Source organism: Rousettus aegyptiacus, unplaced genomic scaffold, assembly GCF_014176215.1.
Source record: "Rousettus aegyptiacus isolate mRouAeg1 unplaced genomic scaffold, mRouAeg1.p scaffold_m13_p_1, whole genome shotgun sequence".
Classification (NCBI taxonomy): domain Eukaryota; kingdom Metazoa; phylum Chordata; class Mammalia; order Chiroptera; family Pteropodidae; genus Rousettus; species Rousettus aegyptiacus.
The window spans coordinates 11170673-11407663 of NW_023416284.1; the positions used below are offsets into that span (position 1 = coordinate 11170673).

Below are 236991 nucleotides of genomic sequence, written 5' to 3' on the forward strand. Positions count from 1 at the left end.
TCCAGAAATAATGGAGTCAAGTACTCTAACAGAAGCAGAGTTCAAAACACTGGTTATAAAGATGCTCAATGAACTTTCGCAAAGTAGATAAATTCAGTGAGAACTTCAACAAAAAGATATAAAATATAAAAATGGAAATGGAAATTATAAAAGGGAACCAGTCTGAAATGAAGAACATGTCATCTGAGATGAGAAATATATTAAGTGGAATAAACAAAAGAATAAACAAAGTGAATAAAGAAGAGGGGAAAATGACCTATCTAGAGGATGGGAAAGCCGAGGACATGCAATCACAAGGGCAAGAGATAAGATGCTGAGACTATGAAAATAATTTAAGGAGCACATAGGACACTATTAAAGGTAAAAAAAAAATCTGTCTCATCAGCATATCTGAAGGAAAACAAGATATTGAATAGCTATTTGAAGATATAATGATGGAAAACTTCCCTAACCTGGTCAAGGAAATAGACATACAACCCCAGGAAGCTTAGAGGACCCCAAAACCCAGGGCTCCAAAGAAACTCACAACAAGACACATCATAACTAAAATGCCAAAAGTTAAATACAAAGAAAGAATCTTAAAAGCAGCAAGAGAAAAACAGCTAGTTATCTATAAGGGAACATTCATAAGACTGGCAGCTGATTTCTCAAAAGAAACTACGCAGGACAGTAGGGCTTGGCACAAAATATTCGACGTGATGAAAACCCAGCATCTACAACCAAGAGTACTTTATCCAGCAAAGCTATCATTTAGAGTTGAAGGACAAATAACGAGTTTCCCAGACAAAAATAAGCTAAAGGAATTTATCACCACCAAGCCAGTAGTACAGGAAATGTTGGAGGGACTCCTTTAAGAAGAAAAAACAGGTATCAAAAACAGGAATAAAAAATGGTAACAACTGCATTCCTATCAATAAGTACCTCAAATGGAAAAGAATTAACTGTTCCAACTAAAAGATAGAGTAGCTGAATGGATAAGAAAACAAGACCCCTACATATGCTGCCTGTAAAAGACTCACTTCACATTAAAGGAAACACACAGACTAAAAAGAAGGAGATGGAAAAAGATATTGCTCTGATGGACCTAGAAGGTATTCAAGTCAGACAGAGAAAGATAAATACCATATGATTTCATTTATATGGGAAATCTAAGAAATAAAAAAAACAAACTACTCAAAAACAGACTCACAAATAACCATTTGGTGACGGACGGACAGAGGGGAGGCTGGTTTGGGGGACTGGGAGAACAGGGTGAAGGGTTAAAGAAGTACAAATTAACAGGTGATGGGTAGTCATGGCGATGGGGAGCCTGGCATAGGGAATGCAGTTGGCGTTAATATGTTGGCATTAATATGTTGGCTAGGTGGAGGTCGGGGAGGAAGGGAGCAATTGGAGGGATCATTTAGGAACTATATTGATATCTAACCAATGTACTGTATCCTTGAAACTAATTAAAATATTTGTTAAATGTATGATTAAATAAATTTTAATATATCCACACAGTGGAGTACTATGCAGCCATTGCAAATGATATTGTAAAAGTACATTATGGACATAAAATATATTCATGATAATATTGTTTGTATATTCACGATATTTTGTGAAAAAAAGATAGCTTAAAAACCGTGAATATAATTTATAGATTCAGTGCAATCCCTATCAAAATTCTACATTTTTTTGCAGAAATAGAAAAAGTCATTCTAAAATTTATATGAGATCTTAATGGACCCTGAATAGCCAAAATGATCTTGATAAAGAAGTACAAAGTTTGAGGGCCCATTGTTTCTGATTTCAAAACTTACTACAAACAAAAACAAAAACAAAAAACCACTACAAACTATGATAATCAATAGTATGATAATGGAATGAAGATAGAGACAAATGGAATAAAATAGAAAACCTAGAAATAAACCCTCACATATATGGTCAGATAATGTTCAACAAGGGTGCCAAGACCATTTAAAAGGGAAACTCCAGTCTTTTTCAGCAAATTGTATTAAGAAGAGTGAATATCCATGTGCAGAAAAAAGTTAAATCCTTACCTTACGTTATGTACAGAAATTAACTGAAAATGCATCAAAGAGATAAATGTGAGAACCAAAACTATAAGACTCCTAAAAGAAAACATAGGGGGGAAGCTTCATGACATTGGATTTGGCAATGATTTCTTGGATATGGCAACCGAAAGCATAGAGAACAAAAGAAAAATAGAAAAGTCAGTCTTCATCAAAATGTTGTGCATCTAAGGACACTATCAACAGAGTGAAAGGCAATACATGGAATGGAATAAAATATTGGTAAATCATATTATCTCATAAGGGGTTAATATCCAGAACATATAAGAACAACTCAACAATAGAAACACAAATGACTTGATTTTTTAAATGGGCAAAGGACCTGAATAGATATTTCCCCAAAGATATACAAATAGCCAACATGCACGTGAAAAGATATTCAGTATCACTAATTACTAGGGAAATGCAAGTCAAAACCATAATGACATACCCCTGCACACCCATTAAGATTGCTACTATCAAAAACAAAAACTAAGTGTTGGCAAGGATGTGGAGAAATTGAAACTTTCGTGTACTGCTGGTATAAACTGTATGTGGTAAAACGGTATGGTAATTCCTTAAAAACTTACAGAATTACCATGTGATCCAGCAAAAGCCAGACACGAAAGGACAGCTATTGTATGATTCCACTTACACAAGGTACCTACGGTAGTCCAACTCATAGAAACGAAAATTAGAACAGTGGTTGCCAGAGGCCAAGGGAGGTAGGAATGTTGTTTAATCGGTATAGGTTCGGTCAGAGAAAATGAAAATGACCTGGAGACGGGTGGTGGTGATAACTGCACAGCAACGTGAATGTACTTAATGTCACAGGACTGTATACATAAAAGTGGTTAAAATGTTATGTGCATTTTTCCACGATAATTAAGTATATATCGAATTATCTTATTTTTGTTTTTTTTAATGTAGATTTATAAAAGTTAGAAAAGGATACATCTACAATGGGTTAACAGTAATTATCTTTAAGCAAGAGATAGTGAGTGATTCAAGAAAATGATTTCATTTTCTAAATGTCTATGATAAACTAGTTTTAGTTGTATAAGAAAATAAAATAAAATCCCAAAAGAATACAATGGGCAGGATTTCCAGTAAGGTCAGCTGAGGATATTAACCAATTCCCCATAGAAAACAAGCAAAGGACTGGACAAAATTATTTTGCTAACGGAGCACTGGAACATGACCAGAGGCAGGTCACAACTTGATGAGTCTTCACTCAGGAAAAAACCTGCTGCTGAGGATAGGAACAGTGAATTTGTGGCCTTGATTCCTGAGGGTGCCATCTCTCTCCCAGGAAGGGCAGCAAAACCCCATGGTTGAAATGCCAAAGGTAGTGAACGTGGTTCAAGGGTGGCATATACGACATAGGGATATTGAGAGAGCCGTATGTGATGGTCGATTTATGTGTCAGCCTAACTGCGCTAAGGGATACCCAGACAGCTAGCAAGGCATTATTTCTGGGTGTGTCTGTGAGGATGTTCCTGGAAGAGATTAGCATTTGAATCAGTAGATTGAGTAAAGAAGATCACCCTCCCAAGGCGAGCAGACATCATCCAATCAGCCGAGGGCCTGAACAGAACACGAAGGCGGAGGAAGGGTGAATTTTCTCTTTGCGTGAGCTGGGACATCCGTCTTCACCTGCCCTTGGACATTACCACTTCTGGTTCTTGGGCCTTCCGACTCAGGCTTGTACCATCAGCTCCTCTGGTTCTCAGGCCTTCAGACTCTTAGATGAAACTAGAACCTTTGAATAAGCTTCTCAATCCACCCAGAGTTCAGGTGGTAATAAAAGGTTAAATCTTTATTGGCTTGAGGTGTCTGAGCATAATCTCCATCCAGTCACTGGCCGACCCTGAACTATTTAGACACAGAGGAGAGCCCTAGAGAGCCAAGCTATAACAGAAAAAATAAAAATGAACAAAAACATCATCAGCTTCACACCATGGGAGAGATAGAATTTGTAGTTTGAGTCCAGGCAAGTTAATCGCCTACTAAAACAAACAAATAAATAAATAACAACTTCAGGAAAACAAAACAATTTAGAGTTTCCACAATGTATTATCTACAATGACCAGTTTTCAACTAAAAATTACTATACATGTAAAGAAACTGGAAAGTGTGACCCATATTAGGAGGGTGGGGATGAAAAAAAAAAATAGTCAATAGAAACTGACTCTGAGTGGGCCCAGATGCTGAACATAGATCTTTTTAATTTAAAAAATTTTTTAAAAAAGCTATTATAAATAATTTCAAAGAATTAAAGGAATGTACATTCAAAGAATTAAGAGAAAACATACTACTACAAGGGAGTGAATAAAAAGAAACTCTCAACAGAGAATTAAAACTATTTAAAAATCAAATAGACATTCTAGAGCTGAAAAGCACAATAACTGAAATAAAAAAATCAATTCGCCAGATGAGCTCAATAGTAAATGTGAGATAAAGACTTTTTAAAAAGTGACCTTGAAGGTTAATCAGTAGAAATTACCCAAACTGAAAACCACAGAGGAAAAAGATTGAGGAAAAAAATCAATAGAATTTCAGAAATCTGCACGACAATATCAAGCATTGCGGCACATGTTTAATTATAGCCCTACGTAAAGAAAAAAAAAAAGAGAGAGCGAAGTGGGCAGAAAAATATTTGAAGTAAAATCGTCAAAATATTCCCAAATTCGATTTAAAAAAAAATTTGACTAACAGATCCAAGAAACTCATCAAGAAGGCTAAATACAAAAGGAATCACACCTAGATGTATAACAAACTATTGAAAGAAAAGAGGAAAAATATTGAAAGCAGAAAGAGAAAAAGGAGACATAACATGTAGCGGAACCATATGGTAAGTGGCCGAGTTCTCACCGGAAATGATGGTGGCCAGAAGCTATTGGAATGACGTATCCAAAGTGCTGAAAGAAAAAAAATTGTCAACTAAAAATTCTCTATACTGATAAACCTATCCTTCAAAATGAGGATGAAATAAAAACATTTACAGATAAATAGAGTCGATTTGTTGTTGACAGATCTGTATTACAATAAAAACTATAGGAAAACTGACTTGAAAACTGTAAACTAAAGAAAATGATATTTGGCAGTCATCCAGAGCCACATGTTGGAATGAAGAACACAGAAATTAGTAATCATGTGATTTTTTTTGTTTGTTTTCTTAATTTCTTCAAAATATACATGACTATGTAAGGCAAAAATTATAACACAGTATTACTGGATTTATAACATATATAGATGTAGTATATATTACAATTCCAAAAAAAAAAAGGTGGGTAATTGAACTATGCTGGTGCGAAGTTGGTGGAAGGTAGTCATTATTCATGTGAATTAGATCATGATATGGTAAAGATGCATATTGCAATTCTAGAGCAATCTCTAAAAACTCACAAAAATTTCAAAAAAAAAGAATTAAAATCTTATATTAAAAAAATGATTTGTTTAACATAAAAGAAGAAAGTATAGAAAGAACAGAGGAACAGCAAAGAAATAAATAGAAAATAACAGCGAAATTACAGACCAACTCCGACCAGGTCAATAATACATTAAATATAAATGGACTAAACCTCCTATCAAAAGGCAAAGATACTCTGTATTAACAAGCAAGATTCAACCACATGCTGTGTACAAAAAACTGAAAGGATGGGAAAAGATATTCCACACAAATAGAAGTTATAGAAGACTGGACTAGCCATATCAATAACAAACGAAATTGGCTTTAAGACACAGATTATCACAGTAGACAAAGAGGAATGCTCCATAATGATGAAAAGGTCAATACGGCAAAAAGATTTAAATGTATATGCACGTGATAGCAATGCCCTTCAGTACATGCAGATTTTAATCCTGCTCTTTTAGTAACTGATTGAAAAGGTAGTCAGAAAGTCAACAAGGATACAGGACACTTAACAACACTATCGAGAAACTTCATCTAATTGACACTTATGAAACTCCACCAAACATAAGCAGAATATACATTCTTTTAAAGTAAACGAGATTGGATCAAAAGTAAGTTTCAATATGTTTGAAAGGATTGAAAAAATACAAAAAAAAATTAGGAAGTAATAATAAAAATATGGGAAAATCCCCCAAATATGTGAACATTAAACAATATACTTTTTAATAACTCATGGTCAAAAGAATAAATCTCAAGGGAAATTAGAAAAAATCTTGACTGAATGAAAATAAAAATACAATATATTAAAATTTGCAGGATTTCGTTAAAGCAGTGCTTAGCGGGAAGTTTATACTATGCTTCTACTAGAAAAGAAATAGGCATGAAAATAATTACCTAAATTTCCACTATAAGAAGCTAGAAAAAGGAGAGCAAATTAAACCTGAAGTACAAAAAAAGAAGTAATATAAAGAGCAGAAAATATAAGAAAATCTATGAAACTAAAAGCTTATTCTTTGTAAAGATCAATAAAATTGATAAATTTTTAGCTAGAGTGATAGAAAGAAGTCACAAATTACTTACATTAGGAATGAAATGGGACATCACTATAGATCCTATAAACATTAAAAGGATAATCAGGGTGACCTAAAAGGATCAAACTGTTTCCAAGCAGCATAACTGCATCCCAGGAAAAAGCTCCAGAATATTTATAAAAATATAAAATATTTAGCATCCAACAACTCAGGCATTCACTCAAAACTACCAGGCATGCAAAGAAGCAGAAAAATACCATCCACAAAAATAATTACCTAATTATTTTATCGAAAAATCGATCCCCAGAATTGATAGAAACATCAGAATTAGCAGATTAACATTAAGACATACATAACTATTCCGTATGTTCAAAAACTAGAGGAAAGATTGGGCATATTAAGTAGAGAATAGAAGATCTAAAGAAATACCCCAATCAAATTTTAAGAGATGAAAAAACTGTAATGGAATATACAAAGCCACACAGGAAACTTTTGGGGTGATGGGTTTGTTCACTATCTTGATGTCTCCACAGGTATATAGATATCAACTTTATAAAATTGCACCCCTTAAATATGTATAACTTATTGTATGTTAATTATGACTCAACAAAACTATTACAAGACAAATATAAGCAGAAGAAAAACAAGGGAATATTATGAAAAACTTTATACCAGTAAGTTTGAAAACATAAATAAAATGGACAAATTTCTCAAAGGATAAAATTACTGAACCTGACTCAAAAAGAAATAGATCTAAATATACCTACACCAAGAAAAGAAATTGAATTGGTAATTTAAAATTTTCTCACAAAAAAAGGCCAGGCCCAGATGCCCTCCCTGGTCAAGCCCATCAAATATTAAGAAATACTAATTCTACAGAAACTCAGAAAATATAGGAAGAAACAACAGTTCTCATTTTATTTTATGAGACTTGTATTATCTTGATAGCAAATCCAGACAAAGAAATCACAAGAAAAAAACCATAGATCAATATTTCTCATGAACGTGGACACGAAAGTCTTTAACCAGTATTAACAAATCAAACCCAGCAATATAAAAGATAATACATCATAGCCAAGTGAAGTTCACCAGCAAAAATCAATTAACATACAGGATGCCTGCTCTATTTCTATTCAACGCCGTACTACTCCATACCCATCAGAATGACTAAGATTAAAAATCAAAACCTAACATCTGACTTTACCAAGTGTCAGGAAGGACGTGAAGAAGCTAGTACTCTGCATTGCTGGCGAAAATGCAAAATGGTACAGCCACTTTGAAAAACAGCTTGACAGGTTTCTCCAAAAGCACTTTATCTTACAATCTACTGATTCTTGTCCTAAATATCTACCTAAGCAAAATCTTTGTGTCCACATAAAGATTTGTATGCCAAAGATCATAGCAGCATTATTCATAATATCAAAAAAAAAAAAATTGATTCAACCCAAATGTCCTTCAACAGGAGAATGTTGAACAAAATGTGATACATTCATATGACAAAATACCAAGGAGCCAATCACTGATCCTTGCTACAATGTGGCTGAACCTCGAAAACATTCTACTAAGCAAAGAAAGCCAGACACCAAAGACCACATACTGCCTGGTTTTATTTCTATGAAATTCTAGGAAAAGCAAAACTACAGTGACAGAATTCACATTGGTGGTTACCTGGGGCTGGAGATGCACTGCAAAGGGCGCGAGGGAAGTTGGGGGTCCTGGGAGTGCACTAAACCTTGATTGTGGGTGAGGGTGAATGCACAGCTATATATAGTTACCAGAATTCATTGACCTGCACGCTTTCAGTGGGTACGTTTAACAGCCTGTGAGTTGTGCCTCTGTAAAATCGTAGAAAACAATGAGGGACAAGGAAGTTGTTGTGGAGCAAAGAACTGTGGGAACAAGGAGGGATGCTCCGACCCACAGCTACGTCCGGTTTGACATCCCTGCGCTGCAGCCGGCAACCTTCCGCCTGGCAAGAGGAGCTGCCATGGAGACAGCGCCCGGTCCGGTGGGGCAGAAACGCACGTGACCCGGTCATTGCAAAACAGGATGACAAGGCTTCACTAGAGCTCCAGTTCTGTGGGCACATTGAGGAGGGAGCCATCAACCCTTTCTGGGAACAGGGAGCCCTCCGAGAAACGAGGTGCCTCCTTGGAGCCGAGACAGTGGACACGTCAGGCTGTTGACTTCCCGGCCCTCTCTCCTCCTTCCTCTTCCCACCCGCCAAAGTGCCAGGTGGCTGTCATTTCTTTTTTAATTAAAGTGAATTAAATTTAATCTTACCTAAAGAGTTTCCTGATACCTCTCAAAAACATTAGAATCTCCCTGGGGTGTTGCAAAACCTGGGTTGGGCCTCTCTCATCCAAACTGTGAGGGCGGCCACGTGACCACCCTCCTGGAGGCTGATTTGATCTCGGTGGGGGTGGGGGCAGGGGCAGGTGGCAAGAGGGACAGTGTCGCAGGTAGAGAGAACCATCTGCACGAAGGCTTTGCATGGGGCCTGGCATGTTCAAGGAACTATCCAGAAGTCCCAGGTGACTAGGACATTGCTGGCCATAACGTGAAGGAGCCACAGAGGTCTGGATTGCAAACTACTGTCTCCAAGGGCAGGGCGAAGTCTCCTGAAGTTATTCAGCTCCATGAGTGTGTCTAATTGTCCCAGGGCGTTGCTTTGTCCTGGCTCCAGGGGCAACCCCTTGAGGGCAGAGTCTGAGCTTCACATCCTTTCCTTATATGCCTGCAAAGGAGGGAAGGAATGTTTATTGCGAACCTGCTGTGTGCTTCCTGGCATTATGGCATTCAGTCCTTATATGGTAGGTGATGTCATTATTCTGCTTAAGGATCAGGAAATTGAGATCCAGAGAGGTGAAGTGACTTGCCCAAAGTCCCACAGCCACAGAGCTGGGATTCGAACCATCGTGTGCTGTGCTTAGCCCCAGGACCATAGCTAGTTCAGAAATCCCCGTACATTGAGGGCCTGTGTGGGCCTGGCTGCTATTTGGTTCATTCTCTAAGTCCTGGTGCCCAGGAGAGGGGGCAGTGAGTGGGCAGCCTGAGGTCGGGGCCTCATGTCCCCTGGCTCCCTGCCTCAGTTTTTCTGGGTGTTGAGACAAGGCATGAACACCTCAGTCATGACTAAGGCTTGAAAAATGCACGGAAAGTTAGATCCAGTGACTAAGAGGAAGGCCGGGGTGTCCTTCGGCCCTCCCGCCCCTGCCCCACGCAGCGCTTTCCCAACCTCTCTACTGGTTTGACGGAGTTGCTGGGAGAGGGGGCGGGAGGGAGGCGCGGGCCTGCAGGAAGCTGGCTGAGCAGGCGCCAGGCCCCATTCCAACAGCCTCCCGCCCAGCCACGTGAGCCTGTCCCATTGTCTGAAATCGCTCCTCGGACCCCTCGGGGGCTCCCCTTCACCTCAGAACGAAGCCCAGCTCCTCTGCCTGCGGTCCGCCGCTCTGCTCTCCAGGTTCATCTCCCACAAATTCCCGCTTCGCAACCTCCTGCTCCCCGAAAATGCTTGACCGAGCCTCATTTCGTCTGGCCTTTGGCCATGCAGATCCCCCGCCCCTCAACATTCCGCCGTTTTCCGCAAACAAGCCCCTTCATGGTCACTGAACCACCCCGGTCACTCCGATCCAGGGGCTCTGGCCTAGGCGGCTTGCGATTTGAATTGCCTGAGGGCCTGTGCTTGTTCCCAGGTGGTTATGGGAGACCCCAGGCTACTCCGCCATTTACCCCTCCCCCAGGCAAAGCCAGTACCCTCGCTCTGACCCCTCACCCTTAAAGGACCCACGGGTGCACTGTGGCACTTAAGTCAAAGCATCGTGGTGACCCGTTCCTGAGTCTGCCTCCCCATCCACTGTGAGCCTCTGGCACATAAAAGGAGGTCAGGAAAAGTTTAGAGATGGAAGAGAGGGAGGAGGGAAAGAGGCCAGCACCCCGTCCAACCCAGAGGTGGGTGAGTGCAGAGAAAGAAATAATTCCGGAAGCCTCTGTTTGCCAAGGGGAAATTTAATATCTTCCGAAAAGAATTTTTCAGTTTTTTACTACAGCAATAATATACACTGTTATTTTTTCTTTAATACATGCTAATGTTATTTTTTTATTTTCTAGACAAAGGGTTGGCCAACTTTGTCTATAAAGGACCTAAATAATTTAGATTTGGTGGATCACATATGCTCTCTATAGGTCATTCTTAGATCGTGTACAAAATAGGCCACCGGCTGCATGTGGCCTGCAGGCCACAATTTGCCAACCTGCATTCTAGACAATCCACAACGATATAGAAAAGTGAAACTTGCCTGTAAACCCTCCACTCAGAAATCACTTCCATCAAGATTTTGACGTGTTTCTCTCTAGGCTCTTTGTGGGCATATGTATTATACACATTTTGTCAAAATAGGATTATATTCTATATACTGTTTAGTATATATTCTGTATATGTTCTTCATTTAAAATAATGTGGCCGTAGCTCCATGCCACGGAATATAGATCTAGAACATCTTTTTTCAGGATGTGTAGCATAGCATTGTATGAATCTAACCATTTTTTTTTTCATGTAATTATTGAGGGCAGATGAGTTACAGCCTCTAAGTCTTCTCTCAGCTTACTTAAAAAGACCAAAAATAAATAAATAAAAGATAGGCATGCATCTTAGTGACCTGGGTACTTAAACGAGGTGCCACATCGCCTGTACATAGTGGATACATGTAATTATGTGTTATAATTATGAACAGAGCCCCCTGCCTCCCCTAGCCTCCCTGTAATTATTGGGGTACCCTAGAGTGTGTGGCAGATTTCTGCCTCCTGACCTCCAAAGCCATATCTGTCAGGACATCCAACATCCACCTAGAAAGTGAGGAACCGTGTCTCTTGAAGTTTCTAAGTAGTGGCTGCCCTGATACAGGACAGATGTCTGGTGACTGGCAGAGTTAGTGTCGCTTGGTCCGAAAGGCGCATCAGATTGCTTCGGGGCTAAGAGCAGCCGCATCACCGCACCCGGCTCCCATCAGGCGGATCCCGTCTGACCACGCGGGCTCTCGGGCTGGCTTCGGGGTCGGAGCAGATGCCGGCCTGTGCTCTGTTTCTCAGCCCCGCCCACTCCTCCCAGCCCTCCCTGGAAAGAAGTGGGTGACGATCAGTATGCGATGAAACCACCGGCAAGAAGCATTCCTTTGTGGCTGCTGTAGGAGGCGCGCCTGGTACCCAGGCCACTAAGACCAACGAGAATATCCCCGCTTTGCAGGTGAGGGACCTAAAGCACAGAGCGACCAAGTCACTTGCCCAAGGTCACACACACAGTTGTGGTGTGGGCAACCCCGGACCTGCAGCGTCTGACCCAGAAGCCAGTGCCATGTCCCACGGCGCCATGAGGCCTGTATCCAGAAGGACCCATGGGAGTGGATGGCTGTAGTGAAGCGGGGGACCCCTGGGCTGGGGTGACCACCGCCTCTTAGAAGCGGGAGAGCTCGGGGAGCCTCTCGGCCTCTGCTCGCCTGCACCCTCGTCCACCCAGTGGGTGCCTCACACCCCCTCAGTCCACGGGGAGGCACGCGGGAGATGCAGAAGAGGGGGTGGAGCCGAGCACGCCTTGGGGGTGTGAGATATAAGGGGTGCCGCGTTGGCCTAGCTGACGTATTGGGGACATCATGGAGAAGTGACACTAAGGCCAGCAACGAGAAAAGGGCACCGTCAGCTAAGACCAGAACCTGCTGCTTCCAGAGACCAGGGCCCCAAGCTTGCTAAACACGTCCCCTTCTCTCTGTCCCCCTGCCCGACCCTGGTCCAGAACCTGTGTCTGCCCCCGGCCCAGACCACTGTGACGGCTCTCCCCTGGGCTTCCCGCCATCTGCCTCCACCCTCCAGGCAACCTCCCCACCCGGGCGCCACCATCCCCGCCCTAAAAACTGAACCAGGGCAGGTCGCTCCCCCGCCTCAAGCCCTTCTGGAGCCCCCACTGGCTTGGTGTGGCGTAGAGCCTGCCGCCGTCCAGGCCCTGCCCGCTCCCCTCTCGGCTCCTCCCGAGCTCATCATAAAAAACGCTCTCGCTCCCCTACACGTGTCCCTGGGCCCTCGCACGCGCTCTTCCCTCTGACTGACACGTCGCCTCCCTTTTCTGGCAGCTTTCGGTAGTACATCCTTCAAGAAGACGTTTCCAGCATCGCCTTCCCCGACCACCCCCCGACTCTGCACCCACGTGGCCTTGCACCGACGGTCCAGTGTGTGGAAATCTCCGTGTGTGCGTTTCCCCCGGCCTCGCAGGTGCTGGGTCCGCCTCCTCGTTACGGCCCACACACCAGAGCCGGGCCCAGAGTCGGCCTCCAGCCGACGGTGGTGGGGTTAAGAACCGGACAAAAGCCAGGGGTAGCACACGGGCCTGGGGCCAGCTCCGCTCACCAACCACCTGCCCAGGGTCCCGGTCCACACGACAGCTGGGGTGGAGCCGGGGTGCCAGTGGGAACCGAGCAGGCCAGACAAGAAAGTGCTTGTCTGAGCACCAAGCCGAGCGGTGACTTCACCATTGACTCAGCCTCGCAAACACGAAGGTGGGGGCCGCCCTCCCAGGGAGGGGCAGTACCTGGGACAGATTTAACAGGCAAGGCGCACGCTTAAGGGCCAGAAAGCAAGGTGATGAGTCAAGGAAGGGGAGACGCCTTGCCCTAAAAAGGGGAACAGCTTCCCTCTCACAGGTCCCTACTGATCACACACACTCATTAAAAGAAATAGAAAATAGGAGGGAAAAGGCCCAAATCCTGCAGCCGGCGCTTTTTCTCAGAGGTAATTAACGATCATCCGGAAAGAGTGACACCATCCCCGGTCCGCACCAGAAAACAAGAGCCCCACGTAGAGGTCCAGAACCCAGCCCATGGCTCCTGTGCCAAGGACACCACCCCCCAGCCCTCCGGGTTTAACCCCTCGCCCAGCAGTCACGCCCCAAACATGCCTGCACCCCGGCCCCATCCCGAGGCGCGGGGCACTGGGGAAGCCTCCAGCACCTCCGAGGCGGATTTCGGCTTTCCCACCAAGATGCCTGACAATGAGGTTTCGAGTTGCTGCCTCTTACAGAGTCCCCGCCATCCTCCAGGGACTGTCGGGTGCTCCCAAAACCACCTGCTTGTGGAGCTCGCAGCCGAACCACAAGGCAGGTCCGGGCGACCCCATGTTCCAGGTGAAAAAATTGAGGCAGAGGAAACGGAGGGGGATTCGGGTTACATCGCTAGTGAGTGGCAGTTCAGGACAATGCCTCCTTTTGGACAAAGGACACCATCAGTTGTCACTCTCAGGCAATGGCTGCTCCCAGAGCCCCTTACAGGGCCTGAGGCGCTACAGTCACAGAGCTGTTGGCCATTATGACGGCTGCGAGGTAGGCAGGGTCCATGCCCCACCCAGAGTCACCCTGGGGAACCCCTAGCCCTCTGAGGCACAAGCCCGCCAGCCACCAGGTCCCGAGAGCCACCCTGTCTCCTGCCAGAGGGTCCACGAGGACAGGAAGTTCCTCCAGGGAAGCCCCACCTGCCCCAGGAGGGAGCTGGGCACAGAGTGTTGGCTCACGTCCACTAGCTAAACCGAACCAAAGGAGGCAGCGTCATGAGCTGAACTGTGTCCCCCAAAAAGATATGTTGCAGTCCTAAACCCCAATGTCTCAGAATATGACCTTCTCTGGAAATCAGGTGTTTACAGAGGTAACCGAGTAAGACGAGGTCGTCAGGATGGGCCCTAATGTAACATGACCGATGTCTTAGAAACAGGAGGTTTGGACGCAGGGCAGGTACGCTCAGCAGAGCCGGACAGGGGCTGACGTTTCTACAAGGCCGGGAACACCAAGGGCTGCCGGCAAACCAAGAAGCTAGGAGAGGGGCCAGGGAGCAATTCTCCCTCGTCCTCAGACGAAGCGAGCACTGCCCACACCTGCCCTGCCCACACCTGCAGGAGCCAGACCTGTGAGGCGACACATTTCTGCTATCTTAAGCCGCCCGGTTTGTGGTACGTTGTGACAGCAGCCCTGGCTGACGTCCTGAGCAGTGGCCCTGTGCTCAGAAGGGCCCGCGCTTAATGCAATGCTCCGTGTTTGCCGTGCTGTGAACAGGGGCCCACACTTTCCCGGAGCACTGGGCCCCACTAATTACACAGCCACTCATGTTTTCAGACCTCGCCACAGGCCCAGCTCAGCATAAGGCCATGAACTCGGTGGGACCCAGCCCAGGCAGTGTGGGGGTCCCAGGGTAGGAGCCTACGGGGCCTCCTGATACCTTGTTTCCCTAAGGACCTCCTCAGGATGGGACACTCCTATACAGCCCTTAAATCAGGACTCCGGGGTTCCCTTGCCAACCCCAGATGCTCCCAGCGGTGAGCCCAAAGCAAGCTACACATTAGATTTTACAAAGCAGGTGGTCATCGGGAGCCAGGACACCTGGCTACCACCCCGGACCCCTTGTTAAAACACTGTGACCTCTTTCTCCTACTCAGAGCACTGCTGGACCCCTCCCTAGAGCTCCACATGGAATATTCCCTCAGTGCCTTCCAGGAGCTCGCCATGTAAGGATCTATTTGCTTATTTCTTTAAAAGACAAGCAAACAGTCCCGGGAGGCAGGTCGCCTCTGCAGTGGCCTCTGCTCTTCTATCAGCAGCCTCTGGAGAGAGCCGATGCATTTTGTCCCTCATGCCCAGTGTGGGAGAGCTAGATTCCTCTCTGGTGGCCGGAGCAAGCCCCGGGCAGGGAGGCGAGGAGCTCGAGAGGGACGCCAGGGGCCTGTTTCTGTGGGATGCAGAGGTCCTGCCCAGAGCCACATCCTAGATAATCATGTTAACCCCCGTAACAAAGGCAGGACTAGATAGAGAGATAAAATAAAGCCGGGATAAGTGAGGCTCACAGACAATCCCCAAATCTGACTTCGCTCCGAGTTTCATGGCACAGCAACTTTGCCCCCACGCAGCCTGGCGAGAATCCCCCTTCTTGCTTTGCCCCCACCTGGTGACCTGGTACAATGGTCCTGGGAGGAGGTGGGGGGCAAGATGGAGGGGAAGTGGGGAAAACCACCCCAGCAGGGGCAGGAGCCCGAGAACCAGCCCACCAGCGCTGACATGCCCGCGCCACACAGCCAACCCTCCCGGACCCCGCTGAAGGCCGCAGCAGGCGCCGCCGCCCCGGGGACCCCCGCCCCCCGATTTGGCCCTCGCCACCTCCGCCCTGCCTGCTCTCCCCGCTCCATTCCTTTACCGAACACATTTTACCTGAACTATCTATTTATCGGTCTTTCTTCCTAATTGGATGATGCGTTCCTTCAAGCCGGACCCTTCCGGTGTAACAATCGGCTCCTGTGTCTTGTGTGGGACCTGACGCAGAGGACAGAACCGTCGCAGGAGGCAAGAGAGGAGGGCCAGACAAGAGACGGCAGTGGTTACACCAGGCAGTCGCCATGGGTCGAGTGAGCACGGTTGGATGTTGAACACGTGGGTGAATAAAGGAACGAGAGGGTTGCAACAGTAGAGAAGGATCTTGGGGCCCACTGGAGACACCAGCCCAAACCGACTTTGGTGGTGGTGAGCTTCCGAGGGTGGTGAGCAGACAGGCGACTTTTGTCCTCTTCCTTTCACTAGGATCTCAGCTAACTGAAACGGAAGTAGCCCCCGCTGAGAACAACTGGCCAGGGAGCAGCACTGATCGGGTCACGCCTGTGGCTCTTTTGGGCCAATTCCTGTCCTGGACCCCGTGCAGGCACCACCACCACCCCCCACCCCCAGCCCTGGAAGAGCTCAGACCAAGCAGGCATGGGCGGCTTGCTGACAGTGCCTGGAATAAGTCCCAGGGAGCCTCGAGACATTAAACTAACCCCGAGGGGCCAGGCAGGGCCAGGCAGGGCCAGGCGGGGACACCCAGAGAGACTTTGCATAGGGCCATGAGATTATGCAGATCTGTTTGGTGATCAGGGCTGTGCCTGGGAAATGTAGCCCCTGCCTCCGCCCCTTCCCAGGACAACTGCCGTTTTATTCAGGTGCATTTCCTTCCAGCTCTTTCTCAGTGTGGTTTTCTGCACAGGGGAGAGGAGAAGCAAAGGTCCCCCATGAAAGAGGAAACCACCCCACCACCCCACCACCCCATTCTTGGGTCCCACACAATTCACACCAAGAAGCAGAGCTGTGACTCTTCCCTTGTGGGCCTCAGGGCTGCCCCTGGTCTCTGGGCACATTTTTACAGGCCAGTGGAACAGTCCGCACCTGCACAGGTGTGTGCGAACCTCGCTGGTTGCTCAGGGAATCCGAGGGGCACCCCCTTCTCTGTGTCAGGTCCCACACAAGGGGCAGGAGGGCTTCCAGACTGTCCAGGGCAAAGGAGCAGGGAGCCCTTCAGAAGGGGAAAGAAACTAAGGTCCATCAGTCACTCAGCAAACCTGGAGATCCAGAGGAAATGAAGACAGAGTCCCTGCCCACTAGAAGCTCCTGTTTTAGGGAAGGAGACAAACAAACAACAGAGCCAATTACTGCTGGGCGTGCTAAACGCACGTGAGCTGCTGAGCTGCCACACCCAGAGTAGCCCAGGGGGGTTCCCAGGGAACAGGGACTTCACCTCCCTGTCCCCCCGCCCAGACACAGGAGGGTGGGGACCCTGGAAGGCCTCAGACCAAGGACTCCCTAAGGACACTCGGGACAGGAGTGTCTCTTGCATCTGCCCAAGAATACCATGACAAAGCATTCTACAGAAAGCTCTCCTTGGGTGGAAGGCTCGCCTGAGAGCTGGAACCAGGCCTCCCCCCGCCAGACCAATCACGCACTGAGGATGGCAGATACAGAAACATTTCACAAACTGGGAACCTCTGGACGAAGTTAGGAGCAGAGATGGTCACCCTTGGATTGGTAGCCTCCCGAAGGCAAGGGCTGCGCCTCCTCCCTCAGACTGGGAATTCTGAGTCAGGGGCTAGGCCTCTCCCAGCAAACTGGAGGTTCCTGTTTGAGTTCTGTAGTCCCAGGACGAACCCTCTTGCCCCACTTACATGGTGCTGATGGACCATTTACCTTCGGCACTAAGGCTTAGCTGACTCAGCTGAATCTTTTCTCATAAGGACAATCCAGCTGTGCCCTGACATCTGCAATATTTTTTTAACCATATAGTAAACCCTTTACCATACACACACACACACACACACACACACACACACACACACACACACATATATAATGTAGTGAATGAGGTAACTTTGACTTAAATTTATACTAAAGTGTAAATGACTTTATAACAAGGTCTTGTAATCCCGGAGTTAAAAGGAGACTTGGTGCTCTGGTTCTCAAGCTTGTCTGCACATGGGATCAATCACCGGGAGAGCTTTTAAAAATATCAATGCCCAGGCTGCATCTCAGACAAATTAAGTCAGAATCCATGGGGGCGAGATCCACACATCCATATATTTTTTTAATTTTCCTGGTGAATCTGCTGTGTAGCCAAGTTCCGGCAGTGTTCTAGAACAATCTCTTTATAAATACAGGACTCTCCGTTGTTTACTTACTCAGTAAACATGTATAAAGTACACACTTAGTGCCCACAACAAGAATTATCTCAATCTCTTCTAAAACTCTGTTGGTTCTCGTGTGTGTGTGTGTGTGTGTGTGTGTCTGTGTGTGTGTCTGTGTGTGTGTTTCCAGGGATGGGAAACTCACTGCCTCACGAGGCAGATTTTCCCCTCCAATCTGGATTTTAGGCGGTACGTAGGGAGGGGAGATAAGGTGGGAAGGGGAAAGAAACTAGGGCGCATCGGGTCCCGCCATGTGCCAGCGATGGTGTGGGACGCCTCGCAGGCACCGTCCCTTTGAGGCTCCGCAGTGAGGTGGGGAGGGCAACCGCAGGGCTGCAGGTGAGGAAACTGAGGCTCAGGGAAGTGAGGGGACTTATCCAAGACCGCTCGGCTGTGTGTCGTGAAGCCAGGTCCACACCCCAGAGTGTTGCTTCGTTAGGGGGTTGGGACCGGCTGGTGGGGTGGGGAGGGGCGCAGGCCCGGGATTGTGCCCTGGCGTCTAGAAAGACCTTCCAGGTCTCCCGCCAACGTCTGAACTCCCACCCGCCAGACCCATTCTTCCCCCCAACTTTTCCTCATCTCTCAGAGATGAGAGAGACTCTGACAAACTCATTTTTCCCGAGTACCAATGCCACCCTCTGACAAGGACACTCACACATACGAGGACCCCAGTTGGGCAGCGCAATGCTCACCTGAAGGAATGACTGTCTAATGGTGATGCCGGAGGTCCTGCTGGGCGGAGGCACGCACCCATCCCAGACCTCCATCCTCGGCATGCCCAGAGCTTGGCCCAGAGGCGTCCCCCTGCCTAATCTCCACATGGGCACACCTGGGCAACAGTACCAACAGCCACCTGTTTCTTATGCACTTACTGGACGCTAGGTGCTTTCACTCCTTTATTCGCAGCCCCCTCACAACGGCCCTGCCAATTCAGGATGATCACATCCCTTCACACACAGAAACAAGGCACCGACGAAGCTGTCTCCAGGGCCCGAGTTCTCATCCACTAGACCAGTGTTTTTCAATCTGCACGTTGTTATCCATTAATGGGGTGTGAAATCGATTTCGGGGATCACGAGCAGCATTTTTTTTTTTTAATAGAACAAGGTAGAAAAGAGTAAAGAATAGTGCACATCGTCCAGGAAGGCTTGTCTCATAGAACTTTTGTTTTGGGTGTGTGTGTTGTAGGCAAGGTCATGATAAGAACATTTCTTGATGTGGGTTGCGAGCAAAATGTTTGCAAGCCAGTGCACTGCACTGTTGTTCACATGGTGCCACCACAAAGTGGCTTCCTTTCTTCCTGGGAAGGGATGGGGTGACAATGAGCTTCGGGTGTCCAGGAGGGCAGAGGATAAGGCCACTTCTATTTCATAATTCCTCCAGCGTGCTGTCGGTGAGAGAGAGGGAAGTGGCAGCCACCATCACAGAGCTGTCCCCTGCTAGGGGGGTCAACCCATCCACGTTCCACACTGTACAGAAACGCCACACCCAGCCAATTCTCAAGAAAACCCTCAAGAGCCAGCCTGAGGGGAAGAAGCTCTACACTGCAGCATGAGGGATGTGGGTTAGACACCAGGAAGCCATCGGTGAGGGTTGGAGACCGAAGCCAGCAAAGCAAAAGGCACGACAGAGCCTCCATCCCAAAGATGGGTTTCTGTCTAGAACGGTCCAGCTGTTGTGTCCCGCAGACATACGGCTGGGTTGATCACGGGGCCTCTCAGAAATCAGTCTCCAGGTGGGGCGAGTCTCTGACGTTGTAGCCTGAGCAGAAGACTGTGGTATATGGCGTGGGGTTGGCAAGACAGGTAAGGGCAGTGGGCAAAGGACAGAACAGCCCAGTGACATGGAGAAGGAATCTTTAGGGGAAAGACTCCTTATCACTTGGTCCAGCTCAGCACTCGCCTCCCGCAGCAACGGACATACCTGGGAAGAGCCCAGGGGCGGGACCACGGAGGCCCAGTTCAGCCAGCAAACACCCCACAACTAAAGCAGATTGCACCTCGGAGCCTGTTTCCTCATCTGTGAAATGGAACACAGGCGCGCCTCGTTTCCACGGCCCCCCACAGATGTTGCGTGTTTTCCAAATCAAAGGCAAAAACCCCAGCAGAAAAGATCCCAGCTCGCTTTATTGCGGTACTCGCTTAATCGCCGTGGTCCGTAACTGAGCCGGCAGCATCTCCCAGGTGCGCCTACTGTGGCCCAGGTCAGCCCCGCCCATTAGAAAGATAACGTGAGACTCAGACACAGGTGAGTGGTGAAAAGCGGGGAGGGGCAGGTAGATAAGGTAAAGGAGGTCGAATATATGGTGACAAGGAGATTTGACTTTGGGGGGGGGTGAACCCGATGCAATATACATATGACATGGTAATAAATTGTACACTTAAAATCTATACAATTTTATTAACCAGTGTCACCCCAATAAATTTAATTTAAAAAATAAAATAAAAATTAAAAAAAAATAAAGAAACGAGTCAAATGGTCTAGTAGCCACAAGAAAAAGTAAAACTTAACAGTCGAAATCAACTTTAATAATATGTTATTTAACACAGCATAGTCAGAATATTATCCGTTCGACATGCAGTTAATATAAAAAAGCATTGATGGGGTTTTACACCCTCCGCACCGTCTTCGAAATGCAGTGTGCGTTTCACACGCAGAGGACATCTCCGCTTAGACTCGCTACACGCCCAGGGCTCAACGGCCGCATGGTTGGCTCCGGGCTCCTGTACTGGACAGACAGCGCCGTGATTGATAACCTCTAGGGTGTCCTCTAGGATTACGTGGCTGGATTAAAGGCCGGGTTAGATTCCTTATACATTCGCCTCTTGTCAAATTGAAGCCCACCACCCTGCCGGGCCCCAGTGGTTGAAAACCGTTCACGTGACATGTGTAGGGAGTTATTTCCAATGGCAATAAAATGGGATCTTGGTTCTGTGTCACGCGGACCTGGCTTACTCAGCGGTGCACTCTAGACAAGTTCTTCATCCTCTATGAGCCTCAGCTGTGCCATCTGTAAAGCAGGCATGCTAATAATAGCTAACATTACACAGCGCTTACCATGGGCCAGGCAGTGTTGTTCTAAGCCCTTTATGTGTGCTGACTCTTCACTTGAGACTCTATCACGCAGCATTCCCATTTTACAGGTGGAGCCTCGAGGCACAGAGAGGTTAAGTAACTCGCCCAAGGTCACACAGCTGGTTTGTGGCATTACTGGGATTCACACCTGGGCTGCCTAGCTCCAGGGTCCCTGTGCTGGACCACCAGTCCACACCGCTGGCGTCCGGGGGAGACGGCGAGGATGAAGCAAAGAACTGCCCTGGAAGTGGTCGGCACCTGCCCGACACACAATAGACAGGTAATAAATTGTTGCTGCTGCTGCCCTCAGCTGGGGCACAGGGCGTGGGAAGAGCCCCTGGGTGACCTCCAAACACCTGGGGCACCGCCAGGTCATGACCCTAGGAAACAGCCCCTTCTGAGCCACCCCCAGCTAGAGCCCAGAGGGGAATCCGGCTGAGAAGGCGGTTTCCTCCTAGCTCAGGAGCGGAGGCCTCTGAAGGTGGATGATTCAGGGTCTGAAGTGCCTGGGGCTTGCGGCTCTGGGGACGGTGGGTGTGCTGAGGGGGTGGCCCCCGTGAGAAAGGCAGCCCCACCAGTCTAAGGGCTAAGGTGGTAAAAAAACAAACAAACAAACAAAAACACCTTCTTTTAAAGTTTTATTGGAACTCTAATGTGCAAATCAGGTCCAGGTGGAATGCTGTGGGTGAAGCAGGAAGAGGGGCCAGGACCCTCCCCTCCATTCTTGTCCCCTGTCCCCCCTCAAGGGGGCCCAGGAACTTCCACTGTTCCCTCCATTCCAGCCGCCCAGGCCGCCGGAATCGGCGCGAGCCCAGTGCAGCCCCTGGCAGACAGCCCAGGTCGTTTAAACTGCCCAGGTCATGTCTGGGGAGACCCGGACAAGGAGGTGAGGGGGAACCCCCAGGGTCTTGGTATACAAAGGAGAGACCGGGGATCTGTGAACCCCGCTCCCACCATCGCCCCAGGCCTTTTCAGGAGGCCCCTGCCACCGACGGTGACCTCACGCTGATGAGGAAACGGTGGGCGTATCAGAGCCTTCCCCGCCGTAGGTGACTCGGCCAGGAGCCAGGCTGGGGGAGAGAGGATGGCAGCCTCGAACAGAGCTGCCTTTGATTCCAGCAGACAATGCCCTCCCAGTGTCCCTGAAGGGTGGCCTCGCCCCCTAGCCGTGGCTCGGTCCCCCGCAGCAGGTTAAGCCAATGCTGAGTCGAACAGTCGTAGCACCGCCAACCCCGCAAGTCACAGTTTGTAAAGCGTTTTCCTACGTTTTATCGAATTTTCTCGGCAGCCACAAGAGGCAGCGAGACCAGGGTTATGGCTCCCACGTCTGAGCTGACACTGATCGAGCCCCTCCCTACCCCGTGCTAAGCACCTTACATACATTAACTCACGTCACCCTCACCACAGCGTGAGGGGGGACCACTGTCATCCCGGTCCTCGAAGACGGCACTGAGGCCCAGAGAGGGGAGCCCGAGCCACTCGGCTGGAAGCGGCAGAGCTCAGTCTCGAACCCGGGTCTGCAACTCCGGACCACGTGAGGGGGAGCTGACACAAGTCGGGCTGCTAAGGTGACGGAAGAACAGAAGGTGGGGTCACCCCCAGCAAAGCCTCGGAGGACAGGAGGGGAGAGGAGGGTCGTGTGGGAACTCTGAGGACAGGAAAAAACAAACAAACAAACAAAAACACCTTCTTTTAAAGTTTTATTGGAACTCTAATATGCAAATCAGGTCCAGGTGGAATGCTGTGGGTGAAGCAGGAAGAGGGGCCAGGACACAGAAAATGCTTTGGGGGAGCAGGATTCAATTCGACCCGAAAGAACCTCAGTTGTGACCCTCAGGGCTGAGGGACAAAGAGAAGGGCGGCTCGGTGAGGTATGAGCTCTCGGTCACCGGGAGTGTGCAGGCAGAGGCTGACCGGTCACGTGGCACAGTGTGACGGGGATTCCCGTGCTGCTGGGGGTTGGACGAGCATGGCCTTGCTGCTGGGATGTCCAGTTTCCCTTATTTCATGGACAGGCCCCCTATGTCCAGTCTCAGGCCTCCCGATCCACTCTCTGCATGCAGACTGGGCGGGCTTCCCAAAGCACCCACCCCTGTGACCGTAAGTCCTTCCGGGGTGCACCCTCTGGGCCGGTTAGTTCCTAGGGCTGGGCAAGAAACTACCCACAACGCAGTGGCCTGAAACCACCACCTTACCGCGCTCAGTCTGCGGGGCAAGAACAGGCAGAGACGCCGAGGACGGCCGGACTCTGCTTCGCGGTGTTCAGGGTCTCAGCTGAGACATCATGCCTGCCTGCGGTGACCCGGCGGGTGGGGCCGGGGTCAGGCGGAGGGGCTCGGCTCCCTGTCTGGCTGTCCGCAGCGGGACCTCAGCAGGCCTGGGGGCTGGGAAACCTACACGTGTTCTCTCCGAGCGGTCCGGCGTGGGCTCCCTCACAGCACGGGCCCGCTTCAAAGAGTGGACATCTCAAGAGGGCGAGGCAGAAGGCATTTTTAGGACCTAACCTTGGAGGCCGCAGAGCCTCCTACACCAAGCTCCACCATGCACAGGAAGCTCTACCCAAGTTCAAGGGAAGGGGACACAGACCCCAGCACTGGATGGGGACAATGTCGAGGTCGTGTTGAAAAAAAGAGCGAGTGAGCCGAAAGACAGTGCTAGTCACCTTTGGAAACATGTGATCTGCCGCATGCCGCTCTTCGGATGGGGTTCAACCCCTCAGCATATCGTCTCCCTGCAGGAAGCCTGCCGCGACCCCTGCCCCCCGACCCCAGATGAGTCGGGGCCACTCTCGACCACATTTGTGCCTCTGGGCACAGTGGCTTCTCTACTTATGGGTCTCCAACAGACTCCCAGCACCGGGCCAAATGCCAGCCCCTTTCTTGGTCCTGCCAGTAGACAGCCAGCAGCCACTTCTCCCAGGAAGCCTTCCTAGGTTGCCCCAGACAGTGCTAGGTGTCTCTCGGGCGCTCCCGCAGGCCCCCTGAGCAGGCGTGTGGGAATGCTGGCATGAAAGGGCAGAGCCCCACCCCCCACCCCACCCCCAGTTTCCAAGCCAGCGCTTGTTGCTGCAGTAAAAGCAGCGATTCACCAGGCAGCCCGGTGCTGTAATGACTAAAACAAGGGAATTGTTCTCGCGGCTGCTAATTGCATACCTGAGGAGTGAGGTCTGCTGGGCCCACAGCGCGTCAACACAGACCTCGGCCACAGTGCCAGGCGCAGCCTGGCAGGGAGCCAGACATAGAGGGGGCAGAGGCAGAAGGGGGGTGCCCCGAGAGCAGTGTATCCTAAAAGCGGTGACCCCATCCACCTCCCCTGGGGACCTCTTGAAAGTACAGATTTCCAGGCCCAGCCCCAGAACCATTAAGTCTGTATCTGGTGGGAGGCTGAGGCCCCCAGAAACATGTATTTCTGACAAGCTGCCAGGGTGATTCTGGAAGCCAGGCCAACCTGGGGTTTTTAACCTGCCCCACCCCAAAGCCAGGCAGCCCCACCCTCACCTGGCCCAGCTCACCTGGAGAACATGGCAAGGTTCAGAAAGTGACCTAGGGAAGAGGACAGGAGAGGAATGGTTTCCTGGGAACTCAGGTCAAACCTTCCTTATGAGCTGGGGGACTCAGGACGAGTCACGCCACCTCTCTGAGCATCAGCTGATTTACAGGAAGCTGAGGGAGCTTAAGCTTCAAGATTCCTCAAGGGCCTAGCAATGGGCTCACTTGCTCGTGTGTTTTGTACAATTTGCAAAAGTCAGATCTGTACCCTTTTTCTTAGAGTTCCCCCCACACACACACACAAAAATTGTATATGTTTCAGGTCCCCTAAAAAAAATAAAGAGAATAGTTTGGGCCTCACACAGTTGCTTGGGAATGAAACAAGCGAAGGTCAGTAAAGCAGCCGCCCCGTGCTGACAGCTCTCCACAGAGACAGCGCCTCGGGCAAGGCGCTCAGCCTCTCCCGGCCTGTTCCTTCACCTGTGAAGTGGACGGGACGTGTGACATTAGCTGCCTCACCATGCCATGTGAACATAAAAGAGCAAACACAGGAAAGTGCCCGGCCCAGTGCCTGGCACCGAGCAAGCACTCTGTCAGCACTGAGGCGGGATGTACAGCTCCCATCAGCAGAGAGCGTGTGAGCGGGCCAGTGAGCGAGTGGGCACGCGAGGAGGCGAATGGATGCCGGACTCCGGCGTGCGCTTTTGAAATCCGTTCCCTGAAAATGCAGAAAGAAGATAAGGTCCCCTTTTGCCACGCCAGTTTAAGAACGGCCCTGCCGAGAGACAGGGGAACGGACTCGGTGAACCAGATTCGCTGTGATTCTGGGACAGCAGTGACAGGAAGGGCCTTGACCTTGATCGAGGCCGTGATTTCTGGGAAGACGCCTGTTCAGAGGAGAGGGGTGGACACCCAGAGCAAAGGATGCTGGAAGTTCAGGGCAGGAGGAAAGCCGGGGACGGGGTTTTCATCCAGACAACCCCTTCCTGTGTTTCCTGTGCTACAAGCAATTATAAGTTAAAACTAAGCTGGAGACTGGGACCCAGGAGAGGCCAGGTGACTACAGTCCCCAGTACACATGGCGTGTTCAATGAGGACTTCCTGGAGGAGGCAACTTTTGAGCAGAGAGGGAAACAACAGGTGTGGACAAAAAGAGAAGACGAGGCCAGGAGATACCGAAAGCTCGAGGGTCATCAGTGTAAGCATGGATGTTAGGTGAGCACATACTATGTTGCATGTTGCGAACGGTTTCTTTCTTGGAATTCATTTGTTGTTTTCTATTTTTATGTTTTTATACTAATGGTTTTTAAAGTTTTGAAGCAATTGCAAACTTGTGGAAAATTTGCACATATAATAAATACTCTGAGAACTTTTATTCTAGAACCATTGGAGAGTAAGTTGCTCACCCGACGCCCATCATCCTGAAGTTTTCAAATTTTCCAAGAACAGGACATTTCTCTAGACAACCACAGTGAAACCACCGAATCAGGACGTTCGTGTTGACACAGTGCCACCGGCCTCCGACAGGTTTCCCTGCCATCCGAGCAGTGCCCTTTACACCCAAGGGACGCAGTTCAGAGTCCTGATTTGTCAGGTCTTCTCACAGTCTGGACTGGTTACTCATACTTCCTTGCGTGGCCTTGACCCTTTCGAAGATTTCAGGTCAGTTATTCTGCAGAATTTGGGTTTGGCTGTGATTTCTTCGTGGCTAGGTTCCTCTGTAGCAGGACTACCCCAGGTGGCACCTACTTGGCTTGGAATGTGTTCCATGACTAGCGATGCCGAACCGGGTCACCTGACTAAGATGGCATCCGCCAGCTCTCTCCACTGCCAAGTTACTCTTTCTGCTTTTGTAATTCATAAGTATTTGTGAAGAGATACTTAGAGGCTAAGTACATATCCCATGTCTCGTCAAGCGTTTAGTTCCTTCACTTAGTATTTTTTACAGCAGAATGGACTCGTGGTTTCTTACTGTAGGTAACAGCCTATGATCCTTTACTAGGACTGGTTATGTTAATGCTTGCATGGTCCCAAGACGGCCAGTGGCTGCGCCTCCAAGCGGTTGGCTCCTGGGGCATTTGGGCACATCTCCGTCATTCTTTGACATTACTTTCTGGTACAACAAGATATCCCAGCTTCACCTGCTCCTTTCCCTGCCTCAGCCCCAGAACCAGCCGTGTCTCCAAGGAGCCCCGGTTCCCGTCACGGAGAATGGTCCATGGAAGCGGAGACGGGCATTCATCGCCTTGGGGAGTGGCTGCCCCCGGGCCGGCCCAGGAGACAGAGCAGGGGGTGGGGAATAAAAGGTGTTCGCATGCACGCGTACACACCGGATGGGGAGGACAGAACGCACCTTTGCAACCGTGTTTTCTGTAGCTTATGTTGCTAACCATGAGCACACACGCGCTGATAACTCAAATTTCAATCCCGCACCACGAGATTCTCGTTCATGCTCTCCGTTTCTATATCCGTAAGTCCCTTCTCTGATGCGAAAGTCCGGACTTCTTTATCTTTTACGGATTCGTCAATTAGATCGACCCCCTTTAAGTAACCAGTCTCCCATCACTGCTACCTCCCCAACACACGCACACACACACACACACACGCGTGTGCACACACAGATGCCCGCCCTCCCCACTCAGGGCCTGACAGTCTCCAGCCTGGCCGCCCTCCACGCCTTCTGGGGCTCTGACACCCCCTGTAGGCCACTCCCCGCATGAGGACACCCTCCTCACTCCTTTGGGCCGATGCCCACACCAGGTCCCTGCTCCGCGGGGTGACCGCTCCCTTGGCTCAGCTCCGGACCAGCCTCCGAGCCACTGACATGACATGGACACTGCTTACTGGAGCCGGAAAGCGGCAAAGCCGAGGTTCGAAGCAGGCCCTGAGCTCTTGACCTCTGTTCCCTAAGACATCCTGAGAAGGAGCAGACTTTATCTGCCAGGTGAACTTCCCCGGCTGGAGCACGAGGCTCAAGGAAGTCCTCAGCCTCGGCTGGGACTGGCTCTCCTGGGGGAGGAAAGACAGGTACCCCCATACCCTCCGTAGGGCTGCACACCAGCTCCTCTGCCCCTGCCAGCAGGGCCCTCAGCCTCCCCAGGGGTGAACCCAGGAATTGGGAGCCATGTGCCTACTTACGGCAGGTAAAAAAAAAAAAGCTCACTATTGAACAGCACTTTACAGTTTGTAAAGCCCTTAGTAAACTCACAGGTTCTTCAAACAGCCCTGCAAGTTAAGGACCAGTGACCCCATTTTACAGTAGATGAAACCGAGGTTCGGACAGGGGAAGATACTTGACCGAACTCTATGTCATACGACCAACGGGTGCCAGACCTGGGGCTCACACTTGGGACCGGCTGAGCCAGGCCCGATGCTTTGCACACAGCCCCACCCGCACCCCATCCTGCTCCATCACCCACCACCACTCTCCTCCCCCCCTTGGGGGTTGGCTTGGCTCAGAAGGGTGCACATCATCCCTGTGCCCCCCCCACCTTAGGACACCCCAGGTGTGCGGCCCAGGTCACACGCAGCAGAGCTAGGAGGTTCTGTCCCTGCCCTTCAGAACCCACAATCTGGGGCAGACATCAGGGTGGCCACGGTGCCATCGGCGGAGGCACGTCGTACCCACACCCTCTCTTCCCAGAAGCCTGCCGCCCACGCCGTTTCCCTGGGACCGGCAACCTAAGGGGTGGTCTGCGTGTTGTGTGGCGTGAGCCCTCGTCTGCCTCATCGACCCCAGGGACTCCCCTGGCACCCAGGACAGAGACCCCCTCAGAGGGTAGGCTCAGCCCAGCACAGGACATAATTCCCAAGTCAGGAGCCCAGGGCTGAGGGCGGACCCCAGCCTGGCACCTGTGGCTCTGCGGAGACCTTGTCACAGGCAGAGCGGCACACTCATCAGCCTGCACGTGTACAGGGCCCTGAGCCCCAGGCTGCCTCATGGGAGTCCCAGGAGACCAGGCTCCCGCAGCCGGGCGACTCCACTGGGCCCTGGGGGAGGCGTCCACGTGAGTCAGCCTCAAGCTGAGCTCAGCACAGAACTTCTTAGCCGGGCTGCCAGGGACACCACTCCCTGAAGTGGCGACAGCCTTTTTCCCCAAAATTCCACAGAAGGGGAACTAGTCTTGGTGCAGCCCTGGGTATAGGATGCCTCCTGAGACGAGTGGATGAGTACTCACCAGGTGGGACCGTTTTCAAGGCCTCCATCTGCCCCAGAAAACCACAGGGCCCCCTGACTGCCCCGGGGCACTGGGGAGGCCCACCCCTCCCCCCCAGGGTGGAGGAGAAGGCCTGGGCCAGCTGAAGAGCCACACGAGGGAGGACCTTGGCCCTGAGAGTCCTCTGCGGTCCTGGCAAAGAACGGACACTCACGAACGCCTTCCACTGGTGGGCAGGAGGCGTAGACCGGCCGCGGCGTGGCAGGCCACTGGAAGTGGAGCGGGGCCTGTGGGCAGCTCCTTGGCCGGCGCTGGCCGGCTTGACCCTGAGCTCACGAGGCTGCCTGGGCCCCACACTCCCAGTTGGGGTATCAGCTTCCCCATCTGTGAAATGGGACCATGGTTTCTGATCAGTGGTCTCTATTCTGTTCTCTGTGGAGCCATGGCCCACCTGCGGAGGGGGTGGGCCTGCCAAGCAGGTGGGACTCCAGCTGTCACTGAGACGATGCCCCAGGGCCAGACCTGGGGCTTCCCCTCACAGACGGGTGTGGGGGGTTTGGGGAGGAGCTTCTGCTGAGGGTTTGAGCGGAGCATAATAAGACGGGAAACCTCTGACCCGGAGGAGCCTGGGAGCCCGTCACGCGGCCATCCCACCTCCTTCCCAACTCTTTCTACTAAGTTCCCTCAGCACCCAGACCGTGCAGGGCCCCGGCCAGGCGCTGGGGACAAACATCTGGTCCCTGCTCCCGAGGAAGGTTCTGGCGAATGGGCAGGAAAAAGCCCAGGCACAGCAGATGGGGCCGGAGACAGATAAAAGTGGAGAGCTGCCTCAGTTTCCCTAAGGTGCCAGTCCCTGAAAAGACAAAGCAACCACAGGCTACTGGCAGAAATGTCCTCAAGTCCCCCCTGGTTCAGTGACAGGGGTACAAGGAGAACAGGGTTGCGTTCCTGCCCTCGGGGACCTCAGGGGACCAGGGATCTGATGCTTAAAGAAGCAGTTACACCCGAGCCGGACAGGGCTGTGGCTGAGAGATGACCAGCCGGGGGGACCTGTTAACATGTGACAAGTGGATAGACACAGCACCTTCGGAGCGGGACGGGTGCCATGAAGACATTAAACAGGACGGCAACAGGACGGCTGCCCGGGAGAGGGGACGGCATGCGGCCCGAGACCTGAGACCCCGAAGGGCCTATGAAAATCCAAGAACGAGCGCTCCCGCCAGAGGGCACAGCACACGCACAGGCCCCGGGGTCGCAAAGGGTTCGCCTTCGAGGAGCGCAAAGGCCAGTGCTGGGGGCCGCCGCTTCCTCACAGGCAAATTCTCCGCTTCCTCCGTCTCCTAAAAGTCAGCCGCCCCTAACTCTAAACTGTGGATGCAGAGTCGCTGACCCAGAGAATTCCTGCTTCATGGACACCAGGCCCCAGACCATTCGGTGAGGGCCATGGCCCCAGGGCACGCTGGGAAAATCCCAAGAAACAGGGACGTCAAGATCCTGGTCGTGTGGCTGCTTCCCTGTCCCCGCTGGCCTGACCAGGCTCTGGTGCCGGTCACATGTCTGCCTTTACCTGGTGGGGGCCCCACCCTGGGAGATGGAGCTTGCTCAAGAGGAGGTGACATCATGGCTTCCTGGCCAGGGGACCGGCTGCAGGGTGGCCTGTCCTGGTGGCGGGGCAGGGAGAGAAGGCGGCCCCTCAACTCCGGAGCGGCATGTGTCGGCTGCTTATGTCACCGCCCAGCCTTCTGGCCTTCCAGGGCCTGTCTGCAGGGCCTCGCCACAGCGTGCCAGAGGATCGCTCAGGTTTTGCAAGCGAGGCTTTCCTGAGGATGGAAAAGGGGCTGAGCCGGGGGAGCGGGAGAAGGAGCAGGAGAAGGAGCGCCTCTTCCAGCAGGTTTTACGATGGCCGTGTTGGCAGGTGTTCTAGATAGAGGTGTCGCAGCAGAGACAGTCCAGGCGGGACGCGGGGAGGTGGCCGGGTGGTGTCCACCCAGGAGGTGGCTCAGCTGACAGCTCAACCCAGCAGGCTTCACACCACCCTGGGAAGGGGTGGCCGGGTGTCCAGCCAGGGGTGCCTGGCCACAGGCTTTGGGCCACACTTCCCCCTTGAGGTACAAACCTGATGCTCCCTCTCACACCTGCAGCCCCCTCCTACCCCCCATGACTCCTTGCTGCTTCTGGCCCTCACATCTCCACTTCCGCTGCCCTGCCTGAAATGTCCTTCCGCTACTGCCCCCACTAAGTCCTACTAGTGGTTTAGGAGCCAGCTCCGGCGTCCCCTCCCTGCCCCCTGCCTCTGCCCCGAGACTCAGTGGCCTCTCTCCACCAGCTGCATCTTCCCCACCATGACCTCCACGCCCCGACGGGCAGCGCAGATCTTGCCCGCCCCGTGACCCAGCACTGGCGGCACCAGGACAGACACCAGGAGGGCACGCCCGACTCACGTCCGTGCCCCCACCCCCATGCCCGACGCAAAGAAGGCGCCCAGGGGACAGTAGGCAGATGAGGGAACGAGGGGGTCAAGGAGCCGGCAGCTGGTCCACTGGCCCCCTCCTTAACCAAATGATCAAATGGCATCGCCCATCGCGGGGCGCTCAGACCTGAGGGCTCGCCGACCCAGTGCCCGGCCTCGCCTGTGCTTGCCGGGAAGCTGTAGCCAGACCCCAAGCGAGCCGTTAGCCCTGGCCTCCAGTTATGGGGCCGGCACAGGCAGCGGAACGAGCTAAAAGGCATGCCCATGAAACAATCAGACGAATCGAGAATGTGGAACCTCCTGCAAGGCTACCGATCCGAACTCTTCAAGGAGCCATTGCTGGGAGGAAAGTGAGGGTGGAGAGCTTCTCGAGTAAAAAGATGGTGTTATGTGTGAAGAAAAGAAAAAGCTATCTGTCTCTGGAAACGACTTGCTGAACCCTGACCTAAGAGGTCGCTCCATCGCCCTCAACCCAGGGCTCAGTTTGCCCATCTGTAAAGTGGGGAAATAAAGCCACTCAACACCATGGAAGAGCAGGAAGAACGGATGGAGAGACAGAAGGTTCCAGAAGGAGGGAGCTGGAGCTTTTGGGGGCGGGGAGAGGAGGAACTGGTTCAGGAGGGAGCGTGGAGGTGAGTGGGGTCGAGCCACGCCGGGATGGAACAGAGACAGGGCTCGCTTTCCTGGAGCAGAATGCCCCCCTGGGGGTGAGTTTGGGACACTCCCCGAAGGGAAAATGAGGTGCCAGGTGAAGTCCCTGGTGGCCGCCTGGACGGGCTTTGACACGCATCGGGGTTGCAGCAGCAGCTCTCCAAACTCCTCCAGCGCTGGGGACTGGGGGCCGCGCCCGGCCCCCCCACAGGCCACAGGAGGCAGGACTTGACCCCCAAAGAGTTGTCTATGTACCTCCCATCTACGCAGCCCCCAGGGAGGGTTTCTGCCTGAGCTGTGGGTGGGTGACCCCGTCCCAGCTCACATCAGGTGACTTGTGTATTCGAGTTTGAGCAGATCGCTATGGCTTGGGGTTCAGAAAGTTTTAATGCAAGGTCTCTCCCCCATCACATGGGTAGGGGGGTTCTCACACGGGGCTCATTTGGAGATGACGGCCACTGATGAAGTCCGCTCATGTTTCTACATCATTGACATTCATCAAAGACTTGAACGCCAAGCCCAGAGCTGACCTGGGCTCCAGAGCCAGGACTGGGGCCACCACGCCCCTCCCCCACCTTCCACCTTCCCAGGGTAGTAGGCTCCATACACTGGCCCTGGGGTGGGTTCTTGGCTGAGTGAGACCTGCCAGGTCCCAGGGACCTGGCCCTCCTGAACAGACCCCTCCGGGGGAGCGCTAGGCCAGGAGAGCAGTGGGGGTCTTTGGAGCAGAACAGGGCAGGGGCCCAGCTCAGAGGCTCCCAGGCTCTGTCCACAGTTCAGGAATGAGCCATTCAAATACAGGACTTGGAAATCACAGCAGGGACGTTCCTGCTCTACCGCTGACCTGCCCTGCAACCCAGCAAAAATACCTCCCTTCGCTGAGTCTCAGCCTCCTCATCTGCAAAGTGGAACAATGCTAATATCTACTTTAAGGAGAAACTATAAGGATTAAGGGGTCAAAGGAGACAATGCTAGTAAGCGCAGAGTAAGTGCTCATAAAACATGTCATCGTCACCAGAAAAGCAGGTGAGCTCCCTGGGGAGGAACCGCGCCAGCTGCCTGCGCTGGTCCCAGTCAGAACAGGGCCGGGGACGCTGGGTCCCACTCAGCCCTGAGGCAGGCAGGCAGTGCCTTCAGCTTGGAATCCCAGGACTTGGCAGCCAGGAGGTGCCCGGCAAGCATGCTGGAAGGAGTTCATCCAAAACATTAACAGAAAGGACTGTGTGGTCACTAGTGCTGGGGAACCGTCTCCATGCCCACCCAGCACACAGGGGCAGGGCCAGGATGGGTCCAGGAATATGCGTCATCGCCGGCTCCCCGGGGGGTTCTCCGGGCACCCCCAGGAGCATGAGAAGAAGGGCTGGTCTCCTCCAGGCGCCTCGTGTGAGAGATGGACCTGGAAAGGCCATGAGTCACACAGGAGTCCTGTCCACTGTGGCCAGACCGCCCTCCTCAGCCTCCCCTTGTTCTGCCGTGCCCCTCTGCACAGCCCTGCACCTCCTCCTGCCTTTAAGCCACACCCCCGCTGCACCCCGCGTCTGCAGCCCCTCCCGGCTCCCACCACCGCACACCTGGCACCAGGCCTTCCCCAAGGCCTTCTGAGGACACAGCTTACAGTGGCTGCAAGAGACACCCAGGCCCTCGGGGGCTGGCTCCCTCCACATATCTTCCACCACAACTGTCCATGGCCCCTCTGAGATTCTGCTCTGTCCCCCTCGGAATCCTTGCCTCAAATACCACCTCCTCCAAGAAGTCCTCCCCCGATGCCTGCACACCACCCCCAACCAAATGTGGTTTCTTTCTCCCTTAAGATCCTGGCTGGTCTACGGCCACACCACCCTGAACAAGCCCAATCCCGTCTGATCTTGGAAGCTAAGAAGAGTCGGGCCTGGTTAGTACTTGGATGGGAGACCACCTAGGAAGGCCAGGTGCTGTAGGTGTAAAAAATAAAAAATAAGGGATTGCAAACTGACAAGGTCCTTGCAATCTGTGAGGCCAACCAAGGGTTGCCTCACCTAAAAAAAAATAAAAAATTTAAAAAATTAAAAATAAAAAAATAATAAAAGATCGTGCTTGTCCTTTACCTCAATCCTAGCGCCTCGTTCCTTAGATACATACTCCTCTCACCTCCCCTGGACGCCAGCCCTGGGTCCTGTGAACAGAGGGCTCTGGGGATACCTGCCGACCCCGCCCCGTGCCGGACACCGGGCGCTCCCGTGACAGCGGTGGGTGGTCAGTGAGGGCACCGTGCTCCGTGCTTAGCAGTCGCGATCGCATTGACTTCTGCTGTGGGGATTATATTCTCCTTTTCATGGATGAGCAAACTGAGGCCCAGAGCGATTAAGCAACTCGCCCAAGGTGACAGTGTGTGGTGGAGCTGGGACCACTATCATGCCCACCGCCGGCCAACTGACGCGAGAGCTGCCTCGGAACACACACTCTGTCCTTCCAGGTCGCCCCTGGGGTAAGGCAGGCATTGCCTGTCCTCGTTTTTGCCCTCTGACTACCCCGCATCAGAACCCCCCTGCAAATCTTGGGGGCCCGGCCTCACTGCCCCCTCGAAGGCTGTCAGGACCCTTGCTTTCCCAGGTCCCCTGCAGCCAATCGAATGCACCTGCCCAGACTTTGAAACCGGAGCCAGAGATGCAAAGACACAGGATCAGTGGGGGATTTCCTTAGGGTCATGAGCTGTGGGGCAGGCACATCCATTGTCTGGAGTGTGGTGGCCTGTGCTGACCATTTCTGTTTCCAAATATGAAGGGAGCGAGGGAGGGTGCAGCCCTGGGATGGACCAGGGCAGGTACTGCCACTGCCCACCTCGCACGGCCCCCCGCCCTCCCTCGCTCGGGCGCTGCCCTGCCCAGCCTCAGGGAGGGGCCCGTGGATTGAGCCAAGCTGGGCCATCTTGTGTCTCCTGACAGGGACTGGCTCAGAGGTGGGCGAGGGTCCCCTGAGACATGAGGGCGAGCCCCTTGGGGCTTCCAGGAGCAGTTTCCAGAGAAGCAGATGCAGGTATCAGCACGCCCTGCCTTCCTCTGGACCCCTGGGGGCAGCGACTCGGAAGGCGGCCAGCCCGGGGGCTGAGACACTCTCCCTGACTGACAGCCGGAACACCTGCTCCTGGGTCCCCCCACTGGGATTGCTGTTGGGTGAGATGGCAGGTTCCCTTAACTGCTAAGGCTGATTTCCGCCTGGTCTTCTGACCCTCACAGCCGGGAGCCTCTCGGCTGCTCCACGTCCCACAGCAACACCATCACCCGCATCGCTGGTCACACCTCTGTTTCGCCTCAGCCCTGGCCGGAACCTGGGCATTGTCTCAGCGAGCGGCACCGAGGACAAGGCTGGGGAGTCAACCTGTGGTGTCTCCCGGTCAAGCCAGGCCCAGTGGCGTGACCTCAGACACAGGGTGGCTCAGGGAGCGCGAGGGACTTCGAAGGGCTGCCGGGTGTGGCACATCTCCTCTGTAGTCCACGTGGATCGCGGCTTGAACTGCGACTTGGCAGTCGTTCTCTGCAAAGAGCCAGACAGGAGGTGACCACGTCAGCCTCTGCAGGCCACGTACGGTCTCCGCTGCAAATTCTTCTCTGTTTTTCTTCTAACTCTTTAAAAATGTGCCAGTTGCTCTTACTTGCAGACATACAACGCAGGCCAGACTTGCCTCAGCACCGGGGACTCTCCTTGAGGGGCTTTGCCACTTTGTCCAGGCCGGCCTCTGGGACAGCAGTAGGAGGTTTCCTGGTGCTTGCCCCTCACGGTCCCCACCACTCAAGTCCAGATGTTTCCAGGAGAGTGTGTCTGCCTGGGCGGAGGACAGAGGCGAGGTGGCGAGGATGACGGCCATGGACAGTGGCCTCTGGTGGAGCTGGGTTCAAATCTCTGCTCGGCCACGTCCGACACGGCGGCCTCAGCGTCGTCACCCAGACGGTGGGGGTGACAACAGGGCCAGCCTCAGAGCGTGGCCACGAGGACCGAGCGCTCACCCAAGCAGCAGGCACACGTCTGCTGCTCACTGTGATGTGGGGGGCCCACTCCGGTCTGGGGCCGCTGACTCCACCAGCACCTCGATGAGGCCGAGTGCCCCGCAGTGCCTGACACCCATGAGCCTGTGCGACTGCCCTCTTGGGCCTCAGTTTCCCAAAAAGTTGCTGGTTGGACAGCTCTCTATCCACTTCCCTCCCTCCAGGAGCTGACGCAATGAACACATCCATGCACGTGCGTGCGTGCTGACGGCTCTCTCAGGCCGGGGGACAGCCCGGAGCATGCAGTGCAGCCCCGAGGGAGCCGGGTGGGGGCCGTGCCTAACCCACCACGGGGGTCACGGCTGCCTCGGCATCCCTGGCAGGGAGAAAAGCGCAGAGCCCAGGCTCCAGGCCCTGCCGGCCGTCCACCCCCTCCCACCCGCTCCGGGCCATCAGGGAGCATGTCTGTCTCTCCTCTGATCCGCTGCCTCCCCTCAGGTTCCCTTTGGACTCTGAGAAACCTGCAGTCGGCCACCCTCACCACAGCCCAGCCCCTCCCCTTAGGGGGCAGCCAGAGTAACCTGGGACGGGGCTGGGCGGCTCCCGGCAGGGCCCCCTGGAAGCTCCATCCCCACACTGGGGGGATGCTCTTTAGAACCCACGAGTCTTTGGTACCTGCTCTGAGCTGGGCACTCTGCAAACGCAGCCACGTTTACCCCGTGAGAAGGCCCTGCTGGCCGCCTTCGCAGGGGGCATGATGGAGGTGGCGGGTGAAGCGGCTCGCCAGGCTCACACAGCAGGGAGGAGCCAGAATGGGAGTCAGGACTCCTGACTCCAAAGCCCTTGAACGCCCCGCCTGCTGCCCAGCTCTGAGAGTTGGAAATGGCCTTCCACAGCGTCACCCTCCATGTGGCATCTGCCTGGATGCCTCCAATGACAGAAGACCTACGACCTCCGAACAGCTCTTGCCACGATCGGAGCCCTGCTGTCAGCTGCATTCTCCTCAGGTGGGACCCTAACCACGTCTGTGAAAAGCCCTTCTGGGGGAGAGTCATCTGTCAGCCAGCAGCTCACGTTTCCAGAGCCTCCTCTCTGCCAGGTGCTCTGTCGGTTAACCTGAGGAAGCCTGTTCATCCTACCCATGAAGAAACCGAGGCCCAGAGAGGTGAAGGGCTCAGTCTGAGGCTGCACAGCCAGCTCTGAACCCAACCACTCTGCCGCCCGGCCCTGGCTTCCAGGGCCACACCCTGAGTTGAAGAGATTTCAGGGAGCAGAAGGGCGGGGATACTGCGGAGGGGCCTGGGGGTGGCCCGCGGGGGTCCCAGCCCAGGCCTGTGAAGAGGAAGCCGCCGTGGAAGAGCCAGAGCTGAGGCTTCTGCAAACCGCCTCCCCTGCTCACCACACTCAGGCTCCTCACGACCCTGGGGATGAGCCTCTTCGCCAGCCTCCACCCCGGCTGGTATAGTCCAGGTCTGTCGACCTTGAACTTCCCCAAACACACCAGGCTCTCCCCAATTTCCAGGAGCACTGCTGCTCCCTGGGCCACACCATGGGATCTGCACCCGAGTCCTGCCTCTCCCACAGAAGCGGAGGGAGGCTCCTCAAAGTGGGAGGCTGAGTTTGCTTAAATTCGTGTGTTTGACGACCACTTGAGATGGAGTTGCCAGATTTAGCAAATAAAGACGCCAGTGAGTGCCCCACACCATGGAAAGAGTCAGCCTACCGGCTGCCACTTCCAGACCCAGGAGAGGAAACAGAGTGGCATTGTGTCGCTGTTCGCAGTCACGCTCTGCAGGGCTGTGACCTGTCGCCATGAATGGGCAGATTCCTGCCACATGAAGAGGCCGGAGCGGAGGGCGGCCACACGACTGGGGCCGAAGCTGCGAGCCCAGCACTCCGGCCCCACCAGACGAAATCCACCTCCTAATTGCTCTGCTTGCCCTGGCATCAGGGCCAATGGCTCCCGGTGCAGCCAGTCAACTTCCAGCCGCGGCTGCCTCACCTGCCTGCAGGCCCTGGGTTCCCAAAGCTGTGCCCTCCTGCTGGGAGCTGGGCAGATCTAAACAAATCAGTGCCCAGCTTCGACGGGGCGCCAGGCCAGTAGCGAGCGGGGCCCAGGCGGAGGCGGCAGCCCACTCACGTGCTGTGCAGCCTTGGCCAAGTGAGGCTGCCTCTCTGAGCTCAGGCTCCTCCTCTGTGGATCAGAAGAAACAACAGGAATGGAGGATTGGAGAGCCTGCCGGCCACGGCACTCAGCCCAGAGCAGGTGCTCGGGAAACGTGGGTTTTGTGGGGTCCCCGACTGTCTAAATCTGTGAACACCAAGACGCAGGCCCAGCAGGGGCCCCCGTGGAGACCAAGCAGGCTAGGGGACAGCTGGGACAGACGGGTGACAGACGGGTCATTGGGCAAAGGTGGCAGAGAGACCTGAAGGACAGAGTCTAAAATGCAGCGAGCTGAGACTCCCGTGCCCTTCAGCCCTGCCCGTGCCCAGAGCACTGGGGTAGGGGTTCTGGGCCCACCGGGGTTGATTCTGGTCCTGTCCCAGCCCCGCGGCCATGCCCTGCCCCTCCCACCCTTCGGTGGTTCAGTGGTTCTGTAGCCGCCTCCCCAACAGCGGCTTTCTCGCCCAGCCCAGTGTCCCAGGAACGCATCTCTCTGCTCTCGAGAGGCCCGGGGCCCCTCCCTCAGCAGCAGCATGAGGCCTACTCCGGAGGCTGAAGGTCACCGGCACCTGACAGTGGCCCGAGAGCTGCGTGGGTGCATGCGGCACGCTGGCGGGGATGCTGGGCCTGCGCCGAGGCTGCGCTCTCCGCCTGCCGCTTTTATAAAAGAGCCGCGCTCCCCTGCGCCCACCACTGAGCCCCTCTTTCCTCTTGCCAGTGTCAGCCACGGCCAGGAAATCATTCTTCACACACTCGGGGTGACAGGCCTGAAGGGCCCCCTGACCTTACGTGCCTCAACCCTGTTGACCTAGGATGTGGGAAAGGCTGCAAGTTGGGGGCCCTGGGCAAATCCTTCCTCCTCTCTGCACCCCACTGTCCCAGCTCTAGAGTGAAGGGGTCAGAGTGTACCTCCGAAGCTGCAAAGTCAGCTAATGGGCACGGGAGAGAGGCGGGACATTGGCTGCTGTCACCCTGAGGTCCTCAGCACACACCCTTCCAGGGCTGGGCCCCAGTGCTCTGGAAGGGTGGGGTCCCCGCCCCCTAGGCTGCCAGAAGCCAGCTCTGCACCTGGACATGCCTGCAGCCGCTCCAGACTTGGCAGGGAGGCCAAAGGGGGCGAGTTGGCAGCGCACAGGCCTGGGCCAGGCTCCGAGATGGGGCAACAAACAAGGACAGGCAGGAGAGGGAGTGGCCCCCAAGGTGGAGACCGCGGAGCCACAGGGACAGAAATAACCATGGGGAACAAACAGAGGCATCGCCGAGCAACGGACTCACGTGCGAATGTGGCGAGTGTGTGCACGGGCCGTGTGCACGGGCCGCAGCTCGGCGCCTGTCCTGACAGCCGCAAGGTGAGGAGAGATGACTCCAGGGCTCCTCAGCTCAGACATTCCGTGACTCGTCTGAACGCTAACACACCAACACTGACGATCAGAGCTAAGGAGAACTGTGCCGGGGCTGTGCCCGGTTCTAGGACCTCCTACCACATTAGTTCACTTACTCCTCGCACTCGTAGACAGGTGGGGAGACCTGCCCAAGGCCCCCCAGCAGAGCTGGGCCCCCTCCCGAGCCCTGGCCCTTCCCCACGACGCCCTGCTGCCCACACCTGGCAGAGACCGCCCAGCTCACTCAGCTCACGCCATGGGCTCCTGTCTCGGGAATGCAGTCCTTCTAGCTGCATCCTCAGGCACAGGCCCCCAAGGGTGTCTCCCCAGGCCCTGGAGACAAACGGGATCGAGCTGGGTCACACCCCAAAGCCTCTACCCCCTCATCCTCCTGGTCCTCCCCCTCCAGCACTAAGCACAGCCGCTTCTCCCCATGTCGGCGGCTCTCTCAGGAGGGGGTTTGGGGGCCAAGCTGGTCTGAGTTCTAATTTTGGCTCTGCTCTTCTCAGCTGCGTGAACCTGGGCAGGCTATTAGCCTCTCTATACCTCAGTTTACTTGTCTGGAAAAAGGGCTGCCACCTGCTACATGGGACGGCATACGGGGTGACTGAGGCACTACAGGTGAAGCGCCAGCTTCTAGAAGGCGCTGGTCCCCATCATCTCTCCTGTTCAGAGGCTGCCCTGCTCCCTCCTTCGCATCTGAGCCCAACCAACAAGCCCTGAGGGGCCAGGTGGCCAAGAGAAGCTGCGGGATTCAGTCCTGGCTTTGACCTTGGCAGGATCAGTCAATAGCTGGCTCCGGGGAGCTCAGGCCCTGGAACTTACCTTGTCCCTGACGCCTGTCCCTTTTGTGCTGCTGGGAACAGCTTGCGGCCTGGGAGACCAGAGGCAGCTCCCGGGAGAGAAATGGCTGCAGCAGGAGAAAGGGGCGTGGCAGGCACAGGAGCCCCAGCGAGACCCCAGAGAGCAGGATCTGTGTGCTCCAAGCTGGGTCCGAGCCTGGCCCTGCCCCCTGCACGACTTGGGCCCCATCTCTGCTGCGAGAGCACAAAGCACAGGGGATAGTGAGGAAGAACCCCATGGACCTACCCGTTCCACCTGTCACCAGAATAAGGTTTTAATTCACTAGCCATTGTCCCAGAATTTCTCATAGGGTTGTGGGCACAGCTGATCCTGACTGTCCCCTAAGGAGACGCTGGCACACAGCCATCACCCGTTCAACAAATCTTCACCGAGTGCCCACTGTGGAGCAAAGGCTGCCCTAGGCGCTGGAGATAAGTAGTAAATAAGTGAAAGTCACTAGCAGTACGGAGCTTAGGGTGCTCAACGGTCAACGAGCACCTGACCAAGCCAGCTGATTTCAGCGTATGAAACAGAATGGTGAGTAGAGAGGGATTCGGGCGGGCACTCCTCTCTTCGATCGGTAGGCAGGGACCATGCCTGAGACGCAGCAGGGGCCCGAATGGAGGGAGGGCTCTAGCATGACATCTGGGGGGAAGGAGACAGGGAACAGCAGGGACTGTGGAGCAGTGAAGGGAGACGGAAAGGGGAGACGAGGCCTAGGGCTGGGCGAGGAGGCCAATTACTTATACAGGGTCTGGAGCCGTGAGAGAAAGACGACTCCATCCTAAAGGTGAATGCATGAATTGAAGAGTTTGAGCAGAGGAGCCACAATCTGAACAGCATTTTTAAATGACTGCACTGGGTGTTCGGAAGACAAGGGACTGTAGGGGCAAGAGAGGAAGCAGGGAGAATGAGCAGGCTCCCAGAAGACCCCCGGACCAGGGTGCAGAATGGTAACAAGTAGCCAGAGCCATGCTGTATTTTGAAGCCAGAAAGCAGTGAATTTCCCTTTCTGGCTGGTCCCCGGTCCCCCAAAGGGCCCCTCTGGCCAAAGTACCAGTAACTGCCTGGGTGCCGAACACAGACCAGCAGCCCCACTGGAGCTGGCTGAATGACCACCAGGACACCCATCGCAACAGAGTGAGAACCTGGCATAGGCAGGTCTGAGCTGGAGGTGGGCCGACCTGACGCCAGATTAGAAAATGACATGGCGGCCATCTCCCCTTGCCAGCAACTCTCGGGAGGGCCAGCAGGTCTGGGTTCTGGCTGCCTTATGCTTCACCGTCCAGCCCCGTCTTTCCTTGCTTACTTATTGTCATCCGTCACGGGGACCTAAGCTCCACGAGGACAGACTGTGGATGTATTGCTGTGCCCTCGGCATTCGGCACGGCGCCTGGCACCGAGCACCGAAGATGCGTGTGAACAAGCAGGAGTGGGGGGGGTGGGGTCGTGTTGAGTCCCACACACGTGTCAGCACCTGGCTCCCGGCAGGCAAGTCACTTCCTCTGGAGCTGTCTCCTCCTCTGTAAGGTGGAACCCTACCACCTAACTCACAGGGTTGACGGGAGAATTAAATGCAAAGATCTGGCACAGCCCCAGGTGTCTCAGCTAACATAACTGAGGGAAGGGGAGCAGATGGGGGGCCTCGTGAAGAAGGGGTCCACCTAGCCTCCCTTTAGCCCCTAACAGAGTGCTGCCCTCAGAAAGCTGGGCGCCAGGAGAGATGCAGACCGAACAGGGAACACCAGAAGCCTGAGCGATCTTAGGAGGAAGGTGCTAACATCTCTGCTCTAGCTTTACAGCTGAACGCTGGCTTCTGGGGCTTAGGATTTGTAGCCATCATCAGGCATAATTCAGTCTAGAATCATCTGAATTCCCCACCTGGGGTTGCCTATTGAGACAGACAGGGACCCAAGAAGCAGTTAGCCCAGAGGTGGCTCGGGACAGGAAAGGGCTGCTGGCTTTGGCTGCTGCCCTTCAGCGCTGCTGTGATGAGCAGTGGGCTCAGGGGACGGAGTCCCTCCCTAGTGCAGTTCCCACTCCTGCCCAAGTTCTGCCTCAGACACCGCCCTGGGACCTGTCACAGACCTGTATGGCCACCGTGTCAGCAGTCTGGGGTTGCAGCAGTCACTGGGAAGCACAGGAAAAGCTGTGGCAGTGAAAACAAGAGGTTCGATATACTTAGGTTGGAGCCAAATTTCTCTGGGGCCTTTGCAAAAAAATAAAAAATGAAGGGCAGAGAAAAAATAAGTGAACACCCTGTCATGAGCTCTGGTGACTCCAGCTCTTTAGGCCACAGGCACCAGGGTACAGATCATGCTTCTGAAGGCGCCATGTCGACACTCGGTGCCCCAAGGTGTCGCTGCGAACAGGGCTCAGCCTACACGGTGTCACATGAAGCAGCGAGCTGACACCTGGTAAACAGGTAGAATCCTGTTGACACGGGCACGCTCCCCGCTCCCCCTTCCTGCTTTGCTGGCCCAGAGGCGGCTGCTCCAGTTTACTGCCTGCCGAGATGTTAGGTAACAGCAATCCCACACGCTCACGTGTACCTGCGGGGGCCTCTCGGGGAGACCACCAGGAGGTGGGAGAGGTGGACACGCAGGACGAAATGAACTTGCTGTATTCAGTGTGAAGTCACGGTCCCAAAACCAAGGTCCTTTATCCTCCTTCCCTAGACATTTCTGGGCCTCACCTGAGACATGGATGGAAAGTGAATTCATCAACAGTAAGAGCAGCTATGACCTCACGACACGGCAGGAGAATAATCTCATGTAAACCTCGCGACCACCCCACCCCCTTCCAGGTGAGGAGACTGCAGAGACAGAAGGGGCAGCAGAGCTGGGATCTGAACCGGAGACGCCCCTGACATAGCTTGGGCGACGCCACGCCCTTGCTCGAGCTAGGCAGCCCCTCAGAAGCCCCACCACCCCACGCCGACGCGCACGCGTGCACGCAAACCCACCCATGTCCGTCCCCCTGGGCTGCCGGCTGCGTTTTTTCGTATCAAACTGCTCTTGTCTCTCTCGCTAAGCCCCAAGCACAACACTCATGCCTGCTTGTGGCTGCCCGTCAGGGAGTCTGGGGAAGGAACACCAAGTCCTGCTTGTGGAGGTCTTCCAAGGGGCCCAGAGGTACCTCCTTCCTGTAGCAAGTGGTCTGGCCCGAAGACTGAGTCACATAAACTGGGCATCAAGATAGGGGAGGCTGTCACTCAGAGAAGCAGTGGGCAGAGCAGTCAGAGAACAAAAGGAGATGGACGTTGGCGAGCTCTTCTTCCCTTAAAGGCCACCTGGATCAGTCCCGCCCTAAAATCTGGGGAGAGGCTTTTGGGAATCTTGCTGCTTCACTAGCAAAAAGGCCACTACCCACAAACCTGGGGAAGCAGGTGTCAAGGTCCCCAGGGCCAGGAGCAACAGTGGTTGAGGTCACAGCTTCAGAGGCACAAACCTGTAGCCACCAGTTGGGCGGCCTTCGGCATGTGATGCTGGTTCTTTGGCCCTTTCCTGCTGGGCTGTTGGAAAGACCAGAAACAATAACACACTGGCCTGGCGGAGAAGGTGCTCAGTGAAGGGCAGCCACTCATGATTCTGTCTGCCCCAGGCCCTGTCCTAGCAAGCAACCCTGAAGTCACCAAAGGATTCTCGATTCGCAGCTGGCAGGTGACTGTCCAATGCCTTTGTCATAGAAAGACTAGTGAGTGCCCTGCTGCACGCAGCCTGCCTTTAGCAGAGGACTAGAAAATCATGGGGCTCCCCGTGTCTTTGGGTTCCAGCTCTTAAGGCCAAATTAAGAGGCACCAAGGGGTTTGTTTTAGGAAAGATCAGATTCATCAAATGCGGTGCCCCAACTTGCTGGCCGAAAGCAGAGAGGCTCTGTTTGGTGTTGACAAGAGGCCCAGAGACAGCGATTCTGATACAGCAGTCTTCCTGCGCTGGCAGCGGAAAGGGCTGGGCAGCCCAGGAAAAGGATTTGGCCACTGTCACTAAGGACGGGTTTAAGCAGCAGTCAACACCTTCTTTTTCAATGTGTACTAAGTCATTCATTTATTTCTCAAGCTGTGCACACTCAAGGATTAAGTTGGCCAGGACAACTCACGGCTCCTAGGGTATGTACAGGTCCTTCGATGGCTTGGATTACAGACAACTTCATAGCTAGCGCACCACACACGAAATAAAACAGGAAGCCTAAAAACCCCAAGCCACTCCAGAAGAAATGAGGGAGGGAGGAGGGAGGAGTCACGATGCAGCATCCTGTGGGGGGATCGATGCACGGGAGGGAAGGACACGGGGTGGAAGGCAGGCCAGCTTCACTCTGTCGGCTGTGGTTCCGCAGGATGGTCAGGGGACTGAGCTCAACAGGTCCTTCAGGAAGCTCTCTGGATCCGTGATTTCTGATAACAGACCTAGAAAAGAGGCAGAGGTTGCTCAGGAGCAGGAATGCAAACCCCCAGCCCACTGAGTCATGGCTGCCGCATCCACAAGGAGAACACACTGTACTCCGACAAGTTCGGACACGGCCGCTCACTGGCACACCGGCGATGACTGGGGAGCCAGTCACCGAGCAAACAGTCCTGCTCCGGAGCCGGGCGCTGCTGCTTCTCTGCAGGTGGCACGGTGGCAGAGGCCGACCCCACAATCTCCTCGGGCAGAGGTTCTGACTCTGAGTGTACAGACCACTACAGGGGATCTGCAGGCCCACCACGCCTGAGTATGAAACGGAGGGAGATTTCTGAAGGGACAGTGTCTGCAGCCTTCAGCATATTCTCAAAAGAACCAGGGCTGGGGGAAAGTGTCCTTGTGGGCTGAAGAGCAGAGAAGGGTAGCAGGGCCTTGGGCTCATCTGAGTTTTACCCCAACCACTAGTCCTGGGGCCTTAAGCGAGCTGCCAACACACGGGAGCTCCGTTTCTTCAACTATCAAATGGGGATGGTGACAAGTCCTTGTTTCGTCACTGCGGGGATTAAACTAGGTCATGTATGTGAAAGTGCCCAGTGCACAGAAGGTGCTCAATCAGCAGCAGGTCCCCTGCGGCTCACGCCGCTCCCCCACCAAGCAGGACGCTCACTTTCACCAACGTGGCGTTGCTAACCCTGCCCTGGCCCCACACAAACTGAAGTCCTCTCCCAGCGTCTGTGCTGATGGAGGGAGAGTGACAGCGACCAACGCGTGTTGGTTTTGGAAGATGTTTTTGTCCTTGCACAGGGTATGTCTGATGTCCTGAAATTTTCTACCAGTCTACACAAAGTAATAAAGTCACGCTGTGAACACCGGACCTCGGAGTGAGGACACAGAGGCTCCCCCAGCTGTAAGCCAGGGTGCTGTGACCAGCTCCGGGCCGATGCAAAGCCCTGAACTGAGGTGAACGCCTTCCTCGCCGCGCCCGCCTCCTTCCTCTCTGACATTCTCACACTGACAGTCTTTGTTCAGACATTCACCAGCTGCTGGGGTCACAGGTACAGCGCCTGGCCCTGAGGCTACCTGCTCTCCATCAAGACCCCTTCCTGCAGGGAGAGTGGCTGAGGGAAAGCGCCTGGGCTGAAAAGAGCGCGTGCGAGCATCTGGAGGAGCGAACGAAGAAACGAGGGGAGCGGTGCAAACGCGTGACCGCCGGACACTGGCGGGGCGGGGGCGGGGGCCAGCCAACTGGAAGCTGTTCCAGTGCACGGCTTCCACTGAGGCCGCCACGCAGGATGGTCCGACTGGACATCCCCGGGCTTTGGGAAACTCATCAGCCGATGAGAGGAAAGGGGAATTCACGCTGAGTGTCACTCCAGACCTTGAAGGTTCGCTTCTCAGAGGATAAAGACAAACAGGAAAACGTCAGTGGAGGCTTCCCTTGACAGTGGGATCTGGAGACAAGTTTTTCTCCTGCTTTGTTACATGTCACAACATTCCCCCCATAAACATCGGGGGAAAATAAAACAGGTTCACAAGAGTCGGGCAGGTGTGGTCTCCCTCTGCTTCAGCTCCGGGAGCCCCGCCACCTTGGAGAGACGGCAGTGACAGGGGACCATATGCAACAGCACCCACCACCTAAGAAGGCACCAGATTTTAATCCTAGGTGGGCTTCCATAGACATCAGCCCAAGTCACCTCCCCCTACGGTTACCTGATGCTTGGTTATGAAATCCAAACAATTTTTAATGTGTTTGCAATTAAAGTGACAAATGTGCTGTATGAGGCATCTGTACGCAGGCAAGAACAATGAACTCCATTTTTACCAGCTACGGGATGAGGACCTGTCTGAGAACGTCTCACACGATGATAGCGCGCTGTTGCCCTGTCCTCACACTAAGGGACTGTTCGGTTTTGCTGTTTGGATGTTGACCATTTATTTTAAGAATCGGAGTTGAAGTCCGCATCTCCCCAGGGGCAGCAGGAAAACAGGTAAGCTCCGTTTTCCTTCTCTGAACTGTCATGAGAAGCCAGGAATCAGAAAGGGCTCTACCGATTTTCCAGCTACGCCCCGCTAGAAACCGATTTAATCTTCAAAGCTCCGGCTGCCCCGTCTGTAATGCGGGGACGACCACAGCTCCGACCTCACACAGGGAGGGCTGCCTGGCGGACTGAGAAAATGCACAGTCAGCAACACAGTGCCTGGAACACAGTGAGCACCTGATACGTGTCACGGCTGCTGTCCTTGGTATTTACTCATCTCTCTCAGATCTTGGGGTGGCCAACAGGCTAGTTCTCACCTATGTTTCTTCTAGTATGTGGAGATAAATACTCTGGCCAGCCCCACCAGGACAGAGATGGGTCTTGCGGCAGAAGCCCTTTGCAAGGTAAAACCTTCGCACTGACCAGCCACGTCAAGGAACTCCGAGAAGGTCTCCACTGGCATGAACTCTTCCTGAAAGGTCTTCAGAGCCTTGTCAGCAGCTTCGTAGATGGGCATGTCGTTGTGGCGGATGTATTCCGCTAAAGAGCAGGACCAGCCCCCCTCCGTGTTGCTGGTAGGCACCTTCTGCAAGAACCAACAGGGTACGGGCCCAGGGGTGGGTGACTTAATGCCTCAAGTCGATCAGGCCACTTCAGTCCCACGGAAAGCAGAGCCCTCCCACATACACTAAAGTTTCCCCTGGAGGATGTTTATTTTTCCCCCAGCAACAACACAATTTCCAAAATTCCATTTCACTCGTCGTACAGCCCCTTTATCATACACTGTGTCACTCGAACCCGCAAGCTGCAACGAGAGGCTGCATTCTTTCCTCCCTATGTACTTCGCATCTGCATTTCCCAAAGAAAAGGGAACCATCGAGATGCCTCTATTACGCTGTTTCATTCGGATCATGAAAGGAACCACCCCCAAGCCCTCACGTTCCTTCCAGGCAGAGAGGAGTGTCCTACTGTAAGCTGGGCTGGAGTAAGTCACACACACGGGGCAACAGGGTTTATCGAAACACAGGGGACAAGAGAGAACAAAGGGTGGCTCAGGAGGAAGAGCTTCCTGCAGAAGCAGGTTTGCAGCAGGTCCAAGGCCGGGCTATAAAAGTGAACACAGACGTGTAAGGGTCTACGCTGGCACAGATCTCTGCCCCAGTAGGCACAGTTTGTTTCTCAGGACAGGCCAGTGGAGGAGCAGCCACCCAACAGCTGAGGCAGGGCACATGTATTTTACACCCCTTCGCAAACCCGCCAAGCCTCCGATAGCACCCTTACCTTAAACATGTTGTAAATGAGATCGACGAGGGCCCAGAAGAGAAGGGAAGAGCGATACGCGGAGTAGTCCTTCACTGTCTTGTCTGTCAGCCTGGAAAAGATCAAATTCCGTGTCCATGCAGACCCTGGAAGGGTACTCAAAGGACTGAGCAAAGCACTTGGGAGCAAGGGAGGTCACAGTAATCTCTGCATCACTCAGTTCCAGCCACTCAGCCAAGTTCTCAAGAAAAAGCAGCTGTGGGAAAGAACTTCTACAGCCCTGGGACCCCGTGGTTTACTTCTACAAAAACGTTCCATAAAACATTCATCTCTAGGACCGACCCTTCCAAATTAGGGTAAAACAGAACAAAGGGAGACAGAAGTTGTGACGTGACAACTTAAAGAGAGGCCAAGGACTCACACGTCCCCATGTTCAGCCCCCACACAAGCTCATGGACTGGATGGGACCTAATAAATGAAGCAGGAAACAAAGTTCTACTCAGTCCTCCATTCCCGCTGGGAGGACTTTCACAGTCAGCAGCCTAAAGCCGCCAAATACAGCAACTTGTCAGCCATGTGCTGCGGTGAAAACAGCAAGCTGGTGGGAAAGTGGCGTTGAGCAATGGTAACGTCCAGGACAGAGGACATGACGGCCGACACCGCCCAATGCCGGGATAATCCCCAGGCTGCTCGCCACACCCCTTGGTTTCTACCCAGTATCGCCTGTACCTAATCCCATGATGCAGCTGAGGATTTTAAAGCCCAGTCAGTCCCTTGGAACACTGCGGGCCCGTAGGCGACAACACCCACTGCCTCCTTGGCAGACCCTCCTGGAGTGAGGAATGGTCACGCCAGGTGAAGCCACTGTGAGAAACAGGCAAACCAGGCTCCCCCTCTGCACAAGGAGTAACATATTGGGGCTAAAATGTGATTTCTACCACCCAAGTCTACTAAAGGTATGGTCTGCAAACTGCCTAACTGCCTTCACATCTGTAATAAATCATGGAGATTCTACAGCTCAGAACACACAGGAACAGAGCCCATAACTAAAGGGACTAGAATTCAATATTAAAATGCGGGTGTGTGTGTAAGACTTGTAAAAATAAACAGAGGTGGCATTTATTATGGAAGCTAAAACTATACGGTATGAGACTCAAGGGAGGGGGCTGTGTAGCATGGGAGAGGCCATCCATATCTAGAGTCAGTAAATGTAAATTAACCAACAACAACAACAACACACACACACACACACACACACACACACTCAAAGGAAAGGATCCCACTTGCTGAAGTATGCTTCCTGTGCCCTCCCTCACCCAATATCCTCCAACGCACCCGCTGTCCCCTGCTTGCCATGGGTGAGAATGCTGCAGCCTAAGTAAAGACGACCAAGACCGTGAGGTGGGCCTGGGAATGAGGATGATGGCCCATTTCTCTGCAAACGAGGTAACAGATTGGGCTGACGGAGGCCTAAGAAAGTCTCAGGCTCAAATACTTGCAAGTTCCTGGCTGAGGACCTATTGCCCTGAATGCACAACATGCAGAAAAGGTCAACTTCTCTGCTGCAGATTCCTAGAGCTACATTTCTATATCGGCCACGGCCTCCAACCCCACAATGTACAGGACTCAGGACAAGGCCTGTGCCAGTGACACTGCCCCACCCAGCAGGATGATGCCCTCTAATGTCCTTCCAGCCACGATCTCTCTCAGAGGGCGTCTCAATACGGTGCTAGCGCCCAGCACCTCCTCCGGTCTGTTTCAGGAGCGCCCGCTCACGCCCCCACACCACACCAAGTTTGGGCCTTCTCTGTGGCTGTTTTGCCTTGGTAAGCAGAAATCCTGAATGACTCTGCCCAGCTTAATTATTTAAGGCTAATTAGTAAAGGTGACTAAACTGCTACAGAGAAAATGACAACTCATGAGTGTAGCTTACATTGGATTTCCTAATTAAGCTGTGACCAAATCGGCTTTTCCTTAACTGCCTGGGACAGTAATGTATTCCAGCCTCCTAAATGAAAGCAAAACAGCTCCTGTGGGCTCAGATTTCACACCTGCCACTGACGGCCCATGCCCAGCAAATAGTCACTTTATGTGCTGTGGAAGTGGGCCAGCCTGGCTTATCAACAACTTAGAGTCCTCCAGGTCTAACCTGTGATTCCGGCAGCTAGTTAACTACGAATGAATGCTTCAGGCTTTGGGAAACATTGAGAAGTGGGCGCTATGTCTGGAACAATGGCAGAGGTTAGACAGGACTCTAAGAAGACCTGCCCCCTCCTGTTCTACGCGGAGAAGCTGATACTGGCCTAATTCAACAGCAGAGCGCCAACCTGGTCTCCCTGGGGGCATAAGGTACCTACGACTAGCAACTCCTGACAAATCAGAGCTGATGGAGGTAAAGATACCAGGTGTGCTGGTTCAGGCACATGGCTGTTTCCACCTGGTCTCTCATTGTCAGGGGGCTGAAAATGCCTCCAATCTCTCGTTGGCCTACAAATGTAGAAACATTTCCTCAGATCCTAGCAAAAAACAAACTCTCAAGGACAGATCTTCTGGAAGTGAAGATTTCCCTCGTGGCAGAAGCAAATGGATAACCCCACCCCCTACTGTGGAGCCCAGGTCAGGTGGGCCGCACAGGGCTCCCGTGAGCCAAGAGTAGTGCCCGCAGAGTCCACTTAGTGTGTGGCAATCCACATGGTCGTCTCAAAGGGCTTCTTGTCATTTGCAGATGTTTCTCTCAAGACACTTGCCATCTGACCCAAATCCCAGCACAAGGTCATGAAAACAAAGACCACTTCCTTCTTTGGGAGGCATCCACATCAGTAGCAAAAGAAAGACTCATGGAATGTGGCGCAGACAGGATAGGAATGTGACCAAGGAGGGAGCTGATTAGCTTCTAATGATCAGAAAAGCCCCAACCACAGTCATGCAGAGGCATTCCTAGTTTATGCCCAAACCAGCAGACGGGGACACCTGTCACCCGTTTCAGCCCATGCCAGCGCAAATGCTCCTCCTGCTCATCAGGAGTCTCACCTTGTGCCTGGCTGGCTCCCTCTCTTGAAATGTTCCTCAGAGGTAAGCCTGGCTCTACCTTTCTAGTAGCTGAACACCAGACCCAGAGGTGGCCGTGAACCTGCCAGCCACAGAGCCTAGACCCTTGGTGTGGCGGAATGAGAAGAATCAGGGCCAATGACCAAGGCAAACAAGCACACCTTTCCCAAGCACACGCACATGGCTAGGCGGTTTTTTACACACACTGGGAATACACAGTCCAGGCGACAGACAGCAGGAGACGGCTCCTTGAAGTTGGTACTTTCTGAAGCAGGTACTGACCTGGTGGCTCCCCCTGGAGCCACTGCCCGGGCTTGAGAGGTCACCAGCAGCCTCCTCAGAATTTCTACACGCGTGGCTCTCCACTTCTCGGGGGGCAGGACGTGGAGGGCCAGGACCGTGAAATAGTGGGGCCCATCCACTTCAAAGGCACTCTCCACCCACTTCTCCTTGGGCTGTTCTAGGAAGGCCTGGAGGTTCTTCTCCTCTCGGGAAGTTGCTCGGGTTCTAGAACAAAAGGTGCCTGATGAAACCAGGGTAGAAGCTAGGGTCTAGCAGCAAGAGGGGAGGGGCTTTGCCCAATTTCCCGTCTTAAGTGTCTTGGACGCTTGGATCACAGGACACTCCCGCTCACCCTCAACCACCCCTCCTGCCTCCTCTCCAAGCGCTACCGCTTCCCTTCCAAGCCCTGTTCCGTGACATCTTCCTCGCGCCCCTCCCTCCCTGTGGTTCAGCTCTGACACAATTCCAAACGAACACTGGCTCCTGAGCCCCCTGCATTGTGTTGGGCAAATTCATAAACACTCCACCATCGAGGTGTCCCCACAACTCTGGAAGATGACAGCTTGCACTTTTCACCATGGTATCTGAAGCCCAGAGAAGTAAGTGATTTGCCCAAAGTCACCAAGCCAGTAAGTGATGGAATCAGTGTGAATTCAGAACCTCTGACTCTGAGCCCACCGCCTGCATCTCCCTGACTTATAGTCTCATAACAGCTAAACTGTTCACACTACACTTGCTTCTGGTTCCTTTCCCTGGCTATTTTGTTGGTTTTCCTGTATGTCTGTGTCTCCTCTCCTTTGTTAGAACAGCTTCTTCCAGACAAGCACTGCTTCTTGTTTTTGCTCTTGCCTAAACTGCAATGACAATGACAACCATAAACTTTAACGCCAGGCACCATTCTCTAAGGGCTCTGTGTAGATTATCTCATTTAACCCTCACAACAACCCGATGAGACAGGTAGCGGCACTACCTCAATCTTACAGAAGAGGAAACTACAATACAAAGTAAGTGTTTTGCCCAAAGTCACGCACTGGGGCCTGACAGTGGGCTTTGAACCCAGGCAGTCTGGCTAGAGCCACGCCAGCATCGATGCCCTGTCTTCCCTCCAGGAGGAAGCCTTGACAAGCGGTCCCGGGTCGACACTGAGAGCACTGGAGTCCTTCCCCATCACACGTTTCTAGCTGTGCTCTCTCCCTATAACCTGGACGATGCTCTCAGGCCAAGAGTGCCTGACACCCTATCCGAATTCTACAGGGGGGAAAAAATAAAACACAGCACTAGTAACCACGAAAATCAAAGTTACCAGGTCTGCAGATGGCACTGCCAGACACTGAACTGTGTGAAAACAAGAGGGGACAGTGCAAGGACATTCTGTTTCCTTCTGCTCCCTGAAGAACAACATAAATTAAAGGGAACAGATGAACATACTCAACTTGACCTTCCAAAACTGGGGATCAGAGGCTTCCTGCCACTGCGGGACCTGCTCATCTCTGCTCTGGCTCACACACGAACGGTCCACCAAAGGCAGCTCTGCCCCGCTCACCCAGCCCCCCGTGACTGAGCTCACACCACTGTGAAACGCCGAGCTAGGGAAAGCAGTCTGTGGACGGGAAACAGGACCTCTCCATGAAGGTTCCGGGTCAGTCTCTAACTCCCCAAGATAACCGTGACACTGCCAGCTCCCTCTCCCAGCAGGAAACTTGAGCAGGAGTTAAAATGTCTGGCATTTAAGGAACAGTGACACCCGAAAACACTGGCTCTGTTCTGCTAGGCAGATCGCGCTGTCTCTGTGGGGCTGCTTTTCTCCCCGGAGAAGAGAGCAGTCCACTCTACCTCACCGCTGCCAAGAGACATGTCCCTGCGAAAGCCAAGGGCTCTGTCAAAGGCGCACAAACACGTAATGAGCGCTGCTCAGGCCTGGAGCAGTCTGGAGAGTGGAATGTTTGTGCTGTCAGCGACGCAGGTGTCCCTTCTGACAGGCTGAACAGTTTAGCAGGTGATGTCATGCACTGCTGAGGACCCGCCCGTGCATCTTTTTAACAATGAAGCCTGCAGTCTGGAGGTGAGCCTTTTAACTGGTAAAGAAGTGGGAGGGAAGCAGAAAATAACACCGCTGAAGAGAGAAGACCAGAATGGAGAGGACATGGGGTGTCCTGCTGCCTAGACCAAATTGCAGCTGCCTCCGGTGGACTATATACAGCCTTCCCACAGCCTGTCCATTCTCTGCCCAACGAACTTTGAAGACTCTTGCTAGGGGCCTAAAAGTATGAAACCATTTAAATGAAATCTAAGAGCTAAAGTATATTAACTCTCTGAATCTGCTTTTAAAATCTGGGTTGAAATGAAATAATAATATTCTCTACCTCTCTGATTCTTTAAAATTATATCTTTAGGTATCAACCTAACTATTCCATTACGTACATACGGAAAAAAAAATACAAATCTACTTCTTCCTGGCTGCCTTCCTTCTCGGCTGACTTTCCCGGGTATTCCTCTTACACTTGACAGAAGCATTACTGGAGAGAAAACAAGGACAGCAAGTCCAGTTTCCATTTATGAACTGGGTCCTTGGTTCTGCTGCATCCCCAAGATGTGAAACCCTCACCTGTAGCATACAGTGTGCCCTTGACAGTGTGTGCGTCTCTGACCTGTGGCCACCCCCAACTCAAGAAAAGAGAGTCGTGCAAGGAGAAGCAGAGGCTACAGAGAAGTAGAAGCTGCAATGGTCTGGCTTCCAGTTCCCATTCCCTCTGGGCGGAAGGTCAGTCGGAGGATGCAGCCCTTCACTGCCCATGGTGGGGGATGAGACAGTTTCAGAAAGGAAGTCACCTAAAAGCCGCAGATAAACATTCCTACTTCAGTTAAGGCTGCCTGAGGGCAGGCATCTGTTCTGGGATGAACTAGGGTGGATATGGAAGAGTGGGAGATCCTGGGTCAGCCGGGTGCTGCCCGGGGTGGAGGTACTGACGTGTTCAGGACGTAAAGCACAGTGTGGATGATGTACGGGATCAGGTGGATGTTGCTCTCCCGGCCACCCCCGCCGGTGTCCGCGCTGAACGACTGCTCCATGGCGAAGCGCAGGAAGAGCAGCTTGATGTCGTGGATGTTGAGCTGGTACGTGGGCTCCCGCTGGCCCGTACACTCCTGGAGGTAAGTGTTGTGCCTGAGGAGAAGGGGAGCAAACGCTGACACGGAAGCAAGTTCCCTAGTGACAACCAGCTGGGAAGGCAGAGGCCGCTCGGCAGCCCCTTCCCTGACGGCTGCAAAGGTCACACAAATGGATATAGAGGAATGAAAGGGAGAGTCGAGGACGAGGACTGGGCTAGAAGAAAGACAAGAGCAGAGGGCATTTTCATGTCTGCTGTGACTGAGTGTGATACTCTCCAAGCCTGCATGGGAACCCACCAGTTTTGGGGGCCCATTTCTTGATAGACGAATGTCATGGGACATATCATGGCCACACCTAGAAGTACATTTTGGAAGAAAGCAGAATTTGTCCATTCTGACTGACGAGGAAATCTATTCATAAGAATCACGTCTGCAACCTCCAAAAAAGTTGTCTATGTCAATGTATGTTACCATCTATTATGCCTCTTATTAACTGTGTGACCGCAAGGAAGTTACCCAATCTCTGTGCCTCGATTTCTTCATCTGTATTTACAATAATAACACATGGTCAGCATCTCGATATGTTGCCTGTTATTACTTTCATCATCATTACTGACAGCTCCCTGTTTTATGGTAAGTACCTTTTCACCCCTGAGCTTTAAACACAGGACTTGGGGTGGGGTGTCACTGCACAAGGCATCGGTGAGAGGTGAGGACCTCCCAGAAACTTGAGACGCTCTACTCTACTTTGGATTTTAGGATGGGGAAGGCTGGAAAGGAGCCTGATATTCCTTATGCCACTACACTATTTATTTTTATTATTTAAACCTCAGAGGCACGCAACACAGTGTAGAAGTAAATTCTGGAAACTTCTGGCCTGGAGGACCAAGTCTGGCATTGCATGTCTTATGTCCTTAATCAATAAAAGAGGAGAGGCAGCGAAAAACTAGCCATTCTACATGGCGCAGCGGACACTGACGGTGCTGGTTTCTCTCAGTAGAGTTCTCCTCTGTTTCGGACAGACCCTGTCAGTAAGCAGAGACACGGGTTCCCAGTGAAGGTGACAGCAAATGGTGTTACCATAGGCTGGGCTGAGAGCTTATCTCCCTATCTCCTGGGCGTCCCTTCTTTCCTACTGTGCAAAATGCTCAACACTCACCTTGCCAAGCAAGTGGCAAAAGCTGATTCGGGGACATGGGGTCCCCAGACCGGAAGGAGCCCGTTGCACTTAGTGTTGGCGTTCTGAAGGGCAGCACTTTCCCACTCTTCCCGGCCTCGAGCCAACCTGGATTGGGGGGAGAGCAGGGACGAATGACTGCTGGAATTACTCCGGCAGCCAGGCGCCTGGGCGAGAGGGGGTGGAGAAAGGTTGGCTAGCACTAAGGAAGTAAGTCAGCCATGCCCCTGCCTCTACAGAGAACTGGCCTTCTGTCAGCCCGATGCGGTAAACGCCGGCTTCACCGCTTCAGGCAAGTGTGATTGCCTTCACCAGCCTTGGGCCGAAAGCCATGTGTAACATGGCAAAGAACAGCTCTTGGGTCTGTCTGGTTTAGGGTGGAGTACTCCGCTCCCCCGAGACTAAGGAATAGCACTAAAACCTTGGAGTGGGTGGTCCCACCCCCTCCAAACCCAGGCTTTGGGCAACCTGCCCGCTCCTCTGAAGTAACAAAGGTCTAGAGCTGAGGCACCTGTGAGCGAGAGGCCCGGGAGGGGCCCGCCCATGGAGCAGGGCCTACCTGACAGCAGCCAGGTGGCAATCATAGTGCACGATGTTGAAGTGAGACACGCTGCTGTAGCCCTGCTGTTTCCGGGGCTTATTTTCCATCTCCTCCAAGGCTACCCGCTTGGTGAACGTATAAATGCCCAGGACCTTCGTGGGCTACAAAGACAATATAAAAACGATGGCTGAGAAACTCCAAGGCAGGCCTTGGAAGGAGGTGAGGCAGAGCAGAGGGGACCCGAATGTTAACCCTCCCTGGAGGTGATAATCCAGGAAAGGTGGTGATGGTCAGCACCCCAAACTCTTTTGTTAAGCACTCGGCTGGGCACAGCCCTGGTTAAAACGAGGAGTGTGGGGGGCAGTAACCAAAATAAAGTAGATGCTGTGTGGATGGAAAGGCAAAAAATGTGAGCCTAAATTGTCTTTCTTTTCGTTTTGCTTCTTTTTTCTGAACATGAAGAATAAAGTGTGCCTTCTTGATAAGTCACTTGCTTTTCAAAACTTGTCAGGCAGCTCCAAGAGCCTGTGTTACAGCAGGACTTACGGGGCTTGTGGCCCACGCTTGCCCTTCAACAGCCTGGGTGCTAAGTCATAAATTCCAGATGGAGAGAAAGAAGACCTGTTTTAGGCCTATAGGGGAGCAAACGGGTCACTTGCTGCTCTGCTGTCAGGTATAAATCTAGTTAGGGGGAGCCTGGTCTCCCTGGGTGTTCTGAAACGGAAGCAGCACAGTGTGTTTTTAAAAGCCTCAGGTCTGGAATCAGAGGCGCCTGGGCTAAACTCTGGCTGTGCCCCATGACCTTTGTCCTCTCATCCATAAATTGGGGCTTTTTACAAATTTAAAGATAAACTGCACAGTTGACATAAAGCTCTGGGCACAGGGTCCAGCACAGAAGGAATCCAATGAGTGGTTGTTGATGGTGATGAAGACGACGACTCATGTTTGGATCAGTCTGCCTTCCTGCCTTTAAGGAGGACCATGGCCAAGACACAAGCCTGGACTCTGGCCAATCTAAGAACAAAAGGCTCAGGAGAGGGATGACACCACCAGAGCAAGGGACCAGGATGCGCCATCAGGCCAGGTGGGCCCCAAGATGTACCTGGAACTTGTACCCCTCCCGGCAGATGCAGCACGTCAGGCCCGGCTCTTCGATCAGCTCTTCCATCTGCTTCAGGAGCGCCGTCTTGGTCACGACCTGGCCCTTTTCATTTGTCTGTCAGGGGGCCCCAGATGGCATGTCAGAGGGGCCTCCTCCCCACCCTGCCACCTTAGCATGGGGATACTCAAGGGAAAGGGCTGACCCACCGCATACACCAAAAGGACTGCTGCATCGAAAGGGAGCCTCTTTAGTTGGCTTCTAATGAGGGTAAAGACCTAGATTCTCCCCCAGCCTCTTCCTACAGGAACCACTGAAGCAGAGGAAACCATCCAGCTGGAACCCTGGCAAGTCGCCACTTGCCACCAAAAAAAGCCCCCTTTCTTTGTGCCAGCAATACCAAGTCTCGGCTGCCAAGGGCTGTTGCATTATGATTCATTTACTGTTCCCATGGGAGTTTTAAAACTGCTGACACTTAGGTTTGCTGGTTTGGAGGGGACTCTCACAAGACAACTGCTTTCTCTCAGGCAGGACAGTGAAAGGAGCAGAGCCCGTTGTGTGAACAGACCCAGGTTCAAAATCCCGTCAACCATGTATTAGTTATGTGCCTTGGCCTATTCACCTCTCGGCCTCAATTAGTTCAACTGAAAATGGGTATAATATCAACCTCAAAGAACCACATGAGGGCTTAAATAAAATCTTACCAGTAAGGTACCTAAGTATAGTGTTTGGCATAGAGTAAAGCCTCATAAACAATGGTTATCATCACCATTTTGACTGTTTCTGTGAGCCTGTTAAAAGTCCCTTAACCTATGAGTCTCACCTACACAGCAGGACAGTAATAGTCACAGTTCAGAAGAGTAAAGGTAAGCTTAGCACACCTAGTCTCCTCTTCTTCCTCTGTTCTGTCCTGAAGCACAAATGATTATGCCACGGCCATCCCCTCAACAGTGTGGGCAAGAATTTGGGGACTAGGGGAGTGGCTTTACCGTCATGCCCAGGGTGCCCAGAGCCTTCTGCCTCATCGCCATGGCCATGCGCTTCTTCTCGGCCCGGGTCTCCCTGCGGGCTGCATCAATCTTCCTGTTTACGTCAGGGTGCTCCCGCAGTGCCTCCAGCAGGTTCTCTGCCAGGGTCCCAATGCCCTCATCGCTGGACACCTGCTCCAGTTTATGGAGATTTGTGATGGAGTCAGTTCCAATGAGAACCTGTCGAGAAGGGACCAGAGAGATGCATGCCTCCAATATGTAGACAAGCATTCTTCCTAGAAGCTAAAAGGTTTAGAAAACTTAATGGAATATACACAACCTCATATCATGTGCTCAGTTTCAATCGGATCCTTTGAATCTACACTTCAAGAGATTCAGACAAATGGAAGAAAGTTAAGCTCTGCCCCTGACCTTTGATCAGTATCTCATCTATAAAATGGTGGTAATGTCAGGGTTGCTGTGATGACTGAAATTAAATAACATATGTAAAGCATCCAGGCACAGTGAAAGGGGCTCAGATAGGATCCCCCAGAGAAGCAGCACCTGATGAGGCCTGAGTGGTGAACGCAGTGACTGCACTGAGCACAGCAGGCCCTTGAGGTTCTCAGGGACCATGCTAAGGCCTTCATCTGGGGCTCTGGGGCCCCCAGACTCAGGAGTGCAGGCAAGTTCTGCACCTAGGGACACTAGAGATATTACTCTAAGCAAGACTGGGGATAAGAAAACACTTTCAACAAATATATTAACAAGAAACCCCCATGCCTAAAAAAGTTGGCAATCACTGCACTACAGCACCATGCTCTGAACAGGGGTGGGAGCACATCAGAACACTGAAGGCAGGCAGAGTTTGAAAAAGCTCTCAAATGAGCTCACTGAAAAATAGCATCATATTGTTGAAATACACACTATACTCATCACAAGTGAACTGGACAATTGCTATATGACAATAAATTGAAAACAACAAAGCGAACTTGTAATGTGAAAGCTCAGCATTCAACTCAGATCACTCACTAGCTCATAAATCTGTTCTCACAGCTTCAAATTTGTGCCTCAGCAAAATTACAGGGTAGTTCATGTCTCAGGCTCCTAAACGCTAAACCCATAGTTCAACTGCCTATTGAACTATTCTGCAGGTACTCCACACTCAACACTCGGGGGCTTTACCGTGTATGAAGCGCGTGTGTGAAACAGTGTTTCAGGTGCTGGGGAGATAAAAACTGTGCCCTCCTGAAGCGAACATTCTAGTTAGGAGGACAGACCACACACGGATAGTCTCATAAAACTAACTCTCCTCCACCTTATTCAAACCGCCTAGGTTCTCCCACCTCACTCAACAGCACCACCTTTCACCGTGCGACCCAATCCAGAAACTCAGCAGAGTTCTTGATTCATCCAGCTTCTTCACTCCCCGTGTGCAATCAATCTCCAAATCCGTTTACTCTCCCTTCCCAGATCTCTGCTGAATCCATTCACTGTCTACCTCACCAAGCGGATTCCTCAACCTAGCACAGCACAGGCACCCAATAAGAGTTAAATAATTATGTGTTGGAAAAAAACTAAGTGGTCATAAGTGTGAATGCTGAATATCTGACAACACAAAGCCTTAGTCTAAAGAAAGTAATTCAATTTAGTGACTAAGAACAAGCATGGATATCAGCTGACCTGTTCTAAGCTCACTCGTTGCCAATGGCCAAATCACAGCTCAGTCCCTTGATTTATCCACATTCAAAACAGAAATATTATAAAAATAGAGGAATCAATACAAGACTCTTATGTAGAAAAAGTTATCCCCCCAAAGATGTACTAATTATGTCCATCTCCACTGAACTGATCAAAGGTTTCGACAAGAGACTTAGATGAGACAGACAGAAGAATCTTTTTTTACCCAAATCACCATGTTTCTGAAATGAATTATCAGAACAGATTACCAAATGAGAATGTGAAAATATATTCAAGGTAGAACGCTAAACAGAAAAAAATTTAGCCCTAAGAACTCTCAAAACTCAACATTAAGAAAACAAAAAGATACGGAGAGACAGTTCACTGAAGATACACAGATGAGGCACATAAAGAGAGATACATGCAGCGTCATCAACCATTGGGGAAATAAAATTAAAACTACAATAAGGTACCACTATACATCTACCAGAATGGCTAAAATAGAAAACAGTGACACCATCAAATGCTGGCAAGGATGCAGAGAAAAAGTAGATCACTCACGCACTGCTGGTGAGAATGAAATACAGTGCAGTCACTCTAGAAAACGGTTTGTCAGTTTCTTATAAAACTAAATATGTAGCTAGCATATCTGCAACTAGCAACTATATTCCTGGGCATCTATTCCAGAGAAATGAAAACTTACATTCACATAAAACCTGTACATGAATGTTCGCAGCAGCTTTATTTGGAAAAGTCCTGCACCAGAAGCAACCCAGATGTCCTTTAATGGGTGGATGGCTAAACAGGCCGTGGTACAGCCACACCATGGAAGCAACTCGATGAAAAGGAATTAACTACTGATACAACAACAATTTTCTGGATGAATCCCCAGAAAATTATGCTGACTGAAAAAAGCCCATCTTCAAAAGGCCACAGGCTGTATGATTCCATTTATATAACATTCTTGAAATGTCAAAATTACAGAAATGGAGAAAAGGTCAGTGGTCGCCAGGAGTCAGTGGCGTGGGGGTGGAGGAAGGTGAATGTGCAACAGGAGGGCCCCCTGTGGTGATGGAACCGTCCTGAATCTTGACTGCTCCAATGTCAATACCCTGGTTGTGATATCAAACTATAGTTCGACGAGATGTTGCCACTGAGAGAAACTTGGTAATGGGTACATATACTGTATCACAACTATACATGAATCTATAATTACCTCAAAATAAAAAGGTTAATTAATTTAAAAACCCAGCCTGGTCACCTGTCCAGGCCAGTTAGGATTAGTGAGAGTAACAGCTACCTCGGCCCCAGGGGGAGATATCAGGAATGAGCAGCAGAGTGGAATGGGCAGGCCTCTCTATGCACGAAGTTTTCAGCTTTCTGGGACACTGTAGAAAATGGCAGTGGTATTACAAATGTCCCAGTGACTTTGGCCAGAAATCAAAACTATCTTACACTCAAGCCAGCCACACCCTCACAGTTCACCTGATGCTTAGCTGACCTGTGAAATAATGAGCCCCACGTAAGAATGAGCTGAATGCGGAAATCCCAAATAGAACTTAATCCTCTCCAGAGAGCAATGAGCCGGTGGCCTGTGAGAGTCTCTTCCACTCACTGGAGTCTTACGTATTAGGGCAGGTCACATCTCAAGGCTAATCAAGGCAGTTATCTTCACTCAGTCTTGGGAGGTGAGAGGACAGTGTATGGTTCCTTCACGCTGCATGTCCTATTTCCAGAAAAAGGTCCACATGCAGGCTGGAAACTCACCTGGGTGGCAGGATGCTGGATGGCCAACCCCCGAAGCAGCCTCAGGATAAATGGCAAGGCTGGGCGAGACAAAAACTTTTTCCAGATGTCAGCATCCAAACTACAAAGCAAACAAAGGCTTGTTAGCAGGCCAGAGAAGCAAAAGCTACCTAAAAACCGGCTGCTGATTCTGGCTTGTTTAAACACAGCCCTCCAAGAATGCCACAAAGAATCACCAAGGACCATGCAGCTCGGCTGAGAAGCCAGGTAGAAATGAGTACTCTAAATAGAACCCAAAATGCTGCTATCCTTTTCCCAGAGCCCCAAAGGACTCTGCAGTGGCTAAGTGGTCACCTTGGTAGTTTCCAGAAGGGGAGGGAGACCCGAAGGAGGGCAAAGGGGAATGATGAAGCTTTATGTCAAGATGATGGAGGTGAAAGGAACTGGGAAAAGGGGAAGAACAGTCACTCTGGCAGAGCTGCTTCTTACTTCTTGGCACTGGGGATGTGCTTTTTCATGTAGTCGAGTGCATTCTGGGTGATTCCCTTCTGCAGAATCAGATCCTTTAGCTGGTGCCCATTGCTGTTGTTCTTGATGCCAGCTGCTATTTTACAGAAGCAGTCCAGGAAGACTTTATCGTCTCCACTGTGATCTTCATCATACCTAGGAGAAAAGAATGCAGAGTCTGAGAATGAAAACGGAATACCACAAGCCAAACAATCTTCCACAAGATAGAGTCAAGTCTAAACTCCTTAGGGTGACGTGAAGAACCTGCAGATCTGGTTCCTGCCACTCTCCCTCTTACCTGCTCCATCCCCTAAACTCCCAACAGTCTCTTGTGTTTTCCAGCTTTTTACTCTTGACTCCCTCCATTGTCACACCCCCTACTCAACTTACAACCATTCTGCCTCCTCTGCCAACTTAACACAATATATTTTAATATATATTCATTGGATCCCCAATTAGACTGAGCCCATTAAAGGCCAGAAGGAAATTCAGGTGATTCTTCCTCAGTCTCACAAAAGTAGTTCATGGTTTTTGTGGGGACTCTCCCTCGGCTCTGTGAAATCTAAGCAACATACTTGTCAAAGCTGCAGTACGGTTTGAAGCGCTCCACCAAGATCTGCATCTTCTCCACCTCTCCAAAAGACAGGTACGGGATGATGCGCAGCAAGCCCTGGAGCACGCTCGGGTTGGAGCGCACGAAGGTGCTGTTGATCTGGTCCAAGAGCATCACAAGCTGATCTTTGTCCCCCGTCAGGAGGAGGTTGCCCTGCAACAGGAAAAAGGATGGGGCCACTCGTGGGGTCAGGACTCCTGCTGCGGCACTCCCACCAGAGCCATCAGAAGAAGCCCTAAAAGAACAGTGTCACGGCACTTCGGGGGAATAAACAGCGTGAGTTCCACTTGCTAAATTTGTTTCTAAATTTCTGTGACGGCTATTAAAAACCTTTAGCTAAAACATCAGCACTAGTGAGGATGCAGGAAGGCAATGGTCCAGTCAGCGGAGAGACACTGAACTGGGAGTTGGGTACCTGGGTTCTAGCCCTCCAACTATCTAACAACTATATAGTCACCAAGTGTGTAACACTGAACAGCTCACTTCACTTCTCTGGGCTTAGTTTCCTCAAGTGTGAAATGAGGGGTTGGACTACGGCCCCTGCCCACCAGCTGGAACATGCCAGAATTCCATTAATGAGCAGCTTCTGAGTGAAAGACTATCCTTGGCAGCTTTGTTCCCTCTGAATCCACAGATTTCAGGCTCCAGTGCAACGATGTCTCCATTAATTAGTTGAGCCTTGCCATTCCTGAGCTGAGCAGGGTCAATCGTTCTCGGGTGATAAAGCTAGACATAAACAAGCCCACTGTTGAGAGTGAGACGTGCAGGGTCCCAATGTCTCAGGATGGACAGACTGCGCTCCACTCACCTTGTCCTCACTCAGGGGCTCAGCATTGGACTCATCGAGAATGATCTCCATGATGCTAAGCACCTGCTCAGCCACAGCTGCACCGCCACTGTCCTTGCTTTCCTGCTCAGCTACCAGGGCCTAGAGGAGGAAACGCAGTCACTCTGGGGATAACGACATAACCACTTATGGCTGATGGGATCTGCTCCTCAAAGATGTCCTTCATGGCCACATTTCTCAGATGTGTGTACGTGCTTGAATGTGTGTGTGTATGTGTTCATGATCTGAGAGAGAGACAAGTACGTGGGCTTTTAAGGACAGTGAGAATGTGATGTTCCAGATTTCCTTCCAGTTGCCCTGAGGCGAGCAGCACTTCTCTTCCATTGGTGTGTGGTCTGGACTGTTTTAAGAACTAACTTCCTCTAGCCTCTGCTCTGAATTCAGGAAAAGGACAAGAAAGCTCTTGGCTCTCATGGCAGCAGCACAGGACTGAGCCAGCAGAAGGAGAGGGGACCGCCCGAATGAGCCCAGCCTTTGTGCCAGTCAGAGACAGATAAAGGGCCTAAAGAGGCCACAAATCCATTTCATCTGAGTCCAGAAGTGAGCTGCCTTTTCCCTCACCCAGGACTTCTAAGACTCATTCTTTATCTTTTGCGGCCTGCGCTCTTTACCAAGTTTAGAGTCCCCAGCATGACGTTCAGAGTGTTCATTTCCAGCTTGACCAGTTGCTGCCGGTTGACTTTCACCTTCACACAGTAACTGAACAATTTCAGCAGTACCTGACAAGAAAAGCCAGTCAAAATCCACCAAGAGACCATTGGAGAGAGAATAACAATGTAGGGACAAACAGGAAAAAACTAAGAGGGGTCACACACGATCAGCAGGTACTCCCCCTGAAATGCAGAGAACAACAGAGGGAAGTGATCCTTAAGGCGACATGGTACAGTGGCTGGGATCTCATACCAGGCTGGCGTGTTAAATATCAATGTTCTCCAGAGGTCACCCTCATGGACTGAGTAGATCTCTACCATCTCTAAGACTACGCCAGAGACGCCAATTCCTAAAGGAACAGGTGATGCTCTGCTGTCTTGGGGGAAATTCTAGCACTAACTCAGACTCTGAACAGTCAACAGAGAGATTCCAACACCCATGGCCTGTGGGAGCTCAGAACCACATAGGTTGTTTAAAACATGGGCACAGTAATAATACATGTTATGTTCTCCCATCCCGTGGAGGTGAAACTCATACTGTAATATTTGTGGTGCCTTTGGAATCCTCTACTCCTTACTAACGAGATAACCAAAATCTTATACGAATGAAAAGGTTACTTATAAAATCCATTTAAAAAGCAATAATAATAATAGACACAAGTACAGTGTTTTAGGCTAAGACAATTAGACAATGGTTCCACAGGTGACTAAAGAAACACAGCAGAAAGCTACCGACACACTGGCTTTTTGTGGGGGAGGGGGCCGGGAAGAGGGTAGTGGGGCAAAGAAGCCTAGATGAGAGGCCTCAGGGAGCCACCAGGTCCTTTGTGGCCTTGCACTGGTCTGTGCCACCATGCTGCCCTCTAGGGTTAAATGGCAAAATGGCCACAAGCTTCTTTCCATTAGAGGCCTCCCCCAAAGCAGAAGGCTAGTCTCACCTTGCTGCCTCCAACTTACTGTTAAGAGGTGGCGTCCCTGCTTGAAATCTTTGATCCCCGCCAGTCTGTTAAGCATGCATTCCAAGCCCCCACACTGGGCCATCACACCAGCCATCTTATACACTTCTTCTTCATCTTCTTCTTCATCTGGGGGAGAACGGAAGTCGAGCAGAAATAGAGGAAAAGATGAATATGGGAATAAAACCAAGAGCCCTCTTCCAGGCTGGAGAAATAATCTCCCCTCGATTTTGATCAGAGGTATAAGAGAATATTTGCCCAGAATACCCCCAAGTCCCAGGACATGAAACGTTCATTGGTCCCAAAGCTCAAACCCACGTGCAGCAGAATCTGTGGAAAGGGCTATCCATACCTGTGGTGGAGTCCAGGGACTCGATAAACTCTTCAGTGGCATCGCCCAGCAGTCCCCGCATTCGATAAACAATCCTCATGGGCTCTCCCTGAGAAGGGAAGTTGGAGAGAGGCACTCGTAAACAAGCCCAGAAAATGCAAAGGACTCAACACCTGATCTTTCTTAATGCTTCAGCAATGGGGACAACTTCTGTTCTCTGCAAGATCCGAACCACAAATCCAGAATCCAAATGCACTGCATTTCACTTAGAAGCTAATTTACTTACTGTCTACTATAGGCCAGGAATCATGTGAAGCATTTTATAGACCCTATCTCATTTAGTTTTATATGAAAACTCTACATAATAACAACTATTATTTATTGTTTTATTCTGTGCTAAATCCTATGCTAATTAAGTACTTTATACTATCCTACTGTATGAGGTTAAGCAGTTGTCCAAAGTTATCCAGTTACAAGCCCAGATCTAATTCCGTACCTGTGCCTCCTTCAAGAACAGAAACTCTAACCAATAAGGACCACTACTCAAAGAATCAGGATGAGGGAGGGCAAAAGGATCAAAGAGCTCTGATTCAAGTCTCAGGAACTGAAAGTGAGAAAAAAGAATACGATAATCTCTGCCTGTGGAGAGCTTAAGGTCTTCATATAACCATACAGCAAAGAAAAGTCTTTTGTAAATTAGAAAGATTATAGCTTCTGTAAATTGGAGGATCATGAGAGTTCACTTGACACTGGGTACTGAATTAGACACTCTACCGTTTACATTATTCTCATTCCGAGATGAGAAACAGGGCCTTGAAGTCGCTCTATATAAAAATAAGTGGGAAAGAAGATACCACACTAATTTAAGCTGCCTGCCTCTAAGCCCGTGCTCAGCACCAGGAGAGAAAACCCTGGAGGAGAGGAACTGTCAGAAAGGCCAGTTTCAGAAGGGTTTCCAGCTGTGGAAGCTCAATGAAAACTAAGAAAGAACAGCCATAGACCATGGACAGACACTTAGAAAACAGAACAAGCTCCAGTTAATAGCTAAAGAGATGGGCTGTTTATGAGGGAAATGGGGGACAAAATGAGAAGTAAAGTTGATGAAGGCCCAGACAAAAAGCTGCCACAAACTTTGCCAGCGGAACCTCTTTGTGGATTAAGCATACTAACGCGAGGGTCAAATAATCCTCAACTTCTGCCTTGCTTCACAGTTCAAAAGGCGACATGCTGTGTGTATTCTTTGGGTCCCGAACCACCATTTACAAGGGCGCCCATAGAAACCTGGTCTTAATTTTTTACATGCATCAGACATTAACTCTGCCATTGTTTTGATGCTAAAATGTCAGTGACAAGATGCACTGGATGGGGCAGTCTTCTGCAGTTCCTGCCAAAAGCACTGATCTACCCAGCTGGCGGCCATCCAACAGCAAACAGCATCCAGGAGTCCCAGCACAGTGGGAGAGAAGCAAAAATACATAACAAATTAAAGGCCAAAATGTACCAGTGGTACACTACTTATTTGGTTTCTTAAACGCTATAGAAATATTTGGGACTAAATATGGAAATGTTCACTGTGCCTCACTGGTATACTGGTTTGCTGTAATTGTTGTAATTATTTATTTGATTCATTTACTAAAGATTGCCCCCAATAGAGGCAAGAGATAAGAAGGAATGGGAAGGCAAAAAAGAAACGGAGGGGAAGGAAAGTAAAGAACAGAACAGAAATTAAGAAGAGAGAAGAGAGGTGCAAAGTGGACAGATAGCACTGAGAGGGCCAAAAGGAGAAAAGGACCGCCACTAGCAGGCTAAACTCCCTTCATCTCCCTCTCCCCTCCTGTTTGACAGCAAGCATTCCCCGTCGCAGTGCGTCCTCAGACTCTACCCAGCCTGATTGCACAGAACCAGACAACGCTCATCCTCTCCTGAAGCTCTTCTACCTTCACAGGTCAGATGCCTTAAAGGGAGGACAAGCTGGCTGTTTTTCTCCACACAATCACAACCAGGGGAACTGCAGCTCCCTAAGTGCTGCTACAGGCTGGGTAAGTGATGACTGACGACAGCTCCTCCTGGTACAAGTCTGCATATGTCAGAAAAGTAAACCCACACCTCCAAGCAAGAAAACAAGTACGTACCTCATTCGTGGTACACCAGACCTTCTTGTAAACCTCAGCCACAGGAAGGTCCAAACTAATGATTTTATTGTTCACAAGCAGCTGAAAAGAAAAGGAGATGAGGCTGTTATTACAAATAATTGTAGGGCAAGTAAATTTCAAGATCAAAGGACACTTTATGGCAGAGGTTCATAATTTTTATGTGTCATAGACTAATCAACTCTCCCTCTCTAAAAAACAATGCATATGTGTGCACAGCACACAGAATTTTGCACACAATTTCAGGGATTACGAACGCCCTTAACCCAAACCATGGACTGTAGGCTGAAATCCCATGCTTGGGAAGTTCTCCGGGCCTGAGCCCATTTCAGGCTCAGCATCAGAAAAAGCATTTTCTCTATTTCACCCAGCATGCTTTGCACTATTACATGATAACACCAAACCCCAGAGCTTGTCTACCAGAAGGTATCAGATACAGGGCAGAAACATGCACAGAGACTAAAGTATTTAGGGAGTGTAATTAACTGGAATCATTGGGAAGCCTCTCCCAGAGCAACAATAAAAGCCTACTCCATGACACACGACACCCACTGAACACTTTCCTTATTGCATGCCAGGCATGGGGCAGAGCCCTTTATATGTAATTAATTTTTATGCCAGGTAGGTGGGAATCATCAGCCCCCATTTATAGATGAGGAAGCTGAAACAAGCTACCTGCCCAAGGTTAATCATCGACTAAGAGGAGAAACTTGAATTTGATCCCAGCCCATGTTCGTAACCATGGCAGCACTGTCCTATGCTTATTACCTCCATCCCACTGTCATCCTCCAAGAGAGCCACCAAGTCACAGTCCTGGCAAATCTTGTTCTTTATATCCCTCATCAGTGGCCCAATGCCTGGCTCATTGCTGCTATATGGGTTCCCAGGCATCCTGCCCTGTAAGAAGTCTTCCTGTTGAGGGTCCTTCTCCAGGGTCACAAAGAACTCAGTGACTTCATTCTCCTCCTGAAGGACAGAAAGAAGGATGCATGAGAAGGGATGGGACAAAGATATGTATAGGGGGATGGGAGAGGCCGTACAGGTTTATACACACCACCCTGTTCCATGGACACACTGAGGGAAGCACACCAGACTCGCCCAGCCCCTTATGCGTTTAAAGATATAAAGGATAGGAAGCTTGAATGTGATTCAAAAATCCAAATGTAATTCAAGTAGCCTTAAATATCAAGCATCTCCTCTGAAACCCAAAGGTGGATTAGCAGAGAAAGCCTAACGAAAGAAGCAGAGGAGGAGTGACATATGAAAGCTGTATTTACTAAAATGAGGGGATAGGTGGCACCCCTCCTCCCGCTCATCGCATGTACTGCTCCTGGCCAAGAGGCTGCAAGGTTATCACGTTAAGAGGGAGCAGAACATGTACACAACCAACCACCAGGTGACTGTGTCACTAAGTCCAGAAAAGGGTCTTCTCTATTTTATATAATATTCAGGCATGCCCAACCCCAATGACCTCTCGTCATTAACTGAGGCTACTGGTATTTTCCGACCTTCCTTACTAACAGAAGGGGGTCTTTGAATTACACTGTGATTCTGTATAGCTCCTTGTTAGGCTAGGGAAACAAACACGCACGCGTATGTGCACAGAATGGGGGAGGGAGTGTGAAAATTTCTCTATACTCTAGCTCAATATCGTTTCTTTCATAGCCTACTAGATTGATAAGCAATAAAATTTAGGCAATGTGAGGTAAGACCTAGTTAAAAAAAGAAGTGCTTTTGACCTTGAATCTAAGAAATAAAACTAAGGAAAGTCTTTAGATTTGCCAGGAACAGGGACATGATAAGGCTGTTTCTGGTTTAGTCAGTGAAGTTGACTACGGCCCACAGCTGGTAAGACTGCCCATGACTATAATGAATCACCAAGATGCTTCACAGCAAAAGGCTCATGTTGACGCCCTGAGCACCATGGGAAGTACCACTACTTACAGGATAAATGATGCTGCAGAGCCTCTCGAAGATGAAGACAGGAGTACGGTAGTCGTCCAGATTATAGCGCTTGGCTGTCTCAATGCACACGGCCATGAAGGCCTTTGTTTCCGATTCTGTACCTGCCAGAAATCAAAGTGGCCAAGTCAGTTAGGAAAGCGCTTCACACACAGAAACCAAGATGAGACTTTAAACGAAGTACCATCACTGACAGATTCTTTCTGCTGGTAGTCTTTACATGCTTTAAATGGCAAATCAGTATTTCAATTTGAAACATGAACCGGATTGATTTTTATACTCGGATCACATTCTATTTGAAAGCCTGCATGCACAAGTCAACACAGTGAATCACAGTTAGTTGTGCACATGTCCTGCTCCCTCTCGGAATGATAACCTTGCATCCTCTTGACCAACAGGTACTCAAAAATATCAAATAATGATCCTAACTGCATTCCGGTCAAATCAAAGGAACATTATAGTTTTAAGTTCCATTTTTAAAAATTAGGTAGCTTACCCTCTACAAACCAAAGAGATAACTTCAAGTCACACAGGAGAAAGAAATATGCTCTTTAAAAGGGTCCAACTGACAAGGTCACAAACCAGCTCAGCATAGCATGATAAAATGGCACAAGAAGGACCTCCATGTCTGACAACAAAGCAGACAGTGTTCCCTGACCTACTCCCCACTTAAAAATAATTTAAAATATTGAATAAAAAGATATCAGTGAACTGCCATACTAGTAAAGAAGAATCAAAAGCCAAAAATTAAGAGAAAACAAGAACCCGGAAAGGTTAACAAAACATTGAGGCTGCTTTTGCCTTGAGCTTCAGTTTCTATAATCTGTCAGGATTTGAGAGCTGGATACAAAGCCCCAAATCTACCAAGGTGGAGAGTCTAGCAGAACCCTGTACACACACACACATACCTGGTACCCCGAAAGAGGTACATCCTTAGTATAAGGGTCAACTAGAAACGATTCTTTCTTTCCTCCAAGCAAATAACAGAAAGGAAATTATCTTCCCTTAAATGTGGCATTGAGTACAGAGGACAGAAATCTCCTCTGAGCACTCACGACGAGCTGCCCCTCACAGGGGGTTGTGGCTCACACTACAGGAGGCCTGAGAAACCTACGTTCAGAACTTCACTGAAGGCAACGCTGGGGTGGCAGTGTCCTGAGATGCCTTGCAGAAGCAGTTACAAATCCTCTCTGGAAAAATTCTTCAGGTCCTGAAGAATTTCCACAGATAAACCCCCAAAACAGAAGCTCATAGTCGAAAATCACAAAATACCAAAAGATATAAGGTACTATAAGCAAGAGCCAAAATAACAAACAGCAGAATCAGATCAATAAGTATCTCAAATTTTAGAATTATCAGACACAGAAATACGTTTGATACACTGACAGATCACAAAAGAGATAGGAAATGTCAATAAAAAACATGAGACTATAAGATCTATACAGAACTCTAAGAACTCAGTGGGTAGAATAAACAAGTAACACACAGTGCAGAAAAAATAAATGAAGTGAATGATGGAACAGAAGAAATTATCCAAAATCAGCATAAAGACACGATGAGATGAACACTACGAAAGAAAGGTGAAGAGAGACGGATGACAGTATGAAAGTGGAGTTCCACAAGGACAAGGGAGAATGGAGCAAAGGCGACTGAAGAGATAATGGCTAAGAAGTTTCTAGAACCAATGAAGGGCACCAATTTTAGAGCCCTTGACTTCTTCCCACTCTATGAGCGCAATATAAAAAGTCCAAATTGACTGAGTCCAGCTCTAAAAGTCTACATCTCCAAGAACCAGTCTTCTCTTAAGGTAAGTTTCCTCCCCTTTTTTTGCCTGAATGTGGGGAAACATTGGCTGCCCCTCCTCCAGCTCTGGGGAACTCAGGGAAATCAGACTAATGTACCCTGGCAGACCTAGAAGGGACATGGGGTCTTGGGCTCCAGGCCAGTGGGCAGTGCTACCTGTGGTCATGTCCTCCAGCATCTCCAGCAGCATGTCCTGGGTTTCGTCGATCAGCTTGGTCCTCTGCACCACCAGCTTTCGTAGGCACAGGTACCCATTCAGCACAGTACCCACCAAGCGACTTTTAAAGTGCCTTTTGATGGATTCCACCTCAACGAAAGAGGAAAGAAGGCCTGTAGGGACAGGAAAAAGTTACCACGAGAGCTCTGAATAATAACATAAGCAAAAAAGGTGACGTCGTCAAAAAATAATGAGCAACTCAAAAGCAGGGAAAAGCTATCTTTGTGCTTGGCACAGAGCAGATGCTCAATGAACTGAACCAGTCAATAGCAAGCAGGAACTCAAAACTGTAAGCCCATCGATGAAGAGAAAAAGCAGAGCTTACGTATGTACCCAGATCAACAGGAGAGGGAAAAGAGTCAGCACCCAAGCAACTAAGTAAGGGTCAGTCGCCCAGCTACACCCACAGTGCCCTGAAGGAGGGGCCTGGTGGTGCTCTCTACCTGTGAGACTCTTGAGGGCGTAGCCCTGCTGCAGATCGGTGCTGAGGGTGGCCTCCTCCAGGGCCAGCAGGCGGGCTATTTCCTAAACAGGACAATAAGCATAGTTAGTGGTACAACACTGCCAACGACTTGGGTCACCTCCGCCACTGGTCCAGGAGATTAGGCACCAACCAAAACCACCTTGTAGTCCCCTTCATTTTATTCAAACGATCCCTCAAACTGAATCTTTGCAAAACTCCTTTCCAACAAGCCAAAGACCATTGCAATGATGTTAAGAGACTGCTTAAATATTGGAAAGAGCCTAAATGCCCCCATCCGATTGCTGTATCCTTATAACGAATACAATGAAGTCATAAAAATATTTTCAACAAATATTTCTTCTCAGTACAAAATAATATTACAAATTTTATATCCAAGAAAGAGTGCACTGGAAGGAGAACTAGGGAAAAGGCCCTCCGGGCTAAGGGCAGGATACCTTGGTGATGAGGTTGCCCACGTAGGGCAGGACACCCCGAGCTGCCAGGTAGACTTTCCAGTGAGCTGAAGTGATGAGCTTCTGGTAGAGGGCCAAGTACTCGGCGGCACACTCACCGGCTACGCTCAGTTCATCCAGGTAACTGCCATCGAGAGAGACAGGGCACTGTGAGAGGACTCAAATAGCTCTAATACTGCCACTAGGTCCTCTCTGCTCCTTCCATCTTTCATGTCTTCTGCTGTCCTTCGCTCCCCTTCCTTCTAGAGGGCCCCTGAGAAACCAAACTCCCACTTGAGAACTCCCCATCCTTGGGAAGAACTCAGCACACAGCAGAGAATGTGATGCGATAAACTACCCACATGGAATAAGCAGCAAAATATAAATAGTGGTTATCTGGACAGCGAGACTGTCTTTGACTGAATCATTTAGAAGACAAGTGTACATCAGAGTTTAATGGCCAATATGTAGGCTTTGGAATTAGACCACCTGGATTCAAATGCTGTTTTCCAGTGGACGAGTTCATTAACCCCTTTTAAGTCCAAGCTGTGTGAGGATTAAATGAGATATTGCACGCCAAAAGCATTTATATGCTCATAAGATCTCAAAAGATACTAGCTGCTGGTGCTTCTGCTGCTGCCCTATTACTACTACTAACACCGCCAGTAAAAGCTTTTTCATACTTTTTTGTTTCTATGTTCTTCTCCATAGAATGAGGTGGCTGCAGAGCACAGGTGTGCCTCCCATAACCCTGATCTATGGATTCCCAGGGAAGCAGAAAAGGTTCTAGGTGAAGTCTGACCACTCTCCCCATCCCACTCTCAAACAGTACCTGGTGAGGAGGTCGAGGACCTGCTGCTTGCGGCTGGGAATGGTGGCCAGAGCTTCCACAATGGTACAGGCCGCCTGCCGTGCAGCCTGTGTCGCCGGAGTAAAGAGAACCTACAGGACACAGGAAAGAAGCCAGGCTCAGATGACAGCCCGTCTCGCCAGGCCCCCAGCAGGGCAAAGTCAACTGCCACACATCCAGGAGAAGTCCTCTGGGCACCTCTCCAGGAAAAGGTTAAAAGCAAAAATCACCTGCTAACATAAGACCTGAGTGCCTTGGACTAAGGAAGAGGCTGCGAAGGAGCCTTCTTCCCAGGGATTTTCTACATCAAGTACTTTGGAGGACATACTTAAGATGATTGAACTAGGAAAAAAGACAAGCAGGTATTTTCCTTAGCAAAGACTTCTACAATTCTATTTTGGAGTCACCTCTATGCTCAATACTTACATTTAATGTAAACCATATCGATGGACAAATGGGTTCTCTAAAATATAATTACTTTAATCCTTTAAGATTAGCTAGAAAGAAGACACGACAGACAGGGTAAGTGGGGCATGCAGGCACTATGGCTTAGTCCCATTAAGCCACCAGGAAGAAGAGCAGGGAGCACAACGAACTTGACCAGAAGGGCAGAGAAAAGTCCTGCTTTAGCCAGTCCACCATGCTGGTGGCTGCAATTAAGAACCTCTACCTACTTCCCATTTGAAAGGAAGCAAGAAAGTGAAGAGAAGGAAGAGAAAGTAGAGCAAATGTGGGAAGGCGCTCAGCACCCAAGGGCAGGGCAGCAGGGCGAGGGGCCCGGGAGCTGTCACTCACTTGCCGCAGCCAGTTGTTATGGCCCAGCTTGAGGTCCAAGGGGGAAGTTCTCTTGCCCCGACGACTCAGGAACTGCTTCCACCTCCACACGTATTTCTCAGTCAAATAGAGATGGCGGAGCTCTGCTTTGCTGGGGGACTTCCCATTGCCATCGATCCCTGGCAGACAAAAGGGAATAGGGAGAGATAAGGAAAAGGAAGGGGGGATTTTAGGGCTCTCAGGACAGGGGCAGGAGAGATTGATTTCCCAAGTCTCACAGAGACAGACACACCTCTGATAGGAAGACACTTCTTCCAGGCTTCGTAGGATGCTTTGGGGTCTCTCTTGAGCCACAGCTGAGCCTGGGCATGGACCTCGTTGCAGTATGGCTTAACTGTGGTGAGGGCCTCGACGGGAACATCCTGCAGAGTGAAAGTGACAGCACACCTGAGCCTCAGCAACAACACACTGGCGCTGACACCCCAGGGGGCATATGCAAAGGCCAAAAGGTCAGAAGAATCAACTATCACATCTTTTATGCCCAAATATGTGTTCCTGTTTAAATATTTTGAACCAATTTAGCATCTCCACATTGAGATTTAGGTCGCTCATTATGATTGTGCAAGACAGATGTAGCTGGACTGTCCTAGAGCCACATACACTAATTCCTATCCCCAGACTGATTTGTAGTTTCCCAAACATAAATATTCAAGGAGTCACTGAGCAGTCACCAGAATTTAAAGAGCCATTACTAAGCAAAACTAGCCTGCAGAGCCAAGAGCCACAGACACTCTAACCCAGCAGGACCCCATTAAACTCATTAAAAGTTACTGAGGACTCTAAAAGAGCCTTTGTATATGTGGTTCTATCTACTGATATTTACCCTAGCAAAATTAAAACAGAGAAATTCTTAAAATATTTATTAATTCATTTTAAAATATGAATAAATCTATTACCTATCAACCTAAATGATATTTTTTAATTTCCAAAACCAAAATGATCTAGAGAAAGGAATGGCACAATTTTATATTTTTAAAAATAATTTAATGACTGCCTTAACAAAACAGCTGGATTCTCATACCTGCTTCTGAGTTTGCATTATTAGCTCTCTCTAAGCTAAGACAAAGTATTATTGTGATGTGTTGTTTTGGTTAAGTATATGAAAAACATGTAAACTCACAGAAATTACAGTTTGAAAAGAATATTTTAATAGCTTTTTCCAATAAATTGTCATTTTTTCCTTTGATATTACACCAAAATTCAGCAAATTATAGGTTCTTAAAGATTGGCTGTAATGTGGAATCTGAAACCAATCAATAAAGTTTTCATATTCTACTAAAATTTATCTTTTACCCACGTATGATTCTGTAATGTGCACTGGTCATTTGGGAAATACTGAGTTACATCAATTCCTCTGTAAGTGACAGCCTCACCTGATTCATCTGTCAAGAAAATGTCTGCCAAATACACAATTCTGAGTAACCACAATCTGCCTGTCGGTCATCCTTTCAAGCAAAAATAAGGTTCCATGAAAAAGCAGCTGATTTAGCTGGCATCTCAGACAATCACACCAGTGCATTTCCTCAAGATAACACTGTACTTCAGTGTGCAGCAGAAGTGCTGTGTGTGCACTTACCATATTGTCACACTGAACAGTAAAAAGTCCTAGAGTCGAGATTTACTGAGATTAATCTGTACTGCTCCATCACAAAGCTCCTGAATGAAACTGCATGGCAGTGAGAGCACGGCTACAAGTAAAGTCTCTTCTTGCTGTGACACCAGCAGTCTCACTACCAACGCTGACTCTGTACCACTGACAAAAACATCAATAAAATGCAAAGGGCGAATAGTGTCTTAGGATAATGATGAAAATAATGCTGGCTGCAGACTCCCTGAAGTCTTGGGACCGCCCAGGGGTCTGTGAGCCACATCTGAGCAGCGCTGCTCTCTCTAGGCCAAGACTAAGCAAAGTGTAAAGAGAAACACTGTTGAAGGCTTAGAGCGTAAGAACCCTCTGGAAATTTCTTTTTCCCTCACACTGTGGAAAATATGATGATTATGTGGGGATGTGATTCCTCTTTTCAATCGAGGACCAATTTTATTTGCCAGGAACCAGCTCTGAAGGGAAATAAACCTTTATGAAAGGGAAGGAAGGTACCTTCCTGTCTTCCCTGAGGACCATGTGCATGTGAACAGGCCAGGCCAGGGAAATTAGTACACTGTTCAGCATCAGCTTCCTCCCTAGTTCTTACCACTCAGAAAGCCATCTTCCTGCAATAAAGACTTTGTTTCCCATCGAGGGATTCCATCAGGATGGAGTGGGAATTGAAAAGGCCCAAGGACCGCAAAGGGGTTGGAGACCCTTTGACATGGCTGAGAGAAAGAATCGTCCAGCCTGTGTATGCTACAAGCTGGTAAAAGCAAGTCAATCTGTGGCCTGGCTAATTATTTCAGGTTAAGAACTTGGCTTTACTCATGCACTTAACAATAGTTTTCCGAGTGGTTACCATACGCTAGATATCACACCATCCACTGGACATGAAATGAATTAGTAAGACAGCCCCAGGATTCAGGGAGCTCGCAGCCAGCCTAGCAGAGAAGTGAATCTTCTGAGGAGCTGCTGACAAGTAAGGAAAAACATTCTAGGAAGGAAGGACAGCAGACAGCCGCAGCTAACATTTATTAACTTGGGCCAGACTCTACTCTGAGTACTTGATCGTCATTAAATCATATATGCTCCACAACATTACAAGGTGGAGACTACATTCCCATTTCACAGATGGAAAAACTGAGGAGCCTAACTTAAATAATTTGCCCAGGGTCGCAGTGCTAATAAATGGAGGAGCTGGGATTTGAACTCAGGAAGTGCACTTCAGAGCCTAGGACGTTCCTACTGCATAATACTACATGGGGAAAGAAAGGCACAGGGCGGCCATCACCGTGCTCTCCGGGAGCCATGCGTCATCCGACATGACGCCACCGAGAGGCAGTCCTCCACAGTTAATCACTTTGTTCTGCTCCATCACAAAGCTTCTGTACTCTTGTACTTATTTTTCTTGACTTTCCTCCAAGATACCTTCCTTCTCAAAAATCCCAACCCATCTCTGCTGAACTGCGGCACAGAAAGCAATGGTGACCCCTCCCCCGGGTCACAGACTTTAGGGCAGGACACAGTTCTGGCCGCGGCGTGACAGGGCTGCCGCCCTAACTGCCCAGACTCCCTGCCCAGTACCTTGTTCTTCTTGCTGGTTGGGGCAGGTGGTTTAATCAGCTTCTGCAAGATCCGCAGGCACATGAGGGTAATGTTCTCGACAACCACGGGGGTCTTAATGTTCACGGCCATGAGGAACAGGCTGAGAGCTAGGGTTGGGAAGGAGACAGGTCATGGTGGGGAGGCACCTCGCGCCCGCTCCAGTGAGGCTGTACAAGTGCGATGTCACCCCGCCTCACCCCTCTGTGGCTAGGACTGCACCTCAAGGTCTCTTTTCTTTTCTCTGAAGAGCTCCTCACCAGATGTTATCCAAACTTACCACAGCGTAAACGGAGCTCCCAGCAGCTATCCTCCTTCGAGATAGAATCTGTCAGCAGCAGCATTTCATACTGAAGGCTACTTGCCTAGAAGCCAACGGGAAGCAACATGAGTAGAGAAGGGTCTGATAGGTTGATCCCAGGACTGGGCTTATGTCCCAGCTCTGACCCAGGGACTCAGAACTCAAGTTTTTGGTCATAGGTAGCAACATCAGAGAGAATGGAGAGTTGGATGCCCCTGTAGTCCACCCAGGTGACAATCCATTTCTCTTTTCCCTCTTGGGCTGGTCTGACCTAGGGAAATCATTCTGGGACAGGGGCTCTGCAAGCAAACATGCTGCTCAGTCATCACGCTGGGACTGGCAGGGACGAAGCAAGGGAACGAAAAAGGAAAATGCGGGGGTACTCAGAGGGGACTGCTGTCCTGCTCACCAGATCAGGATTGGCCCAGTGGCCCTTCAGGGCTGTGGAGACTTTGCCAATAATCAGGTCATTCATTTGCTGGGTGGCTTCTGGATTGTCTCTGGGGAAGCAAAGAAACAGAGTCCTGTTACTCAGCCTGGGTTGTGTCCCTCCTTCCCAGCTGAAGGAGCCCAGAGAGAAGAGATACCTGGGATACCTGGCCTTCCTAGGTTAGCCCATGAAACCCCGTATGTAATGAAAAGCGCATGTCACAGCCCTTTCCTGGGAGGAGACACTGACTGAGGGAAGAGCAGCACCGACACTGGGGAGACTCTCCCGAGACCCCATCCCAGGCTGCAGAGTCCCCAGATCCATATGCTCACATCCAGTCTTGGCCACAACTCGTTCCTCATCTTCTCCCACTGCCTCCACTTCGTTTTCCACAGGCATCCACATTTCCCACCCATGCCCCTTTGTAATGTCTAGATTAACAATAACAAAAGATATAGATTGAACCAGATCACTTTTTTCCTTCCTTTTTTCCCTGAATAAAATCTCAGTTCCGTACGATGGCCTACAAGACCCTGCAGGATCTGGCCCCGAGAGACCTTTCGCCGATTCGCTCCCTTTTGTTTCCCCTGTGGCGCCCTTCACTCCAGCACCACAGGTCTCCTTGTGGCTCCCCCACCAGTCACAGCGCACCTCTGCCTCTCAGCCATCCACTTGCCATTCCTTATGTGTGTGGCCCACACCTTGGGCATCCTCGCGGCTTGCCCCTACTTCATACAGCTCTTTGTTCAAGTATCACACCCTCCGAGGTCTTCCTGAACCGCTTTACCCTACACACCAATCCCTCCCACTATCAGGGTCACCATCCCAGCTCTACTTCTCATCACAATCCAATCTCCTGACATTGTTTAATTATCTGTCTACGGCAGTGCTCCCCTTCTAGAACGCAGACTACGTGAGGGCAGGACTTCGTTTCGTTTACCACTGTATCTTCAGGGCCTAGAACACTGGCTGGCACTCAGCTGATGCTCAACAAATATTTGTTAAATGAGTGAATAAATAATACAGAAAATAATATTTATCAACCACCCAACATGTTCCAGAACTGGTGCCACATATTCGGTAAATAAATCACATCCAGTTCTGGGTACTGTATCAGCACATACTAAGTACTCAACAAATAGTACTCACATGAGTTACTTCATTCCATCCTCACCACAAGCCTTTAAGGTATTTACCATTATCAGTATTTTTCAGATGAAGAAAACTTGGGCTCAAAAAATTAAGTAATTTGTCCAAGGCACACAGAATAAAGTATCAGACACTGAGTCTAGATCTTTCTGATCCAGAATCTAAGCTCTTCATCACTAGGCTCCACTGTCTTCTGTTGTGAGTCGAGTCCAAGTGCCCAGTACCTCCCTTCTCCTCCCTCACCAGAACTCAAGAAACTATTTCCTCAGGAAACCTCACTGAAACCGAAAAGGTAAAGTAAAGCCAAATATAGTATTTACAAGGGGTTTCAAATGTTCCCCAAGCTCTCTCATCTATACCCCAGATGGGATATTCTTTCTTCTATGATAGGCTAAGTAACCCATTTGGCAGTGAGAAGCATAATCCTTTGCACCCTCTAGTGCTTCCTAGCATCGCTGCTGCCACCAACCCCAGTGTTAGTACGAATCACCAGCCCCACAATGATGCAGGCTCTGACCGAGTCAGGAGGCACATGAGCTGGCGGACTTCCTCCCGCATGGCCGCAGAGCCTCGGCGAAGATTGTAATCAAAGAGCTCCCGGATAAGGCCCTGGGAGACGAGGATGTGCCTCAAGGCTGGGTTGGAGGCCAGGGCCCGGAGCAGTGTGATACAGTGTTCTGTGACAGCCGAGGCGCAGCCATAACACTTGGTGGAGGACGTGTGGCCACAGCCCAGGACGGATAAGGCGCGGTACTGGCTGGCAGTGAAGGTGGGCTGCACGGCAGTCCGGGATGATTTAGTGGCTGCTTCCCTCTGCTGCAGGTCATACTCCAACAACTCTTTGCGTGAAGCAAAGACTTTCTAAGAAAAAAAGGACATAGAAGAAATAAATTATCAATTAAAATAATGGAAAAAACGCAGTTCACTTTGGTGTGAAAAAACACTTCCCATGCATTATCACATTTAACCCTCCTGATAACCTTACCAGTTAGATACTCTATCCGTATTTTATAGAGGAGGAAACTGAGGCTTAGAAGGGTTGGCTTGACCAAGGTGAGTAGCCGAGCCAGAACTCAGCCCCTGACCACAGGCACATGCCCTTAACTCCCATGTAACACTGCCTTAAAGAACAAAGATCAGAAGCATAGATACACGAAGCAAAGACAGCACGCCAGCGATGCAGGAGGCAAGGAGCCTGGCTGCTCTCCTTCCCTGTCTACAGCCAGCCTCCCAATCCACAGAGAGCAAGTCTGTAACAGTCCATCCGCCATATGGCCCACTCTGGCTGAAGGGGTTGGTACGCCCTACCCATCTAGCCTGCCAACATGGCACATATCGGAAAGAGAAAGAACAGAATATTGGCACGGATTTTTAAAACCAGCAACTCCTCCACTAAAAGATGGGTTGTGAATGGTCAAGAAAATCAGATCTATAATAACCTCCATTACTCTCAGTCTGGAATGAATGCGGCTCTCTGTCAAGCCCCAAACACCATGGTGGGGGAGAAGCTGTGCGGGGCAGCCACTCAGACTCTGCCTTTTTGGCTGGACAGGGAAAGGCAACCCCGGGGGCTGAACTGTGCATGACGGCAACGACGCTGGTTTGAAAACAGTATTGATAACGCGGGACATAACACGCTCTAGAGCCACTTTCGTTTCTCTACCTGGATGATTTTCGAGAGTTCATCGAAAGAGTTCTTGCAATCTCCACAGTACTCCTGAGCCAGCTGCAGGATGTAGCGATTCACACTGGCTGAGGTGGAACTGATGCCCCCAGCTGTGCCCGAGTCATCCTGAAACCCAAGAGGGAAGCTGTCAGCCTTCCACCGTGAGACACTCGCACCTAGAGGGCAATCTTCTGAGTATGATCCAGAAACCCCTCCAAATGCCCATTCTAGTTTGAGATTACCTGCGGCTTCTCGGGAGCGGCCTCATTCACTTTGCAGAGCAGGTTCTCCAGCTGTGGCCGATGTCCCATAAGCTGATGATACACTCGATCAGCTTTGTCCAGAAGTGTATTGATGTTAGAAACAGCCTAGAAAGGAAAAGACAGGGATGTGCAGGGTGTTTCAGCATGATGCTTTTCCCTGAGCACTGGAACTGCTAACCACTACTGCAGCGTTCCCCAGGGGTTAGGTACTGCACCTCATGCGCTACTCCCATCCTTCACAATAATCCAGGAAAACAGGTACGACACGTGATGCACTGATATAATACAACATACATCTACAAATGCAATGCTGAGAGCAGTAATCTATGCCAGGTCACATGGTATTGAAATGCACAGCTGGAACTGGAACTCAGTCCCTTCTGACTCCAAAGCTAAAAAGTCCTCTGCTTCGCCATGCTGCTTCTAGTAGCCATCCCAAGAGTTCGCACCTTTTCGCTTCTCTAATACCCAGTCCTACCACGTCATGCTGGCTGAGAAGTAGCCCCTGGACAAGCTAATACTGAGGGAAGACCAACAGCTGCAGTAGGAAGCAGTCTGTGGAAAAAATGCAGGGCACATCATCCATCTTCTTTCTGCCTTTTCGTATCTAAAGTTACTTGTTCCTTAAAGATATTCTAGTTTATTACCAACTCTTCAAATCCTATGCAAACCATGTGTTCCAATACACCTTACTCCATCATTTGCTTCCACCCAAAAGCCGGGCCCTGAAAACAGTGCCAAGTTGAAGAAGACGTGGGCTAGAAGGAAAAGCACACTGCCCTCCACCAGTTGTGCCCAAAGCTCAGATCAAAGCCACGTCCCTTAGCCTAGAATGACCTGGCCTCACCTTCTTCCGGTCTTCTTCATTCTCAATGGGATCCACCGCGCAGCAAGGCTTGGCATAGAGCATGAAGTCGAAACGAGCGTATTTACAGAAGCCGCAGGCATTGCAGAGGAAGGGATCTTTTTCATCATAATTGATGGATCTGAAGAACCAAAGTGTTTGGGTCACAGGGGTAGCAGAGGTTTGGTGAGGTGGGGGTGACCCTGTGAGGAGATGGACTGTGCCACAGCTATACTCTGGGAACTACTGAAGGGACTACTGGGGGGACAGTAACCAATAGGTGAGGATGACTTAAGCAACCAGATAACAAGAAAGGAAGACCCAGAACTAAACTTAGGAACCTCCCATCTACAGGATGGGCGTGCGCGCGCGTGCACGCACGCTCTCTCTCTCTCACTCTCTCTCTCTCTCTCTCAATCTCTCTCCTCCCTCCCCCCTTCCTCTCTATCCTTGGACTCCACACTCTACATATCCATAATTCTCTAATTATTGCGAAGGCACCAGCCACTGAAATTGCCCACACTGACCCTCATGGAAAAATATAAGGAATGAACATGGCCCTGGCCTGGGCCACAACCACTCACTTACCTGCATTTGTGACACTGGTAGACGTTCTCTCCACAGTTGCCGCAGACGCCTGGGTTGGCAGGAACTGAGGCACTGCAGCGTGGGCACTGCAGGGTCTCTGTGGAAGCCTGGTAGTTTTCATAGAAGTCTGCAAACTCAATCATCAGGTTGGAGGCCACGATGGGCAGGGGCAAGTCGATCTTCACCTCTGTCTGTCCGGGGGTCAGCTGAACCTTCTTGGCTTTGTGCCAGCGAGCCGGCCTAGGAGAGACAGTGTCAGATAGAGGAACAGAGGCCCTGGAAGCCTCTCATTTCACCGTGAGTGTCTGATGATGGTCTGATGAGATGAAGAGAAAGACTGTCCCTATATATTCTTCTAAGGCAATTACGTGGTTACTCTAAGGAAATCTGGCAAATAATAGCAACCTAATTTTTAGAATATTTTTCTACTACCCTTTCTCTGTAAAAAAGAACAGAACGTACAAGTGCTATAAGATGTTACATATGATAGTTTTTGAGATTCCACAAAAATGACAGAAGTGCTTATCAAGGGGAAGATATTACTCCAAAAGCACACCACACTGAGGTACCATGATGATGACTCCCATAAGTTCCCACCATGATGAACCACCTTGGAAGGATAAATCTAAGGTTGCTTTGGAGAGGCCGAGGGATATACCAAGATCTGGACAAGGTGCCAAGTAGTCTCAGAAAGAGAAATGCCATGTAATAATTTTGGATTACACTAATGTAATTAGAGCTAATATTTACTGCACACTTACTTTACGTCTGGTAAGCTCTGTTCTGAGACTTTATGTATACTAATTCGTTTAATTCTTTAAATAAATCCCTGAAGGGAACTTATCTCCATTTTAATATTAAGGAAACTGAGACTACATAACTCCTCCATGGTCAGAGAGACAAGCAGTAGAATGAGATGTGAATCTAGTCTTATTCCAGAGTCTAAGTGCTTTACCAGCAGCTGCCCTGACTCTACACAAAGAAAATCAAAACCCCTCCTCCAGGAGTGAACAGGTTTATCTCAATGAGCAGTTTCTACTTGCCTGTCACCAATGTTAACTCTGCTTTTCAAAGGAAGAAGAGAAAGCTCCCTTTAGGCAGAGCTCCCAGTGGCCATCTGTTGATGTACTACACTCCAGCTTTATTCTGCCTCCTGAAATAATACCAATATTTCCGCTCTGTGTGCAAAACAGCACCGTAAGTCTTAACATTCAAGCAGCATTCACCCCTGTTCTCTGCCCAACAACATTGCTCGACGCTTCCAGCAAGACAGCTGTCCATGCTAGAACCTTCTTTGGCCCATACAGGACGTGCTCTGATTCTAACACTGGGATCGATGAGCAAGGAAGCTCCAATGGCGGTAGGTACAGAGGAAACACACCAGCCGAAACAGAAGGGCTATGTATTAGAAAAGTTCTGGAGAAACCCTGCCTGCTCTGCGAGCAAGAGAATAATTTTTTAACCCAAGAAATAACAGCTACTTCCCAACACAGAAGGTTTTATATAAAAACAGAACTGCTCTAGTCAACAGGGTATGAGGCCTGGAGACCCGCTCACTCAGCTTCTTCTCCTCCCTCAGCAGGCTGCTAAAGAGTTTCTCAAAGGATCCACTGGACATAATTTTTACATAACCTTTGTCAACAGCCTCAGAAACGACTGTTTCACTTTTGTCCTCCAGTCATGACTGAGGAGGATGAGAGGACATGCTAGGCACCTAGGGATGTGCGGCTTTACCCAATTCCAGTAATCAAAGCCTTACGAGCCTGCTGCCCCTCCCCAGGTCTGAAGGGCCCATACTTGTTTTTCAACTCCACGATGGCCTGCACAGTTCGGTTGTTGTAATAGAGGTTGATGGTTCGCACCATCTTGGTCCGCTTCAGATCTCCAATTTTCACCGTCACTTTGCTGATGGTGTGGCTGCCAATGAGCTTCACAACCTGCTGGGTGGTGGTGTACCGCGTGTCCACTTTAATGGAAGACAGCTTGATATACTAAATACAAGAGTACATAAGAAACACTGTATTAGATCAAGGCTAATGGTTCATCCTCTCTTCTTCAAATTTCATCAATGTAACCCACTCTTCATCCATGAATAAAATTTCTATTTAAAGTAAGGACTCATACCACTGGTGACCAACCATTAGGAAGGAACACCTATGCAGTGGCAAACAATCTCTGGAAATAAGTCACCCACTGACCCTGTCAGCCTCAGGATTGTCCATGTTAAAGATGTCACTTACACAAAACGGCACTTCTGGATTATTACACACCAGGCAAGGATCACTCTCCAGGTAATAGCCATCGAACTCCACTAAGCCAGACAAGGTGCTAAGGAAGAAACCAGTCTCAGCATAAGGAAATTTTCATTTTAGAAAGCACTGAGCTTCATAAAGAAGCCATGAAAAAGCCATGGCTGAGTTTTCCCCACAGCAAGGCCCACCCTAACAAAAACACAAGGAAATGTGAAAAATCCCAACAGGACCTAGAAGTCGTAGGAATGGAATTACAAGTAATCGACCTTGAATGTTCCCTCTTTCTGAGCTGTCCTTGGGTTGGGGGATCCTAAAAAGTTATATTAAAATCTGACTCAAAGAGTCACAATTAAATTTACTAAAAATCATTAAGCTGCATACTTAAAATAGGTGAATTTTGCAGTATGTAAATTTTACCTCAATAAAGTTTGGGGAGGGGGAAAGAACAGTCACCATTAAACCAGGGAAATAATAAATTGTCAGTTTTACCAACGCTCTCTTTAAACAATGAGGTCATTTTCTGTAAACTTGTCTTATTTTAGACCTAGACCCCTGAGACTTTCTTAAATTAGGGCCTGCCAAACCCTAATCCAGCAATTATATTTTAAGCAATTTCTATGTTCAAGGCCCTGGCTACAAGGGAGGGATTCAAAGACCAGCCAGACAAGGATGTATCGTTTCATATGTAGAGCCAATCAACGCTGAAATAGCAATTCAAACTGTAGACTGAGTTGCAAACAGGGAGAAAGCAGAACAAAGCTTACTTGTAAATGTTGGAGTTGGGATGGTTGGTAAGAATATGGTTTTGAGTCCGCAGAATTTCCACAGCCTTCTGTGAATATTCCTTCAACTGAAACAGAAGTCAGTAAAGGACGACAATTAAAGCCCAAGGAGAAGCCTTACTGGAAAAGGCTTCTCTCTTCTGCTGATACTACCCTAAAGGTGCCTGACTTCTCAGTCCCCATCCAGAATCACACAAAGCTGGGCCTGATTCCTAATCATTAAAGGATTCTATCTTCTTTAGAAGTTTCCAAGATTTTAGTGACAGTCTATCTTTTTAGACCTTAGGGAGGTAAATTTTATTCTTATGGAGAAACCATGACATGGTTATCTAACTGCAGAAACACCTCAGGGGATATTATTAGGGCTGCCAGAAAACCAGAGGAGCACTTTCCCAAGCAACTTAATGAGCTGCATTTTCTTTCCCACTTGATCTATTTTTAAGGGTCAAGCCAATTTCAGGTTGTACTTACTGCCTGGTGTATATTTACTATCTATGTATGTAGTATGCATGTTGGGAGTGCTTAGCATTTATTTTAAAAATGTTTCATACATGCATCTGCTATGAGAGTGGGACACAATGATCTTGAGAAAAATGGTTAAACATGGCAAGTTAGCCTCTCTGACCGTAAGTCGATTGTTACCTTCTTCTCCGTTTGTGGGGTTTTCAAGGAGAAATATCCTAGCAGGTCCACAAACTGGGCAGCCTTACGGCCATAGGCTGGCAGTTCTGGCCATATGGACCACATCAGATCCAGCAGGAGCTCCTGTTGAGATTTGCTAGAGTTTCTGTAGATAAATGAAAGTTCATATTACCAAGCAGCAGAAAACCCTGAGGTTCTTTAACAACAAGGCCCAGGTACTGCTTTTGTAGATATGTTTACTTCCTACAGCTGTACATTAAGTTAGAATGACTGCTCTCAGACAATAGATCCTAACAGATGTAGCACAGTCCTTTCCTGTCTTTGAGATGGTCTATTGCCATCATCCAACATTACTCAAGGACAAAAACCAAGCTTTGTTATCCTGAAGAATCAAGGCTGGTCATTTTATAAACTTCTAAACATAGCCTTCTTCATGGAAAACAGATGATCTCTTGCTTAGTTTAACAGCTAAAAAGCAGATAACTCGATGAAGGAATCTGTAACAGTCAAGAAGATACTCAGGATTGTATAAATACTGACACTGTGACCATGAACATGTAACACAAAACCAAGACAGAATTACATCGTTCACTCTGGACCCAGACCCACGCAGAGTGCCCTGGACCCTACCTGTATATATGCAACGTCAGGCAGTGGGCCTGCCAGCGCACCGAGGAAGAATTGGACTCTAACAGGAAGCAACGCAGAAACTGAACCAAGGTCTCCTTATCTGCAAATTTGTTCAGCTGGTTCACCAGAGCTGTGCACAGCTGGTCCTCCTGGCTGCCTGAGCTCTCACCTGCAAGATCAGGGCAAGACTGAGGCTGACGAGTAGGAGGAAACACAGGAAGAAATGACCCATGGTCATGCCACCAGCACTATCAGATGGGCAGGGAAGGGAGGCTGTTCATGCCTAAAAGTTTGAACTAAATTGTTATAATTTGAAAACAACTTTCAGTTATTTACTAGGGGACAAAAAACGATCAGCCCCAAATGAGATGTATAATGATGCCACCAAAAAAGCACAGGATAAGGTGCTTACATAAGGCTGTTATTGAACAAACATAGTTACACTAGACAAGGAACGTCCTAAAGAAACTTGGCCTACCGAAAATGTTCAGGGCACTTTGACCTTTCCTATCACTAATACTTGGTATGGAAAAATCACACTGTTTAATGTGTCACTTTCATTGTAACTGAAAATGGGACCAAAAGTAGAAACTAGAGGGTGCTTGGATTTTAGGTCCCCTGTAAATCAGAATAACAACCACTTCAGAAAAGAAAAAAACCTGTGCTCCAAGATAGGCTAGGACACGCCAGCCTGGTCACCAAGAGCACACGATGCTCTTACCCTCCTTCTCCTTTTCCTTTTCTTCTTTCTTGCTCTTCTTAGTGGATGACTTCGACTGCGTTGTGGCTTGTCCAGAGCTGGCAGCCACTGGGGCTGAGGAGGAGGAGGCACTAGAGGACCCTGCCGAGGCCGCCAGAGCAGCGAGCACTTTGCTGCCGCACAGAGCACAGGACAGCAGCTGCAGGAGCACCGGAGACACGCCCTCGTCTACCAGGAAACTGACTTGGAGGAGGAAGTACAGGACGGCTGCAGGCAGAGGAGAATGCGGCTCAGCTGGACTTGCCCGCTAGGACAGCACAACTTCACTGCGTGCACAGGACCACCCTCCTCCCACCAGCCCCCCTCTGAGTTCTCTCTGCTGAATGCTGCCAAAAAGAATTTACACCCGCTGTGGAAATTTCTGACAAGTTTCCTAACAGCTACACAGAGCCTTGCTCCCAGCCCCAACTTCTCTGAATAAGATGATTCTCTAGACTCCATATACTCCTCTAGCTCTGGAGGTCAGATACTCCTCCTTTGTAGCCCCTGTAGCACCCTAAATTTTGTCTACTGACCCTTGTCACTCTTTTAAAAGTTTTTATTTATCTTCCTTGCAAGGCAGAGTTCTGTCTACACAGTCATGCACTGCATAACATTTTGGTCAACAACAAACATGTGACAGTGGTGTACCACACGGCCTAGGTGTGCAGTAGGCTATACGACCTAGGGTTGTGTAAGTGCACTCTATGATGTTCACACAACGATGAAATCACCTAGCAATGCATTTCTCAGAACGTATGCCCATCATTGAGACTGACTATATATGCTGCTCCTGGCTGTATCTCCAATTTAGTGCGTGGCATATAGTAGACCTCGATAAATAGTTCTTGAAGGAATGAATGACTAATAGCAACCAAAAGGAGTAGCACTGCTTACAGTCATCTTTGATGCAGAATTTCTGCCAGTTGATGGTTCGCTGGGCAGCAATCTCTGCGCAGGCTTTCAGGTGCTCCATCTGAAATGGAAACCCATTGCCAAAAATGAGTCACTCCACCAAGCAACCCACACGGTCCCACGCCAGCTGCCTTGAGGGGTCATCATCTTGGCCATGGATGCAAACTGAACATGGCCCTCTGTGCAAGGTTGAGCCAGTACACTGGTGAACCTGGGACCAAGGCCCACAGTCAGTGTTCTTACTGTTCAACTCCCCACTACACAAAGTCTCTGTGTTTTCAGGCATTCCTCAGACCACTCAATAATACAGCAGCAAGGATAGGCTACGACTTAGGAAATTATAATCCAGTTTACATTTTGCTTGTCAAAAGCACAACGGTTAAGGACACCAGATTAAGAGACTTTAATACTGAGGATGTTCTTTCTAGATGCTCTTTTGCGACATGTTCTATTTACTCCGCAAAGTCCAATCTGCAGGCAATAATAATATATAATTTTAGTATTCAAGGGCAAAAATCAGAGATGCAAAAATTTAAAGCTGATTTTGTTCATGAAATGAGTAAGTGGCACTGAGAAGATGCCCAAGTCGCCTCTCTTCATAGTGGAGGAACCACTGCTAGGTAGGGATAGGAACGGTGACCCAGAATGGTAACTCAGACCCAGAGGCCAACTACATGTGGTACAGCATCCAATCAAGTATCATGGATTTACCCTGCTCTCAACTCTGGCCGTGATGTACCCTATATATCTCCAAGCCCTGTTCTGCTCCATCCAATTACCTACTATGTGGAGCCTCGTCACACACCCTCTCCCGCCCTACCATTTCCAACCCCCTCGTACCAGGCTGATGAGTGTGTCGTACTGCAAGGCAGAGCCTGAGCTGGCTGTGACCACACTTGCCCGAAGGAATATCCCCTGCTCCTCCAGCAGCTTCTTGATCCCACGCACGTGGGAGTCCAGAGTGTGCAAATCCCGGAGCTGGCGGTATTTCTCCTTTGAGCCACAGATGAAGAGCAGAAGTTTGCGGACTTGACGGCGCACAAATGGAGTCTGCTGGATCATCAGGTACTTGAGAGGAGAAAGAACACAAAGAGCCAATGACTCTGGAACTGAATCTGAACCAACTACAGCTCCCTGGGTTTTTGTTAACTATCATTAAAAACTGGTGAGAAACACAAACCAAGCTATTTCCTCGCAACCAAGCTAGCCTCCAGTGATAGAAAGGCATAAAAAGAAAGACGTCAAAGAGGGAAAAAAAAAAAATAGACTATTCCTGTTCCCCTTTCTGGAATACTTAGGAATTTACAGGTAGGCCTCTAGCCCATACTGAGTAAAACTGTAAGAAAAAAAAAAAACATTCAGAATCTCTTTCAGGCAAAAGAGCTAAGGAAGAGCTTGGATTGTTAACTTCTCGACATGAGCATTTGAGGTTTGCTAATAGATTATTCTATTCAGAGTTAATCTAATACTTGTTGTGCTGGTTCCTAAGCAATTGCCTCTCAGCTGGTTCCAAACCTACCCTGCTGGACCCTCCTCTGTGATGTCCAGAATTATGCTTTCATTGCTTCTTTGCAGCTGGCTCCCTTTGGCTAATAGGGAGCACTAGAGGACACTGGAAGGCAAGAGCAAAAGAAGGGACTTGCTGCTTCTTGTTTGCCTGCTATCCTAGCAACAGCCCTTCGCCTGCCAGCCTCCGTCATTTCTTTCGTATTCAAAGATAAACCAATTATAGTTGGTTTTAATGATCGGCTTCTTTCAATACTCACAGAATCAACCACATCACGTCCCCTCTGCTCAGAGCTCCTGCGGTACCAGGAGCAGCACCCATTGCTCAGATCCACTGGGCCTCTCTTCGTACCTAAGGCTGCAGGGAGCTGCTGTTCGCAGTCACTATCTGTTACCTCAATGTTCCCTTTAACCTTTTTGCTTCTTCAATGGCTGTTTAACCAAATCCCTATATTAAAATCTCTGTTAACTTAACTAGTATACTTTCCATTTTCTGGACAGAGTCCAAATTATTAAACATGTCCATTATCACCGTATGTGGGGGAAGTGAAACAGACAAAATCAGGAACTACAGTGGGTGGCTTGCTTTGATGCACATCCTCCACAGTTTCACTGTGTAGTATACTCTAGAGGGGCAAGAGCTAAATGGTGGGAGGGAATCTGCTAGGGAAAATACTGTACGAGGGTTAAGATAAACAGGGCCACAAGAGTAGTCACAGTCAATGTGTCCTCTCCTCAATGGGCACTGCTTGGGACCTCCACTTACCTCTGAGAGAAAGTAAAACCACGAGTGATCAAAGACAGGAGGCGGGATTCGAGAACTGGTGTCGGCGATCTTTTTGATTTGGTACGGCAGCCTCAGCACCATCTCTGTTAGAAGTTGAGTGTAGGCCTCAAACACATCAGCAGCATGACCCTGTGGGAAGAACATTTGTGGAAGAACCTGTGACTGACAATTTCTATGACCACTCTTAGAAAAAAGGCTGACCACACTAGGCATACCTTATATTGGCGTCAGTCGGCACCTTTCAAAGCCAGAGCCATCGCTGACTGACAATTTAGTTTACAAACACAGCAAGGCCCCAGGCTTCTGGAGGCAATTTCATTACATGCAAAGGTGACAGAGGGGACAGATCTAGCTCGCTGCTCTTAAAAGTTCTAACATTGCACTCTTTCTATGAGAGATGTATTCCATTGCCTAGAACCAAAACTTCCATAATAACAAGAAATATTTAAATAAACCAAGGGGGCCAGGATGACTGAACTCAGTGGAGAGTCTGGATTCACATCACACAGAGGGGCCAGGGTACGGAGAGGTTGGGGGACAGTGGAAACGACAGCTACCCCGCAAGCTGTGTGGTCCTCAGGAACAGTCTGCACAATGTGCCTCATAGATTCAATCACCAGTTATTTACCGGTTCTGTGCCAAGCAGTGGGGGTGTAAAGAGGAATAAAATATGGTCTTTGCAGACAGTTTGGGGGAACACTCCGCATATGCGCACAGGGCACTCTGAGAACCTGGGAAAAGGCTCTCGATCAGACTTGATAGCAGGCAAGTGTGTGCTGGGGAAGGTTTTCCCGAGGATCCAATGCTCAAACTGGGTCTTGAGGGACTGGGAATTAGCTAGATGGGGGAAGAAAGGGATGCGGAGGAAGAGGAAAGAATTTCCAAAGAGACAGCAGGCACAAAGGCAACATGTCACATCTTGGGAAATATACAGGTTAGTAGAGCTGCATGCAGGAGCTGAATCCTCAAAGAACTTTTTGGCCCAAAATAAAAAAAAACCACCAAAGGGTTATAAAAAAAAGAGAAGAGTATGATCGGGTTCACATTTTACACCTGTTATACACCAATACTATTCAGAGCAGTTCTGAGTACATGGAAAGAAGCACAGCTAGTACAACCCGCCTAGCTCCATTACACAAATTCAATAGAACAGAAATGACTGTAAAAATGAACATTTATTGAGCACTGTCAGTTACAAACATCAGCTCATTCAATGTTCACAACAGCCCTATAAAGCAGATACTGTATCCTAGATTTGTATATCCTCATTTTCCAGGTACACAAACTGAGGCTTACTTAAGGTTAGATGTAACTTCTCCCAGCCTCATTGCTAGTGAGTGGGAATGCTTGTTCCCACTTACCTGATCAGAAAGCCTACCCTCTAAACTAGCATGTTAAAAGGACTCTAATAACAGCAGGGGGAGTCTCTGACATATCCATTAAGACGTGACCCACTACTGATAACTTGACCTCATACCGTCTCATTTTTTTCTAAGGACCTCAATATGAAAGGACATGACTATCTGATTTCATTCTATGCCTCAGGTTTACAAAGTGTCAGGAATCGGGATCCCTGCAAACGTATGGAAGAAGTGATTACGTATTAAATCACTGCAAGTAAATCGTACCCAGGAATGCAGGATCCCTCTGCAGGTTCTTCAGCTATACCCAGCATGAAGAAGAGAGTGCTCTGGATGAGAGAGAGAAGTGGCTCTTTGTCTGGGGAAGGACCTCACCTTCACATACTGGCGGAGGAAGAACGGGCTCATGTCAGGTGGAGAGGAAGTAGTATGTGGTTTCAGCAACTGGCTGGTAGCCACGGGCTCCTCATCATTCTGTTGGCTCTTCCAATACTCTAGCAGGGATTTGAGCACGTGCAGGCAGTAATCCACAGCCCCAGAGCTCAGCAGGGCTGCTGCAGTGGCACTGGAGATGAGGGAAGATGACTGGGAGGGAGAAAACAGGGAGAAGGTAAAAATGGCTTGTTAATGCATCTGGGTATTGCGGGGAGGAAACACTCACAGTTGTCAATGAAGTAAGTTAGTCAGTCTCTTAAGTTAAAAGTTTCCCAATTAGCTCAAACATGTCCCCAACTCTTTTGAATAATGGCATGTAAGAGAAAACAAACAAAAGAAAACAAAACAAAGTCAGTTCGCAACTCTAATCTCCCTACACGCACCTGCCAGAGGTCAAGGAGCAAGTATTAGATAACCTTTCCACCTGGAGGGGATGGGTTTTCTCTTTTCCCTTGGGCAACCAGAAAAGCAGCCCACTTCAAGGAGAGAGAAAACTTTCCACTACAGATACTCCTTAGCAACCCCACCCTCCTAGTAGGGGCTCTTCTCACAGAAACAGCTTCCCAAAGAGATGGGGTGAGTGTTCACATGAATAAAAAAGTAGGAGAAAAGCTACTGTAAATAAAACCATTAGGAGAGCCTTGCAAATCCCAGCAAACCCCACAGCTCATAAGCTCATTAAGATTGGATGCAGTTCAGCCTCCATTTCTACCTTCTCTGCTTTGTGCTAATCTCCTTTCCACCACGCACATGCTGCTTTCTCTCTGCTTTATTACCATACCTTATAGCAACATACAGTAGGGGAATCCTCTTAACCACTCCGCCTTGCAGAAAGTCCCCTGCTTTCCAATAATGGAACTTCCAAACCCTTTAACCCCTCCAATGGAGGGATTGTTGGCAAAGATCAGGGCTTGGAAGGGATTCGGAAAAACGTGGAGCCTCTGGTTCTAACTCCTCTCGAGTGACAACGGTCTATTCCAACAGAACTATCACCTGTGCCCTCAGCCCTAATACAACCAGACAACCCTCTTATCTCTTTCTGCACCCAGAAGTTCAAAGCGAAAATACCTCACATACGGAAGACTTGGATCCAGATTTGGTCCGAGACATGAAGACACTCAGGAGTCTCATTACTACCAGATGGACTTCATTCAGGGGACTGCGCTCATTCTTCTTGGAGACATCCTGCAGGCAGAAGTGCAGCCCGGAAGCCCAGACTTACTTTTCAGCTCGAGGCATCCTCTGAACAAGATTCCCTCAAGCCTTTCAGCCTTAAATGTTCCAGATGCAGAGGTAAAACAAGCTCAACATATTCCTGAACTATACTTGGACTACCTAGAGCCTGATACATTAGGAGCCCATATCAGGATATAAATAACTAATTTACTGTTTCCACCTTGAGAGCTACAACAGGTCCATGAGGGCAGGAGACTTCATCTTGTTCCTCATTTATGCCCAGATTCAAAAACATGCCTGGGCCAAAGTAGGCACTGAAAACTTTTTTGTTGAATCAAAACAACTGGAGCCCTCAGTGGATGGTTACCCCTGAAAACAGGGAAAGTTCCTCTAAGAGGGGAATGAAAAACTCAGAATTGATCCCAGCCAATCCCTATTTCTCACACAGTATGACTTTCAAATTTTACCTTTTTATCCATGCCCAGTTCAGCAATAAGCTGGGAAAGCAGGTTGTCCAGGGCCCCTTTGTCCTTTTCATCTTCTCCATCCAGATCTGCAGTAAGCATCAGAATGACCTAGAAGTCAACAGAGAGATAAAACATGAAAGCCAAGTCCCTAGAGAACAACTTGAAATACAAGGTTTTCAGAAGAAATCCCAACCTTCCTGACATCCCTGTCAATCGTAACAGTGATCCATGAAAAGGTTCTAAATTGCAAGGTATCTGAAGTGTTAAGTTTCCAAAGTCAGAATAGTCAAATTCTGATATATACCACACCTGGCATCACAGAAAATGTTTTGCAAAAAGTCTGCAAAACTAAATGACTAACCGACATACGTCCAACCAAAATGGGCTAAGAATTGAACAATTCTGCCCAAGAGGAAGGCAGCTAGTAGGAGAATAGCTGTCACAGGACCACGTGTTACTACTAACATTAATAAAGAATCCCTGTAGACTAAATTTCTGGAGCAGACTTTTGCTCCTGGCTCTGTCAATAACTAGCTGGATGACTATGGACATTTTTAAAAAATTATCTGACCCCTAGGCTTGTCATCTATAAAATGAAGGGCTGTAACTTACAGTTCAAAATTGCATTCCATTGTTCTATGACCTAATACCAAACAAAGTCTTATAGGGCCTCTGGAAGAGAGATGGCAGCATGCTTAAGGAGAGTCCAACTGTAATGTGACAGACTCAGTGAACTGAGGGATACCTGCATGTACGGGATAGCCCGGACACCTCCAACATTTCGTAACTGGGGCAAGGTTTGCAGTAGTCTCTCCAACAGCATCAGACGGACCATGTGCAGCCTAAAAGGCCAAAGAAAATAGATGAAACACGAGCTAGTACACGATCACTAACCAGCTGAATATAGTTCTTTCCTCCTGCCAGCAAAGTAAACAAGGAGCACATGCTTAGAAACAATCTTAGCATTTAAAAATGCTAATAAATGCCTATTTGGTGTACCAGCAACATAGGATAAATCTCACTCTGTTAAAAAGGGGTAAAACTGTCCCAAATTACAACTGATGGTATTGAAAAGCTGCTACATTAAAGTTAAAATAGTTTTCAAGCAATCAGGTCCTAGCGGTTTCAGTATCAAAAGGAAATCCTCAATAGTAAGCCCTATGGTTTTTTTCAACATATGGCCCTATTCTGCTTCCAGGCATTATCTTCTGGCATTCTTCTATGTATAATTCTAAATCATCCAGCTGCATAGTGACCAAACCCTTTCTTGCTCATGCTTTCCAAATCCTCAGGAAGGTCAGTCACTGCTTTATCCTCTCAAACCTTGTCCATTATTTTTCCTAGTGTAAAATTCAACTTCAACACCACCCTTCCCATACTAGACCCAGGAGTTTTCCCATATATTCAGCTGGCCACGACCCAGCCTTCTTCATTTGCAGATAGACAGCTGGGCTTTCCATACTAAGTGTGTGCAGCTGGTTCTCTAGTGAGTACACTGATTCAAAAGGACCAATATGAAAATTAACTAATTAGAGTTGGTTGGCAGTCTCACCTAACACAGTCTTAAACAGATTTAAGAGTATATTTGCTGAATGAATTAAATGGATTCACTCTCAGTTAGTAAACTGTTCATTTTGCAGACTATGTGTAAGAAAACATATGCCCGTATTTTTTTTTTAAGTGTGATTTTTATGTAGTACATACATATCCTAACAGGTATCCAGAACATTTTCAAAATAATCTAAGTTTGAATGAAAGTACAGCGTCTTACTTGAATAATAAATGATTTCATTCTAAAAAGAACTTGAAGAAATGAGCGAAATGTCCTTCAGAATCTTGTAACATGTAAAAGCCCACACGTGAATCCATGAATAATTAAGCAAGCTGTGTGGGGATTACAAATGAGTAAGAGCTGCTCAGGAATGAATGAGGTAAATGTGAGCAAAGATGAGATGGCTTTTAGGATAAAACATAAGCTTTGAGATGGATTAAAATTTCCAGATTTGGAGAACATGCATGTGAACATGATAAACAAACACACATAAAGGAAAAGTCAACAAAATAAGCAGAGTCTGGATCTGCACCAAGTTCATGCCAGATCACTGGCTTTACAAATTCTTTGACAGTATTCTTAAAATTTAACAATAAAATTGAACGCTGAAGCAAAAACTGCAATTTCAAAATAATTTAGTTATTATATTATTTAAAATAAATCACCGAATTATTTAATTAACTTGTTTCTGAAAAAACATTAACTTAAAACCACTTAAGAGAATTCCATTATCAATATGGCGAGGATACTTAAATTGACCCTCCTGCTAAAAATAACTAAAAATTCTAAAAAATATATATATATATGCTTATATATATATAAAATAACATTTTAGAAGCAATGACAAATCTCAAAACATTTCAAAGGACTGAAATCATATTGTATGTCCCCCAACCATAGCAAATTAAACTATAAATTGATAACAGAAAAATAATTAGAAAATCTCCAAATGTTTGGAAATTTGGCAACATATTTCTAAATACTACATGAGTCCAAAGACTAAATAACAACAGAATTTAGAACACACTTTAACTGAACAGCAATGAAAATACAACACATCAAAATATGTGGGCTCCAGCCAAAGCAATGTTTAAAGGGAATTTTAGAAAGACATATATAGCTTCAAATACGTATTTAAAAGTAAAGATTGTAAATCAGTGATTTAAGCTTCCACCTTATGAATCTATGAAAAAGAACAGAAAATTAAGGTACTAAAAAAAGTAAGAAGAGAGAGAGAATAATAAAGTGGTAATAAAATAGAAAGCAGACTTACAACAGAGAAAAAATAAAGTCAAAAGCTAGTTCTCTATAAATAAAAGTTGATAATTCTTAGAAAGACTGGTTTTTGAAAAACAAAAGTTACCAATATTAGTGGTACATCACTACAGACCCTAAAGATATTAAGAGGCTGACAAGATATATTATGAGCAACCTTATGCCAATAAAGTTGATGACCTAAATAAATATACAACATACCAAATCTGGCACATGAAGAAACAGAAATAATTCCATATCATTTAAAAAAATAAATCTATAATTAAAAATCTTTCATTAAAAGTCAAGACCCAGATGACCTCACAACTTTTATAAATTTTTCCAAGAATTTATACATGAAATACTGGTCTTATACATGCTCCTCTAGAGAAGAGAAAGGGGAAAAATGTCCTCCCTTACTTTACAAGGCCAGAATAACATGAATCCCAATACCTGACGAAGACATTTCAAAGAAGAAAAATTACAGGCCTAAGTAAAATATCAGCAAATAAAATCCAGTGATACAAAGGATAGGACATGATAATCAACTGTCCCCACAAGGTTAGTTTAATAATGAAAAAATCAATTAACATCATTTACAACCTCAAACAGAATAAAGAAGACACATATACCAACTCAATATGTCCAACAAAATCAACTAGAAAGCTTCAAAAACCCATTCGAGATAAAAATATTTTAGCAAACTAGGAACAGAACTTCATTGAGATATCCATAGAAAACTCTCGCTAGTTAGCATTATACTTAGTGGGAAAATATTGCACCTTTTCCCCTGTGTTTGGGAATGCAATAAGAATGCCCACCATCACTACTCCTTTAACACCATCTAGTCAATGCAATAAGACAAGAAAAGGCAATTAAAAGGTAAAAAAATTGGAGAGAAAAAAGTTAAAACTGTTACTATTTACAGGTGACAAGATTGTGCAACCAGAATCTACAATTAGAAATAATCTATAATTAGAATTAACCTAATTATCAAAATCTATCATTAGGGTTTAATAAGCACCTTTATAAAAGATCACTGAATACAAAGTCAAAATAGAAACAATAATGAGCTCACCAGCAATTATGAAATTACTTGGCCAAGAAATTGAATGAAAATAGAAACACAAAAGGGCAAAAAGAGCCCTGAGACTAATTTTAGGGCATCTGAAAATTCAAAGCCTTGATGCTCTGAGGATAACTTGACCATATGGTTGCTAGAACTTCGCAAAGCATCTGGAACAGAAAAAAAGATGCCCAGAAATTGCCCCAAGTGGGTAGTTTTCTAGGAACCTCACAGAACCACAGAAGGCTATACCATCAATTTACAAGTTAATAGAAACAGACTACTCCCCTGCCCACACACAATTCTTCCCCACTCAGGAACCTATAAAAAAACTGGCTAATTCAAATCTTGACACTGAGAGGAAGAGAGGAAAAAAAAGAATAGCTGCTAAGAATATAGTCCGTTTTATACATTTTTTTTTTCTTCTGGTTAATACTTTTTGTGTCCTTATTAAGAAATCTTTGCCAATCCCAAGTTATGAAGACATTTGTCTACTAAAACCTGTAAGGTAATACCTTTTGCATTCAAATCTATAGGTCAACCAATTTTTCTGTATAAGATCAGGTCAAGTTTCAATTTATTCTGTATTAATTTCCAACTGACCCATTGCCATTTTTTGAAAAGATCACCTTTTCCTCCATTGTACAGAAAAGTCATCTTTGTCATAAATCAGGTGACCATGTATGTGGCTCTGTTTCTGAACTATCTGTCTATCCTTGTACTATTATCCCACTGTCTTACTTACCATAGCTTTAAAATACTATAAAGCTACAGTTGCGTAGAGTCCTCGGTAGGTTTTCTTTAATATTGCTTTCGATAATCATAATTCCTTACTCTTCCAAATAAATTTTAGTATCAGCTTGTCAATTATGACACATGCATAAAACCAGCTGAGATTTCTGACTGGGATTATAGTGAATATATATCAATGTTAAAACAACTGTCTTTATAATAATGAGTCTTTCAACCCACAGACATGTTATATTTCTTCATTTATTTATGTTTTGTAGTTTTCAACATATATATCTTTCAAACTTATACCTAAACATTTGGTGTTATCTGATGCTACACAAATAGATCTCAAGAAACTATAAATAATTAAGCAGATAAAATTTTTTTAAAAAGAGACATGAAGAAAGGACTACAATGTTCTCACTTCTATTTAAGTGGAGTCCCAGAAAGAGAAATAACAGAAAATGAGGCAAAAGCAATATTCAATGAGATTAATGGATGATAATTTTAGACACTCAACCATAAATTCTAGTAGAACAAACATAAAGAAACCCATGCTAAAACATATCCTAGTAAAACCTACAAAAAAATGACAAAGATCTTAAAAGCAGCAGTAAAGATATTATTTTCAAAGGAGTAATAGTTATAATAGCAGGCGACATCTCCTCGGTGTCAACAGATACCATTTTCAACTCTGGCAGAATAAAACTGTCAACTCAAAATTGTATCAAAATACATTCAAAAATACCCATCAAAATACATTCAAAAATACGTGAGCTAAGTAAAAACATTTCCAGACTGACAAAATCTGAGATTTTATAACCAGTGGACCTCCTCCAAAGGAAAATCCAAATGACATACGTCAAGGAGAAAACGATCATAGATGGAAGGTCTGACATGCTTCTAGAAAGACACGTTGGGCACAGAAAATGGTCGACATGCAAGCAAATCTAACAAACACTGACCACACAAACTACATAAAGCAGCAATAATATCTTGAAAGTTTTAAAAAGATATTTTTAAAAATTTAAAAATGAAAATAATAGCTTAAACTGATAAGGAACAAGGTCTTCTAAGGTTCTCATGTTATTCAGGAAAAAAAAAACAGCTATTAGTTAACTTTAGTTTTAAAAAAAAGAAGTGACGTATGCATGTTAAAGATTAGCAGAACTACTAAAATATTAGAAATAGAGTGAAACATCTCCAAACTTCTGGAGTGGGAGTGCAGGGATGAAAAAACAGCAAATCAACCCAAAGGAAGGTTACAAATAAGACAAAAAGAAACCCAGAAATGGGCAGAATAAGAAGCACAACGTAAACGGTAGGCATAAATTCAAACACATCAATAATTAACATTAATTATAAATAAATGTTAACTGTTTCAATTAAAAAAGCAAAGACAGACTGGATTAAAAATATTTTAAAAAATAAATTTCAGAGAACCAGAAATCATGAAGAGCACATTATCTGAACTCCTGGAATTAACCTACAAATCACATTAAGAAGAAAAAAAGAGATTAAGTAGAAAACCCCTTTATGTTAAATTAAAAAACAAAATTCATCAAAATATCATCAGTTAAACTGAACCAGAGGTCGTCTTCATGAAAGAGATGCTGCAAGAGTTTTTAAGTGGAGGTGGTAGGGTACAAGAAATAAATAATGCCTGACTACTTCAGTGACCTTTTCTCTGATAGAAATCATTCAGTTCAAAATACTGATCCATTACTTCTACACTAGTGTGATAACTGTACGCCTTGACAAATTTAACAAACACTATATCACAAGTAAATTTTTAGCTTTTTCTTCATCCTCTTCTATTTCTCTACTTGGCTCTTGGTTAAGAATATATTCACTCCACCAATCCAGCACCAAATAACACCGGAATTTCTTGAGGGGGAGGAATGAGGACTTTTAGATTACTTTGAATGTGCTAAGTGCCCCACCACTGGTATTTCTAGACATAACCACGTATTGGCTCTGTCTTACTTCTCCAGTACCTTATAAACATGCTGAATCAGAAGCTATTTCTAGTGTATGCTTAATAACTATCACTGTTGAACCCATAGCAGTGCCATTTATAAAGAGAATGCTACAAAATAAGTTTATGGATAATGATGAAACAAGAAAGATCTTCTAAGTGATGGAGATATATGTTTTTATGCTAATCACTTCACAGTTACTAAGGGATGTAGGTAAACCTTAAAAGAAAAACCACTTTTTATTCTCTCTGCAATTGATCTGATGTAATTCTAATTAGGACAAAGAAGACAGATCTAGAGCATGTGTTAAGATTTTAAACTGTTTCATGAGTGTATTACCTTTATATTTCAAGAGAAATATATTGTTATTACCACTCCGCCTCCTGCAACAGATCCATCATCCTGTTCCTGAAATTCTCCCATAGGAAAGAAAGCCTACGGACTGAGAATGAGAAGGTCCTGACCTGTTGCTAGTGTGGACATCTCCTTCCCCTTCCCCTTCTCCTTCTCCCTCAGAGCCATCTCCTTCCTGGTGTCCAGTAGTGGTGCTGATGGCACCAGTGCTTGAGCTGACACTTCCTGGTCCAGCCGGATGCCCCTCTGCTGTGGCATCTCCGTAAGCACTGCTCCGGCCAGATACTAGAGGTAAATGGGTTAAAAAGCACAAATCAACTCCCAAAGTATGATGGAATCCAATGCATTCTGAAGTCAGCAATAAAGATGACTGGTAGCTTTAGATGTGTATTTCTTCTGTGCAAAGCTAAATAATGATGGAATTCATGATTCTGACCCTAAAGTACTAAGCCAAATGACTCAGGGCAGCCATTTGTCCTTCTACAGAACCTAAGATCTACCTACAAGAACAATCTTAATCTCAGCTGCTGATAACGTCCATCTCATGTTCCAGAGGAAACATACACTGATTTGAGAACCTAGACATCAGCGACTCTTCAATCTCCTCCATAAAAAATGTTCATATCCAATTTTTAAATGGCTGTGTCATGTTCCCTCATTCTAGAGCTCCATCCTATCAGCTAGCACACTATGAAGAAGGCCTACAACATTAACACGTTCGATCATTAGCAATGATTGCCCAAAGTATCTTCTCGCAGTAGACGAGCAAAAACTGTAGTGATAGATTTCCATAATTGTTTTAGATTAATCATGATTTGGGATTATGCATGCCATTGCTTTCTTCCACTAATACATAATTAAAAGCAGTCTGTAAAATACTTCACCATGAACCTCACTGACCTTACACTGTTATCATTGAACATTTGAAACTCCAGGAGGGAGGTCAAATGAATTCCATAAGACTTCTAGTAAGTCTCCAAAGCTTCCCTCTGCTGAAACCAATCCCAGGACCCAGCCAGGGATTATGAGTTTGTCTCCACCCTCCACCCAAGGAGATCAGGACCCCAAGCCACATTACCACTGTGCTCGCCAGCCACTGAGTCCACCGCACTTCCCCCGCTCTCCGAGCCCACACTACCACCGTGGTCAGCAGGAGAGGTCCGAAGCGTGGAACCATCAGTCGCTGCTGTGCTGCCCTCGTCATCTGAGGCTGGAGCTGAGAGAGTAACGAGAGCTGTTACAGGTAAAAACCCCTCCTTGGGACGAAAGCATCAAACCATATAGTGCAGAGGACACAATGCAGTTATCTAGCCTGTCGTCAGAGAAAATAGGGAAAAGATTTGCTTTGCTGGTTAAACACTAACGAGAACAAACACTAAACACGGTGCATTGCAAACAGTACTTAGACGGAAGTGAAAACCCAGTTCACTGGGCATTTCCTTCGCTGTTCTATTACAGTGCAAATAAAACAGTGCAGAGATTCAGTAAGAATCTGTGACACAGACACTCAGTTTTCTAGGTAAAATGCTTCATGGGCACCATTGTGTAGGTGTTACTGACACCTGCTGAGATCAGAAACTAGCCATTACCATTCAAAGCACAGAACTCTGAATTTTAATAAGATTTGTTTTGTAATCAGTTAATTTGTGTTATGTTAGAAAATCACTTCTCATGAGCTCTCAATCAACCCTGCTTTTCTTTCTAATCAGGTGGTCCAGAGGGGAGCTCATTGGACAATTTCACCCCTCCTAATCATCCTTATCAGATGCTACTAATGAAGCAAGGAAATTCCCCAGAGACAGCCACAGCATCCGGGTTCAGGGCTGAGCTGAGACAGGAGGAAAATGCTGGATGAGATACATGGGAGAGGAAAGCCGAGACAGCCACAGAGCACAGCAGGAACACAACTGGCATAGCATGACAGCGACCTCCAAGCCTGAAATGATGGCAGCAACTAAAGAGACCTAAGGAAAGCAATAAGCCATGGAAGCAGGTGAGAGGGGGCAGCCAATTTCTCCCTTCCTTATCTATCCAAGGTAAAACTCCAAAAGGGGGGGGAAAAAAAAAGGAAAAAAAATACAGGGAAGCATCAGTCTCAAAATCTAAATCAACACTTTTATTACTCAGGGGTTGATTTTCCAGTGGCTTGTTCAGATGTTCCATCCTCCTCTGTTCATTCCAACTCTCCACTCAGGAAATTTTATTTTTCTTATCAGATTAAGAAAGAGATTGAAAGTGAAGACGAAGTAAGGTCTGAAGATTTCCTACGCATCTAAATTGTGCACGAAATCCCTACCTTCCAAGCTCACAGATCCCCTGATGGTCAACCACACTGACCTGAAGCATAACTTTCTTGAAGCTTCACTTCTATTTACAAATAAGCTCTATTTCTTGTCTCCCTTTTAATATTGTCTAAAATATCAAAACTCCGGTGAAGAACCCTGAAAACTGTAATTTAAGCCCTGCAAAGTTGATCAACCTGCAAGCTGCTCTCTTGGCCGTTTCTGAGGGAATCAGCTGAAGCCAGGCAGCATGCAAAGTGTAGGGAAGCGAAGCCATGAGCGCTCTGCAGAGCTGCATCAGTGTGCCTTTCCACACCCATATTTCCAAAGCAAAGGCAGAAGCAGGAAGTCCAGAATGGCCTGTCAAAGCAGCTGCCCGTTACACTCTCACAGCACTGGAAACAGGCCTGAGGGTCCTGGGGCCCTGAGCCGTGCTCCTTGCTGTGGACAGTTACCTGATGCTGTGGTGTCAGAGAGGGTTCCTGCGTCCAGAGAGGAAGAGCTGGGTGCCTGGCCGGACAGCCCCAGGCTCTGCAGGCCCAGGGCACTGCTGCTGCTGCCTGGGAAACAAGTGGAGAGTGAGCACAACATCCCCACCAGACCCCATCCACAATGCTGCTTGGGCCACCGGCTGTCCTCAGGAGTCTAAACTCACCAGCGTGTGACCCCTCTGGCCTATAGGAAGACAATCAATAGCTATTGCTATCCAACCACCACATTTGGTTACAGAGGTGGGAGAAGGTTCCTTCAGCCTCAGGTAGGACACAGGCTGGAGGACTCTAACAGATTTAGGAAGAAATAATCCAAAAGACCAAACTAACATAAACGATGAGATTGGCTCCCAGACTGAAAACACCACAATCCCTCTCACTCTCCACCTGTATCTCTGAACAGCTCTCACCCAGATCGACCTCTCCCCAAATCTGGGGACAAGCTAAGTCAGCTGGACATCAGTAACTGCCAAACCCTCTTTCCTGTGCAAGGCCAATGGGCTGCTCTGATCCTGGCATTGCCTTCTACCTTGTTGGTCCTGCTGCAGGCTCAGGGCAATGGCTAGTTCAACCATGGTCTCGTCGTCTGCATCAGGCGGGATGTCCAGCATGGGAGGAAAGCCCTCTGCGCCTGCCAGCAGGGCCTCCAGGGGAGAGGGGTTGCCATTGTTGACATTTTCAGCTGTCTCCAGGACCATCGACTCAGACTGCAGAGAGAAAGCTCTGTCAGTGTCCCACGGTACATGGCAGCTTTTCGAAGTCCACTGAATGAGAGCTAGAGGAGAGTCAGAGGCTCCTCCTCCCCTCTCCTGGGGCCAGACTCACCACCATCTCAAAATCTCCATGGTCCACTTCACTCTGTTCCTGGCTTTCCTGACGGATGTGACCACCATTTGGGATCCCTGATGACTGCATTTTCTCATCTGCATCATCGTCGTCATCATCATCCTTGTCTCCTGAGTCAAAGAAACCTCAGTCACCTAAAGGTGCTTGCAGGTCTTTACCTCCCTCAGCATGTGGTGTAAGAAGTCCCATAGCAAACAGAAATCCAGACGAGCTATCAGCTGGCACCTACCTGTGCCTTCTAAGTAAACGCCAGGGTGCTATGCCCGGCCTTGTTCTCACACTTCCTGGACCTGGCAGGGTCTGGGAAGATAGGATTGGCAGTGACAGCTCATTCCCCTTAGGAAATAACTTTTCTAGCTGATGGGGGTAGGGGAACCCTTGGATTCCAAAGAGATTTACATAAAGCAGAGAAATCTAATGCCAGTAGGCCCAAGAGCTCCCCAACTCTCAGGAGACCTTGGGCAGGAAAAATAATTTGAGTTGTTTACCTGTTATCTGTCATGGCAGCTTAGAGTGTTATTTTACTATTTTTTTCCAAAACAAATGAGCGAGATTTTCACACTAATCATTATGAGAAAAACCAGAATTGAGATATAAAACCATCAGATGGAAGCTGAGGACACCACTACAGGTCCTGCCCCAGCCAGTTTCTGTGTGAAAGGGAGAGGCCTTCCTACAAGGGAGGAGTCCAGGTTAGACTCCTACTTGTCAGAAGAGGATGGAGACGTTGTCTTCCACTACATGTGCTGTGAAAGTGTGTGGATGTGGCCTTAACTGGAAACATAATTGGAAACATCTGCACTCCAGCTTCTCGCCAAATGTGCACAAACTGTTGTCGAAAGCTTAGATGAGATAAATGATATGCAAGGAAGATTGTCTAAAGGTTACGAAGTTACATGTATTCCACTAGACCCGCACTGTACCATACAATAACCACTAGCCACATGTGGCCACTGAGCACTTAAAATGTGACTAGTCCAAATGTAAATGTGATATTAGTACACACTACACACTAGATTAAGAGAACACAAATTTTTAAGGATGCGAAAGATTTCACTGATACTTTTTTATACTGGCTACATGTTGAAATATTTTTGATATACTAGGTTAAATTAGTAAGTTAACTTCAACAAATTTCTTTTTCATCTATATAACATGGCTAAAAAATTTTAAATCACATATTTGACTTCCATTGGAAATTCATTTGAGGCAAATCACAGAACCAGAGTTTTATAACATAATGCTAACATTTAGACACTTTAGGAATTGCTTTTACTAAAACGTTAAGTGTTATATGCCATTGACTTGTGTCCGAGTAGGTCATGAGGGAAATCACTTCTGAAATTTGCTGTCAAACTTACTCTAGATAGTAAGTCCACTGAGGACCCCTTCTCCTTCAGCAACAAAAATGGACCCCTAAAGGAAAGCTTTTATGCCAGGAAATGTCTATTTTTCCTGAAAAACAGCTGTTTTTCTTCTTTACTTACTGTGATTTTTATAACTGTTCTTACTGTATTTTTGCTATGGCTCTTAGGAAGCTTTCGGCCAAACAGAAAATCTTCTCTTAACAACCATGCAGGACCTTATGATGTAGACTTTTTTGTATCCTTGGCTTGATTTTACTATTGTTCCCTCATTTTCATTCTGCTTACCATCTGGATTTGTACATGCCACCTTAAATTCTTTATGGAGAAAGGTAGGGTAAAACAACGGCTACGTAAATAAATGTCTCCGGGACCCTGGTCAGCACAAGCAGCACGTCATCCTTCTTCCCCCTTCTCACCACACGTGCGTGACCCTAAACCCAGACCTCACATACCCATTGGAGTGTTGCTTCGAGGGGAGGAGGGCAATGTCACATGTCTCCGCTTGTTCCTGGGCCTTAGGACTCGAATTAGAGCTTGTTTACAAGAGAAGCTCACAGCAGGATCCTGAGGTTGGAAAGGAAACGATCATGCTTAGGTTTTATACTATTGATGAGACCATCTATAAAACACTGTCCTCTCCTCATTAGTGCTACCTACTCTCACCTGAAACTCTGCTAACGCAGTTCAGCAGTAAACCCCATTTTGTGACCTGGCATATGTAAGACCCACTCACTACATTCTTATATTGCAGTTCCTGGTAGCAGACTGGCAGGTCATTTGCTCTCTACAAATGAGTTTTGGCTTTTCATAAGATGATCAGACTCATCTTAGCTCTGTACTAGAAGCACAACTTTTAACACTTAGCTTCTATGACAATCACTGGAAATAGACATGGATGATTGTCAATTACGTACTCATTGAATCAACACTCACTTAGCACTATGTAGCAACCACCGGGACCTTCCCTGGGGATTCAGCACTAAACCAAAGTCTATTCCCTCTTCGAATCTTTTTTTCCCCATTAAATGAATAAAATCTTAAAACTTTCATTGATATTCAAAACTCTTAATTCCCATTACCTCCTTTTAAGTCTGTTTTACTTCATTAGTTAGCAGACTTACGAAAACATTCTTTCCCAACATTCCCATGCTATCTAGGATTGTAGCAATACGTACAGGACACAACAGCATCTGCATGTAGATCTTGGAAGCGGTGTTGATACAGTCCAGCTCACATGTGCAGTAGCCATGAATAATGTCTACCAGAGCATTGACGGTAGCTTCAATATGAGTTAGGCCTGAAGTAAAGAAAAACCTAATGGAAAAACTTCTAACAACTTGAGCATCTCAGATGAAAACATAAATTCTTATCCCCACATAAAGGTCAAGCTAACACAAAAATAACAAGCACACACAAAGCAAAACAAACAAAACATATACACAGAATGTAGGCTGTCAGCATTACTCGTGATTTATTTTATTACTAATCTTCTAATCCCCCAAACTGTGCTCAAAAGCCTTTTCAGATATCCTGCATCACAGAAACAAGCAGTTGTCTATTCTCTATGGACATCGAAAGACAGGGCAGAGAGGTGTGAAGGCGTGAGCAGATTCTAAATGCTCCCCGCTATTCCCAACCTGAGGTGATGATAAACATGACCTTGACATGCCGTTTAGGTTTATGTCCAAGCAACCTCCAAACACGAATGAGCACCAGAGGTTGTTCTACTTTTCTAGATTGCTATTCAGATCCTTACTCTTCCACCTAAGCTTGGGACAGTGTGACCAGTCAGATACCAAAGGCAGCGATAGCTTAGAAATAAAATAATTCTCAAAGTTGACGCTTAACTTTTACCTTTTGAACTGGTTTTGAATCAAGGTTTCGAATATTTTTTAAAAAATGATTATACACACAAAGGACACATACACACACGTCTCTTTATGTATAACAGTCAACCCCACACGAAGAAATATAAGAAAATCCCACTTCTCTGCCACACCACTACATTCCTTTACCGGTAACAATGCATTCATTTCACGCGCTTCTCTATCTCCTAAATAATAATTCTGGAAGAAACGGATGACGAAGGCTAATGGCTAAGGGTTCGACCTGCTCAAAGACAGAACTTGTATCGGGCTTCGGTATCTATCAAGATTTAAGTTTCCCTCTCAACATGATACCTGGCAGGCAGGCAGGTGCCAAAAAGGCATTCTTGGGTTTGGATGCATGGAGTTTCCAGAAGTGGTTCACCAGCTGGGTGATGAAACTACAGCAATCTCCTTCCAACTGCTTCTGAGGTTCTTTTCCCTCATCCACTCCTTCTAAGCAGGAGAAAGAAAATTATTAACGACGGTACATGGGAGATGGAATTTAATTTGTTTTAAGGTTAACTCAGGTCAAGGAAGCTTGCCTGGGGAGGGAGTTTCAAGTGGGGCCCCAATCAATATGCCAACTATCCCTAGACTCCAGCAGGCACATCTAGGAAAAAAACAGTCTGGGAAAGGAATATCACAAAAAACATTGTATGTTAGAATTAAGTAGAAGGGGGAGCATTCAGGATCTTTACAGCAGATTCAGAGATCTCAGGTCCGAATGTTCAACTTTTAAAAACTAGGGGAACATCTGAGATTTTCTAGAATAATTCCTGGATTATAATATAAGAAGGAAGAACAAAATGATGACAGCACATGGGAGCATGTAAATAAAAGAGAATTGTAAAGGCATCAATAAATTACATTTGATAAAGGAAAAACAAGTTTGGTACCCAGCCAACATAAGGAGAGAAGAGGAAAACAGAATTGAGCACTGAGAAAGGCCACTACACGTACTAATAAAACACTGGCAAAAAAAAAAAAAAAAAAAAAAAAAAAACCAGCATGAAAGCAAAAGATATGACCCTATTACTTTGAAGTAACCAGGGCCCAATCCTAAATTTACCCTGAAGACCATAAGAGATAGTGACAGATTATATTTGATGTTCAGAGCACTAGATAATCCAAGGAATAAGCAATGGGAAGCACATGTACTTAAAATGATACAATCCTAATGTCACGAGCCCTACAAGGTATAAAGACAAGAAGGTAAAATCCCGGTCTCAGAACGAGAAGTCAGTCAGAAGCCAGTGGGGAGAAAAAAGAGGATGAAAAGGTGTGCTAAGTGGATTTGAGGACCACAGCCACATAGGCCAAGTTCACCTGTTTCCATCTGAGGCAGCTTTGACTCCGTAAAGTGGACAAGGTTGTTAGGGCGCATGATGGCAATGGAGCGAGCTGTGATCACCAGCCTCTGGAAGACCTCGGGGTCCAAATCCTTGCCTTCTTTGCTGGACATGTTGAGACACTGCACAGCTTTGCTCAGCAAGGCCTGATCCTATAACGGAAGGATCACAGATGATAAACCACAAGCCAGGGCTGGGGACTAAAGCAAAGAGGAGAGAACTAGTGGATTATCAGGATGACTTCCTCCTCTCAAGAGAATACATTAAGTACCACCAACTACCTGGAACAAATGTTCAAAGTTAAACTTTTTAACATATAACATATTAAAGACTAAAAAAATCAAAAGCCACAAAGTCAATATCAAAGTATGATGGGAAAATCAGAAACCACCCAATTCTCCAGAACTATAATATCCCAGGAGGCTCTTTCCTACAGAAGAGTCACTTCTTTACAAGTTCATATCGCCCAAAATTGTTGTATCCAAAAATGCCTTTCCTGGATAGTCGGCAGGTTAAACTCGTATTTCTCAATTCTCTGGGTTCTACTATATCCACTATAGTGGATATGAACTATCATCTTTTCCATCCTGGAAACTGGTCTAGCTTAGCACCTTTGGCCACTACTTACTTTTATAGGTGACGTCTTCTCCCTAGATGTCCCCCTCAGAGTTTCTCCAACAACCATCCAACAATTTCCTCATAAGGAAGTTACACCTCATTTAGGGTTGTGCCACCGCTGGCGGAGGGAAAACACCAAGAGCCCCGACCTCCTGAGTGACTCCCCTCCCCTCCCTCTCCTCCGCTGAGGAAACACCGCACTTGAACGTCCCTCCCCTCTCTTTCTAAATCTTGCTAATTCTGTTCGAATGACAGAAAAAACTAAATGCAAGACAAGTAGCCCATTGTTGGCCTGTCCTCAATTTGCAGGGATGTTCACTAATTTCTCAGGAGACACTCAGACTCTGTGGGTCTAATCTCACTGCTATCCTTTCCCAGCTTACTGCACTATGAGAAGCAGACTTACTTGATCCCCTGTCAGTACCCCAACTTCCAGGTCTACGGAAGGCATCCCTGAGAGGGAACGATTACCTTGTGGCTGTGATAGGCTGAGCGGCTGGTGTGTAGGCTGGCCAGAAGGCTCTTGGACTGCTGCTGGACACTGGCTGGTGCTGGCAGGGACAGCAGCAAAGTGGCCAGCTCCTGAGCTGCATTCTTGTTTCTCTCCTGATGCAGAAGAAAGCAAGGTTATCACTAACCCTGCCAAATCCATGCAGAATGCACTGTGTGCTCTGTGCCCTCCCCCATCCTCCCTTCCAGGCCCCCAGGGCAAGGTCATGTTCCACAGACTACAAAGAACAAAACAAAGAATTTCAGAAATTACAAACCTCCCACAACATAGGTGCAGACATTGGGTCCAAGATCATAACTCCCAGAACAGTGTTCTTTCACCAGCACTCATCCTATTCTAAGAAACACTCTCATCATGGGTCCCCCAAAAGTAGGACACAAGGCCATAAGCTGAAGACTTTTCTGTGAGCTTCTTTGCAAATCACGATTATACCATATTCTTTCAGCTGAGAGGCCTCGGGCCCTCTGACAACTCCGCTGACTTCCTGCCTCCTCAGAAAGCTCCACGTACTTTGAAAAAGTAACTTGCCTTTTCGATGATTGGGCCGACAGCAAAGCAGCTTTCCAGCGCTTCTAAAGAACTCACAACCAGCCTAGAGAGACAGAAAAGCTGGCTTGAGTACAACCACACTTCTCTCCGCCTTGCGCTTCAGCCTATGCGAACTAAAGTCGTGAGGACCTTGGGGACAGCTAATGAATGCCAAATACAAAATCAAAGCACAAGAAGACCTGCCACAGGCACCATGCATATCGTTTCCTTGTTACAGGCCAAGAAAACCTGGCTCCTGCTCGGAGATCAACCTGAGGCCATGTTCATAATCCGTAACTCAAAGACAGGGCTTTTCTTCCTCAAAGAGGATCAATGTGCTTCCTTCTGCTGCCTGTGGCAGGGATCACTGAGATAGGCTTAACAGTCTTGATGCCATGGGACCCGAAGCTCAGGTGCCCATCGATCGGTAGGCAAAGGGATACACAAAGGGAAAGGTTAAAGCCATCTTCTTATACATTTTACTTGCGCCTCCTAGAAAATGCACAGAGGCACTTCCTATGAGTCCCTAAGTATGGGGAAGAGCGTGAATTGTATTTTTAGGAGCATGCCAACTGCCAACATGTAAAGGGTACTACAAAGCACCGTTAGAAACCTGAGCAATTTTCTCTTAGGAAAGGAACAGGAAACCCAACTGCTGAAGGCTATCAAGTAACACGCTCCCCAGGGCCAACTCCTGTGAGTTTAACATGGCATAGTAAAAAGATCAACACCCTGACAACTGACGCTCTGGACAGAGAGGGGAAGTACTGAGAAGGTAGCTGGAGAAAAAGGTCAAGGGGCAGAGGAAGGCAACAAAGAACTAGGGGAAAGGGAGCAGAGGCATAAAACGAAGCTGGAGAGAGCAAGCTCTCTGGTGGCTTTTCAGATGGTAGGACTTCTCCACTGTCCCACCGTCCCCACCACCCCCACCCCACTTCTCATCCACTGTAGAGAGGGCGCAGAGAGGGATGGGCTAAGGAAAGAAAGCCAAGAGAGTCTGAAGCGGCCAACACCAGTGTGCACATACAACCCTCCGCATACTCCACTTTAACGCGAGACAGCTCTGCAGCCATGCAATGACTAGAACGGAAAGAAGCGGGAGGACTGTTCCACAGAAGCGGAATCAACGCAAAGCCACACCATTGGTTACACTGCTCTCTGACACACACTCATTCGTGCAGAGGAAAGAAAGAGGGCATACTAACCGGTCCAGCTTGGTTAAAGACTCAGTTTCAGAACTTGGGGAAGAAGCAAAGAAAAAAAAAAAAAGGAAAAAAATGTAAAGCTCATCAGAAACCTGGAAACACATCCTAAGCAAACAATATAAGAACAGGATAAGGGAGAAAGAGAAAGAGAGAGAGAGAGAGAGAGGGAGAGAGAGAGAAAAGGGGGAGAGAGGCTGCTGGTGGGAGGCAGTGATTCCAAGCCAAACTATTCTCATGACTTACAATGTAAGAAACTCAATATCTTACATTATGAGTTACTTCATCTGCCATGGCAAACCAGTAGCTAGCTACCTAGCACAAAGAAGCCAAGCGCAATGCTTAAGAAGGCCACTGGAGGGAGCCCTAGGAGGCTCTGAACTGCTACAAGATGAAGCAGCCAGCCTACTGCAGCAGTATTATCACCATGTAAGTAGCTGCTGCAGAGAAAGATGAGATGATGATGAAATCAAAATAAAAGGGAAGATTTCTCCCTATCATTTCAGCAAGACTGGATCCTAATCTATAATAACTGGCTTAAGCATCTCCTAGTCAGCAGTCTCTGGCTACTCCTCAGGGTACCTGAACATTAAGAGAAGGCACAGAAGCCCCTGGGCAGAGACTGGAGTCAGATGGCTCTCAGCATACTTTCACTCAGGCTCTGTCTGCACACTAAGGAGATACTGAGTGTCAGGGACTTGTGCAAAAACTTGAAAATCACAGGCTAGACCAGGGCAGTTAATAGAAGCTGACTCTCTCAAGACACAGGTTCTGTAGGGAGAGTGGAAAATGGTGAGAACGGAAGACAACCCCTGCCAGAGCTGGTACCTCTCCAGGACAGTTCCACTGGTGGTTGTAGGAGCAGCTGAGTCGCTCTCTCCAGTGCCATTGCTCTGGTTCAGGTTTGAAGGGCAGATGTTGCTGACGGAGGCAGAAGGGAATTCTTCTGGGGGCTCGTCTGGCCAGCCAAACTGCTCTTTAGTCTTGCCGTAAATTTTTACAGCATCAATCATGGTGACACCAGCTGGATCTACTGAGGCCCCAACTGCAATAAGCAAGAGAAGCCATTAAGAAGCACCTTCTCTAAAGGGCTAACACCACCGTTTCCAAAATAAAAACCACATGACTGCGGGCAAGGGAGCAAATCACAAGGATTTTACAGTCATAGAGGAACCTCATCTCTGAGACTTCAGCAGTACTTTAATCTTGTATCATGCTGAATATGTGAAGAAACAGTTCCACTGACCACAAAGCCTAGGAGGTCACTACTCCAAAGAGTCCCAAACCATCACTGCAGGTATTGGCTCTTCTGGTGCTATCAGGGAACCACCCTGCCCCCAGGGACCTCTGAGCACTCCCTTGTTCAAAGCACAACTATTTCTAGGAAAAGAGCATCAGACAGGTGGGCAGTAAATATGAAAGAAAGATACCAGGCTTATGAAGGCTCAGGGATTTGTAACGAGGGTTTAAAGTTTACAATAGCATGAAAACGCAAGGCACTGCTCAACACCTTTCAGTCAGGTGGGACCTGAGGCCTCGCGACTTCACATGCTAATCTTGCCTCCTCTCTGCCTAAACACACAGGCAGCCCCATCTGCTGGGTTACAGAAGTGAACACTGAAGCAGACTTTTACCCTTTCTCCACCACTCCCACTCTCATATATATCCCTCTCCTGTCACCTTGCCAGTCACCTTCATTTATATCACAAATGACACTCAGAGTTTCATGACAGCAGAGGCCACAGAAATATCAGTAGAGCAAAGGGTTCCCAGAATACTGGACAGCCACAGAGAAGTGGACCCCAAGTCAGCAGCCACTATGAGAAGGATACAGCCTGTGCCAGGGGCTGGTGACTCACTGAAAAGGTTCAGTTTCTTATCAGCCTGCAGGGCTTCTTCTCTGGTGAAGGGGAAATCGAACCAGCGTGAGCGACTCAGGTTAAGTTGCATAGTCCTCCCGAAGATCTCAATATATGATGGAGCCCGTTCAATTGCCTGTGTCCCAATCTGGATCCGCATGCCTGTCATCACCATTGTGCTGTTGTTGTTACTAATCTCAATGGTGAAGCCACCGGGCTGTAGGGAGGAAAGGTACACAGCAAAGAACTAATACAGGTTCTTAAGTGCAAACTTGGAAACCTTCCTCTAACGGTGTCTCAAACTGTGATCCTAGACAAGACCATTATCCTTTTAATGCCCTAGTAATGACTTCCTTGCTTCCAACAATGGGGACATTGAGGCAGGGAGTGGACTCTCTTCAATTTCAGGCTTCCTACTCCCCAGCATGAACCGCCCCCTGCTGCCCGCTGCTGTCTCCCACACAGTAACCCTGCTGGTACTGTTGGAATAGAAGCCCTTCCACATGGGAATGAGAATATTCATTTACTCCAGGGACTATTTAACTAAAATCAAGAATTAAACTGTGAGTATATACTTCATACTTGCATTCTAAAGAGACGTGTTCACACACAATATTATTTGAGTCCTTCTACTACGAAATGAGCCCAGCCTGACGCAGTCCTCACCTTGGTGTTGGCCACATACATGCCAGTGGAATTCAGCCGGTGCTTTATCTGCTGTGCATTGTAGACCTGCAGGAGATCATTACCACCAAACTCCACATCTGTCAGCTGCTGGTTGTGCTCAAAGAAGTCAATGGGGAAGGTCACCTGGCTAGACGTGCGGGTTGCTGTGGAGAGCAGCACCGGATTGCAGAGAGCATCAGTGAGTGTAGTCTCCACTATCTCTGTGCCTGGTCAACAGGGAAAGACCCCTTCCGGCCAAGCCCACACTCACACACTCTAACCTTTCCAGACCAACTCTGGATTACAATGTTTACATCAATATGATGCCTACATGTGGTTACCTTTCCAATAAGTCGTTATCCCCATAACTTAGCAGGACAAAGAAATCATATTTTGGTGCTGGGTACAGGTAACAACACTAGGTTCTCTCATAGCTGGTTTATCCAAAATAAATAGAAACTATTTCTTTATAGGAGGATGAGCTGCATCATTATCTCAAACAGACTCAGTAACAAATTTCAAGTATCGGGATGACCCCTACAATGGCTTTTGCTTAGCCAGATTCACTCACTCCTAAATTCGGGCTTTTACTCCCTGCAGAGTCCTCTATCGGTCAGTAGCAAGATGCCCAGCTCAGAGACGTATAGTGGGTTCTTCACTACTCGGTTGGAAATTAACCAACGGAAGGACTGACCCCTCAACCAGTTTCGTCTTGCACTTCACACCAGGCAAACCATCTTCCCTAACCCAGAAAAAAATCTCTCGAACGAGGTCCAAGAGATAATTCTTTACTGGGCACCTAAGAATGGCTAACTTGAAGTGGAGAGTCAGTAGGTGCATTCCCATTTGCACAATGTATCTCTAAAAGCCACACAGAACACTGGTGACTTCAGAAAACTTGACTCCACTTTTGGGAAGTTAACTAGCACATATCCCGCCCTACCTTTACAAAACATGCAAGCAGCACAGTCACGGATTCTTCACGGATATTTACAAGTCTATTCTGAGTCATCATCTAGAAGACTGCCACTCCCATTCCCCCACCAGTCTTTTGAGGAGGGGCCTTACTGATGGTAGCTGTTTTACGCTTTCGAACAGGCTTCATTATGCTGATAACACTGCTGGGCTGCAGGGATGGCTGAAGCCAGTAGGAGGTGTTCTCCACATTGGCCATGTAGATGCGCAGGCTGCCATCCTCACACAGCAAAATCATTGTTGTCCGCTGCTGCTCGTTGCAGGCTGTGTGCCTAATGGCAACCATGTCTTGGATCTGGATGGGGACAAAGGAGGGTGTTAGTTCGCCAGCCCATAGATAAGAACAGAGAGAAAGAGGCAAAGCAGCAACTTGTTGCATGGTCAGTTACAGATTGCAGAAGGGTGGCAAAGGCATAGGAGAAATTGGATTAAAATTCTTTTACAGACCTCCACTGAAAGAGTTGAAAAATTAGCATAACATACAAAAATTAGATCGGGGTCACAGTCTATTTGAGTGATGGGAGAATCTGGCACTGACCTTTGCTTTAGCAGGAAGAGTCTTTATCTCTTGAATAAGAAAAGTGTCTGGTTTCACCATAACCACCAGTGGCACACCTGTAGTTTGCTGCACACAACACACCAAGCCAGGGTGATTCATCACCTCGGACCACTGGCAAAGAGCAGGAGATGTCTTACTGCCACCATTGGAACTGCAGAAGACAAAAGTGACCATAGTTAGGTGTCAATAAATACCTATTAATGTTTTCCTTGACCTAAAGGCCATCCTCACTAAATCTTTGACTCCAGGAGCAATATATTTGTCCAGGGACTCAATTTTCCACGAGCCTCAGTTTTACTCCAAGCCATGTATATACTCTCATACAGCCCAATGTGTGTCCCTGCTAGGGGTCCTGGTTAAAATCTCCACTGCTGGGTTCCACTGTCTGAGGGACTAGGTGACCCTCTGTGCCTACAGGTTGCCAACTACATAGGGTCATGGAGCTGCCTAAGGCTGATGACCCATTGTCCTATTAAGGATCTTCAAGTACATCAAGTTATATGGAAATAGTATCCATTTAATTTCATCCCAAACCAGGGAATTTACAAATGGAGCCAGAGACAAAGTGCGATAATGGCTCTTTAATAGCAGATTAAGACAAGATAATAAGAAAACCTAAACCTGTTCTTTCTCTTCCATAAATAAAAGACTCGCTCCCTCACACACACCTCTCTTATCTGGAAATGTGATGGAAGCCTCTGCCTCTCCCAATCCCGACCATGCCCCCACTACTGATACCACGTTCTATTTACTGATAAATCCCCCAAGAGGGCAATTTAAAGTGCATTTTGACAGTGAGCGTGTCCAGGAGAAATTTATTTACCCTTCTCAAAACTCAGTAATCACATTAAAATCAGGTTTGCTGCCTTGACTATAGCTTTTCCTTCTGAGTGACAGTGGCCCCTCAAATTGCCTCTTACAGCTAATAGTCTCCATGGTGGGGTACAACCCAACCTGTCAACACTGGATGCTGCTTGATTTTAAAGATATCTAGCAGAGGAGAGAGGTTCGCTGGAAAAAAATAAGTTTCTCCCAGAGTTAAGCTCCACAGACAGTATCTGGGAGGGGGGTGGAGCTCTCCTCTTCACGTGGACACTGTGGAAGCTGAGCGCCGCGTGTTCACTCCCACCTTTTGATGCTGATGGAGAAGAGCTGCAACACCTCCAGGGTCGTTCTGCTGATGGTGGCTGCAAACGATTTGCCTTGACAATAGCTGAAGAACAGCATCTGCAACACGTGGGAGTAGTAGACAGACACACCGCCACCTGCCACCTGGCTGTTACTGTCCTGTCAGGACAAAACACAACATCTGCATTAACTTTTCATGTTGTCTTGGGTACCAGCTTCCAGTTTTGCTGGTTATTAGTTTTATATCATGATTATGGGCTCTCAGAGTCTAAACATTTTACCCTGTGAGTAAATCTTAATATGTGAGAACAAAGAAATGTCAAATTGGATCAGTTTAGCCCTAAAGCACAAGACCTTTTGCTACTAGTTAGGTAAAAAGTTAGAAGAAAAAAGAACAATAAAAGAGCTGCTAGGCTAATTAAATCTGGAATAGAAGGAACTGGCAACATTTGCTCTAACCTTCAGGTCCTCATGGTTGATTTCCAGAACGTTAGTGACGTAGAAGGGTCCCTGCTGGGCACTGCTGGCCTCTTCCATGAGCTGAGTATAGATGTACCCAGCTGAAGACATTATAACAATGATGTTCTTTCCCTCCTCGTTGAAGAGGAAGGTAACATCTCTTATCTTTGAGCTTGGCAGGAGAAAGTAGAAGGTTGGGCTCAAGGCATCAACAGACAGGTCATAAATCTGCAGGACAAATGGAACAAATTAAAACTAAGGGTGACCTATGTCAGCTCCATCCCCAAATTATCCTGGTGAATCCAAAGAGCTGCAACTGTGAGTAATGGGCATTCACCCTCCATTCAATAGCATCTATAAATGTTAAGCACTGAACATATAAAGATGAATAAAGTATCTTTTTACTCTCCCTCAAGGAATGAGTAGAACAGAGATACACATCAATAACTTCTATAACAAGTACAGTAACAGCCATGCACTTGGTACAGGGGGGCAGAACCAGAATTGATTTCATATTGCCTACACACAGAAAGCTCCTGATCAGCAATATAACAAAGGGAACAAATGTCAGAATTTTTTTTTTTTTTTTTTTTTTTTTACTTCTGGGAGAAGCTAGCACACATTGGAGATCAGACATTCCGGATTTAGAAGCAAAATCATTCTAAAACCACATCATCAAAGAGCTGTTACTGTACCTTGACAAAGTCTGCAGTGACAATCGCTAACTCAGTCTGTGAACCAGGTAACCACACGGCTTTGATGATGAAGTTTCCCGTTGCCAACTGGGGGTGCAACACTAGATGATCCGAAACGGAGCCTGAGCTACCGAACGTCAGCACGTGGCAGTCCTGGGCACGGTTTATGGAACAGAATGGTTACCAGATGATTTGGAAAAACAGGCTAATCACTTCAGAGTTCTACTGTTTCCTTTTCTTCCCTAAAATTCCCTTCCTTCAGATAGTATTCAGACTAATAACACACTCAGGTTTCAAGAGCACGCAAAGATTATTTCCATTATAAAAGCAATCTAGAAGAAATTCAGAGAAAGATTTTTTTTGCATTCCAGTGGCTTTTAATAAAGTTTAATCTCATCAACAAGTAGGAAAAAGTAGTGCTGAGAACAGAAGGGAGAAGATGACTAGGATCCACAGCTGTAGGTGGTGAATCCTGGATCAGGACTGTTACCTTTAGCCCACACACAGCCAGGTAGTCCTCCTTGCAGGGATTCCCAGTGAGGCTCAACACAGTGAAGGGGACTGGGGCAGACGCCAGGCGGGTCAGAGTCAACTTCCTTTTGCTGGAATCTGCCTGCTTCAGCAGTGCAGAGAGCTGCAGAACAGTGATCTGCAAAGAATCATTACCAATTTATTCTTAACCCTAGTCTTCAAAGAACACAGAGCAAAAACAAAACCTTCTCCAACAGGGATACAAGTTTGCAGGCGTTTATTGTGGATAAGCTTCTTAGGAAAATCCTCTGCTGATATCAGCCTCCATTTCTCCTGGCTGAAAGGTATGGAGTGTCTTTCATTTCCTGCTTCTAGTGAGGACCAAACAAGAGCAATAAAACCAACTTCTCTTTGTACAAACAGTTCAAAAAAGTACATAATTCCTATGTACTACATCCTTTCTAGTTCTCTACAATATGTTTTTAAAGGTGTTTTTGAACTGTTTTGAGGACTACTCATCTCTAGTTTTTCACTTAAGATAATGCTAAAACAACTTTACTGATGATGAAACCAGAATACAGAAACGTGAGTTAAGATACCCACCACTCTTCCAACTTCTACAACACGACATATAAACTCCCCTACGTCCTCAGAGGGCTGAAGGCAGGGGAGAACTAAATAAGGAACACCGAGCCTTTCAGTGACCAAACTGGGCAAGACTGGGAGCCACCTGTGCTGGATAACTGCTGATCATCCATCACCTTTCCCCAGGGGCTTGAAGGCTATGTTCTGAATGGAAATTTACTACTGAGAGTCTTTGTTCTAGCCAGATTGGATATAAATCTAATCGGGCTTCAGGTAGAAACACTCACTGAGCACTCTCCTTAAAGCATTCTTGGAGCCCAACAGATTCTTTCCCAGACGGCCAATCTGAGCATAGTCATCTACCTGTTTGACTTAGCACTTAAGACAAACATGACCTAAAATGAGCGAGAAGGAACTGGAAGACCCACCTTGCCTTTCTCATGGCTGACAGCCAAATGCTGGCGGCGCCCATGGGGAGAGGAGAGCACACACATAGCCACCCGTCTGAGCACATGGGCGCTGATGAGCTGCCGAATAGTCTGGCCCTGATCTCCACTGTAATTCATCCGAACATTCTCAAAGGCACCTTCCTGGGAGCCCAAGGTGGGAACCTGGCAAAGAGGGAAGCAGAGAGAATAAGCAGTAATAAGGCAAACAAGATCAAGTAGATTTATACACTATTCAGGTGACTGAGACACTGCAGCTGGTCATTCAAAAGCAGTGGACTCTAATCTCTAATCCATGGACACAAGTAAATTTTTAAAGTCATTGTCAGTCCAATAAGAACAACGTAATGAACGTTTCATAAAGCTAAATTTAATTAATAAAAAGTATCAGCCTTTAAAAAAATGTTAAAATGACTTTTTAAAAAAATAAAATATGGTGATAATAGGATTTTTTTTTCATTGATCTAACTTGACAAATTTAAAAGTCACAGCTTTATGGATCACCAATGCCACACCAATATTTTTTAGGTTCATCTTTAATACCTAAAAGTCTAAAAAACACTGCTCTAAAACTGTGACTGTTTTATTTGTCTGTTTGGAGAGTAATGGGAACATATACTGGACCACACAATGTCTTCTACTCCTTACATTCCTGTTTTAAAGGCATGGATTCATGAATATCTTTTATACTACTGTGTAACTGCTGCATAAAACTATAACTGATTTTTAATAAAATACCAAAATGTGTACATGTGTATGAATTTCCAAGTGAATATTTTTCCCTTAAAAACAGTCATTATATGAGATCTAGTCATGTACCTCATTTATTTTTACATTTCTTTTACTTTCCACTAAAGAGGCCATGTAGGCCCCAGCAGAAGTCCTATATTCAGGGCTGAGTCCAGGTTTTAAAGGGGATCATGACTTATAATGTATAGCCAAGTCAAATGAAGAGCTAAAGGAAAGTTACTCAAAGCAAAGCAAACTCCACAAGCAGATGAGCTGCAGGGGAGGAGATGCAGTAAGGAGGCTTTCTATTTATACACAGAATAAACGTCTAACTTTTGGCATTGCCTCTGAATGAAGATCCTCACATCTTGGAGGTTCATTTATTTACATGGTCTGAAAAGGAGACTTATTCACTGGGTTAGTCCAAATGACTTCTTTTGAAGACACTCCTCATGTGCTGATTTTAACACTGGATGTCCTAAGTTCTGAATGGCTAGGGACTGACTGTTCTAAGGATAGTCCTCACAGGACCCAACGCACTCTAGCATCCCAGTAAGCTTGCTGGTTCCTAAACCCATCTAACTTCCTGACCCTGTCACACACTCACCATCAGCTGGTCTGTCATCTCAACCACCTTGTCCACTGTATGCAGCTCGCGGAGGGCTTGCTGAGCCCGGCTGCTGCTCCCCACAGCAGAAGCCTGCTGAAAGTTGGTCTGAATGGCATCCATGAGGAAATTGAGCATGTCTAACACGAGAGGAGCGAAGGAGAAATTGGCCTGAGAAAAATCCAAATACATAAGTGAAAAAAAAAGAGACAGGAAAATAACGGGTCCTACTCATAATAATCTTGCCTTCAGAATCCATTATGGAGAATCATCTCATTCTCTCCATAATTATGGATTTGATTCCAGTCAATATGTTACTACGCTACTAACTCTAGAGCAATCTTTCTAAAGCAGAAGTCCCACAGAGATACCCTAATGCTAGAACACAACCATCATGCAACATTAGCATCTGCTCTCCTGTGAAGCTAAAATGGCTTTTAGTTATGTGCCATCCTTGGGAAAAATGAGAAAATAATCACTCAAATCATTTTCTATGCTTCAGATTAGGAACCCTGGGCAACAAAGGGTGTTCTAGAGGATTACACAACTAAAATTTACCCTCCCACAAACCCCTACAATACACCACAGTCATACATCCTTCCCTATTGAATGACTGACAACACATACTATTTATGTTCACACTGTGGAAATGAGTAAACTTGGAGAAAGGAGAAATAACTCCAAGTCCCACCGGCGGAGCTGCGAGGACAGCTTTGAGCATTGTTTGCTTATGAACCACCTTGACAGGCTCCGCCCTCTGCCCACCTGGTTCTGCAGCTCCTCCCGGCAGCCCTCCACTGTGCGGCACAGGCTGCTCTTCTTAGGCTTCTCCTCGTCAGCACCCTTTCCATCGCTAATGGTGACTTTGGCTTTGTCAGCTGGGGACGTGCTGGTGTGCCGCACCAGACTCTCCGAAACCCTGGGCTCACTCTGAAATGCTGACTCCTTCATGGTGGAGCTCATGCCACTGCTAGGTGTTCGCTTCACCAGCGCCTGGGGACAGAAAACATCAGAGGCCCTAAGCTCTTGCCACAAGCACAGGTGAAATACTGAGTAAATTCTTGGAGGAAAATCTGACTCGAGAGAGAGGAATTGGCTAGCCATTTAAATGACACCCAAAAGTCTGAATTCTAATCTCCGTGGTATTGACCTAACATCTAATACTTATCCACTCACAGCAGGAGGTCTTGATTATAACATCTGAAATTGTAGAGGGTCTCAGAAAAAACTGCAAGAGCTCCAAGGACCCTGCAAGTTCTAACAAGCTCTGACATTCTAAGTGATGCCACGATCAGCAATAGAACCAGAACTTACTTCTAGACCAGGCCATTATAATATGGCAATTTCCTAGTTTAGCTTAAGCATTCCCTCATCACAGACAAGTCACCCTCTATAGCCCAGCAAATGCTCCACTCTCTCACCAAACAGCTGCCATCTTCCTTGGCTCCACAGTCACAGAAGAAGGACCCATATTTGGCATAAGAAATCTCATGATCTTTGTGGCACACCTTGGCGCACACTGTGCACACACCCACCCCATCGACCATTTTGCAGGTATGACAGTGGTACCTACGAAGAACAAAAACCAGCAAATGAGCACCAAGTCCCAACAAGCAAGGCCTGGCAAACCCTTACCTAAAAGGAAAGAGCTATTCTTACCAATGCTGGTTCATGAATTCTTTCTGAGTGATGGTGAAAGTACAGAGTTTATTGCAAAGAGAATCTTCATCCTTCAAAGATAATAAATCTTTTTTAATTGAAAACATATCCCTCCACACAGACACCCACAAAAACACACCCTACATAAACAGTCGACTCATAAATAACCAAGAGAAACCTATGTTAATTGGAAATGGCTTGCAGGCTATGAATGTGCTGCAATTTCAGGTGAGATCTTAAAGCTTTGTGGCTAAGAAAAAGAAAAAGCTTATGCTTTCTCCACAAAGGAGCTCACACCACTCCCATAAAAAACTCATCCCTGAAACTCCATTTTGGATGCAAAAATTAAGAAATTATAGAATAACTGCCTCTGGATGAAAGAAGGCATATGCTTATTAAATAGTCCTTTCCCCCAAGAGATTAGGTCCCTACAGCTTGTTCCGTAGGCCTGGAGGATCATTCCGACATTAATCAGGTAAGCTGAGAGAAAGAAGTAAGACTGGGAAGAGCTCTGAAGCTCAAAGGGGCTAGAAGAAAAATCCAAGGGCTTGTTAGCAAGAGCTGTGCAAGCGCAGTCAGCAGTTACCCTGCGGGGCTACCCTGGTGGTTACTTGGTACTTACCGAATCCTCAGCCTGGGAGTCTTCCTCTTCCACTGCCAGCTCCTCCACCCAGTCTGAATCCACCTCAATGGCCCGCTCTTCCCCATCCACTGAGAGGTGACTTGGACCTTGACCGTTACTCTGGCTCAGGGCATTGGTGACATCAGCCAAGTAAGACATAATATGGCATGTGCACTCCAGGACTACCACGTGCTAAAAAAGAAGCCACCATTCCATTGAAACCTCGGTTCTTTGTATTTTGTTAATATGTAAACTTATTTTCTCAAGCTTTTCCAGTAAAGCCCAATTCCGAAGGAATGGTATAAAAGCAAAAATGAAACAAAGCAAAAAAACATGTTCTAATTATTTCTCCAGCTCTCAGCACTATGACCACATAAGGCCGGTCAATCAATTGTACTGAATTACTGTGTATTCATTTATTTTTAAGCACAAAGGTAATTATATTATAAAATCAAAATCAGAAAAACAGAGTAAAAATGGAAAAAATGTCATTCAAGAAGCTTCTAGATTAAAAGCATGAATAAGCACTCATTAGCATTTTTTTCTATCATTAGCATTTTTTTTAACCATTAGTTTAAGACATTTAAATTACCGGGTTTGAATTAATGCAGGAGACGAGGAATAGCTTCAGAGATAAGTGAAAAACTTTCCGGCAAACCACTGCAGGTAGTTCATGCTTGCCTAAAAACCCCAACGGTCTGGCATTAAAGCCGCAGGAGTCTTAGTTCCTCTCTATGCATTCTGACAGCTCAGAGTTGAAAGGATACAGATTAGCAAGAAGAGGGAAAGAAATGAATTGGTGCTGTGGCGGGTCTCGAAGATGAGTTATCTGTTTAGCCATCTCTGTCAGGTTTATGAATTGGGTGGGGAGTGGGAGTGGGGGCTGTGCCTCAATGCAAGATTTCTGTCAGATTTAAACCCCTTTTCTCAGCATAGTGACCTGAATCTTCAGGCAAGGTAAACAATTCTAATATCCAAACTGGCGCGGAAGAGGTGGTCTGTAACCCCATATAATACCTACTCAAGAGAACATAGTTCTAATGCAAGAGCAGGGGGCAGTTTTCCATAGCATATTGTTATCTAAAAATAGCAGGAATTCACAATGTTTTAAGGAGGATTCTGGTGGATGTTTGTTTACCAAAAAACGTTTCCTTCCTATCACCTCTTGCCACCCAAAAGAAGCCTGAGGGCATGCAGTTAGCAAAGACACACTTTCAAGTCTTTGAGAATGTAGGGCAGCCAGAGACAGAAGCCAATGGAAAGAGAGCCTTCCATCTGACCTCAAACTGAATCATCGCTCTCTGACTGTCATCAGGCCTCACTTTTCTTACCTTTCCATGCATTACGTTGGCATTCAGTTTTTCAACCACATTCTTCTGTGACAGGTATTTCTTGCTGTCCCAAAGGAAAAAAAAAAGGGGGGGGGGGAAGGAGGATAAAATCATCTAAGGAACCAAAGAAAAGTAGCATCTTCATGAATCTTGCATCTATTTGTGGACACTGTGAAGCAAAGATATTCTTAGAAAACTACATAGGTAATGAGAGGTTTGGCGTGCTCTGGTCTTATCACTGACACTTGGTACACTTTCTCCAAGACTTCTAGGAATAATAAACAGGAAACCCTACTAATAATGAAGATAAGTTTAAAGCGAACAGAATTATTATCTACTACCTCAACCCTCAATAAAAAGGCAAAGAGAGATTCCAAGTTTCTTTTATACTCACTCTGAGCTACAAAGAAAATAACCTACAATTACTTATCCCCTTTTATCTAAGAGCAATGTTGTAACCTATGGATGGTTCTTCCAATTTCATCTTACCATCTACTCAGCCAGTCCACAGCAGCATTATGAAGCTGAAGATGGCCAGCACCTTGACCTGCACTGGCCAGGGTGGCCATCACAACCATGAGTTCAGGGAAACCAGTTCCATCACCGTTGGCCAGCATCTCTGTTGCCATGGGGATCAGGGTACCCAAAAGCACAGCACACACACCTTCCCCGACTTGGCTGGTAAAAAAGAAATAGCAAATTGGTGAGTAATCGACAGGAATCTGACTTTATGTACCTCTAAATTTTAAAAAGTAATTAAAAAACGTTTTAATTTAAACATTAAATACATTGGACTTGGGCTACTAGAGCACAAAAAATTCACCAATGCTATAATTGACAGGTCAAGTCAATGCCATTTTTCGATGGGAAAAATCAAGGAGCTCTACTAGATTCCTTGAGCCTAGTGAAGGGAGCTATGGAATCACTGAAAATGCTAACGACTGATGCTGAAAGGAAAGATGTCTGGCAAATGCTCTCAATGTATTTTTGGAGTTGTTGGGGACACATGACATAAATGCAGTGCTACCTGTTTTCCCGAACAATATATGTAGTCAATAACTGCAACAGCTGCCGGTTCTCCTGAATCATATCCAGCTGATCGGAATCTTTGGGGGGCGATGTAGTCATGCGGGTGAGCCAGGCCTGGAGACGCACAGGCTCCACACAAGCCAGCTGTGCCAGAGAGCCACAGAGATGCAGAAGGCTCGGGTTAGGGCTCTTCTCAGCTAGGGACAGACCAAGAGGCCAACGTCAGGGAAGGAGGGCAAGGGGAAAAGAAGGAAGGTGCAAATTGTGAGCCAGGAAAGGGCAAAGGCTTCAAGCAAGTTTTCAACTTCCTTCCAAACTTTCTCTGAGGGATTCTCTCCACTTGTTAGCGTTTTCACGCTGCAGTTACACTTGGGCAGAAGATATGCACAGTATTAGCCGGACATCAAAGTTCCCATAAGAAGATTACTAAAAGCTGTCACTCACTCAGCTGGAAGAGTTTGGTGAAGAATTTCAAAACTCGGTTACAGAATTTAGCAGAGAGGTTCTCATTGGCTGTTGCCATCATGATCTGCACAAGTTCTCCACTGGGAGGCGGGGGGGGGAAAAATTGAAAGAATCACATTAAGCCATCCATTTCTATTTTTTCACAATCTCATCTCCTCTAGGGGAACTGGTCATTTGTGAGTCAATAACACAAGGTGTTCATGCAATCAACTCATCAACAACCTCAAGGAGTCAGCAATTAACCTAAGTCTTCCCCAAGGTACTGTTTGTACATCTAAGCAAGCCTAAAGTATTTCCTGAAAATGAATACTTAAATCAACATATATAGCTCCTTGCTTTCAGCAGGCATTCAAAAAATGTTCACCGAATAAATCAAAATACAGCTCACCTGTCAGAGAAAAATTCCTCCATGGCTTTACGAGCCTGGCTACTTTCCAGTTGCTTTTCCAAATACTGGAGACATTCCTCCAAGATGGATTCGTCCAGCCCACTGTGGATCAAAAAGAAAAATTAACTACCAAAAATAAGGTCTATTTCAATGTCCTCCCAATACATTTTTTTTAAATCCAAAGTTTATGACTAAACCTTGAAGGTAATGTGCAATTTTGTCTTTTCAAAGCTTAGCATAGGTAGCTCAATAAATTTTCATAAATTAAACTATACAAACAAAATTCCTAAAATCTGAGGTAACCAATATAGTCAATGGCTGAAAGTCCAAAGCTTCATTGCTAAAAAGGAAGGAAGGACGTGTAGCTGGGAGGGAGGGACGAGGGAAGGAAAGGAAAAAAAGGAGCCCATAATGAGAACCTGGTCTCCTCAACAACAAAAAGATCAGAAATTCCAATACTTAGACCCTTTATTTATCGATTCTCAGTGGGGTAAAGCCACAACTTACTCAACTGTTCTTTAGGGCACAACAACAAGACCTAAACTGTCAAGTCAAACCATGTTACAAGATCTCCTAATTCCACAGACTTCCCATTTCAGAAGCACGGTCACAAAACTATTAAAAATTCTATTAAGTTTCTTTGTATACTTCACCATATCTAGTATAGCACTTGATAAACATCTGTCGAATTATTCAAAGTTTCCAAATCTGAACATTTAAGTCTTCCATTTCTTAATGCTTATTCCTAAGAATTAACCATTAAAGAGGATTCCGAATAACCTTTCATCCATGTCCACAGAAACATAAAATGCACACAAGTACAGAACTTTCTGTTCAAAAGTATAAGAAGCGGCTCTTTATAAATGACATAAAGAAGCCAGTGTTGGCCCACTTCATTGGTAGCAGCAGCAGGTCACAGGAATCTGACTATTCTTAATCAGGCTCACCTATTGGGATCCGCGTGATTGGCCAGAATGTTGTAACAACCAGTGATCAGCTTTTCATAAACACGAGCCAAGAACTCATCGGATTCTGCCGGGCCCAGGATGCGTTCCAGGGAGTTGCTACTGATCTCAGCGACACTCTCAGTGCTTGACTCCAAAAGAAGGGGGAGCAGGGTCCGAATTACTTGTGGTGGGTTCATCTCGTCGGACCAACTGCAGCAAAAAAATGGAACTAAGTTAGTGAATATATCTTCCAAACAGCTGCAAGGGAGGGATATGGCAATTCGATCATTATTGAGAGAAAGGACTTTTATGCCAGTCTTTTTTTCTTTTGATAACTGTTTTTTAGATGTAATCATACAATCTCACACTCTTCTTTTTCGCTATTATATCGGAAGCAAAATCCATTTCCATATGAAAAATCCACATATTAAAATGTTAAATAAATAAAATGTTATTTTATAATATTCAGAAAAGAAAATTAACTAAAACCCAAGCTAGTGGCCCATCCCACATTAACTTTTCTAGAAGAAACGCCAGGAATGTGGATTACTTTTAAGACAATGTGACATAGGACTTTACCCATGACCTATGTACAGGAAGACAAAATAGTCCCTCCATGGCCTGCCCTAGTCCCCAGATGGCAGTGTCTAACTTCCACAGTGATTCGGGAGAAATATGATTTCAAATACATCACTGTAACATTAAAATTTAAACCCAAAGCATCTCCAAATCACAATGTGCTTTAAAGCCATCGTAACTTTTCTGAAAAATACTTAACAGAAAGGGGAGGAGGTACTCTGCTGCCCTTTAGACCTAAGTTAAAAATCATTCTAGGTAATTGCTCATACTCTAAAGCAACAGGCTCTCTTTGCTACAGAAAAATACATGAAAAGCATTATTACACAGCTATTTAAAAAACCCTGCCTTGAAGGCAGTTAGCATTAATGTAATGGCTAGGTGGAGAATCAGAGGAGAGAAAGCAATTGGAGAATCATTTTATAAACTATACACACACACACACACACACACACACACACATGTATGTATGTCTAACCCATATACTATATACTTGAAATAAAATAAACTTTAAAAAAAAAAAAAATACTGCTTTTCTTTAGCCAGGACAGCATACAGGTGCAGAGAGCACTCTGGGCTGTGGAATAGGTACTCACACAATAAGATCCCCAGTCAGTCTGACCAGTGAGAGGAGGGTGTGCTTCAGGGAAGCAGCCAGGGGCAGACTTTGGCCACAAAGAGTCCCCAGGTGAGCAGCCTGCACAGCACTGATGTAACTCTCCGAAGGGATGGTGTCATTGGCAAAGGCATTGCGCTGAAAGGAGGCAAAGCAGAAAGGTATGGACAGGCATCTACCCACCCAGGATGAAATTCTCACACAGGAGAAAAAAGAAACCAAGCCGACACAAACTAAGTCCCTGGTGAGATCTATACACAATGGCTCTGCTCAGTACTGTTCATCCCAGGAAGGTGGGCTGGATGGTGGAAACAGTTAATAAATTTTAGTTAGTACGAAGTTAAGATACCCAACACCACTTTCCAAATTAGAATATACTACAGGCGACCCTTGAACAACTTGGGGGTTAGGGGCTCCGGAACCTCCTGCACAGTCAAAAATCTGCATGTAACTACCATCGACCCTCCTCACACAGGGATTCCCAACCCCGGAGGTGACCCTCAAACAACGTGGATTTGTACTGTGTGGGTCCACTGAAGTGAACAGGTCAATTGAAAAATATCCATGTATAAGTGGACCTGTGTATTTCAAACCCATGTTGTTCAAGGGTCAACTGTATGTTCAACATGAAAACTATCATCTCTAATAACTAAGAAGGATCTGGATTTTGCAATGCATCTAGGTCTCCATTACAAATATCTTAATTATCCTGCACTGTACTATATAGCTCCAGGTGATGTAAACCGAGGTCACAATTACAAAGCAGGAATAACAGGTTTATAATACTTGGCTTTTTCAAAGAACTATAACAGAATAATCTGTTCATAAAGGTAATCTGAGTAGAGCAGAGACAAAAATCAAATAAACTGACAGAAGACTCAATAGTCTTCTAAAACCCTAGAGAACCTAAAAGCTACCCCATAATATTATAAGAGGAGCATGTTCTTGACAATAACCTAGAAAGAAACATTTACTGAAAATTCATGTGCCAGATAAAGTGCTAGACACTTTAACAGAAGAAACTGAGGCTCAGAGTCATAAAGTGGTCAGTCATCCTGTAACATGGTAACAGACTTTTTGGCAAAAGAACCATATGAGTCCCCTATGAAAATCTAAAGTTTTGCTTACTGATTCTGCCATAGCAAATACTACTGCAGGATTCAAAGATCTCTTGGTAGCTACTTTAGCCTAAAGAACAGAATACAGAATGGCTAGCATCCTACACTTCTACTTCTAGAAAGAGAGACTCACCCAGGATCCAATGTTAGGAAACTCATTAGTGTTGATGTTGTTCCAGGATTCACACACACTCTGCACTGATGATGGTAAATTCTGAACCAGTGTTGGACCTGGAAGCAACAGAAAGGACAAGGGATCATCATAAGAGAGAAAGATTAGCTCACAGCATTTTAAAAGACAAGCCCAAAAGCAGAAAGAAGCACCACAGCCCAGGCTGTCAAAATAATTACTAAGATAGCTTAGATGGATATTTCAATAGCAGTACTATGTCCGAGAATTGGCTAATTGCTTAACAGCTAACAATCTCAAGAGTTAGGTTTTCATTTCTTATCATGATCACTTTCCAATCTTGCAAGTAAAGAAGACAACTGAAAACAAGACACAAAGTGAGGGCAAGTCATTACAAGTCAGGCTAAAATCACTATAAATCGCCTGCTATACTTTCTATGAATAAGTATTGCTTTGATCCCTTTTCTCCTTAAGATAAATCTTAAGAGCAGACAGGCATGGACAGACACCTACCCACCCAGGATAAAATCATTAGTGCATATTAAGAACTGCATTCAAGGAAGTAACTTAATTTCTAATAGTGAGAATATCAAAATATCAAAGTGGTATTTAAGGCTTGAAATTCAGAAAAATACAAATGGCTAAGAATTGTAAAGGGTAACTATTGCACTTAACTCCAGTCCTGCTCAAGTCCTTTTGATTTCCATCCTAAATTTCTACTCAATCCTTCCTAACACGGGGAAAAGGTTTTCCCAAACACAAAGCAGTAGCCTGCTAGTCTCCCTCACCTCTATAAATGAAAAAGAAAAAGAAAAAGAAAAAAGACCTGGGCTCACAACAAAAGCGTCTAATGCTTTAGAACCAACTGGTCTTGATTTGGATCCCTGCTCCACCACTTGTGAGATGCAGGATTTAGGGCAAATAATTTCTCTAAGGCAATATTTACTACATAAAGTTATTGCGAGATCAAAACAGATAAACCTCTCAATGTCTGACACACAGAAGGCTCCAATCAATGATAAATGCCGGTAGACAGGTAGCAAGGGAGAGAAGTAGTAGTAGTGGGCGTACGAGTAATAACAGTTATTATTCAAAAGTACCTTCACTTACCCAAAGTGTTTGCCTTGCATCTACTAGAGCCAATAGCCAGAACAGCAGCAAAGCCATGCAATTTCTCCTGGGAAGGTTTTTCACTGGATCCCTCTTCATTAAAGTTCTGTAGCAAATAAGCTCTGAGGAAAAAATAGAGGGATATGTGAAAGCTGAGGAAATCCACGGCCATCATAGTCAGGAGAAACTAATTCTAGGCAAATTAAAAAACCTGTATCTCAGTTTCCTAACCTATTAAACATAGTGGACAGCTCTTTTCCCTTACTGGTCTCGTAAGAATTCTAGGACCTGTGACTTTGGGTAACAGCGAATACCCCACCCTCGGGCCCCAGAAGATTGGCAACGTGTACATTAAAGGCTCTGGAAAGTATGACATTCTTTTTTATAAAAAATCTGTTTACTTCCCTAGTACTTCCTGAACTTACTTGCACAGGAACATCTATTAACAGCCCACATTATAAAGTATTAGCCCAATGGGCCCAATTAGAGCCAGTAAGCTCTCAGAGAGCAGTGACTTAGCTTTGCTACTGCTGTGCCCCCAGCACCTAGAAAACCACTAGATCCGGGGCAAGCACTCATATGTGTTACTCGTGTTTATTGCCCGGATTTGTTCAAAAATCTTGTCTCAAGCAACAGCCCCCTCTCTACTGCAAGGCATTCACACCAAAAGATGTTAAGTTTTACAATGATCCAAGTCCCTTTCAGCATAAAAGCCCCCTAGAACAGTGAAACCCTACAGGGACCAGATAAGGTGATCGAGCTTAAAGGGGCTCAGGAGAAAGGCTACAAGGGGTAGTAACTCCTCAGCTACGATCTGTCAGACATGTGGGAATTCAGGCCCAGCTCTGCAAGTTCTTCCTACGTTAGAAAAAATTCAAATTGTGAATAAACTCCCAATTTTTATACACTGAAAAAAAACTAAACTATTTAAATATCAATTAAGAACAGCCAAATCTGCATGGCATGCCATTTGCTGTTTATTATAGAAAGGGCTGGATTTCAAAATACTTTAACACATTAAGAATTCTTCTCTAACTACATACATATCATGACATTAAATAGCATTTAAAGAGCTTCATCTAAGTGCATAACAAACCCCAGTGTTTGGAAAAATTATCGTTTTTTTATCTTACAAGTAACATGCTAGAAAATATTTGAAAATTTATAAAAATTAAACTTCCTCTTGACTTTTCCTGAACTATTTGAAAACTCCCTCATCAGACACCCCTTCGTATTAGAAAATAAAACATTATACCAAGGGGGGGGAAAAAGAAAAATAAACTTAAGCTAATATAAACAAAAAAGTATAAAATTCTGAAGCCCTTAGGGATCTGCCAAGTGAATAGTACTCAGATACAAAGTTCAGTTTGAGGAATTTTCAGGCTCCTAAAGAAAGAAACCACCCAAGGATCTAAAGCTCCCCTCATCCACCATCTCTGGGCAGGCAGCCCATCGTACCTAGTGAATGAGGCATAGGTGTCAATGAGCTGCAGTGTGGCTGGAAGCAGGTTCTTGGTGATTTCAGACGACTTATGAGGATCAGTCTCAGCAGCCATCTTAGAAAAATGCTCATCCAGAGAGACCTGGACCTTCGAGATAGCAGCATCAAGGGTGTATATGGACTGCAGACTAGGAATTTCATGGAGCTGCAAGATGGTGGTACAGTCGATGCTACAGAATGACGAGATCTTTAAAAATACCCAAGATATTAATTAGCTGTGGCAACAGGCTATGGCAAAAGCCAAATTCTGTCATCATGGACCCAAAACGAACACACCTGTCGAGCAAAGTATTCCTCTACAATTTCAACATCATATTTCACTGAGCTGCACTTAGTAGATGCCAACTCTAGGAGAGAACTGGCATGTTCAGCCTTCATTCCCTGTTTGATAAGGTGATCCTATTTGGAGAGCAAGAAAAACATGTTCAGGAGATCAATATGGACAGCGTCTAAAGCTTTCATTCATCCTCATATTTAAAAGTTCCCAGAAGCACAGAGGCACTGGATTTAACACCGCTTAGCAGAAAGCTCTGTATTACACTGTGGTACCTTTATCCAGTTGACGTAGGAGCTGATCCGGAGGCGAGAAGACCACCGCAGAGTGTGTAAGATGTCACATTCGCTCATCTCTGGCGAGTTCATTGCCAGCTGGTTCACGTACGTCTTTGACGGTGGCAAAATTCCTAGGATCCTCCACAGTATCAAGAAGTAATATTGAAGGGCACAGGCCTCCTGGAAGAAGCAAAAAGAGCTATCACAGAGGCGGCAGCATTTGGTATTGCCTCAAGATCTCCCTAACAGTAAGAACTGTTCCAAACGTAATTCTTCAAGCAGAAATGTATGAAGTCCCAATTTTCAACTGAGATTTGGTTCTCAAGTATGCTCTCAGGTCTTTCTAGAGAACATACTTAATAACAAAGCAGGAAATGGTAGAACACATACGTAAATAATATGCTCCATCTTCCGCTCCTTTCACAGGCCAAAAACACTGTTCTGAGACAACTTTGGCTTCCCAGATAATTTACCAAGTAATTTAAATAAAAGCAACACATTCTCCTTGGCAGGCCCACAATTAGATAGCCCTTTCTGTGGCCTAAATGGCTTCTATAGATACAGAAACACATTCGTGGGACCACAGAAAAAGCTCAAGCCTAAGGCTTTCAGCATCACCCACCAAGCAACATTCAAAGGAGAGATGGTATTTAGGCGGCCAATGAACTAGCATAGTCACATTTCTCTTAATGCCAACAACAACCAAAAAAAAAAAAAGCAAAAGTGATTAAATTATCTCTAAGGTAAACCCTAACCACCTTAATACTGCAGTATCGTCAGGTTTGCAAACAGATATTCAATATACTCATTAGGCCCCAGAAAGAAATTTCTGGGAAAACTGCTCCCCAATTATTGAACACATCCCAAACTTCATAATTAGCCCAGGCTTCCACGGTCTTACCAGAGCTGTTACATTCTTGTTCTCCTTTCTCCTGACTGTATCAAGCTGGGATCCAGCTGCAAGCAGGGATGTCAGTGCACTGTAAAGCTCATCGTACTTGACAAGCTTAGAGAAAAGAACATCACATGCCTAATACAAGAAAGAAAAACAATCATTTCTCATTTCTTGAACTATTTTTTCCTACTACCCAATACACTATCACTTAACCTCATGATTGACAAATTAGTTCATTCAAATTCTTACTAATTCTCATTGCAGCAAGATTCCCACTCATGGACTGCATTCAGTTTATGGGCCATTCTGAGTATAGATGTACAGGCAACTATGTCTGTCCATTAAAACATTTGGATGTGAAAATGCTAGAAGAGGTAGTGTTCAGGAATAACATGTCAGATGTATTGACCGTCAAACCTGATGGCAAAAGTGGATGGAACCTGGCAAATAAACCTCAAAACAACATTTTCCTTTTAGAATAAGCTCAAACCTTAACATAGACCAAAAAATCATTCCCTTTCCTCATGACAGACTGATTTTGGTGGAAACCATCTGTCCCACACATAAAATGAGATTTTTAAATGCCTGGTACCACAGAATCGAGTCGGTTCAAATCATCCTCTGAGGCTTCTGGGGACAGGACACAATAGAACCTGGGTTGTGGGACAGCATCTGAAAAACAATGTGCTTATTAAAAGAACGGTTTTATTCTCAACTATTAAACAACCATAAAATGTAAAAACTAAGAAAACACTTTGGAACAGGGTTTCCCAGCCTTTGCATTACTGATACGTTGGGTCAGATAACGCTGCTCTGGGAGGCTATCCCATGCACTATAGAGTGTTTAGCACCGTCTACCCACTGAACGCCAGGCGCACCCTCCCAGCTGTGACAAATATGTCTCAAACATTACCCGATGTCCCCTGTGGGGATGGAGAGCACGATCATCCCCAGTTGTGAATCACTGCTTTAGAAGTTAACTAACATGCTCTACAATCAAGTTAATCAACAAAATTATATCATTAAACTGACTGCCTTAAACTTAAACGCTGTTTCTCCAATATCAAAGGGACTAATAAGAGATCCCAATGAGAATAAATCCATATGAACACTTGATAAAAGTTTCCATAAAATACACTTAATATCTAACAATCCTCAAGATGAAACCAAAAACATACTAAAGATGAACACAAGAGGCACCTCATCAAAAGAATACACAACCAGAAACCCTAGAAAGAATGTTGTGGCTCCCGTGACTTTCTGAATATTGACCCAAAAGAAAATTCAGCCTCTAAGTTAGAACCACATCTCTAAAAGAAATTAAATTGAATCACTCGGAGTAGCAGGAATAGATATACCACCACATCTATGGCCAAACAAAAGGATTCCTAATGCTTGTGTCTTGATGTTTTCCTGTTTTTAAATAAATGTGGGATATGTGATCATCTATTTTTGAAAATGTTTGAATCCGTAGGCATTTGCCACCCATAGGGAGAAGACTCAACCAATGACCAAAGATCCTTACAGAGACTCCAAGCTCCAAATTCAATCCTGCCAATGACAACCAGTACATCAGTTTCTTACTGACAGCTTTCTTTCTGACCTGATGAAAAATGCTTGGACCAGTTTTCTTCTACTTCTTTGAACCCATGATAGAGAGGGGTGGTCGTCCGGCGGCTGTTGCTGTCCTGAGAGCTACTTGCCCAGCCAAAAGGAGGACTTAGAAGATTATGCTGCACCTTTTAAAAAACAAATACTCAAAGTAAGAAAGATACACAGTCACCATGCTGTTTCTCACGCCAAGAATGACAAGAGATTAAGAAACACACACTAAAGTAAAATTTTAGATTTTCCTGGACTTCTTTTGGGAGGCATGTTTTTGCTAGAATATAAAGGGAATAATGTTCAATGAAACACTTTAAGAAATGCTAATAATAATCCTTAATTGGCCTTCCCATCCTCATTTTGGATCCCTACAAAGGAATTTCTTAATCCATAAAATTTATTGCTTGACCATCATTCAACCGCTAATAGATACTATTGAGGGCCAATGCTCAAGGCACTGTGCTAGACGCAAAGCAGGGTTAAGTCAAAGAAGGACACCTGTGAGCAGAGTCTATAATCCACTTTTAACAAACAAGTCAAATCAAATAATCTACATTAACCTCTTCTGGCAAAACATAAAGTGTGAGCGCACATACACAAGTCCCAGTGGTCTACCTAAGGCTACTCATAAACCTACCACAACAAACTACCCTGAAGTGAGCAGATCATTTTGGTTTGGATCATGGCAACTCAAGAAAAATAACGTTCTCAGTAACAGCTAGTAAAGCAAAAAGAATATGTCCACCCATACCTGCTCAAACAGATACACAGGAGCTTTGGAGTACTGGTGAAGCAGATAATCAAAGATCAAAAGGAGGCGAGCCAGGATGAGGGGCACCGAGCGCATCTGGACATCCATGTTAGCACTCAACTCCTGGATGATCTGCACAAAAAGGGTCAGTATGGCCCGCCGGCCTTTCTCAGTGAAGTTGTGGAAAATCAGAAGCAGCAGCTGCAGGTGTTCTATATTCAAGTCTTCGGTCTCACTGGGCACCACTCCCTGAAGGGCATTCTGCTTCATTGTAGATAAAAACCTACCAGAGAAAAAATAATATGTCTGGTGGAGAAGAGTCAGACCATCCCCCAAGAGCTACAATGTCAAGAGCTGGAAGAGTTAAACTTCTTAACCCCAGGCAAGACAACAGCAAACTAAGGAAAACAAAAAGCTACAGGGAAACGGAAGATAAACACTAAACATCAGCTACAAAAAAAGCCAGATTCATCCACAGAACTGTTCGGCATTGTCAACATCCTCAGAGAAGTGTTAACATCCGCTCTTGCCATTTCTGACAATGGAAAGAACTACAAACTCCCCAAAAGGTGGCGCTGTTTTCTTTTTTAATTAACAAACCTGGGTTAAAAATAATTCAATTACTTTTCCCTATACTTTGATTCTAGAGTTTAATTTTTGCTTTGAGTTTACATTGCAGGTCAACTTGTTGCATAAAAATCAAAAATAACTCAATGCATTAGAAAGGAAATTATGATATTCAGAGAACTTGTTGGAAGAGCTTTTATGTAAAAAGGGAATGAATGTAGCCAACTGTTTCCACTGCCTTCGGCTATTATGAAAGAGATTTGTGTTTTAATAAGGGTTTCCCTCACCACATTTCCCCCTTCCCACCTCCTGGCCTTTTTGCAAGATTCTACCAGGAAAAATATAGTAGATCTTTGGCATTCAAGGGGGTTTATGATTTCTCAAATCCAGCATTAGAGCTATTTGATCGTAGAATGGGGAAGAGAAAAGCAAAGCCTTTTAGGAAAACAAACTGCTTTGAAGACTCCTAACCATGTAAACAAAAATGGCAAAAATAGGTCCATCTAAAGAGGATTTAGATGATTAATCTGAGCTTCCCCCAAGTAAAAAAATTCTTTAAAAGTTGTCCAAAAAAGACTGCAAGTCACTCTAAATGGTTTCATGTTGATAGCAAAATAACCAAACACAGAGTTGGCTTCTCTTTCAAAAAATCAGGTCAGGATAAAATTGGTTACATTCAGGATTCAGGTTCTATCTTATAATTGCAACCAAAGCCCCCATGTGCTAAAAGAAGATTCTGTTTCCAGGCCATAGTTTATATACTTCCGTCTTTTAAAAAGATGTCTTCCCCCAACTCCCCCCATCAGAAACATACTCCTCCGCCCCTGCCACTTTAAACACTATCACTGAGTACCATCTCAAAGCCACAGATTAACTACAAAGAAGTCAAAACAAATTTTAAAAGTAAATAACCTTTTCCACAGTGCTTCTCTTGGAGTTTTCTTACCTGTCCCAAACTTTAAGGCATTCAGGGACATCGGGGTCACCTTGAGCCCCAGCTTTATGTTGCCAGATGAGCAGGAGGCGTGAAAGTACAGAGAGGCTTTGAGGGTGAATGTATAAGGGCCAAGGGCCGTCAGGAAAAGGCGCAACACCCAGCTGCTGCAACAGTGTGTTCTGACATGAAAGACATACAAGAGATCATTAGGGTAATGACAGTAAATGAAGCCAAAAGGTTACTAATGCTGTTACTTTTTAATACTGGAAGAAGTATTTAAACAAAAGAGGACGCAAAAATTCAGATTTAGAAGTGGTCTGGAGAAAGATCATTTCATTCAACAAATGGGAAAAAATTACTAACCTAATCCCGTAATGACTCCTATTAATTAGTGTTAAAATAGGGTCCTGAAAAAGGCGAAATGCATTGAGACAGCAGAATCAGGGTAATATTCCAAATGGATAGGGCACAAAAAGTTAGCGCTTTTCAAAAGAAAACCTAAACTGTAAAAGCTAACAGTTTTTCTTTCATAATCAGTTATATACTGCAAATAACACTCAAAAGGGGGATATCTAACTTCTTATAGGTCCAATAACTTATATTAACAGTATTAGCAGTGAAATTCTGCCCCATAAGATGTCAAGGCTTCCAGAATTAATCAGGGCTATCTATGCCTCCAGTTGTAGCATGTCTTTCAAATGAGCTTTACTTTCAGCTCAGTTATCTAAGCTGCAACTTATCTTCTCAAACACACACAAACTGAGCAGGATGCCAATGGAAAACCAGACAAAAGCCTGCTTTCTCATTTGGCTTCAGAAAACACAAATCATGGTTACCTCAGGATACAGGATAAATTTCTAAGTCTGCCAAATTAAATTATATTCTTATAAAACATCCTAGAGGACCTCATTCCTTGGAAATAATTATTAAACGTCACAGATATCATGATTAGCTCACATGTACTGGGCAGCTACCATAGGCTAAGCACTGTAAATACATTCGGACTAAATGTTCAGAGCTGGGTGGGTATGTGCTCCATTTTACTGATCAGGGAAATAGAGTTTAGAGTGGTTTAAGAACATGACCAAAGCCACAAGATTACCAAGTGACAAAGCCAGTCTCTAAAACCTATATTTTTATTTGCTGTGTTCAACACAGTTGTGAATGACTTCCCAATCCCCAATTCAAGGAAACAATTTAAAAAATATATATGCCTCAGCTACAAAAAAATATTATCTATAGCACTATTACGATTTTTAAAAATCAGAAAAAGAAATCTAAGTGCTCAAATCAAGGGGCATGCAGACATAATGGTGGCAACTATAAAGACCACAGTAAACATAGAAAACATAACATATTTGTATTTATAAAACAGTAAAAATCTGAAAAAGCAGAAACAAAGAGATGAATGTTCTAATTACAACTGTAAAACTATGCAATTATATGGAGAGGAACTAGAAGACATGGAAAAATTAAAATAATAAATTTGGTGGAAAGATTATGGTTAATGTATATTCTTCATAATTTTATACAATATTCTTTAAGTGAGGTTTTTATTTGTGTCAGTTTTGTGTGTCTTTTTGTCCGTTTTTTAGACCTCAGAGCCCCGAGAAGTCAGCTAACATTCTTCAGGAACTTGATTTTTCCCCTACCACTCCAGTTCTTCTTAGCTGTAAGAGGAACCGACTTTCCAGGAAGTATACCCGAGCTGCAGCACAGCGCCAAAACCCTGGCCCGAACCATTCCTTCCTATCTTGCAAGCCCCTTTCTCTACCCCTCTGTAATGCCAGCATTCCTGAGATTCAGCCTCAGCCTTCACCTCTCTTGCTATCCCTCCACCCATCTCATTGTTACTCATTACTTCGAGAATTGCCTCTTAGTGAATAATTCCCAAAACTATATTCTCAAGTTTTAACTCTTTAATTCCTGAATTTCAGACTGACATTTCAAGCTATTTCCTAGACGTTTTCATCCCACTGGCACCTCAAAATTTTATATTTAAAAAGACTTTTTTCAGTAATAATAATGGTGACTATCTAAACACTGAAAATATACAATGTACAATTCTTGTATACAATTCTTGTATCTGATTCTTGTTTACGAAAATATACAAATTGCTTTCTCATTTAATTGAAACTACTATAAAATTTAACAAACCAACAAAGGAAGCAATGTAATCACATAGGTATCACCTCTGCTAATTGCTTTTGGTTTACTCCTTCATTAAAGGAGAGCCTCGCACTCAGCTATACAATTTCCTAAACAACACTATGACTTTAAGACTGGCCTATGATAAATGACAGAAAGAAAAGTCATGCTGGTAAGCTGACACTGACTTGTATGTTTTTAAAAACAGAGAAAATGGCAAATTATGGCTCACATACTTAAAAAACCCAAAAGATCATTCTGAGTAAATGTGAAATAAATAAATGATCCATGAATAAATACAATTTCTGAGCTGAGCTAAACCTGGAGTGAACCACCTGAGCACTCAATATCACTCTCTCTACCCCTAAACCAAACCCCCTTCCTGACATCCCTAGTTCTTTTAAAGACAACAGCATTGGTAGGTCTCCATTTGGGATTTAAATCCAGGAACACCTTATACTCCATGTCTTTCCCCCATTCAAATAATTTCCCATGATGTCTACAACAGGTCCTTTATCCACATCATCTCTCCCTTTTTCTTATGGTCCCACACTAACTAAATAAAGTCACCTTTATTTCCACAGTGCCTACGACAGTACCTGGCACATAGTAAATGTTCAATAAATACTTATTGAATGAATGAACCTAGATCACTCTAGTAATACTGCTATTAACTTATAACTTTGTAAGTAATATTAAATATAATAGTAACAAAGTAAGAAAGATAGCAACTAACATTTACTAGGTACTGGTACTAAACTAGCACCAAAAGTGCCAGGCACTTTTTTCTATAATAAAACAGCGTAACATAAATTTATCACTTTAATCATCTTTAAGTGTACAGTTCTATGGCACTAAGTACATGTACGTACACTGTGCAACCATGTACATACCATCTGTCTCCAGTTTTTTATCTTCCCCAACTGAAACTCTGTACCCGTTAAATACTAATCCCCTATGATATTATGATATAATAATAAATACATATTTGGCCTTAGTCCCATTCCTGGCACACAGCTCCTAAAACTCTTACAATTTCCTTAGTGAGAGAAATGTCTTGTTTATCACAATAAGCCCCTTTTGGTAATACCTGAGTTTACGCTAACGAAGTGACTCTTGTGGGCCCTATATAGCTTCAGGATGGGAGCTGGTTGCCAGAAAAACCAACTGTGATTAGAAAGTTGGAACTTTCAACCTTAACCCCAACCTTCTCTCTGAAAAGCAGGGCTACAGATTAAGATAATCACCAATGGCCAATGGAGCAGAATATCAACAGAAAACCAGACAAAGCCTGCTTGAGTTGGCTTCAGGAGACACAAATCATCCTAGTCTGCTTCATCAGATACATTTGAAAGAAAGAACAGAGGGGCCATGCCAACTGAGCACATCTTTCCCACAGCATTTCAGCAAAATATCTTCTTCCCAAGGTGTTCAAAAGTCATCAATCAGTAGATTTCAACTTCTTAAGTAGGAATAGACCTGCCAATCTTGTTAACTCAGAACCACGGTTCTTCATTTCCCTGTCAGCTGAAGACGATTTTTAAGACATAACTTATATTTGTTTACCACATTTTATTGACCTCCCTAAGAGGACACTGTATGTGTCATGCAACATAAGTCAGGCACCTTGGGTATAACGACTTTGTACATTACTCCAAAGAAAAACTATCTAAGGTAGGAGACTTCAATAGTAGCAGTTAGATTACACTGACTATCCCTCGCTTTCTTCCATTGTAGCTATAAAACCTGGGAGAATTTAAAGTCCCATATTTGGAGACAGAATGAAAGGGAGGTTCAAGGATTTCCCCTGCATGAAGTCAGTAGCTGTGGGCAACCAGCTTGCATGTCCACACAAGGTCTACAATTATTTTTCAAATGTTAAGAGAACAACATTATTATAAGAGCCTTAAGAATCATTCTCTAAAGAAAAATATTTCTTCCTCATTATTTGGACAAGTTTAAGAAAGAAAAGGCCAAGTCTATGAACTCTGAAATTTCCCTAGTAAACTTTGATCTGGACAAGAAGCTGGTAACTTCGGCACACTCTGACCCTATACAGTCTGAGAAGGCGCTGCAGGTGATATACTAACTGAAGCATTTCCTTCTCTTCATCTTAGGTCAACAACTTTTCTACTCAATTTATGTTTCATTTCCTGCCAAAAATTTTTCGTGTAACAGCATAACTAGGTTTTATAATTACCTTCTTAAACAACAAAAGAAAAATTTTAAGAACATCTCAAATATGTTGGAATTATAAGAAATTTAACCTCTTGAAAGAGTTTCCTGGATTTTGTCCCTTTGAGGGCAAACACAAGCCCTTGAACTGTGCCATGATTCTGAGGATTCACTAAAATCTTAAGAGTAACAAAAAATTTTTCAAAGCAGTCTTAGGGCAAATAATTGGAAATCTACTGAGTGAGTCAAATCCTACTGAGGGGAGGAGACTACCATTGTAACTAGGAATCTGCATTTTTAACAAATTTCCCAAAAATCTTTAAACACTAAAGATTGAGAACCACTAACTTTGACCACATTAGGAACATTATTAGGAAAACGTGACACTGGCAAATGTTGGGAGAGCCTGTCAATCCACACATCTCTGACGTGTTGCTGGTGGGAGCAGAACAGTGTGCATCCTTCAGAGAGCAGTTTGGCATTATCTGCTTAAGGTCACGCGCTCTATAACCTGTCAACTCTACTCCTACGTATATTCCCCAAGAGAATCACTTGCATAACAGGGGACTTGTACAACAACGATCATAGCAATAAAACCTGACACAGCCAAAATGTCCATCAGTGGGAGCAGAGGGGAAATGAATAAACTGGTAAAGTCACAAACACAGCAGGATATCATAGAGCAGTCCAGACAAGAACTATAGAAACATCCAACAATATAGCTGACTCTTGGCAATAAAGTACTAAATAGTATTAAGGGAAAAAAGAAAGCCTGAAAAGATTACAGAGAGCATGGTGTCACGTGCTATAAAAACTAAAGTCAATCAAATAATCTTAAAATTTAAGGACTATAAATGCAAAATATGTGTGTGTGTGTGTGTGTGTGTGTGTGTGTGTGTGTGTGTAAAAACCGATGAAATGAAGAGTTTCAGATTTAAGATTCAGGACAGCAGCTACTTCAATGAGGAGAGAAAACCGTAAGATTTAGAAGTCCACAATCAAGATCCTAGACTTCATTTTGGTAGTGGGTTTGCAAGCAGTAGTGTCCATAAGAGCATCTAGCCCCCGGATTCCTTTAAAACACACATTTTAATTTGTATTTCTTAAATTATTTATCCTGGTGTTCATTTCCTATGTTTGTTGACCATTTATATATTTTCATATCTATTTTGTCTGTTTTTCTACTAGTCAGTCATTAGGAGTTGTTTTTGCAGTTTCTCTTTTTTTTTTAAGTTTACTAAGTGACCTGGGGATAAAAGACACATTTTCTTTTCCCTGAGATGATCCTAATTAAGAGAGAGGAACACACTAGGAAAATCTCTTGGCACTCTTTCCAGTGTGAGGATTCCATGACAAACTGTGTTCCTTAGCAACAGAACAATTGCAGCCTACTGCGAGCTGATGGAGCCCACTCCTGGCCTAAGCGGTCATAATGCACACAAACCTGCAGGTTAGGTGACTGAAGGTCAGAAGTCACTAGAGAGTGGTTAAAGTGATAGAGAGCAGCAGCAAACTCTTCGTCTGATGAACCTTGAAGACAAATGGGAAAACCAATTATTGAAGCTGCTACCTGATACATCACACCACCCTACCGACAGCCAAACTCCACTAGAAAAAAAAGTCCCCCAAGCACATCTCCTGTCTACTGACCCTTGAGTCCATCTTTGTCCACCTCCTTAATGATGCTGGCCAGTGTGGCCATGTGGTGTTCTGAAAGAGATACACTCAGATAGTTTCGGATAAAATTGTTCCGGGAGTTCAGCATGGAAGAGGTGATAAAGTTCAAAATGTTGGAAGCCAGACCTAAGAACTAAAAAGAACAAAAACAGCTCATATCATGTTCATAAGCCCAGAGCCCCTACAAATCCTAAATACAAATAGGAAATAAACTATGTGCATAGACCTCATACAATAAACAAACGAATTTAAAAATCAGATTTTAAATCACCTACAGTGGGACTAAGCTTAACTATGACAGTCTTCCCACGTAATTCTACCAGTTACACCAAATGGTATACCAGTTTTAGTACAAGAGACTTCATAAAATATTGTATGAAGACAAGATTTCCAAAAAGACTGACTCATTTCTTCCTCCTGTATTTTCCCAGCTCAAGGACATTATTGATATATTGATTTCTAAAAACTATATTATCATTATACATGTATAGATTTCCCAGATCTTCACCTCTCTGTTAAAATTAAATTGAATTGTTGTGTAAATGTTTTATGTCCAGATCCTTGACTAGACTAAGCTGTAGGAAAGCAAGGATTGTATCTGATTTGTTTGCTGATACGGCTTCAGAACAGGGGCTGACACTCAGTATATCATCAATACTGGTTAAACAAATCATTAGCAAGCCTTTATGATGTACCAGACCTATGCTAAGGGCTTTAATTTTTCACAGTATCCTTAGAGATAGGTATAATCAATCTCACACAATAAAAGAGGCAGGCAGAAGTTCAGATTTTTGCCCTAAGTCACAAAGCCGGTCAGCAGTAGAAGTAGGATTCAAACTCACTTCTGCCTAACCCAAAGTTGTTACTAACCCTCAATTAGAGAAACAGTACCAGAAATGTATGTTATGTAATCAAACATAATTGATACACTTGAGTCCTAAATAAAATTATCTTTAAACATTACAGTTATCCAGCCTACAAAATGTTTTAGTTCAAATGATTTGCTTTTCACACCCATTCTCCCCATTTCTCCTTCCCCTAAACCTCAAGAAATCCAATCTTACCAACTCTGGATCTTTGCGGCTAGCCAAAATGTTGCCCTTCTCACCAGAAGCCTGCTTACTGGGGCTTTTAACCCTAGGAGAGCTCTCCAGTGGAGGTGGCGGGGGTGGAGGCGGAGGTGCCACTTTCTCTTTACTGGGGGAGATGGTCTCCTCAAACCACTGCCCCAAAATTGGCTCGCTGTCATCATCTGAACAGAGAAAAAGTAACAAAAATAACACATTTTTTTTTAAATGTTGGTTGGTATATCTGTCAACGCAAGAGTATCTTGATTCTGGTGGCAGTTACACATTTACATAAATTTGTCAAAACTCATCTGCTGTACACCTGAAATTAACATAATATCATATGTCGACCATAACTGAAAATTTTTTTTAATGTTTTTTAAACTCATCTAAATGTACACATAAAATGGGAGCATTTTACTGTATGTAAATGATACCTCAATAAAACATTTTTTTTAAAGGTGCCAAACAAAGGAAGAGAAATAATTTAACTTTATTTTACTGGCAACAAACCAAACATTTTTAAGAGCAAATTTTTACTTGTCTATCAATCATAAATCTCAAGATAAGAATCATACCATTACAACACCACACATTGCTCCCACAAAACCGAACTTAAAAAATCTGGTATTTATCTTATTCACAGTCTCCCCAAACGAAAGCAGGAGGGAATGTTAGTTTTGCCCTGTTGCTCACTACAACGGAGTCTGGAGTTTCTCTCCCTAAGGTTCCCTAAGCCCCACACCTATGACAGCTAAACACCTCACACACTTTTTGAGTTTCACTGGGAAAGCTCAGAGCAGAGTTCACAAAATGGGTCAATACAAAAGAAAATATGAATTGTGATATATTTTGATTTTGGGGGAAAAGGAATAAAAAGTGATCTGGGCTTTGCTAATAGTAGGTTCTATCATTTTGTTTTCAATGGCTCAACTTACTCTTAATAACATGCCACCTTTGAGTGCACATAATAATAAGATCCAGGCTAGGCGGGTGAAAGAAAATGGTTAATAGGAAAGTAGAGGAACCTACTGGGGAAAGTTCCTTTTGTACCCTGTAGCCTATCTCCTGGGAGAGAGAAGAGAGGCCTCTACCTTGGCTGCTGTCCTCCTCTGTGCTGCTGAAATCATCCTCGTAGTAGGTGTTGGAGTCAGTAGAGGCGCTGGCATCACTGCTCATGGAGCCCTTCCTCTGACGCTGCAGGACACATGCCTAGGAAAACAGCAATGATCACAGCTGATGATCACAAAAATGGAACCATCCTACCCTACTTCATCTCATTCACTACTTGAAAAGTTTTCTCCATGTCTTATTCCTTTCTTCAAATCCAAGAAGTAGTTCTCTTTCAGAGCTCCCTACAAAAGTGCTCCAAAACCAGGGATATGGAAAACAATCAACAAATGAGTGTTTTAAGTGTCCTCTATGTTTTTGCTTCAGCATGCCAATTGTCGCAAATCATCGAGTAGCCAAGTGTCACAACACTGATAATAATTAATTCAAATGTATGGAATCATCCTCTCATCTTCAAAACCATTAGCACAAATTTGGTGTTTATAGAGGGTCAGAGCGTACAGTCAGTCTTATTCATTTTGAGGTTATACTATGTAAGATCTTCCAAATTACCAGTGGCGCGACCCCACCCACCTTTCTGTAGGAAGTTGAGAGTAACGTCAACAGCAGATTCGTCAGTGGGACAGAGTCAATCAGCCGCTGAATCCTCTGTATGGAGGTGCTCTGGGCCATAATGCTCAGGACGGCAGGGGGACCATCTGTCTCCCAACTCTGAAGGTAAACAGCAAAAGAGACTTAATGTTATGAGTCATCAGGAAATAACAATCTGATCTGCTGGCTCAAACTAGCTTACCCAGAAGTGGAGCAAGCCATCAACATGCTGATTCCCGGAGTATAATCCCCTCACCTTGTGCAGAGCTTCCACTTGCAGGTCTTGAAAAAGAGATGTTAACAGCTTGACAGCATGGTTTGCCAATATCACTGAGAGCACCCCAAATCCCTGATGCCTACGCAAAGAAAACACAAACCTTAAGATAATCAAAAACAATGGATCTTTCAGAATCCATGGACCTTTTCCTAGGGGAAATAAAAAAGTACACAAATACCCAAAACTCTGCATGTAACTTCAGAAGTGCACGACCTCCCTGAACTCAGGTCCACTAACTGCCGAAGGATGCATGGGCTTCGGATTAAGAACTCTGGGACTAGAAGAAACTTCCAAATCGATGGAATTTTGGAATTTAAACTATCAATTCAAAGCAGTTAGGTCATGTAAAGATACTGACATTTAAATGGTGGTTGAACTTTTTTAAAGTCATTCTTTCGAGGGAAAAAGATTAACAACTGCCAACTTCTATAAAAAAATTTGGGCATGAACCAAAAAGAACAAAAACAAAGTTTTACATTAAATCTTAGTAAAACTTTTTCTTTCTGTCCATATGACTGTATGATAATGGGTTAGCTATCTCATATACAATGAGCTCAGGTAAATCAGTAAGAAATAAGGACAAATGCCAAAGAGAAAACCTAGGCAAAGGACATAGGCAGTTTACAAAAGAAACACAAATGACCAATAAATGTATGACAAGGACAACCACACTAATAACCAAAGATATATGAATAAAAGCAATGTAATATCTTTCACCTCTAAGATTATCAAATATGAAGATGAATGATATCCACTGTCTAAGAGGAACTGTGGAAATGGGCCTATGCACACACAGCCAGTGGGAATGCAAGTTAGAGCAGCTTAGCAAAACATTTTGAATTTTTAAGTAAGTGTGCCCTTCTGTCTTAACAATACTTCCAAAGGTTTACCCCCAAGGGGATAATGAAACTAGTTCACAAAGTTTGTTTTAGAAGATTTATTAAAGCATGGTTTATCAAAACAAGAAATGTGGAACAACCTAATTAAGCAGTCAATAAAGTAATTAGTTAACGATGGTGTGTGTGTGTGTGTGTGTGTACATATATATATATAATATATACATGTATATATTTATATATAGGATGGTATATAGATATAATATATACATATATATTATACATATAGTGAAATACTATCAGACATTAAAACTTGTAATGTCACTGAAAATATGCCTACAATATTTTATAACAGTGATCCTATTTTTGTAAACATATTTTACATATGTGCACAGAAAAATATCTGGTAGAATGTTTACCAATTTGGGTGGTCGAATTTAAGATCATTTTTTTCCCTTTCTTACAGTTTATAACTTACACAATGTTCATGTACTCTTTCTAAATCTCAACAAACAACAGCCATGAATAAACGAAACAGAAACAAACTCAAAGATACAGAGAACATTTTGAACAATGGCTGCCAGATTGAGGGTGGGGCAGGGGTTAGGAGAATGGGTGAAAAAGAAGGGATTAAGAGGTACAAACTGCCAGTTATAAAAATAGTCACAGGATGTAAAGCACAGCATAGGGGATATAGTCAATATTGTAATAACTATGTACAGTGTCAGATGGGTACTAGACTTATCAGGGAGATCACTTCATAAGTTTCGTATAAATGTCTAATCACAATGTCGTACACCTGAAACTAATATAATATTGCATGTCATCTGTAATCAAAATTTTTTTTAAAAATGGCCATTTTTAAAACATAACTGCTACTTCTAAAGTTATACATACCTTTTGGCATTCACTCATTTGCTTTTACGACACCAAGAGTATAGACTCATAGAATCACAAATTACTGTTTTCTCTGGAACGTACTCACCTCCCTACTTTGCCTAGTATCTACAGCCATGCACCACTTAACAACGGGGATACATTTTGAGAAATGCACCATTAGATGATTTTGTTGTTATGCCAACATCACAGAGTATACTTACACAAACGTAGATTATACAGACTATTACACATCTATCTGGTATATCACCAGTATATATGTGGTCCATTGTCAACTGAAACGTTATGTGTCACGTGACTGTACTGCCAACAAATCTCAATGCTTATTTTAGAGTTCTGCTCAATTAACACTTCCTAGGGGAAGCCTGCCTTGATTTTTCTTACCAGGTCAAATGCCTCTATCGCAATACTCTCTAAATACAATCTGATATATATTTGCATGAATATGAACTTCAAGTCTCTTGGGAATATACCTGTTTTTTTGTTCACCATTCCAGACCAACACAGCCTGGGACAGAGAAGGTACTCAGTGAATAATGTGTTTAATAATGACTTCCTCCTTGAACTCCAGACTCATATACACAACTGCCCACACGACATCTCACATAGGGTCTGACAGTCATCTCTTCCCCTTCCTGCCACCCAGTCTACTCCAAGCTGCTGTTCCCTGGCTCAGTAAATTACACAACCCAATTCTGCTCATGCCAAAAAATTCTTATGTCATATTTTTCACACTCAACATCCAAGCCTGTCAGCTTTTACCTTCGAAACATATCCCACTTGACCTCTTCTCTCAGCCTTTGCCACCACCGCCCTATTCCAAGTCCCCGTCCTCTCTCATTAGGAGTAATGAATGCGTTAGCTTCCTAACTATTCTGCCTTCTTCTTGTCTAATGACCCTGCAGTCTATTCTCCATACAAGAGCTGGCTTCTCAAATCACTAATAAATCAGATCCTATTACTCCCTGTTGAAAAACCTCTAACATCTACAGATTACACCTGGCCCTAGGTGATTCAGCCCCTGGCTACCTCTCTGACATAATTCTCTATCACTCTCCCTCCTCAATTTTTCCATTCTAGCCATACTGACCTTGCTGATCTTTAAAAATGCCCGTCATACTTCCATCTCGAAACCTGTAAAATTCTACCACAAATATCTGTAGGGCTCACTCTGTTACTTCTTTCTCTACATCTTATCTTCAGAGCCCTTTCCTGACCATTGTAATTAAAATAATAGCCCTTAACACTCAGGCCTCTTGCTCTGGCTTATTTACCTTCACAACACTCATATATAATAATCTATTATGTATGAACTTACTCGTATATTTGTCCACTATTGTTCAGTTAGACAATAAACTCCATAAAGGCAAGGACTTTGCTTTGATTAGTGCCATACCCTCAATGCCTGAAAAGAGCCTAGTACATGGTAGGGACTGAGTAAACAAAAGCACGTAAGTCGTATCTTTAACTTCCCTCATAGTAAGCAAGGCTTAATGGCCACATTTCATCAAAATAGAAAAAAATATTTCAGGAAACAAGCCAGGAGGACCCAAGAGAATCCTCACTCTACAGGTAAACCTCCAAGTCAGATGTCACTGTATAAAACAGAAAGATTTTTTGATTTGAATCTCATAAAAATCCTAAAATATATATTACACAGATATTTTCTCCCTTACAGTTAAAAAAATAAGACTGGAGAGAATAAGTGATTCGCCAAAAATCACACAGCTACGATGTAGAGACCGTAGGCTCTATCGTCATCTTAGTTTTTCAATTCAACTGGGTATAGAGGCAAGTCTTCCTGTTAATGTAGAGGTGAGAAGAGTTGAACTACGTCCATCAATATAAAATGGCGGGGAAATTTAAGGTAACAGAATAAGAGGGACAATCGAGTAGACACATACCCTTTTCCGGGCCCCAATTTAGGAGAGCCCACGCCCTCTTTCGTACGAGAAAGGATGTCTCTGACTCGGAGTGCAGCCAGTGGATCTTTCTCTTTCCCCTTATCAGCCAAGGCAGTAGGACTGAGGTTCAATATGAGGAAAAGGCTGTTTAACAAACACCAGGCGCCCAGCAATTGGAAGTTCTGATAGTGCTGTTGAAAAAGGCACGGAAGAAAAATGTGAACATAGAGATCTTACAGGCTACAAGACAGGAACACATCTTAGACAGTACAAGACCAGAAAAAAGCAGAGACATGCTGCTTACCTCACCACCAGCCCGGCGGGAATTACAGATTGCTTGTCCAATCATGTCATAGATTTCAAGCTGTCCAATATCAAACATACACAAAAATCTGAACAAGCTGCCATATTTCATTATATTTCATTATAAATGCTAAATCCTACCCAAATTAATTTAGCATATCCTCGAGTCATTTCCCAATAACACAATTCCATCGCGCTTTCTTTCATCTTCACATGGCACTGGCTCCCTCCTTTCAATCAACTCATGTTACCTCAGAAGCATTCCCTCCACCCAATCTAAAGGAACACACCCAGGCCCAACAAACCCAGATCACTTTCCATCGCATGTATTCATCCTATATATTTACCATTAGCTGAAATTATCGGTTTCCTGTGTGTCTCCACTAAAAGTACACTAACACATAGTAAGTCCTCAAATATATGCTGACTGAATGGACTCGTCTTTCACAAGGTCCACTGCCACCACAAAGTTGCAGTGTTTTCTGCAGGGTCAACCGATCTGTCAAGTAAACAAGCAGAATGCCTAACTCTTAGACCTATTACCCAAGGGGAAAGGGTGTGCAGAGTACTCCATGTCCTTTCTTCTATCAAGAAAAACTGGCCATACACCCTCATCTGAACAATCAAGGCACCCATATGCCCAGAGGCTTGGCTTACGCATTTCTGGACAATCGTAGCTGCGTCACTCTCATAGTCATCTTCTTTGGAGCTTGTAGACCCTGTCCGCACTTGCTGAGCACTACCCACATGAAGAATGGCCATACAGGTTGCCACACTCACACCTGAAAAAAAAAAAAAATACAAAAATTCCAAGGATGGCATGGTCCCAAGAATCCACCAAAACTGAAATACAACCCACCCATAAACAGTTCCATGATTTGATTACTGAAAGTAAATTCCATAAAAGCAAGACTAACCTATGATCCAGCAATCATACTCCCAGATATTTACCAAAATGACCTAATAACACCTGTCCAAACAAAAATCTGCACACAAATATTATAGCTTTATTCATAATTGCCAACGAATGGAAGCAATCAAGATGTCTCAAAAGGTGAATGGATAAACAAACTGTGGTACAGGTATACAAGGAATATTACTCAGCAATAAAATAAAAAAGCTATCAAGCCACAAAAAGACATGAAAGAACCTACTTGGATATTCTAAGCAAAAGAAGCCAATCCGAAAAGACTACATGTTATATAGTTGATTCTAACTACATGACATTCTGGAAAAGGTAAAACTATGGAGACAGTAAAATATCAGTGGTTACTAGGGGTTAGGGTTGGGGATAGAGAAGTGACTACTAGGTGAAGCACAGGGGATTTTTAGGGCAGCTAAACTATTATTCTGTAGGATACAATGATGATGGATTATGCATCTGTCAAAACCCAAAGAACTGTATAATGCAAAGAGGGAATCCTAATGTAAACTATGAACTTCTGTTAATGATAATGTATCAGTATTGGTTCATCAACTATAACAAATATAGCATAATTCAATATGTTAATAATAAGGGAAACTGTAAGGAGGAGAGAGTAAATGGGAACTCTGTACCATTTGCTCGATTTTTCTATAAACCTAAAACTGCTTTAAAAATAAAATCTATTAATTTTTAAATAGTTTAAAAATTTTTTTTAAGATTATAGGGGAAAAAATCCCATGCTTAGTATTTCTCAAAGACATCAAGGCCAAATTCTTTTCTTTAAATCAAATCCCAAGTGATCAAATTTCAACAAACCAAATCGAAGATCTTTAATCTGACTAAGAATTTTTAAGAAATCTTTAATCCTTACTAACTAAATACACTGAGATATTCAAGAAATGCCTTAAAATTTTAATAAGACCTAAATATAAAAACGAAAAGATCAAAGGAAGCGGAATAGGAAATAAATACTGGAAATAGGCTTGGAGAGAGCACATGCTCACATGTATCCCTAGCTTTCTACTACTACTGCTGCTGTCAGCTCATGCCCTTAATGTGTTCTTGCCTGAATGACTGCAAATTCCTCCTGAAGGGTCTCCCTGCCTCCAGTATGCCCCACATGAAAATACCCTGCATGCTACTGCTTGAATGTTCTTCCTAAAATATAGCTCAGGTCATATCACACTTTGAAAAATTTAATGGTCTCTATTGTCTACCATATGTGGCCCAAATGACTTAAGAATGCATTTCTAAGCTCTCTGTGATTGGGTCCTTTCTTTCCGGTTGTACAATAACCACTGAACGTCATTATGTTCCCCAAACTCTAGACTACTTCTGGTCTTGTTTTTGCCTCTATCTAGGGACAGCCAAACTGAAATCCTACGAGCTCTACAAGATACTTCAGCAGAACTCCTTCATGACTACTGCCTTGCCCAGTTGAAAGAGCCTTTACCTTTATATTGCTATTTGTACACAAATGTTCAAAATAAGCTGTTCAAAGAATTCAGGAAGATCAACTTCAGCAATTTCTCTGTGCTCCTGAGCTCAAGTTTCCAAGATTGTTCAAATCCTCACTTATAAAACCAAGCGAACATTGGAAACTGTTATACTTTGCATGACATCCCAGGACTATGGTATTTAAAATCAAGGAGCAGTGAATTGGGTTAAAAAGTCACTATAACAATAACTTAAAAGAGATTAAACAGCTACTGTCAGGCCTCACTTCCAAGGCAGCACCATCAACAGGAAGGGGATTTTGTGGGAACATGAAGGACAACGCTCGTCATATTTATCAATATAAATAGATAGCACCTGTTCTAGGACGCCTTCCTCAAACCCGTTCCCACAGCAAAACGCACTCTCTCCCTCTTGTGTGTGCCCCTAATATTCTATACTTCTCTTCACTGCCTTCAGCGTCTCCTGTTTTATATTATATTGTGTGGTCCTAACCTGCTCTCCATGTTCGGGTGTTGGCTCCTTGAGCGCAGGGATTACATATTGTTCACCTCAATATCCCAAAAGCACTCGGCATTCCGCTTTTCATACAATAGACAGTATCTGCACATACCATGAAATCAAATGCACATGACACAGTGCCAGCAGCTAAACAATCGGACAAGTTACAAGATTCCTACTGAGACCTCATTTCACCTGGATGAGATATTAGATGATCCTTGGGGGAAGGGGCTAAGCAAAGGGGGAGACAGTAGAGTACTCGGAAGGATCTCATGATTTCCAGGAAGTATACCTGTGCTTAACTAAGAAAATGAGATCAGACATAATAACTTCTCACCTGCATATAGACAACTTAGGCTGAGCACTGTCACATCTTGCAGACGAGAGGGATTGAGAGGTTCCAACACGGGTAGAGAAAGGGTATCCAATGCCATGGTTACATCGATCACCAGAGAATGAAAACTGGAGCATAAAAGAGATGAACAGAAATGTCCCTTAGAACTGTTTGCGTCTATAATCTGAAAGTAGGCATGTCATAAAAACTAACCAGTTTATCTCTTTTGAGAGCCGTATTAGAATGTAAAGTAGATGGACCCTGGAGCACCTTACCCATTACGAACGGCAGTGGCATCTGCTACTGTTGCCGGCATGATGAAGAAGGAATTGGCCAACACTGCATCTTGAAACCGATTGATGTAGCGTAGAAAATATGGCAGGTTCAAACAGACACGTAGTAGCTTCTCTGAGCCACCTGAATTAATGAAAAGGCTCATTAGGCTTTTATGCTGAGTCTTCTCTGCCTAAAAAATTTTTGAAAACAGAGGAACCCGTTTTCTGACGATTAAGAGTCTTACCAAGCTCTTGAAGACTAGCCACATTCTGAGCTATGAACACATTCTTGGTTTTGACAGCAGAGACTTGATCTGTGGATGACTGCTCATCATTTTCTCCTTCCACCTGAAGAGAAACAAAGGAGAAGAAATGCCTATCAAGACACTATCATACGTTGACTGGTTCCCTGGAGTTCAGAACCAAACCAACTGTCCAAATGAAGCAGCTTCATGGATATTCTTCAGAAACCCCAGTTAATAAGCGGAAATTCCTCTCTAACGCTGGGGAAAATACAAATTATTTTCGAAAAAAGATGAGGGGATATATATATAGCTTTATAAAATATATATCCTACAACTACCATAGAGTGATGCCTTTTATGGGAAACATGCTCTTTATGTTTATTTACACTGAGAAATATTAAAAGAATGGTCATCAAAATTGTAGCAACTGGGGACAGGAGGAGTTGGGGTGAGTTTTAATTTTTTTGGTTTATATTCTTCGATTTTTTTCTACCATAGGCAGTACATCATTTTATATCACAAATATAAAATACGTTTGTTTGTTTTTTCTAGTATTGTCTTAGCAAACCCCACAGGGATGAGGACAGCTGAAGTAACTCACCGGAGTCTGTGGACCTACAGGCGGCGATGCTATAGTTCTAGGGTTGAAAACCGACGTCAGCTGGTTCAAAAAATTCATCTGTACCTCCTTCTGCCTCAGCTCTGGGCTTACTGGTGAGGCCAGCTCTTTCTGATCTTCCACTGTAAAAATATAAAAGCAAAAAGAAGAATGAGGAGAATGCCACTAAAAGGCAAAACAGGACTAGAGCTAGCCAGGGAAGTGGCCACGTAACGAGGTATGACAATGGAATACTCACCATCTGAGAGTGTCTTCACCGTTTGTGGCAGCTTGGCCGATTTCATCATTGCTGTAAACGTGATAATTTCAGTTCTGTCTAGTCGGCTACAGCCAGTGCACAGGCCCTTGATGAGGAGAATCAAGTGTTTCTGAAAAGAAAACAAATTCAAATATGTCTTTTAGAAGACTCTACTCTTTTGGGACTTCTAACAGGCGCAGAACCAAATTTAGGTTAATGCAAGAACTACGATCTTAAGAAAGACACTAAAACAGAGATCACGAGCTGATGGTCCTCCGACCACATCTGGCTTCCAGATTTATCTTACTATTCTCACAACGTTGTTGTTTTTTAATTTGTTAAGGCTAACTTTTAAAAACATGGGAGGTTTAACGTACAAATCTAGATTTCTTATCCCTCTCAATAACTCACAAGATAGAGCAATGAGCCTTTGAACCTCCAATCTTGCATGGCAACACTGAGCTGGAACCAAATAGTGACTGGCTCCTTTATAGCTGGGTCGTGTACTCATCTCAACCGGTACACTTTACTCATTTTATGTTATTTGCCTGGCCCTGGAGGCATGTAACTTTGGAATCCTTAAAAAAGTCTCTACAACCCTCTATACCAGATATTGGCAAACCACAACCCCAATTCAGCCCACTGTCTATTTTTGTAAATAAAGTTTACTGCACCACAGTTACGCTCAGCCATTTACGTATTGTCTGTGGCTGCTTTCACACCACAAAAGCAGAGCTTAAAAGGCCGAGACTTGTTGCAACAGGGACTGGATAGTCAGCAAATTATTTACTATCTGGCATATTGCAAAAAATGTTTACCAACCTCTACTCTATGCCATCTCTTCTCCATCATTCCACTAGTTGGTCACAATCCTACCTCAAAATAAGAGCCAGAAATGGGCCCATCACTCTCACCTGGGACACAGCACAAGCCTCATCTGGATTCTCCAGACGTAGGAGAGAAAACTCAATCAGGACTTTACAGGCTGCTGCCACCGACTGAAGCTGGTTCCGGGGAACTAAGAAAGTAATAAGCTTTAATTAACCTCCAATTTCTATAACTCACTTCAGCCTTATAGTCAATAAGTCAAACATTTCCAATATCATTCCATGATAATAATTATTCAGAACCAACAACCCGAGGGGTAAACAAGGGCATCTTGGCATTGATAACCATCAACTGTTTATAAATCAATTTATCTTGTACATTTATTAGACACTAACAGGAAATAAGTCACTGTAAATATCAAAAACTTCAAATATATTAACTCACTTAACCCTTCAACCAATTCTATGAGGTTGGTATTATTATCTGTTCTCTCTCCTTTTCCTAATAGATAATGAACTTAAACCACATAGAGGTTAAATGACTTGCCCTAAGTCATACAGTTAGTAAAATCCAGAAAGTCTGCCTCTAAAGTTCACTCTCTTAACTATTAGAATATACTACCTCTCTTTTGCCATAGGTTCTAAATGCCTTTTTAACAAAGGGCTGCCCACACAGTTTCTTCACGCTACATGTAACTCTTCTATCAGTAGCCAGTGCCTATAATAGACAGCTTTGGACACTAAAAGGTTATTCAGCAACCCTATAGCTTTCTTTCATTTTACTTGCTTAGAAACTATTTAAGTAAACAAATCATTAGAATTCCACAGAACTACATGAGTTAAGATTTTTAAAAAACTGAAAATGCAAAAACTCAGAAATAGTGGAAAATAAGGGCTTGGTCACTTTTTGAGTAGAAAAGTTTAAAAGATGAGGAACTGAATTTGAATTTTTTTTTTCATACCAGAGAATTTACACAAAAGGAAATTTACTTTCTCACCAAAACCAAATAAGGAATAGAGCTTTAGTTAATGGCTGCTAACAACCCCAAGTCAGTACCTACCCATCCCCCAACTACCCCCAAAATAAACACACTAGTGATTACATTTGTGAAATCAATAAAATGCTTTTGATTAAGAAAGTTGGGTTATGAGGCAGATGTCCAAATCAAGTAGTTTTTAAATCCCTCTTGGTTGGCCTAAGGAAAGAACTTCTGGAGCCTTATCACACTGAGAGTTGTCCCACTCTTGGGTAGACAGGTTAGGAGGGCTAACATGCAGACTTCGTCAATGACTGGTTCAGACATCCTAAGGGGAGGACACAATCTCCCTATTCACAAGCCCTCAGAAGGGAGTGACAAGAGTGGAATACTTACTGAGGCTGCAAACTGTTGTAATATAGTGTGTAGAAAGTGCAACAAAAGATGAGTAGAATGGCTCATACTGCTTCTCATGGTGCAAGATTTCTGATTCACTGCGAAGAAAATATTCGGCCAAGATTTACTTAGTGCTTACTATATGCCAGACACCCTACCCCTTTATAGGCATTCTCTTACTTAATCCTTGTAGCAACCTTATTTGATAGACTTGTTATCATCTGTATATTCAAAACTGAGAAAGTGAAGTGTAAAGAATTAACATTAAGTACCTTGTCCAAGGTATCTGGCTTCATTAGTGGCAAAGGCTAATAGGCAGGAAACATTTTCAAACTCATGAAGAATTAAGGAGATACAAGTAAAAACAAGATACCATTTTGTCTTATATTGCTAATAGGCAAAAACCAATTTGTACTGGCCAAAAGGGGGTAGACCAGAGCACTTAAAATACTATCAGTAAAAATGCAGATTATAATAACCCCTTCTGAAGACCAAACAAGGCTACTTCATAATGTAATAACTTAAAAACAATCAACAACCCAAGGGCAGAAACCATCTAACTGGTGCTAAAATCCAAAATTCACTTATTGCCAGTGTTCTCTTCCCAATTCCCCTCCTGGTAGGATACAGCTAGATCGCAACTATTGAGTAATTTTTAACCACTTCCCTAATCCTTAGCTGAGGAAATGCCCTCTTGTGTGAAAATCTGGAGCCTGACTAGACCTAAAGGCTGGATACATTCACATTTATGTCATTCTCTCTATCAAAGCAGATGTTAATCCACAATCCATGAAATAAGAATGCAAAGAAAAGACTAAAATGTATCTTATTAAATGGAAAGGGAAGAACTAAATAGTTTCCCCAGTGAGTTATTCTCCAACCAGAAGTATCAGCCTAGGGAGAAAAACGTAAACAATCAGTATTCTATCCACTTGCCAAATCAACACAGGAGCCGAAAGGACAAGTTCAAACATTCTGAAGGTGCCAATGTGAGTGATGAATCACCTCCAATAGCACTTAAGAGTCTGTCACTGCAAACACTTTGCTATTTGAGGATTTATCAAGGATAAATGGGTATTTAACAAAACTCAGTTCCTTATCTTGGAACAACTCCTTCACGGAGAAAAAATACTTGTGGAGCACTTATGATGTGCAACGATCTCACTGCCCACCAATATGCATCTCTCCCTATTTGTCAGATGAACAAAAAAGAGGAAACAAAAACACTTTTAAGCCAAGCAGCACTCACTTTCTAGTGACGATCACATTGGAAAGGGTCATATATTTGGCAGAAAACTCCTACTACATCCCCTTGCTTCTACCTCATATACTTAGTTGTTTCTCCACCTCTATCCTTACACTTTTTCATTGTTCTAAAGTTTTTCCACCTTGTAATTTGATGTATTATACTGAGTTATTTACCTTTTCTGCTTTATTTTAATAGTTCAGAGCTGCTTACCCCTGCCCCCGTTTTTCAGCTCAACAAGTTTACCAAAACTAAGATAAAAACTGCCCACCCAAAGGATGAACTTATTCTGTTACTTTCATTCCTAGTCAGATAATGAAACAGATTTAAATACAGGAATAAACTCATTTAATTGACTGGTTCAGTGTTGGTCCATTGTGATTTAACGAACCCTACTTCCTGCCCTAGAAAAAACAACTGCCTTATTTCAATAAAGAATGTACTTTGGGAAAAGTTGAATATTGGTATAGAAAAAAAAAAAAACAGCAGTCTTGAGCTCCGTTTACAATTCTCTTAGAGCAAACTAAAGAGAAACCTGGGGAAACTAGTTTTAAAAAGACGTGAAGGAGGGAAGAGACATGTGGTCAATGACAATGTCATTATCTCTTGATTTTAAAGAAACAAGTGTGTATGAGTCACCTAATAAAGATGAGCTGCCACACTTCTTTACCCCACCCTCATTCCCCAAGAATCTGACAAACACCAAGACACCAGAACATGCAAAAAAATGGAAAAATGGAATAAACGGCAAGAAGTTAGGTAAGAAGAGGAAGAATGAAGAAACTGGAGGTATGTATAACACAAGAAGGAAAATAAGGAGACTTAAAAATCTCTCTCTCCTCTAGGCAGTCAAGCTATCTTCCTGACACACGTGTCTTCTAACAAACTTCCCAGCAACACCACCCCTGAGCCTGATACACTGCTGAAAGACACAACATTTATATTCCATACAAAATAAATACAATGCAGACTACAAAGGGAAATGGCAGCTAAGCAGCCAGGTCAGAGAAATCCACTTTGACACAGTAAGTAAAAAAGAACTGGCAACGGTCTGGAAATATCTAGCTTTTTATAGGAAGAAGTGGAAATCTGATTCACCTCCCTTCTCTCACTTGGATAACATACTATTCATATCTTCTTCTGTAAACTGTGGAAACCACAAACCCCTTTCGACTCCCAAGTAGAGAATCCACTATGCTTATCAGGATATTTATCATGAAACAAGTAAGCATAATGAACACATTAATTATATTAAAATGTTTTTTGAACATGTGCTGTGTATCTCAGAATATTTAATAGATATTAACCAAAGAACTGAAAGCTTTTCAAATATGTCCCTCACACCCATGACAAATCTGTGGTGAATGTGACACTAACGCACGGAAATATTAACTAGTACCAAGACTAAATTCACAATTATATTCCATCATTTGGTGGTGGGCTTTTTTAACCCCTACACATCAATCACAAACTCAAGTGCTACAGCATGTAAACTCAAAAAATCATGGCATTAAAGCATCCGTGTCCCCCTTTCAAGATTTTTAGGAAATGACTATGTGTTATCCAATGGGAATGTTGTAGCAGCTTCTGCCTTCCCAAGTAGGTCTCTCTGGCCTATATTTTATCAAATAACTGGGAGGCAGAGACTCAAAGTGGCTTATCACTAAAGAGGCCAGGACACCCTAGGAAGGACTGACTCAGGGGAAAGAGGAATTTTTCTCTTGTAATCTACGGAATCAATCAAATTGTTCAGTGACAGTCACGCTCACCACCATCTTGCACAGGGTTAAGAAAGGAACTCTGTATTTGATAATACCTTAAAACATACAGCCACATTCAGCAATTACACTAATCCCACATAAAGTATAGGTTCCATTAAACTAATTCTAGCCTTCGATCTTTACCATGAAAAGATGCTCACAGCAAGGAGTAGAAGTAAAAATAAACTCCCCTTTAAGTAAACTCAAATATGTTTTTCTTTTAAAACGCTAATGACACTTTTGAGAGTACCTACCCAATTTATCCATGTTAATCTAGTCCTCCTTTGTTTTGCAGTTTGGTTACAAAGTCAAACTTAACAGTCTGGACCTAGGAATATTATCTATCTTTTCTTTAAACTCAAAGGTCAATTCCAACTATAAAAGTATAAAGAATAGGGACAGAAAACAGACCAGCAGAGTACTGGGGAGTCTCTAAAGACATTTGTCATCATCCTCAAATGTCAAAAAGGGAGGAAAATTCAAAGGATGAGCAGGCTGCCAGATAGAAAAAGTGAGCAGGCATGATGGAGCCAGGGCATGGGAAGCAGAGAATAGCAGCTTGCAACAGAAAAACTGAAGGTCCCTGGAGGCAAAGAAGAAAAACATGGAACAATAGAAAGAAACACAGGAACTGCAGAAAATGGGAGCAGTAGCCACAGAAGTAAAACAGCAGCCTAGGCACACAAATCTCTGATTAGCAACCAAACGAAGCCCACCACAGCAAATGTACAGTGTTGGCTCTGATCTGGTCCTATACTCAATGGCCGTAACTCTCTATTCGAGAATAATTCTAATAATAATTCCATAATTCTAACGCCCTCACTTCATTTTTTGAAAGGCAAATAAAACCTGAGAAACACAATACTGACAGCAGGGTGCTAATTTTTGCGCTCCAAACCATGTACTGGCAAACACTGGCCTGCAGGCCAAATCTGGCCAGTCACCTATTTGTACAGTCTATATTTAAGAATGGTTTTTATATTTTTTTAATGGCTGGGAAAAAAATCAAAAGAAGGATATTTTATAACATGGAAATATATGAAATTCATGCTTTGGTGTCCATAAATAAGACTTGGGAACATAGCCACGCCCACTCATTTATGTATTGAGTCCGGTTGCTTTCTCCATACAGTGGTCAAGTTGACTAGTCTGGAGAGACCATATGGCTTTCAAAAATTTACTATCTGATCTTTTACAGAAAAAGTGTGCCAACCCCTGCTCTACACCGAACTGAACATATAGTATGTTTAGTTATTTTAACTGCAAAGAACTTGTAAGCCTGATGTTTCTTCTAGAAATTTTTATTAAAAAAGTTTTTTTTTCTTAAGATAATATTCTTCTCATAAAGCCTGAAGAGGACAAATAGCAAGCTTTCAAAGTTAGCTGAGACAAAAATCAGAACAGAGACTTCAAGGATCTTGCTTTCCAATAGAAGTTTGTGTTACTAAACAGCCAGCAGTTTGGACCTCTTTTCTAAACCATGAAGAGAGGTCTAACGAGTGTTCCAAACACAGGCAGCTCTTGATTATCTTAGCTAACATAGGGTGCAGGAGGAGTCACTTATTACTCACGTGGAAAAATTCAAACCTAGTTTTGATATATTTGGCTTTGGCTCCTTCTACAGGTTGGAGGGAGTTGCTTAACTATTACGGTTTAAAAGGCATGGACTCAGAACACCGGATGTATGGGAAGGTGTCAACAAATGACTTTATAAGCTACTCAGTTCATGTCTACAAAAACATAAAAGCAAATGTTCAAAAAAGAGTGTAACACTATTTATTATAAGTAACAAGATGAATATAATTCATCAAAAACACCACTAGTCTAAATGTTTCAAAGTTTTTAAAAAGCTACATAATTTAAGAGCATTACCTTTGATACTTGTCTACAACTTCAGAACATTCTGGGCTTAATAGATACAAAAATTCTGAAAAGTAAACTGCAAAGTTACTAAACTCAACCATATTTAATTACATATGTATTTTTAAATTGCATCCGAAGCATCACAAAGCTAACAATAAGCACTGTAGTAAACAATATGTCAAACCATGGGCCTTCTGAATTTAGTAATAAGTAGCAATTTCTAACCTTCTGAGAAACATTTAGATACACCATTGTTGGCATGAAGCTAAAATGACCCAGTTAGCAACTGAAGGGAGTTGCTGAAGTAAAGGTTGGCTAGAAAAATGAAAGTGAGACTGGCTTGAAAAGCATGTCTACCATTACACTAATGAAAGACTGCTCTGAGCAAGGTAAGTCAGGAAAACGCAAGCACTCTGACATCACCACCTTCCTATAAACAACTCTCACCATCTAAGAATCTCTATATAAAAAGGCAAAAACCATGTAACAGCAAAGCAATACATAGGCGCATCTGTAAGAGTATGAACACATTTTATTGGAAGAGAAAAGAGAACACCTTCTTTGGGAAAATGACCTCGTAGACTAACACGCTGGAATATTTTTAATCAAAGACCGTTACAGTAGAAATATACAGTAAGTGCCACCTGAAAAGAAAATCAGCGATGGTCTCTAGTAGCTTCAGTCATAGAAACAGCACGTGCCCTCAAGTGATTACAGCACCACGAGAGACCGTTATTAAATTGTGTGGTACGTCTCCAATTTAAACCCCGGGCCCCGCTCTGGCCCAGGATAGGGGCAAGAGTGCCGGCGAGAAATGCAAACTCATCAGCGCTTTGACCTTAACACAGGGGCAGCCCCGGGGACGTTCCCCTAAGAGCGCGGTGCATTTCGAAGTCGCTCCGGAACGGGTCTGACCACGCCCTCCGGAGAAGGCGACCTCAAAAGTTTTGCTGGCGAGGGACACCGAGGTACAGATGATTTACCTGGACTGGCAGAAGGAATCCCGGACAAGCCCTTGTCCCAGGGAGCCGGGGAGCCCCGCCGCCATGGCTGGGGTGGGGGTCCGCGAGCAGCAGGAGATGGCCCGGGAAGCGGGTCCAGACGATCAGCAGAACCTCCCTTCCCCCTCCCTGCGCCCGCCCCTCCGGGGCCGCCGCCCGGTACCTCTCGATTACTGAGGCCACCAGCTGCGGCAACTCCTTCATCTCGAAGGCGGAATAGGACGCGGACAGCAGCGGCCGCACAGCCACCTCCCAGCCCGGGGTCGTGTCCGCCCCTGTCTCCGAGGCCCCGGGCGCCGGCGCCGCTGCCGCTGCCTCTTCGCCGCCGCTCGTCGCCATCTTCCGTCGTACTACTGCGGCTCCCTCCGGGGGCTTGCCACCGGCCCAGCGCCGCCTCCCGTGAGGGGGCGGAAGTTACGTAACCGGTTGCGTCAAAGTGCGCGACGCAGTCGCCGGCCAAAATACGCGACGCGCGGGGACGGTCTCCCTTAGCTCTCAGAGCAGGCGTGCGGCGCGCCCGGGGGCGGGGCGAGGGCGCCGCGCCTGCGCAGGACGCGGAGCTTCGGGAGGGGGCGGGGGCGCGCCAACCTCCGCGCCTGCGCACTGGCGCTGTTCCCGAAAGTCGGCGCGCCGGTTTCGCGGTACCCGGGAAAGGTGAGTTGGGCGCTAGGTTTCAGGTGACAAGACCAGGGCAATGGAGTAGACTGTGCATCGCGAATATAATGGCCGCCACCCAAGACAGCTAAGGTCAAGAAGAGGCTGAAGTCTAATCACTCTCACACGCTTCTTCCCCTCTGTAGTGCTCCTCATAGGAGTAATACTACAGCGCTTCAGTTTAGAGCTTTCTCCTACCCACACCACCTCTCGCTTTTAATATAATCACGGCTTACTTTCTTCACGCTCAAATCCATTTTCTATTTTGATTAACCTCATTAGTAATCGTACTGGCTCGTATTTGCATCGCTCTTTCCAGCTTGCCACGTAAAGTTCTATTTCCCCCTTTTTTTTTTTTCCTTACTAGCAAAGAAAGAATGTAAGCTTTTACTCACGGCATGTCTAGATTTTATCGAAAATATGATCTGGATACCACATCTAAGAGAACAGCGTTCGACTCAACGAAAGGTATGCATGCTTTGAGGACATTCTTGTGTGTGAGATCTTGGTGGACCACAGGCCGCCTAAATAAAGAAATCTTCACAAGAACGGTGGAGACTGAAAATCCTGAAACGTTGCTATGTTCCAAGTTTAGGAATAGCTCCTTTTGTTACCAGTGTAACGCTGATAAATTGGTACCTGGTGACTAATCTGCACTTTTGGCAAGAAAAGACCTATTTTACATTAGAAATAAAATTCAGTTAAAGCCAGCCAGCTTGGAGGAAAATGTGGCTTCAATGATAACAGTAGGGATTTTCATTTATTGTCTTATTTATACTAGGGGCTAATAACAGCAAGTTTCTTAAACAAAAATGTGAAGAATGAAGCAGGGGGAGAAAAAAACTTCATATCACAGTAAATATTGCATTATTTCAAGATACTAAACCAGAGCCCTAAGGAGTTCAGAAACCAAGCATTTTATTGAGGCTCTTGGGACATTTTTTTTTACCCAAAGGACAAAATTAATCTGCAAAGGTTCTCTTGGAGAGGTTTTAGGAAATAATAGAAGATCAAATGTTCCTGCTCCCCTCTTTACCCTTCCATCAGCTACAACTGGAAAAGAGAAAAATAAAAGGCAAATGCGAAGTATCACAGGGAGATTTGCACCTATACCTAAACTCATATTTTTTATGTACTTTTAATATTCCTGGCCTATAGATTTGAAGAAAGCATTCTAGTTAAAGATATTTCTTTTTAAACACCTCATTAATTTCAGTATTGGAGGTTTGTTCTTAAGTTGCTACAAAGACTTGGAATGGCATCACATTCTAAATTTAGATGACAAAAGAAAGGAACAGTATAAATAGGAGTCTAAAAATTTTTTAGATGAATCATAAGCTTCTAATACTCTGGTCCAGAAAATAAGATAAGAAACTAAAGAATAATAATTTTTCAAATTATTAACTTAAGTACTTGAAATACTAGTTCCCTTCTCTTCTCAAGTGGGACAAAGAAAGTTTTAAAACTGATGAAAGAGAGATGATATAGACATGTTATAGGAAATTCAATGAAAGAAAAACTTAAGCAGTCATAGCTCAATGGGATGGTTTAATGTAGGAGTACAGACTAGGAAGAAGCATGAGACCTGCTGGAAGCTTGAAAAGTTCTGTATCAACACAAGTCATTACATGGAGATACAATATTTACTGAGCTATATGTGTACACTTTAGTGGTTACAAATTATACCTCAATCTAGAACCAACAAGAATTCAATGTCACTAGGGGAAGCTTAAAAGCAAAAGATACTGGAATTTTTATTTGAAAATATTCCAACTGATACAGAGTTACTTGAAATAAATCCTAATAGATACTGTGTGTTTGGAAACAATTAAATGAAGAAATCATAACTATTAGCTCCTAGCAGCCAAAAGAGGTCAATCTGTTACAAAGTTACAGGGACCAATAGTGAACATTTTGTGGAAACTCCTAACACAACACTGAATACTACAAATGGAGAGCAGTCCCTTTTTTGGTAATTCACAATAGACAAAGTTTTTTTTTTTAATACCAAGAATATAAGGAAATAGATTAGAAGCCTGATTCAATTTAGTAATGTGATAGTCATTTGTATGTAATCAACAAGTATTGGTTATTTTTCTGATAATAGTGTATTTCATATGGTTAGAATTTAAAATAAAATGTGCCTTGCAGCCTTCTTGCTTTAAGAGACTAGAATGGAATGTCAGTTTTACAGAACAGCAGGAAGCAAGACTCAGGAAACTGAGCAAGGAAAGAACACGATTGAAATTAAAATTATAAGAAGGTGAACATCCAAATTTGCAACGATGTTCAGTAATAGCCAACATGAATTAATAAATGCTTGACAAATTTCTACAAAATGAAGCTTAGATATACTTATTCAGCTTAAACCAAATAACTTACATAAGTCCAAAAATGTATCAGAAGAGTTTTGTTTTGTGAAATGGTTTTTACAGTCCTTAGACCTGCTACTGCCACATTAGGATTTACACTCAGCAAAAATGTAGTCTATCAGATTGAGAGGAGAGAGAAAAGAGGGATAAAGCAAATGTGGTAAAATGTTAACATTTGAGGAATCTGGGTGAAGAGTATCTGAGAACTCTGAATACTAGTCTTAAAACTTTCTGTAAGTCAAATTGTATCAAAATAAAAAGGAAAAACTTTGCAAATGCTTTGTTGTATGATTAGGAAAACATTTCAGTATAATGACATGTGGCGGGCACTTAACAAAAAGAAAATAGTACCACAGTCTAGGAAAAGTTGAGTCAAATGATTATATTGTATCCTTTAGCACTTTTGGTGGGAGAGAAGGGCTGTTCTGGTCAGCGGAAGTGAACATTCTGGTCTCTTGCACATGTATGCCTATACCGAAAACTATGCATTGGCTATTAGACCCCCTATTCTAAGTCCATACTAACTAAGCAGACATAATAACATTTTAACTTATTATCCAGGCTTTTTCCAACCAACAGACATATGTATGTATTCTGGTCCTCTTTACAATTATAGTCTATTGTCATCAGTAGAGTGGCATTCTGGTTGTTTCTAGTCTAGCTTATTTGATCCCAGCAATGGGGTATAAGCTATTACCAAACCATACAAAGTACATTGGAGCTTGTATAAAAGTAAGTGTGCCTTTGAAATGTATTTTTGCTTTAACTTTCTTTAGTTTCTTAATGATCTCATTAAGAGTTTGTACACAAGAACACTAAAGTAACTGTCAATGCCCATATGAGTAATTTATATTACTCCACATTAATTTTCGTATTTAAAATTTTCTACAATATGCGTGTTTAAAATCAAGGAAAAAAAATTTTTAAGTGACTTAAGACACAACTATTCCTAATGCTGAGCCCAGAATTGTTTATTGGTTCTTTATATAATAAACAATGTCCTTATCAATATCTCTAGAATAAATTCAGCGCTAAGTTCTAAAATCCATTCCTGAGGACAAACTATGACAAAATACTGCCCCCTAAATTCTGTCTAGTTGCATAGCTAAGTTATCTGCTGGTTTGGCTTAAGCTAGGGATCAATTTTATAGTAGCTTGAAGAAAAGATGGATTATAGGTAAATAGGAGTTCCCTCCACAGTTGTCTGAACCAATTTGTTTTTCAGTTGTTTTTCATTCTCTTGCTGTCTTCACCTCGTTGATTTTCATTTCATTTTATTATGTATCATTGGTGTTTGCGTAAGCTATACCAAGTGCTTTTTGTAGCAAGGTGAGATACTGACCAAGGAGATCTTCATCAAACTTCCTGGGACATAGCTCTTCTGTGGTGCTAGAGAAACATGGAGCTGTACAGGTTAACAATCTTTAGTGCTTAAGAAAGAAGTAATACCATCTCATTAAAATGAAAGAACCAAACAAGGATTTATAGCTAAACCAACGGCCAAAGGAATGCCTTCAAGAAGTTTCACAACTGCTCCGGTGCAGACAAAAGAATAGTTAGTCAAGGCCCAGAATTCTACTCCATAGAGAAAGGCAGAATGAGGTAACTAGGTAATTTATAGTTTAGAATTGTAGGCTCTAAGCAAATATTGGACGAATGCTAACAAAATTATGTGGGTTTCGGGAAATTTAACTATAAGTTCTTGTGGTAGTTATTGAACTGTAAGATCAGTAATAAAACCATATTATCTGCATAAGAGCCCGTTCACCTGGGAGTGGAGGAAGGGGAGCAGTTATCAACCCCCTCCAAAAATAGTATTGAATCAATAAGCTACAATTTTAAGAGAGTAGATGGGGCAAAATACTATTTAACATCCCCTCCCCCACCCAAAAATTTAAAACTATACTGTATTTCATTCATGCACATTCCCCAATAATTGATTCCTGTCCAGAGTCAGAGGCTAAGGAAAAATTAACAAAAGCCATAAACCATTTACATTATTCCCAACAGGAACTGAGAATCACTAAACACCATTTAACTGTAAATTTTTATGCTGAGATCTTGTATGTTGAGCAGACTAATAAATTATGACATCTAAAATATTGATGAATCTTCTTTAAGTGAAACATTCCATTGCAGGGGGCCCGAAAATTAACCTAATTAATGAAGAGAGGGAACAGATGGCTCAAGGGATATGTAGAGGAAAAATGGAAAATGAGAAAACTCATTAGAGAATTGAGAGGAAAAGTTTCAAAAGCGTAGGCAGAGGGTGAGCATAGCTGGTCAGAACCAATTGCTGCTGTAAGATTAGGAAAAAGTCGAGAACCAGAGACTTAGGCTGACCATGCTATTAGCATTAGCTACTTTCACTACCTGGTTTAAGGTAATGTTCAGTAAAAAGGTAATAAAGCTAAAACACAGGGAATTTGACAAAAGGACAAATAACTTTCCTCCCATTAACTTGTTCTTTCAGATCTGGCACATACGTAAATATAAACTAGAATCTTGCAGATTTATTGGGCTGTGCAAGCAAAGCAGGCAAGGCAACAGCCAGTGAGGCAGCTTGTACGTGTTTATGTCGGACAGTCAAAATTTCAACCGGGCTTTCTCAAAACTGGGGCAAGATTCTTTTAATTTAACACCTTTCCCCTTCTCCCAGGTCACTTTAAGCACAATATGCCTTGAGTAACGATGAACAGATGCCTTTTTTTTTTTGCCCCGGAGACACTCAGATGTTCATTCACTCATTAAAATCAATTTCACATTATGAGTACTAAAGTAAAATTATTTTTTTCTTCTCTGCCATAATCTACCATCAGTATATAACCGTAGAAACATTTTAAAAAGTGGCTTTTTAAAAACGATTTCTGCACTTTTTGTCCCCTCTAATGAAAAAGTAGCCTCAAACTGATCTTCCTAAGCCACAAAAAAGGACTTAAACAGGGTCATTTGTCACTCCCTTTATTCAAACACTTGAGTGTACCACTCCCCCCACAGGGCGAGAAAAGGTCTACTCTGTACATTTCATTCTTCACAGTACGGAAAAACCCCATCATCCCCCAAATCCATGGACAAAGGAAAATTTTTAGGGCACATTTCATTTGTAGCCAAGACAACCACCCAGTCAGCAACGCCTCAGCCACAAGATGCCAATCTCCTATCCCTAACCCTTCTCTCCATTTTTTTAAAGATCCATAAGATTTAAAATCTCCGTTTAAGAGAAATCAAGTGACCCACATGTTAATTTATATCTAAATCTAAAAATAAATAATGAGGTTCTTTAAAACAGGACGATTTTCTCTGGATTATAAAATGGCTAGACCAGCCTATGAGTGAAATGAGAGGCAATGAGGTACTGTGCAGCGGGCAGATTCTCCTCCCTTGAAATCTCTTCATGGTTCAGACAATTCAGGAGTAATAAGTCCTAAAAAGCCCGGACACACAGGACACACCTCAGGTGAAAAGCATGGGCAATGACCAACAAACCAAGATGCTAATTACACACTTGGCTTTTGAAAAACTGAAACAAAGACTGGGTGGCCCAACCTGAATGACAGCATGAAACTAGAGGCTTAATTAAAGTTAACACCACAAATAGATTCCTCAACCTGGAGTTACTTCGGAGAGCCATAAGAGGCTAGATCAGTCCTCAAATTTAAGCTAAGGGTGGCTTTTCTTTCTCTCCAACGTAAAACAGCAAGTGCACCTGTGAGGTGGGATTAAGTTCCCTTCCAACTTTGAAGCAAGAAGCAGGGAAATAGAAGGCCAACCAAAGTCAATCAATTTAAACAGGCCTGACAAAGGAGAAAAATCTGTTGGCGGTCTTATAAACACCACCACTCAGATGAGCAAAGAAACAGAGCAACGGCCTTTTTCAGGGGAAATACATCAAGATGCTTCGAGATTCTGAGCTGAAAGAGTTCAGCCTTCACCCAGCGATGACTATGCACCAGACATATCCCAAGAGGATGCTCCATGACAGTGCACTGGTTCCTCACAACTCGGAACCGAAGTGAGAAGCCAACACGCAGCCTCTCCCACCCTGTCAAACTGCCGCGGGAGCCTCTCCACCGGCCCTCGTTCCCCACGGCTCTGATCCTGGGCAGCAGGTTCTGGGTCGTTACCGCCAGGCACGATTCAGGAGCTTCACCTGTGCCAGTCTCTTAGTGATCATGGTGGCAAAAACCAGGCCAAAGAGGACACTGCTAATTAACACGTAATCATAATCGTCTTTCAGGACGTCGAACTGTTTGGATGGGTAGACTCGCGTCTGGTAAATGTCCAAACCATAGGCCACAACCTGGAAGGCAGAAGGCATGAGAAATACATAAGAAAGGCAGCCGGTGATCCGCCATGACCTCGCACGGGGAAGAAAGGAAATAGAATCCTCAGCTGTCTTCCCAAGGGTGAAACAAAGAGCAACTGTTACACAGGGTGGCTGTGGGCTATACTCACCAAACAAGTGGACTCCAGGCCTGAGGGAGCAGTGTAGATACCTCGCATCCGAGAAACTGTCTGGTTATAGTTGATGAATCGCTCTGCGTGAATCTGGACATCTGGAGAATACGGGATTAGGTTCTCCTCTCTGTAAAACATCGGCCAGGACGAGCATTCAAAATGCTGAAAGAGGATCCCTCGGCTGCCCCTTTGGAGTCCTGGGGAGCTTTCCAGGCCATATATCTAGCCTCAGATCTTCCTTTTGAAGTCTACCTGCTCCAGGTAGTTAAAAATTTAGCAGGTAAGTATTAAGAAGGCTGCAAGAAAGAAAGCTGTGTGGACACCAAAACAGAGATCTGGATTCCTACCTCATTCTAAAACTTAAAACAAAAACCATACAGACAACCAGGACTGCACACCAGGGGAGGCCAGTCAGAGCCATTTTAAAACCAAAACATTGAGCCACTAGGCCAACTGCTGCCCTCTAGCCCAGAGCGCCTCTGCCTACAGTCCTTGTGAAAACCCTAGTAGCGTCCCGTGTCTTTTCCACAGCTGAAACACCCTTCTTCCGTACCCTTCTCCGCTCACTCTCCCCACCTCCAAGTCATGCTTCTCTCACCCTTCCTCATGTGCAAAGACAGATCTACTGTCTCCTTATGTTGCCCAGTTCCTCAGGCCCCTAAGGGAAGAGAATTCGGGATGAAGGTGAAAAAATATGCAGGGGTAATGGCTGGAAGGTGACAAGCCATTGACTTCCCCACATGACTCAGCCCCCAGTACTCCCCAACCTCATTTCCTAGTGTTCCCCACTGGCCTCCACCCTCCCTCCAACTCCCCAGGCGTGCTCTCGGGGCATTCGCACTGGCTGTCCCCACTGCCTGAAAAGCTCTCCCTCAGACAGCCACAAGGCCGGCTTCTTACCTCCTTCAGGTCTTTACTCAAAGTCACCGTTTCAGAGGGGCTTTCACAGGCCACCCTCTCCAAGTTCAACTGCACACCCTTCCCCCTCCCCAAACCTTCACAGCCTGTCCTTTTTTTTTTTCCTCAGGATTTACGAGTATCTAACAATTTATTTATTGTCAGAGTTCTCCACTGCTATATCCCTGGCCCTTAGCACAGCAGAACAGCACACGGAGGGCCCAACTCAGTCAACAGGTGAAGTTCCTTAAGGTCAGAGCCTTCAGCGCCGCCACAGGGTCTCACCTGCTTTGTTCTGTGGGGATCTCAGGACGGCGGGGATCCAGCAAGGCCTTAGGAAGGGAAAGAATTGCTCCAGAAGGAAGCCCAACTGCACAGAAAGAAGTGAAAGGGCCGTTCACACCGATCCAATCCCGGATTAGAGCTAATCACAAAATGTCATCACAGAAATTTAAAGTTGGGTTTAAACCCAAAAAAAGCATCAATGACACTCCCTTAATTGGCCAAAAACGATAATCCAAACAATAGGCATGGGTCTGAATGAAGGTTCCCGCTTTTGAAAATACTGGTTTCCTCACATATCCTGAGATATCAGAAAATAAAGTTCTCAAATCAAGACACGGGTGATGAGGAGAGAGAAGGGCACAGAAGGCCACTTAGATCTCTTCACCCCTCTTCTTTCCCTCCCTCCAGGAGTACCTGCCCCAACTAAGCATGTCTCTTCCCATTCGCCAAACACAAGCCGCATGCACTGCTGCGGGGGAGGGCGGGGCAGAGGGCATGATGGCCTCCTGGTCTCGGGACTGGTGGGGATTCAGCCTGGGAAACTGCTGAGAGGGCTGTCCTCCTATTTCAGAATAAAATAGTAGCACCAAGTGCCTATCAAAGCTCAGCGTCCCAAACATCTTTGGTAAAATCAACCATACAGAGCAGCTTATTAGACAACCACTCAGTCCTGAGCTCAGAATAAGGAAGAGACCCTAAACCGTGCCAGTTTCTGCAGCGTCAGCACAGGCCACCTGTTAGGAATGATGATATCAGGGCTCAACTTTCTCAGTGAAGTAAAAATGCAGAACAGAGAAATGAAGCGGATCATCAGAAATGAGAACTGAGATGTGGCATCTTTCATGGACAGCAAGGCCAGACTAAGGAACTTTTTCTGCTGAAATGAAGCCCTCCTCGCTAACCTTCCTTACAGTCAAATGTGGCTCGGCTGGCAGTGCATCCCCAGCTCTATCCTTCAGTGTGGCTACCGTTAACAGAACCCGGTCACCCTAGGGACCCTTCCCTGGTCACTCACTAAGCAGGTGTCGGCTGGTGATGCCCCGCTCGGTGATGGTGACTTCCATGGCACTGATGGAGGAGGGGAAGATGTAGGATTGCTGGAGGACCTGGGGCAGCTGGGGACGGTCCAGGGAGCTGAAGGCGGTGGCATTGTATTGCTCAGTGCCCTCGTAGAGCTCCAGCGCGGTGAACTCATTGCGCCGGGCCTTGGTATTCCAGTACTGATACTGCAGAGAGAAGAGGGGGCGGCTGGGGCTTAGCTCCTGGTCCAGTTGGACAGGGGAATTTACATGAGAAGGCACCTTTCCAATTCGCTACACACCCAGGCAGAAGAGGACCACCCAGCATCTGGTTTTTTTCCTTGCTAACAAGTTTACTAGCTTTCAGAGTAGTTTTCTCCAGGCTATGTAAAGTTTGCCACAAGCAAAAAAGAATTCTCAATATTCTTGGAAGTCATAATAATAGCTGACATTTGAGTGCTTACTATGTGCCAAGCATTTTTCTAACCCAGACTAAAGGTGACTGTTACTATCCCTGCTTCACAAAAGATGCAACACAGAGAGTTTAAATAACTAATTCAAGGTCATACAGTTAGGAAATGGAAGGGCTGGGATCAAACCTAGGCAGCCTGACTCCTGAGCCTAACCCCCAACCAGCACTCTATGCTGCCATCAGGAGTTTTGGATCCTATGAACACACAAAGCAGCAATTAGTTTCTTGAACAGGAGGCACTGAAAGTATTTCAGATGCAGGGAGACCAGCCATATACACTTGGGTTATGTCTTGTCCCTGACAGTGACACCAGCTGATCTATGGCTCCTTACCACCACCCAGTTCTCGGAGTGCACGATGTGAACGGGGCCCCTGGCTTTCCTCTGCACGGAGGAGTGGATGATGCGCCCAGTGACGCCGTCCACGAGGAAGATGCCGATGAAGGTGCGCTCATGGTGTACATCTGTGCTCTCCGTCACCACTGCCAGCAGGTTGGGGTTCAGGCTCTGCAGGGGAGAGAAAGGCTCCCTCAGAACCACAATGGCACCTCAATCACTCCATACTCCACTGTAAGCCCTGGCTGGTGGGGCAGACCCAGAGCTCGGTGGCCTGGCAGAAAAATCAGGTTTTGTGGTCACAAGAGCTTCCTATTCAGACTTCATCATCACTGCATTCGTTTAGTGTCTGCTGGGAGCCGTTCCAGGTACATTGCTATATCATTTCGCTGAATCCCATAAACTTTGCTAAGTAGCTACTATTACCCACATTTCATAGACAAAATGTCTTAAAGCAGTTAAGCAACTTGCTCAACTCACAGGCACAGCAAATGGTACCTCAAGATACAGTCCAGGTCCACCCACTTGCTGACCTAAGGACATTGCTCCAGCAACGCTACTTCTCTTCACCAGTAGCTCCCTATCACTCAGTCAAGGGATGAGTCTCAGTTCTCACCTTAAATGACCTACTGGTACCATGTGAAATGGGATCACTCCCTTCTTGAAACACTTTCTCTACCTGGCATCTAAGACACCAGCTCCCTGGTGTTCCTTCAGCCTTACTGGCCACCACTTCTTAGCCTCTTCTGCAGGTTCCCCCTCGTCTCTCGGATGTCGTCTGGGGACTCAGCCAATCTCATGGCTTTCACACCATCTATGGCTGCTGGGATTGTCCAATTTGACATGTCCAAACCCATACTTCTCCCTGAACTCCAGACTTGACTAACAGACTGCCAGCTCACATTTCTTCTTAGATGTCTCATCTCAAACTTGACATGCCCCAAACTGAATTCCTTCCACCCCTGATAAAATCTGCTCCCCCCTCAGGCCTCCCCATACATCGGTGTCTTAGACTTGGAACCTCTGAGTCACCCCTGACTCCTTTCTCTCTCACATACATACACATCCTATCCATCAACATAACCTATTGGTTCTACCTTCAAAAGTATCCAGAAGTATCCAAAAGTATCAGATACTTCCTCACCACCTCAGCCAAACCAGTTTAAGCCGCCATCACCTCACCTGGATTACTACAATAGCCTGTCTTCCTGCTCTTTTCCTCAGCCTGTGACAGCCTAGTCTCAACAGAGCAGGCCAAATGAGCCTCTTAACCCTGTCATTTTTGTAATTTCTCTGCTCGAAACTTCCCAGTGCCTCTTTATCTTACTCAAAATAAAGGCTAGAGTGATGGCCTGTGATCTAGCCCTATCACCTCTCTGACGTCAGCAACCCAGACTCTCTTCCTCGCTGACCCTGTTCTAGTCACACTATCCTCCATGCTGTTTCTAGAACATTCAAGCATGTTCTAGCTTTTCTGTCTGGAAAGCTCTTCCCCCAATAACATATGACTCACCTCCTCATTCCAAGTTTCACTTAAGTGTCACTTTCTCAATGAGACCCTCCTGAGCCACACTATTTTAATTGTATCCCCTTCCAATTCCACGCTCATTTTTCTATAGAACTGGTCACCCTCTAATATGCTATTTATTTTCTTTATTAGCCTCTTCTAAATACAATAAAAGCATTATGAGTATAGGAAATTTTGTCTATTTTGTTCACTGATGTATCCCAGTGTCTAAAGGACTGCCTGGCATCCAGGTGGTACTCAAAAAAAATTTTTAACAACTTCATTTCCGTGATATTCTTTCTCCAAAACCCATAACCACAGTCTAACCACGAGAACATCAGACGAACCAAAATTGAAAGACGTTCTACAAAACACTTGACTAGTACTCTTCAAAACTGTCAAGGTCATGACAAATAAGGTAACGACTGAAAAGCTGTCAAAGACCAGGACAAAAAGACCAGAAACAAACAGGTTTGACGACTAATTGCAATGGGGGATCCTGGATTGGATCCTGGGACAGAAAGGACGTTGACGGGAAAGCTGGTGGAACGCAGAGAGCAGAGCTGAGGCAACGGTCTTGCCTCAGTGTTGGTTTCTTAGTTTAAACAGATGTGCCACGGTCCGCTAGGGGACACTAGCTGAGGATATATGGGATTGCAGCTTTTCTATAAATCTAAAATTAAGCCAAAATAAAAAGTAAAAAAAAACACAAACCTAAAAAATTTGCATAACGAGTATGAACCCAAAAAGCCCTACTCCTAACTACTATTCGTCCAACATGTGAAAACACACGTATTCTACTAAATTTTACCTCATACAGATAAAATTACATAGTGAGTATTTTTTCTAGTACAAGACAAGTCAAAATGTACTTTAGAATTTGTATTGATTTGGTCGTTCTGCACCAGTAAAACTGACTGCAGCCACATGGGAGGCGTCATCAAAAGAGTTCAGGCTGACGGCATTAACAATGTCAACCACGTGGCAGGCACCATTCTAATCACGTTACATGTTGTCATTAATCTTCAAAATACTCCTATGATGTTTGCACTACTATCCTCATTGTATTGGTGAAACAGAAGCCTGAAAAGCCTAAGCAGCTCGCCCACAATGAACAGCTGGCCTGTGGCAGAGCTGGGTCTCAACCCAGATGGTCCAGCTAGGGGCTGCACGCAGCCTCTGCCGGGGGAAGCCGCTTCTGCATCAAGTGCCTGGGTCATGGCACCCTGTTCTATTGCATCTCCTCCTTGAACTCAGCCTCCGCTGTGCCAGAGGGTGGAATTACTGTCCATGACCATGGTGACTGCTTTCTCTCATAGGACAGTGCTACAGCCCACTAGTTACCACTCCATCTCCCTCCCTCTACCACTAACTAGAGCGCTGATCATAGAGATGGAGTTTCTGATGGATCAACTTCAGTTTAATGCCAGAAAGTTCTATCAGTGCTACCACTAATAATACAGCAGCTAACATCTATTGGGTAGTGGCTACAAGCCAGGCTCTAGGCTAAGCATGAGTGTCTCATGTGATCATCACCACCACCCTAGGAGAGGGGAGCACTATGCCCATTTCACAGACAATAAATAAGGGCTCAAAGGGATTAAATGATTCACTGCAGGTCATGTATCTACCAAATCCCAGAGCTAGAACTTAAACCCTTGATTTTCTGCTCTATACCAGATTGCAGTGCCGTACCTTGTAGAGCACGCTGCGGTCCCCCATCACACGGCCCTGGGAATGAACGTGCTCACTACTGCGCTTTCCCTTCACCTTGACGATACGCTGTACTTCCGGCGGAATGGTCAGCTCCCAGCTCAGTTCAGTGGTGAGATCCTGGAGCAAGGGCAAAACAGCCAGCTGGTAATCAGAAGGGTACACCTAGACCAGAGACAGCTGCAGCCAGGATCCTACAGTTCATTATCTGGGCCATCTGTGCTGTAAACAACAGATCAGAGCTCCCAGAAAAACAGCACCAAGGATCCAGTTTGTGAAGAAGTTTTGGAACTCTCAATTTGATTAAGAAAAATGCTACAGCAAGAAAGCAGAGGACTATTCAATAGTACCCCATTATTTATCTGAGTAGGAAATATCCATATTCCTGTACGCTGGGCCAGCCATGATTTACTGAGCTGTGTCCAAGCTCTGCACCTCTACACTACAGCACCTCTCCAAAGGCCTTATGGGACAGAACGGAAGGGCCTTCTGGTGAGTACACGCCACAAATTACTCCTCTATGCAGCCCTGCTAATGAGACCAAGCCCAGGAGCTTGTGAACCTCTGAGCTGGATTTCAAACCAGTGTGTATCACTATTTGCAAGAGCTGGACTCAAGTGTGTCAGGATCAGAGCAAATTGATCCCATTTCCAGAAATAAAATTCAAAGCACACACTCTATCAAATTGGGTTAATAATGTTATCTTTGTATAGAAAGTACTATTAGTCAACCCCCAACCCCACCTGCCACCCTCCTCAAAATAGAGAAAAATGACCCCTCTCCCTACTACGGAAAAGGAATGTGAAATGATACCTCCACGGGAGCAGACACTCTGTCATTCACTGCTCTTTTCAGAGCATCTAGAATCATGCCTGCCGAGTAATAGCTGCTCGTTAAGTATGAAAATGACTTTGAATCAGATATCAGGACTCTGCTAATCTAAATTTACAACAGAATAATTAGTATAGCTCACTTCTTAGCCAAATCGCCAGGAAACACCCATATCCCTCCTACAAATGGTCCTGCCAGGATGCCCCCTTCCTTACTTTTCGAAGTCGATATCCACACAGCCGTCCCTGTTCTGCATCCACCAAATAGAAGAAGATGGAAGGGGCCAGTTCATGTAGTTGTCGCAAGACATTCCGGGTGGCTGGAAAAGCTGTGACCTTGAAAATCCCAGAAAGCCCAAGAAAATAGTTAAAGGAAAAGGTTAGGAATGTCTAAGCAGTTTCTCAATACCTATTACTACTTCCCATCAAAGACAGCCTAAGAATAAAACAGCAAATCTTAGAAGAACTAAAGTCTACTGAACTCGGTGACAGCTTAGATTTCGTTCTGTTAAAACCAAGTTTTCACAAGTGCAGAAAAGTAATCAAGTTACTCAGAGATCCCCTTCAAGCTCAAATGTGCGCTGTGAACAGCTCCCATCTCTGGTACACTGACTGCTATCTGACCACCCTGACCCGCCCCCCCCCCACCCGACTCCACCTGAATGTTCTCCAGCCACTATGAAGATGGCATACCTTGTACTCATCATCTATCAACAGCAGCACCTTGGCATAGTCTTGATCCATGATGGGGAGAAGCAAAGACTGCAAGATGGGGCGCTTCAGCACTGGAGGAGCCACCTGACTCCATTTCCCAAAAATGGGATTGAAGACATAGAGAGAACTCATTCCTGTCTCCTGAAATAGGCGGTCAAACTGTCAGCCTCAACCAGCAAGAAAAGAATGCAAATCCCAGGGGTAAATCTGAAAAGCTGGGACTTCAGTTCAACTGTGCCAGACTCCTTAGTCTTTGCCCTTTGTGGAAAACAGTCTTGGCTGAAGGAGAATGGTCCCTGAGGCTCATGTGTCAAAAAGAAAATAGTCAAACTTCCTCTTGACCCCAAAGCTAACCAAGAACTGGACATGCTGAGGAAGAAATAAAATAGTCAAGAACCAATTCAGCAACCCCAAAGCAGCCAATCCAGCAGAATGTCTCCAAGCCCCCTTTCTAACAACACAAGAACGAACCCACAAAAATACATCTAATTCTGGGAATCAGAGATATAAATAGCTCTGTGTCCTGCTCTCCCTCATCTAGAGATGAGAAAACAGCCATTCAGCTACTAACAGCTGCCTGCATTTGGGAAGACAGCGAGCTGGCTTACTACAGATCTGGTAAAGTCACATCCACTTGCCAGTCAATTCCACATCAGTCTTGGATGGTTCCTCCACTCAGGCAAAAATTGGAGGAACCAGCTCTAGCCCCTGAGTACCCATCTTTAACTCTTTAAGAATTCCAAAGGCCAAGAATAAATCTGAGTTATGAAACACCAAAAATCCACACCACTTTGGCTGGAATCCGAGGTGGCCTCACCTTGTCCTTCACCAGCAGGGTGCACTGTGGGGGGTGAGGGAAGTGAGCAGTAGTTCTCTGCACCATCAGTTTAAAGGCGGAGTCTGGCTTGACATTGGGGAGATACTGTTTCCACAGGATGGTGCCAGAGCTGCTCTCAATGCCAAAGAGCTGCAAGATAAACAAGGAACTGGCTCACCACTAGAAAGACAAACCAAAAAACTGATTCCATCCGTGAAGATTAGAACCGGCACTCACTCCCGCCACTCCTGGAGCCTGAGAAAGTTTGGTACCTGGGGCTGAACCCCCTCACCTTGCCTGAGGCTGTCACCATCACCATCATCTTCTGGAGGTTGAATTCATCTCTGGCCAGGTTGTCAATGTTGATCTCATTCTTAATCTGACTTCGGGGCTTCCGAGCATCGTAAAACATTTTCCAGAGGTGGGAACTCCACGCCTGCAGCAGGATGAGCTGGGACGAAAGGCGTTTCAGGAACATCCCCAGCAAGCCGTCTGGTATCAAGGAAAAGGCGATGCAGTTGAGGCTCCCTCCCCATCAGACTAGGTGTGTCCGGCTAGCAGGTATTTGCTTTTCTTAGTGAGGGGTCGCTCCCCTTCCTGTCATCCACACACCAGGCGGCACGCCCAAGGGGCAGTCCTATGTCTGATGCCAACAGTCTCACAGACAGATACAACCATGCAGGAACTTCCGAAACCTACCTGGCTCTTAGTACTTCCCCCGTCCGGAATCTTGGAATAGGAGACTAAACGGTGAGAGATCAGCCATGCAGGATGCAGTCATGCTGTAAATGTCTCCAGCACAGCCCCACATCCAGAATGGCCAGAGGAAGGCTTCTGGGTGCCACAACAAAACCAAAGTATCCTGACTGGGTACTTTCATTTCCCACTGCTTCATTCCTACTCTGTCAACTGTTTAACCTGCGCCCAATTCCCAGGGCTATCCTTCACTGTACCCCTGGCCCCGTCAATGAGGCCAACACCCTCAAATCTCCTCTATAGAAGGCTCTGGTCCCCGAAGTAAGATAGCACAGTAAAGACCAATCCAGGCCTGCAGAGTCTGACAAACCTGGATTAAAATCCCAGCTCCACTGCTTACTAGTTGGGTGACCCTGAGAAATGTACTTGACCTTTGGCCTCAGGTTCCTCATCTATAAAATGGCATGTAACTCACTGACCGGGCTGTTACAAGATTAAACCACATGATGTATATACAAGGCCTCACACAGTGTGGGGTACACAGTATAGGAGGAGTGCCTTTGCTTAGCCTATTTTCCATCAACCTCAGGTCAAGGAAGAGATGTGAGAGGCAGACAGAACAAGTCACAGCCATAGCAGTCCACACACACAGTATAGACCTTGCCGAACCAACTCAGGGAAAGCAAAGACTTAACTGAAAAGCTAGTCATGTGGCAGGCAATGAGCAACAAGGCAGCAGGAAGCAGATTTTACCTTGAACCGCTGGATCCAGGCAGCAAAAATAAATAGTAAAGTCAAATTAATCCTCAGCTTAAGAAAATCAGCAATGCTTTGCAAGGTGCCTGGCCCGGAGCAGGCCCTCCATAAATATCTGTTGGCCAGTTAGATGAACGGATGGAAGGGAGAGAGGCTGGAGGCAAGAGTGAATCAGAGTAGAGGAAACCAAGCCCTTCCTGGAGGCTGAGACTGTGGCTAGTCCCAGGCATGTTTTTCCCTAGAAAGGTTTGGCCGTTACTTTAGGGACAATAGGTGTGCAGTGCCTCACGTGTTGCCTGATAAATTTCAAGTACTCAAGACAATATTAATATCTACATTATGACATTTATTTCCTCAGGACCTTTCTTTAGAGTGACCCGAAGATCACTTCTTTCATAGAAAAGAATGCTTACATAAGCCGTATGGTCCAAAAGCACTGGAAATTGCTCACGGAACTAGTTCAAAAGAGACTGGCAATGTGACTGCACCCAGGAAGCTCGGACTGCCATCAGAGAGCATCGCCTGTGTGTCCCATTCCCAGAACGCCCCCTCCACCAACTCTGCCGTCCCAGGCCCTTCGGTTCATACCTGCCTTCTTGCCAAATTCTCCTTCCAGCTCGGCCTGCGCCCCGGTCAGGGGGAGGTCCACCATCTCCAGGCACAGCACCTCTGCCAGAGACTCCTCACGGCTCCACAGCACCACCTTCCCTGCTACAGAAGCCACGGTCACAAGCGAGGCCTGCCTCCCTGGCCTCCTGAAGAGATTCTTCATGGTGGCTCAGGCAGCCCCGCAGCTCTTGCACCAAAGAGAGAAATGGCAGAGCAAGGGGCTGGATTCAACTGGTCAACTGAGAAAAGGTTCTATATCCCACCATGGAATGCTAAAGAATTATTCAAAAGCAAGCGACGTATACCCTTGAAATGATATCAAGGGCACACTCCACTTGAATCTTTCCCAGAAGCCTGTCCATAGCCCCAAGTAAAGAGTCTGACTGGAACTCATGGGCAGGCCTGAAAAAATGGGGTGAATGAGGTCCACTTACCCAGCTGCTGCAGGAAAAGTAGCAGATGGTCCTCTGTCTGTACCAAGGCCCGGTAGCCCACTGAGTCATCCTTCTTCAAGAACACCTGAATGTACAGCTGTAAGACAGAGTCAAGACCACTGCAGTCAGTGAGAATTCAAATTTCTCTTAGAGCCCCGGATCCCAAGACTCAAAGCGTCAGGAGTGGTTAGAGATCCAGGTCACAGCATTATTTGAAGTCTAGACAACACAGATATTACCTAGACTCCAATAAAATAACATAGATTCTTAGGCGACAACACAACGGTGCTAGACTTGAGCCCAGACCTCTCCATGGAGGAACTTGAGTATTTCTTGGATGCCATGTCATTCACCATGCATCAATCACACCCCACAAAGCAAGCAGGAGGGAAGATTAAACTTCCCATTTTAGAAATAAAGCCACAGCCCAGACAGGCTAAGGAACACAACTAATTGTGCACAAAGACAATGCTGGGCAGCAACTAAGAGTGCAGACTGTGGGGGTAGCGGCCTCTTACTGGCTCTGTGACTCTGGACAGAGTCCGGCATCTCACGAGACAGTGTCCTCGTTTACAAATGAGGGCAGCAGTAACCACCTCACGAAACCATCAAAAGGGTTAACTCAATCAGTGCGTAAGTGAAAGCTCAGCACAGTGCCTGGCACGGTAACAACTTGGCACAAATGGTAACTACTTTCCTGTTATTCACAGGAATATATGACAAGTCAATGGCTCAGAAAGAACTAGAACTCATGTTCTGAGAGCCCTAACCCAGGACCCGTGGCTGTGACCTGGCCCTGAGGAAAGGGACCCCATGCTGGCTGAAAAGCCCACAGGATGGAGCCTGAAGACAAAGGTCTCCACTCACCCGCTCTGGCCGAGTGCCATTTTGTTCCAGGCTAAAGGTGATCGTGGTGTCGAGCAGCCGCCGACCTGTCTCCACTAAGTAGAGATTAATGATGTAGGTCTGGTTGAAGCAAGCCAGCAAGTCCTAGGGATGCAGACAGCATGGGTCAGGGATCCCCCAAAGCAAAATCCCCCAAAGCAAGTCCAAGAACTGGGAGAACTTCAGACCCAGGCTGAAGAGGAAATACATGCAAAGAAAAATAAGAGAGAAAAGAAAGCTAAATCCTAAGGCAGAAATAAGATGCGTGAACAAAAAAATAAAATTACAGCCGCTCTGCTTGTTTCAGAGGAAGCCGTACAGCATAGCAGAGAATTCCCAAAAAGCAGGGAAACCACAAACCCCTTGGAAAAAGCTTAGAAGAGAAAAGCCACGGCAGATGCCTGTGCCTCCAGCTGGGGTCCCACGCTCTGCCTCAATGCGATGGCACAGATTACCACCCAAGATCCCATCAGGATCCCAAAAGAAATGGGGAAACTGAGACCCAAATGAAAAAGTAGTTAATAACAGATTCTAGAGAGTCTACTTTCTAATCTCCCAAGTAAAGAAGATCAAGAAAAATATCATTTGCAAAACTTAGGAAACCCCATTGAAGGCTGGAAACTCTAGGAGACCTGCTGATAACCTAAGCTGCTTCCCCAGCTATACTGGGTGACCTCCTGTGTCTCTCAGTCTGACACACTGCCCAATGCCACATCCTACCTGTGGACTAGACGTCTCCAAAAAGCTCCCCACTGACCCATCTTCAGAACTGCTAGGTTTCTGCTAGGGAAAAGAGAAGACAGAAGGAAAAAATTGAGCCAAAGTGTCACTTCTCAGTCACCAAAACGAAGCTTTCGCTTCTGTGTCTTCTCTACACTTGGGAGAAGGCACAGCTCATTTCCCATTCCTGCCCACAAAGCCTGTGCAACCTGTAATGGTCCCAGATAAAAGTGAGGTCGTCATATTAGGGTCCCGCTCCTGGGGACCAATGGGGTGTGCAGAAAGCTCTATAGATGAAGCGAGAACTTATTTCTCAACAGCCTCCTGCTCCCTGGGTTCAAAGTGACCAGGAGATTATGCCCAGACTTTTGGTTCCCAGGACTCCTGGCAGACATGAAGAAGGAAACCCCCAAATGCTGACTCTCATCCTCAACACTCACCACTTCATTCCGACAGGTCATGACTGCAGCCACTGTCTTCTCCCCAGTGGTGGCAAAGCTCACTAGGGCAGTCTGGGAAAAAAGCAAGGTGCAGTTCCTAAATGGGCCCTTTATTAGCCAACAGCCTTCTGCAGGGTCACTTCTATAGGGAGGCCTCTTGGCTTTGGAGTTGAGAGTGCTCCTAACTTCGGGGCATAATAGCCAGGCCATGTGAGAGCAGAGAAAGGCCCCAGCTGCATCCGAAGCTGAAAACTGGCCTCTCCCCTACCTCCAACACAGATACAGGTCAATCTTCAATCCCACACTGCTCTTAGCATCCATCAGAATCTCTAATTAATGTCCTCACTCCTCTGGACTCAGAGGAAGGTGCCAGTTCTATTCTAAAGATCCTGTTTAACTCTCAGAAAGAGAAGTATCCCATTTCTGCTCTAAGGCTAACTCCTCTCAAGCCACTTATGGAAAGATATCTTCTATCTTGAGCAAATGTCTCCAGCTTCTAAGGCAGGAATTTCTAGCATCCATGTCTTAGCTAGATCCTCCCGAATCCTAGCAAACCATGCTGCCTGAAGTTACCTGTGGGAAATTTTTGAGCAGACTCAGGACCCCATGATGGTAGTGCAGAAGAGCATAGTGGCTTGGGGACAACTGCAGAAAGAACTGAGCACGAGACGGATCCACTGGGTGGGGCTGTGTGGGCAGGACCTGGGGTTGGAATCCACTTGCAAATTCTAAGTCCAGAGACTGGGAGGCAAGGAGGAGAAAGATTAGAGCTAGAAGCCAAGAAGTCAGTTTTCCATCTCAGGTTTGCATCCTCTGCCCCACTTTGCCAGTGAAGGAACTAGGCCAAGGCAGAGGGATCCAGAAGCTCCATTTCAGATTCTCTAAAGAGGAGAGTGGCTCACTTCCCCTTTCGCCAGTTCGGCCAGAGACCTGATCTCCGAATAGCTGCCAAGGCCGAGGACAGAAGCAGTGACACTGAGGGGACTTTTCTAAGCAGCAAAGGTATGCCTTGGGCCAAGGGAAGCAGCACTAGCCTCTCACCTGCAGTGGGATCTGCCTCAACTCCCATTCAGTCTCTAGGGCCAAAGTCTGGAGGGACCATGAGCTTGGGTCAGGGCACACGAGGACAGCCTCATCCACCACACCGCAGGCTCCGGTGAGACTCTGTAGCCAGGGAGTCGAAACCCTGACCTAAATGAAAGACATCGTAACATCATAACAGGAGGTCCGTAAGAATTTTTACACTTTCCCTCTCAGCTCTTCAGCAAAGTCACCGCCAGATTCCACTGGGCGGGTCGGGGGTGAAAGTGAGGGGCTAAGCACAAGGTTCTTCATGGCCAGTCCCAAAGAGCTCTTCCTGTCCCCCTAACCCTGCAAAAACTCCGAAGAGAAAGAAAAATCATGATTTTCTTTCTGGTTACTGGAAAATATATACGAGGTCATTTTAAATACCATACTTCAGATAAGCATTTCCCTACTATATCTGCCATATGTGGTTTCTCTATCATTATTTTATACTACTATCTTACAAGATACTGGCAGGTAACAAACAAACCTATGCAAGTTCTTTAGCCACCCCAGGAGAATACCATGCATGAATGCAAGAGCTTTAAATAAATACTTGATGAGGAAAAGGCAGCCTCCAAGTAACCAGAATCGGAAACCTTAAATGGCTTTTGCATCTGCCTAGCCCAGCACCCTGGTCCCCAGTGCAAAGAAGGGCTCTATCTATTCCCCTCAATTCACAAGATTCCTCCAGGCAGATGCCTGATCATACCTGCTGCATGATCTCTCCATCTTCCACATTAAACTTGACAATGTTCACATGGCTGAAGGGAACAACACCGAGTGCCCACACGACCCCAGAGCCATAGGAGTACACCATCTGGTAATGGATGCTGTCACTAAAGGACAGCAGAAAAAGCAGGGAGCAACAGTTTTAGCCATAGAACAGGACCATCCTCAGGGGTCAGCAAAAACTAGGCTGCCAGATTCTTAGCCAGATGTCATGAACTAGCAGTCCCCAAATAGGTTTTGTTTGGCTCACACGGTTGTTGGGGTTTTTTTAATTTTATTTTAATTAGTTGCTCACATTTAGAACTGAGATTTTATGTGTGAAAATCAAATTTCTAGCTTTTCCTAAAAAGTAAGATGTGGCAACACTAGGCCTACCAACACAGAGGTCCCCAACCTCCAAGCCGCAGACTGGTACCAATTCGTGGCCTGTTAGGAACAGGGCCACACAGCAGGATATGAGCGGCAGGCGAGCAAGCAAAGCTTCATCTGTACTTGCGGCCAATCCCCAGCACTAGCGTCCCCACCTCAGGTCCATTTCAGATCATCAGGCATTAGACTCTCATAGGAGCACCAGTCCCTGGTGCCAAAAAGGTTGGGGACCAAGGCTATAGGGCATCTATCACCTGAGTAAGGCTGCCCCCTTGAGGTAAGCCAGGCACACTACAGCTCCCAAGAACCTCCACTGACCTGCTTGCTCCTGTATGCTATGCACTTGGCCCCATAGGAATCTGAGTTTTGAGTTCCCGCCTTAAACTTTGAAAACGGTCATGGGTGGTCTAAGCAGATCCTTTCTTTCCTCCCTCCCTCTTGTTCCTTCCTCGCTTCAATGCTTCCCACCACCAGGACCTCTCAAGCCATCTCAAACCTTCTTAAGTTCCTACCCTGGGCCTTCTTGAGCTGTTCCAATTTTTAATGTGAAAGCCTCAGTCTGACTTGAAGCAGAAGTCAAAAGGCATGAAGCAGCATGACCACGAGCAAGTGAGCCACTCCCCTTGTTTGACTGGCTCCCATGCCAAGTTTGAGAGTTTTCTCCCCACTGCAAAGGAAACTCCAGAGGTAGCACAGGATTTGAGTTCAGGCCTACATCTAGCAAGCCCAACACACTACATACACTTGATGCCAACATAAGGTAAGCCTAGGCCTAAGCAATGCTGCAACCCTAAAGGAGAAAGAGGCTTACAGAGAAGGCAGCTTTACCTTTCTGGAAGATGTTCCACCCACTTTAGGTGCCCACTGGAGAGGTGATGGAGGGCAAGAGTGGTCTTCTTCAGGACCGCAATGTACCTCACTGACTCCTGCAGGCCTACCAGCCCAAGTGCCTGGAAACTGAGCACAGAACAGGGATGAACATTGCCCATCACCTCCAGAGCCCCAGGCTAGTGGAGACAACTTGGAACATACTGCCACTGTAGCCTAGCGGGGAAGAAAAAAGGCTTTGGGCATCAAACACATCTGGATCCTAAGCCTGCCGCTGTGTTTGGTTAGCTAACTTGAGAGACTGCACTTTCAACCACTGGGCAGTACGACTTCCCTGAAACCCCCTGAATTTCCTAAGGGTTGGTCTCTCCTTCCCCTGGGATTCATAGCAGCCAGGACAACCCTCTACCATGCCACCCATCAGACAGTACTGTCAGCACTGGGCTACATGCCTGCCTCCCGCAACCGACAATGAGTTCCTTGATGACAGAAACTGTCTCACAGTCACATGTGTATTACCACTGCCTGCGGGCTTTCCAAGGGTTACCGAATGAGTGTCAGGTATACAAGTTAATGCAAATGACAGTATCGTTCAAACAACTTCAGCAAAGATATAATAGTAGCTCAAACATCACAAGTTTTATATTATGATCTTTTATCTAGAACACTGCAAAGCTCTCGAGTCATGGTAAGATTAGGAAGAGCAGTCAAGTATGAGAACAAATACTGAGAGCTCTGCATCTAAAAGGTGTTCAATAAATGCTGGCTGAGTAAACACGTGTTCCATGACCTCAAGAATAAAAACGGGGTGTTTGAGGCTCTTTTGCTCTGTAGCAGTCCCTGGGGAAAAACCCAAAAGGCCCAAAGGTGCTGTCCATGAAGACCAGTGTTCAAAGCCTCGAACCAGCAAGATGAAGTACAGCTTCTTCCCCCCTACCTGCCACTGTCCAAGGTAATCTCCCAGTTTAGGCCTCCAATGTTAGTCTCCCAGGAACGCATGATCCGACCTCCATTGGACACAGTGATTGCATCTGGAAAAGAAAAGAACACAGTGACGTCATCTCCCAAACTGGTGCTCTGCAGCCTCCTAGGGCCTGTGAGCAGTTGCCTCACTTCTGATGTATGAATGTGAGCAGGGACTATTTGCATACCTGTTCTTTCCTGCTAGGAACACCCCTTCTCCATTCCCTACCAGACCCTGTAGAAGGAACCAAGGAATGGGAAGAGGGAGCCGACACCATGACAGACAAAGCAGGACTCTGCTTACCTTGTCCATACAGTAGCATGGCATCCACAGCCCCTTCTGCCGTGCCCTTGTCAACATGGCGCCACACTGAGAGACAATGAGAATTGGACGTTAACTATGAACTGAACACAGGTATCCAAGAAAATGGGTAGGAGAGAACTGAAGAGGTCTTAGTTTGCACAGCAGTATCCAATTTTATGTCAAGAGAAGGAAGGATGACAGGTCCCTGGCAATGATCCACTCCCGGTCACTGGGAAATGAGGGGATGAGGAGTTGCAAGGAGCCGCTACTATCCCAGTGTGCGGTTTCTGGGTTTCCCATTCCCACTTCCACCCAGCCTAACATACAAATGAGCGATGACAAAATTAACAAAGTCCATATGATTCACGAAAAAAAATAGTGATTATACATCACCTATCCGTGATTGTATTGCCTAAAAATATCCATAAAAGCAGTACAAGTAATTTGGGGATGGGGTGGCAGATCCAAACCTTTAGTACAAAACAGAATAACATGGTTTTTTGGCAACAATATCTCATTTAAAAACACTCAAGAGTTGGGCTGAGGGAATAAACTACAAAGGTCAGTTATAGAAATAATTAAATGACAAGACAGAAAAAAAGAATTGCTGGAATCCAGCAAGAGAGATGCATCTTTTGGCTGACTTTTCCCAAATCTGGGAATGGAACCAGCCAGGCATACTTCACAAGTATGAATTCACTATGGAATTCTGGATTCACTATGGTCACCCATTCCATCCCGAGCTAACTGGTGTACATAAAATTCACTCACAGATCTCCCCAGTCCGAGAATTTAATGCTGCAATCACATTCTTCTCTGTGGCCACAACCAACTTCTTGGATCCAGGGGAAAACTCCAAGGAGGCAAACTTGAGCTTCCCAACATACTGCTGTCTCCTGAAAAAAAGTATAGTGAAATGTAAGGGACCAAAACCATCGCTGCACAAAATGCTTTGGAAAAAGACAACTGCACAAATACACAAAGTTATCACCATCGTACTTATCTTAGGATGGAAGAGAAATATTTGTTAATGAGGAGATCTGACCGAAAGCAAGATTTCTATGCAAAGTAGTCAGAAGCAAAGGGAACACAAGAAAGACTATACCTAAAAGAGGAGAAATACAAGTCTTCCTTCCATATACAAGCATATATTTATCTCAAGTGACATCCAAAAAAACACCTGGCCTAAATCCCACTAGAACAAATATCACAGTACTCTCTGCATTCATTAGTAGTGGGACTAAACACTCATATTACACACAAGAGAAGAGATTCAAACTCTGCTGTCCATAAGCACACAATCTGACTTTCCCTTCTATTTTCACTGACCTCTGGAGAAAAGAAAATTATGCAACGAAACTCCACAGACTGGGTCAGGCCTTTGTTCTCTACAACCTTTTCTAGCCCACACTATGTTCAGGATCTATTTGACCCATTACGCATGCTTTCCTTAAAATATATCTTATCACTTCAGCACTCTTGTTGAAGCACAAAGAGAATATAATTAGCTTCAAATGGCAGACTACCAAGTACATAAGAGGTGCTTGCACATTGCTGTTAATGAAGTAGTGTATTCTCCAGCAAAGAAAACAGACATATGTGATATTTACACTCAGTTTCTTTTATGATGTTGTTTGGTCCAGTTTTTTTTTTTTATTGCCAAAACTAAGCTGGTAGTAAAGATATACTTCTATAACATTTGACAGTGTCTACCTATAGTTCCAATTATTTTATTCTCACTGTATCCTGTGAACACTGTATGACATACATAGGACAAATATTATTACTCTCATTTTATAGTCCACTGAAGTCAACTAATTGCTGTCAGAACTAGAAAACAAAACTGAGACCTTCTGACACTAAATCTCATGCTCTTTTAAAATACTGTTATCTTTTACTTGAACTATAAAAGTCATGCCTGTTCACTGTACAATATGTGAAAAATACATAAAAGTATTGAAAAGAAAATCAAAAATGCCTAATATACCACCGCCATAAACTTCTCAATCATTTGGTGTATTCTGTTTTTCAATCTGTAAACTGTATATACCTAAAATGCTCCTAAATTTGAATCATACCATCTATCCTGTATATGTGTACTATATACGTATTATATTGTGACCATTTGCCCGCATCATTAAAAATGTAACTTACATTGCACTATCACACCATTTTATATCACACACATGTACAGTAGTTCCTCGAGTGGTGTTGTTTCTTTATAAACGATTTGCCACAAGGACTGAACTCTTATTTATATCAATGAACTAATGGTAAAATTGGTTTTGATGTATGTCATTTCATTTAAAGTCGCAGAATCTATTGATGATGTTAAGTGAAGACTTACTGCATATCTACTCCATGAGCTCCTTCACATCTCTGTATGCATAGCACCTAGAACATTGACCTATAAAGGAACTCAACAAATACGTGAAGTAATTGCCTGATACAGAGAAGACTTCACAGAGGAGGCATCTGAGCTGGACTCTGAAGGATAAAACGTTCCCTGAGTAGTAATAATAATGGGTAACACTTATTGATTGCACTCAATGAGCCAGGCATTGTGCGAATTTAAGGAATTAATGGACTAGTGTTAGCAAACCATTTCACAGATAAAGAAACCATGGCATAGAGTGGTTAAGTCGTTTTCCCAAGATCACGCAACTCTTAAGTGAAAAAATTGAGATTGAAACAAAAGCAAGCCAATTCCAAGGCCTTAAGTTAGAAGGTGGGGGAATTGTTGGGGTGGGGGCGAGTGAGTGACACCTCCATGAATGGCACCTCCTGGCCGATGTGAGTGAGACTAAAGCAGCTCGGTTCTGAGCCCAGAGCTGGGCTGGTCTGGAAAGGAAGGGAAAGAGGACTCCGCTTAGAATATATAATAACACCCAAGGCCCTGTTAACATGGTCAACAGACGTCAATTCAAAAATGAATGACAGTTCACTGAGGGCTGTCGACCTCTGACACGCAGTGGATCAGAAACCTGCCAGTCACAGAAATGAGACTTGACGGGAGAGAAGGGAACCGTGATCTCTGACCTGAACGCCAAGCACGACTGAATGACAGGGCCGGCTTCACCTGCTTGCAACCTATAATCACGTGGGGAGGCTTAGATGAGCCCCTCAACGTTTGGTTTAATGCTCTGCTGCCGCCATTCTAAAACTTAACTTTTGAACAAGGGTCTCACATTTCCTTTTTCACTGGGCCCCGCAGGTTATGTAGCCTAGCCGGTCCTGTTGCATGTTAACCTCCCTCCCTTTATCAGGGAGAAGACAGGTACTGGAGAAATAGCCCTAAGAGGTCCCGCATGTACGCACCAATCGAACTTGCCCACTTGGTCTTCGTAGACCGCGGCGACAGGTACAAGAAGGGTTGCCCAGAGCCAGAACCGGGAGACAGTCGCCGCCGCCATGATGGGAGCCCGGACCCCGCCTGCTGCCGATCCGGCATGCACCGCGTTGCCGCCTCTGCCTCTGCGGAACCATAGAGTTGGGACGACGCGCAAAGCCCTCGGTGGGGCGCTCAGGATTCGGTGGCTCCCAGACGCGCGGAAAGTCCACCTGGAAACGTGGAGGAGAACGCAGGTGGCGGCCGACGGAGGGCGGCAGCGCAAGTTTTGTCAGGCACGCCCGAGGGCAGCTCCCGGGGGCCGTCCCAGAGGCCTCCGCGCCGCCGGGGTCCTAACAGGCGACCCCGCCTTCCGCCGCACGTGGTTGCTGCGCGATGCCTAAATCCAAACGCGACAAGAAAGGTGGGTGAGCGGGGCGTTGGGACTCGGTGGAGAACTCCTTCGGCTGGCAGCTGGCTGCGATGGGGGTTAGCGGGGCAACGGAAGGAGGTTCCGCAGGCTCGCTGCTGGCTGCTGGCGGCAACATTTGAGGCAGAGGGAGCCCCGAAGGGTTCTAGAGCCTACTGTGCTGGGAAACCGTTTCTGAGCATTCAGATTGCTCCGCATCTTAACTTGGCCCACCTTTCCGTCCTCTGCCCGTCTACCATAACTCTGCGCTCTTGCCGCCTCGGCCGCCTTTCCCTTCAGCACAGGCTTATTCCAGCGCTTGGTTCTTTGTACTTGTCGTTCCTCTACTTGGCATACTTATGCTCGGATCTTCATGTGCTGACTCTCAGTTGTCAGTTTATAGGGCACTTCGTAAGAGCATTGGTGGCATTTCTCTAACCTCGGCTCTTTAGCACATTCACTCAACAAATATTTAGAGGTCTGCATAGGAGGGTACAGCAGTTATAAGTAAGGCCCAGAGCCCTCATCGAGTTTAACATTTTAATCATGAGACGCATATCCCCCTAAAACACCAAAAATCATGTAACTAAAGTCAGATAGCGATGAGTCACATGGAGCAAAAGCGAAAGAGATGATGTTATTTTGTATGATGCGACCACGGAAGGTCTCTCTAATGAGGTGGCAAATGAGCAGAAACCTGTAGGAAGGAAGTGAGCCACCCTTGGGAGTTACTTGGAGAATGGTGGTCCAAGGAGAGGGAACACAAAGTACAAAGTGCAAAGGGGCTGATGTAAGGACATGTTTAACAAGTTGTGGGACAAGAGGCCGGTGTGGCTGGGGCAGAGTGGGCAGGGCTTTTAAGACCTTTGCAAGGAATTGGTTTTCATGTCTCAGCGAATTGGATAGCCATCTGAGAGCCTGAGCAGAGTAATGACCTGGTTTAAGTGTACTTTTAAAAGATCACCCTGGTTGTCTTGTTGAGAATGGACTGGGTAAGGTGGACACAAGGATGAAAGCCGCAGGAGCAGCAGTAATCCAAGAGAGGGTGATGCTGGCTTGGTTCACAGTTGTGGCAGTGGACGTGATGCGAAATAAGTGTGTTTTGTTTGCCCTCATGTGCTGTACTTGCCCCTGACCAGTGTGATTACCTTTTTGTGTGTATGCCTTGTAAAGAGGGACTAAGTGCCAGCCAGGATAAATAAGAGGCCCCTTCCTGGTCGGCCCCTCAAATGCTTTCCAAGAGCAGGAACAAGCCCCACACCCGTACCTCAGTACAGATTTTTAGGTTAAACTAAGAGGGGCTAAGGAACACCTAGTGTGTGTGAGTAACAGGAAATGTATTAAAGGACCTCCAAGCTCAGGAACACCAGATAGTAGGCACTTTGAGGACCCCAGGAGTATTCTTGCTGCCTCTCCTCAGTCTGGCTTGGTCCAGCCAAGCTACCAAAGTGGAGAAGAAAATGAATCTCCAGGACATCCATATTTGCCTCTCATCATCTCCCCTTTTTCTTCTTCATATCAGTTTCCTTAACCAAAACTGCCAAGAAAGGCTTGGAACTGAAACAGAACCTGATAGAAGAGGTAAGAGCTTATTCTTTTTATTTTTCCACGCCTTGTATTTGGTTTATAAAGGTGAGTATAGGACTATATGTTAGGGAAACATACTGTTTATAAAAGAAAAAGAAGCTGCTGATCTAGCCTTTTTTCTCGAGTGGCAGCCCCAATAAAAACTCCTATAATATTGATTTCCAGCTTTGACTGAGCTCTTACTCTATGCTCTGCACTGTGCTGTGTTCCATTTATATTATCCCTGCTTTCCATTTGAGTAGCTGAAGCTTACAGAGATTTGTTCACCTGCCCAATGTCAAAAAGCTGGGAGTTACCAGACTTGGATAAATGCACCAACCTGCTCCTTCGGGACTGCAGGCTGGATGAAAAGGGAGTCTCCTCCTGCAGAAAGATTCTGTTTCCTTGAGACCACCTCTTCATAGCTGTGGCCAGCAATGTGGGGAGAGTAGGGCTGACGAACCACCTCCCCTTATGAGTAAATAATGAAGCTTCATGTTCCATTTAGTAGGAGCTTTCCTAGTGTAGCTAAGTATTTCTAGGTTGTCAACAATTAACGGACAAAGCAAGGAGAAGTGGCCACAGATAAGTCAGAAACCAGGGAAGACCGTGTGATCTCGACCCATGCATCAGCTTCCACCGCACTTTGAGATCACTTTGCCCCAGGGGAGCCTCTATACAAAGTGACCCTATCTTAGAGGCCTCCAGCCCTAAACTTCCACAGTTGTAAGTTCCCTAGAGCACATCCGTCTGAGGCCAGAGTGTTGCCCAGCCCGTGGTGCCCCTTGAACTCCAGAGCCCCATAAATTGTTCCACAGCTTCGGAAATGTGTGGACACATACAAGTACCTTTTCATCTTCTCTGTGGCCAACATGAGAAACAGCAAGCTGAAGGACATCCGGAACGCCTGGAAGCACAGCCGGTAAGCAGGCGGTGGGAAGGGCCGGGCTGCTCTCAGTCAAAGCACAGGGGCGGTTATTGACCCTTGGGTACCTGGGTCACACAGATGGCATCTTAATAAGGACAAAGTGCCACACCCCCACTGAATGTACTCTTTAACTATTACAGCTGGTCTTGCACCGTGTTTGTGGGGCAGCACGTGGTAGTTGCTTAGGGAATGTTCGAGTAGTGATCCCTCCCTTTCCCCTGGTCTGGTTCGTTTAGGAACATCCCATCCGTTTAAGAATGTCATTATATGCTCTAGGATGCAACAGTGACTCAAGAGCAGGCTCTATGAGCCATGTGGCAAGTACTTGTCCTTGAGCTGGAATTATGATAGTGCTAGTGAGGACTCTGATTATCTCTTGCTGCACCAGCTCTGGTCAAACCATTAAATGGTCCCCTTCCATACATTCATGTGGGGAGGGCAGATTATCACATAGCGCTCAGAGTGGACTGGGAGACGAGATCCTGTGACTGTCAATGTTTGTGGGCAGGAAAATAGGAAAAGGGGCCCTACGCTGGAGACAGAAGGGCAGAGCTTCATGGAAGAAGTGGGAGCCTCTGGCCACACTATGAAACAGCCTGGGCCTGAGCTCAAGCTCCCAAGGACTGGGGTCGATTCACACTTACTGCGGGGTTGGGCTAAGCCAGGCACCACCTTCACCGACCCCTCTCCTCTGTAGGATGTTCTTTGGCAAAAACAAAGTGATGATGGTGGCCTTGGGTCGAAGCCCATCTGATGAGTACAAAGACAACTTGCATCAGGTGAGTCTCTGGCCCTCACTAGGAAGGGCCAAGGCCAAGCCACCTTGTCACCTGCTGCTGTCACATGACACACACTCCAGCCATCCGGCTGGCTCAGGGTTCAGGAGAGCAGGGCTGGCTTAAAGCTCCAGGTCTTGAACCTCCAGACCCAGAGGGCAGTGTGCGTGCTCGCATACACCGAGCTGTGACAACCAGGAATGTCTCTAGATGTTGCCAGATTTTGGGGGGTAAGGGGACAAAATTGTCATCAGTTGAAAGCCACTGCTCTAGTATGACCACACTGACCTCACTTTTATTCTGTAGGTCAGCAAGAAGTTGAAGGGTGAAGTTGGTCTCCTTTTCACCAATCGTACTAAGGAAGAAGTGAATGAGTGAGTGTTTTCAAAGAACGGTGGGGAAGAGGAGAAAGGTTGGTGAGGACTCCGGGGAAGGAGTACCCTAGAGATTCTGTATAGTGGGAGCGTCAAGTAAGAACTGGTCCCTAGGGCCCTGTTTCTGAACCCTTGGTTCTCTCTTGCTGGTGCTCCAGGCTGGCTGCTGCCAGCAGCTGAGGGGGAGGGGAAGGAAGGGTAGGCTGGAGGCGGGGGGTGGTGGGCACCTGACTTCAGGTGGGCTGCTGACCCAGTCAGGAACTTCCCCTCACCACTTCTCTTTCCCGAAGGTGGTTCACGAAATACACGGAAATGGACTACGCCCGTGCTGGAAACAAAGCAGCTTTCACCGTGAGCCTGGACTCGGGGCCCCTGGAGCAGTTCCCGCACTCCATGGAGCCTCAGCTGAGGCAGCTGGGCCTGCCCACTGCCCTCAAGAGAGGTACGGGGAAGTCCCTGGAGCTTAAAGGTCACAGCATAGTGACCTGTCAAGAGCCTGACAGGCCCCTTCGCCCCTTTGTGGCCAAGCAGGTTGTTTCTGCCAGCCTCCATTTCCTTGGAGAAAGTGGGGCTAAAGTGTCCACCTCATACTTGGGGTGAGTGTGGACAGTAACTTATAGCCAGAATACAGCACTTAAGAGACAGTGAGGGAGGCAGTCACTGCTCCCTGAACACCCTTGCAGGGAGCTGAACACTGCTAAGTAATCCCGTCCCAGTGTGAACTAGAGTTGGAGGGGGGGACAGGTGGCCAGCCAGGTTCCTCCCAGCTATGGGCCACAGATAGAAAACTCTGCACAGGCCCCCGTGCCAGAAATAACTGCTCGGGGACCCCCTTTCTCTGCAGGTGTGGTGACCCTGCTGTCCGACTATGAGGTGTGCAAGGAAGGTGATGTCCTGACCCCAGAGCAGGCCCGCATCCTGGTGAGTCCGGCCCCTCCCAGCAGTCTGCAGCCTGTGGCAGGAAAGGGTTTGGGGACCACAGAGCCTGATCACACACGCTCCTCCTGACTCTTAGATCCTTTGTCTCTCTTGCAGAAGCTTTTCGGATATGAGATGGCTGAATTCAAAGTGACCATCAAATATATGTGGGACTCACAGTCCAAAGGATTCCAACAGATGGGAGATGACTTGCCAGAGAGCGCCCCCGAGTCGGCAGAAGAATCAGAGGAAGACGACGATTGATAGGCACTTGGGACTGAGCGCATCCTGGCCCGTTCTAGGTGTCTCCTTTTGACTGGACCACACAGGACTGCCACCGCCCCCTCTTGGGGGAGCAGCTATGGATGAAGATGGGGTGGGCAAGAGGGACAGACTGTTCTATAAAGAATAAAACCTTGTCTGCAGGATGTTTCCCTGTAGACGGCAAAGGGACTTTTCTCAGCAAAAAAGGCCTCAGATTTGGGCTTTTGTTTGAGTCCTAGAGTTGCCTTTGTCCTCACAGACCAGCTTCCAGCCCTGGTTCTTGCATGACCACTATGGCCATGCAGCTCTGGGGACAGGAGAGCACCCACCAGGGCTTCTGTCCCCAGGCTGTCGGTTCCCCTTGCTTGAAAGAGGGATTTGCTGAGGAAAACGGGCACCGCTTTCCCAGCACAGACTCCTCCCCACCGGAGCTGGGACTCATGGATGACCAGAAGTCAGGGGGCTCAGCTAAGACAGGAGTGAGGCCACTGCTGAGATTGTGAGAGTGTGTTTTAAATGTTCCACGGTGTCCTGGGAGGTTTTATTCTTGGTGCTGACTCATGGTAGGTTTTTGCCCAAATTGTTCTATTTGTAAATAATTTAGTGAGGGCATTTCTAAATGAGAGAAAATCTACTTCAGACTATTCGGCACCCTTTTTCTGTCGTGCATAGGAGAATGAGGGCCACCTCCAGCCCTGTGCTGGGAAGTCAGGCTGGATTCAGCACAGGAAGCTGGGAAGACTCACTACCTCTTCCCTTTGAAGACTATCCATACTCCTGCCCCCTTCTCACCAAGTCCTTGGGAAGGGCAGAAAATGGGCTGCAGACAGCAGAAGAAACATTCACCAGGTTCACTTCAGGCCTGGGCCGCAACCAGGTCAAATGCCTGTTTTATTCAGAGAGGAAATGCTGGACTAGGTCATAATCCCCAGCCTTTACACATTGTGGCAGCCACTAGGAGCCCTGTAAGAATATAGGAAATAAACAATTTGTGAGCCAAGATGATGAGAAAGTGGAAAAGCACCTTAAGGCCAGGGTGAGAGAATGAAAGAAGTACCAGATAATGTGCTTTCTGCCACCTCCAGTCAGGACTGGGCCTGATGGAAATACTGAGAATATGGGCAACCAGGCACCAGGTTTGATCAAAGGCCTGCACAACAGCCGGCCCCTGGGGCCTTCCTCAGTCACTGCCAGGTTCTGTGCCAGCTGCTTCGTCTGGACATACCCAAGTGGAGGTTTTGCATCCTTGAACCGCAGAATGCATGTAGATCTGTGGGCCCCTTGTCAGGGTGTTGTTTCCTAGTCTGATGGTGGGAATAGAGGGGATGCAGTGTGCAAGAATCCTTACATTTAACATGCTCACCAGATGGGAACAGCACAAACCCCCAAATAAGGACCCAGGAGCAACTATGGTATCGCGGCCCAGATCACACTCAGGACCTTCAACAAGGCCTGGCTCCAGGCCTGGCTCTGGCCTTAGCTGAGCCACCTGCATTCACTATTCTGACACGCTCAGTCAGGAAACACCCTGTGCCACCCCCATACAGTGAATGCAAAATGTAGAGATAGTGGACCTGATCATGCTTTGTAAGCTGTAGAGGGCAGACTAGGTGAAACTCAGCCTACCTTCTCCAGAGGGGAGGCCCAGCCCTGGTAATGTGAAAAGCTCCTTGAAAAATGCTCCTTAAGGCAATAGTTCCTGAACTTGGCCAGGATGATTGAACACCGCCGGGGTGGTGGTGGGGAGGGGGGTGCTGGAATAGAATTTAAATCACAGCAAGGCACACAAGGTGAATCTAAATATTCTTGGTCATGCCAACAAAACTAGCATTCGAGCTTCTTGCACGAGCTTGGCATGTTGCCCTCTGGGGAGAGAAGAGGGGAGGCAAATAAATCATACATGGAAATTACCTCGGAGACCGGCTCCTATAAATCTGTAAAGATTAGGAGCTTTCCAGCAGTCCACAGTTAATGTTTAGATTTGATAAAGGAACAGCAAAAAAAAGAAAAGTATGTAGAGATATTGCAGTAAATGCCAGAGAGAAGAAAGCTGTAAGAGTTTAAAATGATCACATCGGAACAATTCAACTTGGAAAGGAGTTGCTTTTAACCGTGGGCGTGTATTACTTAGATAAATTATTCAAAATTTAAAAAGTGAAAAAAGGAAGGAAATAAAAGGTCCTAACAACTGCTCAACTATAACATTAGACATTCGTAACAATTTTATTGCCAAGAATTTGCAAAACTTAAACTCATTTTGCCCAAGGTGACAGGGCTAGCTAGTACTGGCACAGCAGCAAGCCCTAGAGTTCCCAAGTGCCAATCCAAGGTTCCTCTTCCTGCTGTGGGCAGGGGGAGACCTCATCCGAGGGAAGAAACACAGACCCACAGATCTGGCAGAAGCAGAAGGCCCAAGGATCCACAGTCCCAGCCCCAGCCCCAAGTCACTCTCCAAGGACACGAAATAGTCAAAGAGGGTAAGAATACTGCTGGATAAAGCACGTGGGAATCCAGGGGCCTAGGTTTGAAAGGAAGGTCCTGGCTCCCAAGAGAGTAGCCCCATGAACTCCCTATCCCAGACAAAGGGACCCATGCACCTCCCACACTGACGCAGCCCATCCCCACTCACTGATTCCTGTCAATCTCTGCCCAGTTAGTCCCAAAAAAAGTGTCCCACAGGTTGCTTCCCATCCTTATCCTCGTTCTTGTACTTACGGGTCAGCAGGCCCCCTGCGGGAAGGCTGCAGCCAGATCCCCTGGCCCACACTGCTCTCAGAGGCTGCTCTGGACTGGGGGGTGCAGGGGGACCCAGGAGGGATGGAGGACACAGCCTAGCCTCTTGTCAAACCCCTCCCTGCTTCCCAGGGCCAGGGAGGCCCATCCCCTCCAGGGGCAGCCTGCCTCCCAGTAGCCCGTACCAGCCAAAGGGTTGTAGGCGTAGAACCTCAGTCCAAAGTGCCTGAGGCAGGGGAACAGCTCCGTTTCCACCTGTCTGGTGGTGGCGTTGTACATACCCTGCAGGCAGAAGGGCCTGCTGGGTGCATGAATCAAGGGAAGGGACCCCAAATTTTCCCTTGGAGAACCCTTAATTCAGACCTTAACAATCCCAGGACCTTAACATTGAGGGCACATGTTTAGTGGTGGTGGTGGTGGAGAGGCCTTGAACCCAACGAAAATTCATTCAGCCAACATTTCTGAACACCAGCTACACACTGGGCATCAGACTTCCCGTCAATGAGCCCAAAGGACAGGTCCCTGCCCTCAAAGATTAACAGTAAGGTAGAATGTAAACGGGTACAGTCAGGAAAAGAGGCGATCAGAGTACACCAGTGAGTTCCGTGAGCAGTCTCTGGCACCAAGTAGTAGGTGCACGAACACTTGCTGAATTAATGAGGAGATAAAGACAGCCTGAGCGCTCAGGCCCTGCTGTGACATCAGGAAAGGCTTCCAGAAGAAGAGCTACTAAGTGAGAACTGAGCACTTCTGCCAGGGAGAAGGGGCAGGACTGTTCCAGGCTGACATGCAGAGCAAGGAAACAGAAAGAGTGGGACTAAGGTGCACACATAAGCAGGAGGGGAACCAGGGCCAGAGAGAGTAGGAGCCTGTCGGCTGGACTGAGGAGCCCGCACATCATCCTGAAGGCACCTGGGAGCCATCTGCAGGCTGCGAGCAGGAGAGTGGCTGCTACAGAGAGGGCATGGGGCAGTCAGAGAGGCCAGGCTCCACAAACTCGCCCTGCAGAAAAGAAGCGGCTGTCAGAACCCAACACGGCCCCAGAAGACCGGAAAGGGGAGACTTGGTTGGGGACCCTGGGAGTGGGGTCTGTCCCAGCTCTGCTCTAGGACAACCCTGGGGCCTGTCCTCTCCTGGGTAATGACAGGCCAAGAGAGGAGCAGCCGCCCTCCCTTCCTGGTGCAGCTGGTGGCAGGTGCACAGTATCTCTTGCACGGCAGAGGGGGATGCAAGGGGGACATGGTCCAGCAGGTGAAAGTAAAATAGGTCCACTCAGGGGCACTGCAGCCACTTTAGTGACACGTCCGGCTAGAACCGGTACCTGTCAGGCTTCAGTGATAGCTCACGCAATGGAATGGCCTTGGTGGTAATTTTCACTTTCGAGGAGAGAAACAGAAGTTCAAGCCAATTTACCAAATATTGGAGAGGGCCCGGCATAATCGTTAAGAGATGGATAAGGGTTTGCATCCCAGCTCTTCATAACTAGCTATGTGAACTTGACCGAGTTACTTCATCTCTCTGAGCCTCAATCCCCTCAACTGTAAATTGGGAGTGACAGTGGTACTATAGTACAGCAAGGTTCTGAGGACTGATCAGAACTTGAATGGACGTACTCATTATGAGTTGCGAATGTTATCGCTATGAGGATGGTTTACCAGGCAGCTGAATGTGCGAGGCCTGGCACTAAGGGTTGGCAGAGGAACACCAGCAGTCATGAGGCCCACCGGGAGTCCAGGGAAGGCTTTCCTTAGAATCCACTTCTCCTAGGGGAAGTCAGAGTCAAGAACATGGTGTGTGAGGAGCCATGCCTGCGATTCTATGGATCTAGAGCACTAGGTCCAGAGGGGCACAAGGCCTCCCCAAACCAGATGAAAAGGGCCTGGGTATACCCTTTGGAGTCTGGATTTTGGGGGGCATAGTAGCCTCTGAACACCTTTCAGCCAGGGATCTAAGGGGTCAGTCAGCTTTGCAGTTTTCAAAAGATGACTCTGAATGAAGCCTGAAGAACTCCAAGGGCAGGTCTGAAAACAAGGGACCACCAGCAAGGGGACTATGGCAGGAATTCAGGAAAGAGACACGAGGCCACAACTTGGGCCCCAGGAAAGGAAGAACAAAATATTTTCATTAGAGAAATATCCCATTGAGAAAAGTCCATTGTTTTGACATCCGTGTGAGTTGGAAGTGAGTTCATTAAACTTTCCCCTCGCTCCCCATTAAGAATCCTAGGTGGCTGGACTGATGGGTGCGAGGAGGTCCCTCTCTGCACTTTTCGCACTTGGAAAGTCACCTCGGGGGGCCCAAAGGCAGTCACCCAACCCCTTGAGACTTGGGAGAGCAGGGTTGGGCAGTACTCACCGTGGGATTTTTCCATTTCACCACTGCCTCACCCTCTGCCCCCGCCCCTTCCTATCTGAGATTTAAGGACTTTGGCCTATCTAGCTCTGGCCTGAAAGAGGGAAGAGGAGGGGTTTGAGAAAAAAAAAGCAATCAGAAATAAGATCACAGCTGTCACAGAGAGGCAGCCAGGTGATCTATAAAGAGGCAGTCAGGCACTGAGACTCACGCATATTCTCATTTTGTTCCAGATCTACTGTGCTGTGAACCACAGGAGAAACGGCAGGACTCTCCAGAACAGAGAGCAGAGCCTCGGAGTAAAAGACAAGACGGCCCTGCGCCAATACTGACAGTAACAGCTGACATGGCCGAACCCTCACGTGCCTTCCATGCACAGTCCTGAGCACTTCGAACGGCATCAGACTGATGAGGGACGTTTTCCTGTCCCCGTCCACAAACGCTCCGCGTGGCTACATCTGCCTGCTCCGACACCCTTGGTATTGCCAAACCTCATTGCCTTTGCACACCCACCACCCACATGCACAGCCGGAAATGGCCTTTTACTGCTCCTGGGGAAACTCCTGGTCCTTCTTCAAAGTGTAACGTTTCCTTTCCTGAGCTTTCTTCAATGGCCCCTCCCCGGAAGCGCTCCCTCTTTTGGGCTTCCCAGCCATCTCTAGAATCTGAGCCCCCTGGAGTGCTTTAGCGTCAAGTTCCCTTCTATGGCCCCAGACAGAGCCTGAGCACAGCAAAGGCAGTTAGGCACTGTAATACCCTTCGTGGATGCCTCTCATCGAGCTACCGCAGCTCTCAGGCGCTGAGCCCCTGGTGAAGCCGGAGGCACTGCCATCTGAACAGGGCACCCAAAGCTCCAAGGAGCAAAGTCTAGGGTCCAGAGCAAAGAGGAAGCAGATGCACCGCATGTTCCAAAGTCTGATCTGGGGCAGTGCCGGAGAGTGCCAGACAGATAAATGCAGGATTGCTGCAGATGCGGCTGCTACGGAGAATCTGCGGGGGGTGGGAGGGAGGGGGTCAGGAAGAGGGGCGGGGGCTGCACAGCGCCAGATCCCAGCGTTTCCAGTGCCCCCTGGAAGGGCTAGCCAAGTCATTCCAGGCTATACAGCGTTGGGACGCCGCTGGAAGGAGGGTGCTGGGCTACCTTCCCGCAAGGAGAAAGGAGAAGAAAGGAGTCAAGACAAAACACTCCGGCTGTCCAGGATTACGCGTGCACGGGGTCTGAGGAGCTGGGGGTGGCCAGAGGGTGTCCGCGCCCGAGGAGGGGGACCAAGGGGTCGTTCCTGACGGCGGTCGGTGCATGGCTGGCTGGGGCGTTACCTATGCAGTCTCCACCGCCCAGCCCCGAGCCCCAGGCCGCCCAGGGTGCTCCCGGGCTGGCCGTCGCTGGACTCGAGGACTGTGTCTATCTCAGTGTAGCCGCGCTGCAGGAAGGCACAGCAGCGCTGCGCCGCTGGCGGGCGCGTCCGTCTTATCTCCATGGGCCCCAGCACCGTGGCAGGCTGGGCCCAGGCGCCCAAGACCGCCCGCGACAGCCAAGACCTGGCGGCCGTGGCCGCGACAGCCAAGACCTGGCGGCGGTGGCGACAGCCGTAGCGCAGTGCGCCGCGTTCTGGGCAGCGGCGCCCACATTCGCTATCCAGCCGGCACCACTTTAGGTGATGACTCGGGGTGGCGGCCCCGCCCGCCAGCCTTGGGGGCGGAGCGCGGAGGAGCCCTGGAAGAAGCCAACACGCAGTCCCGGCGCGGCCGGGGTAAAACCCGGGCACCAAGTGCACCCCCGGCGTAAGCGGTGGGAGGACTGTGGCTCCGGCTAGTGATTCGACCCTTGGCCGCAGGTACATGATGGGTAGCTGGTTCCGAAGGTTGCAAGCCAACGCCAAGGCTGAGGGCTGGGACTCCTGGGGGCGGGGGCGGGGGGTGCTTCCCTGCCCCACCCCGGGGTTCCTGTGCCCTGACGGAGAGGGCTTCCCTAAGGGCTAAAGGTTCTAAAAGGAGGCTTCGGCCCTGGAGGCTGTTCTGCTGCCGTGCGGTCCCAGAGGTCGGCTCTGTGGCTCTCTCAGTGAGACTTGCCAGAGGCTCCAGCACACTTCCCATGTCCCTGTGGAGTGACACGTGAGAAGCAATGAAAGCAAATTTATAAAGACTTTGTCCAGATGGCTGGGTGAGAGAATTCATAGTAACCAACTTTCACCATAGGAAATAATTGAAAAAGTTCTTCGTATGAAAGAAAATTTGTATTTGTACACACACAAAGAATGAGAAGTGCTGGAAATGGTGAATGTGGGTAAATATAATACTTTTTCTTATTTTTAACCCTTTACAAAGGTCATCGAGTTTTTATAAAGTTAAACATACACTTACCATATGACTCAGCAAAAACCACACACCAATATTCCTCGGGAACCTAGATACAAAACTGCTTTAGCAAATCAAATACAGTAGTATATAAAAAGTATAATACAACACGATTCAGTAGGTTTTATCCCAGGAATACTGGTTGGCATTGTATTTGAAAATCAATCCATATAATTAACTATATCAACGGGCCAAAAAATAAAACCCATCTGACCATCTCAAAATTCAATACCCATTTGTAAAGAAGAAACGAAACCTCTCAGCAAACTGAGACTGGAATTTCCTCAAACCGATAAAGGTTACATGCAAAAAACGTATAACGCTAACATATTTAACACTGAAAAACCTTTCCCCCTAAAACTGGGAACCAGGCAACAATGTCTGTTCTCACCACTCTTATTCGACATTGTATTGGCGATACTAGTTATCCCAACATATTTCAGTGTGCTTGTGTAATAAGAAGACAACTTCTTGCATAATTATGGTGCCATTTATCATCCTAAAAAATTAACCATTCTTCTGTGTCACCTAATACCACACCTCACTCAAATACCCCTGGTTGTTTTTCTAAAAATGCTTCAGTTGGTTTGAACTAGGATCCAAATATGATTTACACATTGCGTTGTTCCGTTTCTTAAGTCAGCCCCCCGTCTCCCCACCCCACTTTTCATTTGCTCGTTGAAGAGATCTATCAGTCGGGCTTTAGAATGGCCCACATTCTGTCTGTACAGTCATAATTTCATTTAACTTGTCCCTCTATCCCTTCATAATTCTTGTCAATTAAAAGCTAGCTTACATTCTAGTTTAACTTTTTTTTTAAAAAAAAGAATATTTCAATGATGGCGTGTCCTTCTGGATGCAGCACATCGGGGAGGCAGTGGTCGACCCACTGCTAGGAATGCTGAGCCCAAGCAGGGTTCATGTGGCGTCAGCCTGCTCCCTCCACTGTGAAGTTCCCTGTCACCTCTTGGTTTCATCTACTGATAATCTTTGCCTGAATCAATCAAGATAAGAGTTTTTGAGTCTGAGATTATGTTGTGTGCATTCTAAATACAGGTCTTAGGAGTATAACATTAACATATATAACCTTTCAGTCCTTTTAAATAAAAATTATACAGGTCTTCATTTTTAAATTTAAATTTTTGAGATATTTGATTAATATGCAGTTGTAAGAAATAATAAAGATTCCTTGTACCGTTTCCCCAGTTTCCCCCAGTCGGCAACATCCTGCAAAACTATACCACAATATCACAATCTGGAAACTGACATTGTTACAATCAAGATACTGCTGTTGTGCTGATGTCTTGATCTGGTGAAGTGTCCTCTAAATGTTATTAGATCCTACTGGTTGATAGCTTTTTTGAGTTTTCCGTATACTTGTTGATTTTCTGGATAGTTGTTCTATCAACTGTTGAGAGAAGGGTGTTGAAGTCTCCAACTATAATGGTAGATTTCTCTATTTTTACTTTCGGATCTCAGTTTTTGCGTCACATATTTTGACAGCTGTTTGGTGCTCACACATGTAAGATTGCTATGCCTTCATAGTGGGTTGACTCTTCATCGTTTTACATGTCCCTCTCTGATCATTTTCTTTGTCTGGAAGTCTACTTTATCAGTTATTAGTATAGCCGTTCATGTTTTCTCTTGATTAATGTTTGCACGATAAATCTTTCTCCATCCTTTACTTTCAACCTGCCTATATTTTGAAATGTGTCTCTGTAGAAAATATATATTAGGTCCATTTTTTAAACCCACTCTGCCAAGCTCTGTATTTTAAATGTTATACTTAGACCATTTACATTGAGCTTAAGTGTGCCGCTTTTTTTGTTATTTGTTCATTTCTCTATTTGCTTTTTCCTGCTTTCCTGTAGGATAATTGACCATTTCTTAAAAAAATAATTTTATTTTAATTTAACTAATGTATTTTTAGTACATCTCTTTGTACAGCTTTTTAAATGATTGCTCTACAGCAATAATCTACTGGTGTCATTATTTTACAAGTTTAAATGTAGCATAAAAACCTTATCACCCTCTATGTTCCTTTACTGTTTATATTTTTAAATATTTCCACTCCATGCATTTAGAACCATGTCAGACAGTGTTATAATTTTGCTTCAATCATTAAGGGTAATTTAGAAAGTTCAAGAAGAGAAGGAAAACCTATTGTATTTACTCATATTTTGCTTATCATGTTCTTTCTCCCTTCCCGGTGTTCCATGAATCCTTTTATCATTTATTTTTTGTTTAGAGAACTTCCATTAGCCATTCATTTAGTGTGGATCTGTGGGCCACAAAGTCACAGGGACTAGAGGCACCGACTCCTAAAACAACATGGGTTCTAGGAGGGCCAGCCACCCATGCAGTTAAAAATCTCTGTGTAACTTCTGATCCCCAAAACTTTGTTGTTTCTCAGGATTGGTCCCAGGAGCCCCTGCCCCCAGCAGACACCAAAATCCACAGATGCTCAAGTATACTACACAAAATGGCACACATCAACACATACAGTCAGCCTTCTACATCTGTGGACTCCCAACCACGGACAGATTAACAGTACAGGTATTTACTGAAAAAATCCACATGGAATGGACTCGCATAGTTCAAATACATGTTGCTCAAGGGTCAATTTGTAGTTCTCTTTTGGACATGACGCAGTTTATGTAGTTTTGATTCATAAAGAACTTGTTAGGGATGGGAATGTTAGATTGGAGAATTAGAGCTTCCTGTTAAATGAGACAACCTATTAGGGTCTAGTAATAGATTAGCTCAAAGGGTATTGGTGTAAGAGAGGACTACAGTCCTGGAGGATACCTGGTGCTTGGAGCAACAAGGTCATTGGAAGTGGGTGTGGACCTGCACACAAGGACACGCTGCAGGGAGGGCCCACATGCCTCACCTATTCTGGGACTTCTTGCTCCAGGCACAAGGATAAGAAAAGGAGAGAAAATAGGTGATAACATGGTGGTGACCTTGAGGCTGAATTTGGGAGTTGGCTCTAGTTTGTAATTACTAACCTGATAGTAACTAACAATAAAAAGGCCAGCCTTGTGAGAGAGAATGAAAGGCCCTGGAGTTAGGGCTGGGGAGGCTAGCATTGCCTTTCGTTCCCTCTCCCTTATCCATGTTAGTTAATGCATTTCCAGACTCCCACTCTTTCCTAACCTTCTCTGCAACAGGTATGCACAATTCCGCAGCAGGAAGTTCAAGTTCCAAGTTCAAGGGACAATAAACACCAGCAATGCCAAAGCCTCTGATTATCTGTGTGATCACTGTAGACACCTATAACTCTGTGGAGTTTGAATGAGATAAAGGACCTGAAAGTAGAACTTGATTTATTGCCACCTAGACCACTCACCAAGGTTTTGACTGCAGAGGGCTTTCATAGTTATGTTTATCTGATAACTTGATACAATTAGAATTTCCAGGTTAGAACCTGCTGTCTTCAGGTTACCATGTTAGGTTTTATCCTTCGTGACTGGAGTCCATGAGCTAGTAATTTGCCTCATATGAATTGTGAAATGCCTTTGGAAGCTATCTAAATAGCTCCACATGAAGATTACTTGAGGGACATGGCTTGGATTTTGTCCTCGTTCAAGACTTGTCCATTTTTGTTCAGGTGTGCTTGGATGACATGCAATGAGAGCATCTTCTTCCATGGAGGCTACTATCAGAATACATTGCTTAATTTCATTATCGTAAGGAAATATTTGGACATCAGTCAGCAGGTGTTATTGTACTAGTGTTTGTATGACCCATTAATGAAATAATCCAGGGGAATTTTTTTTAAGTAACCCAGCCTTAAGGTCACCTTTCAGACATTGGAGAGTGGATAAACATTCCCCACTTAGGCCTGCCCAAACAGCAGATTCATGAGCTAAACAATTCTTTTCTAAAGAAAAAGAAAAAAAAAAAAATGAAGCTTTGAGACATAATTCACATATCATACAAACACTTAAAGTGTATAATTCAATGGTTTATAGTGTATCCAGAGTTATATAACCAGCACAATTTTGGAGTCTTTTATCACCCTCAAAAGAAAACTGTACTCATTAGCAGTTAATCTCAGTTTCTTCTCAACATACTCCCAGTCCTAGGCAGCCACCAGTCCTCTATTTCTAATAGATTTGTCTATTCCAGATTTCGTACGCAAATCTAATCATATGAGGTCCCCTGACTGACTTCTGTCATTCAACATGTTTTCAAGGTCCATCCGCGTTGTCTGTTTTATTACTTCATTCCTTTTCGTTGCTGAGTATTCAGTATTCCATAGTATAGATAGTTCACCTGTTATTTAACCATTCATTGGTTGATGGACGTCTGGGATGTTTCCACTTTTTGGCTATTATGGATAATACCGCTGTGAACAAGTTTTTGTATAGACATGTTTTCATGTCTCTTGGGTATACAGCTGAGGAGTGAAATTGCTGGGTCATACGGCTCTATGTTTTATCTTTTGAGGAACTGCCAGACTGTTTGCATAGTGGCTGCAACATTTGACATTCTCACCAGCAGTGTATGAATGTTCTAGTTTCTCCAAATCCTTGTCAACTTTTTTTTTTTTTTTTTTTACTGTAGCCATCCTAAGTGAGTTCTGAAGTGGTATCTTGATGGTTTTGATTTGCTTTTCTCTGACGGGTAATGATGCTGAACAGCTTTTCGTGTGCTCATTGGATGTGCTTGCATCTTTTTTTTTTTTTTTGCCATGTGTATACTCTTAGAGAAAAGTCTATTCTGATCATTTACTCATTTTTAAATTAGGTTTTCTGATGTTCATTATTGAGTTTTAAGAGTTCTTTATATAGTCTAGATACAAGTTCCTTATGATGTGATCGGACACTCTGTGGGTTCTTTTTGCTTTCTGGAAACATCCACATTTTAAATTCTGATAATGTCCGGTGTATCTATCTTTCCTTTTGTTGCTCGTGCTTTTGGTGTCATATCTAAGAAACGATTGCCTAAACAAAGTCATGAAGATTTACTTCTCCATTGCACAAGCTTTAGTTTTAGATTTACATTTAGGTCTACACTCCATTGAGTTTTCTTGTGCATGGTGTGAGGCGGGGGTTCAACTTCATCTTTTGCATGTGCTTATCCAGTTGTTCTAGCACCATTTGCTGAAGACTCTTCATTTACTTGTCTTGATACTCACCTCTAAAAATCAATTGGAAATACAAATAAGCGTTTATTTCTGGACTCTCAATTCTACACCACTGGTCTATTCCATATGTCAGGACCACAGTCTTTATTACTGTAGCTTCGTAGGAAATTTTGAATTCAGAAATGAGAGGACTTCTTATTCAAGATTGATTTGGCTAGTCTGTTTCCCTTGAATCTCCATATGAATTTTAGGATTGGTGGGCCATTTTCTGGGGAAAAAAAAAATAGCTGGGATCTTGATAAGGATTCCATTGAATCGTGAGATCAGTCTGGGAGATTGTGTCATTTTAAGCAACTAGGTTTGGGGTGGTTTGTTGTGTAATAACTGATACACCATCGTGCTTGGAGGAAGCACCCGTTTTATTGTGGATGAAGACAAAGAAGGGTGAGTTTCTGCCGAGAATACACTTTTGTCTGCAGTATCTCTCTCTAGACAGCAAATGAGACTTTTCTTAGAACAGAGTCTTTGATCATTATATCTGGATTTTCAAACAGAGCACCTGTCATTTCAGGATGAGCAGGATCCAACTGCTGACTTTGGCTGTGGCTTGGCCCACCCCCACACCCCTCCCACAGAGCTCAAGGGACTTTTCTGCACTGGGATTGGTTAAACAGCAACCACTGGACCTGGGATTTATTTTCTCCTCCAGCCCTGGTTGCCTCTTAGTTGGAGCAGAGATTTGCTGAGGGAAATGGGGACCCTGGCTGCCCCTGGTACCCCAACTCCAGACAGCAGGAGACCCTGGGCTAAGGCCAAGAAACTAATGAGTGACAAGTCAGGAGACTTTAGCTAAAACAGAAGTAAAGCAGCTGAGAAAACTGAGAGTTAAAAATGTTCCACAGCATCCCTGGAGCCTTTATTCTTCTTGGTATTGCCTCTAATGGTAGGTTTTCCCCCAAATTACTCCATGTCTCAGTATTTTGTGAGGTAAATCTAAATGAGAGAAAATCTACTTCACGGTGTTTGGCTCTCTTTTTCTATTCTGCGTAATGGTGAGGGCCACCTCCAGCTCTGCTGCTGGGTGGTCAGTGAGGGCAGTGAGCAGGAGACCCGCTCGCTACCTCTGTCCTTTGACGACTCCAGCATGGTTCTGCACCTTTGGCGGTAAGCCCCCAGACAGAAGGAAACAAGTTGTAAGCAGTCAAGGACACAAGTTTATGGGTTCACTCTGGGCCTGGCCAGTAGCCAGGTCAAGCGCCAGCTTTATTCAGGAAACGCCCGAGTAGGGCTCAGCCCAGGACTTTACACATCGTGAAGGCAACTGTGACCCAGGCGGGCGTCCTGAAAAATAATGCACGGATCCAGATAAGAAAGACAACGCTAAATCGGCTTAAGGCAAAGACTGGCCAGGGTGAGAGAACAGGAAGGGTGATGGGAAAGAAAGAAACCTCTGGCAGTCTGAGCCATGTGGAAGCCTAGCGGAAGTAGCTGGGACATTCGTGTGCAACCATATGCCAGGCTTGATCAAAGGCCTGCACGACGGCTGGCTCCAGGGGCCCTTCCTCAGTCGCTGTCAAGTTCTGTTCCAGCTGCTCCAGGCTGGACATGCCCAGGATAACCGCATCCCCGTGGGCTCCCTGGAAGGGGAGATGGCCAGACGTCAACGCACTTCTACGCCATAGTGGCTCAGGCGGCATATGCCTCCTCCCAGCCTCACCTCTGCCAGGACATGGCATGACATTGTTTTCTTATGCTCTATACTGTTCTAGAAAATACTTAGGATGCCTTCCACAACTGTCAGCTGTAACTATGCGACTCCAAACCCTGCCTTCTTTCCACCTGCTGTCACACTGCTCACCCTCGGACAGACTTGAGTTCGCAGCCCAGTTCTGCCAGGCAGTGCCGGCATAAACTGGCTGTTGTTTAACCTTTCTGAGACTCAGTCTTCTCTATTTTTAGTGTGGTTACGGGAACAAGTAAGTACGGAAAGCACTTAGCTCTCATGTACTGAGAACCTACTATGTACATGCCAGACACTATGCAGCTGTTTATGGCTGAAGCAGATGAAAAATGTTCGCCGGGAAGACAGGGAACACCACAGTGAAGGAGACGCCCCCTCCCACCAGGAGTGAGACTAACGTGTCTGATAAATCTTCTACCCCCTTCACAGCTATGTGAGCCCGTTTCCTCATCGGTAAGCCTGGGAAGATCACACCTCAACCAGCCTGCACATGATTAAATCCCTGTTTACAAAGCCCTCACGACAGGGTCTGACGCTTAAGACGACTACTAGGAACAATGGTAGGACTGCCCATGAGAACGGGAACAGATCGAAATGTTACAGGAAGAAACAACGTAGAAATCTGCGGAGCCCCTGGGGACAGCTGGGTCACCTGGAGCTGTGAGTGGTGGTACATCCAGCGAAGCGCCGCCGAGGTCATGCTGGGAGCGCTGGTGCCATATGCAGCCTGCAGCGCCTTCTCCACCAGGGCAATGGCCTTGAAATGGTGCTCCTTCCAGAAGCTCGGCAGGTGGGAAGGGTGGCAAACGGGTCAGTACCAGGGGGTGACGCTGGGGCTGCAGACAACGAACTACCAGGGCAACAGCACCTGCCAGACCCCACAGCACACAGGAGCCAGTATCCTCTCTGCCAGTGGGTCTCCTGCTTTACTGGGCAGCAGGACCACCCAGGATGCTGGCTCCTTCATCAGAGACCGCGACATCTTCATTCCCAAGAACTCAGAGCCTGCCCTCCCTTTACCAGTGGAGCAGAGGTAGCTCGTACAGGGCACAGGCCCCAGGCTTCCTGGGCTTCAATCCAGGGCTCTATCTTTCCCTTTTGACAGGTAATGAGCATTTCTCAGAACAACTATAATTTGCAAGATCTGGCATAAGGTTCAAAGATCCTCACTTCCTCACAGAAGTCCCAAGAAAACAAGAAGCCCCACAGAGGGCTTAGTAATCCTGCAGGAGTCAAGAGACAGGTCCAGGCTGAAAGGGAAGGACTAGAGCCCCCAGGAAAGCAACCTAGAACTTCTCCACTTCACATAAAGGGGACCCCCTCGCTCTGCCAACCCTGACGCAGCCCATACCCAGCTCACCGATTCCTGTAGATCTCAGCCCAGCTATTTCCAAAAAAGCGGCCCACAGGTTGCTTCCTGTCCTTGTCCTCATATTTGTACTTGCCAGTCAGCAGGCCCCCTGTGGGAAGGCTGCAATTGAATCCCCTGGCCGACAGGTTCTCAGAGCCTGCTCTGGACGGGGTGTGTGTGTGGGGGGGGGAGGGGGGCGCGTAACCCAGGAGGGATGGAGGACACAGCTCAGCCTCTTGTCAAACCCCTCCCTGCTTCCCAAGGCCAGGGAGGCCCATCCCCTCCAGGGACAGCCTGGCCCGCAGCAGCCCGTACCAGCCAAAGGGTTGTAGGCGTAGAACCTCAGTCCAAAGTGCCTGAGGCAGGGGAACAGCTCCGTTTCCACCTGCCTGGTGGTGGCGTTGTACATACCCTGTGGGCAGAAGGGCCGGCTGGGGCGGGGGGTGGTGGTGCATGTATCTAGGGAAGGGACCCCAGCCTTCATTTAAAATCTTCACTTGAAACCTGCCCAGGACCTCAGCAATTATTTCCAAAATCACTAGTGGTGGCAGGGGATGGGGAGACAGTGCTGGGTTCAAAGAAAGGAAACAGACTAGAGATATTGTGCTGCAAATATCTGTGGGCTGGACACTGGGTTTCCAAACACAGGTGAGCCCAGCAAGGTCTCTGTCCCCAAGAGAAGTTAGGGGTTGAGTCAAAACCGAGAGGAGACAGATAATCACAATAAAGGTGGGTTCTACGATCATAGCAGGAGCTCACAGCTACTCGCTGAATGCATGAAGATGAGGTCTGGAGACTGGAGGCCCCACTGGGGCAACAGGAGAGGCACCAGGAGAAGAGGCATCTAAGTGAGACCTGAGCACTTCTGCCAGGGAGAACGGGGAGGGCTGTTCCAGGCTGACACGCACAGCAAGGAAGCGGGAGGGATGGGACCAAAGTGCACACACAGCAGGAAGGGGAACCAAGGCCAGAGTGAGCAGGCGTCTGTGGGTTGGCCTAAGGAATCTGCAAGTCATGCTGAGGGCACCTGGGAGCCATCTGTGGGCTGTGAGCGGGAGACTGGCTGCTATGGAGAGGGCATGGGGGCCATCGGAGGGGCCAAGGGAAGCTGGAGACTGAGGCCTCTGTAGCCCTGCCCGCACCTGGTAGACTGTGGGCAGGATCCAGCCGTTGCTCTGGCAGAGGGTACAGATCTCGGCCACCTCCCAGGCCACATAGTTAGAGAGGCCAAACTCCACAAACTTGCCCTGCAGGGAAGAGATTGCAATCAGTACACCATACGGCCCCAGGAGACCAGGAAGAGGAGACGTGGGTGGGGACCCTGGGAGTGGGGTCTGTCCTAGCTGTCTGCTCTGGGCCAGCCCTGGAGTCTGCACTCTCCTGGGAAATGAAGGGCCAAGAAGAGCAGTCGTCCTCACCTCCTGGTGCAGCTGATGGCAGGCGCGCAGCGTCTCTTCCACAGGAGTGCCGTGGTCAGGAGCGTGAAGGTAGAAGAGGTCCACCTGGGGGCACTGCAATCGTTGCAGTGACAGCTCCAACTGGGACCGGAGACTGTCAAGCGTCAGTGACTTCCCATCCCAGGGATTGGCCTTGGTGGCAATTTTCACTTTTGGGGGACAATGTAATAATTAAGAGACTTATTATAACCACTTACTAGCCATGCAACCCTGACTAAATTATTTAAGTTTTGTCATCTGTAAAATAGGGATGATAATAATGGAACTGTTCCTCTAAGGAAATCACGAGGGTGAAATAACGTCTTCAATGTAAGTTCTCAATGTTCACTGCTGTCATAATAATTATTATTAGTCACCAAACTGCTGGCTGTGCCAAGCCTTGCACCAGAGGCTAAGTACACAGAGATGAACGAAACACATTTGACCGTTGCCCTCACCCTTAGCCTAGAAGGTGATGTTACAATACAGTGTGAAGCACAGGAAAGCACCAGAGCTAAAGGGGCCCAGAGGAGACGAGTGTGGCCAACCCAGGAATTCCAGGGAAAGCTTCCTACAGGATGACAACCCCCTACCCCTAGCGGATTCTCCAAGAATGAGTCACACACAGTCAACAGGGAAAGGTAGGAAGCGCATTCCAGGGGGTGAGAACTAGGACGAAGTCAAAGACAAGACAATAGAATATATGAAAAGCCATACCTGCAATTCTGAGTTATAAGATCATAAACTCCGGGTAGGAGCAGTGGGTCAAGGGACAAGAAAAGGGTCACAGACCTAGTCTCAGAGGGTTTTCTCAAATACACTCCAACACGTCAGTCAGTGTGTGTTCCGCACTCTGGCTGCAATACAGAGGAAGACCTCAAGGGGGCAGGCCTGGAAACAGGCAGATAAGTAAAGAGGCTGCTGTGAGAACTGAGGCAGAAGACGCATCTCCCTGACCAGGGGCTCGGCCAAAGATCACTTTGAGAGACAGGTAGAAGGTAAAATGAGCAGAAGGCAATTAGAGTTTGTCCTCCCCTTCTAGACTCACAGGACCGTGCACACTCACTCACAGAACAGACACAGTCCTCATGAGAACGAGATAATGTCTGTCCTGACATGCAAGCAGCCTGAAGTGCTTTAAGAATGGCGGCTGTCTGGGTAGATGAGGGGATGGATTCTGCCCTTTTCATACTTGGCAAAGACAACTCAGCAGTTCGGAGTGGAGTCATCGGACCACCTGGATAGGAGAGGACAAGTCCCACAGCTTCTCAACCAGATTTTCCCCATTCCCCTGCATGCTTGCTGTGGACTTTGCTTCAGGTCTGACCTGAGGACTTTGGCTCAGTGAGAGCCTGGCCTCAAAGAAAGCAGGGAAGGGTTGGAGGAGGAAAAACAATTCAGAAACAAAACCTTCCTTATCAAAGAGAAGCGGCCAAGTGAACTAGAAAGTGTAGGGTTGAGTTACATGTTCTCATTCTGTTCCTCCGGATGCACCAAGGTACGGATCGGAGGAGGACCACGGAGCTAGGAAGAGCCTCACAGTGGAAAGCGAGAAGCCAAGTGCGGTAGTGTAACAGTAATAACATTTACTGGGTCCCGCAATGTGCCAGGCACCCTCCTGGTCACTTCTAATGGCATCCGCTAATGAAGGACAGTCCCATCACACTTACACGACCTCCGTTTAAGCCACGCCAGCCTCTGGCCATACTACCACACACCAGGCACTTCACATTTCCAAGCCGTCTTGGTACAGCTGTGTCCTCAGCTTCTAATGACCCCTTCTGCCATTCTCTGCCCAGCAAACCACTCTCTTCATTCTTAAGGGCCACATTCCATTGTTCTCTGAGTCTTTCCTATTGCCTCTCCTGTCCCTGTTGTCCCCCCACCTCAAAGTGGTTCCCCTTCTGGGTTTCCCTGCAATCAATCATTGGCTTCAATCTTCCCCTCCACACTGAGTTCCCTGGAGATAGGTCTGAGTCACTTTCCCTCCAAAAACCTCACAACAAAGCCTGACAACAGAGCCTCTCCCACACCTCCCCACTCCTCACCCTGTCATCCCTGCTCCCCAAGTCTGAACTATGGCGTCAATCGAACACAGCAGTCTAGAGACAAATGAAAGACAAAATAAGAAAGGGTTGCTCAGGGAGCGCATGGGCGGTGAGAGCAATGGGGAGACCGGCAGAGGCAGAGCGCCCGGGACCGGTGAGCGCCCATGGCAGGGTCGGAGGCGGGGACGGCATAGCTCTGGAGAGCAGTGCCTCAGAGAGGCGCACCGAAAAAGCAACAGGGGTAGAAAGCGAAGGGTTAGACCAAGATCCGGGTAAGACGTGGGGGTTCCCGAGTTGCAGCCCCCAGAGGAATAAGGGGAGGGTAAAGTAGTCAGGACAAAGCCCTGTCCTGCTGTCGGGGACAGGTGTGCACCGAGCCTAAGGAGCTGGGGATTCAAAGAGCTGCGGGAGCGCAGTGGAGGTCGGCGCCCCAAGAGGGGAGGAAGCTCTCGGTCCCTACGCAGTCGGTGCATTATGGCTGGGACCGGGTCAACACTGCACGGTGCAGGGGGAAGTCAGGGATCGGGGCGCCGGAGCCAGGCGTTACCTCTGCAGTCGCCGCCGCCCAGGCCTAGCCCCAGGTCGCCCAGGATGCTCTCGGACTGGCCGTCGCCGTACGCGAAGGCCGTGTCCAGCTCGGTGTGGCCGCGCTCCAGGAAGGCTCGCACGGCCTTGGCGCTGGCGGGTGCGTCCATGCGGCGCCCCATTTCCATCGCGCCTAGTACGGTGGCCGGCCGGGCGTGAGCGCCCGAGACAACCCGCGACGGCCGGGACATGGCGACGGCGGTGTGAACCTGCCGCGGCCGGGAACGTCGCGCACAGTGGACAACGGCGCAGGCCACAGCCCAAGACGCTGCGCGCAGCATGAGGCCGGCGCCTGCGCACTGGGGCGCCCGGGCCCCGCCCACCGCGGCGGGGAGGAGCCTGGGAGGCGGCGGCGGAGCTGGGACCAGGAACGCGGAGCCCCCAAAGCTTGCTCCGCTCGCTCGCACCGCCTCCAGAGAGTCGGACGAGCGCGCTGCCCGAGAGGCGGAGCCATGCGGCTTGGGGGCGGGACGGCGCCTCCGGTCAGCTGACCCAGGCAGTGGAGACAGAACCCAGAAGCCGGGCGGGCTGGCAGATCTGGACGAGGTGAGCTGGTTTGAGGCTGGGGGCAAACCCGAAGGCTGCGGGTCAGGACTCTGGGGTTTCTCTGTCACATCTTTTCTACACTCTCCTCCAGCCCCTGGACTGTCTGGGGCTCCTGTTCCCTACTTGGGGTGTGAGATCCTGGATGAAGATCAGGGCCGGGAGTGAGTGGGCCTCGGGAGCCCATGTCCCCATCCTCAGGGGCGACGAGCATGGCCTCATCGGCCACGTCTGGCCATGGATTAGGGTCCGGGTCCCATTTTCACCTCCTGGTTTCGGCTGATAGGCGCCATCGCCATCGACAGCTTTGTTTTCCCCAGGGCGGGCCAGGGTAGGGGGCCTCTCAGCGACTGAGCGCTGACCCCAGCGGCTGCCCTGTCATTATCCCCGCCAAACAGGCGGCCCGCGCTGGGCTGAGTCACGAGTTTACCTGGAGGCTTGGAGTGGGCGGTGTTCACAAGCCAAGACGCTCCCCCTCTCTACGTACTCTCCAGGTCTCCAGGAAGCCCAGATTGCACCCTCCCCGCCCCATGCCTGGAACAGGCTTTGAAGTGTGTACATGGGAAGGTTGGGTCTGGACGTGTGAAGACTGACCGGCACGGGTCTAGTACATTCAGTACTTACTGAAGGCGGCCGTGTGTCAGGGACCCTGGGAGGTAGGGAGCAATAGGGCCAGAACAGAATAATGGTCATCCCTGGCTATTACGACTGAGTGAGTGTTTAATCTTTGCCAGGCTCCATTCTTATCCCTTGGCCTGTATTATCTCATTTAACTCTGCAGTTAGCTTAGGAGATGGATGCTTGCATTATTCCCCCATTGTACAGGTTAGAACTCTGAGGCTCAGCCACTTGTCCAAGAGTTCTGTCTTTGTAGGCATCAGACAGGTCAGTGCTGGAGTGCTTTCTCTTCATCCCTGGGCCAGGGAGCTCCCAACTAGGTCTTGTCTTTTCTCTTCCTTCCTCCATTTCTCCTCCCCCCACCTCTCTCACAACATTTTCTGAACTTTTACTGTGCGGTTGGTGTGTCTAGGTCAAAATAAATTTACAACTAAGGTGAAAGCGAGAATCAGGCTTTTAAGAGCAGTAGTCGCTGAGGAGCGTGATGAGCATTCTTCAGGTTTGTGGATGAGGGGAAGGGAAGAGGTGACAGGTGTTGTCCAGCCAGCCCTTGCGAGGCTTCTTTGAGAAGGCAACTTAGAACGGGATCTTAGTATGTCTATCAGGGCCTCCAGGGGCAGAAGGACACTCCCAGGGGAAGAGACGGCATGTTCAGAAAGAAGCCTGGATGCCTGAAAATGACTATAAATGCCTTGGGCAAGGGATAGGAGATGAGGTGGGAGGACAGTTTCTGGGGTACCTTGGGGCTTTGCCTCAAAGAATGTGAACTTGATCTGATAGCCAAACGTGGTCACTTTACCTACTTCAGTGGGGAGCATCTCTCTGACTCAGCTTGTGATTGGGAGAGGAGCTGGAGTGTGGCAGGAGATGCCTTCTCCAGCACAGCCTTTGTCAAAATGGGGCCACGTGCACCGGAATCAGCAGGGGGAGCATCTTAAACCCAAGGTTGCACATCTCTGACCCAGATGCACTGATCCTAAATTTGGAATATGTGCCCTCCATGATTCGAAGACACCCCTGCTATGGCCCTTGTCAAACCTACAAACCAGGTCAAGCTCTGTTGCAACCCTGGACATCCATTCATCTAGTGCTGTTTGACCAACACGTGGGCCCATTCCCAGAAGCCAGGCCTGGGGCCAAGGCTGGCTTCCTACTTGGGTCGGAACCTATGGGTGACAGGTCCTATGCCCAGCAGCCCTCAGAGGAATGCACCATCTATTCAGGGCTGAGGTGTATCTCAGAGTGTTCTGAGTCCCAAGCTCTACAGCAGTCCTGTGCATGGGCAGGGAACCACCCTGGGCCTTGTGTGCCAAGATACTCCTCTCCTTCACTGGAAATGTGTCCACCTCATTTCCTCCCAAACCTGGTAAAAAGAGGGAGTAAGTGAGTAGCCTCAGGGTGGCTGAGTTACTGGTCTGTGATTCACAAAATAGTCACTACTTTGCATTGTCAAGCGCTGGGCTTAGAGATTTATGTGCATTTCATCTGCACTACAACCCAAGGAGTAAGGGTCATGATCCTTATTTTATGACAAGCTCAGACAGGTTATTCACTTGTCCAGAGATACTCAACCTTATTTGTAAAATGGGGACAGTATGAACCTCACAGGGAAGTGACAAGGATGGCAATGTACTAATATGTGATGAACTGGACTGGCATGTTCAGATTCTATAGAGGAGGGTGGGGGGAGACAGTCCAATTGGGGGGTGGCTGGAGAACAAAAGAACTTGGTTTGAAATTCCTTTGCATTGCAAAGATACAGTTCTTACCTGACTATATGTTATCTGAAGTGGCCTTCATAGGCGCTGGTGACATGAAATCAGGTAAATAATTGTAACATCGGCTGTGCTAAAGGTCATTATGGTGGGTCACTGGGATACAGGAAGGGGCTTTTAGCCACCCTTGCTGGGTCCTGGAGATGCTGCAGCGAACCAGGCAGACAGTGGCCTGGGGCACCCTTGCCCCAGCTCCGGGGCATCTGCCCCTGCTCGTGCTCATCGCGGTGGGGCTGAGGGCCTAGAGCTCTCCGGGAAAGGAAGTTAACTCGCTCCTTTTCCTTCCCTATCGCTCCCAGGTGTTGCGACCTCAGCAGTTTCAAGGGTCCAATCAGAGTGACTTAGTTCGTTCGGGCTGCTATAACAGAACACCGTAGACTGGGTGGCTTATAAATAGCACAGGTTTATTTCTCATAGTTCTGGAGGCTGGAAAATCAAAAATCAAGGTGCTGACAGTGCCAGTGTCTGGTGAGGGTCCGCTTCATATCCATAGATGGCTGTCTTCTCTCTGTGTCCCCCCATGGCAGAGGGAGAGGGGTAGCAAGCGCTCTCAGGTCCCTTCTTACAAGGGCACTAATCCCATTCGTAAGGGCTCTGCCCTCCTGACCTGAACACTTCCCGAAGGCTCCATTTCTTCATACTATCATATTGGGGGTTAGGTTGCAACATATGAATTTGAGAAAGACGAACATTTGATCTATGGCACTGGGCATTGCTTTTGAGGATCCTAGGCCTCCTGACGAGGGTAGAAACTGAAGATGGCTGGAGAGAGCCTTAATCCGGGTGGGGAATTCGCCTCTGAGCACGTGAGAAAAGGGGAAGCCTGCCTTCTGGCTGCGTGAGGAGCTGGGCAGCAAAGCCAGACCGCAGAGGGTTCTGCCACATCCGGAGACAGAGGCGCCCAAGGCTGCGTGGCATCACCATGAGCAGGGCTTTGGCTCCTGGTCCTGGCTTTGATCCTGGCTCTGCCACTTGCTGACTGGGTGGCCCTGGCAAGTCCTTTCCCTGGTTCTTAAGATATCTCAGTAGCTTCAACTTCATAGAGTTGATATGAGGACAAAATGCATAAAAGAATGCAGGTTACTTAGCACAGAGCTGACAAAAGAGTTCAGTAACCAGGCTCTGATGGTTCTCACCTTGTAGGGATGGCGCCAGCAGGCTCCACGTTTTATCTCTTCTTTGGGGTTGTCACACAATCAGTGACTGCTGTAGTCATCGTGCAGGGTGCCCAGATGCCTGGGCACCAGGAGGGGCCATCCTTATTTTCCTCTGTAATCCTCCACCATCTGCCCTTAGCAGTGGTGAGCATGGGGAAGTGGCTCTGAACTCCTTGCCAGCAGGCATCTCACATGGGCGGGCTCCTGGGACGATATGGCTTGTGCACGCCAAGCTCGAATCCCAACCACTTGTGCAACCTTGGGATTCACCTGGTCCTGATTTTCTACCTGCTTCATCTGACTTGTCAATGAAAGAAACAGTCTAAACCTGTAGAGCATTTTTATGAATTTTTTGAGCCAAGCTGATAACATGGTAGGAGCAAGATCGTAAATGCTCTGGAGAATAACCATTTTGCAGTTTCTTTTATGCATTTGAAATTAAAGAAGGAAGATAAGGAAGATTACATGAAGTTGAGAGAAAGCAAGGCTGGGATAAGATTACTAGATTTTGTGCTTTCTTAAGGGTGGTTATACCTGGCATTTAAAGGTGGTTATACCTGTGTGTGTTAACCTAGATGTGCTAGAGAAATGGACAGGGATGGCTCGAAACCTTTCAGTAAAGACGTTATAGGCCTGGGGCGTGACTCCCCACTATGACCTCCCAGTTAGGAATTTATGATCAGGTCACCTTGTGAGGTTACTTTCCATAGAACCAATGCTGGTGACAAGCCTACTTTAAATGAGATAATGTACATCATGGGCCCAGTCTCAGCAGACCGTCACAGCAGAATTTAAACACAAGATTGGAAACAATTTGAACGTTCAAGAGTCATCACAAAGGTGCCATGTCTGAGGGCTCAGTTCTCTGCAATATATTTATGAACCCATTTGACCCTCACAACTGTGTAAGGGAGGCACTGTTGTCACCCCAGGTTACAGATGAGGAAACGAAAGCACAGAGGGGCTGAGTCACTTGCTAAAGTCACAGCATTACCGAGGGTTAAGCTGAGATGTAGACCCTTGTCCTGACTACAGATCCAGCTCCTCCTGAAGATGTGGTTGGCAGGGGTTTGCTTTAATCTCTGTGCTTGAGGCTGGTAGTGTCCTTTGGTTCATTGGCTCAGTCAGTGCCAGGTAATAAAGCTGGGGATAGGCTTAGATGGGGGACACCTAGGACCCAGACCACCCGAGGCTGAAGACTCCCTCTCTTTCTCCCTGTAGAGCCTTTGCCTGCCTCTCGCCCTCCTTGGCCATGGTCTGGAAGAAACTGGGCTTCAGCAACTTCTCCAGCTGCCCCAATGGCTCCCGCCAGTGGATATGGGACTTGTTTGGTGAATGTGCCCAGGATGGCTGGGACGAGGCCAGTGTGGGCCTGGGCTTGGTGTCCATCCTCTGCTTTGCCGCATCCACCTTACCGTGAGTAGTGCCAAGGTGGCAGGGGTGGGGCAGTGGCCCCAGGGAGTGCAGGAGGAGGAGCTGCCTGTCTGGCCAATAGGCCTCTCCAGACTCAAGACCAGGTGTGCTCCTCCCCCACCCTACCCACTGATGTCCAACCTGTCCAACCTGCCTCGGAGGGCTTTGCCCAGGCCTGGCTTTGTGCTGGGCAATGCTGACATGCAATAATAATCACACTTGCTACTGTTTGTCGAGTGCCCACTATGTACCTGTCTCAGTTCTAAGCACTGGACACGTTTTTACATCATGTAATCCTCATAGCAACCCAGAGAAATAGGTACAATTACTCTCTCTATTTTATAAGGAAACAGAAACCCAGAGAGGTTAAGTAACTTCCTTTAGGTTGAACAGCTAGTAAGAGAGGAGGCGGGGTTGGGGGAGGGGCCTGTGTCCTGTGAACGTCTCGTGATAGCCAAGCAGTGACGGCAAAATAGCGTGGCCACTACTGTGTTTGAGGAACAAATATACAGGACATAACAGCGTGGTGCTCAGGGCCGTGGGCTCTGGATCCAGACAGGGGGAAGTTCTCCATGCAGCTGTGACTTGGGTAAGCAACTTTACTGCTCTGCACCTCAGTTTCCTCATCTGTAAAATGGGAGTATTGTTCCCTGCCTTACAGGGTCACTCTGAGGATGGCCTGAGGGAGCGTGCGTAAAGCCCCCAGCTGAGAGCCTTTACACAATGTATGCCCAATGCCATGGCTGCACAGAGCATCTGAGGGTCACGGGGACAGGGAGAAGTGAGGTCAAAGAGGTCATCAAGGACCCTGTAAGTTCAGGCCATTCTGCACTGTTAGGATGTCTGCTCTGTATCCTGAGGGACATTGATAAGGGTTTCATCAGGGGCTTAAACATTTTTAAAAAATAGCTTTATTGAAAGATAATTCATATAATTAGCCTAATTTAAATGTCTAATTCGATGGTTTTAACATATCCACAGAATTGCATAACCATCACCACAATCTGTTTTGGAACATTTTCATCACCATAAAGAGAAAGCCAAAAAGAAATGAGTCATTTTCACTCAAATCTCCAAGTCCCTGTCTGCTTTCCATCTCTATAGATCAGCCTATGCGGACCTTTCTTACAAATGGAATCATATGCTGCGTGACCTGTGACCGACTTCTTTCACTTAACATAGCATCCTAAAGCAAAGTTTTGTCCATGCCGCAGCAGTTATCAGTACTTTATTCCTCGTTATGTTCAGATAACATTCCAGGGTCTGTGCACACCACGTGCTTATTCATTCATCCAGCGATGGACATAACTTCTTTCTTGTTGCGCATCTAGGTTAACACACCTTTGAAATAAGAGTTGTTGCTGCTTCTTGGCTGTTATGATTAAGACGGCTCTGTACATTCGTGTACAAGTTTTTGTTGGGACATACGTTTTTACTCCTCTAGAGTAACACCTAAGGAGTGGAATTGCTGGGTCATATGGTAACTCTGTGTTTACTCTTTGGAGGAACTGCCAGACTATTTTCCAAAGCGGTTACACCATTTTATGGTCCCACCAGCAGTGTATGAAAGTTCCAATTTCTCTGAATTGTCGTCAACACTTGTTATTTTCTATCTTTTTTATTATAGCCATCCTAGTGGGTGTGAAGTAGTATCTCATTGTAGTTTTGATTTGTATTTTCCTGTTGGCTAGTGATGTTAAGTACCTTTTCATGTGCTTATTGGTCAACTGTATATCTTCTTTGGTAAAAGGTCTATTCTGTATCTTTGTCATTGGATTATTTGTCTTTTTATTGTTGATGCAAGAGTTCTTTATATAGTCTGTGTTGATGTAAGAATGTCCAAACCTATAAAGCATTTTTATAAGATTTTATTTGAGCCAAACTGCTGACAGTTTCCAGGAAGCAAATCTCAAATGCTCCAGAGAATAACATGTATGCATTTTCTTTTATGCGTTTAAACTTAAGGAGGGAACGTAAGAAAGATGACAGGAAGGTGGGAGGCAGCAAGCCAGGGATTGAATTACAGGATATTTAAGGAGACTGCGTGCTCTGTTACGGTGGTTACGCTCATTTCAAAGGTGTGTTAACCTAGATGCACAACAAAAAATGGACAGGGCCTTGCTTAAGGCAAAGATGAACCTTTTACTAAGGAAGTTAAAGGCCCAGGGCGTGACTCCCCACCATGCCCAGCCCAGTTTGCAATTTAGGGTCAGATTACCCTGTGAGGTTACTTTCCATAGAACTCCTTTTTTTTAATCCACATCTAGATACAACGCCTTCATATGATTTGCAAATATTTTCTCCCATTCTGTGGGTTGTCTTTTCACTTTTTTGATGTTCTTTGAAGCACAGAAGTTCTAAATGTGATGATATCCAATTTTATCTATTTTTCTTCTGTTCCTGGCATTTTTGCTGTCATATCTGAGAACTCATAGTCTAATTCAAATAACCAGCTTATTTACCCTTATCATTTAAGAGTCTTATAGATTTGTTTGATACTGATAAATCCGATATACGGGGTTTTTTTCCTACACTACCAGGCAATTAACTCAATTCTGACACCGTCTACCTGGAAGTAGCATCAGACCACACAGGTTAGGGACTCAGTGTTCCGAGACTTTCCCTTCTCTCACGTCAGACACCAGTCACAAGTCCAGGTTGTCACCTAGGCTTCTGACCAAGCAGCTGTAGGTTGGAGGTTTTAACAACCCCCTCCCAGGGGTTGATTAATTTACTAGAGCAGCTCACAGAATTCAGAGAAACATTTTACTTACTAGAGTAGCAGTTTATTATAAAAGGATTTACCTCAGGAACAGCCAGATGAAACAGACGCACAGGGCAAGGTGTGAGGGAAGGGGAAGGCACGTCCATGCTCTCAGGCCATGGGTGTGAATCCTGGCTCGGAGACTACCCAGCTGTGTGACCGGACTTGCTCAGGCCCCAGTGGGGAGGTTCATCAAAACAGACTTGACCTCATGGGGGGCCATGAGGACCGGATGAGTTAACACACACAAAGGGCCCAGAACTGTGCCTAAATCACCACTGCCACTGTCATCATTGGGCACACACTAAGACAGCCAGAGGTCCAAAGAGAGGGTCTCAGTACCAAGGACCTTTGGGGAAAAAACCAGGGTGCTGAAAGCCATTGGCTTTTGTAGTGGAGAGTTCCAGGAGCCACGGCCCTGCCCTCCTTTATTGCCCTTTGAAGAGATAACGGTCTACGGTTCGGCCCAATACCATTATCTTACTTATCGGCACCCGCTCCTGGAGATAGGGCAGCGGCGGTGCCCAGGCCTTGCGCCCGCTACCGCCACCACCATCCTTTTTCAAACTCTCTACCCCCTCCATAGAAGAAAGAATCTAGGGTCCCTCTGAAGTGGTTCTCAGGGCCTGACATGAAACTTCAGGACCCTGTAAAAACCCCAGGTCTCCACTGGGAGACCCCGGGGTGCTGTGGAGGATGTGAGTAATGCTCACAAGTCCCTGCCTGCGGGAAGGACGGGCTCCCAGGCGACCTCCCTGGCATCTGCTGCTCCTGCGCCGCTGCCCCGTGGTTGTCTGGTCTGGCAGCCTCCTGGATGTCAAGGCGACATCACGGCCGTGGCCCCTGAGCCTGTGTTTCCCTCTCTGCCTCAGCCAGTACATCAAGGCCTGCAAGATGGGCAACATGGACCAGGCGCTGTCCGTGTGGTTCCTCCTGGGCTGGATTGGCGGGGACTCCTGCAACCTCATCGGCTCCTTCCTCGCCGACCAGCTGCCCCTGCAGGTGGGCCGGCCCTGGGCAGGGCGTGCTCCTCGAACAGCCATGGCAGAGGCACTGGGGCGGCCAGCAGACGGGCTTGGGCTCCAGAATCCTGATCTGTTGTTCCATCTTATGAGAGCCCTGTGTCATGACATACAGTGTGACAATGAGCTGGTCACTGCCCTTCCCTGGGCCTCAGTTTCCCCATCTGCAAAATGGTCGCAGCAAACCAGAGGATACTGGGGTCTTGTGCCTCTGAGGCGCGATGATCCTGACTGAGCTCCTGGGGACTGGAGGAGGAAAGATTTCCCTCGGGAAGCCCAGGTGCCATCATTCTCCCATGGGTGGGCAGGTGGAGCTGGGATTCACTGTCAAGAATCTGTTGTCTTCCCAAGGGGTCTTTAAAGTTTTAACAGCTCCTCTGTCAGGCCACACGGGAGCCCGCACTTAACCTCTGAGTCCCATTTTGTCCTGACAAGTGGAGGTGGCCACCATTTGCTCCATCTGCCTGGGCCAGGTAGTTCTTCCAGGTAGGAACTGCGATCTCCTCTTTGCAGATAAGGAAACAGAAGCTCAGAGAGGTGAAGTGACTTGCTCAGGGTCATCCAGCTGGGATGTGAGGGTGTTGCCACAGAGTGGGGATGTGGTCCCCAGAGCCTGGGACTGCAGCGAGCACCCCCGGGCCCCCTCTTTCTCTTGCAGACCTACACAGCGGTGTATTACGTCTTGGCAGACCTGGTAATGCTGTCGCTGTACTTCTATTACAAGTTTAAGAAGTGCCCCTCTCCACGTGAGTGTGGTGGTCCTTGCATGTCAGGGATGCTGGGGTAGCCAGGAGCCTGGGAGGAAGCCGGTGTCTCATTGGTGGGTGATTAACCTTGGAAAGGCTTCCTCGGGCCTTATCTGAAAGCCCGAGTCCCGATCAGCCACGATAGGGGCCTGAGAGCAAGGAGCACGTCTGGGCAAACCACAGGGGTTCCCTTCTCTTAAGTTCTTGTTCAGCAAACATGGCTTCAGCTCCTCCACTGTCTCCATTGTCCCCGGCTCTGGGCTTGGAGCTGGGAGACGAGCTCAGGGCACACAGGCCACTGCCCTTGAGGATTCAGAAGGGGCAATGGCCAAGGTCAGATTGAAGGCTGTGCGAGACATGGGCCAAGGCTCTGCTTTTGATAACCCCTCTCTGGACCCCACTGCCCTCATCATGTTACTTTTACAACCTCCGGGGGAAGGATACTGTCATTACACCCATTCTACAGATGAGGAATTAAAGCTCAGAGAGCTTAGGTCACTCACTCAAGGTCTCGGCCATCAAGGTGCAAAGCCATGACTCGGGTCCCTGTCTGCCGTTACGCAGATACCTAACCTCAGCTTCCCTCCTGCCTCCTGTCCAGTGTCTGCCACCATCAATTCCGTGCTCTTGTTCATCTTGGGACTGACGTGTACCACCCCTCTGCTGAGCAGGGCTGGCTCTGTGGCTGCCCCGAGGGAGGTCTTCCATGGACGGAAGCTCCTGTCTGTGGAGCCAGGCGATAAGGTGTGGTGCGGGTACATGATGGTAGGGTGGGGGCCGGGGGGCTGGCTCGTCCCAAGGACCCTTCCCCTGAATGGCCACCTGGGCAGAGGGATTGCCCTCTGGGCGGGAGCTTGGGGATCTCAACTTGCACCTCCTGCCCCTGCGAGGCACTGAGCACCCCCTTCTGCCCTCTCAGCCCTTCACTCGGCAGGAAATTGTTGGTTTTGTCATCGGCTCTGTCTCCAGCATCCTGTACCTATTCTCCCGCGTGCCTCAGATCCGCACCAATGTGAGCATTGACCAGGGGTGGGCGGGGCCGGCCTGGCAGCTGGGGCCTCTGGGTTAAGGAGTAGCATGATGTGGGTGTCTTTGTGCAGAACTTCTGGGTCCTCACTCACTGCTCGCTCGGGCAACTTAATCCGATTCTCTAAGCCTCAGTTTCTGCCTTTAGGAAATGGGTATGTTGATGCCTGCCATCCAAGGGTCCACGTGACCTGTGCGTGTCTCAGGGAAGTGGGAGGTCAGGTGGGAGTGAGGGGCTGAGCTTAGAGGTCGGAGAAGAGAGGAGAAGATGGGGAATCAGGCATGGGGGGTTTTGCTGGGCGACGTGAGTCAGCGTGGGGCTGGAGAGCAGTGCATCATGGGGCCAGTGGCGTGGTACAGCCACGGTCTCCTGTGGACCAGGGTGAGGGCCCTAGGGGGGAGGTGGCTAGGGTGGGGATGAGGAGTCGGGGCTTGGAATGGGGTGGTCTGTTTGTCAGGCCCTTGTTAGACTTGAAGCACAGTGAAAAATCAGCTTAGGACTGTACACACAGTGTGACATGGCAGACAGATATGTGGACAGACACAATCCAGAGTGACTAGGGCCCTGTTCAAGGTCTCTGACCCCATCTGCCTCACCTCCAGTTCCTGCGGAAGTCGACCCAAGGGATCTCCTACTCGCTGTTCGCCTTGGTGATGCTGGGGAACACGCTGTACGGGCTGAGCGTGCTGCTCAAAAACCCCGAGGTGGGCCAGAGCGAGGGCAGCTACCTGCTGCACCACCTGCCCTGGCTCGTGGGCAGCCTGGGCGTGCTGCTGCTCGACACCATTGTATCCTTCAGGGCGGCAAGGCAGATACAGCGGCCTCTGCCTGCTCACGCCTCCATCCATCCATCCATCCATCCATCCATCCATCCCTCCCTCCATCCATCCCTCCAACCAGAGTCAAACCTCCTGCCTGCCATGCATCCCGCCAGGCACTGGATGCAGCAGCGAGCAAGAACGGGACGACTTTGTCTCAGAACGCTTACAGCTCAGTGGAGAGGCAGGCAGGACACACATAATTATAAATAATTTCTTCACTGCAGCGGTACCAAGTGCCACAGAAAAAAACCGCAAGAGTGTGTGACCAGGGGCCTACAAGGCTCAGCAGAAACCCCCATGGGTGCCATTTAAACTGTGTCCTGAAGGAGAATTTAGGCAAAGGCAAGGGAGGGATGGTCCAGGCTCAGCTTGTGCAGAGGCCCTAAGGAACCGGGAGAAAATCAGCTCATCCAGGCCAGGGGAATGAAGGCCAGAACCTGGAGACACGTGTGTATTAGAGTCAGGAAAACTTGGGTTCAAATTCTGACTCTGTTCCTTTGAGGCTGTGTGGCGTAAGGCAAACTGTTAACTTCTCTGTGCTTCCATAGCTTCATCTGCGTGGTGGAGTTAACAGTCGCTGTCTCGCCAGCATCATGGGGTGTCTGGAAACACTCTGCATATGACCCAGTACAGCGAGTTCTCAGTAAAAGTTTGCTAAATGGTGGAACGGAGCCTTAGTTGGATCTCATTTGGGAGAAGATAAACATGGTCCTTGTTTTGACATTTGCTGAGTCCCAGCTGGGTGCATTGAGAGAGACACTTTAAGCTCTAGTGCCCTCAAGTGGCCCAGCCACCTGGTGAAACTCCCAGGATGGGGTAGGGTGGAAAGCTAGATCTTGGGGCTGGGGTCGGGGGTGAGGGGGCTGCCTGGGGGAGGAAGACCCCAGTGCTGGACTTGGAAGATGGAGTTTGGCTAGGGGTTGAGGAGCAGTCAGGCATTCAGAGTGGAAGGCGCAGCAGAGGGGAAGAGCGGAGGCTGGGGGGTCATGGCTGACCCTCCCCCACTGCCAGAGGGGCTGAGAGGGAGGGGGGAGGGGAGCAGCCCTGGATGGAGCCTCAGGTCCCGGGGCAAGTCCAGCCCAGTCTCTGCTCTGTTAGGCCTTGACGTCGGTCCCTCCAGATCTCCGTTCAGTTCTTGGTCTATAGGAACGCCTCCACGTCCCCCGAGCGCCAGCCCCTCCTCCCAGGCTGACCGGGACCCAGGCCAAGCCCAGATGACCAGGACCTCCAGTTGCCACACCAGGAAGGGAGAAGCGTGGGCAACGCGCCTGTGGACCCTGGACTCGGGCATGGAGGAAGCTGGGATTGGGGGCCTAGAACTCCCAGCTCAGCTGCGGTGAGAATGACACTCCAACAGGGTCCCCCTATGCCATCAAAACCTGGGCTGACTCTTCCAGAAGCCCTGACTGACTCCTCTAGGAGCAAGACAGCCCCTACGGCCAGCTTCCCCCAGCCTTGAGACTCACCCTCCTTCCAGGGTCTGAGGCAGCTGTGCTGGGAATCTTGAGGGAGGGCCTGCAGCTGAGGCCTTGCCCCTCAGAAAATAGTGCGGCCGTCCCGCAGCTCACCTACCTCATTCCGCTGCTCGCCCCCTGGAGGGGGACACAGCTGCAGCCCCGTGTAACGAGGACTGTCCTGTTCATTGCGACCAGCCCAGTAAACGGTACCTCCCAGCAAGGCGTGTTTTGTTGCTCCTCCCCAAGGTGCTGGGGTCCGGGCCCCACCTCCCGGGGCCCAGGGGGGCGCCTAAAGGGTTAGGCTGCGGTGAGAATGACACTCCAACAGGGTCCCCCAGGAAGAAGCAGAATAGTTAAGGTTCGGATCTTGGTTGTGTGTCTCAGCTCCTCTGTGCCTCAGTTCCCTTGTCTGTGAAATGGGATGACAGTATTACGCCATCCTATGTGTTTATAACATGGTGTAATCACTGAGGGCAGCCCCAGAGTGTGGCATGCAGTAAGAGCGCAGTAAAAGTTAGCTTGTTAAGTTTTAGTTGGAGTAAAGGGCAAGCAGATCTCCCTGGGGATCAGGGAGATGTTCCAGGAGGACGTGACACAGCTGAAGGGTGAGCAGGAGGTCCCCAGGGGGAAGGTGGGGGTGTCGCAGGCCACAGGGAGTGGAGCAGGTGGGAAGGGAGGAGAGGAGGGCGGGGCTCAGCCCTGAGCTCTGGTTCTGGTTCCCGGGTCCAACCTCAGTTTGTCTCGCAGACGCTGTTCTGAGTCCATCCTGTTGGCCACGACCCTGTGGGTGCCTGAGGGCCGAGGGGCCAGCGCCCTTCTGTGCTGGCCCTTCTTGCTCCACATACCCCACTTCAGGTCCCCAGATCTCAGGAGTTCTGGGGTGGTCTGGTGCCAGGTGGGGCTGAGGGCTCTTTGGGGAGCCTTTCTTTTAGAGTCCTCTTCCAGCCCCAGAGAAATCCAGGAGCCAGGCAACGAGGCCACAGCCCCTATCATGAGGAGGAACCATGGGCCAATTTGGTGCTACGGGTAGGGGTGGAGCTCAGCTCTTCACGCTCCGCCCACACCATGCTGGCTGTCTAGGACGAGGGAGGGGGCGGGGGGCGGGGCAGGGGTTGGCCAGCTCTCGACCCTGCCTTAAAGGAGGGGAGACGATTGCCAGGCCCAGGTAGGAAGGGGTGTGACCAAGTGCCATGGGAACGAGGAGAGGAGACCAGCCCAGGGAGGCGGCCAGGGAGGGCTGCACACAGGGGTGGCCCTGGAGCTAAATCCTGAAAGCAGAGGGGAGGGGGTGTGCGAGGTGCATGGCTGGGCTGCTCAGGGAGCCATGAAGGTCAGGTTGCCATAAAGACGGGGTCGTAGGGGCAGGGCCAGTGGAATGGCTCACAGCAGGTGGGTTGGGGTAAGAGAAGGAAGGAATGGGACAGGGGAGACCAGGGCGGGGACGCCTCTGAGGTCCAGGCGGGCAGTGAGGGCCAGTCTCGCTGAGCCCATTGCTGGGGCATGCCTGTGAAGGTCTGTGCGGACCTGGTGCAGCTGATGTTTGTTGAGCACTTGCTGTGTGGGGGGCTGGGCTGTGCCCCGTCCCGTTTGTTCCTCACAAGCCCGAGGTAGACACGGTTGTGGTGGCCACTTAACAGACGGAAAAACAGGCTTTGTGGAATTTTGCAACTTGCCCAGAGTCGCTCAGCTAGGCTTGACAGCTGTGAGAGTTCCTCAGCTCCAGGGGCTGTCCCACACCTGGTGGGGGTTCGGGGCCCTCAGAGTACCTTCCCTTCTCCCTCCCTCCCCGGCTGGGGCTCCAGGGGCCCAGCTCAGCGCCCCCCCTGGGGACTGGCCCAACCCTGCTGGGCTCAGGCTCTCTTCCCACTATTCTGAGTGGCAACTTCCACAAGCCTCTAGCCTGTTCCGGAGGAAGGTGTCCCTAGCTGGCTCTGGCCTAAGCCCGGTTCAGGTGCCCTTTGCCAGCCAGCTTCTGGCTCCACCCAGGGCTGTGACCTGGCTCGATGCTAGTTACCTGGGGCGAGGTGGCACCCTCCCAGCTTGAAGACCTGGGGCTCAGTATGGCAGCATGAACCCTTGAACTCTCTCAGCCCCCGCTCCTGGTAAACCCTCATCCCATCAGGTGATGGCTTCTGCTCCTCGGCACTGCCTGGTTGGCTAAGAGGTATGGTTCCTTTCTCCTCAGGAAGCTCCAGTCTGCTGGAGAACGTGGTTGTGGTGGGTAAATGAGATGGGCTTGCAGGCTCGTGCCTCAGTACCTGGCACGTGGTAAGCGCCTGGTAAATACATGACATTAGCTTGCCCAATACCTGCACCTCCCCAGGTTCGTCCCCAGAGTGGAAGGGCCCGTCTGATGGGCTCCGCTGCACGGACTGGGCCTGTTTGCGGGCGGGAGGGGCCCCTGAGGTGAGAGGTCCCCAGGCGGTTATCCTTCCTCCCCATCCGGCACCTCTTTCTCCTTGCCAGCAGGCAAGGGGTGGTAGGACCCTCATCTCCAGGTGCGGCCTGAAGTGTGGCTCGCCAGAGTTCTGCATTTTGGTTTCAGGCCCAGGCTCAGCTGAAAAAGTGGCACCGCACTTACCAGTTGCCATCGTCCAGAAGGGTTTGTCCCTCAGGGCACTCGTGGCGAGCAGGAGGCTTGGCCCATCACCTCCAAAGATCCCTACCTCGGCGGGTTATATTTTTACTGTTTAACGAGATGCCGTATATGAAAATGCCTTGCACCATATACCTGGCCCCCATGGTTCCCAAAGCTCAGGGGTAGAGGCAGAATAGCTGGCCAGTAGGCAGGTGGCATTCTGCAACAAAACGGAATGGCTCAGCGCCCTGGCCCCAGGCCCTTCAAGTTCGGGGTTCCCCTTGGTTATTTAGCAAACCCGGGATTTTCGAAGCCACAGCTTGCAGTCCCCAACGCTGAGAAAGGGGAGAAAGCCACAACTCACCTCTCTTCACTCCTCTTGTTGGACTTGGCTTTCATCAGAGCTTGATGATGGGACCCCAGAGGTCCCTGGAAAACAGTTTGGTGCCGAGTCCCAACAGTCCCAGATGTCCCAGTGCTAACCCGATCAGGTTAGTGTCAGTCCTATGGCAGGGAGTGGGGATGATGGCCTTTTGCTTTGGATTAACTGATAACTACTGACCAGGCCCCCAGCCCTGTGACAGCCCTAGGACACAGCCACCCACCACTGGTTAACATGTGCTTCCCCACCCCCACGAGGCAGTGAGGTCAGAGACCACTATCCTGTTTACCATCATATCCCCAGTATACAGTAGGTGCTCAATAAATGTTTGAAATTAATGAGTGAAATGAATGCCTGAAACACTGTCCCTCAAGGCATCCCCAGTCAGTGAGAGGCAGGCATAGAACCAGCAATCAGAACTATCAAATCTACACTTTAAATGGGTGAATCGCCACTAGACTCATCGCGATCACTTTGTATATTATAATTAACCACTATGCTGTATACCTAAAACTAATCAAATAACATTGAATGTCAACTCTAATTGAAAAATTATTAAAAGATACATGGATAAATTGTCTGGCATGTGAATTATCTCTCAATAAAGCTATTTGAAAAAAAGTGTAGGACTTGGCTGTTATTAAAATTTGGGAAGTTATGGGTACTGAGAATATATTACATCTTATAATATTTCTACTCCTATGTAGTCATTACAAAGTAATCTGAATGCCGAATACGGTGAGGAACTGGTGGTCAGTTAGGTTTGAGAGATGTAGAGAGGTTCATAGTCACACCTGGTGCAGTCCATTCATTCTCCGGAGCATTGACTGGATGCTTATTCCAAGTTGAAGTTTCACCAAAAATGTAGCAACAGTGATGAGCGTGTATGTCTACAGAGTAAAATTTTAAACAATATAGAAAATGACTAAGAATATTCAAACAAAATCTTAAGAATATCGCACATTTAAATATATTTCAGAAACTTAATTTCTTTGAGTTTATATAAAATGCCTATATTGTCAACTGTCTTTTTTAAAAAGATAACTGAATAGAGCCCAAATGATATAAATTATAACCAGACTTTTTATAATACAAGAAAAAAGAGCACCAACTAGTTCTAAAGAACAATTTACTAGATCATCTGCTTCCTAAGAAGCCCAAAAGTGAATCGCAAAGTCAGTAACGAAGCTCTTACTCAAAATATTCGTAGGAAGCAGTTGTTTTGAAGTAACAACTTGACAAAATGTGATGGGAGTAATCTGGTTATCTTATAAAGGTTTTACGAATTTGTTATGTTGAGAAAATAAGAGATTTTGACTTTAATTCTAGAACATGTAATTTATAATATTTAACTTACTGTTTGGAATGAGGCACTCTTAATAAATTTTGAAAGATCTTGCCATAGAGGGTTAAAAACAACTGATAAAAGATTCTCTCTTGGAATTCAAAAGTGGGTACAAGGGGTTGGCCTGGCCTGTGGGGTAGACGGATGGAGGCACATGTCCTCACCCTCTGCTTACTATTAGGTGGGAGATACGTCTCCCTCGGATTGTGGTGAGGGTTCAGGCCAATGCCGTCCCAGGCCCAACGACTGGCCCGAGTAGGTGCTCAACACAGGTGCCCTCTCCCCTCTGGCCTCTTTAGGGCCCACTAGTTACCAGAGTGGAAACGCCCTTACCAAGGGATAGGCAGGCCGTGGGGGGCCCAGAGAAGGAAAAGGTGACCCATGGTATCTAGGATAGGCACCCAAGCTTCTCCACGGATCCGGGAAATAGAAAACCTCCCCAGTGGGAATGAAACAGCTGTGTGTCATTCCCTCAGGAGAGAACATCTTAACTGGCTTCACCTGGGCCATGCGGGGTGGGGGAGGGCAGGCCAAGACTGCATTGCACAGAGGCCACATGGAGGGGGTGGCACCGAGCGGAGGGACCTTGAGGCCAAGTCCACACCTGCTCCACCCCACCCGTGGCGGAGGACCCCACGGGCCTGCCACACAGCGGCGGCTTTACCAGTGGTGTGAATGAATGACAGTTCGGAGACAGAGATTCTTAAAATCTGAGGTCCCAGAAGGACCTCAGGAAGGGCTCCAAGAACTGACTCATAAAGACCACAAGGGGGCAGTGAAAGGGAGACAGGCCGTTATCCACCTGAGCCCCTCTACCTGTGGAGATGAAGACCACCACCACCTGCTGTGGAGGTGCCAGGTGAATCCATGCGGAACCCAGACCGGAAGGCAGACTCCTGCCACCGCACCTTCCCAAGGCTGCCTCTCGTTCTGTTAACCAGCACCTGAAAACACCTGCGGGAAGCAACCTGGCCGAGCCCACGAGCGCGCGCGTGTGTGTGTCCGTGTGTGTGTGTGTGTGTGTGTCCGTGTGTGTGTGTGTGTGTGTGTCCGTGTGTGTGGGGGGGGGGAGTGGGGGTGGCGGGGGTGCTGCGCTGCTTCCAGACCCCAGGAGTCTGCCGCCCGACGCTGCGGGCTCAGATTTCTACTCGACCCTGCAGAGCTTTTTCGTCCCATTTCCTTTCCTTTGCCTCCTTTCTCGTCTCAGGCCAGCCGCCTCTCCTGCCTCGGTGGGAGCAGATACGTGAGTGGCCGAGGTTGTCCCGGAGACCAGGCTACAAACTCTTTTGCCACTTGCTTCCTGCTGCTCCTCATCTGACAAAGTTCGTACCATTGTTCCCAATCTCACCAGCCACTCGGCATCAAAAAATGAGCCGTGACAGCTCCCATGGAAGATTCTAGAAGGCAGCATTAAGAGTGGGCCCGGCATATATCAGTTAATTTCTGGGTTTGATTGAACATCCAATCAAAATGAAAATCATGTATTCAGCACCTCGCGTGTGCCAGGCCCTCTGCTAACACAACCCCATGAGGCTGTCATCCCTATTGTCCACATAAGAAGTCTCTGGGTCTGTCCTACCGAGTCCCACAGCTGGGGAGTGCAGAGTGACAGCGAGAACCTCCATTCTCTCCAACCCTCCTCTTCTTCATGGGGCTCTGAGTGCAGTGCTTTGTTTCCATGATGGTACTTTGCACTCACTAAAGATGTTCCTCATTTGGGAACTTCATCAGACAAGCAAAGAGAACCTAAGACCAAGGAGCCATGTTCATGGGTGTCAAAGATCCAGGCGCCTCAAACTGGAAGGGCTAGTAGCCAGGGCGTGGGCCCTACTGACCGGCCACACAGCCGCCCAGGCGTCAGCCAGGAGAGCATGGACTGCACAGCTCTGAGAGGCGCTCGGTACGTTACCTCAGCCCTCGGTTCCCTCAACAGTGCGAAGGGCTGTGGTGAAAGCTGATGGCATTAGGTGTGTGTGTAGACAATACCTGCAGACGGTGGGTGTTTGCTAAGATGAACAGAAAGCAGGGGAAAGGGTGAGGAGAAGCAGAGATGAAAGGCCTGAGGACCCCCCACCGCTTCACACCTGGTGTGCCAAGTGGCCCCAGCATTTCAGGCTGCACGGGGCTGGGGGTCTGCGTGGAGTAGGGGGCCAAGGGAAGCAGCTCTGGGGCTCTGCAAAGGCCAGTTCTTCTCACTCCATGAGAAGTCCCACGCTTCCTCTGCCTGACACCCTGCCGAGGCCTGCTGTATGTCCCCGCCTAGGATCAGCCCCAATGACCAAAGCCACATGTGTCTGGAAAGTGAGGCAGGCAAGAAAAAACACAAGGCCAGTGCTAACTGCGTCCCAGTTTCTTTTTATTTATTTTTTTTGTTTTTTTTTTTCTTTT

At 46.8% G+C, this 236991-nt stretch overlaps 5 protein-coding genes, 1 long non-coding RNA gene and 1 pseudogene across 26 annotated transcripts; 4 read left to right on the plus strand and 3 right to left on the minus strand.

Annotated features, from left to right (window-relative positions):
* Positions 1 to 33664: 33664 nt before the first annotated feature.
* On the plus strand, positions 33665 to 33783 carry LOC118605594 (annotated as a pseudogene).
* A 10427-nt stretch (positions 33784 to 44210) lies between these two features.
* UBR4 (ubiquitin protein ligase E3 component n-recognin 4) lies at positions 44211 to 164203 on the minus strand. Of its 14 annotated transcripts, none has more exons than XM_036229295.1 (108): positions 163986 to 164203; positions 157953 to 158050; positions 156667 to 156770; positions 155753 to 155882; positions 155497 to 155636; positions 154896 to 154998; positions 154651 to 154792; positions 154379 to 154503; positions 151818 to 151942; positions 151162 to 151221; positions 150858 to 151048; positions 147200 to 147299; positions 146926 to 147063; positions 146376 to 146493; positions 145279 to 145466; positions 144188 to 144347; positions 143982 to 144067; positions 138224 to 138393; positions 136711 to 136993; positions 135958 to 136093; positions 134947 to 135026; positions 134361 to 134489; positions 133457 to 133639; positions 133184 to 133306; positions 132865 to 133094; positions 131407 to 131528; positions 130300 to 130397; positions 129029 to 129186; positions 127857 to 128066; positions 126910 to 127011; positions 126501 to 126601; positions 126055 to 126253; positions 125517 to 125705; positions 125028 to 125091; positions 123697 to 123888; positions 123075 to 123145; positions 122837 to 122984; positions 122181 to 122408; positions 121416 to 121586; positions 120062 to 120244; positions 119068 to 119226; positions 118578 to 118730; positions 117883 to 118110; positions 117425 to 117582; positions 116275 to 116446; positions 115830 to 116031; positions 114762 to 114925; positions 114096 to 114312; positions 113065 to 113281; positions 112240 to 112272; positions 111035 to 111098; positions 110467 to 110601; positions 109355 to 109529; positions 108571 to 108654; positions 108341 to 108481; positions 107336 to 107457; positions 106613 to 106724; positions 104773 to 104900; positions 104477 to 104654; positions 103912 to 104016; positions 102253 to 102408; positions 101285 to 101459; positions 94983 to 95079; positions 94238 to 94345; positions 93663 to 93779; positions 92535 to 92744; positions 90778 to 90927; positions 89346 to 89573; positions 88488 to 88566; positions 87573 to 87818; positions 86852 to 87020; positions 86222 to 86366; positions 85562 to 85647; positions 84786 to 84873; positions 84343 to 84536; positions 82546 to 82785; positions 81961 to 82099; positions 81093 to 81218; positions 80848 to 80976; positions 79702 to 80045; positions 78015 to 78105; positions 77585 to 77669; positions 77287 to 77414; positions 74347 to 74476; positions 74076 to 74233; positions 73263 to 73372; positions 72434 to 72575; positions 71959 to 72040; positions 71455 to 71628; positions 69478 to 69599; positions 68302 to 68499; positions 67516 to 67596; positions 65405 to 65492; positions 65054 to 65181; positions 64058 to 64165; positions 63408 to 63527; positions 62562 to 62752; positions 61969 to 62142; positions 61501 to 61600; positions 58075 to 58293; positions 57089 to 57202; positions 56005 to 56147; positions 55428 to 55553; positions 54129 to 54323; positions 51161 to 51385; positions 47852 to 47942; positions 46994 to 47156; positions 44211 to 44596 (listed from the first exon to the last, which is right to left on the minus strand). In XM_036229295.1, exons 1-108 carry the CDS (start codon positions 164159 to 164161, stop codon positions 44532 to 44534), a joined length of 15678 nt encoding a protein of 5225 aa, XP_036085188.1. In that variant the 5' UTR covers positions 164162 to 164203; the 3' UTR covers positions 44211 to 44531. The 14 variants fall into 14 exon arrangements, with proteins under 14 accessions (XP_036085188.1, XP_036085191.1, XP_036085184.1 ...); XM_036229298.1 differs by having other exon boundaries at positions 93672 to 93779; positions 104773 to 104903; XM_036229291.1 differs by having other exon boundaries at positions 104773 to 104903; positions 108341 to 108478; positions 163986 to 164202.
* Positions 164204 to 164437: 234 nt separating this feature from the next.
* LOC118609984 lies at positions 164438 to 171149 on the plus strand. The gene is made up of 2 exons (XR_004953591.1): positions 164438 to 164476; positions 164844 to 171149. It is a non-coding gene; the product is annotated as an uncharacterized LOC118609984 (long non-coding RNA).
* On the minus strand, positions 169794 to 192336 carry EMC1 (ER membrane protein complex subunit 1). Of its 5 annotated transcripts, none has more exons than XM_036229331.1 (23): positions 192015 to 192146; positions 189468 to 189592; positions 188697 to 188762; positions 188367 to 188460; positions 187430 to 187558; positions 186213 to 186339; positions 185477 to 185626; positions 185009 to 185176; positions 184436 to 184507; positions 183996 to 184058; positions 183258 to 183380; positions 182391 to 182487; positions 181936 to 182058; positions 180188 to 180387; positions 179896 to 180045; positions 179058 to 179219; positions 178581 to 178700; positions 177517 to 177654; positions 174312 to 174485; positions 173504 to 173714; positions 172489 to 172573; positions 171304 to 171433; positions 169794 to 171148 (listed from the first exon to the last, which is right to left on the minus strand). In XM_036229331.1, the coding sequence occupies exons 1-23, from the start codon at positions 192107 to 192109 to the stop codon at positions 170969 to 170971; spliced, it is 2982 nt and encodes a 993-aa protein (XP_036085224.1). In that variant the 5' UTR covers positions 192110 to 192146; the 3' UTR covers positions 169794 to 170968. The 5 variants fall into 5 exon arrangements, with proteins under 5 accessions (XP_036085224.1, XP_036085227.1, XP_036085230.1 ...); XM_036229334.1 differs by having other exon boundaries at positions 170881 to 171148; positions 183996 to 184055; positions 192015 to 192336; XM_036229337.1 differs by having other exon boundaries at positions 170881 to 171148; positions 181936 to 182055; positions 192015 to 192336.
* Positions 192337 to 192396: 60 nt separating this feature from the next.
* MRTO4 (MRT4 homolog, ribosome maturation factor) lies at positions 192397 to 197517 on the plus strand. The gene is made up of 8 exons (XM_016128338.2): positions 192397 to 192448; positions 193956 to 194014; positions 194818 to 194921; positions 195625 to 195706; positions 196010 to 196077; positions 196368 to 196519; positions 196922 to 196998; positions 197113 to 197517. The coding sequence occupies exons 1-8, from the start codon at positions 192421 to 192423 to the stop codon at positions 197257 to 197259; spliced, it is 717 nt and encodes a 238-aa protein (XP_015983824.2). The 5' UTR covers positions 192397 to 192420; the 3' UTR covers positions 197260 to 197517.
* Positions 197518 to 211003: 13486 nt separating this feature from the next.
* AKR7A2 (aldo-keto reductase family 7 member A2) lies at positions 211004 to 217251 on the minus strand. Of its 2 annotated transcripts, XM_016128364.2 has the most exons (8): positions 216918 to 217251; positions 214305 to 214492; positions 214029 to 214133; positions 213202 to 213298; positions 212896 to 212995; positions 212188 to 212317; positions 211243 to 211431; positions 211004 to 211135 (listed from the first exon to the last, which is right to left on the minus strand). In XM_016128364.2, exons 1-7 carry the CDS (start codon positions 217234 to 217236, stop codon positions 211270 to 211272), a joined length of 1101 nt encoding a protein of 366 aa, XP_015983850.1. In that variant the 5' UTR covers positions 217237 to 217251; the 3' UTR covers positions 211004 to 211135; positions 211243 to 211269. The 2 variants fall into 2 exon arrangements, with proteins under 2 accessions (XP_015983850.1, XP_015983849.1); XM_016128363.2 differs by having other exon boundaries at positions 211004 to 211431.
* A 72-nt stretch (positions 217252 to 217323) lies between these two features.
* SLC66A1 (solute carrier family 66 member 1) lies at positions 217324 to 233879 on the plus strand. Of its 3 annotated transcripts, none has more exons than XM_016128357.2 (7): positions 217324 to 217501; positions 222270 to 222464; positions 226098 to 226227; positions 226906 to 226993; positions 227595 to 227737; positions 227913 to 228005; positions 228623 to 233879. In XM_016128357.2, the coding sequence occupies exons 2-7, from the start codon at positions 222301 to 222303 to the stop codon at positions 229049 to 229051; spliced, it is 1047 nt and encodes a 348-aa protein (XP_015983843.2). In that variant the 5' UTR covers positions 217324 to 217501; positions 222270 to 222300; the 3' UTR covers positions 229052 to 233879. The 3 variants fall into 3 exon arrangements, with proteins under 3 accessions (XP_015983843.2, XP_036085255.1, XP_015983847.2); XM_036229362.1 differs by lacking the exon at positions 217324 to 217501 and having other exon boundaries at positions 222301 to 222464; positions 228623 to 228808; positions 229962 to 233879; XM_016128361.2 differs by lacking the exons at positions 217324 to 217501; positions 226098 to 226227 and having other exon boundaries at positions 222353 to 222464.
* Positions 233880 to 236991: the final 3112 nt, after the last annotated feature.

Bases quoted from the DNA above. Each gene is read 5' to 3' on its own strand.
- UBR4 (XM_036229289.1), bottom strand. From the start codon at position 164,161: ATGGCGACGAGCGGCGGCGAAGAGGCAGCGGCAGCGGCGCCGGCGCCC. The intron at 123,889-125,027 runs GTAAGAAAAGTG...CTTCTTTTTTAG, and splicing joins CCAACGTAATGCATGGAAAG to CACGTGGTAGTCCTGGAGTG. The intron at 73,373-74,075 runs GTGAGTGACAGC...TGTGTCCTGTAG, and splicing joins ATAACAACTGGCTGCGGCAA to GTTCTCTTTACTCCGGCGAC.
- EMC1 (XM_036229331.1), bottom strand. From the start codon at position 192,109: ATGGCGGCGGCGACTGTCTCCCGGTTCTGGCTCTGGGCAACCCTTCTT. The intron at 188,763-189,467 runs GTGAGTGAATTT...ATTGTCTCTCAG, and splicing joins TTCTCGGACTGGGGAGATCT to TGTGGCGCCATGTTGACAAG. The intron at 184,508-185,008 runs GTAACTTCAGGC...CTTTTTTCCCAG, and splicing joins TGCTCAAAAATTTCCCACAG to ACTGCCCTAGTGAGCTTTGC.
- MRTO4 (XM_016128338.2), top strand. From the start codon at position 192,421: ATGCCTAAATCCAAACGCGACAAGAAAG. The intron at 192,449-193,955 runs GTGGGTGAGCGG...TCTTCATATCAG, and splicing joins ATCCAAACGCGACAAGAAAG to TTTCCTTAACCAAAACTGCC. The intron at 196,999-197,112 runs GTGAGTCCGGCC...TCTCTCTTGCAG, and splicing joins CAGAGCAGGCCCGCATCCTG to AAGCTTTTCGGATATGAGAT.
- AKR7A2 (XM_016128364.2), bottom strand. From the start codon at position 217,236: ATGCTGCGCGCAGCGTCTTGGGCTGTGGCCTGCGCCGTTGTCCACTGT. The intron at 212,996-213,201 runs GTACGGGCTGCT...GCCTTCCCACAG, and splicing joins CGCCTACAACCCTTTGGCTG to GGGGCCTGCTGACTGGCAAG. The intron at 212,318-212,895 runs GTGAGCTGGGTA...CCACCTGCCGAG, and splicing joins GCTGAGATCTACAGGAATCG to CTTCTGGAAGGAGCACCATT.
- SLC66A1 (XM_016128357.2), top strand. From the start codon at position 222,301: ATGGTCTGGAAGAAACTGGGCTTCAGCAACTTCTCCAGCTGCCCCAAT. The intron at 222,465-226,097 runs GTGAGTAGTGCC...TCTCTGCCTCAG, and splicing joins TTTGCCGCATCCACCTTACC to CCAGTACATCAAGGCCTGCA. The intron at 226,994-227,594 runs GTGAGTGTGGTG...CCTCCTGTCCAG, and splicing joins TAAGAAGTGCCCCTCTCCAC to TGTCTGCCACCATCAATTCC.